The sequence below is a fragment of the Aythya ferina genome (assembly GCF_964211825.1).
Source record: "Aythya ferina genome assembly, chromosome: 4".
NCBI lineage: Eukaryota > Metazoa > Chordata > Aves > Anseriformes > Anatidae > Aythya > Aythya ferina.
Genome location: NC_140300.1, coordinates 50,130,029 through 50,373,821, shown reverse-complemented (window position 1 = coordinate 50,373,821; position 243,793 = coordinate 50,130,029). Strand labels below are relative to the sequence as shown.

General features: G+C 34.9%; 1 protein-coding gene across 2 annotated transcripts; it reads left to right on the top strand.

The window, feature by feature from the left end:
* The first annotated feature begins 428 nt into the window (after positions 1-428).
* On the top strand, positions 429-196,221 carry SPOCK3 (SPARC (osteonectin), cwcv and kazal like domains proteoglycan 3). 2 transcript variants are annotated; one of them, XM_084517911.1, is made up of 11 exons: positions 429-537; positions 714-893; positions 65,821-65,866; positions 85,495-85,609; positions 119,254-119,380; positions 136,171-136,285; positions 173,337-173,456; positions 184,693-184,914; positions 191,624-191,686; positions 192,919-193,056; positions 194,024-196,221. In XM_084517911.1, exons 2-11 carry the CDS (start codon positions 714-716, stop codon positions 194,194-194,196), a joined length of 1,299 nt encoding a protein of 432 aa, XP_084374037.1. In that variant the 5' UTR covers positions 429-537; the 3' UTR covers positions 194,197-196,221. The 2 variants fall into 2 exon arrangements, with proteins under 2 accessions (XP_084374037.1, XP_084374038.1); XM_084517912.1 differs by lacking the exons at positions 429-537; positions 714-893; positions 65,821-65,866 and adding an exon at positions 85,238-85,412.
* Positions 196,222-243,793: the final 47,572 nt, after the last annotated feature.

Here is a 243,793-nt window from a genome sequence, read left to right as displayed (position 1 = left end):
TGCCTCCCCCAGCCACTGTGCCATGGGCACCCACCCGACGCACGCCCGAAAAGAGGTGAGCAGCGCGAGTCTGGGGAATAAGGCGCGCATCGCAGCGCTCGGTGAACTGGGTCAGCAGGCTGGCTGACAGAGCTCCAAATCAAATATGGAGCAAGCCGCACCACCAGGGAGGAAACCGAACCAGCTCCGCACCTCGCCCGTTTCCAAATCACATTTATCCAGCGCAGGAAGGAGGGCGGCTGCCACCCAGGGCTGGGCTGCCGCACGGCAGCCGCGGCTCCCAGCCCGACCACCGGCGTGACGAGCGCCGGGCTCGGGCCCCTCAGGGCCGGCAGCCATCCCCCCCCCACCTCAGACCGTTAGCCCCGGCGCGGGGCGGGGCGGGGCGGGGCCGGGGGGCGGGCGGGCGGGGAGCGGGGCGGGGGGCTGCGGGCGGCGGCGCGGGCGGGCAGCGGGCAGCAGGCAGCGGGCAGGCAGCAGGCAGCGGGCAGCCTTTCCGGCCGCGGCGAGGAGCGCGGTTGCGGGGCTCGCGGCAAGGTGACGGGCTGGGCAGCCTCCTCTTCCTCTCCTTCCTCTCGCCTCGCCTCCCTTCCCCCTCAATGCGGCGCGCCGGGCTCCCTTTCCCCCTGCCCCTTCCGCACCCCTGCCCGTTGCGGGCGGGCGCGGCGTGGGTAACCCGCCCTCCCCACCCTGCCGTGTCTCCTCTCGCCCAGATGCTGAAGGTAGCAGCAGCCTTGGTGTGCGTGTGCGCGGCAGCCTGGTGCAGCCCGGTGCTGGCGGCGGCGGCGGCCGGGGGCAGACCGGACAGCGGCAATTTTCTGGACGATAAGCAGTGGCTCACCACCATCTCGCAGTACGACAAGGAGGTCGGGCAGTGGAACAAATTCCGAGACGTAAGTTCAGCCCTTCCCCGGGAGCGCCCCTCACGGGGGCAACCGCAACTTTATTTTCGCCCCCGATTTCATTCCGGTTCGTTAAATCCCCGGCGGTGCCCGGGCGCTGCGAGAGCAGGAGGAGGAGGAGGAGGAGGAGGAGGAGGAGGAGGAGGAGGGAGGTGTCGCCGGGCAGTTCCCGGCGCGATGCCGCCGCTGAGCGGCCAGCCCGGGCCCGCTGTGCCCCGGGGTGCGCCCCGCGCCCTGCTCGCACCTCCGGGGCCCTGCGGCAGCGGTGGCGGCAGCGGCGGGGCGGGCTGCGGAGGGGGCGCCCCGCTGTGGGATGGCGGCGGGCAGGGCAGGGCAGGGCAGGGCAGGGCAAGGAGGCTCCTCACCTTGTCGCCCTCACCTCGGCGGGGCTTGGAGCGCCTGGCAGGCAGTGCCTGAGCCCCCGAGCCGCCCCGGCCCCAATCCCTCCCGTTACGAAACCCGCCGGTGGCTGTCCCCCCCGTGGGAGCGCCTCGCGTTCCTGAGGAGTTTGTTGTAAGTTTGGCAAAGCCCAGCGCGTCTTCACGAGGCCGTCCTGCGTTCTTTGATGTCGCTTCTAATAACCTCAATTCCACACGGGCAAAATCAATCTCTCCTTAGTCTCTCTGCATTGCTTGCTGGGTTTCTTTGCTTTGGTTCGCAACTTCGGTGTCAACAGGTTCCTCGTGCTGCAGCTTGCCGGTGACTGGTTTGCCATCGCAAGCTGAGGTCGAGGGCTCCAAAAAGTCTCTTATTTTTATAAGAAGTCTCGTTTATTTATAAGGAGTCTCGTATTTTTATGAGAGTTATAGTGTACTTGCCATGTATGTGGTTTTCAGCTTTATATATATGCCGCATGTGGGATGCGAACTTGGCTATTTATGTTAAGTAACTAGGGAGGAAGAATTACTGTTAGAGTTGTGGGAGAACTTAATTCCACAATAGCTTCTATTAAACAGAATTAATTTAGCGTGTGACAACACTCATGTTAGTGTTCAGACATTTTTGTTTACTTGGAACAGCTTAAAATGTAATAGTCACATGAAAAATGTTCAGTGTGCTGTACCTCGGGACTTGCGTTTTTAGAAAAAAATGTGCAGTGCCATATAAATGTTTTAGGATGAAAGGCTGCTGCTGGAAAGCACCAAAATAAGTACATCAGTTATGTTCTATAATGGGGCAAAGTCATCTATGTAAGGACTACCCTGCGAGGCTGAAGAAGCTAAGTGCTGCCTAATGCCTGTCTCCTGGGTGCCCACTGACATATACTGTAATATTGGATATTAGCCAGATAATTTATTCTGTGACAAGTAGATGTCCCCAAGGGTTTTAGAAGTGACTGCTCTGAGAAAGTACTGCATACTGATTCACCTGAAGCAGCTTACAAATACTCTAGCTTATTTATTTTTACACTGTTTAAGTTTTATAAGACTGGATCTTCAGAGAGGAGTCTGCTTTTACTTCTTGTGCAGAATGCTTATATCCTATTGATTGTTACTTGATCTGGAATGTTTATGGATGAGCCTTATACTTCATAAGGCTCTCCTTTTAAAGTGTGGATGGCTTTCAGTAATTCATAGCTGGAAAAAAATAAATTAGGAGTTAATCTACCTGAACAATCATGAGTTATAGAAAAACATCTTGTAAAATGCACTGATCAGCTGATCAATTATCATCCTTAAATATAACATGGTGGAGAAGTTTTATTAACATCCTCCAGTTTTATATGATTAGCAAATTTACTTGAATGAATTTGTAGGTCTTGAATTTGTGATTAGCAATTTGATCAGTGATTCAAATGTTTCCCCCCTGTTACAGAATGATGCAAATACACCTTAAAAATATGGAGGGGTAACTGTCTTGAAGAGTTAAAATAAACATGGGCCTTGCCTTGTATACATCTGTAATTTAATTCTGTGTTTTCTGAACAAAGCAACACATTTGTTGTAGGCTTTAAATACCCTACAGATATATGGGTGAGATTGAATTCTGGTGTGAAAAGAAGTATTTAAAGGCTTAACTTTAGACTTAACTGACAAGACTGATTAATGTGGAAGATAATGACCCTGACTCTGGTCATTGACTCAGTTTCTTAAGAGTTTTAGGTCACAGTGAGAAAGAACATAAGCTTTGTAAGTGTTCCCTTCCTCAATGACTAAGCCAGAATATAACTTTGAGATTTTGTTCTGTTTTAAATAAATAAATAAATAAATAAAAACCAATCTTATCAACCTCTAAAATGTCAGGCTTGTCAGTAAAGTTTGTTGTTAACATGATACTAATATTAGCTGACATCGTTTCAGTACTTTGTACAGTCGGAACTGTAATGACTCTTCAGTTCTTCTGAAAGATCTTGACCATTCCAACAAATCTGTTGAAATTGATGAAATAAATCTAGGAAAGAACTTTGCTTTACTTTGCTTAAATGTGGAACAGTGGGAAGATGAGTGCACATCAGATGCTCTTTTCACATCTTTTCTTGTGCAAAAATTGAGAATAGGCTCTTAGAGGTGAGACTCGGTGGGATGGGGATAGGGGAAACGTATTCTTCATTAGGCAGAGATCAGCTCCCCCACCTTATACGTATGATTATGTACAAGGCTCTGTTTGTTTGCTGGAGAGGAAGAGATTTTAACTCACTCTGCTTCCTCCTGTGGTCCAGTTGCTGAGTAGCAGCAGATCTTTTGTCACTAACTAAGTCTTGGAGTTAATGTTTCTTATATTTCTTCAAGCTGCCTGGTTAGGCTGCTTCAGCAGCCATGATGCTGGGGTGTCCTAGCCCATGTGTTCATATCCCTTGTTTATCTCATGGCTGGGAATTGAGGTTCTTTAGTAGGCACTAAGTTGGAGTCATCTTTTTATTTCATATTTTGCTATATTTATGGTGTTCTGTGCTAACGGTCTCATACATGATAGTTGGACTTATTTTTATAAAATATATTAAAAATATAAGTACTTCGTCTAGAATGAAGATTATTCCTTTTTAAAAATGTAATTGAATAATGGCGTTACACTTAAACTTATTAACTTTTCACATCCTAAATCTTACACATTAAACATTCACTACCTATAATGCTCTGAATCTGTGGAGGAAAACAAAATATAGGAAGAGTTTATTTTCTCTATGATGCGATTCTAAATAATAATATTAATTTTAAAGTTAAAACCAAATGTAGTGTCTTTGCCATTTATAATCACTTTGTTGTTGTTTTTTTTTTTTTTTTTGTGATCTTTACAACCAGTCTGACAAAATTTCACACAACTGTCTATTATATTGCTATCTGAAAGACTTTCAGAAACTTTTTTATTTTTTTTTTTTCAAAATTCCATGAAACAGCATTCTTTAGCATACCTGATTTTAAGTATTGGTATTTGCAACATGTCCATGGGTGTTAATGAAAAAGGTCATATATTAAATGTTTTATGTGCTAAATTTGATTTGGTGCTTAAGTAGAGCATTACTGATGATCTGGTTTGCTTATTAGTGATTTTTACTTTTTCACTTCAACAAGGTGATAATTTAAACAATTCTTGTACTTGTAAATCTAAGATGTGTTAGGAACTTTGTAAGGAAACATGCTTGTTGTATATAAATGAACTCCAATCAACTCAACTATGGCATAGCATTGTTTTGAAATGGTATGATCTGTTGATCAATATGATCAATTGCATCATCCTACAGTGTTACTGTCATCCTGCTGCATTGATACAATTATCAAAGGTAAAAAATGTAGGACAAAATTCAAGTAACAGACCTTAAAACCTTCTATCGGATATGAATGGGAAGTTTGCACTGCTAATGCTAGCTTCTATTCCGCTTCATTGTGCCTTCACCTCCAAATGTAAAAACACTTGGCAAGTTTGGGCAACTCATGTTGGCTTCCCAGATGCTTCCTTTGGAGATAAGTGGAAGAATGTTTTTCTTCCTTGGTGAAATCTAAGCCTTGGTGTTTGGAAAAGAAGTGAAACAAATACTAAGTCTCAATACAGATTGTGTAATTGTTTGTGTTCATTACTCTTCTGTCTGTTTTTAGGCTTAAGGTTTCTTAAAAACAAATGCCCCCTCTCTTTACCCTACTCCCCCCCCCCCAACCAAAGCACCTCACCACCTCTACACCTGATGTTTCTTTAGTGTTGTGAGCAGAACATCTCTGCATGACTATTTGGCCATGTGACTGCACTTCTCTGCAACCAAAAAGGCTGAGGGCTGTTTTAAAAAGGATTAATCACAAGTTTTTTTTTTTTCACTTTGCTGTGTGATCACTGTGCAAGTATTTGGAAGGTTTTTGTGTTTCTGGAGTAGAGTTCTGATAACCTGATTTAATGAGAAGAAGGGCTTCTGCTAAACAAGTTTTTTTTTTTTTTTTTAATTTGGCTTGAATCCCTCTTATTTTATATATTTCTCAGATTATTTTTTTTTAACAGGATTTTGCAGATAGCTATGTTTAGTCTAAATGAATGATTTTTTTTGTATTAAGGCTAAGAAGGTTGACAGTCTAAATTCAGAAGAGCAGTTATGTTTTTGCAGTTACATTTTTGTTGAATTAATGATAATGGGATTGGCATCAAATACCCGATTTAAAACTGTGAAGTGATAATCATCTGGAGGGTCTTCATTCTAGTTATAGCAGTATAGTATTTATTTTAGACTATGTGGATCAAAACTTTATATTGCTATTACAATATCACTTAAATATTGTTACAATAGGACTTAAATATTTTCACTTCTCAGACATATGGTCTGATTTTTGGGTGGTCCAGTGTGGAGCCAGGAGTTGGACTCAGTGATCCATGTGGCTCCCTTCCAACTCAGGATATTCCATGATTCTAAATAAATGCTGTTACACAGGGTGACTGGTACATGCTGTGCTATTTAGTTGACCAGTGAAAACTGAGAGTTGACTTAGGTTTACCCCCTAAAGAAGTTTCTTTTCTGTTAATAATAATAGTAAAAAACTTCCTAAGAAACTTTTACTGGAATCCTGTGGCAATAGTAAAATGTATTCCTCCCATGTGGTCCAAAAGACTACAGTTTGGCTGAATGCTGGCACTCACTTTTCTTTCAGTGTGGATTAATGTTATTTATATATTACTTAGTGGCTATGTATATATTACTTGTGAGTGTAGGCTTTTTTGTGGCTTGTTCTTTGGTCCAGGTCTGTTTTCTTTCTTTTCTTTACTTGTTTTCTTGATATTTTCCAATCTGTCCCTGAACTGACAGATCATTCTCTTTTCATAATGTCCGTATACAATTAATGTAAAATGTGGTTATGTCATTATACAAAAAATGTAGTTTCTTTAAAGGTACATACTGCTGAACTTTGTTGTGAAACTAGCTGCTCTGCAGTCTGTTTAATGACAGACTAGGATGTAGGCTTTTTTTCTTTTTCAATTTATTGTAGATCTTGAAAAGTAGTTTTGCTGCTTCAAAATCATCTTGGACTAAAATACAGCCAGCAGCCAGTTGTGATCTTAAAGTGAGCTTTTGCTTAAAAAGAAAAGGATTGTATATAGTAAGTAGGTCAATAATATGCACATGATAGAAGGAAAGGGAATGGAAAAAGGATCATGAAAATACTTTCTCTGAAGTCTTTAGGATTGGAAAGCACAGCACTCACCAGTCTTTCATTGATGAGGTTAAGTCATTAGCTGTCAAAATTGGTTCATTAGGCTTATTTGTCTCATACTTCTTACCATTCAGGGTAAATAAATATACTTCTTTCCCTATTAGTGGGTGGGGCAGCTCTTCTACTACATACATGATAGAAAATTATAATTATGGAAAAAATGGAATTGCAGAAGAGGAATGATAAAATTCTTCATTAAGTTGTCCTAGGCTTAAGTTAGAGCAAGAAGAAAAGGATGAGCAAGAAAAAAACTTCAAGTTTCTTTCTGGATAGAGGCACTGAATCTCAGTTTTACACATGCCAACTGGTTATTTGACAACTGGTTATCAGCTATTCTGAAGTGTTGTCAGTGTTTCTCTCTCTTTTTTTTTTTTTTTTTCCATTGTGACTTTTACTTTGTATCATCTTAGTTTTATTAATATAGTGAAGGAGGAAGAACTTTGCAACCCGGAATATCTGACAAGAAGAACGAGTATTTTATACTTACAGTTATAATAACTACATTAAGGCTTGACCACTGTGTTTTAAACCTTGAAATATAGGAAAATATTAGGAATTTGTATTAAAATTAATGAAATTAAAAAACCTGTTTAGTTGTCCATCACTTTTTAACTGAACCCGGTAAATTGTATTGGAAATCTTAACTTTTCATTTCTCTTGCATTTTGGGTAAAGGCTTCTGATTTGTATATATACTTCTAATTTCTTCTCAAATATGGATTCCTTTTTCTTTCACCTGGTTAGTTTTCCTCCAGTCTGTTTTTGCTTGATGTTTCTTGTAACAAATACTTTTTTTGTCTGCAGAGACAGTCTGCTAACCTCAAACAATTGTTAATACTGAACTCTTAACTGTCTCTTGGAAGGCATTAGCTTGGAAGCTCTTTATATAGCTAACGCTGAGGAGTTAAGTAAACGGTAATGTGCTTTCCCTTAGATTGGCCTCATAATCTAAAGGAAAGCTGATAACATCGTTTCATCTTATCTTTATCTCCTTTCTGTGAAGAATAATCTTTATTTTATTTGCTGTGGGTTGTTTAGTGGATATGGATACCCAGTATTCTCTTGTCTTACCGTTAAATCTTATTGGGATTGACTCTAGACATCTGTGCTTATTATAGTGTAGTGTAAATAGATTTGTAATACACTAATAGGTGGTAACAGAAACTGCATAGTCTGTCTTGGATTTATAATCAGAATGGAAAGATGTCTGGAGCAAGAGGTGTATTATCAGGAGAAGTTGAATGTAGAAAAAAGCAGAATACGAGTGCAATTAGAATAGGTTATTTTTAGACAACATCAGTTCTTTTTTCCCCCCCATGTCTTCCATCTCTGTTACTTGATAATCTTTGAAGCATTTGTAATAACTAGCTATGGAAAGAAGAAGTAATAGTTTGGTTTAATTTCTTTGCAGTTCTTGGCCAGTTGTCAGGCTTAACTCTTTCCTTTAAATAGGCGCTTAGGTTTAAATAGTTTCCCTCCCACTAATGCCCACCGAGAGGTGCTGGGTGCCTACAGTTCGATTCAGGAAATAAGGAAGGAAATTCCCTTCTACGAACAGCTATTTATTTGTTTATTTATTTTCATACATAGCTTTAGAGCAACTCCTATATTTTCAAGTATAAGGAAGGTTGTTCTAACCAATGTATTTCTTTCTCTTTCCTACCAGTACATGAAAGATACTTTTTAGTAATATAGCTTCAATTTCTCTTTATGGGTATCTTTCTAATGTAGACCTTTTTAAAAAAATATGTGTACAGTCATGTTTTTACTATTGTATATATGTTTTAATTGCACATAATCACCTTCCTTGGAGATCTTCAGAAGCCACCTGGATATGGTCCTGCACAGTCTGCTCTAGGTGGCCCTGCTTGAGCAGGTGTTGGACCAGATGGACCCAGAGGTCCCTGCCAGCCTCAGCCATGCTGGGGTTCTCTGATATCTGAATGCATTAGTAACCACAGATGAACAGCTTCTTTTTCTGAATGTGGATTTACCAGTCTCACTTTGACTGTGCTTAATGCTAAAATCTGCCTTGTTTGCTGTAGACACAAGTATGAAGGCAACAATGGTAAATTCTAACATACTATATGGTATTAAATGTTATTTTCATATGTCTTAAATTTCTAAAAGAGTCTTGTGGTTAGTAATAGTGTTCAAAGCTCCATTGGGCATCATCCTTACTTAACGTGAATGATCTTTAGTTACGTGATAGATATTTCTTCTGATGATTTTTCACTGTTGCTTTCCCAATTCACCCCATTTCACACTGATACATTACAGTAGCAAAAATTATCAGTTGAATTATTGATTTATCTAAGGTTGTGCAGAGTGAGGTAGGAGTCTTGGATAGGACACAAAGATGGCTGGCATGAAATTCTAACCCAGGACAAAGTTTTCACATTTCAGTGAGGATATTTTCATTACTCTGTTGATATCTTCACAAGGTAAGATAATACATTAAAGAGATGCCAAAAAGTTTGGATGATTTGCCTTTTCTTTTATGGAAGCTATTATCTTAATATGTTGCTACTATTGGTTATCCAGTGCTTGCTGTTTTTCTGCAGAAAATCCTCATGAACTAGTTTATTTTCTCGTGTGATGTGCAATCATTGGGTCAAAGTAGACTGTCAGTTCTCAGCTTGTTCAGCATCTCTCTAAAAAAGTCTGCAAGTTATTAAGTAACTTTATGTATTGCATTTGTAATCGGGCCTGGCTCCAGCTGAAAATACACTCCTTTGACATTTGTTGCGTTTGCATTAATGATGAAGTTCATTCTATCGCTAGATCTGTCTAGCAGCGATAATAGCAGAGCCTACACCTCAGTGTATGCTTCCGAGGACAGACAATGCCCTGTGTTTTAACAGCTATTTAGTAAAACTGGGGAAAGTTATTAGCGTGAAGAATGTGGGATATATATTTATTGATGCATGTATCTGTAAGGATTTGGTGGTTGTGTTCATGACTAAGTGATTACTCTTGCAGAAAACCTAAACAATGATGCTTGTAAACAGAATCAATCCGTTGGTATGCAGAGCATCAAAGCCAGTAATCCATTGTATAAGGCCCTTCCAGACTTAAGCAGAGGAATACGTTAACCAGTTTGGTCAGATTTAGGAAGCACATGTGAAACTCAAGGAACTCTTTGTTTACGGCCCAAAGGGACCATTGGATTTGATGATACGCTTGCCTGATACAGGTTGTTTTAAACCGGAAAATTCTAGTTGGGCAAAAGCACTGCAGGCTTCAGGAGGTTGTGCTGTGTGACAGTGGCATAGATCAAGAAATACTTGATTTCTAAGGCCTTTGGTGTCAGGAAAGTAATTATCTGCAATATTTCCAGATGATGTAGGCAGAAAATCTATGCTGTTTTGCAGCAGAATAAGGAAGAATGATGTTTAAGCTCATGTGAACATGATTTGGAGGTAAATACTTCTTTGGCCCCGATATGACAATGAGTAGGACTTGATCAATCTTTGTTACACTTCATTTTTAAAAAGAAATCTCTTCAACCATTTTCAAGGCGTTGTCTTGTGTATATTGCCAGTAATTGTGGCCCATTACTTTAATGAAAAAATAACAGTGTTGGAATAGAAGCCAATTTAAATCCTAAGAAAGATGGAGAAACGGCTTCCAAATTTCCATTTGGATATTCACTGTGGTATAAAAATCAGATTGTATTTGTTGTCTTAATCCAGAGTGTAAGTATGTAAACGTAGTAAGAACTAGGTAGCTGGTCTTCAGGGACCTCCATGTTGCGTTTAGTCAAAAGCTACTATATCTTTCTTTCCTTTCTTTTTCTCATACACTAAATGTTTACAGTTCCTATTCTTTCTGTTCCTACATAAAGATGATAGTTTATTAGTGTAACTCTTGCTTCTTTTCCTCCAGGTTTTCTAGATGTGTATAGCAGTATAGCTTCTTGAACTTTAAGACATGAGTAATGTTTTTCCCCAGGAGACTTGAAAATACTAATGTTATGGAACATGTGAAATTCAGCACATTTAATAGTTCAGCTCTTCTGTTTTTTAGAATAAATATGAATACATGCTATGTGCATGTGTGTGCGCACATGTATTCCACGTAGGCATACGGAACTGGTTACCAACATATTGGTTAGAACTGAAAGAATTTTTATTCAGTTTCCTGTTGGGGAGTAAAGGACTCAGAACATTCTAAGTATTTCATAGGTCCAACTTCATCATGTCTGCTGGTCCTGTCTTACTTTCAGATTTTGATGTCCCATCCACTGTAGAGCATGTTTTTGGTATATACTGAGAGTGACATGGATTTAACTATGTTTGTGGAGTGCAGAATAAAATTATAACTATGAATTCATATTTCAGATATGCGAGGCAGTTGTCTACAGTAGTTTCAGTTAACTGGCTGGAAGAGGTACCAATTATTGTTACGTGCCATTATGTATCACATCAGAACGTGACAAGTATGACTACAGATATCTAGAGATTTGCAAGAAAATGTTTGTGTCAAACTCCATTTTTTCCTAGGAAAGGTGGAAGGTATCAAAAATATTTTAATTAAATTCATTATTCCATGAAGCAAAACTGTAGTTAGATTTTAGCAGTGCTTATCTCTTCTTAAAATGTGATAGTATTTTCCATAGTTGATGTTTTAAAACAATCTTGCTTGTCAAACAGATTTTAGTTTGAAAGTGAGTGAATCTTTAGAGTTAGAAAGAGTTGGACTGTGACATTAGAGCCTGATTCGGGTGTAGCTGGACTATTTGACAGCATGAATGTTAGGAAACCTTTATTTTAACACATTGCAAGTTACTCTCAAGCAATAATAAAGTTTCTCTTCTGCTTTTAAAATTCTAGTTTAATGCAGATGAAGGATAGTAATTTGTATACATTTACAGATCCTACTGTTGATTATCTGAAAGAACATTTCACTAAATAAATATACTAGTGGCAGCTAAAATTCCTGTAGCTGTAAAATTATGCACATTGTTTATACAACAGGTTTAAAATGTATCAGTGTTCAGCTTTTACTTGTACTGGTTTCAAAACATACATCTACTTGATTTTCAAGCTTAGTTATTTTCAGTTTGGACAACTGAATTTTTCAGTTGCTTTACTTAGGTAGCTTTAGCCAAACAGCTTGCTCATTAGACCAAAAAACCTGCCAAGAGTAATCAAGCATAGGGATGAAACAAAAGACATTGTGATTTACTGTTTTATGCTTGGCATTTATCAAGAGAAGTGCTTGATTGAAGGGAAGAAAAAAGGAAAAATGGAAAAAAAAAATCTTCATAATGCTGAAATAATTACTATCATAAAATTTGAAAACCTCACTGATGTGCAGGCAGCTAACCCTGTACTTCCTGAATTGTTGTATAAATTTTTACAAACAGTGTATTTTTAAGGATTTTTGCAGAAAGTGAATGAAGTAATTTTTTCCCACCTTTTTTGAGCCTTCATTCTACTAGGATTTTAAAAGGATAATGTCTTATTAAACTGGACTACAGTTTGTGTGGAGCCCTCTCTTGTTCAATTGAGGTCAATGAGAACATGTTCACTGACGTTTGTGAGAGGTGGTCTCTATCTTTAATTATGCCTGTTTACTTACTGTTCAAATAATGATATTAAATAAGTCTATAAAAATAGACTTTGGAATGTATTTTGCAGCTTGGAAAAATGGAAGATGAACATGAGCTAGAGAACAAACTAAGTCATCCATTTCATTAAGAAATCCTACCTGGTGGTCTAAATTAGAATACATATCAATGGGATTAAAAAAAAAAAATAATCAATTTTTTGCTTTATTGTGTATAAGGGAATTCTTAATTTGTTGCTGTGTCTTGGAGCACAGTGAAAACAGTGCCATTATTTTCTTAAGCCAATGGGTTTGATTGAGATTTTAGTTCTGTTTTTAAACAAATTGTATTCTTGAGTAAGTTGTTCACTTGGTTTTTATTCTTCTCCCTCCATTTCTGAGGGGAGGGTAAAAAAAAAACTTTCACTTTCACTGACCTGAATCAAAATACTTTGTTTTGGCTAATTCATCTGAGATTATCTCTGCATGTGTATTTATAGCCTCTGTCTGTTTCGTTTGCTGCATTGCTTCCTGGAGTTCTAGGTAGGCACCTCTGTGCTGCCCTACATGCCGGGCTTCTACGGTGAATTACATACTGTGTGATGCCCTCTGCTTTCCCTTCCAGATGAATCCCATGTTGCAGTGTGCAAAACAGTGCAGAGATTCAATTAAATGGGAGGGTGGCAATTATTAAGTAGAAAAAAGAAAATCAGACAAGCATAAAAAAGCTCTGGAATGCATAGCAAGATAAAATTACTGAGGCTAGATTTTCAGGCTGTATTAGAAAGGCCATTTATATAGATAATATTATTAAAACTAAAGCTGAATAACCTATTTGTGAGAGGTATTAAAGCATCTGGTACACAGCTTAATTCTCTGGGAAGTTATTAGAGTTTATGGTAAAGCTAAGCAGTGGGATGGATTTACTTACTATTTGTTTCTTTTATCTGAAATTGGATTTTTTGTTTATTTTTTTGAGATCTGATGATGGACTAGATTGATTATTTAAAGTAGTAATTCTTAGATGTCAGAAGTATGGTACAAATTTGTAGGCATTGTTTTAACTTGTTTTGACAAACATATGGTGTTTCTTTTTGTGTCAGAAATCTTTCTTGAGCAAACTGGAAAGTACAGAGAAATCAGTGATCTAGAGTAAAATTGGAACCTGAATTAAGTATGAAATACCACACTATAATTCAAGAAATTAATTTTTTGGAAATCAGTATTATGGTGCATAGTACTTACTAGTGTTATGAGTTCTGAAGCTCTGTTACACCTGTCTCAGCTTTATTTTCTTACAAGGTAGCTGTGTCACCAGATGTTTCCAGTGTTTATATTTTTCCTCATCTTTACTCAGAAAGCTATTACGCCAGTCCCTGCAAACCTCCTCTACGTAGGCAAACAAACACAGAGAGAATGTTGTTTTATCTTTAAATATTTCCTCTAAAGCCAGAACATTTTATACTACTTTCCTTTTATGAGATTCATCAGAAAATGAGAAATGGGGATAAAATAAAATGAAAGTCAAAATTGTATTGCCATTTTGTTAACTATAGGGATTTACAGCATGTACGTTCTTCATATTGAAGCGTCTTTGAAACAGGTTACTCTCATAGATGTCCTTTTACACCAGGTTCATGTCCCTCATCATTTTCATAAACTTTTTTAATATAGTTTGTTTCTTATGATCTTCTGCAAACATAACGAGCCCAAAAAGGCACGTGAGGTTTTACAGCTCGGAGTTCTGGTAACTGTGGTACCATTTGGTCTTTGGTCTGTGATCAGTATGCTCTTCATCTAATGGGGTGTGCAGCAGTCAGAAATAGCTCAGTTCAGCCCTGAGGGGACTTTGTTAAGATACATAGATATTTTCCTGACTAGGAGAGCACAGGTGAGGTGATGTTTTTTCATGAAGTTAAATCTGAAATTGTTTTATTAATTTCAGTGACAGTATTTTTGCTCAGAGGCTCCAGGCAATGGCCAATGACTGTTAGTGCAGCTTTAAACCAGGTGAAATTATTTTTATGTGGTATAAAGGAATTGAAAAAACATGGGTGAAGAAGTAACTCGTTTCTCTTTCACCCTGGATCTAGATGTTCGTGATCTCTTAAGTGTTAAGAGTTACAATAGAAATGCATGAGACTATAAACTTTGCAGTTGAAGGTCAGCAGCACCAACCATATAAAACTTTATGACAGAGTTACTAAACATGTAACTTCTTTTCCTCTGTAAACATACATTAGTAGAAAGCTGCTCAGTGTAGTTACATCATCGGAAGTAGAACATTTATCTAGCGTGACAAAATTGCATCAATTCAGACCAGAATTACAGATCTTATCATCACTTACCATGAGTTTGGAAGAGTTTTCTATCATTCTGTTCAAGATTTAACTTCATTGGAACTGGAGTTCAGAACTGGAATATTTTGTCCTTTTTGACAGTAGAAAGTATAAATCCAGAGGACTTTTTCCTTGCCTTCTGCAAATTTAAGTTTAATCTTAAATAAGGATTTGAATGAATGTTGAAATGTTGAGCTTGTTTAAGTGAAATGTCTGTAATAGAAAATTATTCTTTTTGTGTGTGTGTTTTTTGTAGAATTTATGACTTTAACAGAAAATTTAACACTTACTGCTTTTCAAAATATAGTTTCAGTTCCTTTTTTTTTATTATTATTATTTTTTATTTTTTATTTTATGTTTAGGAGTTCTGGTGTGTCTTTTACAAGCCATCACAATATGACAGGGAAGACATCCTGAAGACACTGTAGGTTGATCACTGGAAAAAGGATTTAAGAAATGTTTCAGTTATATGTGATTAAGGGGAGGTTAAGGGCTTCACTCCAGTGGCATAAAATTAGTTTAGGAACAGATAGTTTGATTTAGCTGTGTAGTGTTGCTCTGAGTGATTTTGGCTTGGGCTGTTAGGAATAGTTGTAATGACTGGCTGGTAGTTCTGCTGCCAATAGATTTCTAGGGCCAAGGAGAATCCTGAGACGATCTGCAAACTCTGTTTTAGTTTTCTAAGAATATTACGAGCAAATACACAGAGTCTTATGGATCAACAAAGTAAATGTTTTATTTGTTGGATATAAAATAGTATAATAATAACTTAATAACCACCCCAATAACCTTGGCTTTAAAGTTAAAAATAGATAATACAAATATGAAGTAATTGTCCTTTGATTTACTGTTTCTCTCCTACTTTGATGTACATATTCAGTTTGCTTGCTTAGTTTTCTTTTTTTTTTTTTTTTTTTCTTACAGCAGTTAAATCAGAACCCTAGGGAGAAAGGTTGAGAATTGGGGTCTCTTAAAGGAAAAAAACAAACAAACATGATTTACGTTTGTATGAAAAGAACAGAATATGGTGTTTGATGATTTGTCGTGAATGTGCAACAGCCCAGCTTGTCAGAACATAGAACATTTATAGAACATTTACCCAAAGGCACCAGGTTATCCAGAGTTCTTATCTCAGTGATGTCTGGCTTTCCTAGCTAGAAAACCTACTTACTTATGTGTGCTTATTTGGGGATATGAAGTTTATCTGTCTTGTATCTGTCAGATTCCAGGTTTATTTCTAGGAGTCCATCTTCTAATACACTAGAAAAAGAGACTCATTTATTTCCTTAAAAGCTTTGAGTAATATAATGAAAATCAGACTGAGCTATTTATATACTCCAAGTCTTAGTTGTCACAATGATCATTAATGTTTGAACACATGAGTTTGTTTCATCCTTCGCTATGAAGGAGCAGGTGGTCTGGCAGGCTGCTCTGTTAATACAGCATTTAAACATAGATTAATTTGTAGTCCAGTGCAATTGTTTTGTGTGGTAGACATCAGTCCTAGAGGGGTTCTGGCACAATGTTTCTGAGGTGAACCTGAGTAAGACAGCGCAGTCATACTTAGTTACTTTCTACTGAGCTTATAGATGTTTCCACATGACAAATTTGAATTTCTCATGTCCGAAGTGCACATATGCCCTATCTAGCAAAAAGATCAGGCTGATGGTTAACATAAGTAGGCTTAATTTGAAATCAGTTGCTATGATTCAGGTGAGGCTCTTCTTTTTGTTAAGACTGTTACTATCTGGCCACTTTTTTTTCCCTACTGTTCATTTAAATAGTTATTTACAGAGGTAGTTGTTGAGTTTGTTTGCTTTTAGTATAGATAAGTCGGCTGTTGGTGGGCTTGAAAGGTATTTGTAATTATTTATTGTATTTTTTTAAGTCAATTTTGTTTAAAATAGATAACATTTAATGAAAAATATGTATTTTCTTCAAATGCCAAAATTATTAAGAATATTTCTGTGAATTCTTGCACACATTATTGAAGAAAGATGTGCTACAGTGTTATTGTCCCTTTATTAGTGCTTTGTTCCTTTATTAAACACTCTTCCTAACACCTTGGTTGTGAATGCCCATCATAGAAGCTGGAGTGAAGATAATACTGCATTGGCCACAGTGGATGAAACTTTTAATTTTCCTGTTGGTATTTTTTTTCTTGAGTTCAGAAGATATTTTCTTTCCCCTTGCAGCCAAAAGTTCATTTATTATGTAATTCAGTAACTCCAAAATATGTGTTTAGTTGGTACTAATATTTAGAGTAAGATACGCAAAACCTTTAAACTGGTTTTCTATGTTGACTAAAATATTTTCTTTTTCCATTTAGGTTAAAAGTGTACTCCTTAGTTTGGTTAATGGTTAGTACAGCTTTGTGGAATGTGTAATAAGTAAATTACAATTAAAAGGAAATAATGTGGAGAGTAAAACATTCTATGCCTTAGTTTCCTTGAAATATATATAAAAAAAAAAAATAGTAATTTAATTGGTTTATTCATGTTTTGTTCCATAAACTACTTAAGTGGCAAATGAGAAATGACAGTCTCTGTTAATTGTAGAGAAGAAAGAAAACAAAAGTTGGAGGCATTAATTCTGAGGTAGTCAAACAAGCTAAGTCATTATATTTTGGTGGGAGAAAAGACTGATGTATTGCAGTATGTATCCAATTATGGTACTACTGTGATGTAATCCACATGCTTCTGAAACCACTTTTCAGAGATCAGCTTTTAATTGGCGTTTAAAATAAATGTTTGCATTTCTTCTTTTGACTTCTAAAGGATTTTTGCTCTACTGAAGAACAAACATTTTTAGCCATAGATTTTCGTTGCATGGGAAATCAGGTGTTAAATTTAATGTAACCAACAGAAATACTCAAAATTAAGTTTTTCTTCTGATTCTGACTTAAGATTTTTCTGCATTGTTTGGTGTGTGTAGTATTGTTTGCTGTGTAGAACACTCGATACAAGAAGATTACTCTGACACTTCAGAAAGTAAAACTCTTCTACTTCGGAAAGATTAATTGTAGTGCCAGTGTTTTTGACAGTCAAGTTCACATTTCAGTCTGATACAAAAATGACACACTATAAACTGTAAAACAACTTAAAATACACTGACTGAATTCCATCTTCTGGTTCTTTTACTGAAAAATGTTAATATCACTGCTCTTGGGGACTAATGAAACTTGCTAATTTCTTTGAAATTCACTTATATGCGTGGTATAACTACCCAAAATGTAGAATCTGTGGAGGGATCTGCTGTTCAGTTAATATACACAAAGTAAATGTCTTTTCAGTAGTTTACATGGGTCATTTTACTTGGGACAGCTTTGAGATTATGTTTAAAAATAAGCCTGAAAGGGAGATTACATTCAAAGTTTTTACCCTTCCTTCCCCCTCCCCCCCCTTACATATTTAAAACTAAATGTCAGTTTGTGGATTTACAGAAACATTTAACTTGATTTTGCATGTTGGCTTCCAAGACATAGGTTTTATTAACTTTCTGTATTTATGAACCTCTTTAAGAAGTTTTCTTCTGTAAATGTTTTTATGTTATGGATCTCTTACAATAACTTACTGAGCTGAAGAGTAAGCAGTAGCTAATCAAGCGCAGCAGAAATCAAGGGCATGACCTCAATTTTCCTGTCCCTGGGGAGCACTTACTGTATAGATTGTAATATGAATATCATGAAAAAGTCTGTGGGTCAGTTTTACTTTAGCAGACAATTCCCATATTTTGTATGCTTTCATTTTGTTTTCTGGATATTTGACTTCTCTGAGAAATCTTTCTTCCTCATTCTCTTACCCAAAAAAAAAAACGTCATTGATGATTTCTGGAGCTGATAGCTGTGCAGCAAAACTAATTTAAGTACATACCAATGAGCACTGGTCATGTGCTATCACAAAAGTATCAGCGCGGTGAGTACTGGAAGGTGGATTCTGCACTCCTGGCTTGTTGAGGAATTTCTTTAGACATGCATCAGCTGTCAGTTGGCATACGCAGAGGACAGGCTCCCCTTGACTGTTGCAGAGCATGCTGTGGGTACAAAAATAACGTGTAAGATCAGCCATTTTGAGGACATATAGTGGTATGGGTCGTATTTGCAAGAGGAGTGTTTAGAAGAAAGTTCTCTGGTGAGAAGGTTGTGAAAGGACAGAATTAGAGGTGCACAGAAAAATATTTGAGATCATAAATTGTTTTCATAAAATTATACTCCTCTGCATAGCTTTCAGCATTATAGAGAGAAAGATGAAGCAAAATGACAGATGTCCCTCCTTGAACATGCTCCACAAGGACAGTGACAGCCTCTCCTCCTCCCTTGGTAGGCCATATAAAGGCAGTGCTGGCCTTTTGTAACACGGCCAGTGGCACAGGGTACATTCAGATCCCTTCCTACTCTCCTCCATCCCATTTTTTCTCTGAAAGAGTGGTCAGGCATTGGGACAAGTTGCCCAGGGAAGTGGTGGCATCACCGTCCCTGGGGGTGTTCAGGGAAAGGTTGGACCTGGTGCTTGGGGACATGGTTTAGTGGGTGACATTGGTGGAAGGTGGATGGTTGGACAAGATGGTCTTGGAGGTCTTTTCCAATGTTAATGATTCTATGATTCTATTCTATTCTATGACATCAAGGAACCATTCTTGGAGACATGGTTCCTGACTCCTATTTGCAAGATGTGAAGGGAGGGCTGAGCAGCACAGTAATTGTAGAATTGTAGTCTCTAAACTAACTCTGCCCAGAAATGTATAACGAACAAGACACAGAAGAGTGAAGTAGTCAAATTAATTAGAGGAGACTGCTTCAGAAGAATAATATTCACCTGCATAGAATGCAGACTGCACCTGGGACAATCACCATCCAAAAACTGCACTTTCATTGAAGGTACGATGTTTTTGTATAACTACCCAACGGCAAGGAAGCTGTGTTCTGAATGCAGTCCTGCTAGACACTGTGACTGTGATTACTTGAATGTTTTCAGTCCCCCTCTTCGTTTTCCCCCAAAGTAGATGGAGAGAGATGAAAAATATAATGCAAATACAAATCTGACACTTCAAAACTGTTATTTCCAAAACAGAAAAAAATGCAAATATAATGCCTCGTAATGCTAGTCATTAATTTAATAAAGGCAGCTCAGCCTTTTTTTTTTTTTTTTTTTTTTTTTTTGTGCGTGCAGGTACATCTAACACAAAGGTCAAGAATTGAAATTTGAATTTTCTTTTTTAACCAGAAAACTAGCTACATGCATTTTTGCAACAATACATTCACCATTGGTTAAATAGCATGATTGTTTTGATTTTGTGTTACTAAATAATTGACTCATTTACATGTTCCATGTTCCACAGGATTATTGATGAATTCATTGAAAATAGCTAAGCTGAGTGCATGTAGAAGACAGTTTTTTTTTTTTTTTTTTTTTTTTTGTTTAGAAAATAAACTCATCCAGTGGGATGAGTTTGTCTTGCTTTTTTAAGTTAAAATATTTTTTTTTTGTATGTAAAATTGATTATTTTCATCAAATCATGTGATCTGGACTGAAATATTTAAAATTGTAAACAATCAATCTTCATTAAGAAATTTTCTGTAGGAAACTATGTTAGTTAATATACTTGCTGTAGGAAGCAAAGTAAGATCAGTTGATAAACTTGGTAGGAAAAGTTGCATGCTCAAAGGCCTCAGTGTTACATAGCAGCATCTGGAAGCGTGTCACCAGACACATTGTTTGTACATGAAAAGTACTCACAGGTTATGTAGTTATCAAACTATCAAAAAATACTGAAACATACATGATGAGAACTTGAATGAAAACCAGGTGTATGATATATGGCTTTTTATGCTGCACTGGTGTTATACGCTCCCAATTCTTACAGTTTTGTGGCCATTCTAGAATTTATTTGTAGTTGATGCATTTCTTAATTGTTTCCGTCAGTGTGCTTTCTATATTTTTCCCTTCAAGTATTACTGATTTAGTATGAAAGTATAGAACATCATGTTAGAGTATGGTTTCAGGATAGGGATTATATTTCTTGTTACATTTTGGTATTCTTTATGTGTGTGTATATAGCATAGTTCTTACATTTGTATTAAAAATACAACAAAGCAACTTAATATGTACATTTTTTTTTCCTGGTTAGTATTAATGGATTTGATTCATGAATAATTATTTATCTTTAGCATATGTAGTCCAATTAGAAGAACAAAGCGTGCTTAATATTTTCTGCCCATTCTTAAGGAGTAACTTATGTGCTTGGCATTTCTGTATACTTTTCCTGTTTTGCTTTTGTTGCTCTATCAGGTGTTTCATATATACTTGTCTTGTGACTGCTTTCCTGTTGCTTTATTAGGTAATGAATGGAACAAAGGAATCTAACAGGTTTTCTAGGGGAAACAGTAAAACAAAATGTTGATAAATATACAACATAAGCTGTCAAAGGGTATTTCTTGCTGATCTTGAGAACTGTAGCAGCAGTATGGTAGTTTCTTCACAACTGGATTTTTACAGACAGTGCTGTGTCTTAGATTCATTCAGGAGTAAAACAAGAGGTTAAGTATGTGGCTGTTTGCAGCAGGAGCATGTTTTGTGTGTACACATCTTAATACTATGCACATTTGTAGTGTATATCACATATATATACTATATATGTGTGTATATATATGTATATATGTGTATGTATAGCGTACATCACATATGTGTATGAAAATGGTAGATTTTTTCCAGCATAGAAATCCTGTGACTGGTAACTGTAGGATTTTGTAGTCTACAGGAAAATAGAAGGAAAGAAGATGAGACCAGATGTTCATTTTACTTTTCCTTTAATTCTGATTATGGAGCTAAGCTTGAGGAAGGGATATTCTGGATTCTCTTTATTGGATTCCTTGCCATATATGGCATAGCATAGATTAAGCCTGTAGGAAAATTAAAAGCTTTTTTTTTTTTTTCCCAATTTTGAAGATAAAATTTCCATTATGTTGTTACAGTTCTGAGAGGACTCTTGCAAAAATACGTATTTGTTAGATTTGCTGTGTATACAATTAAACCCTGGTTTCCATATATAAGTTATTCATTTAAAGTTGGGAAGGTTAGTAAGACTTAAATCAGTTTGTGATAAATGGACAATATGCCATCCTTGCTAGCTCATATTTAGTAGAGAGAAGCTCGGAATTACTTTTATCCCTGAATTAAATGGAAGATCTTACTGCAAGTCTTTGTCATTTGCTCAGAACGCAAGCAGAGCATGAGTTATGCCTGTGGGTATTAATTTCTACTGAGCACTTTTTCTATCAGTGGTGGAAGTGTCTTGTAGTTTTACCTTTAAAAGTAAAATAAGCTACAGATTCAGATAATGTTTTGCTGGAGTCATGAACTGTCTGCTGAATCAGTCATGATTACAAAATTGCTATCAACAACTGATACATGTGTATGAACTTCGGTGTAGAATAAGTAGGGATGGGGAACATCCCATTCCTTTGCTTTAAAGCAAATGTATTAGCTATTCCTTCTCTGTCTTCCTGTGGAGGGACTTAAGGTGTGTCTGCACTGCAAAGTGTTCTCAAGAAATGTGTAATGGATGAAAAGATAAAGTAATAATGAAAATATGGAAATAGTATAGCTCTAGTAATGCAGAGCTGTAAGCAAGCCATTTAATCCTGTTTTTGTTGAGTAAAGTCTACAAAAAGCACTGTATGCTCACACTTTTATTGAGTGTGGTATTGGAACTCCATATGCAGAAATGATGTGGGCATCTCTACATTGCTTGATTTACATGGTTACACAATAGAGTACCTTTATATGGGGTAATATAATGTAAAAGTAATTTTCATTAACTGCAGTTGAGATTTTTTTTTGCAGAACAGTATGCTTTCCCATATGCATCAGTTAGTTCATTAAACTTATTTTTGAATGATGGGAATTAAAAAAAATAATAAAAAAGGTACCTGTTGTGGCTAGCAGGATATTTATTAACATTCCTTTCTTAAACAAAAGTTCAATGACAATTTTATATAAAAGCAGATTACTGCTGTTGAGTGACCTGAGTCAACTGCAAATCACTGTTCTTATCATTAAGATATTAAGATATTTGCTCATGACTTTTTAAACCTGAAACTTGAAATATTATTTCAGTTGTTTGTGTACCTGTTTTTCTTGAGTTGGTAACTACATTTTAAATCAAGAGAAGAAGACAAAGTAATAGTTTTTTCAAGCATAATTGGCATGTTTCATGAATTTTGCTTTCTCTTTCAAGAATACTTGAGAGCTGTCCAGACACTTACCAGAGTACCAGAGAAAGATCCCATGGAGATCAGTGGCTCTGTTTACAGTTACTGATCATAAATCAGCTGTACTGCTATAGCATTTCTGATGTTTCAGCTGAGACTCAGTTCAGGACCCCCTTGAAGATTTTATTTTATTATTATTTTTTTAAGAGTCCATGCTTTCTTGAATTTCTTTTGTTGTAGCGACTGAATTGGGTATGAGAAGGTGAGAGTCCTGATGTATAGGGTTCCTCCAGTTATGGTTAACCTGATCTGTTAACCAAAGGAGAAAGAGCAATAAAAAGAATTAGACTGAGGAAAATAAGAGAATATGCACATTTACAATGTTAGAATAGAAGGGAAAGATGTTTTTTTCCTGTATATCCATTTCAGACAGTGACCGGAGAAAAGAGAAAAATTCAAACAAACAGAGTGAAAGCAATGTTTGAGTTGTTGTTTATGTCCTCTGCTATGTATGCACATAATATTTAGGTAATTTGCCTGTTTAGCAGCCAAATGAGAGAAACCTCTTTCTATCAACGTGCTGTTTCAAGGTTCTTAACGATAAAACAGCCTCTGGGAAATAAAGACATGAGTTCAAATTCCTTTTAAAAGTATAATTTAATTTATTTTAGACTACTGCATCTTCTGTTTTCCTGTAAGGATGGATTAGGAGCTTGACCCTTAAATACTGGAATAAGATGATACTAATGCAGGAAAGCATGTGATTGATACTGGATACTGCTATCACTGTTGCATGTCAGCTTTATGATTATGAAAATGTTTAAGACAAGTTTTAGACTCTTCAAGTGTGTTTAGAATACGCGTTGTAGAATTGATATTATAATAGGAGTTACCAATTAATATTACAGTAACCTTTCTACTGCTAGATGTGTTCCTGTACCTTAGACTCTATTTCCTGTCTCTATTTTTTTTTTTCCCATTATAAGACTAACTATAAATGGAGGAATTAAGTAAGACATTTTATCTTTTAAGCCTTTCATCTTTGATTAACGTGACAGTTGAAAAGGGAGAAATCTTTGCAGAAGTTTCCATCTACTGAAAGGTCATACCTTTTCCTCATAATTTGATTTGTAATTAGAAGCAAGAGTTGTTTAAAAGGGGAGTGAGCTTAATGGATACAATGCTTGATTAAAAGGGCAAATACGCTATCAGTACAAATTCTACTTCCCAAGTGCCTGGGCTTCCTTTTCAGGAGACCTTTTTCCCTGCATGTGAGCCTTTTAGAATATCACGTAGGATGCTTTTTCCCTCTGTCCTAAAGATTGAGAATACAGTCCAGGCAGAGGTAAGTTGGTAATGTGATCATCAGAGGAACGAAAAGCCTTCAGGCTGCGTAGATGAGCGTTATGGTTTTGCTGACCATCTGTTAACCTGTCTTAATCCAGAAGCTGCGGTGTGTACCAGGTCTGTCCCCTGGTTCACTGCTAACCTCAGTAGCTTGATCTGATAATTGTGTGCATTGTTTGAGCTGCAAACAGTAAATGCTTGTCTTGCTTCTGCTTTAATAGGATAGGAAATGTGCTGGGGAATGGTGTTGAGTTCATTTATTTATTTATTTTATTTGCTTTATTACATATGGTAACAGTCATTTAGCAGAAATACAATGTGTGTGAAATTTTCCAGCACTGAATAATTCTAGGTAGGGTTTATCAGGATCACTTCCAGTGCATATTGTTATTGTAGTACTAGTGTTGCTTTTCTTCGTTGCTGCAATCCTAGTTTTTATGGATGAATTTTGCTTTGATCCAAAAGTTAAGTACCTGAAAACTTCATCGCATTTCTCTGTGTTAGGAAGTGTCCTATGATAGGGCAAGAGGAGATTTTTATTTTTATTTCTGAATAGTTTTGTTGGAGGAAATAATAAGTGAAGAAAAAAGCTGATATTTCAGTTTCTGCATTCCATCATCCCTCACTCTAAAAAAAAAATAAAAAATACTTTTGTCATAATTTTTCTTTGCCATTGGGATACAAATTCTGAGAACATGAAAAAAACAATCAGGTCATGAAAAGTAAATACTGTTTCTCAACAATGTCAGGAAAGATGCCATGTGGTTCCTCATGGCCTTTTAAATCTGTCACCCTGAAAATCAGGTATTAGTGGACAACCTATGAGGAAAGACCTGCCTTGTACAGTTCATATATCTTTATGTATTCATTTTTATGTTAAAACTATATCTGGGTGAGAAAAAAAAAAACAAAAAAAAAAAACAACTAGGATATGACTTCCATGGCTTATGCTAGTCTGGGAAGGCCTTTCAGTGCTAGAGCACTTATCCTGGTTCCTTTGACCATCAGAAATTTCTTTCCTGTTATTTCTCTCACCTAATATCCTTCCTTACATTTCTGATATTTCTCTTCTCCAAGTCTTCCAAGTTATGAATGCTATTTTCACCAGACTAAATAGCCAAAAATAAAACTCTAATGTAAGACTTGAGGCTAGACATGTAAATTGTCTCTCTATTGGAATAGTGAATAATGTAAACTAGATATTTCTATATTACAAGTGAAAATATTGATTCCTTTTGCCTAGAAAAATATCAGCATCAAAAATACTTCAGTAATTTTGTTTTAGGGGAAAAGAAACAAATGTAAATTAGTCTTGTTTAGAACAACAAGCTATTTCTACTAGCTTGCAAAAATCTAATTTGGATGGAGGTTGAATTAACTGTGCTAGCAGTGTATTGCTTCATTTGTGTTTGGAGTTCCTTAATGTTGCAGTCTAGATTAGAAATACCATAAGCCATATCTAGGGGAAAAAAAAAGTGTCAAGGACCCACCCTCCTCATCCTCTCCCCTGAAATAGGTCATTTGGAGAAGTTCAATTCTGTCTGCTTAAATTTTGTAAAACATAAGTAAAAGAAAACCTGTTCATTACCCTAGATCAAGAACTACTGGGTTTGTGTGTCTTGGGAGTGATCAGGGCTTCCTTGCTTCACTGAAAAATGGAAAGTGAAACATATTCAGAAGTTAAAGCTAAGACTCATCTATCTTAACCAGTAATAGTTTAAGTTATATGCTTAGCATAAGCTGATGTTTCTGTAGAATTCCTTCATAGTACGTTGAGACAGATATCTCCTTTAAACAGTTTGTTGTAATGTTGTGTATGATCGAGTCACCCTTTCAAGATGGCAACACCTCTTTCTCTCAAGAAAGCTACTTGCCCTAGATTCTGTGTAGATGAAACAGTTTATTTTTGAATGACTGAAATTAGATGTAGTTATTCTGCATTAGATTAATCTATGGAATAGACTGAGACCCAAATTATAGGTGTTCTGTACATGTAGGAGCTATTTTTTTTTCTCTGAATTAAATCTGTAATAGAATAAAGTACAAACCCTGCATGTTAAAGAGTTATGTGTAGACTATTTTTTTTAATGAATCATTTTTTAAATGATTATTTTACTTTGGAAAAAAAGAACACTTGATACGTATGATGGTTATTGTGTAGTTAGTTGACCTTTCTCTAAAACCTATTATTCTAAACATCTACTGAAAGGTGAAAATAAATATTCTGTTCTAACATTCTTCCACTTCAAACAGATGTAAGGTTATTCCCCAAGAATAAGGCAGACTTCCAGAGTTATTCCCTGCAGGGAAACTTCAGGATTTGTTCTTTTCTATCTTTTAATTTTGATAAGATTGTTGGTGAATAGGTACCCCTTTATGACCACATTTGTGTTAGAGAAGGTATATTGCATACTTCTAAGTAATTATTTCTCAGATTTTTCACAGAAGTGACTGCTTTACAGATAAGCTTGTTTGAATGCAAATTGTTGCAGCCTTTTTTTCTGTATGGTGCAAAACTGGTAAAGGGTATGGCCTGAAATTCTTGGAAATCTGTGGAGTACTTCAGTGGACCTCGAAGGCAAAGAACTATTCACTTCAGGGAGATATACAAAGAACATTCTCAGAAGTGATACAGTTTGTTAAGAAAGTGTAGTAGTAGAACCGTGAATTGCTTTTGTATCACTCAGCTAACACATATCCAATCATTTTCTGTGGTTTCAGGGAGAACCTTCAAAAGCTGCTGATCAGAGTAACAGATAGAGGGATCAGTAGTAAATTCTGTAGAAAATATAGTAATGAAAGCAGATGAGGTTGATGTTAAAAACAAAAGCTTTATAAAACGATACAAACATGAGTGGTAAGATGCATGTGTATCCATGTGTAGGTAAACCTGCTCAGCAACAAGGAAAAATCTGAGAACAAGAAATGAAGCAAACAAAGCAGGTTTTCACGTACAAGATGTCATACTTTATCTAAGAATACATTGCATGTTTTTATAATGTTGCTATTCTGCATACAAAGAAAAATTTTCAAAACCTGTGATCTTTGTATTGCAACTGGTTTATTTTTTAGTCCAAAGAAAAACAGCATGGCACAGTACATGCAGTTATTTGTGCAGAGACAAAGGTTGGGACTTACCCCCAAATGCCTCAAAACATTGAGAAGACAGGTATGGTCACTATTTTTATCGTGTTTTCTGAAATGAAACACCTTCATGCTAAGCTTTTTTTTTTTTTTTTTTTTTTTTTTTTTTTTTTTTTTCCTACATATCCTATTTTGTTCAAAGACAAAATACTCAGACTGTAAGATCCTACCTAAGGGACTTTGTTGTGGAATGGGGCATAAGGCTTGAAAGGATTCTGGTGGCTCATAAACACCTGAAACTTCCTGACTAAAGGCATTCTTTATCTTAGAGCCAAAAAATGAAGACGCAGCTCTCTGTCAATAGATGATTGCAAGCATTTCTACTAGAAATATATAATGATCAAATCGGTTTTATTTATTTATTTTTTCTAGCTAGTTAAAAATGATTTTATTACAATGTGTAAAAACTTTTGTCTTCACTTTCAGGCTACAGGATAGGCTGAAGAAAACTTTATAAAAGTCTAGTTTTGACTCTTATTTCTATATAAATGAGATACATAAAATACCTTTTTAAAGTCACTTGAATGCTTTTAATGGAAGCTCTATTTAATGAAGTAAAGCAAAAAAAAAAAAAAAAAGAAGAAATTTTGAACAGTTGGGAATAACTAAGTGCTGGTTTGGAACACAGAATAATGCCTATAAAAATTCCTGAGAATTTGAAATGTTTGTCTGTTTTATGCAGAGGAATTAAGATGATGATGATGCAATCATCACTGCATTTGAATTTCAAAGCAAAGAATAGCTGTTACTGTACACTGGAAGAAAGCCTTAAAGTTTGAATTTTTATTTTTTATTGTTATTTTTTCTTTAGTGTTCAATTGGATAAGCCAGATAGTTTTCATTTTTTTTGGATGTTCCAGCAACCTTTTAAGAAAATCCTACTGGAATAGGAAGTGTTAATTCCAGAACCTGATCCCTCAATGTATATGAGGTTTAGTTACAGTTGATACTTAGAAGTTGGTGTCATTTGCTTTTTGATTTGGTTGGAACATCAGTTGTTGAGAACAAGTTTAGAGGAGGTTCTCAATAGGGTTAGTTCCATTTCCTATTCTCTTCAGTGAGGCTAAAAAAAAAAAAAAAAAAGGGGGGGGGGGCAATATTTCATGATAAAAACAATTGAAAATGCAGTCACTGTCTTTACATAGAATAGTTAATGTACTCTAATAAGAAAACAGTTCTGCGCATTTGCTATGTTCTAGTGTCCTGCTGCAAAGTAGTTTTACTCTCAAGTCTGACTTCTTTTTAATCAAGTTGAATGAATTCAGGCCTTAGAGTTGTGAATTCATTTATATTAGTGTAGTCTAATGACACTGTATTTTTTGACAAGCTCTGGGCTCTTTTTTGCAGAGTTCATTTTGTCACCAGAGTTCAGGCATCTGTGGTATTTTTTTCTTTTTTTCTCTTCCTTCTGGAAGTATATTTTGTCCACTAAGTCTAAATACTTTCTAATCCTTTTGGAAGTAATTAACTTTGTTCTGAAGACTTCTAGAAGTGCCTTTTATCTAGAACGTTCCTTTCCTCTAACAGTAATCTGCAAATGTTTATTTTCTTAAGACAGTGTGGTGGTTTTACCATGCTGGGCAGCTAAACACCACAACTACTCTCTCACTCCCCCTCCTTAGATGAGGAGGGGAAGAAGTGAAGCAAAGATCAACTCACAGGTTGAGATAAGGATAATTTAATTAAAGGGAAACAATAATAATTAAAGAAAGATTATTATGAACTAAACAATTTAACTAAAGGGGAAAAAAAAAGGGAAGGGGGAAAAGGGGAGGGGGGGAAGGGAAAAAAAGGGAGGAAAACAAACAAATAAAACAAATGAAGGCTATGTGGAAGTTCAGAGGAAAGAAATTACTCTCTACTTCCCACAAATGAGCGATGCTTGACCACATCCTTGAAGCAGGGCCTCAACACACATAGCAGGTGTTCGGGAGGAGGACTGATGTTTTCACAGCGAGAGCCCACGCCTCCCCTCTTCTTCCTGTTTCCACCTTTTATTGCTGAGTGAGACATCATATGGTAAGGAATATCCCTTTGGTTGGTTTAGGTCAGCTGCCCTGGTGATGTTTCTCTTCTCACTTTTTGCCCACCCCCTAGGAGGGTTAGAGAGAGTCCCGATGCTGTGAGACACGACACTGGTGTGATACCACTGCGGTTCCATCTACAAGTGCAGAGCACAGCACTGTATGGGCTGCTGCAGGGAAAGTTAACATCCCAGCCAGACCCAATACAGACAGGAAGTCTTCATTTTTCTCTGTATACTGACCAGTAAGTAACTGCCTTTGTGCATTTTGTCTTCACTAGTTTGGAGGAAAAAATTTTATCTTGCAGCCTCATTAGAACTCAGTGTGTTCGTAAAGCCAGCAGTCTAGTATGGTTACTTTTCTGCACATGATAGTTTTGTTCAAATTAAGCCACTTAGTAACAGTCTGCTTTTTTTTTTTTTTTTTCCTTTCTAGGAAGCCTCCTCTTAAGACAATATAATTATACCGAAAGTACGCTAATAACTGGTCTGGTATAAAACTATTATAGGACAATCTAAAATTTCTAAGAGATCATAAACAGGACCAATTCCTAATTATTTTAGACATAATTACTCCCTTGTAATACAGAGCTAAATTATTTCTCTTTTCAGTAAATGTTCCAGTTGTTTCTTGTAAAGGACAACAGCATTCTGAAATCTAGAAACAAGGAATATCTTCAGTTTTACTGACAAAAATGAGAAATTTAATAGTTCAGGAGACACAACACATCTTTCTTGTTTACAATTGTGTTTCATTATATTGAAATTTTTCATAAGAAATTAATCCTGGTGCATGTGAAGTGGCTTAACAGCTGAAGTAAGAGCTTGCTAGTATTACTTATTATTTACTTGTAAATTGGACTATTTATTTTTAGATAACAGAATTGAGAATGCTCTGGCCATGACTGTATGATTTCATTATATGCTCCCACAACACCACAGATAAATTTTCTGGGGGAAAAAAATGTTTTGAAAGTTATGAAATGAACACACAGCATGTGTATCATCTTCTGTCTGTTTTGACCAAATTTACAGGTAATTTTGACTTTGCACTGTTTTAAAAATATATCCAGATAATCATCGTTGCTAAGATAAATTTCAGTACTACGTTTGTGTCTCATGTCACTGGCCTATTTATTATTCTAGAGTATTGTAGATGAATATGAATTTAAAGCAGTATGAGGAGGTATGCTTTTCTTTAAAGGTATGAATCTATTCAAGAAGAAGATGTGATTTCTGAAAGAACATCGCAAACTTGTATACAAAGGAAGGAAAATGATGCTGAATTTCTCCTGAAATGAGAGAAATTCATAATTTCAGCATGTAGTTTAAAAAAAACAAAACTATTTTGATGCCAGAATTCATGACAGTTACAAAGAAACCTTGAATTCAGGACTGTTTAGGTCTTCATAGTATGGATTTGTCTATTTGTCTGAAGAGAAACTTGATGTATTTTTGGTTGTGCTTTTTTTTTTTTTTTTAATTTTCCTCCCAGTAACTTTATATGTATATATATATACACACACACACACACACGCACACAGACAAAGATAAACAGACACAGTAATGTATATATATAATCTTGTTTGCATGTAGTAAAAATATACATGGAAAAGGGGACTGTGAAACTTGAGTATCCAAAATATTTTTTATTTTTTTTTAATGACAGAATGCTGTCCATTTATTCCACCATATATTCAGGTATCAAAACTGCTTAAGATAGAAATGCAAAAGTCACAAAGGCCATTATGCCTTCAGATCATTTTAAAAATATTACAAAGGCACTGAAGTACAGCAGATAATGTTGCAGACTTTCTTAGCATTTCATCAATTCTTTCCTTCTTAAACTTCTCTACTATACAAATCAAAATAACTGGATATTTGACAAAATGATATAGGGTAAAGATGCTATTTATCTATGATATGGTTAGAATGACTGCAACTAAAGAAGATAATTAGTTCATTGCTCTATCGATAATTCTCCAAATAATCTATTCAGAATAGACTTATTATTCAGTAAGACTTAATTTTGGCAGCACGCACATTGCAGGCTGTATTGCACTAAGTAGTTGGCTCAGGTGCAATAATGTCTTGTTATGCAAAAGTCACTGCAAGTCTTATTTTTTCACTTAGTTGCAGTCCCTTTTCTTGGCTGTATTATACAGAATACAACAAGCAAATATTTAAAACTGTTGCTTTAGTTGGTAGGTAGGTGATCATTAGAGCATAACAGACATTCTCATCTTTCCTAAAGTTCAAGCAGCTTCCTCAATGCATGTGTTTATTGTGTTAGGCAGAACTGGCAGCTTATTGAGTGTTTGCTATCAGAATACTTTTTGTTGAACATGGCAGTAATGGGACTGTGGGACTGCTAGAATCTTCGTTGTGACATACTGTTAGTGTCAACGTCATTTGCTGAAAATACAAGCTTTATTTGCTAACCCTTGAAGTCTTAAGCCCTTTTTAATTTTGCTACACTTGGAACTGTGCTAAAGAAAGCTCATTTGAGACTCTGCCAAGCTAATTAGTTTCAAAAAAAAAAAAAAAGGGTGGCAGTACTCCTGGGTTTGATGAAGAAAGCATCCAGTTGTTGTAAATACTTGTTTCAGCCTTTTGGGGAGAGAGAAAATGGAAATTATTTATTTATTTATTTATTTATTATAACTTGGTGTCCTGATGCTTTCTGGTCAGCTTGATGTTTTGCTCATCAGAATCTGAGAATCACATTCTCAAATAATGCTTGGCTGACCAGTATCTACCTAGAACTGAAAATGATGAAATTTTGAAAATACGGTATTTCCATGCAGCACAGTAAGGCCTGATTCAAGGTGCAAAAGGCTTTTTTCCTCATATGATATTTCAGTAGCTGTTTTTTACCTCATTTTTATTCTGTCCTGTTGTGACTTTATTCATTGAAGTCTACTGAAAAATCTTCCCAAACAGCATACTAAATCAAATTTCATATGCTTAGAGGTGTAGTAACAACAATCTGCTTTGGAGTTATCACTTATTGGTGATGACACACAATCTGACAAGTGCTTTTGTGAAATTCCAGTAATTTTCTTTGAGCTCCATTTTGTTCTCCTCTGATTTGCTGAAGTCTAATGGCAAAAGCCAGCCTGTTATTTCTGTCTTCCAAAGTTGTCCATCCTCATTCTGTACATTTTTTTCTCTTTCCAGAAGATTAAACACGTTACAATCTTGATTTTTTTTTTTTTTTTTAAATGCCTTTTATCTGGCCAATGTCTGCATCTCTACCAGTGGTCTGGAAGATATTCTAAGGTATGTAACCAGAAACTGTATAAGGAATACCGAGAGAACAGCTACAGCTGTGTACATAAGCGTTCTGTAAAACGTAAATGAGGGGTGAAATGAAGAACTGAAGAAATTATTGTGACATATACCTACTGTGTTTTAATTGCACTGAAACCAAGGTGTGTTGTTGTTGTCCTCTAAAAGTAGCCAAGGCTGGAGTTGGCCACCAGGGGGCAAACCAAACACACACGCTCTTCTCTACATGTTCTTGAAAATCGGCTGCAATTGCTCATGTCAATGACATTTGCTTCTCCCATATAGTAATTGCAGATAATTGCTCGAGATTTTATTTTATTTATCTATTTATTTATTTATTTTTCAGGAGGCTTTGTTGTTTTGATTCATTATATGACCACAGTAATCTGAAAGAACCATTCCGAAATAGCAAGTATAACTGTTCTCTAGGAATAATATAAAACATGTATAACTTCACTGCTGACTGGGTTTTGGTGACATATGCAACCAAATCTAGCCTGAAAGAATGTTTTAACTATTTAACCAAGAAGGCAATTCTGTATAGTCACTATATATAGCAGCTTAAATTGTCTTCTGTTACTGTCTACTAATAGATGTATTTTAATTTTCATTTCATTCTCTTTTAAAGAATATCTTTCCTATTTGACATAATCTAAAGCTATTATATCAAATGATATATGTAATGCCTTTCTTGTTGGAATGGAATTTTATTATTTACATATTATTTACAGTAGGAATTAGGTGTCGATTTATGCCCCAGTTTTAGAATAGGCAAGTGTACATTCTTCCCAGTGTTTATCAATATCAAGGAACGACTTGGCATGTTTCTGTTTTGAATTCAGGATTCTTGAACATGGTCAGTTTTATTTCATGAAAACCAGTATGGCCTGGATCGAACCACTGTAAATAGATGAGATATTGCAGGATAGAATAAAAATGCTGTGGCAGGTTTTGTATTGAGTAACTTTAACTTGCAGAAATTTTGGATTTTCTAAACCTGTCTTGAATTTCATTTCTCTCTGCAAAACAATGATTAATGTAGGTAATACACTTATTATACAATTTACATGTCATTCTTTGTCAACACTTCTGAAATTATTATATCTCTTGTTGTTTGGTATTCAAATGATCTTCTAGAAAATTTGGACTTGGTTCACTTAGAATTGCTCATTTTATAGTGAGACCACTTAACAGTTGGAAAGTGATCCTGACAGAGTGAACTAAGTATTTGACAGCTTTGAGTAAGTGTGTTTTATAGATAGTAAGTTGTAACATAGTTAGGTATTTGGTTTGTTCTGGTAGAGGGACACTTTGAACTTTTACATTAGAGGCTAAGAATTTTATTTGGAACAGTATATATATGTACATATTAACAGGTGTTACAGTATAGAACCATTTTTTGACCAATTATTTTGTATATTAGGATTGGCATGATACTTAGGCATGGAATGTTTGATAATTTAAAGCAGAATGAATGCAAGTTTGGAAAATTATATATAACACATTTATTATAGTTTGTTTCTTCCATGGGATCTTGATACTTTTTCATAACATCTTGACCATTTCCATTACACTTCACGATGCTTTTCTTTTGAAAGGGTGAGTGGGCTAGATGAACATGTTACTGTGTTGGAGGTGTGTCCCCAAGTCATTTAAAAATGCAACAAAACAAAAGACTAGAATCTTTTACAACAGAAAAAAATGCAAGCTTCAAGCACTTGTTTCACAAAGAAAAGATGTACATTCACTTTCTTATGTGTTCAGAATTGACTCTAAGGCTATTTCAGAAACAGTATTTTGCATTTCTTTTATTGTGTGACTCAAGAGGTTGGTTGATGTTCTGGAGCAGCACAATTTAATGTTGAGGGAAGGAGTAATCTCTCATAAGTCTGTAGAGGAGAAGGAGGCACCTGAAGTCAGTAGGCAGAGAAAAAGTGATCTGAATTGTGTAACTTTTTTAGATGATGCATAGCAGCTTGTAAGGCAAAACTGTTATTAGTCAAGATTTAGTTAACTGTTAAAAAAAAAAAAACACAACTGATTATTCACCTACTTTCCACTTAACTCTTAAAGTCAGTCTGTTCAACTGCATGCAAGTGAGAAGGTGTAATCTTACGGAGGATTAAGTTATCTCAGCGTGGTTGTTTCACTTGGGTGGGCAGCTAAATTCCACCACACCACTCTCTGACTCAAACAAGCAAACAAAAAGAAAAAAAAAACAAGAGGAGAAAATACTATTAAAAAGGACTCAAAGGCTGAGATAAGGACAGGGAGATCACTTAACAATCATTATCACAGGCAAAACACGCTCAGTACAGGGAGGTTAATGTAATTTATTGCCTATTGCTAACAGACTAGAGCACTGAGAAACTAAAAGCAAACTAAAAACACTCCCCCCCCCACCCCCATCCAATCTCTGCAGAGCCGGTTCTCAATCCTTGCTCTCCCAGCTGCTGTTGTGCAGTAGGTTTTTTTTTCCCTTCAAATCCAATAGCATTTTGATACAAAAATGTTGCCATTTAAAGCCAATACACTCATAACAAATTTCTATAGGATTTGAAGAAGATTCAGCTGAAGATAATCTATACCTTCCCTTTAACCTTTTGAATTAAAACAGAGTAAGCATGAGTCAAACAACTGTGCATTACTTTTGAAATTGCTATAAAGATAAGTTATGATATATTTACAACTCAGTACATTGTTTCTTTTCCTTTTTTTCAAAGTAGGTGAACACATGAAAATATTCTGTGTATTAAAGATATATGCTTATTTAAAAACAAAACAAAACACCTTATTTAATATGAATTTTTGAGATCTTGAAGAATTTTTAATGAATTGCCATGAAGTCCACCACAGCATGTAGTCAATTCCTTCCTGTAATGCAATCCTACATTACAAAGTGGAACAATAATCTGCATAAGTTTTTAATAAGTTTATAATGTTCATGGGGGTGATAATTGTATAATGCCTACTAAAAATTCGGCAGTATTAGGAAAGAAAAAGTTGCTTATATTACTATTTCAGTTGCTTAAAACTGAAAGGGTGGTTTTGGTAAGTACCAATTAAAGTGTTATATCTATGGTATCACTCAAGATTCTTTTCTAAAAGAATATTGAAATCTAATTTAGAATTAACTTAGAAATTGTTATTTTCATGGCATTAATGCCATCTCTGGTTTGAACTGCAGTCTGCATTAATGATACTCATTTCTTTTCCGCATGCCATCTTTTCCCTGAAATTGTCTTGGTCTACTTGTTCATTTTATTCTTGAACAGATGTAGGAATGTCTCCTACGTCTCCAAAAGAAATTGCTCCTAGAGAAGAAAAGTATCTTGGAAGGTAACCACAAAAATGAGAACTTGCTGTATTTGATAGTATATTTCTTGTGCTTCAGAAACAGAATATAGTGAATGACTTCTAGTTTCAAGGGAGATGATTAATAACTTGACTATCAACTAAAGTACTGAGACAAATTAAATCCCCCCAAATGTTCTGTTCACATACCAACGGCAGGATTTCCAGATGCATCAGAAGAACTGACATAGGTGTCTTTCTCTGCCTTTTCTGTTCCAAGTAGAAGGAATGCTCACTGCCACTGGATGAGATGAGTGACAGTTCAAGGATGGAATTGGGGGGGGGAGGGAAAGGGTAGGGACAGGGAGGAGGAGAAAGTCTTTTCAATAATCTTATTCCATAAACTACTGTAGTTTATAATCAAATCTGCCTTGAGTATGATGTTGACAACTTGAACCTTAATGTTTTAGGGTGCATGTTTTCTCTCTGTGGTAGAAATCTTTTAAAAACCTGACATTTTCAGATAATCCTGGGCTATTTATTCTTCTGTCATTGTGAACATAAGTTTATGTGACACAGCATTTCTTCTGAAGGTAATTTTGTTTGTTTAACAAGCTGTCTTACGTGCAAGGTTTTTGTTTTGGTAATGTACAGTTAGTGAATTATAGACTGCACCTTAATGAGTAATTATTATGGGAAGAAGAATGCATCCACTTCATAATTGCCTTTTGCTTCTTAATGTAGTCAAATCTGTAGTTATAACCATTCAGCTATTGTCTCTCTTTTTTACAGTCTTCAAATAGGATCATTTTATATATAAACTATTTGGACTATTTGATCTTGTAAATATGATGGAGATTTAAAGATTAAGGTCTTCTAGAAGAAAAAAGAAAATCCCTTCATAGATAGACAAACCCTCACATGCCAGCATCATAAAAGTAACAGGCAACTTTGCTATTAGCAGGTTGTTTTGTAATTCTTCCACATTTGAATTGAATCTGGAGATGTTCAAGGGTCACTTAGCAGCCATCTGATCTTCTAATAAAACATAATTGCACCTAGTCCTTCTGCAGAATACTATCTAAAGTAACTAAAGTGATGTCTTTGGAATATTTTATACAAATGTAGCAGAGTTGAGAGGAGAAATAAGATTAATTATTCTTTATCAGGAAAGAGTTTGGAACCAAGATATTCAATCAATTTATCAAACATTATATATATATACATATATATATATATATATATATATATATATATGTATATAATGTTTTCATATGATGTTATATATAAACATTTAGATCCTTATCAGATTGCATGCAAATTTTTGTACTTCAGTTCTTTCTTTCAGTATTTTCTTTCTATAAACAAGTTATTTGAATTATAAGAGGAATCAGATAACAGACTTTAAAGTGTATGACTTAAATATGTGGTATTGAAGGGCTCTGAAACAACAGCAGCACAACATATCAATGTTGGAAAATGGCTATGACATTCATGTTGTAAAGATGTTTACGTATGTATATTTAAAGGGAAAAGCATATTAGGCAAATGATGGATGACTGCAGTTAAGATATTTAGAGTACAACTCAGTTACCTAAGCACAGGTATCTAGTTTCAGTTCAGTTGCTGTAAATTATTCTGTCTGCTTTCCACCTGCCAATTCCAGAGTAGAGATTTCCCTTAGATGCTCTGTCATGTACGACAGCCCTGTGCAAATGTGTAGAATCTCCTAGGTAACACAGTGTTTAGGCAGCTACATCCCACCTCAAGTCCTAATGTGAACTTCTTAAGATAAGCAACACATAAGAAGTTTGAAAAGCAAATTTGAATTTGTAAATGGGAAATCTGAATATCATTTGTGCTTCTGAAACTACTGCCAAATGGAGAGATTGAATTAACACTTCAGTGTCTTTAGTACCTTTTCCTTAAAACATTCTGACTGCTTTGAGGCTTTTTGTAATTTAGGATACTATTCATTTATTAATAGTATTTGTTCATATTTGGCCTAGCCTGTAACCTTCATTGGTCAGTCACTAAGTTTACATAAGCACTTAATAGCCAGCAGTCTAGCTTTCCCTCATACCGCAGTCACCAAAATAAGCTTCCAATATGCGTGGTATAAAGCAAATTATAAATCTTGTGTTACTGCTTTGCTTTGTCTGTGGAAATTTTCCTGTGTTATCAATCAACTCTTGCTTGTCAAGACAGCTGTTAGAATATTTTGCATTGTTCTGTTGTCTGCATTACAGATGAGCAAGTTGAGATCCCTATCCTACAACTTAATTTCCCTTTTTTTTTTTTTTTTTTTTTTTTTGTTATATTCATAGATAGCTATCCTATGTGAATAGAACTGTACTTCGTAGATTCATGGCTTTGTATGTAATTTGATTGAAGTGTATGCTGTCTCCTTGCACGCAGCTTCTATCTCTGTAGTTGCGTGTCATGGGCTTGCCTTCTCTGTTATTTCTCTCTTGCTCTTGTTTCAGTTGTTTTTAACTTTTTTTTTGTTTATAAATATTGAGAAAATAAAAAAATGTTTATGACCAGGACCATAATGTCCATAACATCCTACAAGAAATAAACCTGATGGCTTCCTGTATGTAGTTGCATTTCTGTTTTGGTAATTTGCTGTTGGTATACTACTATTGTTTGCTGTGTTGTTTTTGTACTACTGCAATACCTCAGTTAAGTCTGTCTCATATCACATACATGGTAATAACTTATCCATATTAAACATATGTGGGAAAAATACACAAATTGAGCTAAATGTTCTTCTAGCCCAGTAACTAACTTGGTTGGCAATATTGACATGTAGAACAGTAAATAACTGCAGAGGAGTAGGTAAAGATCCTTAAATAGCTTTTCCGTGCTCCAGTTCATTAAAAAAAAAATTCCTTAAAAATACTAATTTATGAAAATCTGTACTGTTCTGGTATCTTTCTATGTTTATGTAATGTGATATTGCTGCATTTCTGAAAGCTTTGTTTTTAAAGTGTATTCTAGTAGTCAGGACTGAATTAACAATTTGCTCCCATATTTATAAGGTAGATTCTTCTGTACTTTCTTTTGGAATCAAACTTTTTAATTGGTATATTACTGTTACAACAATCAGTAGAGACATACGCAGCAATTCAGGTAAGGTAGCCTATGGTGGGAGGGGTTAGAACTAGATCTTTAAGGTCTCTTCCAACCCAAGCCGTTCTAGGAAATAAATAAAGCAAAAAGAAATATGTATTTTTTCAGTAATTCTGGAGTTATCCAGAGGGTAAGTAAATGAAGCATATTCTTTGAAGGCCACATTCCAAAAAAATTTGAGTTTATACCACATTTAGGTTTGCTACAGAGGTAGTTGAAACAGATGTTACAGAGCTGTCTCATTGATACTGAGTAAAAAATAAAGTAGGAAATATCATTTGGGAAATGGTGATGACAAAATAGAATGTGTAGGCACATGGCAGGGTTCTGGGACTAACATGCTCAGCGAGCAGTGTTCAGCAATAGCTAAAACATTGGTGTGTTATCAGTGCTGTTTCAATCATGAATCTATAGCACAACACCATGTGGGCTACTTTAAAGAAAATTAATTCCATCCCATCCAAACTCAATATACCATGTTACTGGTTCATAACTTAAATGGCTTCCCTCAAAACTAAATAGAATTTTTGAAGCTTTGAGTCTATCTTGTAGGAATGGACTGACAAGAGTTCTATCTCCTCCATATTTGCTTCCACTGCCATTCTGATATAAAACCTGCTATGAGAGACAAGACTTATCACATAATTTTCCTTCATTCTGTCTATAAGAGCACTTCCCAAATTTTGATTTGCTGCTGTAATCATATGTTGCTCATAAATGGCTGAAGCCAAAGATTGCTGCTTCTTCCAGATGCCAATTGAGCTTCTAATTTAGAAGCATTAGGTGATGAATTACTTCAGAATTGCTCCCCCACATCTATTCCTGTCTTGAAAGGACAATTACTCACTTCATCAGTGTTTTCTGAGGTGAGTGCTTCCAGTCCTCTGACCTATTCAGTTTGGATTACTGTTTTTTTTTTTTTGTTCTTTCACTGAATATTCTCAGTCTTTCTTGACCAAGAGAGCTGGAGTCAAGGCTTATTCATTTTGTATGTGCTTAAATAAATCCATAAAATTTGTTTTTGATAAGTTTCATCTTTTAAAAATTATTATTGTCTTTTCCCTAATGCAAAATAAGCACTTTGATTTGGCAAACTGATGAAATTAAAGTGTCTGTGTCATGTTTTGAGTCCTGATGAGCCAAAATAAAGAAACACTATGAAATACATTATTTGTGTATGGAAACTTCCTGAATTCTTGCAGGTGTTGAATTGAGAATGGTTGTCTAAACTCTTCAAGAGGTTTTGGAATTATGCTGTTGGTTAAGGTGAGCATGAAGATTTTTCATGAGTTTTTGTTTTCCTTCATGACTTTCTGGAAAGTTAAGGTACCACATGTACTGTCGGTTTTTAACACTCTTTACTGCACAGGGTATAGGAGGGGACCTTTATTTTATTTTAAACACATGGGAAATCTAATTGAATAGGAGTCAGAATCATTTGAACTGTAAAATAGAAGACAGAATATTTTTGACAAAATATGAAAGGTGTATGTGGCATAAGTCATGGGATGCTTCTGCACACACTAGTGGGTTTTCACTCTTAACAGGGACCATACATTTTGAGAACAGAGGACTTTTAATTGAATCTGAACTCTGCTTCATTGGAAAAACCCATAGGGTCACAAGGGCACTGAAAAATTTATTTTTCGTGACTTAGGCCAGGCCTGGCAAATATACAATCATGATTTTTTTTTTTGTTTAATCTAACACCAAAGACAATACTACTACTAGTGATCAAAAAGAATACTGAAAAATATGTGGTGATATTTTTGATGTATTTATGAAGTCGATTACTATACTTATTACTTCATAATAATAATCATCCTCTGTAGAAACACAATCAGTTTCTGGTGCATTCAAAAGAAAACTAACAAGTAGTTCATAATGTAATTTTTCTTGATACTTGCTGAAAGTCAAGATGGCAATTTAAAAGATAACAAACAACCAAACAAAAATCCCAGCAAACCAAGCTAACAGAAAACAACTGTCACTTTTCCTTCAGTTTTTATAGTAATCTGTTCTCTTTTTATTTATTTTTTTTTTTGTTCAAGTTTAAAACAACAAACAAAACAAAAAGTGCTGTCAGCACAGCTCTCTCACCTAGGGAAATTCATGTCTCTTGTCTTTATCACTGTACTTTCTATGAATAGAACTGTTGTAGGTTTCAGTTATTGAGAAAAAAGATCGGAATAATCTTTACTATAGAATATCACTGCTGTAACATTGAACTCTCTTTTATTTGTGGAATGACTGCGCGTGTGTCGATCTGCTTGAGGTTAGGAAAGCTCTGCAGGAGGATCTGGATAGGCTGCACCGATGGGCTGAGGTCAACTGCATGAAGTTTAACAAGGCCAAGTGCCGGGTCCTGCACCTGGGGCGCAATAACCCCAAGCAGAGCTATAGGCTGGGAGAGGAATGGTTGGAGAGCTGCCAGGCAGAGAAGGACCTGGGAGTGATGGTGGATAGTCGGCTGAATATGAGCCAGCAGTGTGCTCAGGTGGCCAAGAAGGCCAACGGCATCCTGGCTTGTATCAGGAACAGTGTGACCAGCAGGGCCAGGGAGGTGATCATCCCCCTGTACTCAGCTCTGGTGAGGCCGCACCTCGAGTACTGTGTTCAGTTTTGGGCCCCTCGCTACAAGAAGGACATCGAGGTGCTTGAGCGGGTGCAGAGAAGGGTGACGAAGCTGGTGAGGGGCCTGGAGAACAAGTCCTACGAGGAGCGGCTGAGGGAGCTGGGCTTGTTCAGCCTGGAGAAGAGGAGGCTCAGGGGCGACCTTATCGCTCTCTATAGGTACCTCAAGGGAGGCTGTAGTGAGGTGGGGGTTGGTTTGTTCTCCCACGTGCCTGGTGACAGGACGAGGGGGAATGGGCTTAAGTTGAGCCAGGGGAGTTTTAGGTTAGATGTCAGGAAGAACTTCTTTACTGAAGGAGTTGTTAGGCATTGGAACAGGCTGCCCAGGGAAGTGGTGGAGTCACCATCCCTGGAAGTCTTCAAAAGACACTTAGATGTAGAGCTTAGGGATATGGTTTAGTGGGGACTGCTAGCGTTAGGTCAGAGGTTGGACTCGATGATCTTGAGGTCTCTTCCAACCTAGAAATTCTGTGATTCTGTGACTGATTAAAAAAACCCTACCAGCTTCTTGTGACTCATACTGCTAAGGAAGACTTGAGATTTCACATCGGTTTGTCCTTATTGAGGTATCAGTATTTTTCAGGACTTTGATATGATATGGGTAGGATTTGATGTGACTCTTTGTTTTCACTTGATATTTTTTTATTATTGTAATTACTTTGTTTCTTGTCTTACTTGTCTTAGTTCATGATGATTATTTTGGGAAGGTATTGCTAGAGGAGGGGGTGTTGCATTTTGGAAAGGCATTTAGAAAGGCAATGTGTTTTGAAATACAATCCTTTTAATCTTGTTGCTGTCAAAGATTTTTAGAAGGTACCCGAGAAAGGGAAATACAGAAATATCCTGGAGAAAGTCTTCCAGGAATCATCATACCTGGCAGGTATTTCATTATGGCAGAGCTATGTTTGAGTGCACTTTCAAAAACTGGGTCTAAACAATGAGCACTGAAGCTCATTGCTGTGGAATAGAAGGACTGGTACTTCACACAAATTATAGAAGTTGCCCAAATTATTTATTTCTTGCAAGTACACTTGCCTGAAATAGAGACAAGAATTGAATGAATAATTTTGTCAGTCAGAGAATTCACATTTTGCCCTTACAGGAATTACACAGCCAGAATCAGAGGATGTTTGACCCAAGCCCCACAAATGCCTGAAACTTTCAGATATGACAGTAAGTTGAATTCACAAAATAGAAGTTGGCTGGCATAGAAGAACTGAGCATGTGAAATGTATGACTGTTTCATTTAGCAGTCATTTCAGTGGTACCATATACAACTTAATCTTTGTTGTGGCTATAACAATTCTGCAATAAGTGAGTGGTGTCTTATTTTTTTATTTTAAATAAATAAATGATTGCTTACAGAAATTCAGCTGCATATCATAGAGCCATGCAAACAATTAAGTTGGAAAAAAAACCATGAGATTAAGTCCAACCATTACGTAATGCTACCAAATAGACTTCTAAACCATATTTCTAGCCGTCATATCTGTGTGTCTCTTAAATACCTTCAGGGATGGTGACTCCACCTCTTCCCTGGGCAGCTTGATCCAATGCCTAACTACTCTTTCTGTGAAGAAATTCATCCTGACATTTAATGTAAACTTCCCCTAGTGCAACTTGAGGCAGTTTCCTTGTGTCCTGTCACCTGAGAAAAGAGACCAATGCCCTTTTTGCTGCAGTCTCCTTTCCGGTGGTTGTGGAGAGCTATGAGGTCTTCCCTCAGCCTTCTTTTCTCAAGATTAAACAAACCAGTTCTCTCAGCTGCTCCTCATATATATTGCTTTCTGGAACATATATGGGTATTACATACATACTTATGTAGATATTTTAAAAGTAGTTTTGTTCCTTTTGCTTTAAATGAGGTTGGGCCATATGTTACCATAATTTCTCCTTTCCTTCTTAAATGCCCTTAGAGGATTTTTCAGAAATAATAGGCTGAAAATCTGCAATGTTTCTGGCATCTTGATTCATATCTGCTTGATGGCATACGTAGGAGAGCTGATGTTGCCTCTTAATGGAGATGGAGTGGGAGTATTGAAGCCTGTGTTGGGTGATTTATTTTTCCCCTTTTTTCTTAGTTTCCTTTATGAAGTATTACACTTGCATTATTCTGATCCTTCTCTGGTACAGCTTCAATAAAGCAGTTCTGAATCAGGCCAGTGGGATTTCAAACATGCATTTTAATGATACGCACAAAGATGATGTCCCTTAAACACAGCATGAATGAATAGCATCATTTTTATGGTGTTATTTTCTTGTGAACTTGCATTGTGCCATCATGTGGTTTATAAAGTGCCATGGTTAGAAAAAAGCTGATGAATTGACAGGGGAAGGTTCTGAAAATCAAAAGTTCTTAGGTAGCACAACAGCATGTTGTTCCATATAGTGGGTACGTTGACATAAAAGAAATAGAAAAAGTAGAAAAAAAATCTACTCTATTTAACAGAGATTTGTTTGACTAATGTTGCAGGAGCTGTGTGTAACCTGTTGAAGAACAGAGATGCTAAAAACCCCATTGGACATGGCCTGAGTGACCTGCTTTACTTGACCCTGCTTTGAACGGGGTTTGAACTAGACAATATTCAGAGGTCCTTCTGAAGTGAACTTCTCTTTCTCTGGTTTGTTAGTTCCCTGAATGAGCAGTCAAAACTATCTATTATTATTTTCAAGTGTATATCTTAAAGTAGGCTGTTGATAAATACTTAAATGTCTTCTGTTCTCAATTGTGTGTGTTGTTTTTTGAACAAAGACATGTTAACATGTTTTGGCTACAGGGATAAAATGCATTTCTTGTTTTGGTTTAGAAATGTTCTATAAATGTTTTACTGCTAGTCCAATGACAGCAGTGTAAGTGTTACATACTTATGAAAAAAAAAAAAAACAAAAACACAAAAGAACTTGTAAGCTATTTGCTTTAAATTCCAAAACTGACAAAAGCCTTGCACTGCTTTCCACGTAGTGAAATGATAGTAATCTTACAATTGACTGCCTTGTAGCATCCTGCAAGTGCTTTTACTTGCAAAGAATAGGAAAATATACTTATGGGTTCTGTCCAGTGTTTCTTTTTTGCAGACATACATTATTCAAGATGAAGTAAAATCATCCTCAGTTTATAATCAGTATTATATTCAGATGTTTTGGTTCCCGTGATAGTTTGTTCCTTTGTCTCAGCAGGATTGGAGTAAGACTTGAACGTTGTGTTCCTTGTTGTTTCATCTTCATATTCCTCCTGCTCTATTTGTGCGTTTAATAGAATTTTTTCTATAGTTGGAAAGTATGCGATGTATATGTTACATTAAAATACAAATCAAATTGTGGCAGGCACAACGTTTATTTCTGATATGATTTCTGTTGTCTGAGTAGCATCAGTTTATACTTCCAGAAGTCTACAAAGGTAGCTTTCTGTTCGTGCCATTTGTCAACAGTAAGTATTTTTGTTAATTTTTCTGTGGCAAAACTATAACATCATTAAATTACAGTTTCCTTTTGTTTTTTAATGATTATCAGCAAACATGCATTGAAAAAAAAATCACATATTAATTGCTTTTTTATTTTTATTTTTATTTTTATTTTTTTTTTTTATTCTCAGCATTTTGGCACTGACCTTGTACTTCAAAACAAGTTCTCTGAAGTATTTCGTGGAGGAGGTCACCATATGCAGTAGTCTCAATGCAGTAGTTGGTAGCTGTTGACCAGGAAAGATAAAAAATATATATTTTTAATCATTTATCACTGTAGTGTTTTACAACCAATTCTGACAAAATTATAAGTAGCAAAAATGGAGACTCAGTCCCTCTTTAAGGTATCACCAACAAGAAATTAACCTAAATGTTAGTTCACACAAGTGCCATTTAAGGTTGTTGGTTTTGATTTCAGCAGAGGGAAGGTGGCACAAAGAAATCTTTACTGTATTAGAGATAATGACTGACGATCTTCAGCTGTGATCGCCATTTATATATGAAGTACAATATTACTGAACATTTCCAGTAGACTAAACAAGGGAGTTGCAGTCTTGCCTTTAGTTCTTGTTAGCATTGAATTGACTGTAAAGATTTGGTATATTGCTTTGTTTTCATTTTCTAGCTATCATATTGACAGCTATGACATTCTGTTCCTGCTTGTTTGTCACCATAACTAAGATGACCTCACAATGCAGTGCTTCGAGGTAGACCCATGGTAAAGGGACTAAGAGTTTAAATATCTAGTCCTCATGTGTAACTGGTTTATTGCATAATTTAAGTGACAGAGAAAGGAAGTAACGTGCAGTTTTAGAGGTTTAGAGTATTTTAGAGGTTAGCTTCATGGTAGGTCAAGATTTACTAAAAAAAAAAATAAAAATAAAATCAACATTGCATCTACTGCAATGAGCTTTCATTCTTTACAATATTTTTACTACTTTTTTCCTTTTGTTTTTATGTTATTTCAGTTTAATTGATAGCTGTGAAAACTGCTATTTGTAAGATAAATCGAACAAATATTAACGTCGACATTTCCAGGTAAAGGTCATACAAAGAGGGCACAGACCGAGAAAGCCTGAGTCTCCTTCTACATATATTATATAGCTTTTAGAATCAAAGCAGAATTAAACATAGATAATGAGTTATCTGAAATATTTTTTTTCTCTGTAATCTTTGGTTTCTGTATTTGGAACAGGTAGGCTGTAGCTGGTTTCTACTAGAGCAGTCTCCTCAGTGCTGAAGTTTGCTTGGGCAGGGATTCAAGGTTTCTACTGGCGGTCAATGTTGAATTTGATGTGCCATCTTTAATAAAAGCTGGTTAGAAAAATGCTTAATTTCAATAGTGATAGCACTGTACAATGGGAAGCAGGGAATGCATTTTATTAATGATATAAGTATAACCTAAGACCAGTCTTCTTTTAAAAAGACAGATTTTGCTAATGAATCAAACTCTAGATACAGTCAGTCTGTGTTGAATCAAAAGTAGTGGTAAATAGTATCCACCCTATTTCTGGTAGTAAAAGATAAGTCATTTTTTGTGTTACAACTTGGAATGGTATGGAAAATATAACTAAATATGAGCTGGATGTGTGAAAACTACCGTTTCAGCAAATTGATATAATTAGTTGTACTTTCAAAATCTCTTTTCTTGCATACATTAAGTACAACTTTTTTTTTTTTTTTTTTTTTTCTAATAGCCAGTAATGAAACTAATGAAGTCTAGTCCCAAGGTGAAGAAACTCTTCAGAAAAACTTTTATTGGCTTATGTGGATTTTGGGTCAAGTCTATAGGGAAGTGTTCCTGAAAGTAAGGGTGTGAAAGTAGGTGTAGTAAAATGAAAAATGCGGAATTCAACAGAATTTTTCAGCATAATGCTCTACAGGTACTTAAAGTAATAGAGAAGAGATAAGTATATAGACTGGTTTATAGATACTTAAAAAGTACATTTTATTTGGTCTTATTTCTTTTTAGCTCAATTTAGGCATTAAAGATAAAGTTCAGTAAAATACTACTGATGACTTCTGAACAGAGAATAGACAGCACTGTTTGGAGAGCAAGAGTGGATGATGGCTTCTTTCTTTCTTTCTTTCTTTCTTTCTTTCTTTCTTTCTTTCTTTCTTTCTTTCTTTCTTTCTTTCTTTCTTTCTTTAATTCTTAGTGTAGAGAAATTTAACAGGGCTTAATTCTGAAACTAATACAGTGAAGAAAGTGCAGGAAAAGGCTGAAGTTCACAAATTGTTTTCTATTTGGAAAGATCCCAAAATACATTGCACTTTATGCTGTACAAATGGTTAACATTTGGTAACACTGAAATCGGTTCCATTCTGGGACAGGATATGGCAGATTGTAGTGCTCAGCAGTATAATTCTATTTTAAGGCAAATTGAAGGCACTCACTGTACTTGAAGCATAGGGAAATCTCAAGAATACAGAATGTAATTTCCTAATTGGGCATAAAAAAAAAATCAAAAAAAGCTAATCTTCCATTTTTTGTATGGAAAGAGTCATGTCAGTTGTAATTATAGCTGCCAAGAATTTAGCCAGAGTGAAATAGTCAGGTCTTCAACATAAAATCCCATAGAAGAAATAAGTCTTCTAGCTGCACAGTCCTTTCTAATACAGTGCTCCTATATGAATTCAACACTCACTTTGTGTGTCATGTACTGAAGCATCAGCAGAGCTTTCTGCAGCAACTGGGATTATCCTATGTCAGTCATCCCGGCAAGGTGCGAACCTACTCGGTTTGAGATTAAAGGCAATAATAACCTGCCATAGGACCTGAGGGACTGAGATAACAGAGTGGTCTTGTGGATGGGAAAGGAGATGATAGGGTGCAATAAGGTTGTGAAAGTAGGACAACATAATTTCTTTAACTGTTAAATAACCATTTATGTTAAGTCTGGCATTTTTTAGTAATAGATGTAAGGTGTTACCAGTAATTTGATACTGGTTACGGGAATACTGGTTTACAGGAAAGAAACAAGCTTATTAATAAATGAAATGCTAGGTTTTCATTTGAATAATTTCATGTGAATAATCATTCAGTAGAATCAATGAAGGGGGGGTTATGCATTTGAAAATTTACCATGTGTCTCTGTCAGTGAAAATATAACTGCCGATGTCCTTGATGTTTAAAGAAACCCTGAAGGCTCAGGGATTAGACCAATAAGTTTTACAGTTTTACTTCATAATGATTTTGACACAGTAATGAGCAGGAGATTTTTTTTTATTGATGAGGCCAGACTGGGTCCCCCTCATGACCTACACAGACAGTGACGAACACTTAAACATTAAGGAAATAGGATTTTTGGAAAAGAATCTGCACTAAGTGAGACTGAAGATAATTTAGGCAACACTTTTTACTTGTCTGTTAAAAACAGAAAGTAGAAATCATTCCATTCCATGGGAATAAAATTTGCTAGGTGATCGTGCTGTGCTAAACTGACTAAAAATAATGCAAAAAAAAAAAAAGTAGTGTTTCAGAAAATTTCCCGATTCCAGTAAACTGGGGGATTTTTGCATCTGTGATGGTCCTGATTGGTGAACTGTTTGGGCAGACAGCATAGTTACCAGGAAACAAGGAAAATTATCAAAGCTGGAGAATGGGCTAGTATGTCAAAAGACTGAACTAAGGAAAATGTACTTTTAAAATAAAGCTGAAAAATATCCAGGAAAAATCATTAGATTAAGAATAAGCTATGAAAGAGAGAGTAGATGATTAGTAAAGGAAATTCTGAGAATGTGATGGTGTCCATTAGTGGCAAGGTGCTGCTGATGCGGTGTTACTAGATCATAGACTTTTTTTTCTTTCAGAAGATTGGATTCCAGTCTCAAATTTATGGTAGATTTTCCACTACCAGGTTTATCTCAACAAAAGGAAGGAGACTTTCTTCACTCATGCTCAGTCTTTGCTGAAATTTCTCACTGCAGAATTTTGTTCTTTTATATATTCAGAATGTTTGTAATATGAGAGAATTTATTGCGACTTTCAAGGAACCATTTAGGAATGGGCTGTTTCTTGCTCTTTGTCTTGCTGTTCAACAGTGGATGCGTTGTCAATCATCTTACAGTGACAACAGTCAAAGTTGTTTGGAGTTTCCCATATGAAGCAGGAACTTCGTACTATACTGTATATGAAGATGTCTTATATTTTGTATCTGAATAATGCAGTTACTAATGATCTAAAAGAAATGGGTCGAATACTTAAATTGCATGTAAGAGTAATTCATTTAAGAAATTTAGCACTTGGTAACATACTGATTCATTATCCTTGATGAATCTAATGAAAGGATTGTTTAGATACTTCAAACTTAATTTTGTGCTTAAAATTCAGATTCCTTTGCTGAGCTGCCTTTCTTTAGGCCTCATCAGTGAAAGTTACTTCTTTAGAGGCTGACAAATAATGTTCTCTTATGAAGAGCTGTACGTTGAATTGCTCTTTTTCTGAATAGCTTCTGTACCTCTCAGTGAGGCTGAGGCCACAGTTTTTGCTCTTAACAAAAATGACTGATAGCTCTATTTTCTTTAGAAACAATGGAAGACAGCCATTTTGGAGCCATTAATTTCCCTGAAGAAGGCTATTCTTATGTAGCAGCTTTGACAGTTAACATTTAATGATGAAAGACAGTGGTAAAAAGTATACAGCACCAAAGTATGGTTTTATATATACTATCACTGCTGCTCAATAAAGAGGTTAAGGACAAAGTTAAGGGTAGGATCTGTATTACATGCAGGAGAAAGAGACAGCTGAACAAGCAGGGAAAGGAAAATGAAAAGATGTGTATAAAGCAGAAAAATGTAGGTGCCAGAAAAGATATCTGGCACATTTACATGCCTAAAAGAACACTGTAGCGCCTGACTTATAGAAACTTCTTTAGGGCTATTCCAAAGCATTTGAGCTAGAATTTGGGCTAGATCAGCTGCTATGTAAATTAATGAGCAAGAGGGAAAACTACATGTGTCACGTAAAAAAAAGTTTGTATGCTATACCTGGAATTACTAACAGAGAAAAAAGTGAGCGAGACCCTTCTGAGCCCTGTTCTCTGATGCCTCCTCTGCTGTTAGTAAATCTATGCCTGCCATTCAAAAGACAGAGGAGGACCACGGAAGTTATTCTGTAGCTTCTGCTGACATGTTAGGTGATACATGTAGGGTGCTTTGACTCTATCACAGAATCACAGAATCATCTAGATCTTGGAAGAGACCTCCAAGATCATCTAGTCCAACCTCTGACCTAGCACTAACAAGTCCTCCACCAAACCATATCACTAAGCTCTACATCTAAGCGTCTTTTAAAGACCTCCAGGGATGGTGACTCAACCAATTCCCTGGGCAGCCCATTCCAATGCCTAACAACCCTTTCAGTAAAGTTCTTCCTAATATCCAACCTAAATCTCCCCTGGTGCAACTTTATCCCATTCCCCCTTGTCCTGTCACCAGGCACGTGGGAGAATAAACCAACCCCCACCTTGCCTCCTTGTTTCAGATTTTCTTAGTAAGTAACTTCATGGAAGTTATTTTTTAATAAAATAATCTGGGAAGTCTTAGAAGTTTAGAATACAAGATATCATAGGCAATGTTTACTTCTTGTGATAATTTTTTTTTTTTAGTATTCTTTGTCATATATAAATAAGAAATTTCTACACATGGTTAGGATATCCAGGCACCTTAATTCTGGAAAAAAAAAAAAAAAAAAAAAAAGTCATGGTGTGTTAGAGAAGAAAACACCTGCAATTTCTTTGAAACTTTTTTTTTTTTTTGGGGTGGGCGGGGGTGGATCTCATTTGTCTTTCTCATGTTTGTAGATGTGGTATCACTGTAATGCATTTTATCTGGAAATTTTGAAACTCTTTTGTTTAGTCCATTTTAAAAAAGTTTTTGTTAAGGTAAAAAATAACATTGACAACACTGTACATTCTAGTTATTTATTTAACATCTGCAAAGTAGGATAAAGGAAAATGTCACAAGACAGGCCTTTCTTAAGGGATGAGTAAAAGCATTTAAATGTAGTTCATACTAGAACTAGCCTTTGAGAAATTGGAAAGTCAGAAAGCTTTTTGAGATGGAGAAATGTGCTTATTGTCTCAGAAGCACCATAATGCTACAGTAATTTTGTTAGCTAATACAGAACTTTTATTGCAAATAAAATTACTTCTCGTTAGGCAAAGTTCAGAGTAGGTGAAGTAATTACTGGTAGTATGAATTTTGGGCTTCATTTTCACTTAGGCTTCATTATCTCTTCCCCAGGGCTCCATTTTAGGGCCAATTCTCTGTTTTCATGAGTGTTTTGGAGGCAGGACCTGAAGGTATACCTAGCAAGTTTGCAGGTGACACTAAATTGGGAGGAGCTGTTGAGCTCTTCAAGAGTAGAGAGGTCTTGCAGAGAGATCTTGACAAATCAGAGAGCTGGGAAATCAACTATATGAAGTTTAACAAGAGCAAGTGCTGGATCTGTATTTGGGAAGGGACAGCCCTGGCTATAAGTACAGACTGAGGGATGAGGGGCTGAAGAGCAGCCCTGCAGAAAGGGATCTAGGGGTTCTTCTTGATGGCAAGTTGAACATGAGCCAGCAGTGTGCCCTGACAGCCAGGAGGGCCAATTGTACCCTGGAGTGCATCAGGCATGGCGCTGCTAGTCATCAAGGGAAGGGATTGTCCCGCTGTGCTCTGTTGCTGCCTCACCTGGAGTACTGTGTGCAGTTCTGGGTGCCACAGTCTAAGAAGGACGTAAAACAATAACAGAGCATCTAAAGGAGGGCTACAAAGATGGTGAAGGGTCTAGAGGGCAAGATGTATGAGGAGTGGATGAAGTCCCTTGGTTTCTTTAGCCCAGAGCAGGCTGAGGGGAAGCCTCATGGCGGCCTGCATGTTCCTCACGAGGGGAGCGGAGGGGCAGGTGCTGAGCTCTGCTCTCCGGGGACAGTGACAGGACCCGAGGGAACAGCATGGAGCTGGGACAGGGGAGGGTCAGGCTGGGGGTTAGGAAAAGGTTCTGCACCCAGAGGGTGGTCGGGCACTGGGACTGGCTCCCCAGTGAAGTGATCACAGCACAGAGCCTGCCGTAGTTCAAGAAGTGTTTGGACAAAGCTCTCAGACACAGGGTCTGATTTTTGGGTGATCTTGTATGGAGCCAGGAGCTGGACTCATTGATCCTTGTGGGTCTTTCCAACTCAGGATATTCTGTGACTTTAAATACGAGTTGAAAGAAGGAGTCCAAAACTTACTGATATTTGTTTGAAAAAAAAAAAAAGGCACATTCTTAAAGTAAGGCTGAAGCTGTGAAGTATATTTCCTGTGGAGATAAAAAAAAAAAAAAAAAAAAAAAAAGTGTAAATTTCTTGTTTAGACAGAGGACATAGTTAAGCTTGCAAATATTTTTCTAAGAAATGAAGTCTGACTGAGTTTTCTTTAAACAAACAAACAAATATGTAGTTGTGAAACTCCTCTTTCATTTGCAGAGTAACTATTTCTTTTCCACGAGGCAGCTTATCTTTTCCAAGTTTATCCATCTAAATAATGGAACTCAATTCCAATAGTGTCAAGCTAGGTTAGACTACTGCTATAGAATGTGTATTACTTGATGAAATACTCTTAATTTTCTTAACCCACAGGGTACGTTGCATTTATTGTACTGAATAAGATGCAACTCATACAGATTTTACAGGGATGTACATTATGTTGTGTTATGTTTTCCAAATGGCTAAATTTGTTCTTCTCTAATGTTGGCAAGATGTATGAGAAAGCTGTTTTTGCAGCCCACAAATCAAAAGGGATAACTGACTTATTTATAACATAGCTTTTTACCAGCATTCTTCTTCTTACCAACATTAATTTCACTCTCTGTGTCTGAAATCTACTGATGAGACTGTTACTGTTTTTAGAAATGAAGACAACTCTAATACCTCAACCAGCAAAATATTTATAGTGCAAGTACAGAAATAATTTAACAAGTAATTAATATAATGCGAAATATATATTAAAAACCAAGCAAAATGCAAACAACAGACCATAAGCAATATATTTGGAACTAGTTATATCATCCCTTGCAAATAGGTTTGATTATGTTAGGATCCTGTCAATAACACACTGAAATGAATAGTGATGCTTAACTACTCTTAGACTTCACAATGCATATGTTCTAATTCAGAAAAAATCAATGTTTTGAATCACATATCACAGCAGTAAATTTTGGGAATATGAGCAAATTATAGCCTTGGAAAGCAGGGGAATAAAAAAAGTCACATAGGTTATCAACGCATTCAAGGAATAGGGTGGTAACTGCATCAGAATCAGATAGCCCACTAGGCAATGACATCGATATCGAAGTGGTAGTGAATGACAACTAACTGTACTCACAACTCTACACCCTTTAGCTAATCATCAACAAGTGCTACTTACTAATGATCTAAAAGTGGTAAAGCCTATGAAGAAAAATCACAAGTCTGTTCCACCCCCCACCCTTACTTGTAACCAACCAACCCCACTTTCTGAGTATCAGTTTAGAAACAAACTGTGCAAGGAGATACTGGCCTGATAACTGTTTTTAGACACAGAAAGCATGTTCCTTTTTCTCCTGACATATTTTTTTTTCCTGGTAAAAATGTTTTATTCCCCTGCCACACTTAGTATTTTTTACTAAGCCTGAGCTGCAGAGGAGGTTCTCCTATCATCAAGACTCAATGTTTTCCCAGGCTTCTATAGTAAGAGATATGAATAGTGAACTGTGACAATAACCTGCTCTCCACAGTTGGTTTTGTATAAAGAGCAGGTAGTAATAATTCAGGAATGTGTATGTGTGCGCACTTAGTGTAGAGTTTTTGGAATCATGTATGTACTATCTCATTTTTTTCCCATTTTGCAGTTGTTATATTTCTTAGACATATTTGACACTTACTTTATATAAGCTTGATGAGACCTTTTCTTTGCTTTTTTTACAGGTACTGGGATACCTACACAGTTTTGTATCACAGTATCAGGCCTGGTTAGGAGTTGGATGTTTTTTCTTTTGATATGGCCATAACTGCTGCTGTTTCAGTGGTATAGAGTTCATTCGTGTTAAATAGGGTTTTACATCGAGATAGCATTTGATTTCTGCAGGCTATTGTTTTTGATAAAGTGGTGTACTTTTGTGTGTTATGGGTGTACATTGTTTTGAAAGCTTTATTCAAGTTCTTAGTTTAATATGCATAATTAGAGAGAAATTATAAGAACACATGATGTCTGAGTAGTTAGGATGCACAATGCTGAGATCATGTAAAGGCTGCAATTCAAAATGTAGGAGAAATAGGGTAACATTTTAATTTATTGCATCCAAATTACAAATGCCTCATTGATGGGATGCTGCTAGAAGCAGTTGGGGTACATATTTCACTTTAATGATAATATACTACAGTATACCGCTACATGCCTGTGTTCAATGTGGGGTTCCTCATTCTGAAGTCCGATGTCTGGGCAACTAGTTGTTACTTGCTGTCAAAAGGCATCTCAGCCTGAGTCAATCATGGGGAATTCTATGAACGTGCAACTCAGCTTCTAAAACTGGTTCTTCTCAGTTCTTGCTCTGTTTGTTTGTTTTTGTTTTTTGTTTTTATTGATCAATAACTGATCATTTATCATTATTTTATACTATTTGATAATCATTCTGTGCTTTTAAATGCTTTTTTATGTTACCTTTCTGCATGTCCATCTGGGGGTCCTGTTGCAATCTCTTGTTTTTATTCAACAGTCATCAAGTTGTGGTTTTCTGATAGTGGACCTAATGCTTTTTAATTCAATTAAGGCACATGTGTGGCCTTGTTTTAGTCACTAGATAGTTCACTCTAAGACGTAGTGATCTATTAGAAGATGTGTTTATAATGGTGTATAGATACTTAGAGATGTTACAAATTTAATGCTTTGGTAACTACTTTGTTGTTGTTGTTATGGTAATACTACTGGTAGGTTATCAAAATTGCATAACAAAAAAGGGAAATTATTTTTTTCAGCTTTTATGGACTTAAAAATGATTGTCAACTTTTTCACTATTAAGTTGTTTATGCAATGCTTTTTCACTTTGTCATAAGCATATAAGTTTGCTTAGTTTTTCAGATGCATTTAAATAGCAATAAACAATATCCTTGAGTCTGAAATCCTTTCCTATGATACAGTCTTAGTGGTGATATGTCTAATCCAGAATGTTGAAGATGTAATGCTGGCTCAAGCTTCTACTCCCAACACTGAGTGCTCTGAGCATTGGAAAAGCAGTCTGTTGAATTGGTTTTCAGAGGTGTGTTGGAGAGTTTGCTGGCAGAAGGAAGCAAAATAGTAGGTTTTTGTTGTTGCTGTTTTATCTATTTATTTATTTTTGCTGTCTGCTTGTGTTTACTGCTTTGCAGTAAAGACAAACAAATGTTAACCCAGGAGGTTTATGCTCAAGTTCCAGGTGTCAAGGTCAGTTCCTAAGTACAGCGCAGAGTTGTGCGCCTTGGCGGCATGGAGAGTTCGAAAGAACAAGTTTGAGCCAGTGGACTTAACAGTATAAATGCTTGAAGGGAATAGGCTTTGGGGAGATCTTAACGCTGACTGATTATTGGCATAGATACAGACTATAGTCCATTTTTCATCCTTTTTAGGGCATTCTTCCCCTTGATGTATTTCATCTTCTGGAACACCTGGGAACAGTAACTGTTACTTAATGCGTATGGTGGTTGGAAATGGTCTTTTCAATTCTGTTCTATGGTTATTTACTGTATCACTATGTTCAGTCTGTATAAATAACTTTTTTGAAAAAAAAAAAAATGTTTCTATTGCAGAACTTTGCTTTTTTTTTTTTTTTTTATTATTATTAAAAAGTGAGACCAAAGAGCACAGGTTCTTGTCATTGGAAATGCTTTATTTCAGATAATTCCACCAATAAATGCAACTAACAGGAAACAGATTAGGTTTCATCAAAGAATACATGTTCTTACTCATGAACAGATACTGACAGAACAGTTTAGAAGGAGCTTTTAAATTTTCATTAATATTTTTAAAGAGATAGGAATGCATGCTTGATTTTGTAGCTAAAGCACTTCAATTTTAAAAAAGTTCCAGTTCAGTATTCTTATTTTATCTAACCAGGAAATACAAACTAAAGTTTTAGTTAAAGCTTTAGAACAGAGATTGTCTTATAATCATTCTTGCACTGTTGTAAAAATAGCAGTCTGTTGTCATAGTGGTAGCTTTACTTGAAATTGAGATAGCACTTCTAAAATAAGCATATTTTTATGTATTATAGCCTAGTGTACATGCAGATACAGTTATGGACTGTTTATAGAAACAGCAAAAAAAAAAAAAGAGGTAAAAATATTAATAATACTGATCTGTGAATAGACATGGGATGAGAAAATAGCCTGTTTCAAAAAAGTAAGTACCCATACAGCTATTAGATCTAACTTGAGCAAAGTACGTATGCATGACTGTTGTATAGTTAAATGCTTATGTTTAATATAGTAAAACAAACAAACAAACATAAAAAAAACCTCTCTCAATGTATCTCCTATGTAAACATGTATACATAATTACAATTCTGAGTCAAGGAAAGTAATGTACATTTCCTGTCCTGTTATCTGATACTGTCTTACGGTGCTACACCAATCTGGCACAAACTCAGCTTTTAGTAAGATATGAAATTGGCTGTAGAAGGGAGTCACAGAAAATAGAGCCAATTGGTTTAAGTCTTTCCCACCATGTCCTGAGGAAGTCGACAGGATGTTTTTTGCAGTTACAGATTTTGTAGCTAAATAACTGTGTATGTTGAGAAATGCCATGTATGCTGACAGTGTAAAAGGTCATTCGTAATATCTTTGTTCAGTCTTACGGTGAAATTTTGAACAATTCCATGTATTATTAGTATTCTGCATTTAAAGTATCTCGTGATTTCACATGAACTAATACTTTGTTATGTCTGTGCTGTGGCCAGTGGTAAGGAAAACTTGGACATCTACTCCTATTTCTATGAAAGGCTGACCAAAGGCAAAAATATAGTAACATTTTTGTAGTAACACAGGTCATTCATCCAGGTATGTGAAGTATTTTGTACACTTTGCTGTTAGATTTGTAAAGTCCTCAGAACTTAGTAACAGACAAAGTGTGTTAAGTGTTCATACTTTTTTTTCATAGCCACTTGTAATGACTGCTTTTTCTGCAATTTTTGTTTTTTATGTAACTCAGCATTATATATTCATGAGGCTTGCTGGTTCATATGATATTTTTAAGTATTTCTTTCTGTATTATTGACCACATCTGTAAATAACATAATTGCAAGAGGACCACTAGGAACAAGAGGGCATAAAAAGGCATTGAACTTTTTGGTTATGTTTTGTTGATAAATTAAGGTGATAACTCTTGAGAAAGAGTCCCCATCTTGAATCAGATAATAGTCCCACATTATGAATAGCTTTAAGCTCTAACAAAAATAACACCTACCAGGGTGCAGTTGCAGAATAATTGAATTTTGGAACAAATTTATATATGTGCATATCAATTTGTAATATATTTTAACAATATCCTTCTTTTTCCCCTGAATTTACTGTCTGTGGATCTACCCAGTTCACAGTAGAAATGGTTTTCTTCTAATACAAGTTATATAAGTTTGACTATAATAAATATCTATAAAAATAACTATCCAGTATTGATATTCACAAAAAAAGTTGAATCTTCTATCACTGGTTTAATTACAGATTCTGAAGTGCAGATTGTCTTCACAGATACTAGGTTCAAGTTAAGGTGTGCTACATTGACCATTTACCTCATTTGGACATAACTATTATTTCACTCTAGAATGCAGTCTGGTTGGTCAGTGCTGTAAATCTTGTTAGGTCTACACTGAATATTTATTCTTGTCTTTAATGTGCCTGGAAATGAACTTAAAGAGGACACTTCATTGATCTGTACAGGGACTGTGGTGAGGCTGTTTGGCTTGTAGTTCCCTGGATCTTCCTCCTTGCTTTTTTTGTATGGGTCACCATTTTTCATAGGTAGAGACAATAGCCTCACAATCATACTGGCCATCGCTTTCAGCACAGTTGGTCTTTCCAGCCTCATAGATGGGATGTGATCTCTCCATAATTTATTGTTATGTCACTGTTGGCTGCACTTCTCTTTTCCAGATTGTGCAATTGTATGCAGAGGTCAGAAAATAAGTTCTGCCTTTGTTACCAAAGGTTTGTGCATTAGTGAGCAGGCACCTGAGGAAGACTTCCTGAATCGGCACATTAAAGTCCCATGGGTGGCCTGCTACCATGCATATCATCTGTTTTCAACTTTTTGTTCAACTCTTGGCTTCTACTCTTGCAGTACAGCTAATCAAATGTAAGGCCCTCCTTACAAATTGAATCTTCACAACATAACAGGCGAAGCATGGCCAAAATCTTTTGTATTTATTTGTGGTAGAAAGATGGTTCTTCTTATTTTATTCGTAGTGATCTATAGAAGGTGCTCTTTTAAAGAAACATGCATTGAAATTTTTATGGGGATCTAGAGGGTTCATGCTTTAATATTAATCCATTCAAATTCAAAATAAATAGCATTCTTTCAGTATTTGTGAATATAAGCTTTAACGAGCATTTGGTGTTTCCTGGCAAATGATTTCAATGCTGTTCTGTTGAAATCTGCTGTTAGTTATGCCGCTAGTATCAAATAGACATCCTCCACAGAAATCTTACTGAATGAGATCTGTGAAACAGAGAGGGCTGAAGAGTCGTGGCTCTTAGCCCAGCCTCATCAACAGTGCTAGAAGTGTGAAGCAAAGAAAAGGGAGCGAGGTGCACATTGAGCATGGGGAATTTGGTGCCAGAGTTGCTAGAAGCAGCTTTGGATTCTGATTGTGCTGTGCCAGCCCCATGAATACAGGCCTTTGGGGTGGCATGGCCCTCAAGTTTGGAGCAGCAAAGGAAGCTGACAGCATCCTCCCCGGAGGCTGGCACTGAACAACAAACTAACATCCTTTCACTTGTCACTCTAGTGCTCCACTAGAGGTTAAATGCCAAACAAATAGGAAAGGAGTTTTGTAGCAAGACCCAGTCTCACCTACTGGCATTCAACTCCTTCAGTACCAGAGGAGTAATGTTGGTATTACCTCTATGGTGGTTCATTATTTTGGAGGTTGTTTTTTCATGCTGACTGTTTGCCTTACTGTACTGATCTTTAATATTACCAGATTCCAAGGAATATTGGATGTGAATTGCCGCTACTTTTATATGCGTTTGAGGTATTTTCTGCACTGAACTGTCTGTAGTGGTTTTATCTAAACTACCTGTATTTCTAATAGGAGACTTAAGCTGCGGAAAAAGAGTCAAATCTGGAAATAGTCAGCTTTCTCTACTAACCTGTAAAAATCTTAAAGACTGTGGTTTTATTTCTTAAGTCTAGGTAATAGATCTGTTTTTTTTTTTTTTTTTTTTTTTTCCCTATTCTTTTTTTTTCTCTCTCTCCCTCTCCTCCTTTATTCACTGAAGAAGGGTTCCCGCTCTTTCTCCTTTGGAGAGTTGGAAAAGAAACCTCAAAGGTGGCTTCATGGGACACATAACAGGTGTTTCAACTGGTGAGGAGAGATGGATCCTGTTGAGAAGAAAGTATGGTGCCAAATACTTATTAAACAGTCCCTGGAGCTAGTTCTCCTTGTTCTGCTGCAGGTCCTTAGCTGTGTGACATCATGTAACGTACGCATGTATTGTCCCAAAGGTTGTGCAACCCACTGAATACATCCAGGACAATTTAAAACAAAACAACAACAACAAATAAGCGGTGCTTAGAAGCACATGGTCTGCTGTGTGTGCTCAGGCTTCTTGCCCTCTCAGATGTGCTGATGGAGGTAAGATGTGGAATAATAAATACAGTGTGGTAGGTGTTGGTCATGTTCCCTTGAGTGCTCTTGAGCTGGCTAAACATCAGCTCCACAGCCATACAACAGAGTGCTCACATTGGCTATGATAGATTGGATGGCTATGCAGGGCAGCAGAGATGAAAAGCAGCATCTGATAGACAGGTATCCACATGCTGATAAAGAGTTTGTCTGCCTCTTGGATGAGGATTCCAGACTGACTCAAATTTCAGGTTACAGAATTTCATAGCACAGAAACATCACTCATACTCACCCTACTGCAGAGTTTTCAGTGATGTGAACAAATAAAAATCCCTTCACTAGATCTTGAAACAAAGGAGAAAGATGCTTCTTTGGGACATTTTGTATGTTGCTAGGAGGCTGAAAAGAGCCGTGCTTGCTTAGCCTGCTCAAGAATAACACTCAAGAACACTCAATAATATAAACACTCAAGAATATAAATGCATGTTCATAAAATCTGCTGTTGGAGAGGTGAGAAGACATGAAGGAGGAAGTACTTAGTGAAATCAAGTCTGCTGCAGAGCTGAGTTTGAGGCAAGCAAAGACCTGTAGTGGTGGACTTGGCTCTATTCATCTGGTTTGCTGAACTGGAATCTTGAATTATAGTAACAATTACCTAGCCTAGGACTTAAAAAAAAAAAAAAAAAAAAAAAAAAACCAAACCAAAACAACAACAACAAAAAACCCTTTGAGATTGGCTGAGAAAGGGATGTATGTACTTGAGATGCAGATATAAGAAATGGAATAGAGAACCCATTAGCAACTCCATGAAATTAAAAACAGCAAAATGGTCTCATAGCTAGTGGCAGCAAGGAAAAAATGATCTGTCCAACTGAATCTAATATTGTAGGTTTTAAGTTACATTATCATTTGCAGCCTGAGACACTTCAGTTTCTGACATCATCAAAATATGATTTCAAAAACAAACTCCTAAGGAATAAGGAGGGTGGCAGTAACATGTATTTTATTTTCCATTACAATAACTTGTATAAAGTTTGAGTGAAATTTTGTATGGGTGGAATTTAGTTTGACCTTGAATAAAGTCCCAGTAACTGTTAAAAGTTTCCTTTGTTGAAAAGGCATTGTATATGAAGCAACACGATCACACTGAGACTGCTAGACTTCTCCTTGAAATGCTAGTTTTAAAATCACATAGTAATATCCCAAGTGTAGAAACTGCACTGTAGAAGCAAATTTACACTTGGAAAAAATACAGTTACAAATTCAGAAAATTGGCTTTAATTTAAGTGGATTCTCTGAGATAAATGAGCTTTGATTTTAACATATAGACTTCCATGCATAGACAATGCTAGAAATAGGAATGTGAACATGAAGCAAGGCTGGGTTTTCTTTATCCATTTTTGCATGTCTATCTCAGTCTGAAAATATTTGCTAAGAAAATGCCTTACTTGTTTTAGGATACCCGCTGTTTTCTGAATCAGGTTTATCATAGATAACATGTAGCATAATATTCTTTAGCAGTATGGATTTCTGTTAGATAATAATTTGAGTGGTCAGCAATATGTGGCAGCACCTGAAGAAACTGTTGCAGAAGAGACAACAATAAAGTGATGTAACAAATATTCTATGCAAGAAAGAAAATTAATAGGAACTTGTTTTTATCTCAATTGAAAGCCGAAAACTTTTACCACTTAACTATATTGTTAGATATAATTTTTTTTCCAGTGAGTTTTTTATTTTCCTATAGTGAAATATGTATTTCCTAAAAATAATATATAAACTGCTTTTTAAGAAAAAGAAAGAAGAACAGAAAAGCCCAAAAAGAACCAACAAAAGTATTTTAGGCAAGATATCAGTGTGTTTTTTAATTTTTTTTTCTTGTTTGTTCGTTTGTGTGTTTTTTTTTTTTTTTTTTTTTTTTTTTTTTCTTCCTTCTGATTAAAATGTTCTGGTATGATGCTTTTGGTCATTCTGAATTCTTAAGTCTGTCAGATTTTTCTGTCGGATTTTTTCATATATATAAATTATATATATATACTTATATATTTTTTTCTTAAAGTGGGCCATTTTCATGAAAAAATAGACATGTATATTAGCCTCAAAGAACATAGGCAATTGTAGTATGAACTTTAATTCTTAGAAATGCTGTATCATTATGAACCTGAGTGAGCATAATACTTAAATGTGCATAATTTTTAGACATGGATATTAGCTCAATTGCAATTTATCATATATTGCTCTTAGAAGTGCTACGTACATTCTGTAGACAGATTTTGAAAAGTTACTTCAACTTCATATAGTTTCCAAAAAGATCAGTAAGGATGAATTTTCTATTTAAAATCCCTGGTTACCTTTACGTAGGTAATGTTGAAAAAGCAGTATGGTTACTGTGACAAATTAATGACTTTATTCCGTATACCTTCATGACTTGCCTTTTTACATGCCCAGGACAAAGGCAAGAAAGCTCCTGAAGAAAATCATAAGTTACAGTCTCTTTCCTGAGACATTGCCTTTTGCATTGGTAGATCCAAGGATACTTTGGCTAGAGATGCTGTAACACAACTTAGTCTTCACTGTCAACTGTGTATTTGTTCGTTCTTTTTTTAAATCTTACTTTAAAATAATGAAAAATGAGGCTTTATAAATTTGTTATCCTCATGATGATACCCTGAACAGGATATTGAATGTTTCAATAATCAACATCATATTTACTGAAGTTTAGGAAAGGTCTGAATATAACATGGAGCCATTTTTTTTATATATTTTTTTTTTGTGCAGCTGATACGTTAAATAGTCTTAGAAGTATTTCCAAAGGTGTCAAACTTTTTTGATTTATTGAACCAATTTTATTGTTTTTTTTAGTTCAATTTTATTGAACCAAATACTTCAGGAGACTTATATTAACTATTCTATCTAGTTTACAGAGGCACGTAAAGTTTTTGTTTTAAATATCCAGTAATTGATTTTCTTTAAATAGCAGGTGATTTGAAAATTTACCTGCTTGGGAAGATTGGTGTAGGTATATGATATTTTTGTAGTGTATTGAAATAGGTTTGGAATGATGTTTAATTCACTATATAAAAAATAAATAAATAAATTCAAATAATGTAATTTTTAATGGCTTGATTTCTCTCTATTGATTACAGAGTAAAGTGCTTAAATGACATGCTTCATTCACTTGTAAACTAAAAAGTGGCTGGATATTCATTATGAATTGGATTTGTCAAATTTTCTTTATTGCTGTTCATACTCTGTATTATGTTGTTGATGAAGATTCTGTAGCAGGGAACAAGTCAATAAAATAAACAAAAAGACTAGGAAAAGATTCAGAGAAGTGTAACAAGAAACACAGAGTACCTTTATAAATGGAAATCAGTCAGCTAGGACTTTAAGTTCTAGAAATCTCCATGAGATATATTTGGGATGTATGAAGTTGCATGCAGTTATAGAGAAGGTGAACAAGAATTGATTTTTTGTCTTTTCCAATATAAAATGAGGGTTGATAAAATGAGCTGAGTGTATTCCAGGTTTGAAGCAGAACAATGAAGAGAGTTTTCATGCAATGTGCGTTTAAGTTTTTGAACACCTTCCCTTGGGCTGCTCTAAATTCTGAAAGTTTGTTTAGTCTCAAGGTGAAATTGGACAAGCTCATGGACTAGCAGAGAGAACTATTAAATACAAAGGAACCACATCTTGTTTAGGAAGTAATTTAGCTGCAAATGGTTTGAGGCCAACTTGGGAAAGTATAATAATGTGTACAAGTCCAAGCTCTGCATTTTTCCCTAGGCATAATGCTTTGCCTAGAAGAGCTCTTATACCAGTTGTCCCATGTGAAACCTCTTTTCTCATAGACTTATTATTTAGTTAGTTATTCTAATTTTTCAGCATTTTAATGACAAACAATATCTCTGAATAAGTTCATTCTGGGTGAACATTACTGCTTTACTAAAAATTTGAAGACAATCTAGCGCTTTTTGAATAAATCTAACAGTGGTCTTCAGTCTAGAGAAAATGAAAAGAAAAATGATGTAAATTGTGTATTTTACTGTTCTAATATCACTTCCATCAGAACTTTATTATTTATTATTTATTATTTAATCTCTATTTCTTTATTCTTACTATAATATTAACTACGATAAAATTATTTTAATATTCTTCATTTCTTTACTCTCTATTATCCCCAAATTCAGCTGAATTGCATGTAACATAAAAATTAAGAAAACCTTCTATTCATAGAAGATCTTGATATATTTTAGCAATAAGCAGTTGGTAGAACTTAAAGGAGATACTATATATGGTCATTCTGAGAACAGTAAAAGTTACAGAAACTAAAGATAAAGTAAAACTTATGACCAGCTGCTTTGGTCATAAATTTTTCAACACAAAAGAAACTAACAGAAAATAGAGGATTTTCTGTTTACACTCTGTTACCCTACATAACGTGGATAAAGTATGTGATGCTTATTTGTAAAACATAACATCACATAATACATATTTTAAAATTAAATGAATGAATAAACGTTATCCTGTTAAGGTATTTATATATCATGCTTTTTCAGCAACTGAAAGTTTTAGAAACATGGCATGTGATTCATGGAGTAGCATGGCATTAAATCGATCTCAAACCTATTCAGACCACTACTGTAGGAGTAACATCTCCACATTTTCTATTAGGAGGAATATAATTGGAAAACACTTCCATAATTGTCATTTCTATTCATGTCTTGCATCGTTTTAAACTCATTTGATGTGCCATATGGATTTATTTACTTTCAGAAATAGTAATTAAAAAGGCAAATATTGTTAATCTGTGCAGCATCAGAATAAATGAAAGCGTAAGTATGGTACATAACTGTGATTTTATCCTGTACTTCCAGATTCTTATTTCTGTCTTTCTCTTTCAAAGAAGAAATTCCCATAAAAGCACCTTTTACTGATAAAACACCATCAGTGAAAGACAGATTATGATGCAACCACTTTTTTTTTTCCCCCCCTTTTGAGGTAAAACTATTGAACTGTTAAAACTACTTTGTTCCTGTATATATCTGCTTGATGTCTGATTATTCTTTTAGTTGTGATTATGTGGCTTTGGCAATTGTATGAGTCTCAAATTTTTCCAATAGTTCAATTATTTTATAAATTGAGGTTTTCCTATGCTCTTCTTGGTGATATTTTAGCGAGTGAGTTAGAACTGCTGGATATGATAAAACACCCAGTTAGTGAACCAAATTTATTCATAAATTAAAATGATGAGTACAATTTCTTCAATGTTTTGTTCTAAATAATTATTACTTAATTTAAGAGATACTTTTATTCTCTTTAATCATCTTTCTGTTCCACCTATTATCTGAGGTTAATTATTAATTTGAAATTAATTTATTTACATCTTAGCTATGAATTTGTCATTTATTACCATTTTTTAAAAAAATATTGAGAGAAGTTTATTTAATTCAAGTCTTCTCTTCTTGTAGCCTAACGCAGCTGATGACATAATTAGGAGGATATTTTATTTTTAGGAAGATGATTTTGTAGAAAATTGAGCTAAATAATTTTTTAATGGCAAATTTTACTGATACAATTGGAAACTGCATAAGAATTTTCTAAAATTCATTTGCTGTTCTTTAAAATTTTGTTATTTTATTGATTGTGACTTTGTAGCTTTGGGCTTGAAAAATTATTAAGGGAAAATTTAATAATTTTTTTCAATATCTTAGAATTTAAAGTACAAGAAAACTGCTGTACTGTTTTAAAATCAGCATTAGAAACATTGTCTCCATAAGTACTTTGAGAAATACCATTTTTATATTTAAATGCTAGTAATATTGAGTAACGTGCAAATAGTCTCTGAATTACAGTTTTATTCTCTATGTGTAATTTGTCCCATTATGGTGACTGTAATCTTTTTCTCATTTGTTTTTTACTGCTTGCCTTTTCTAGGAAGTAGAGGTTGGTATACATTTCTGTCTTTCATGATTCTGTCAATTTTGCATGAATACATTGATTTCTCACATTTTACTAAATGTAGGTTGTTTCTCCCTCTCCAGGATGATTATTTTCGTACATGGAGTCCGGGTAAACCATTTGATCAAGGTAAGATTCTGCTACTAGTTATTTGTGTGGTTTAAGATTTCAGTATTTGTAAATGTACTCCTGTTTTGGAGTAATCACAGATCTCCCTGAATTTGTGTTGTCTTCTCACTCTTCAGATGATTGATGAAAAGAGGACGTTTACAGCCTATCATTATCTTATATCTGTAATTTTTGCAAACTTTTAGTGATTAGAGACAGACGGGGCAGTAGAAACATTCAAAGTAACTTAGTTTCCCTTGTCTAAGCAAGTTCATGGTGTTTTTAAGGTTTTGTTTTGTTTGACATATATACTTAAAGTTCAATGCCATTTTCAATAAGACAAATGGCATTTCATTTTTTAACGAAAAGCAGACGTACAATCTGATATGTCTTTGCCAGTTGGAAAAAAAAAAAATAAAAAATAAACACAAAAAAAAGGCAAAAAAAAAGACAACAACCACAAACAACAGCAAAAAAAAAAAAAAAAAAATTAAAATGGTGAAAATCTGTCTCATAAAAGAAGTTATAGGATAGCTTTGGAAATCTCTATCATGTTCCTGTGCCCTTTCTTGAGGCAAAATACAGAATGTAGACAGTGCTACAGCACAACTTCAACCTTAGAGATACGAGCAAATGCAGGCAATTTTGACATTAAATATCACCTTCTCAGGCATTAGAAGTTAATATTTACTGTCACAGAAATCTAATTCCTGCATGTTGTTTCAAAGTATGTGACTAATGGTGTGAAACTAGTAAGAATCATGCTAATAAAAATTGCTGCAAGGAGCCACGTCAGAGACTTGGTCTTCTTTTCTGGTAGTGTCGATGGCAAAAATGTGAAGAAACAGTGTAGGGGCACACAAGAGACTGAGATAAAAGTATGTTGCAAAAATAATGTTTAAATAATTTAAACAATTTTTGCCATGATGGATACTTTTAGGGGAGATTTATGAAGAATTATATTTTATAACAAGAGTTAGAACTAAGAGACCAAGAAGAAAATGTAAACAACTGAAAAAATTGGAAGGCTTTGTAATATGAGAAGACAACACAGAGTATGGAGAGTAATTGTGATATATAATAGCAGATACTGCAAAGAAACTGAACAGTAGTATTCTGGGTCCGTCTAGTACAAATGATTGTTACATTGCCCAGCAGCTGACTATCGTAGTAAGGAGTTGAGGCTCAAAGTTCAGTTTGCACAGAATAACCTATGAAAAGAAAATGAACTTGTGTGTGAATAATGGGAAAATGTCATTACTAGACTGAGACTTTGCTTGTTAGGTTTTAATTGGAATGACAGTATTCTTCTGTAGAGATTGTCTTAGCTAATGCCAGTATGATGTAGGAAAATAAAACCCAGAAAATATACTGTTTGACTGTGTACTTCTTTATTGTGGTTGGATATTGTTCTGAATATCTTACTGAAGATTCCACCATGGAGCTGCTAGAGAAGCTTGAAGGTTGGCATACCATCATGGAAAGTTTTATTTTTAATAAATACTGATAAAGTGAAAATAAATTATTTGCTAGTAGATTTCAAATTGGTTCTTTCACCTGTCTGGTAAATTGCAACCACACCTCTTAGAGACAGACTTTCCACCATGTTCTATGCCTTTGTTGCTTTAATTCAGGATTACTGTATGAATGCACCAGGCTCGTTTTGCTAGTGTGTTGAGGGAGAGGAAAGAGAGCAAGGGAAGAAAGACACGTTTACATTATCACTGCTCTGCGAACTGTGGTGATTTTCTTCCTTTTTGGTGGCAATTTGTAAATGTTAGTTTATATCCATGGCAGGCCAAATGTTTTTGAACCTGCCAGTTTCACAGACCATACCTGTCTTCTTATTCTATACTAATACATTAGGAAAGAGTACTTGACTTTGGTCCTCTGACTTCTCAATGAAAAAGGTTTCCTTCTTTTAGTGAAGGACCTCTTTTCATTGAAGGACCCTCATCTCAGAAGCAGTCTTATCACTTCAGTACAAGATACCTTTAGTTTATGCCTTTTCTTCTTTGACTTTTGATAGAAGGGCATGGTGTGCAAGTATGTGTTTGGTATGAGAATAGGAATAGGTTCTAATTTGATTAATGACTTACTGGTGGCAAAATCTTTCATCAGAAGACATTGTGTTGAATGTGCTGGGGGTTTTGCTTATGATTCATGTTATCACATAATTGAAGCGTTATGTGTGTTTGTTTTTTTTTTTTTTTTTTTAACTTTTTGTTTGTTTGTTTGTTTGTTTTGCAGAAGATATTTTATAATAGGATTTTTCTACCAGATCTAAATTTTTAAATACTCAAGATCATTATGTTACTCTGAGCTCTTTGGGGATCCTGATGCTAATGCTTGTAGAATACTTCTCTGAATTTACAAACAAGCCATCGAAGAAAATATGTTGGGTTATTTTTCATATCTTGTTACCAGAAATGCATTGTGTATTGGGTAGTGAATATTTTAAAAGAATGCCTACAGAGCTCACATTTCTATTTTTGTATGTTTGTTAACTGAAAATTAACATTGAAGAGTGACTACTCTGCTGAGTAGATCTTTTATCCACATTTTACTGTGTTAATTGCAACTGAAGAAAAAGTAATGCTAACTGGGGTTGTTTTTTTTTTTTTTAAATGAAAGGGACACCAAAACTTTTTTTTTGATATGTAAGCAATTTTGTCTTAATTTGTCAAAATGTTATATACATGTAAAGATCATCAGGTGTTTACCTGCCACTATACTGCTGTTCAGTTTTAACAATGTAAGTTCCACTACAGTCTTTGTCAGTGGATTAACCTCAGCTGGAAACACCTAGTCTGAATTTAGTAATGATACTGAATTGAGCTGCATGTCAAAAGATTTACAGTTTCCCAAGAATTAAATGTATTCTAAACTCTGATTGTCATGCAGATACTCTTTGTTAAGAAGAGGTATGCACGCTGTTATTTTATTGTTGTTTTGAAAGTAAGTAAATAACATTACTTAGTACAGTTGGAAGAAGTACTTTTGGTTATAATGGGAAATGACTTCTTGAGACATAGCAAAATATTAAAATAAAATACAACTGTGCAAGTACTATGTACTTGTTTTTACTTCAAGACCAGTGTCTTCAGATGGAAAAAGTGATTGTGTGGTGTTTTGTGGGAGGAACCATTCATACTTGCAACGTAAGGCAGCCTTAGGAGTTAGTTCCTTAGGATTAAATGCAAAGAGGAATGAATGTACTGTTCATGGCTCTCTAAAGAAATCAGGTCTCTTAGGATTCCCTGTGTTTACCAATAAAAGAGAGAGAACAGTGACAATCTCGGCACAATTTTATCCTAGTATTTAATGAGATAAGAGGAAGTGAGTGTTAGTAGACTACAAATGTAAGCTTAAGTCTTAGATTTACATTCTGACTGCAAGGCAAGCTCTGTGTGTAGAGAATCTTCACGAGGGCTTCCCTCTTGATCTTCTGTTACTGTGCAGCAGTTCAGTTTTGTGCAGCAGCTACTCGCTCAAGTTGGAGCATTCCATAAAAATCTGTTTTACCAAGTGAATGGATTATAAAGTTCCAAAGTGAAAGACAAGTTTTTAAAATGTAGAGGTAAACTTGTGGTAAGAAGCTAAAATTGTTCACTAAAAGACAATGTTTGAACTCTAAACAGGAGCAGTAACAACTTCCCAAGTCTATTGTGTTACTGTTTGTAATAGTACTGATGGAGGTGCAGGTAGTCTGTCAACATGAACTGGGCAGCCAAGTTGTTTGAGGAGAGAAATGCATAATTTTCTAAACTTTTTTTTTTCTCCCATCTTTCCATTATACTTGTTGTATCAGTATTTGGCTTTACAGAAAGTTACCTATAAACCTGTGAAAGTATGGAATAAGCAAGAAATCTTTTTGAAATTAAAGTTTTGAATGCCAGTTCTGCTCAGTTGTGTTTTTTGTTTGTTTTGTTTTTCTATGAAAAAAGTAGATTATAGGAATTATTTGCGCTTTTGCAGAAATACTTCTTTGTTGGTTTGTTATAGCAACTTTACACAATTAAAATATAAATGTTTGGAAATTTTGAAGTCTATATATGGCCAAATATGAAGACCACTAAACTTCATAAACCCCAGGCTGCCTATATATAATATGGGTGGTGGTGTAATATTTAGCTTTGTATCTGGGTTTTCAAATTGTTAGCTGTCTTTTAAGCAGACACTTGATCTATATTCCCTGCCGTTGTCTTTTAGTCTGTGGTGTGGGTAGTTGGTACTCATGTACTTCCTTGTCAATATCATCAAGAGTCATATCTATGGGTTCTCATTATACATATTCATGTATTATGTTGTATATCCATTTTCATATTAAAATCAACAATATACTTGGACTCTTTACAAATTATATTTAGCCAATGCCCATGTTAATTTACAGGTAGTATTTTTAAGAAACCAGTGCTTTCCATATATGTGTATATTTGTGATCTGTACCTAGTTATTATTTTTCCAAGATTTCTGTGGCTGTTTCTAAGATTGTCATAGATTTCCTATGTATGGATAATATGTCTTTACTTCCACCCCCCCACCCCCCCACCCCCCCCCCAACAAAAAAAACAAATCCTTAATTTGAATCCAAATCTCAATAGTACGTTATAATATTTTTAAGGATGTGGTTCAAGGAATTAATACAGTTCTGTAATAAATGAGGGTCTTAATAATGTCTGAATTCACTCTTCTGTAGTGTGGTATGTTTTGAAATGTATTCTTATGTTAATATAACTAAGATGTCAAAATTGCTCAGGAAGACAGATCTGTGTAGTTCTGTGGGTATTAATAGTAGTTATTATATGGAAGTAGACAAGCATTCCAGGAAGTTAGCCCTTGCTTTGAAAATGTATAGTGCTGATTATTCAGTTGTGCTGCAAAATTTAAGTTACTGTAGAAGAAGGAAAAATACATTATTACCTCCATTTCAATCCAACAGTGATATTTCTTAAAACATAATTTGTCCAAAGAGTACTTGATTCCATTGAACTTGCTTTTGATTATAGACATATACAGGTAGACAGATGTATTTAAATGATACACAGTAAAAACATTCATATATATTTATATACACTTTTACTTATATCAATATAGAAATGGATATAGAAAATAATATGGAACAGGTATTATTTGTGGAATAAATCTGAAATTCTTTTATATTTAATTGCTGCTAAAAGGTGGCTTTTGTCATTTCAGTGGTTTTAGAAACAATTATGAAGTTTTCAGGGTTTTTTTGGACTATTCAAAGTTCAATTTTGTAGCTTTAATGTTTTATCAAAATAATAAAAAAGCAAAAAAATATTAGTACATTTTCTTCATATACTGCCTTTATATCAGATAAAAATATACAAGGTATTTTTAGTACATTTTATTTTTAGATGGCAGATAGAAGTAGAGCTTAGGGGGTGTAGCTATTGAATAAAGTTGCATACACAAAGACATTGGTGTAATTTTTTTTAGTGTGGAGGATGTTTTCCTTTGCTCAACAGAAATACCTTGGAGGAACAGTGGAGAATTTTCATGTAATGGAAAAAATATGAAATGACGTTTCCATGGAGGATGAACACCCTGAAGGTGTAGTTGGTTTGTAGATATATTTATAAAATTTCTTGTAGACCGTTCCACTGAGTTATTTTTGGCTTATATCAGGTTATATTAAATATCTGTTTACAGTAGAAATATTGTAGATACCATTTTAAAGCAGTAAAATTTTTAAACAGTTTCAAACAAATTTTAATTCTCTTTGTCTTTTAGCTATTTATGTTTCATCTACCTAGTTCTGTAACAATTTGGATAACCAAGGATATTCAAATACATGCATTCGCATCTCTTTAATTTGTGAGTACATTTCTGTATTATGAACTGAAAACATTTAGAATCATGTTCAATAAAACCATTTGATTTCACTCATTTGTAAGCCGTGGTAAATTGTAAAGGAGTTTAATGAAGATCCATTAGTTGAACACTGAAAACAATCAGATTTAGATGTAAACTTTGCTACATTTGCTACAAAAACTAGAACTTAGCCTTGCTGCATGCACTCATTGATGTTTTAAAACTAGAGGTATATATTAATCTCTTTCAAGAGAAATTGCAGTTCTTTACAATTAAAATTTCTTAGCTTCTCGGTTTTGTTTTTTTTGAAATTCATAATGTCCTCTTAAAAAGACACTATTCCTTTATTTGAGCTAATATTTTAATCTGGTAAGCAGTATTCAGTTTCAGGTATTACGTATGTTTGGGAATTCTGATCATCTGGAAAATGCACAGAATTGTTATAAATTCTTGCTGCTTTTTATTACTTTCAGCCAGCCTTTGGCTGAAAAGATCTTACGCAGATATGTGGAGAACACTTTTAATGGTGGTTTTCTTTGTTATGTAATGCTGTGCTTCAGTAGTTCTTTAGTTCTCTTTTATAAATTTCTCTACTGTGATAACACTGCCAAAGCAGCTTCTCCTATATGGTTCGCAGTCTGAGCTCTTAACTCAGGTTCACTGGATAATATTTTTCTAGTTGTGGATCTCAAATTATTTCAGTATTTATTTCCAAAGAATCACTGAATGGATTCTAAATTCTTACATCTGTTTTAACAAAGGCTATATGAAGGATTTTTAGTAAGGTTGAACCCTACTCGTGAGATGATCTTGCCTTCAGTAGCAATGCCAGTTGAACTCTTCATTACTGCTCCCTTGACAGCCCATCTTCTTGATGCAAGGTCCGTAGTGCCATCAAATCTTGAAAATCATAAAATAAGTTAAAAAGTGATTTATTTATTTATTTATTTTAATAATAATCCAGCTAGATCATAGATTCAGGTAACCATTCAGATCCACAAAATAGTTAAGGCAGCAAAGTGGAAATGTGACACAGGGCTGCAGTGACTGAGTAGAAGCAGAGATCTTAAACTGGCAGTATGCTGAGCAAAGGGTATCTGGAATTGTTTCCTCACATTTCACAAACTTGATAAACTTTTAGTCCTTCAAAATTCTTCTGAGAAGGACTCATCCTTAAAATCCTTCTACTCCTGTCACTGGGCTGTGATGTCCAGCTAAGAGTATTGAAGTCACAGGTGCCATCATTTCCCGAGGACTGTGTGCCTGAAAATGTTTTGGTATGTATTAGGACTGCTCATTTTTTACAGTTTTACTTAGTGGTCTAGTGGATTTATGTTTGCAACAGGGATTTAATAAGAAAGCATGTAAAATGTCTAACAGTTATCAAGAATATGAAATCTGAAATTATTGCTCAGTGGTGAGGGAAAAAGAAAGTCTAGTAAATGATGTTTGACAAAAGAAAATGGCTATATGTGTTTTTCTTGAAAGTAAATAGAAGCATTATACTTCTTAAAGCACATTTCAATGTTAAAATTTGCCCTTTTTACCCATTTGTATTTAGCCACCTCATTAAAGAAATGTTTTCTGTTTAAGTTCTATTCTTGCTTCTTGTGTGTTTCTGCAGTGTTGTTTGTCTTTGGTTGAAATATCCATAACTTTTTACTGATTTTCAATTTACAATGTGGTAAATAACATATACCCAAAGACAAAGTAAGTTACGTACTCTAAGACATTGGCATGAAAAAGTCCTTTTAGTAACCCCTGCATTTTTCTTGCATTTTGCTGGACAAGATTGCGAGAGAAGTGTAAGATTTCAGGATTGCTCCTGAAGATCTTGGGAACTAATTGGAATCATGCTATTATTTATCATCCATGCAACTGTGAGAACCCAACTTGACTTCTCTTCTAAAAATCTGCACGTGAAGCAGTAAATAAAAACAATTTTATTAAGTGGACTTCGAGTGGATTTGATTTGAGAATCAGTGGAATGGACTAATGGACAGATCCAAAAATTATCAAATAGCTGAGTTGGGCAACTACCTGACGACCTCAGGGCTATCCAAAAGTTAAAAGCATGTTTTTGAGGGCATTTTCCAAATGCCTCTTCAACACTGACAGGCATGGGGCATCAACCACTGCTCTAGGAAGCATGTTCCAGTGTTCGACCACTCTCACAGTGAAGAATTTCAGTAAAGGTTTTTTTTTTTTTTTTTTTTTTTTTTCCTCTGGTCTAAACTTCCCCTGGTGCAGTTTTGTGCCCTTCCCATATGTCCTCATTTCAGTTACTAGGGAAAAGAGACTGACACCTCCATCTCCCCTTTTTTTGCTCCTCAGGAAATTTTAGAGAGCAGTGAGGTTGCCTCTGAACCTTCTTTTCACCAAACCAGAAAACCCAAGTGTCCTCAGCCTGTCTTCACAGGACATATCCTTCAGCCCTTTCCCCAGCTTTACTGCCCTCCTCTGGATGCTTTCAAGTACCTTAACATTCTTTTTATATTGTAGAGACCAGAACAACACCAGCACTAAATGTAGTGGGAGAATCTCCTCTTTTGACTGGCTGGCTGTGCTGTTTTTAATGAATCCCCAAATGTGTTTTGCCCTCTTGGCAGCCAGGGCAAACTGCTGGCTCACATGATGAGCCTGCTGTTGACTAGCACCCTGGGATGCCTTTCTGCAGAGCTGCTCTCTTGTCTCCCAGTCTTTACCATTGTATGGCATTACTCCATCCCAGGTGCAGGACCTGACATTTTCCTTTGTTGAACTTCATGTTGTTGCTAGTCATCTAATTCTCTAAGGTATCTAGATCCCTCTGCAAGGCCTCTCATCCCTCCAGGGAATCACCAGTATCACCAGCAAACTTGCTGAGGGTGCATTCCATTCCTGCATCCAGATCATTGATAAAAATGTTGAACAGAATTGGCGCTAGAATTGAGCCCTGAGGAACACCACCAGTAACTGTCTGCCAGCCAGATGTTATCCCATTCAGTACAACCCTTTGAGCTCTACTGTTGAGCCATATCATCACCCAGTATAGCCCAAACCTGTTCCTTTCCCAGTTGGACAATTTGGCCAGAACAATGCCATGAAGGACAGTATCAAATCTCTTACTGAAATCCAGAAAGATTATCTCCACTGTCTTCATCCACCAAGTTGGTGACCTTGTCAAAGAAGAAGATTGAATTCCTAAGGCAGGACTTTCGACTTTCCCTTGATGAGCCCACATTAACTATGTCTGATAAGAGCTTTGGTATTTAAATGCCTTTTGGTATCCCCCAGGACAGTCTTATCTAGAACCTTTCCCAGGGACTGAGGTAAAACTAGTAGGTCTGTAGCTTCATGGGTCTTCTCATATGCCCTTTTGTAGGTAGGTATGACATTGGCTAGCTTCCAGTTGTCAGAAACCTCTCCAGTTTTTATGATCTCCCTCTTTTTTTTTTTTTTTTTACTTTTTTTTTTTTTTATAAGAATATATTAAGCATTTTAAACAACAATGGAAAAGGAAAGGAGCATGTACGTCCATACTTTTATTTAACTGTGCATCTGTGAACAAATAATTTATTCAGCTAGGTCTTGTAAATTACTGAGACTTTTTCCAAGACAGTCAACTCCAAGTCATGAGTTTTAAACTGACATTAAAAACAAAAATTGTGTTCATGGATGGAAACAAGCAGACTGCTTTGTGTATTGAACATATGTTGTGAGATAGATAAACACAACTGTAAAAATTTCAAAATAGGACTTAGCTGAAACTGCAAAATTTATCAGTATTTCAAATAAAAGATGAGTAATATTACTACCAAAAGTATTTTTTGTGGTAATAAACCCAGGTCATTAGTAAAGTTATCACTGGTATTCATTAGACACTTTTCTGTACTTGTCTGTTAATACAGAAATGGGACTTAACTTTCAAATTGCTATATTGAGTCAAGATTAATTTTGGAGAGAAATACCAGCTTTCCCTGTGGGATGTTTTGCCTGAAGCACTGCACGCTGTGCCTCCCTGAGGCTACCCAGCTTGAATTGTTCTTGCCAGCTACTGTCCACTCCATCCTATCCATGTACAGGGAATACACAGCTTCTTCATCTTCCGTGCTATGTCATGTATTGATAGTTATGAGTTAGGACACGGATGCATACTCATAACTGACTAAGTTACAGATTTCTTTACTGCAAGCTAGTAACTGCAGAGCACCTGTACTGGTGTCTGTATTTCCAAACTACAAGGATCACTTACTCTGGAGTCCAGAAATGTTTCATGCAAACATGAGTCCAGGAATCCAAGAGAAACCTTGCAAAGAAACATCGCAAAGTGAATTTCTAGTGGAGTAGGTCCTTTTTTTTTTTTTTACATTCATAATCCCCACCCTCTTTCCAAATGGCAGCTTAATTCTATCTGGAACTCTTGCAGGTTTGGTATGTTTGTGGTTATTAGCTTGTTAGTAGTGAAATATTTTTAAATACTAAAAGCAGTATTTACTGCTTACTGTAATATTTACTACAGTATTTAAATACTGATTTTCAGTACTTAAATACTAAATTTCAGTAGTTAAATACTGAAAGCTGAACCTGTTGGAATTTTCCTTTAACTTCAGTAATTTAAAGCTCAAAGGACTTTCCATAAATGGTCTAGCTAAGCCAGGATTTATGCAAAAGCTTCACTGACTCAAAAAGAAAAAAAAAAAATGTATTCTGTATATTGTGCTGCAGGATGTGATTTCAATTTTTGTGTCTTGTTAGAGAACATATTTTATGTCTAGATCATCATTGAATTTTATAACAAGTACACTTCCTGATTATTTTTGTTATGCTAAACTTCTCTATAATACACATATATGTGTATTACTGATGTATTGGATACTGTATGTGAATAATATACTAGATTCTGTTTTAGCTGTTTTTCTTTTTTAAAAAAATAAAAATTAAACTAAACTAAAAATTAAGTGGATCACAGTCAAAACATTCTGATTTAAGTTTTAATATTATTTTAGCATAAAAATGATGGAAATAAATACAGAAATTGACCAGTTGTACAAGAGAGTGAAATAATCAAGATACATTTTATTTCACATTGCTTTGCAAGAATAAGCATTTTACCATTTAAAGATAATAGTTGGGAGAATTTTCAAGATGTTTCTTTTCCACTCTTAGAGGAATACAGACATTTCTTTCTACCGATTGAACACACAAGTCAGTTATTATGCAAACAGAATGTCTCTAAATCATGATTTAATATTCTTAGGAAAACTAGTACAATGCTTGGTAGTGCTACATTACTATTGTGAACTTTCATGTAGTCTTTAAACAGTTACTTTCTGCCAAATCAAGGAAATGGATATTGCAATTTAAAAATAAGAGTGCCTCACTAAAACTGCTGAAACCTTAAATGATGCCAGCCAAGTATGCACACGCATTTCTATTAGTCATACCTGTTTTGGATAATTTAGCAGAATATTTATTTAGCCTGCTGTCAAATACATCAGTCTGAGTCCAAAATAACTCTGTTCTTTGGCAATTTAAATTAATAGGATCTTTTCTGAATTTGTGTAGGTGTAACTAAGGGCAACATTTGACTTTTGCTTTGTGGACTTTCTCATTTATATCAACTTTTGAGCTGTGGGTAGAATATTCTGTTGTAAGTGTTTAAGGAATACCTACTACTGAGAACACATATTATGATAATGTTATTGAAACACAAATATTTGTAAGGAGGAGAATTTCTTATAATTTAGAAGGTACATAAATGCTACCGCAATGTCAAAAGCCATTGGAGGACACCAGTGGTTGTTGCTAAGCGCACAGTTTGAATTTGGGATGAAGCATGCAGGACAGAAATGTGGAACTTGGGCAAAGATTTTCCCAAGGGATTGCGTTTTTAATGATGGTACCTTTGAAAATAACGTGGCAGTGCAAAATTTTGACATGAGACTTAGTGTATCAACATTTTTGTTGATACATTGTTATCAACAACGTATGTAATTTGTTCTAGTGAAAAGCAATTTTCAGAACCAGAACTCCAGTGTTTTCTTCTTATTGGTTCATTGCTTTGCAATTAGTTTTGGTATTTTGAGTTGAGTATGTATGATGAGATGATGAGGAGTTGCTTTGGGTCTGTAATGGTTTACAAGCCATTTGGCAATCAGTACAATATTCTTCAAGTCTGATTATTGAAACAGTTTTATAAAGAAAAGAGGAGGAAGAATACGATTACTATTAGCTATTTTGTGCACATTCATTAACAGACACATTTTTATGCTATAAATTATATGTCATAGCAGTTTATCTTGGGATATACCCTCTTTAAAAACTTGCCTGCCCCTTATTTCATGTTGAGGTTTCTATGAGCAAAGTTTCTGAAGTTTCTGAAGTTTGTGCAAGGCTTCTGCAATAGAAAAACACACTTTCCTTCCTCACTCATACCCATGCCCCTGTAAGTTACCATGGGATTGTGGACTAGGATCTACAAATAAGTTTTAAGCTTCTTCTTGAATGACCGAAAAAAAAAAAAAAAAGTGTGGCCCAATGAAGACAACTGTTTTGAAGAGAGTGGGAAAGAATGAGGAAAGTATTTTGAAATTGTGAAAAAAAAAAAAAAAAAAAAAAAAAAAAAAGATTAAAATTTAGTGAGCTTGTTCCAGAGGAAGACAACAGACTGCCAGGTACAATATTATGAGTTGGAATAAATGCATTTTTTGGTACTTGTTCTTTGAAACTTTACTGCAGCAAAAGAGGTGAGCAAAAAGGAAATATGCCAGTACTTATTTTATGTCAGATGGTTCTAACTCATCATTCAATGTTTTCTTTGCTTATCAGAATTTCATCTAGCTTAACTCTAGGTATTGCAAGACACACGCAGTACTAATGTATCAGAACTTATTAGAATAAAATGCTAGGAACAGCAAAGCATCTGAGAATAAGCCTGATAAAAGGTTTTACACAATTGTCCCTGGTTCATCAGGATGGAGATTTCCTGAGCATTCTTAAAACCAGGCACTTCGTGGCTGGATACAACCTCCATGCACACAGACACGTACTTGTTGAAACATTTGCTCACAAGTTGAAAACCAATCTTCTAGACTGCCTGTAACCTTCAGGGGTTTGAATCTAAACTCCTAATTACTTGCTTGGCCACCAACAGAAACATTTTCTACTCTTCTTACTGGAGTTGTAGATTCATGGGAAGATTCCTTTTGTGAAGGTTCAGCTGTAGCGACCCATTCTCCTTTTCATGTTATCTAGTGAATCTTAAATGGCAAATGCAGTCCCTTGGAGAAGAAGTAAAAATTCAAGATTCTTCTTCTCAGAACATCCCCATCAGGTTACGGAGGTAGGCTGTTTCTTGTTTATTCTCTCATTATTCACGTATCTGAGATTGTTAGCTGTACAATGGTTCGTTTTCATGTAAAGATTAAAAAAAAAAAAAAAAAAAAGTTTCAGGTGTGTTGCATAGCAAGACTGGAAACTCTTGAAATGAAAAGCAGTATGGATTCAAACCATCTGTGTCTGAGGAGAGCCTGTATGCATGTATGTCTGCAAATTCTGGATGCAGATCACCATACAATTAGGGCAAAAAAAGGACCACTGTTACTGCAATTAAATATCTCTATTCTGTTTTAGCTGACAATATCAGCTGAGTGTTTATATGATCTATCCTGCTTTCCCCCCTGCTGTTTATGGAAATTGTGGTGCCAGGATCTTTCTCACCTCTCTAGACCCAACACAATTCTGAGTGAGAAATTCTGCTTAGGAGTTGAGGAATCATCATATTTCAAAGTGGAAAACCATACGTCTTTAGGTTTCTTCAGGAAATAAGTAGCTTATGAAAGCAGGTAATATGAATCAATCTGTTCTAGATGTCTGTCTGCCATGGGTTGTAGCTTAGGCATATGACTAATTATTAATATTTTATTTAACTAATTTATATTTCTGTCCCTTGCCTCTTAAAGTAAAGGAATCGAACCATTCATTGGTTGCTCAAAACATAACATAGGTTTTGGTGATTTTACTAAACCAAAAAGTCCATCTAGTTCTTTTTCTGCATGCCTGAAACAAATCTTGAACTTCAGAGGAGGGGAATAGACATTAGGTCTGAAAACTTCGCCCTTTAACCTTTTTTTTTTTTTTTTTTTTTTTTTTTTTTTTTTTTTTTTTTTCCCCTCCCATTTCTTTTTGCTGGTTATGGAAAATTGGCAATATGTCTGATTGTAAGATACTAGTACTTTACCGTGGCTTTTAACATGGAGCTCTTATCAAGAGGATTCCTGTCTTATGTATTGCTAATCTTGATTTCCTATTATATTCCCAATAAACATGATCTGGATAATGTCAGTTTCCAGGAGCACTAGCTGGAAATTAACTTAGAGAAGAGATGGAGAGAAGCTTTCCTGCACTGCTCTTCCAAATCTGAATGATAAATAAATAGATCCATTAGTAATAATTGAATCATTTTTTTCAGAATATTAATTACTTCCTTAGGATGTGAGGATAACAAATCCATATCCATCTATGAAAGTCACCAAGCAAACCTAATTCTGTTCCACAGCTTTTCAGCAAAGCACAAATTATTTTTAATTAACAATATAATTTCTTGGAGAAAAATTATACATTACAAGCATTTTATACTTTTGTAATTGTTTTTGTGGCAATGAAATTTTTCTACTTACTGAAATTTAATTACCACTGCGTTTGGTATTAATTTAGGAAAATATAAGGACAAATGTTAAATATGCATATAGGCAAATAACCTATTTTTTTCCTGAATATTAGGAGCTAAATAAAGCTGAATATTACTAAGTTAAGAAACTAAGATCAGACCTATATTTTTAGAAGCTGTTCATATCTGATCTTCTAGGATGTCAGCTGATACACTATAGCCACAAATAAAGAAATGATTTCTGGCAAGCCATAAACAAACATATTGCTAAGTTCTAGAGGCTCTTCATCATACAGCAGCCATCACCTATTTTTAGTGACAGTATAAATATGCTGTACGATCTAAGTTTTCATTTCAGTTATGAAAAAAGGGTGTCTAGTCTTCATGATTATGATGATAATTTAGTGAAAGTGACTCAGATTGATGTCTGTTTCATGCTGAAGAAAATAACTGAGGGATGCAAAAATTGTTCCACAGTGGGATTTTGACACTTATGATGTTTCTAGTGTGCGCATTAGGCAGCTTTATAGCTGCCTATTTTAGCAGAAGTTGAAAGCAGCGTGTTTTGTTGCTAGTGCAAGACTGCATACTTGGAGTGAGGTGGGGTAATGCAGGCACATTTTGTCAGCAAATACTAAAAGATTCAGTGAAGAATTAAAGACTTAATGCCATATATTTTCTAAGTTAACTTGACTGATTTATAAGCTTACATTACATCAGTGATACTTTCCCTAGAATCCCTGGAATAAATTTATGTATTTTCATAGTAGTTTAAGATATTTAGGATGACTCCATGTGGAGACAGGTCTTAGGTATGTCCCTGCAGTGTAATGGTAGTCCAGTTCTTACTCAGCATGAAAAACTTAAGACCATGTTTTTAGTAACTGTTTTTCTTGTGGTTTATCATTTTGCATGAAAAATGTCCATGTGTGTGCTTTGTCTACTTCAAATATGGCATAAAACATTTTTTTTGTAATTATTTTGTTTCATGTGTGTTTTTACAGAAAGAAATGTCTGTTTTTATAAACATCTAATTTATTTTAGTCCTTTCACAGTTGTGCAAATTACTAATGTAATTTGTGTTTATTTTACTTTTTCATTTTTATAAAGCACGTTATAAACTAAAAATGTGTGATTGTGCAAAATGTGCACTTGGAATTGCTCAAGATTTTCATCCAGGGCATCATAAACACAGAGTCAGTAAATACTCAAAGGTCAAATTGTTACTGTAAGGCTTGGATGGGCCTTGGAACAGGTTATATCCCCTGCCTTCCATTCCTTTTGGTATATGATAGCCTTTGGTAGGAGAGTGCCCAGTCTAGCCCAGGGAGTGGTTCGCTTTGGAGATGCCCAATATAGTTCTCTCCATCAGACTCTTCAGTCAACTCTTAGTGACAAAGACCTGCCTTTGAGAAGTTAATGGTGTATTCCTCAATGCCTAATTGGTAGATATGGTGTCTGAAGTTCCTTATCATTCTTCATTTCTCTGAAGCCATACAAAGATGTCAGGCCAGTCTTTTGCCTCTGCAGAACTGATTTCTAATACTAGGTTCTCAGCAATTTATACCCGTTGCTATCTTTAATTTACAAGGTGCAGTTTGTGATTGAGTGATCCTCAGAAATGTTTTTCTTTTAAACACAGAATTCTGAACAATCTGGTTTATCTTTGGTGGAAACTGTTAAATACATAAGGAAACTAACGGAGTATCAGTACTCAGCAGTACTGCTTCCAAGCAGGTTTTTTTTTTTTCTTTTTCAAAATCTATCATATTCATCTTATTCATCTGTTGTCACTTACCTGGTCAAGGCCATTTTCTAGGCCGTTTTCATTTGATCTCCTGGTTAGATCTTTAGGACTTCCACTGGATATTAAAACCTTAAAATGGTGGTTTGTTTGTTTGTTTGTTTGTTTTTCCCCCCTAGGAATAAAAACATTTTGATTTCAGCAATAAATTAGAGGTCTTCTCCCCTAGTTTGATATCCATCTTTATGTTGTCATAAAGGCCAAGTGATAGTACCATCTCTTGGTTATAAAGTTGGGTCCTGCCTGTAGAAAGACATGTTACAGCTTGATAAATTTTGATAGAATTATCAAAATACATCTTCAGAGTCCCAAGAACTCAGGAAAATAAATAACCATTTAAATCATGTTTGATTTAAAGTACACTTGCGTGATCTCCCCCATTCATCCCTTTTCCTGAAACACGTTTTCTACTTGATACTGGGACTCAGCATCCTTGTATGATTCCAGATATTTCTTCTTGCTAATGTGTTTTTATTTCAAAAACCTATGCAGTTTTACAAAACATTTACCTGAAACTATGTCAGAGTCATATTCAGGTATTGCTACTGTAGTGTCTCCATCAGAGAACTTTCTAGGAAGAGGTGCTTGAGCAGTACATTAAATGATAATCTGTTCATGTTCATTAGGGAGTGACATTACATTCTGCTTGACTTAAAGGAGAGAAAGTATTTTCCATGGATGTTAAAACCCAAAGTACATTGAAGGATACTGAGTATGCTTTTGTTAATTTGAACTCCAATTCTAGTATTCTAATTCAGTCATTCTAGTCATTTGTCGCTGCATTTCCTTACCACTGGTTTAAGAGTTGTTGTAATCAGAGTTATTAACTACAGCTGGATGGCTCATTGTGAATTTCTGTCTGTTTTGCAGCAGAAATAAAATACCTGGAATAGGAATGCATCTGCCTGTATGTATTAAGCTGTAATTAAAGAAATCTTTCTTTTCAATCTGCACTGAATTACTGTTATATTAATGATTCCATCACTTTTCTCCTTTGTTAATAATATAATGTATATATTTTGTACAGCTGAATATACTGTTAAGAAGGAAATAAAACTGAAAAAGTCACCATTTAAACTGTATTTAATCCTGCTTAGCCCCCCAAAAATTACATATTAAAACTGTAACTGTCAGCCTGGTCTTGTTTTCTGGGTGCATGCTTTGTCAGCCATATATTAATATCACTTAGCAGTTTAAATGAAGTTGTGGTTAAAAGTTTACTTTTGATCACAAAGAACACAGGAATATAACCTTCCTTTCAGAAAATATGTATGCAAATACACATTTTATAAACAAATGTGAAAAACAAGGGGAAAGCATTTCTGAAATATAACTGAACGCTGGACAGTAATCTGCTTAAGTGAAGGTGAACACAGGATAACTGAATATTAATTGTTTATAGATTTTTTTACTTGATTTTGAAATTTGCCCTTTAGGATTTTCAGTACTCTTTCTTTAAGCTAGGGTTTGGTGTATAGTTTCTTAGGTTTTTGTTTGTTTGTTTTGGTTTTGTGTTTAATGCAAATTAAAAAAAAAAGTAAAAAAATTGGGTAAGATGGGGAAGGCCTTCCATGTAAGAGAAGAATGTCCATAGGAATAAAAAAAAATAAAAAAATAGTTTGGGAATATTTAGATCTACCTGAAAAACACTGTGGAGATCAGAGAAGGGAAAAGTTTATTTTTTCTAGTGAGAGTGAATATTGGCTGAAATTTTAGAATCTACTGTATTGTCATGTAGACATGATTAGTCAGGAAATAAGCTACACAAATTTAATCCGAAGTAATGAAAAGGAGTGTCTGGCTTTTTTAGTTTTATACCCAGAAATTAGTATTTGTAGTTTAAAGTGTAGTTCAAAGCTGAGGGTGTATTAAAGAGGAAAGACTGAGCTACAAAAGAAACAGAAATAAGGAAGCTAGAATATTGCAGGCAGAATTTATTTTTACAGAAGGCTACATCTTGAGAACTCTGATGTTGTTGCCATATTTGTATTCCTACCCTATCTTTATTTTCTTTCTAATTTTATTTTCTTATTGCCTTGGCTTTACTATTTCTTCTCTATTACATGTGTCTCATTCTCTGTTGCTTTCAGGCTTTTGGTTTTCCATCCTTCTTGGTTAACTTTCCTCCCTTCTTCTAACAGTGCTTTTTAGATTGAGTGTAAGACCTCTTCAGAAGTTAGAAAATGCTGATTCAGACTTTGAGTTGATCAGTGTCAGGAGCATGACTTGGTGTACTCATACAAATCACTCATCTGCATATTTTAATATACTTTTTCTTTTATTTGAATCTCATCTGAGTTATAATTTCCGAGTAAATTCAGACATTGTCATTATTTACCTATTAAGAATGCTCAGTTGTAAAAACTCAGCTGTATCTTAGCAGGAAAGAGAAACTACTTTTACGGTAGAAATACCAGTATTTGGGGATTACAGTGAGAAAGTGGCAATTGTTACAAAGAACATGGTGGTGAGTAATTTTATTAGCTACACAGCAGCTAAATTTAGCCAATGGATGCTTTTCCTCTTCTCTGTGTTAATTTGCAATGGACCAGCATATTACTATTTGTGTCTCACTGAATTATTATTATACAATGTTGCTTTGTACATGTTACTTCATGGTAGAAATGACATGAAAAGGATTAAGAAGTACGTTTTTTTTAACTAGCATTCTGGTTTACAGCTTTTACAAAGATTTTGTATGTGGGAGATGTGGCAGCCAACATCTGAATGAACAAATGTTCCAAACTGCTGATAAATGCCATTTGCCGGTCCTTTTGTCATATTGTTTTATTGTCATTTCAGATGCGTTACAGCTTTAGAACTATATCAACTACAAACCTAATTCTGTTTAGAAGTGATGTCACTGAAATGGAGAACTGAAGGCAACAGAATCCAATTCAAAGCATTTTTGTTTAGAAATTAGTGCTTTGAATGACAAAACGGATGTGCAGGATTCCTAAAAGTCTTCAGCAAATTTTAATATCAAGAGTGTTTTTAACTACAGTGAAAACCACCAGCCTTTAGCTTTGTTACAAACCCTGATAAGGAGAGAGTTGCGTAGGATACTTAGTATTTTTATAAATAAATAGCAGTGGTATTGTATGAGAGCATACAGGAATATGCATGATTCCTGAAGATCTGTTTTCCTTGTTAAGGAATTTTGTACAGTTTCATTTTGCATTATTGAATATGCTGCATTTTATCCTGATGAAGATCAGAGCCTTTCCTTTCGGCATCCTGTACAAACATCAGGCCAGCCCTCCTCCATGTACTTGGTGGGTTTTGTGTGTGCTGTATTTCTTTTTTTAATTGCATGCTTCTAGATAATTGTTAACAATTTTCTAAAATTATTTTTAGCTTTAGATCCGGCTAAAGATCCATGTTTAAAGATGAAATGTAGTCGCCATAAGGTCTGTGTTGCACAGGATCAACAAACTGCTGTTTGCATTAGTCACCGAAGGCTTACACACAGGTAAATACTTTTAAAAGTTAATCCTATAGACATTTTTAACAGTGTTCATGACTGACTGTAAACCATAAGTATACTATAATTAGTTTAGTTATTTAACAACATGAAAGCAGTGGATTTTTATAAGTAATTATGTATGCATAATTTGATTAGATTGTTTAATATTTGATTTTTTTTTAATAGGCTGGTAAGCTAGAGGGCGTACATATGTAAATATCACAAACTGCTGATGCAAATATACTTAAGGAAATACTGTGCAGTACCAAATAAATGTTGTGATTGTGGTAATGTCCTGCTACTATGCATTGCTTTGACTTTTTCACTTCTTATATGAGGCTAGAGAATTCAAAACTGTTAAACTTTTATATAGTGTGCCTTTTTTTCTTCTATGCCTTCTTGTTTTGCATTGGACTAAATATAAGGAACATATGATAGTTATTCCAGAATCAGAATGCAGATTTTCATTCTTACCATTTTCTTACTTTTTTTTTTTTTTTTTTGGTGGAGGGTGGGTGGACGTGGAGGTGGTGGTGGTGGTGGTGGTGAAGGGAAAGAACAGTTCCAGATCCTCTATTTATATAAATCTCAGTGTGGCAAATTTTTTGCACTCCTCTGGTTTTATCTGGGGCAGATAATGCATAGGTAGGAGGCCTGAACGCTACCCTTAGTTGAATCATGAGATTATTGTTTGCTCGGGGGTAAAGTCAAGTTGCATTTTTGACTTCAAATTGTACATTTTTTCATGCCTCATTGTGGGAAACAGAGCACAGTAGAAAGGATAGAGCCTCAGTATCACTAAACTTCAGTATTATGATTGAACTAAATATTTGATAGTTTCTTGCTCAGTAGGGGCTGAAAAGAGCTAAGGAAAACAGCGTCTTTCTTGTGTAATGTAAAAAGATAATTTTGAACTTTTTAGAGAGCCAGTACTGCAATGATATAAGGAATGTTCTTCCTTGTGGCTAGTTATGTTTAAATACACCTGTCTTTTTCAAATGAGCAAGATAGTACATAGTGAAATTAAAAGCTTAAATTATCCTAGATCTGTAGCTGCAGATAATTAACAAAAACTTATTTGTAGAGTTATGCTGTTTCTATCAAATAATCTCAGGGTAGAGCTAGTCATTTTGGTTTGATAAGGTATTATGTATAATAAGTCGAAACAATTATTATCAGACAAAGCCAGGTAGTCTAATTTCAGCTGCATGTGAACTGCTGGGAATATGTCAGTGTAGACTGTGAAAAGACAACACAATTGTTCAAAATTTCTGAGGAGATATTAGACAGATCATTGAAAACAGTGGAAAAAATGACACCTCTACTTTAAGTATATGTGCAGCAGGTAAAGACTGAAAACTTTTTAGTCTAGATGAAACTGCATATAGTGGTTGAATTAATAAATGTATTGACATCTGCCTTCATACCTGTATTATTCCTCCCACAGTCCCTGGCACTCTTTTTGAAAGGTAATATTTTACGGGGCAAAGCCTCTCTGAATATAGCACAATCTCATAATGGAAAACTTTGAAATGACAACTTGATGATTAACCCTTGTAATAAGCACTCCAAGTCTAGTCTTGTAAGCTAGGTTAAGCAATTCTCTGCCTACTTATCAAGTAGGCAAACCAGGCCAAGGATTTCCAAATGTAGATATCCATGTTCCCCCAGGGTATTAGCCTCAAGGAGAAATCAATTGCTTTGTGCCTTCTTTCTAATGCAGTCTTTGACTTTTTTTGTAATGTGGTGGCACAAGAATATGGGTAGCATATTCACAAGCAGTGTTGTCTACTAATCTTTTTTCCTCTGTTAACTTCTTTGTCCTTAACTTTTGTTTTATCCCTTAACTAATACCTACAATTTGCATATTGATTGTCAACATAGCCAACTGTGTTTGTTTGTTTTTTTTTTTTAATTTCCCAAAGGATTGTTAGATTATCAGCCACCAGGTTGTATTACCTACCTTTGTCCATTTCTAATATATCCACTGTGTGTATATGATATAATGGGATTAAATCTTCACAAAATTTCATGCAAATAATTTTCTTTCACCACTTCACTTCCTCTGTATGTGTGCATGTGGTGTTCTTCAAAGATCTGATAATTTAAATAATATCTGATTTAATTATTTTTCTAAGCAATTGGGGGGTGTCTCCTGGAAAATAGTTGAGGCTTTTTTAATGGATTACTGAGAACTCTTTATAGGCAGTATGCCAATAGTTTTCCATTTGGTCATATTTGCTATGTAGATGTTCCTGAAATTATTCTAAAGAAACCTACACTGGAAAATTAGTTTTAAACATGTGAACTGATAAAGTGGCAAAGGTTATGCTCAAGAGAAAGTCAGGGAAGAGGAGACTGCATACCTCCAAGACAAGTGAAAGGTTGATGAGCACCTTTGGGCTACCTCTGGGATAGAAACCTGAGATACACTGATATAACTGAATAGATTATTCTGAAGAGTCATTGAGTTGAAACTCTCTGACTTAGTTAAAAGTTAAATTTTCCATTATTAAAAGCACTGTTTCAAAGCAGCAGTATTTCTTCGTTCAGAAATTTCTGTAAAATAATTTTGTCACTCTTTAAGGTAATATCATAGGCAGAGAGGTTGATAATCAGGGGAGGTTGATAATTGTATCCAATAGCAAATTCACTGTAATAATTTTTCTTGTTGTTTTATTAAAAAAATGACTTGCAGTAAATATGCTTATGCTTGGATATTCTACTATTGAATACATTTATCTGACTGTGCTGTCCCATTTTTTTTGTTTGGTTGTTTTTTTAAGTCTCTACAGCACAATTTCCAAGTGATTGTAACCATGTATAGCTTGCTTAAAGTATTGCAGTGAAGCATGTGATGAGTAGTAGATATCCCAGCGTTTTGGAAGGGTGTTAGCGATATGATGTGGCATGGTCCAACTGGTTTAATTAATGTGGCGATACTTAGTACTGACTCAGCCTGTGGTTTCAGAAGTATTTCAGTTGGTATTAGACTGTGCTCTGTTGCATGATTCAGGTATGCTTGTTCTGCAGTGTGATGGGAAGAGGAGGAAGGATGTCAGTGCATGTAAGTGGCAGCTTGAGAAACTGGTGTCTGCTGGTGATTAGCTTTGATCTGTAAGTTGCACCCCAGTTCTAGGAAGCATGTTTTGGAGAGCTGTGGAGACCTGAAGCTGTGTGAGGAAGAGAATGAGAAGACCTCTTGCTGGTTGCTCAGGAAGTAAGTTTTCTTGAAACAGTTTGTACAGTTAGTAGTTCTGGACATTGGATGTGCGCATCAGTTGGTGCGCTAAATTTGGCACTATAGCTTGGAAATGCTTGTAGAATTTGGGGATGACAGTGAGTGTTTTTCTATAGATCTCAATGGGACTTCCAGGTTATCTTTCAGGATACCTCTTCCCTCACCCCATCAAGACAGGTCTGAACATGTAGAAACTTACTGCTCCCCTCTCTTTTATAGGGTAGCGGTAAGTTATTTTTCTGTGAATAGATAGCTGTTGTCACTGACTGAAGTGGTGTTGATGCAGAAAACTGCAACCATTCAGAAAATCCCTTTTGAGGTGACCAGTTTTGGTGAGCTCAGGAGGTTATCATGGCATTCTGCATTGTGCTGCTTTGCTTCAGTTTCAAAGTTTGTCAAAGAGTATTTCTCTAGCTGTAGTTCAACACTTTTATCAGATTTGCTGTATTAAATAGAATAGTCACAACATTTACAAAATAATTTCTAAAGAGTACTTTTAATAAAGAAAAGTCTATTTACTTGAAAATGTCTAAGGTGAGACATTTTTCCTTCCAGTATATCAGAATATTCAACTTCTGCCATGATCTTCCTTAAACAGTTTAAACTGCCTGAGCAGTTTTGGGTTGAAATGATGTCTGTATGGGATGCTTAAAGGCTGGTTCCTGATAAAGGCAGAGACTGTTGAACATCACCTGGTGTGACCTAGTAACAGTGCTTTTGTTGCTACAGTATCTCTGAAGGAAAGAGGCAGACATAAAAATACTGAGAAGCTTATGCACTTAGGTAAGGCTTACTTCTTTTACTTTTTTTTTTTTTTTTTTTTTATATATATATAAAGGGTGCATTTAGATTCCTTGGTTCCTGATTATGTTAGTAGAATAGATACATATACTTTCCTTCTTGTTGTTAAGAGTATTTAATCACACAAACAGTTTCATGATAATATGCAGAGGGGGAACTATTTTAAAATCAAATGCCTATATTTTACTTTAAAAATTGCTTGTAATTGCTTTATATAATCTTCATTTATATTTTATTCAAATGGGGGAGATTACTTAAAGTAAGTTCTTAAATATTTCATGATTATTTTAATGAAATGTCACAAATCAAGTGCAAGAATTACAATTTCATGTTTTAACTTTTTTGTAATTGAGCTTTAATCATTCTTAACAACAAATCAAGATGTAAAATATGATATTTTTAGTAAGGCTGACAACAGAAGCAATTTTGCTTGTAAACTTAGCAGAAAGGCAAATATTTGAATGGAAAATATTAAAAATAGTGAAACCTTAATACACAAACTGGAAATTATTAGTCTTCTCAATATTTGCTAGTTCTCAAATTGCAGTTCTGACTTTGCAGCTCACCGCAATGTTTTTCTACAGGCATTCTCCCTCTCTTGATTATGCATTTGAACGTGTGACAGAAAGCTTCAGTATGGCCCTGCAGAATCACTTTCCTTAACTTACATGAGTGGGAGATGATGTTTGCTGCAGTATGCTTGCCTTTGCAGGGTTTCAAAACCAGCCACTCTATCTCACTGTTCTTTTCATGGCGTGGGGGTCAGGCAAGACTATGGTTTGCTATTTCTTCAATTTCTATGGCAGCAGAGATAATGTTTCCCCTCAGTCCTGAGGTGTTGCACACAGGGCTTGTTTCCTTTTCTGCTAAGATGGCAAGTCCTCTTCTAGCGAGCTTCTACAAAGCCACATAATCCTGATGCAAGATCTTCCTGTATTGTAAACACTGAACAACTTTGACAAAAGGGTCAAAATAAGTGTTGTATGTCATTGGTCGTGAGTGTAGTTTGCAGTATCACAGCTTTAGAAATCATTGAGGCATGATTATAGATGCCAAATGTTTGTTGGCAGCAGGTAATTGCATTTGCATATCTGCTAGACATAACTTTGTTGGAAGCTGTGCTCTGTATGTGTTGTGTTCTTAGCTGTATCCTGTGGAGAAAAAAAAAAAAAAAGTGTTTTAAAGGGGAAAACACGCAGGATACATGTTAATATTATTCATCCAAATGCTTCCATGTGGATTGCTGTGGGAAAAGAGTAGCTGCCTGTGTTAGAAAGTGTAAGAAGCAAATCAAGTCTGATGTGAAATAGAATTTTTCATTGATTCTTTGAAATGCTGGAGATTGGTGTTAACTTTTCTTCTTTGCCTAAATGATGCCTTTACCATCCCTTTATGCTTTCACATTCATCTTTATTGTTTAAATGGTTGGCTTTATGGGGAAAGAATCTATAAAGTCTCTGTACATGCAATAATGAAATGCTTTGGTTCAGTTACAAACACAGCTTATAGAATATCAGAATGCAATATTACCAATATGGTGAATACAGTGGTGTGAATGTTATGGTTACAAGTGGGATATTCATCATAGTAATAGAAATTTGCCTACTTGTTTTAGCTTTCAATTGCTTCACTTTCAAGAGAGATAATTATTTGATTCTGCTATACTGAGAACAGCTGGGAACAATGAGTTCACAAATGTGATCTTGGGGAAGGGGAAACAAGTTACTTTAATATTAAACCAGAAGAGAGTTGGACAGGAAATAAAAAGGCGTGAGTGAAAATAGAGGGCAGTAGATGGTAATGGATATTATTGAATACCTACAATGGAGTATGTGCTCTCTATATACTCAGAGCAGTGAGTAGTAAAGGTAAACCCTTAAATCTTCATGTACGTGTGGTTGCTCATTTGAACAAAGAAAGTGATACTGCAACACTTAGGAACTCTTAAGACCATGAAAAGCTGATAGCTAACTGGGCTTGGGAAAGTGGAAGAGTTAGTCTAGCAGCAAACTATTGTAACTTTGCAGATCCTGATAAATAGTCTGTTAAATAGATTTTAAATGGACAATTGAAATATGACAGGACATCATTTCTCTTAAGAATAATATCCCGTGAATCACAGGCCATTGTGTTAAACTATGCAGTGTCTTGGTGAAGTTCTAAGCAAGCAAGTTAGCTACAGGTAAAAAGCAGGACTCTAGAAAACTTGAAAAATGGGACAGTTGCCTCTCAGCAGCAAATTTAAATATAACAATATATATGGGATAGTGCCTGCGGTTTTAGCTTGTATTCAACTAAATTTCTTTCACTGAAATTCTTTTTTTGGTACTGCATATTTATGAAAACAAAAATATTTACGTCTAATGCTTATACATGGAAAAAAACATCTATTTGCTTCAGATGTTCCTTCTTGCTTTTATCTTAAATCAGCTGCAGGAGACAATTTCCAAGAGAGGTTAATTCAGTTGAGAATGAGTCATTACACAGTCCATTCCAAGAATTGACTGTTTGCTAGAAGAAACTGGTGAAATGATGACTTGTTCAATAACATTTAGAAATACATTTTGTGTATAGCTCTGGAAATAGAGAAAATTGGAAGACAGTTTTCAACCAGAAGTATTTTCCTAGTAAATACCAGTGTCTTGATGTGTTATACCTAACCTATTGACTATTCTTGCACTGATTGATCCTAGTAGAATCTGATCAAACAGAATCTCTTTCTCTTCCTCTGTAAGTTAAAGAAATATGCTGCATAAATTTGACTGGATAATTTAACTTCATCAATGCTTGGATGCATTAAATTTATCAGTGCATTAAATGAATGTGCCATTTTGCTAGGGAAATGTAGATCTTTGTTTTGTGAATTCCCAACCATACATTATGCATTCCCTTCCACCCTCAATTATGAAGGTTCTGCAGTGCTTCAGTACTTTTTATGGATTTGTTTGTAAAATGCAGATCAGCATGACAGTTCCACGCAATAGGATAAATTGATTGCAGTTCTCTACCATGTTACATCCATGACTTGTTAAGATGGAACTAAAATGCAGAAAGACCCACAGTTATTACTTGTGTACATTTTGTCTTTCTATTCAATTTCTTACCAAACACTTCTTAATTTCAAGAGCAGGAAACAACTGTAACACAATTCAGGTATTCTAGTTCCAGTACTTTTTTTTAACATCTTTATGTATAGGGAATCTCTATGGAAATACTTGCCTCATTCCTTGAGTAGCACTTTTTTTATTATTTATTTCCTTTCTCTTTGCATATTATGCATTGCACTCATTTACAGTTCCTTCTTTATCTTGTTTTTATATGTTTGGTTTTTTTTTTTTTTTTCTTTTTCTTTCTTTATGATAGCAGCCTATGCAAACATCGTTTTAATAACTTAGGGAAGATGTGTATAAGATGACTAGGATTGTCCTGCCATAGAGGTGTGCAGCTTTTTGGATCTTTGGAACAAAATTGACAAGAAATGGAAACCTTGAAGAGTGTGTAAAGGGATAAGAATTATGTATTAGCTTATAAGAGAAGAGTAGATGGCTATTGAATATAAAACTTAAGGATCTTCCTAAAGGTTGAAAGGACAACCACAGTACACAGCTGTTTTAGTAGGTTTTCTATGCAATATTTTCTTCCCAAAGTGACCTCTGTCCTACCTGCAAAGTACCAAAATGGAAATTTTGCATTTGATCCAAGTTGTTCTTGAAGCTTAGTCAGTTTAAAGTCAAGAGTCCTGACAATTCACTAGTCATAGACAGAGTCATAAAAAGCAAGCATTCAGTTAAAGTTAAGTTAAACCAAAAAACTATAACTGCTCTTCTTTAAATAGAGCTTTACAAGGCATGTTTCAGAGAAGTGTGTGGACTGAACCTCTATAAAATGTGGAGCTTGGTAGGTAATGAGCAGTATAGAGGGCCCAGTGATATAAAATTTATTATTTTAAAAATTAAGGAGAGCGTGATGAGTGCCATTTGGGTAAAATGCTACCTCTGTTGTTACTTGTTACTTTGTTCTAAAGAGTGAAGTTAGTTTTAGGAATAACTACTCCCTAGCCCCCAGGTTTGTGTGGAGTAGGACCTGCATTCAGTGATTAGCAGAAGTTTCTGATATTCCTGCCTGTTGGTGTAGTCTTTAAGTTACCACATGACTTTACTACCAACACATGAAAGAACATCACTTTATTATAACACAGAAGCTAATAATGGTAAAAATAAAAAATGTTTTAGCACTTAATCTAATTTACTAAGGCAAGCTAGTTGCGTAGTCTCATAGTTTTTGTGCCAACACTTAATCTTATTACAACTTCCTTTAGGCTTTTGAGTTAAATGACATTTCCAAGTTCTGATTTGGTTCAAAGCATTGGTCATCTAGTCCATTATCTTGCCTTGGATTCCTGCCCTCTTACAGTATTTTAGAAGAATATGGGAAATGGGGAAGATGAAAATTTGATCTAAACGCTTCTTTATATGAAGTTCATCTTCCCTAGCTGTGTTCATCTTAATGTTGTAACATGAAGAAAATGTTCTGTCTCAGTTTTGAAGTGATGAGTGTTGGGCCCTGAAGCATGAGATTGGTTAACCTTTCCCTGTGATGGATGATGTGGCAGAAGCCCAGAGTAAATTTCAAATGTTACAGAACTGTAACACTGATTCTACTGCGAAAATGAAAGCAGAACCTCTTCTGATTCCATGCTGTGCTACTGCGTGGCTGAGGCGATTGTGTCCCCAGGCATAAAAAGTGAGTAATTCCAAATATGAGAGATGCCTATTCGGTAAGAATGCACATGCATAGAGGCATGCATATGCATATGTTATGCACACACACACACATGCACATGTAAATAGAAATATATCTGTACTCACATATCTGCTTCTGTTTTTCTGTTCATATCATATGTATGTTCTGTTCATATCATATGTATTGTGTATGTTCTGATTTCCAGAACATCAGACTTTGGGATTTCAGATGTTTTACTATGACTTTTTTTTTTTTTTCAGATATGGAGATAACAATTAGTGAGTGCCAGATTTTCAGGATAGGAACATGTTATTAAGTTTCAGTGAGGCTTTTATCACTTTTGAAAATCGGAGTTAATCCACAGTAATATCTAGATCTTTTTAAGTCATTCTCAAAAATACTTAGGCTCTAGGATCTCAAAGGATCTAGGTCTTATTCTCAGGAATAATCTTCTTGGTTAGAAATAAAATTTATATTTTGAGGTTGCTCACAAATGTTTCCCATATGTCTGAGTATATGGTAAGTGAAAAAGTACAAAAAGCTGAAAATGCCATTTAGGCTTGAGAGGTAGTTGCAACACACAGAATGGCATTGTTCCATTTGCAAAAAAAAAAAAAAAAAAAAGTTTAAGAATTGTTTAAAGGTTCAGTTTGTTAGATGAGAATCAATCTTCTGAAAATACTAAGAGGTCTTGTAGATTAGTACACCATGATTTAAATAAAATCTACTGTGTTTGAGCAGTGTATAGTGACAATAGTACTTTTTCAGTAAATACTCTCGCTGGAGGCTTTTTCTGTGCCCCTTGTGGAACCATATATGCATTGAGTGATGAAGAGAATGTTTGTTAGAGACTTTCAGACTTTTCTATGAAGAAGTAATATTTTTCCTATTTCATTCATATGTACTGATTTGTTTGTTAGCACCTTACTCTTCCATTAATATATAAAATTAAAAATAGGGGGGTTTGAGTTTAGGCCTATTAAGTTTCTGATTTAAAAATAAAAAAATGAAAAAGCTGAAATTGCAAGTCTGTAGTTGCCTGAACTGAACCGAACAGTTTTGAAAGAGTCTCAGAACTGGTGGGGAAGAAACTCTGGTGTTTTTTTGTTTGTTTCTTTTTGCTTTGTTTTGATTTTTAAATTACAACCTGGAACAGTCTTACTGTCTTTTAAATAGGGAAAAGAAAAAAAAAAAAAAAAAAAAAAGAGAATAAGAAACAGTACAGCTTTGTGGCTTTCTATATCTTTAGGTGCTGCAGCATATTTTTATGATGATTACAAAAAAGGTCTCCCAAAAGAACTGAAGTAAAACAAAGGATTTGCTTTGGGCACATTGTGTGAAAGTTGCAAACGCTTTTTAGGATGTCATCATTTTACATTATAACGCTGCTGAAAAAGGCCAGCTGGTGCAGTTAAGTCTCTTAATGGAAATCTTGGTCTGATTCATTACTGTGATTTGTAGTTGTATACAGAAACACTTAATCATTCTTATGCTCCAAGCTCTATTGAATCTACTGAAGGTTTTCTGTTTCTTTGCATAATTTGTGCTGCCAGTCTGCTTGGCAGTGTTTCAAGCTTGTTGCATTATCTGTGTTTGTTTGCACAGGAAGTGATGCTGCACGTAGGCTGAATTTACAGTAATTCTTTTGTAATAGGTTAATGAGCAACACTACTTCATTCACAATGCTAACATTATATACCTTTGATTAGTCCAATTATTGTACAGCTATGCCATTGTGATCCCACTTACACTCTACAAGGTACTAAAAAAGGAAATTGCTTAGTCATAGCTTAATTGAACTTGTTGAGAAAATAATTTGGACTTTCATGTGCTTAAAAAACGAGGTGAAAATATGAATGTTTCTGAGATTTTCATATACTCCACAATTTAATACGTTAAAGGAAAAAAGTGAAGCTTCTTTGTTGCTAGCTGTTTCATTACATTGGGAAGGAAAAACACTATGCATCATGTTTTACATGTGTTGTGAAGGACATCTCTTTCCTTGGTTTTAATGTGTTTCTTCCATAAATTTTGGTGGAAGTTATGGATACACAGCTAGAGGAAAACAGTATCCTCTAATTGTATTCTTTCTCAGTTTATAAGTAGCTTCTGGTAATGTGAAGGGAAGATATGGATGCAGATGGCAAGAATGTATGCTGCAGTACCAACATTTGCCATGTTAGCATTATCGCTTATTAAGGTTTTTAGATACCTGTAAAGGTATCTAAATTTTTTTAAATTTATCTAAATTTTATAAATTATTAAAATTTATCTAAATTTTAATTTTAAATTTTGTGAACCCAAACTTCTAGACTTGAAATTTGCTGTGCTTAAGGAAAAATAAAACAGAATAAAACAGTCTATAAAAGTCTGAAAGATTTTTTTTTCCATTTTTTTCTTGGTACATAATATATGTTTTGTAGGAGATCAAAACAAACTTGAAATAAAGGAAGCCTAAACAGAACTTTTTAATTTATTAGTAGAACATATCTCAAAACATTTATTCCCATTCAAAATCTGTGATATGTCTTTTTTAATGTAAATATGGAGTCAAACTCTAGAATGATGCAGATGGACTTCAGTTAATTTAGTAAGTCCTAAGCCTACGCGTGTTGTACCTGCTCCCTTAATCTTGTTCAGATTCTCAGTGGCCTGTGGGGGCAAGAGGATGCACTGGATAATCAGGCAGCATGATGAGTTTTTCAGTGATCTGGAATGTCCTACTTTCCACTTCTGCAATGAGATTATCAGTTAGGATATATATGTATATAGGCAAGAAAACGGGCTCTAGCTTTCTGTATTTTTTTCCATCTTGCTAGTCATTGAAGGCACACTCAGCTGTACCACCTCCTAAATGGCAGTAAGTTTTTGTTCAAAAAGTAGGGCATAGAAAGAAATTATGAATGTGAAGTCTGATCTAGAAAAGCATTGCTGTTAGAGTGTACAACTTGTGACTGAAACAATGTGGTGTCGCATTAATGAGAAATGGTTTATGAGCATTTATTTTATTTTTCTTTGGCCTTTTCCTTCACAATATTCCTGCAAATCCGATACTTAAAAAGATTGCCTTTTGACAAAATTAGGAGGGTTGCTTATAGATGGTGCTTATAGATGATTTTTCTGTCCTTAGCTATCAAGTTGTAATTGTAGTCCATAGCAGTAAGATTCACTGTGGACTTTTATGTCAACACCTGAAATATTACAAAGTAATAAAGGTAATGGAATGCTCCTTTATCAGAAAATGCATGCAAAATGAATTCAGTAACTGTTCAGTATCCCTTCTTACAATTACGTACCTAAAAGAAAGCTTGCACTGTTTTTGTGTTTTTGTAGTGCTTTATAAAGTAGTTGTCACTATCAATTTTCAGTGTTCTTTAGTAATCAATTGTAAAATGTCTGATACTAATATTTTATAATCAATTAGTGCCTAATTTGAGATTTTTGTTTGTTTGTTTGTTTTTCTGTGCTTCAGTGTTACTGAAATACCCAGCTGTAATGGGAAAGAATAAAACTCCCGGATGATTTTTTGTGAGGGTTTCTTCTATAAGTTTAAAAATCTTCATGTGGATTTAGCTCTGATTATAATTAGGTTCTTATTACCAACTTACATCAATACTAATGCATTTCATTTCATGTGAAGGTCTTGCTTCACGACATGTATTTAGAAACTCAGAATACATCTGTTGTTTTGCTTATATACCAGTGGTGTTCAAACTGGTGTTTGAAATTGAGTAGGGAAAACTGTTCAGAGAACAGAAATCATTCCACTAATTTTCATTTGTGAGAAACAATACCTTCAAGGTTTCCAATGGCAAAAAATACATTTCAGCTGGAAATGTTTGTCATCATAGCATGTATGTGCATGTATGGATGCTTTACATTAAAGCATACTACTGCTTTTGGAAACCAAATAATTCAGTGTGCTTCGTGATAATAAAGACATATCAGGAGTTGCTAAATATCTGGCTTTGTTTTGCATGGTCAGTTTTTGTATTTCTCTTTCATTTAAAACAAGCATCAAGAACCATTTAATGTGTCCAAATTTTCAAAAGTATGTTCTCTTTATAATATGTTGTAATCTCCTAGTAGAAAAGAGTAGCATTAAACTGAGATGTAAGTTTCCTTCTACTGGCTACTATGCATACTATATCAGATCCTTATTGCCTAAAAAATATTTGTCATTTTGAGGTTTAACCCATACAAATAGGAACTTTTATGTATTTATCCTTATACATACAAGTACTGTTATGCAAAGTGTATAGTAGTAGTGATAATAAATTCTTACAGTCACAGTACATTTAAGACTTGATCTAAAGCTTCCTTAGTCTTTGGGATCTACTCTCTTAATTGAGATGGTGTGGTTACATGTGTAATTCATCTGTATGGTTATTTCATTGAAGCTTTGGGTTTATTGCACATGTGCAGACCATCTGCATAGTGCATGCACCATAGAATCTATGTCCAGGAACCTCAGAATAATGCTCAAATTCTGTCTAGACAAAGTTTCTGGATGAGGGGAAATAAGTTGTATCTGGGGAAACCAGCAGTCATGGTAGCCATGACCCCAGTGTTCTCTGGTTTAGTTCCTCTGAGGAAAACTTTCAAAGACAGGCCTTTAGTGATATGTTTGAACATCCAAGGCAGGTAAACCCCAAACAACGTTTCCCCTCTAAGCCAAAACTTGTTGATGCAAAGACGAAGCAAATAAGATGAAAGCTGATCTTAGATGAGAGTTAATTAAGCTGCAGAGTAGAGCAATAAGCATACCACTACAGGAAATAGATAACCTGAGGATAGGAACAATTGATTTTTAATCTTTTGGGCATGCTATTGGAGTCTATAAAAGTTACAAATGTACAAGCAAGATGGTCTAGATCACAATCTCTTGGTCATGGTGGTCATAAACTTCTGAGCTACAAAATAGGACATAGGGGCTTTCTGTCCTCCTTATTTGTTCTTACAACTTTTGCCGGTATCAGCACTTGTGAGGTGACTTGAGCCTATCTCACACATTAGAGTCATCTCCTGAAAACTGACTTCCCTTTCATATTCTAGAAGTAGGCCAATACCATATAACCATTTCCTTCAAAGTACAAATGCTAGAGGTTTTTAAACTATGCTGCAGTGCATCCTTCATGCTCCCTAGTTCACCTCTCCTATCTTCAAATTGTAAAATGAGGTAATGCAAGTTACAGTGACTAGTGTCTCTATGTTCTACTGAGAACCAAGCCCAAAGTGTCATTATGACTAACTCAGGGAAAAGGTATGTAGATGCAGTAGTTATAAAAGCAAACAAAATGTTAAGAACAGTAAAGAGAATCATCTGTTACAAAATCATTTTCTGATTGCAGTCTCACAGTTTATTTGTGTTAAGTCCTGGTTATCTCTGGTCACCTTGATGCACATAGCAGAAACAGGCAAAGCTGTTAAAAATATGGTCAAAGAGCTAGAGAGGCTTCTAGATGAAAAGGCACTGAAAAATGGGCACTAAGAAAAAAGGTAAATTAATGAGAACGACTGATAGGATTTTATTTCTGGAATTATTGCTCAGTTGTTTTCATTTACCCTCTCATAATGAAAGAACCATGCATGAGGTGGTAGATTCAAAACAAATTTCAGGGACCTATTTAATTCTGACATGATGTTACTCCTGCAGAGTTCTTGGTCAGCACTGAGGTTAAAAGAAATGTTTAGATATTAGTGTAGATAGCTGGCACAGGCCTTTTAGCTAGCATACAGATGCAACGACTCATTTTTCTGACATGCAGCAACCTCTTCTTGGCAATAAAGAGGTGTAGGATTTTCCTGTTTCTTATGGTCAATTTTTTGTTGTTGTTTTGTAAGGCTGCTATCTGAAAAGAGGTGCTACATTTGATCAGCAGACTGCACTTGACAGTAGTCCAATTAGATACTGCAATATATTTTTTTTTCCAAAGCTACTCAGATACCAAAAGATACAGTTATTTATATATACTTGAAGCAATAAAAACAGCAATAAAAAGAAATTGAAATAGAGAAGGAAAAAGTACCACTGTCTGATCTCAAGAGTTTTAAAAGCAGAGAATCATGTGATTTTTTTTGTTTGTTTTTACTCAACAGTTGTTTTCCTAAGCAAATTATGAAATGCTTTCTGTGTCCCACTGCACTCTCAACTTCTGTCATCTCTCAGTAGATCACTGGTTTACTTTCTCATTTAACCATGGCCTCTTTCTCAGTCTTGCTACATTGCAGTTTTCACACTTAAAATCTGGATTTATTGTCTTATTTTTAAAACACAGTATTTGCAAATGCATTCAGCTCTGAGGCTGGGAGTGGTGAATTTATTATTTTCTACAGTCATGTCTTTGAAGATGAAATTAGGCAGCTAACTTAGGATACATGTTGTGTTTTGGCAAGCATAATACCAGAGTTGCCCAGTTGGGGCACCAGCAAGGACCCCAGTTGCATGGAGAGGGAGTCCCTATAGAAGTAACAAAATAGAGAAATAGTTGAGGCCTGAGGTACCTTATTCTTCAGTTTTTCTGAAGACCTTAAATAATTTTTAAAATATTTAGGGCAATTTTTCAAATTCTGCATGATGCAGAATGAAGTATTGAACTAAAGTCAAAGTTTAAACAAAATCCTTATGTCTAGAGTACAATCCTCTTCCTGTTATTATAATATAAATATTTATTATTGCTATTTCATCTTTGAGATCATGTTTTTGTTTCTTTAGGGTTTGATCCCTTGACATTTTCCTTGTAGTTTTCCTTAATATTCTCATCTCTTGGAAAATAACTGCTTCATTTTTATGTATTACTTTGCCCTTTCACAGTACTTTGTTTCCACTTTCAGCATGGATTAATGTTCATGCAGTCACACTTACAAACCTGAAATAAGACCTGGTTGGAAATGCTTTATGCAGGCTTGAATGGAGAATAGGTAGATTATGTATTATCCTGTAGATACCATTTTTTTGAAGCAACGTTAAAATTTTAGGGAAGGAAAAGGGAAGAAAGAAGGTAGACTGAGAATGTGTTTGCACACTAATGAAAAAAAAAATCAAGAAAAATAGGAACCTTAACTTTCTCAACAATAGAAGAATTGGCTACCAACTTACTTTGTATAATAAAGATTTTTTAAAAAGATATAATAGGAGATACAGTGTCAACATACATAAGTGAACTTCCTTCATGTTAGACTAAATAATGTGAGACAAAATTCCAGTAGTTTGTAAAAACTTATTTTGGCAGTCTTACTAGTTTCTCTTTCATATCCTGGCACAGAAATTTCATTATGGATCTCTCTATTTTTTTTTTGTATTAAATTTCATCTTTAAAATCTATGTGCGAGTTAGCAGACAAGAAAACACATCTAAGGTCTTTGATTTTCTTGCTTCAAGCAACAGCATTAATAATATTTTATTTTAAAAAGAGCTTCATTTATAGAAGCCCGTGAAAATAATAGGGTTTTGTTTTAAACTTTTTTTTTTCTTCCCCTAAACACAGCAGTATACTATACTATATTTCTGGGTATCTACCTGATACCCAGAGATAGAAAGGGTATCTATGACAATACCATGCTAGTAAGTAAAACCAGCTATTGGAACTCTTTCAAACTTCATATAAGGATTATATTTTAAAGAAAAGGGGAATTGCAAGCAATGTGTCAAAAATTGACTCAATGAGTCAAAATGGAGTCTATGCGTTACCGTCTCTTTTATTTATTTTTGTATGTTTAGCTGGCACAGTGCTTTGTTGAATTAGATTTTACACATATCTAAGTTGACTTTTTGTGCTCATAGATGTTGTCAAGACAATTTTAGTACTTGCTCAGGAAATTTCTACGTATTTGGCATTATGGGTGACCACAGACAAGTTGCACAGTGAATGTGTGATAGAGATGGTGCTCTTTGGTGCTTTGGGCTTGCCATGAATATGCATGAATTTCACTGTGTAGTCAACTCAGAGATGAATTAGTGTATCTGACATCTGGGGAGAAGCACTCTTGACCTACAAGAAATCTAGCCTGTCTTCAGTAATAGGCCAGAAAATATTCTTAGAGGTATTTTATTTTATTTTATTTTATTTTATTTTATTTTATTTTATTTTATTTTATTTTATTTTATTTTATTTTATTTTATTTTATTTTATTTTATTTTATTTTATTTTATTTTATTTTATTTTATTTTATTTTATTTTATTTTATTTTATTTTATTTTATTTTTTTAGAACATCATTATGGTAACTCAGTATAACCCATCAGATGATTCTCTGTGTTTGAGTTTGACCATAAATTTTGCTGTGCTATCATCTTACTTGTTACTGTATACTTGTTCTGAGCAGACCTCTGGGCCATCTTTATCTTCTGATTTTTTTGATGTTATTACACACTATTCATGAATCCCCAAAATACCATACTAACATAAAGATAATTCCAAGATGAAATAATTTCTTTCTCTCTCCCTTCCCTCTCCTTCCCTTCCCTTCCTCCTTCTCTCTCTCTCCCACCAGGGGTGTGAGAAAAGAGGTATACATATGTGACTGATATATGACTCTCCCATCTATCTAGACAGTACTTGGAATATTGCACTGTAGCAAACTGACAGCTAGCTAGATCATCTAAGGGAATTCTCTTTGTCATAGAAATGCCATAGCTGTTAACCAGTGCCAGAAAATAGAAGTTTAGTTTCATAAAGCACTGATATGCAGACATAGATTTTACTCATAAAAATTTATGAGCTGTAAAACAGTTTTTGTTTGCAGCTTGCAAGGGATCTTCTAACACTGTATTAACAGCATCATCTGAAAACATCATTTTGCAAAAAGTGAGTTAATGTAATCACACTAGGAAAACCAGTTCAAGGTGGTACTATTTCATTTTTTATTTAAATTCCATACAGAGATTACGTGTAATCCTGATGACCAACACATAAGTCAGTTTTCTGTCTGTGTGCTGTCCTAGAATCTATAACTACAGGCACAATATTTTGATGCTTTTGAAATGATTAGAGGAAGATGCATTTTGGCAGTAGAATAAAGGACAAGTAATGCTAGCACTGGAATTACTGAGACAGCTGGCTCATTTCAAGCCTTATTGCTCCTCAGCACCAGGCAGTACATAGTATATAGAGAGGCTTGGTTCTGTTTGTTACATATTTTTCTTGTTCAGCAGAAGTACTCCTGATTTAGACTAGTAAGAGAGTTGAGTACTGTACAACGGTGTTTAATTAACACAAGTGTCCAGGGTAGGTACATTTATTTTACACGGTATGTGTAATATAGCATATTAATGTAAGAAAAAAAAAAAACAAAAACAAAAACAAAAAACAAAAACACAAATTATTATTATTGTTGAAGTGAAACAGGTGTGATATTTCTGGAGGTGGGGAGAACAATTAACTAAAACTGGCAGATGTAACAAGTTGAACTGTCAGGTGGTGGGAGCAACATCAGCCAGGCAAAGGAACACAATGATGAATGGAGTTAAGTACCAGAGAAAGAAAAACAAAGTGGGTTTAAAAATAAAAATAAAGTGTAAGGCTCGCTTTAAAGCTGTGTTACAGAGCAAGGAACATTCATTAAAATGAATGGCTGCAATGGTTTGTGCCGTAAAGAAACTCTAAAGGAACGCTGATCCACTCAGGTAATTAAGGGGTACTCAGATCCCTGAACGTGAGTATTTTGAATGTATTATTTGGAAAAGTGGCTTTTTACTCTTCAAAGGTGTCACAAGGAATTGGGAATTGCTAAATATAATCTAGAGAAAGACAGAGATCGTAAAGCCTCTCCTTTCATTCTGGAATTGGCTCAAAATACTTCTGTTACATACACATCATAAGAAAATAAGCTACTGAGCATGAAATACACTGCCATATTCCAGGAAAAAAAAAAAAAAAAAAAAAAGATGTTTTCACTGATGTTTCCAGAAAAATATTTCAGGTAAATTCTACTCTCTAAAAATGGATTATCTGAGACTGTGTCTCAGTTGGTGTGAGAAAAGACATGACAACTTTGTAAATGCCATCAGTATGAATTAACAAGGGGGAAAGATACACAAACAGCAACTGTAGTGAATGCAGTATATATTTGTTTTAAATTCAGGGCTAAGAGACTCAAATAGAACATGCTGACTTCAGGATACTTCCACAAGTTATTTTTGTGCAGTACCCTTTTTCAGTTGAAGTGCTAAAACTAAAGCTGATATAGTTAACAATCAAGGCATATCAAAATATGTCAATGCAGGAAAACATCCAAAGATTAGAAGTGCAGTGAATCAGTTTGCCAGTCAATTATTAAAATACGTGTTTGATTGTCTCTTCACAGGGGGGGAAAAAGGCAACTAAGGATTTTTTGTGGTGGTTTCGGGCAGCAGAATAGAAAGGGAAAGCACAAACAGCATCCATTGGTATCAGCCATTCAGTGTTAGTTTTCCCTTTAGTCTCATGATTTTGTCGGTTAAAGATGGGATGTGATGGAAAATAGCCAACTTCTACTTGGCTCACCATAAATCAGTGACTTGTACGACTAATAGAGATAGTGTTCTGCTGTTAATCTCAGAAATTGTCACAAGCTGGGAACTAATGAATCAAGGCCACAGAACTTGGGCAGGTTTTGAATGTATTTGTGTCCGTGTGTGTATATCTCAATGCATATTAATATAAATGTTGTATATGTGTCAAATTGTAAAGATAAGAAAGAAGCATGCTGTAACAAACCACCACATTTGAAAGTGCTGAAAAACTATTTAAATAGGCCTGTAGTACGACATTTGGATCTGAAATGCTAATGCCAGCTATGTAATTTGAACAAATTAGGAATTTATGAGTACTGGTAAAAATAGTGAAAAGTTCAGAGTTATTACACTAATGTAGGCATGTTGTAGTGATGCAGTGCCTGGGTGTTTTAGAGCTCCCACTTGAAAGAAAGCTGTTAAATGTGTTATCCTCCTAATCCTTCTCCTTCACCCTCTTCCCCCCCCCTCCCCACAGTGAAGATTGTAGAATCATAGGACTGGTATTACATATACTACTGTCAGTCTTGAGTTGTCTCTAAATTTAAAGATTGCTAGTTAGTGGGGGAATGCACTGATCTGAATGAAGTGTAGAGGTCTCTAAATTTAAAGATTGCTAGTTAGTGGGGGAATGCACTGATCTGAATGAAGTGTAGAGCTAGTTGTACTATCTGTAGTTGTTCTAGTGGAACTACTACCACAACACTGTGCCATTTGAATGCCTGCAATTCAGGAAAAATATTGGGAATTAGAGGGGATTCAGAAACAAGCTACAAGAATAGCCAAAGGTCAGAAAATGTACCTTATCATGAAAGATAGCATGCATATTTGTTTGACATGGAAAAAAGGAATAAGTCTTTGCACTTACTGTTTGAAAATTTGTTTGGAGGCAAACTTTTCAACAGGCTTGCCAAAGTAGCATTAAGATTTAGCAGAGGAATCCAGATTGGATGGTCTAAGGGTACCTTCTTCCAGCTTTGCAGTATGCAAGTTGCCTAATGTGTTATGCAAAACCTTTCCTTGTTATAAAGCAGGTGATGACAATCGAACGGGTATCAGTTTAGTCAGACATGAAAGTAATCTTCTGTAAATAATGTCATACTGTTTTTTCTATACTTGCTTTGAACAAGGCATGTTGCCAGTTTTATCAACTAGTTTTTACACATGACGTGACCTGTACGTGCATTAATCATGAATTCTGAAATAAGTATTACCATATGATTGTTTTTCCAGCTGCCAATTCAGTATGTATTCACTTCAGGTTTTCTTTCAGACAGATATATGTGCATGTAGTTCAAATACCATATGGACAGCACATCTTGATAAAAGCAAATTTAGAAGAAATGTTTAATATGCAAGTTGTGCTAAAACCTATAGGGTTGGTTTTAAAATTTAAATTTAAAATTTTTAATAGAACTGAACTGCAAATTATTGCCTAGCCCTTCTGAAAAGCCTTGTAATTAGAAACTACTTAAAAAGTAATTTCTGTAACCAGAATTATTGTTTGTTTTTGTTTGTTTGTTTGTTTGGTGAAAGAACCCTGTAAAATGAAAATCAAAATCATAAAAAAAATATTTGTGGGCCTAATTCCATATCACCAGGTGTACTGATAATGTATTACATTCAGCCATTTACTGATGGCTTACATTATTGGTGGTGATCTCTCAAGTCCAAATATGTTTGAAAAGTGTCCAAATGTTCTCTGAAGTTTACAACAAATTCATGATTGTGAAGTCTGCAGTAGAGGAAAAGAGTCAGTGGAACTTCTTGATTGTGGTCAAGCTCTTAATGATAATGCATTGTTATGATTTATTTGTATATATAATTAACTGTAGCGTTTCTCATTCTAAGAAATGGGTTTTTGCCCCTGATGTGGTGCTGTTTCTCATGGTTTTGTTACTGTTGAAATTCTTTTCACAACAATGTTGTGAAAATAGCATATACATAAGTTTATCAGAAATGATGATAAGTCCATAAGCCTCCATTGTTGTTTTTAATCTTCCTTAAAACAGACAGGATAAAAAGTGAAGAAAGATAATTTCAATTCCTCTAGCAGTCTAGAAGTAATCAAATTAAACAAACAAAAAAAAGTTGTTTATTAAATCTTGTTTACAAGAATTGCATTTACCGATATTTTTATGAATCTGAAGGTGGGAAAAAGTGTCCTTTGTTGTTTTGTAGCTATTGTATGTCAGCTCTTGCAAAGGCTGTATAGGCTTTTTTTTTTTTTTAAAGTATACAGTTTGCAAACAAGTGGAATAATAAATTAATTGCTGAATTATGTGGTGTTGTGAAGACAGGCTCATATAAGTTCTTTGTAAATGGAAAGTGTATGTTCATGTTCCCTTCCAGCAGCCTTGCAATTTATTTGTGTGTGGGAAGAGACATCAGAGGACTGAGACAATATTAGAATGTACATTATACATTCCTGACAACCAGTGAGGATACCAAGATTATCAATGTTAATCAAAAGAACACAAGGTGATCTTGTTATAGTTACATATTCCTTGCTATCAATAACAACAGCGTAGGAAAGTATGGCTAACCAGTCTGACACATAATGACACTATTCCTGAACTGTATTTGCTCTTTTTAAAATAAAAATCAAACACCAGCAACAACAACAAAACACCTTGCTTATTATGTATTTTCCTGCACTAGGTCCACTTCAGGCTGAAAAACGTCAGTTTGCTTTTCTAGGGAGTTGTACTGCTTTACATATCTTCAGTGACAAGTGTCCTGGGCCGTATCAGAATGCATTTGACTTCATCCTGTGTTGCAAATGAATCTGGATTTAATGAAATAGGACTTTTATAAACTGGTAGGGCTGATGTTATAAAACTAGGAATGGCAAATACACTTGTCTAAGAGATGAAATAGAAATTCTCAGAGAAGGCTAAATATTCTTTCCTTAGGAGTTTACCTCTGTTCTGTGTTTACCTTTTTATTTACCAGCTACCCTATCAGAATAATGTATAGCACCCAACACTTAGTATTCTGCCTTATCTTTCTAAAAATCTGAATTTTACTATGGTCTTTTTAATTAAGAAGCTTATAGATTTTTCCTTAGTCCGAGACTTGAAAATAAAGCAGATCTGAGAACTTCCTGCTGTCAGTTGGCAGTTTCAAATATTACCTGCTCTGGTTATGAAATCTTATTTTAAAGTTTAAGTTAGCAATGCGATTAGTGTTTTAAGATGTAATATATGATAAAAGCACATCAATATTTGTAACTATTTTAAAGCTAGTGGAGAGCTTTTCAATCTACTAATCTTTGTTGTATATGAGAAAAAAATTGAAACTTTGTTTTAATATCAATTCTATAAAAATTGGTGAAGATTGATAGGAATATATTCTTAAATTCTAATATAGTTACTGATTTTGAATATATAGTTTGTGTTAAGTGTACATAAACTGCTGAAAAAAAAGGAATCTTAAATTATGTGGAAGAACTTGTACAAATTTTACCTCTATTTGTCACTACTTAAATGTAAAGCTGGCTCTTGCAGTTGTATTGCGTATTCTGAGTTGTCATATAGAAGAGGACAAAGATTCTGAAACATCTGCCTTAAGATAACAATATTGAGTGAACAAAATCCAAAGAAGTTATCTTGGAACAACAACAACAAGAACTTTCTGGGAGAAGGAAAAAAATCACTGTATTTGACCTATAATAAAACCAAGAATATATTACAGCTGCAAAGTGGTGTTAAAGTCTTTGGAGGAAAATGTATTAAAAAAAAATAATAATCCATAAAATCCAAAAATCGTATATCCTGGATTTTTAGAGAGTGTCACTTGTCCTCAGATTTGAACAGATTGTGCAGGACTAGTTATTGGGACTTTGGTATGGTATCGTGCTGAAATCAATCACCTAGAAGTCAAATGAAATGCAGGTGGCATACCTGTATGGCAACACTTGACAAGCTGAGTAATCCATTTAGATTTAACACGCACGAGTTCATATCTGTTTTGTTTTGTTTTACTATCAGCTTTACAAATGGTCTAGTTTACCAACACCTTTATTCTTAATAGAGCATTAACTATAACTTTCAGTACTTTGTTTCTGCTTCCATTTTAAATAAAGTGTAATTGCTGAAGTATCATTAAGAACCTTTATAAAATCTATAGCTGTAAAATGGCCTCTGTAGCAGTTGTCTGGATTTCTTTTCAGTATATCTAGCATTAGTCAGCTTTCACTCCCTTTGATGTTGAGAATGTAATCTCAGTAGACAAAAACTGCAAAATGTTCTGTCTTACTAATGTTTAAAGTGGCACTGGTCTCCTGAATAAAATTTATTTTTCCAAAAGTTCAGAAGCTAAGGAGATCTTCAGCTTGTTTCCATGTTCTTAACTTTTAAAAAAATGATCAGATCATTTGATCAAATATTATCATATTATCAACAATTTATCATATATAAGTATATAATAGTTTGTTGTTTTTCATTTTTTGAGTTGCATTGGAATTGCATCTTCTGGAATTGCATTGCCTTAGGATTTATGCTATGTCACTGCTGGGAAGTATTGTGTGTTCCAGAAGGTTGCAAATGCTTTTCCTGAAAATGTAGCATCATCTTGAAATTATTTTAGCATTCATATATGAATATGAGAATGCCTTCCATTAAATAACAGATTAGTTTACTAGGAGGAATGAATCTTTATTTAAAAAACAAGATGAATGGATACGTTTTTTAAAGAAAATGAACAGGTACATAAAAAAGTAAGAATTTAAATTTTAAAGCTGCACATTATTTAAACTCGGGTCACATCAGTCACTTTGTAGAAGTGATGTTTCTTTAGTTATCTTTATTTACTATTCAGGAATAAAAAAGGCATGTTCTTCTGAAACTGATTATTAGCTCAGTATTTTCTACCAACAAGCCTACCAGAAGAGTTGAATATATAGTTTTTAAGTATGCAGACAAACTTTTTAAGTACTTAAAGAAACAAAAGTTTTCAGCTGCCTGTTGGCACTAGAATTCAAGTGATTGACACAGGAGGCATATATGATGATGATAACAGAGAAAATGGAACTCCTTTCAAATATTAATGTGATTATTATAAATAGACTTTTCTTCCTTCTTTCCTATATTCATTTTCAAGCAGACACTGTGAGTGATCCATGTGAGGGAGGAAAGAGTTGGGAACACAGGGAGCTGGAGTGAAACTTGCACTTAGAAGGCAATGAGGAAGACAGATTGCATGAGAATCACTGTCTGTAGGGTTCTGGATGTTAGGAGTGGAATATGAATTTACTACTGTAGTGGTAAAAGAACAGTTTATGGTAGTCAGTGTTCTGGGCCTGTACAGAAATTAGCTATTTCTAGTTAAAAAATTATGTTTTTCTGTTCAACATAAAATAAGTAGATTTGGAAGGAGTGGCCATTCAAATGGTAGTATTAATTTAAAAATATATATTTTTTATTTGGGCTCTAGAAGTGTTTATTAGTTATTTGATCCTGTTATGTTTATAATTTTTCTTCACTCATTTATGAATTAGGCATTAAGATGCTCATGAGAACTGTATCTGTAATTGGATTATCAAATGCATTTTGCTTTGCATAGTGGATATGCAGAAAACCATGATCATAATAAACTTACTTAATGTACTAGGGTCTGTTTAGGTTTTGTACAGTTTCTGAAAACATAACTCCTTGAACACTTCTAGTAGTGGTTGTTCCTACTATCATGTGAATCATTAAAAAGTCCTCCTTTTGGGCTTAGCTTTGCTCTATCATATTGTGATGTATTTTGTGAAAAATTATTATTTGCTGTGGTAATTCTTGTCTACCAAACCTAGAAGACTTGTCATGATTACTAAACCAGGTATCAACCTAGATCATTGTATAGATTTTGGTTTTGCTCTGCAATAAGCTAACAATTTATCATAGAATCATAGAATGGACTGGGTTGAAAAGGACCTTAAAGATCATCTAGTTTCAACCCCCCCACCCGCTCTGGGAAGGATTGCCAACCTCTAGAGCAGGCTGCCCAGAGCCACATCCAGCCTGAATAAGGAAATGTTGTAAGAAAAATGGAGAAGGCCATCTCCCTAAGATATCAGAAATAAAGAAAAAAAAAATGCCTCTAACTGTGTGGGTATTGCAGGATCATCCTGGCAGCCATTATCTGGAGCAGCTTGCTCATATCCATGTCCTTGTTGTGCTGGGGGCCCCAGAACTGAATCAGTGCTACACATGGGGTCTCATGACAACAGAGAAGATGGGAAGAATCACCTCCCTCGACCTGCTGGCCACACTGCTTTTAATGATGTCATCTTGGAAATCAGCTGATCTGCTGACATGATTTTTTGGTCTCCTTATGTTGTATTTTTCTGCTAAGTAATGATCTGTGATAAGATTTCTCTGTCTGGCCTCTAGATGGCAGAGTGATTTGAGTATGCTGGAAATTCATGGGCTGCCAAACGGGTATTTGTGTAGAAAATAGCTTCTAGAGAAATTAGAACCCTTACTGTAAAAAAATAAAAGAAAAACCAGATGTTTCCTACAGTTTCATAGAAAAAAAAGTTAATAGTCTTCCATCAATGACTAGTTGTTTTGTTCCCGAAAGTTTAGTTTATTTTTTTTGGTTTTGTTTCCATTTTCCAAAGTGTAAGGAGTAGCCTTAAGCAATTTAGAATGGACATTTACAGAGCTATGTAATCATGTTTAAATTGTGTAGTGCAGTATGTTTAAATTGTATGCTCTTTCCAAGCAGGCTTCTCAGGATTACAAGCTGCTGTAATGTAGTTGTTCTTTGTGCTTTGCTCAGCTATACAGAATCTGCAGCAGTGGGAGTATTAGTGCGACTACTATTTATGACTAGTGTGTGTATAAATATATGTAGTGTATAGTGTGTATATATACATATATATATACATATACCTTCTCGCCGTACATTCAGCGGTGTTCTGTATATACAAGTTACTACATTTAGTAAACAAGGAGAGAACCTTTAAAACCTAAGGAACTGGCTTTCAGGAAGACATTCTCTTTGTAGTTTAAATATGCATCCTGCATATTTTACCACCTGAAATGAGAAATAAGGTTATTGCTTTACATTCTCTTAACTGTGTGTGAAGTCTCTGTTTGGCATCAATACTGTTATTACAGTATTTACAATACTTAAGAGGGAAGTTGAAAGAAATTATGGGTGTAACAAAAAAAAAAAAAAAATCAAAAGAACTGAAAAATACATAAATATACTAGTGATCAACCGTTTCATGGTTTAACTGTCCTCTGAGGTGTTGTTGTTTTGTATAGTGTAGAAGACCTTGTCACACAGTCATCTTAATCCTTTAACAAGTGTATATTCTGTTACTGTCTCTAGGTAATATTTGAACATCCTTTTTCTGTCTTTGATCTTCAACTAAAAAGAATTTTAATCAGAACTTTTTAAAGACAAGCTACAGCTGGGAGGGAGGACTGACATGTTAGGTTCAGAAGAGCTACCATCTCTTATAGTTTGGAAAGAGTATTTAGAGCCTTCTCTACAGAGGTCATTTTTTCCTTCAGTTTGCAATAAAGTTCTCACAAAGTAGTAGCTATTCTTTAATGCAACATGTACGTATAGCCTACCATCTGGAAATTAGGGGCTTTGGTGAAAAGCTTTGCATGCTTCAGCTTCTGAAATATTCCCCTCTTTCCCCTCAAAAAAAAAAAAAAAAATCCAAAACAAAACAAAAAGCTTGTAAGCTTCTGGTAATTTGCATAGTCACATATAACACATTACTCCTAGAAATGTGTTTACTCCTGTAAACTTTGCCAACACAAAGGAGGTTGGTGTGAGTTCTGCATTCAGTGGTTTATATATTAAAATCCCTTTCACCTCTCAGGTAACTACAGGTAAGTTAAATAATGAGAACTCATTTCTGGGTTGCTGTGCATTCTTTGCTTTTCTGTCCCATTAAAATGCTGTATGACCTAACTTCAGTCAAAGCAAGGTAAACACTCAGAAAATTTCAGTAGTATTACTGCTGAAAAGTTCCAGAAAATTTCAGCAGTATTACTTACAACTGTTTTTTAAAAATATATAGGGCTATTTTTTTTAGGTTTTAGTTTTTTACATGTACGTCTAGAAAAAATACTGGTTTCTTTGCTTTACAAAAGTAGGCAGAATACTACAGAAAATAATGGGGCTATATGACAAAAGGGCAAGAAACAATCTAAAAGTATAAAGTATTTTGTTAATATTATGTGTAGATGAAAGGAGTAAGAATTTGTGTCTTCAAAATATCTGCTTGTTTGCCTTTTCATGTGCAAATTGGTAAATAGCATTTTGATTTTATATGCACAGAAAAAAAAAACCACCTCTGAATTCTAAAATAATACTGAGTATGTATGTTTAGTGATCCTGACAAAAATGATAGATCACATGCAATTTTCTGGTCTGACCTCTTGGGTGTACGTGCTGGGGAAAAATAATAGCTGAATTTATATAATCTCACATGCACCTGCTAAATGTTATCCTGGTCCATCAATAAATACAAATATCTTGACAACACTGTTAATTTAAATTGCTAAAAATGTATTTTTCTTTTCTTTTTTTTTTTTTTTTTTTTTTTGAGAAACTTTCTTAACCTGTGCTTCATTCGTCTCAGACTTATTCAACTATTATTAGTTTCTCAAGACATTTTTTTCTTATATTCTATGGAAATAATGTAAAATAATGAAACAAGTGAAAACAACATAGAAACACATACAAGAGCTGGCCATGTGGCCTAGTTTTGGCTGGGATAGAGTTAATTTCTTTCTAGTAGCTGGTATGGTCCTGTGTTTTGGATTTAGTATGAGAATAATGCTGGTAACGTGTTATAGTTGTTGCAGAGCAGTACTTACAGAGAGCCAACAACTTCTGTGTTTCTCATGTTGCCCTGCCAGCGAGGAGGATAGGGGGGTGCACAAGGAGCTGGGAGGGGACATGGGACAACTGACCTAGACTGACCAAAGGGATGTCCCATACCACATGGCATCATGCTGAACAATAAATATGGGGGGAGTTGGTCAGGTTGGTGGGGCTGCTGCTCAGGGATTGGTTGGCAGGTGGTACATAATTGCGTTGTGCATCACTTGATTCGTGTTCTGTTGTTGTTATTCTTAATAATATTGTTGTTATTATTTTCCCTTCCTTTTCTGTCCTATTAAACTGTCTTTATCTCAACCCATTAATTTTGCCTTTTTTTTTTTTTTTTTTTCTGAATCTCTCCTCTATCCCCCTGATGGGGAGTGAGTGAATGGCTGTGTTGTGCTGAGCTGCCTGCCGGGTTTCTTTTGGTATTTGAAAGGAACATCTCAAAAACGTACTGACAACTGTAGTTTTGTTCCAGGATGCTTTCACGTGAAAAAGAAAATTTGAAAGAAATGTAGTCAACTCTAACAAAACCAAATTAGATTTTGCAATACAAGTGCTTTTTCTAATTATGTTAATCTGACACAGCCTGATTGTGTCCCCCAAAGACCACAGCAAAATATAATCAGACAGTCTCTAAATCAGAATAATTCTAAACTATCTAAGAAATGCAAATATAGTTATCAGAGAAAAAATGCAGGAGTTTTTTGAAACATTAGTTCTTTAGTAAGTCAATTTTGTTTCTGTCAGTCTGCATTTGAAGACCTGTATTTGAGGATTCTCAGATCTAGCTATTAACCATCATGTTCCTTCAAGTGAGTTGGACACTCATGCATTTTATATATCATCAAATAAGTCACGTTTCCAAAGAGTCAGTAGATTGTAGTTGAATTTTCAAGGCATTATATTAAGCATTCTTAAAGTATTTGCAGGCACAATCATAGTGTATACAGAAAGGTAAGTTTATGTATGCAAACAGGTACCTAGGCTACACTAATTGTGCAGATTGTCTATTTATGTTTCCAGACCTGCATTTGCATGTGCAGTCTAAAAGCATATGCACAATTGGGTGAACGCAAATTAATGCAATCACAGGTGTTGCTGGTAAATTAAATCCATAGATTTAATTCTACTATTTGGGTGTCAGCAATGTCAGATAATGTGGAGCTTGTATATTCAGTACTTCATTTACTTTATTACTAGAGAGATCCCAAAACCCTTTTTAGGAAATCAAGAAGTACAAGATTTGTCAGTGAAAGAGGCTAACTTTTATGTGGCTTGATACATTTGCTGTGGCAAAACAGTAATGGACATGAACATTTATACTGGCTGTAATGGAATTAGAAAATTAAACGCCACAGTTTTAGTAACTGCACTGAAAGTTGCAGTGATCTGGGTGGTTTTTTTTTTTTTTGTTTTTTTTTGTTTTGTTTTTGTTTTCTTATCAAATGGAAAAAAATGAATAGAGGGAAGAAAAAAAGTGAAATTTTACAGTGGAGTAACTTTTTTTTTGTTGTCTGTTTACTAATTATTTTCCTCTTATATGTAGAATGTAAAATGTATTGCTTTATGTGCATATCTTAAGTAAATTGTAACTTAAATTACTTACATTTTCATTAAACTGTCCTTCTGGGTCTTGTTTAATGACATCATGGGCATACAACAATGATTTTAATTCAAGATGATTTATACCGTAATAATAATGGCTTCTTAGTTATTTTCATGCTAATCATTTGTAAGTTCATTGCCTAGTTGGAAAAACAAACAAACAAAAACACAAAACAAAATGCCAATATAATGGCAACATAGAAATAGTCAAGAGAAGCAAATTTGATATAATTAAATAATGGTGAAAGGAAATGTTAGAGTATATAAGTTTAAGGTACTATTAATAGATTTTCTGAAGTGCATGTGTGTGAATACCATAACTGGTATTCAAAATGTTTTTTATTGATTTTACTTTTTTCCTGTCATCTCATTGACTGATCCATCAGAAAATAGCTGTTGGTCAGCTATAATTATACAAAATCTTTTTTTCTGCTTTATTGTACTAAACCTTCTGATCATACGTCCATCCAAAGCATTTGTATGACCCAGTACCTCTGGACTGATACCATTATTTATAATTTATTTTTCATTTACCTTCTGAGTTAGGAAAACACAGATACTTTTGTTTTATAGAAAAATCTTATTAGTTATATGGAAACTAAGATCTTAAAAGTGATTTGCTGAAGGTTTCAACAAAGTTCTGTGTAGAATGGAAAATTTGACTCTCTTCACCCTAAATGAGTGGCCTGGGATAGCCTGCATTTAAAAGCCTAATGAAGCTGAGGCTGGTTGAGTGAAGGTGATCAGGCTACATTGTTCTTCATACGTCTCCAGTGGTCATCACAGACCTGTGATTTCTTTGTCCTCAGCTTGTTCTAGTGTCCAGTCTTGTGATTCTTCTTTAGACATCATTCTCTTCCCTTCCTTCAGATGATTTTAATAATCCTTTTTTCCTCTGTCTGGATGTGTGCATTCCCTCTCTCATCTTTTCTGAGGTGTATACTTAATTTATGGCATATACAAGGATTAGAATAGTGGGGGCAGATAAGCTAAAAATCTCAATTTCTTCTAGTACCATATATTGATATGTTTTGAGAAACTATAAAAAGTGGCCTCTGTGTATCCCGCAAATCCTGTTTGTAATTTCTAGTTTTTACTGATATCAGTGGAATTCTTCCTATTGATGTCTGGAACTTTTGCAATTGTTTTATGTGATATTCTAGAGTTACCGTGACTCAGATGAACAGAAGTTCCATCAGGTAGCTTGATAGCTGGGACTGTCTGGTCCTGTTAATAATTTCAGGCTACTGGGACACTTCTGGGAATCATGAGCTATAGCAGAAACAAGAAGTAAGAGAAAGATGCAGCCATCCAAACACAGTCTCATTAGGCTGTAGATGCTTGGAAAGTTCTCCGTCAAGTGAGAAGAAAAGCAGTAATCAGAGATTTACTTTTTTCAAGTTCATATCTTTTTTTATTACTCCAGACAAGTTCTTCTCAAGCAGTGATTCATGATTAAGTAGCAGAACAGTTCTTGATTTTTAGCTGAACCAAGCCGAAACAGTTGTGCTCCATTAAAGATTTGATTTGAGCTTTTTGAGTGTGAACATTTACTTCTTTGTTGTGTCATGTCATCGCTGTATTCTAAACATAATCATTGATAGATTCTTGGCTAAGATTCGAAGCAGAAAAAAACTTATAAAACTTAACTGGCAGAGGAGCTGGCCAAGCCGCTTTCCATCATTTATCAGCAGTCCTGGCGATCAGGGGAGGTCCCAGTTGACTGGCGGCTAGCAAATGTGATGCCCATCTACAAGAAGGGCCGGGGGGCAGACCCGGGAAACTACAGGCCTGTCAGTTTGACCTCAGTGCCAGGGAAGCTCATGGAGCAGATCCTCCTGAGAGTCATCACGCAGCACTTGCAGGGCAAGCAGGCGATTAGGCCTAGTCAGCATGGGTTTATGAAAGGCAGATCCTGCTTGACGAACCTGATCTCCTTCTATGACAAAGTGACGCGCTGGGTGGATGAGGGCAAGGCTGTGGATGTGGTCTACCTTGACTTCAGCAAGGCTTTTGACACTGTCTCCCACAGCATTCTCCTCAAGAAACTGTCTGCTCTTGGCTTGGACTGGCGCACGCTTCGTTGGGTTAGAAACTGGCTGGATAGCCGGGCCCAAAGAGTCGTGGTGAATGGAGCCAAGTCCAGTTGGAGGCCAGTCACTAGTGGAGTCCCCCAGGGCTCGGTGCTGGGGCTGGTCCTCTTTAATATCTTCATTGATGATCTGGACGAGGGCATCGAGTGCACCCTCAGTAAGTTTGCAGATGACACCAAGTTAGGTGCGTGTGTCGATCTGCTTGAGGGTAGGAAAGCTCTGCAGGAGGATCTGGATAGGCTGGAATGATGGGCTGAGGTCAACTGCATGAAGTTCAACAAGGCCAAGTGCCGGGTCCTCCACCTGGGGCGCAATAACCTCAAGCAGAGCTACAGGCTGGGAGAGGAATGGTTGGAGAGCTGCCAGGCAGAGAAGGACCTGGGAGTGATGGTGGATAGTTGGCTGAATATGAGCCAGCAGTGTGCTCAGGTGGCCAAGAAGGCCAACGGCATCCTGGCTTGTATCAGAAACAGTGTGGCCAGCAGGGCTAGGGAAGTGATCGTCCCCCTGTACTCAGCTCTGGTGAGGCCGCACCTTGAATACTGTGTTCAGTTTTGGGCCCCTCGCTACAAGAAGGACATCGAGGTGCTTGAGTAGGTGCAGAGAAGGGCGACGAAGCTGGTGAGGGGCCTGGAGAACAAGTCCTACGAGGAGCGGCTGAGGGAGCTGGGCTTGTTCAGCCTGGAGAAGAGGAGGCTCAGGGGCGACCTTATCGCTCTCTATAGGGAGGCTGTAGCGAGGTGGGGGTTGTTCTGTTCTCCCACGTGCCTGGTGACAGGACGAGGGGGAATGGGCTTAAGTTGAGCCAGGGGAGTTTTAGGTTAGATGTTAGGAAGAACTTCTTTACTGAAAGGGTTGTGAGGCATTGGAACAGGCTGCCCAGGGAAGTGGTGGAGTCACCATCCCTGGAAGTCTTCAAAAGACGTTTAGATGTAGAGCTTAGGGATATGGTTTAGTGGGGACTGCTAGCGTTAGGTCAGAGGTTGGACTCGATGATCTTGAGGTCTCTTCCAACCTAGATATTCTGTGATTCTGTGATTATCCATTATTGTTCCATTTCTTATTTATATGGAAGCCATTAATATATAAACCATGTTGTAGGCTAGCCTATTAATTAGGCAACTCATAAAACAGATCTTTAAGGATGCAGTGATTGTTAAATGCTTTCATAGGTGCAAAAAACAATTGGAAAGATAAATAAAAGTTAATTCAGAGCTAGATGATTCAGAGATAGATAATTAAGGTAGATGCATGCGGGCATACACGTTCAGATCAACCCTGTGTTCCATTGGACTGCCTTTATTTACCTTTGAACTTTACCTTTGGTTGTGGAGTCTGAATTTTAAGAAATATAATCTATTATTCTTTGACAGTGATCAAAGTATAACAGCACTCTGAAGGACCAGCTGTTTCTATTCAAGTATTTATGATATAATTTATATTATATATTTTATGATGCTTAAATGTTGTCTCTTTAAACATGAATATTAATAATAACTCCGTTCATACTACTTCATAAGAACATGAATGAGCAAATACCACACAAGTCAGACATCTTTCACTGATCAATAAATGTAACAGTCACCAAAGCAACATCTTAATCATCTTTTCAACAAACATGTCTTAAAAATTGAAGTAACTTGCAGGTGTATCAAACATATGATATGATAGTGAGTGAGCATAGACTGACAGTGCTTTACTTAATATAAAATTTAATGGCTGAAATTATGTATGGCTTACTGTTTGTAAAGGCACATTAAATACCCTGAATATGTTCTATTTTTACTACTGCTTATCAGAATTACATACTTTTTGTTTACTTACAGTATGAAAGAGGCTGGTTTAGGCCATAAACAGTGGAGGGGTGGTCCCATTTCATCAAACTGCAAGCAGTGTCCAGTAGTTTATACCAATCCTGTTTGTGGATCAGATGGTCACACATATTCTTCTCAGGTAAGAATTAAATAAAGAACTGAATTATTCTTTTGTTTTTCACTTGAATTTCAGCTCTTGGGAAATAAAATCCTCTGTTTTTACACAAATCAACTTTTATTTCTTTTGACTAAAATACGTTCCAGACTGCAACCTACAGCCACAGTAGTGTATCTTAAGACTAAAAGGTGAAGTGGTAGCAAATGCCAAGCAACATGAAACAATAGTACCTGAAAAACCATGGTGCTACTGTGCAGCAGAGCTCCAGATATCAGTGCAGGTTTTTGAATAGGAAGCAGAGTGTTGGTGTCCCCAGTCTGTGGTCAGGAAAACATGAAATTCCTGTTGACCACTGAGGGGATGCTTCACATTCCAAGAACTTAGGCATAGATGTAAAATGTCCAGATAAAAAATGTAATAACATAAATAATTGTTGTGTATCTTTACTTGCAACAGCATTTTGCGTATTTTAAGACCATAATCAAATCTTCCTTCTATATTCCTCAACCCTCCTTTCTTTTCTGTCATACTTATTTAGAGATAGAATAATAATTCAAAAACAGTACTGTCAGTTTACCCAGTCTTTTGTAGGGAAAAAATTTGGGTTACACTGAAGTCCAAAACCCATGAGCCTGCATTAGTACAGTACTCAGCTCAGACTTGGGACATCTCACTAAGAGGTGGAGAGACAGACTGTAATGCTGAAAACACTTGTTTTGTTTAGCATCCTCTCTTAAAACTTTGAGTAGAACAAATAAATAAATAAATAAATAAATAAAAATAGAATGAAACTACTGTTTCCTCAACTTTGACAATTCTTACGCTTTTATCCTTTTCATGTTAGAAAATATTTTTCTTAAAAAAAAAAAAAATGCAACAGTTAAGGAAGTGTGCAAGGAAGTGTCTGAAGGAAGGAACAAGTAAATTATTTGTAACCTCTCTCTGACCAACATGTTGGGGTAGAAGCAGTTCCCTCTCATAAAAAAAGAATCATAGGGAGAAGTGAAATGGGTGGAAAGGTAAAGAAGGAGTGTTTTCTCTCAAATTAAGCTCAAACTATAACACTGCAAAATGGGGAAGAAAAAAAAAAAGAAACCCACGAATACATGCCAAGACAAGCCTGGGTTCTTCTACTTCTTTTAATTGAAGACTGATTGAAGATTGGACTTCTAATTGCACTGGGGAGGGAAGGGGGGAAGAGAGAAAGCTGGTAGCTCTGTATTTGCACAGAGATTGTTTCTATAGCTGTGAAGCAATTTTTCATTCATTTTTAGAATCAATCTGTTGTCCATAATGAATTATTCTGATTTATGCAATATTGGTAAACCATATGTGGTTGGACTCTGATATACTAGCAGAAACTCTCAGAATTGATTCACATTTTGTGGAAATGTGGGAATAATTGATCAGAAATAGATGATCCATTTAGAATCAAATGACTTCAGTCACCATAGTCCTATAGTGGCTTATGGCTGCTCTGGGTCTGGTCTGAAGCAAATGTTCAGAAGTCTGTAAATAATGATGAGATGCAGGTATTTTTACATCAGTTCACGTGTGCTGCTCAAACAGGATGATGAGAAATGAGTGCAATGAATAGATACACTCTGCTTCCTTTCCAGTGCATTATTAGAGCTACAATCGGTACAGTAGTACATATTATTCAACCTCTATACCTGTTGCATGAACATAATGCAGAGGTAATGCAGCACAGCAGAGCGCATTTGCAGAGCTTTTCCATTTTTGTCTTTCACTACCTTGTAATGGTAAATGTAAGTTTAAATGTAAGTTTATGGTAGCAAAATGCTTAAAAAGAAAAAAAAAAGTTAATGACAACAGAAGATCTGCACTACTATAAATATATATATATATTTTTTTTTCAGTGGTGTTATGATTTAAAATTCCATGCTGCATTTGCATCAAAATAAAGGTCCTTGCAAGGTTATTTCAAGAGCAGTCATTTTTAAAATTGACATAAATATGAATGTTTGTGTTCCTTTACTCCAGGCAAAGTTTAGTTTCATTGTGGCATGAAGCTCCAGTAGCAGTTTATATAGCAATTTTCTTTTATTTAGAATGCATTTGTCAATGACTATGGCAAAGTATACAGTACATTTTCTGAAAAGAAGTCAGTAAATTGTAATAGTGCCTTGGAACACAGCTAGGTGGCTGGCAGTTTTCTGATGCTGATGGACACTTCTTTAGGAGTACAGACCTCCCTTTTCAGGCCAAGTGCATGCAGGTGTTTATTTAATTATATAACTATAGATACATGTATTTCATACTTTTTTTTTTGTTTTGTTTTGGAAAAAACAAACACACACACACACACAGAAATTTATAATGGTACATAGTAGAAAGAATTTTACATTGTAGAAAGTCTAACTTCTAAGCTGAGCTTATCCAAGATCAGGTAAGGTTGTTTTCCATTGATTTTTAGCAGTCCAGGTTAAAATTTACTGTGCTTTCAGCCCACTGTTATTCACATACAGTCAGCGTAAAGGCAAGTAGCAAGTATTATTAGCAGTACAAGAATATTGAAATAAAAAAAATTACTTGCTGAAATGTTGAGTACTCAAAGTGAACGTTAATTGTTATGTAAGAAGAAATTCACTGTAAAGGGAGATCCTGCAGTTTCCTTAACAGGGTGGCATCATACACCTTTCAGTTAGTAGCCCTTAAATAATACTGCACGTGTTTTACGTTTCATAGTCCAGTTTTACCTTCTGTATTTCTCTAAACTTTGGCATTTGAAAGTGCATTATTCATTTTAACTCCAGGAATTTTCAAACAGTGCTGTAGCTACCCCTGTGTATTTGGGGCTTTGTTACCTGCATAAATTTGGCATGGGGATCCATACTCCATGGGAAATAGGGTCACCACTGCCAGAATAACTCACGCAGCCTGTTTCTGGCTTCATCCTTCCAGGAATAAAAAGGATTTGGAGTGCAGATGGGGTGCAAAACACCTCAGATGGAGTGTTTTGTGGTAGCAGCCTACCTTCTGTCATACTGTTTTAGCGAGCAGTGTTGGACAGCATTCAGTGCTGTCCAACATGCATTCAGTGAAGCTAGTGTATCTGTGGATGAAGTGATGGGTGGGATGCTTGGAACAATTCACATTGTGCTATATTGCAACCAGAACTTCAGAAAATGGTGCAAGAATAAAAAAAAAAATGGTCATACATCAGATGAGATTGTTTTTAGTGAGATAAAAATGTGTTTTCATTGATCCATGGAGTATACTTTATCAGGTTAAATGAATCTTTACAGAAGTAATGGAAACTCTTTTTGGTAATTGTTTAAATGTTTAAAATCTAATACTAAAAAATCAGGTGTGAGGCTGTCTGGTTTTCCAGCTTCTGCTAGCAATGTGTTTTACCAGTAATGCTTGAAATTTTATCTGGAATCTTTAAATTTATGGGGTAGAATAGGATATTCAAAAAAATACTAAAATCAGACAGAAGTGTCAGAAGGGTGACTCACTTTATTTAATCCATTTTTCTACTGCTAAAATTATATATTTTATATATAATTATATATAATATATAATACATGTATAATATATAATATATATAATCATATAATATATAATATATACATATAATATATATAATTATAATATATATAATTATATATAATTAATATAGAAAATTATATATTAACTGATCTCTCCTTATCAAGTGCATTCAATAAATAGCTGTGAAAGCTTTAGGGAATGGAAATCAGCTTAGATGACAAATTACTTTATAGAATGTTCAATATTTTGAAATTCTGAGCAGGTCAGTATTTCTCAGAATAGGATGACATGTTTATACTACCAAGAATGGAATTTGGCTCCCTTTCTTCACTTCCAGAATACTATGTTTGTTTAGTGTAAAACTATATATTGGATTTACATTAAAATATACATAAACTTTAATACTTCAATAAAAATATATTTTTTAAAAAAGCTACTTTATGGACTGTAAAATGTTTTCTTAAGCCTTGATTTATGTAATGTTTTTACATTGTTTTTAACACATTACGTTTTCTCTACAACAGAACTAGGCTGGAAGGACAAACTAATAAAATAATAGGACAAATTGACAGGGGAGAGTGAAACTACTGTCAGCGTTTAATATTTTTCATATCACAGTAGCAGTATACTATTAAAAATAATGTAGAAAGAACTCAGATTCAGAATCTATTAATGAAAATCTAAGTTTGCATATTAACTGTCAAGAGTCAGCCAGTAAAACAAGAAAAATAAAATAGCTTAAAGTAAAGTTCAGATGACAGTTCAGATTTTGGATTTCTTAAAGTGTTAAGTTTCATTGAAGATATCAATAGTTATCTGGAGATGAAATAACAGTTTTCCTCTGAGTGGCTTTTAACCAGCAGCAGTTAATCTTTTGAAAATAGTATTCAAAATGTTCTTATTGGACTTACAGCTGAAATAATCAGAATCATTTTGCCACAAGGCTTAATTTCAGCCGCATATACACATCATACATCATCTGCAGACAGAAATGGATAGAGGCTGAACACAGGAGTTGCCACTGGTGTAGATATTCTGGTGGAGTGGTGGTGGTGAGCAGATAATAGTTCTGAAAAGAAACCGACAGAAAGATGGGTCTGGAGCATTAAGAGACAATAAATAATGTTCTTAAGTTTGCATAGCCATTTGAAAGATTAAGGTACCTGAGAAGGCAGTGGAGAAGATGATGATGAATTGCATCAGTTGCAAGGAGGGAATCAAAAGGTTATCTTAAGATTTACCATGCAGAAGTTCATTAGTAAGCCTGGTTTCAGTGGAAAGAAAGATAAAGAAGGTAGTAATTGGAGAAGTAATTAGGTGGGATTAGAGGATTTTTTTTCTGTGATCATGGGAACTTTTGGTCATTTTTTTGTCAAAAAAAAAAAAAAAAAAGGGAAAAGAGGGAGCAGCTAAAGGCACTGACCATGAAACAAGATGGTGTCAAGCTAGGGAATGAATTTTGAGTGTTAATAGCAGACAGTAAGAATGGTATTAAAGAAAATGAGATTGAAAGTGTCAAATGACAAAAAATAAAACTGTGTCAGGTCTTGGCCCAGTAAAAGCATTTAAATATTATAGTAATAATTCTCTGAAAGAAAACCCCAAGGAGTGTGCTAGTGTAGTAGTAGATGGTATGGAAAATAAATCTAAGCACTTTCTAGAAAGAAGTCCAATGGTACATGGAGTAGCCATGGAGGAGAGACATGACTACCTAAATTGTCTGCTACACAAGGCAGGTGCTCCAAATATAGGACAAAATGGAAGAGAATGTATCAACAAATACATTTTTAATTTTCCTGTAGATTGTATCACAGAAATAAGTAAGTTTAAGATTAAAATGGGTCGTTTTCCTAAAATTATCTTGTAGGATAAAATATGTAGCTACACAACAGTATCATTAAAAAAAAAAAGTCTTACGAAGAGCTCTAATAAGTGTTGGTTGGCTGTAATTTATTTCCCTTTTCTGAAAAATCTTTAATTTTCTTAAAAATTAATTCTATTTTTCCTTCTAAGAAGGGTTTTTAAGCAACATATATGCAGCAAGCATGAAAGAAAATGTACTTAACATTACTTAGCCATTTTGTTTTTCACTGACAATTATCAGAACAGTAAGCATTTGAAAAGCTACAGAACTGCAAATGAAGTGAAGATGACTAGAGAAAGTGTAATTATTCAAATTAAAATTTATTAGAACTTGCGATTAAATTTAGTAATCAAACAGAACAAAGTGTTCAGCTTCTAACAAAAATATTTTTACACACTGTTCATGTAGGTCACATTAGCACTTAGCACAAAACTGAAATGACTTAAACTTCAAGTAGTAACATCATTAGACCAGCATTGCAAAGAACTAGTCACAGTGTCCCAGAGAAAGCAAAAAGCCTCAGTCCTGGCATACCTCTCAATGAGGTATAATGTCTGTAACATTTAAGAGTCATTGTACAAGGCTCACTATTTGGCATTTGCGATTTTGAAAAGCTCACATTGAGATATTGTGGACATGAACCAATAATCATATAGCTACAACTCTAGTGAAACTACATTCAGTCCTATTAGCATGATTCAAATATTCCTTCACATTTTCAATATTGCTGATGCTTTAGTATGAGAATGATGTTTTTATATACAGAAGATTATCTGATCAAAATTACTCTGTAATTCAGAATTTTAAAATTATTTTTGAAAGCAGGAGGATGTGTGTGTAGTATTCCATTTTCGTGTGTACCGACCTTATTTGTTTTTAATATGACACATTTAACATTCAGCATTGTGAAACTAACATTTTATTCCAGCTCAGGCACATTAAATGTATAGCATTAAAGTAATCAAACCACAATCAAACCACATAAAACTGTATTAGATTCAGGTTTTCTAATGTATGGATGTTGCAATCCCCAGTAACCACATTCACATTCCTCACAAATAAATTTCAGATTAAGTTATCCAAAGCCACATATGGAAACATGAATCCAGAAGATTTTTTTTGCTCGTGTGAATTTTACAATACTGAGTGTGACTGTGAAGTTCCTCTTTACTTCAGGATTCTTTGGATGAAGCACTAGTTAACACCCTCTACCCTCCCTCATAAAAAAGCTAAAAAATAAAAATAAAATAAAAATAAAATAAGTAAGGAACAGACAATGTTCAGAAACTTTCTGAACATTTTAGCCAGCTCTCAGACAAAATCCGTAGGTTTTCATGGTAATATGGAGTCCCTCAGGAAACCTGCCTTCTTTCTACCTTCAAGAAGTGGTTGTGTTCTAACCTAATTTCAGTTCATTTATAGCAAGACAAGAACTGACCAGCCTGTTTACTTACATATCCAATGCCTTCTAAGCTGTTTTATGCTACATTTACAAGCAGCAAATAATAGATCACTTTTCTTCCACAAATGCCAGGTTAAAACATTCCTTGCCTGCTTGACTTGCTTGCTTGTTTTTCAAATGAGTACAAACAGATGTACTTTTGGATGAGATATTGAGTAAACTGGAAGAAGAATATGAAAGTAAAATAATATAAAGAACAGATCTGGACATTGATGTAAAACAGATGAGAGCTGAGAGAAAAGGATCTGAAAAATATGATTGAGCATCAAAGGTGTATCTTCGTATTATAGCAAAGTTCCGGGAAAAAACAGAACATCATAGGCCACCATGGACTTACTGGAACAGAAAAATAAGTTTGCTTAGCAAAATCTGCCCCTCTGTCCCTTGGAATGTGAAGTATGAAGAATTGGCTTTGTGTTGACCTAATTTTAATCCGCATGTTTGACAAAGTTAGAATATGGAACACTTCACACATCTTATAAAGGTATTAGTAGAAAGATTTGGGCACAATTCTGTGTGTCTCTACATAAGAAATATCTCTTTGAGTTCAAAAAGAGATGTATGTAGAGAAAAGCTGCCATATTTTTGGACTATTAACACCCACCTGTACAATAAATAGGGTGTTCCTTACCTGGCAGGATGAAAACCATTATGAACATGGAATTTCATGAATGTCCTACAGTAATAGCACCGTGTAGCCTACTATTTCAGGCTTTTTAATAATTAAATTCTAGTATTTCGAATTTAAATGAATCCTAGCATACTTTTTTAGGTAGGCAAAAAAAAGTAGAGATCTGTAGAGGCAATGTGATGGAAAGAAATCTGAGAATGCTGAGGTGTCTCTAACTACTGATAAAAAGGAGCAATGCAGCGCATTGATCTGGGTTTCACCTGAATATAATTATACAGATTTATTTGTTTTTTTCCTGGTTGACATGGTATAGTTTAAATATCGTAGACTTGGACAGTATAACCTATCATGGACCAACCAAGTCTGTGCACATTAATTTAATTATTTTTCCCATAATTAAAGACTAATGAGCACACCCTTTGGATGATATTTCAGCTCACATATAATTTTATAAATATTTCAACTTAGATATAATTAGATAAATTGAACTTGGTTAATTAGTGCTACAATCAGCCAGCATGGTTTAGGAAACTATATCATATTAAAAATGTGGTGATAATGCATGCTAATAACCTGTAAGCAGATCTTTTTTTTTGTAATAAAAAATTCCATGCTTTTACAAGCCATTTATGTCTTGCTATAAGGTTTTATAGCTTTCTCTCTACTCTTATTTTACCATTGCCATTACTCAGAAATTTTCATGTCAGCTGAAAAGCATTGAAGTTCTTGACAGATTTTCAACCAAAATAGTCTGCTGTTTCTAAGATGATTTAGGAGAATTAAATGTTTTCACGTTTTTAACTTCTTTTTGAATATTCATTTTCAACTTTGAGGTGGGAACTTGGAAATGTAAACTGAGTTTTGTCTGAGCATTATTCCTTCCTCTGCCTCTCAAGAAATTTTCTCCAAATTACAAAACTGAGTGCCAGAAACAAGGTAGATCAAGGGTCTCATGTACAGATTTGAGTGATGTTCTGTGCATCTGTATCTTGTCTCTGATAAAAATGATGCAGAATTTTGTGATAAGAAGCTTGAAGTGCTGGAATTTGGGCTGTATGAGTGAGGGCTCTTAATAAGAGATGATATTAAGAGTATAGCCTTAAATATACCTGTGCATATATGTCAGAAAGAGCAATTGTTAATATTGAACATGTTTATAGTAAGCTATTAGTCTATTTTTAAACTGCATCAGTGTTTATAATTTGAGAATAAGCCAATAACACAAAGTACAATATAGATGGAAGTAATATGGCTTTATATTTTTACCCCTTTTGCTATTTTTTTTTTTAAGAAAAACTCACAACTCTCTAAATATTATTATTATTTTATATATTTAAAATATCTTGTCTTCTACAGAGTTATTGTCTTCAAGGGATATTGAAATACTAATTTGGAAATGAGGTAACATATTACATTGTTCTAGACAGATTTTAGACAGAATACAGATTTTTATTTTTTCATTTAAATTGTTTTCTCTAGTTCATAGCTTTAGAAACAGTCTATCATCAGTTCTTTCAACCATAAAAGATTTCCTTTGCTCAGGATCTTGGTTCATTGGCATGTGTACTTTTGTTCTCTGGTGAAAATGCTAGTTGCATGTCTTTATGGTTAATATTTCTTAATGTTATTTTCATTTTAAACAGTAATTTATTTGCTGAAAGGGGTTTTACCCAAACTCCTATTGTTTGGGTAAGTAACGTGATTTAACAGGTTAAAACAGGTTATTAACTGTTTTCACTTTATGGATGTATATAGCTAAGAGTTTGTAGCATATGAACTAATGATTATGAGCTGTCTGAATTTAATTATTCATCAATGTATTTTTTCTTAGGCATGACCTGTTTAATTTTAAATGTACAGAGAAGTCATGGACCTCTAAAGAGCTCTCATTATTCAGATTAGGTACAATTAAATGTGACAGTTCTCTTTCAAAGCTGAAATATTTTTTACAGTTGCGTAAGTGTGAGTTATTGATTGTCTAACAGGTAGTTTACTAAATGCTCAGCATTAAATGGGACAAGTGTTCTGGAAAGCCTTTTTGTAAGTGACATACTTCATCCCATTAAAAATTCTAGAAGACTTTAATTTACAGTCCATTTTGCACTGCAGATTTATGTTTATATCATAGAAAAGGGTACATTGACGTATCTGACCTAACTTCAAGCTTTCAATGCCAAGGACTAAAAGCAATATTGAAGCACATAATGTATGCAATATGTATACGAGACTGAGGTGAATGCTCTGGCAGGTATCTTCAGTGTCTTGTGTACTGTCAGGGTGTACCAGATTTGCCTTTAGCTGCTCACTATGTGAAGGAAAGGAGAAGTTGTAGGGAGTATCTGAAGAGTGCTCTAGTGCATGAGCTGCTGTTCCTTACTTGCCAGGAAAATTGCATGTATCCTTAATACTTGTCTTTAATTCGTTTATTTAAAAGCTGATAGATAGATAGATATTCCTGACAAAACAGAAGAATACTTTGTGGAAGAATACTTTGTCACTGAAGTAGCACTCTTAAAAAGGGATAGAATTAAGTGTATGAGAAAAATCCAATTGGTTACAGACTGTGAAATGCCAAAGCTAATGTTACACAAGCACTGTTTGTTATTCTTCTTAGGTGGACAAATAATGTAATCTTATCTTAATTTGTTACTCACTGTTTCTTTCCCATTTCTCTTTCCTCACTTAAAACACAGAATGGCCATACATCTCTCTAATCAGTCATTTGTTTTCTCTGCACTGTTCAGTGCAGTCTTAAGTCTTTGATCTGTGTGGCTACTGTATAATAAACTAAATTCCTCATCTGTTTTAAAATCTTTATTTCCTGTAGTTTCTGAGAGGTCTGCAAATAGTAACTAATTTACACTGTCTCATCACAATCATTCTGTGTGATATGGGAGTGTTGCTTTACAGATAGAAGACTGTTGCAGATAAATGAAAGACGAAATTATTTGTGAGAATTTGATGTCCAATTAAAGGATCATCTTTTCATGTTTCACATAGAAAAGCATTTATGTATTCAATTCCTATTAATTTTAGTTGGATCTAAAATATTTAGCATGTTCTCAAGTCACATCTCAGGTTTTCAAGAGCTCAGGGAAGCAAAAATACAGACTTAGTGCCAAACAGAAGAATTTTGCTGAAGTAAGTTATCTAACATTCTTGGGCCAGCATAAGCATTAATTTCCTTCTCTTTCATGTGGTCTCCCTACTTAATTCATTACACATCGTGCAAGCAGTAGTCTCTTGATACTGAGCAAGTTTATGCTGTACTTTCTCATTCAATAATTTTCATCTCATCTGGTTGACCCGTTTTCTCAAAGCAAGACAAACTACACAGGTGTCATTCCTGACACTCTTATCTGATCCTGTTTGTAAAGATCCCAATGATTAAGATTCAATAAACATTTCCAGCAATTTATTTTAATACCTCACTACCCTTATTATTAGAAAGTCTTCCTAATATCTAATCTGAAACTCTTCTGCAGCAATTTAAGCTAATTATTTCTTGTAACTTTCATCATGGTACTCTCTTCAAAAATATTTCAGATGCCTTTTCTTTGACAGCTGTTGTGAGAATCCTCTTTTCTCAAGCCTGAACATTCCCACTCCTCAAGCATGTTTTTCACCGATGCCATTTTCTAGGCCTCTAATCTGTTACCCTCCCTCCCCCTCCCCCCTTTTCTGGACTTTTTCCAGTTACTTCCTGTCTTATTGGAAAACTTGTCCTGAAGCTGGACAAGGTGCACTATTTTAGTGCTTGCCAGAGCTGTGTGCATTTTACATGTTTTGCAGGGTGCAGTCCTGTTTATGTATCCTGATATGGCATTTTTCTTAAAGATCATAAAGTTTATAGAATTGTAGAATGGCTGGGGTTGGAAAGGACCTTAAAGGTAATCTAACTCCAACCCATTGCCATAGGCAGGGACACCACCCACTAGATCAGGTTGCTCAGGGCCTCATCCAGCCTGGCCGTGAACACTTCCAGGGATGGGGCATCCACGACTTCTCTGGACAACCTGTTCCAGTGCCTCACCATCCTCTGAGTAAAGAATTTCTTCCTAATATCTAATCTAAATCTTCCTTCTTTTAGTTTAAAACTCTTCCCCCCTTGTCCTATCACTATCACAGTGTCATCATTATTGACAATTCTCTCTCTCTCTCTATATATATATTTTTCATTTGCAACAGAATTCTAGCCAGTTGTTCCACAGCTTGTATTTTAAAGGTTATTATTACGTGTACCTGAGAGTGGAACAGCAGTTCTCTGTATTTAATTATATATATTTCTTTAACCTGCGATAATAAGAGTATTTTATTCTATTTGTGTATTCTAAAGTTATTCTAGACTCTTACGTGTCTGGATATGTCAAGGATAGCTTTCATTTCATCTTCTAAGACATTAATGAAAGGACAAAATAGTTCTGGATTGTGATACACCCTTGCTAAAATCTACTTCCAGTGCAACCTTCTATTCTAACTGTAAGCCATTATAATCAACTTACAGTATGATTATACAAATAGCAGACTTACCACTATGGCTTACAAAGTTGCAGTGTAAGAGAGCATGAAAAGCCTTGGTAAAATAGAGGTACTTGCAATCTGTTATATCTTTGTTTTCTAAAAACTGCCCCAATAGAATAGATAAAGCTAGATCTGTTACAATTTGCCTGATAAAACCTTGTGGCATGGTTCATCTTCTTTCTTCTAGATGCCCACAAATTGATTATTTTTTTTCTGTGTGATTTCCCATAAATCAAATTTAAAAGTTGTTTTTCCTACAATTCCTGAGGTCTTCTTTTTTATTAATTTTCTTCCTTTCTCATTCATTTCCAGTCTAACCATACATTTTCTGTCCATTAATATTTTTCAGTGGCTACAGGTTTGCTCAGACAGTTCTTCATGTGTACAAGGGTGTAAATATAAAATCTGAAATTTGAAAATTTCTAAGTTGAAAACTTCTAGACTATATAAATATTCTCTGAATATTCTTTTTTTTTTGCTCCACATAGAGGCTTTACCTCTGTATATGTGATACTCATGCTGACATACTACTCCTTTTTTGTAGCGGTTTCTTGTGTATTTTCAGTCAAAAAGTTTTCCCAAGTCACAGGTTTTCTCAGTGTCCCTCCTGTATATACACACACATACTGTCATTCACACTTAAAATTAGATAAATTGGTCACAAGAACATGTCTGGGGATTTCTTAAAGATGAATATATATGTATAGAAGTGCATGATATTTACTTGGACCTCAGTTTACAAATACAATGAAAGTTGAGATTGTTTTGGAACTTACTGTAAAAAATAAAATGTATTCTGCCCTTTTATTCATGCTAATCAAATGCACACAAATTTAATTTAATTTAATTTAATTTAATTTAATTTTATTTTATTTTATTTTTCCCTTGAGTTTTGTTTTTTTTCATTATTTTGCCATGGGAAAGAAAATACTATATATTTTTTTCCATTTTGGGGTGAAACAAGGTTCTTGGTACATGCAGTACAGAGAGATCAGTTTGGCAGCTGTTGAAGGGTAGCTACGTTGGAATGGAAGGTAGCAGAGCTTAATGAAATATATTACTGTCATTTAATCTTTTCAACTCTGTAAGAGTAGTTAGAAGAACAGGGTTTATGTATGTGTATATATGTATATATAATTGTTCCAGAAATATAACTATTCTCATCTTTACTGTAATAACAGTAAAGCTGCATGAGTCATGTCTAAAGATGACATACATTCTTTGATGTTCTTCCCGCATATTTTAATTGCTTGTCTCTAGTTCACTAAATATCTACTTTGGGCAAATGTTGGAGAATGTTGGATCTATTTAAAACTGAGCAGGTTTTCAAACAGGCAGAATATAAGTAAACAAATTGCATCTTTCTATGGGAACCTTGACAGTGCTGAAGTGAGGAGCTTTTCATCCTGAAATACATTGCCAAGAGACCCTGACGTGGTACATATTCTTTGTCTGTATTGAAACATTTTTTTAATCACTGTGTAGCATATTTCTTTAAAGTCAGAAATACCTATTCTTTTGTCTTGAAACAAAATGTGAAAATTCACAGTTGAAATGTCCGTAGAATTAAACATAAAAATGAGACATGCTATAACTCCAATGTAGAAAACTGATATGCTAAGAGGAAAAAGGAAATCAGGAAAGAGAAAAATTATATATATTCATAAGTAAAATGGATTTTTTTCATACATATAAGGCATTGTGGTGAAAATAGCGCAAGTAGTTAACGGTTTATAAAATCAAAGTTAAATAAGGAATATTATAAAATCCAACAGATGAGTTCATTGAAAATTGTGATGACGTATTCTCCCCATGTAAATAATAAAGCCAAATAAATTGCAATTATTTTATTGCTATATATAACATTATACTTACTAGTTTTATATTCATGTATTTTTCTGCTGTTTCAAGCAGTCAGATATTTTTTCCCACAAAATTAATGATTTCGTCATGTTCCCAACACTTCCTCTACTAGTAGTGTAATAGTGTAATACTACTTTTCCTTGTGCCCTCATATACTATATGCCACAGTTTTTTATTTTTTTTTTTTTAATGAATTTTTTTTTATGTTACTTTGCTGCCAGTTCATTGAGACTAATGATGAGGGATATCTTAACTTGCCTTGGTTTAATTGAGCTGCCTTTGCAATATCCCAGTGTATTGTCGATTCATGGAACAAAGGCAAGAGGTTTAAACCATAATTATATTCCTTATATAATTAGCTGTCATTAGCTGCTGATACTAAATTGTCAGAAAAACCTGTTGATTTTTTTCTGACTTTTGCAAGCACTGTAATTTTGCTTTGTTACTGGAGATGGGGAATGTAACTCTGCTGCCTGCTTGTCAACAGAACGTGTTCAGTGAATATATAATTGTAGCAGAGCTGTGAATGGGAATGCTGAGTTAGAAATGTTATGTACTGACCTTGCACTCCCTAGCTGGGACATCAGGTCCTGTGACAGGTGCCAGGCATTGTTTTTGTTAACATTTAAGAGGGCTATGTTACTTTCAAATAGAACCAAGGATATACTTTAAAGAAAAATAAATCAGAATGACTGAATGCACATATCATACTTACCTTGTTAGCTGGAGCAACTTCGAAGTGTTTACTAGTTTCAACATTTGAGTGAAACAGAAAAGAAGCACCAGAGTCTTAAAAGAAATAATAAAAATCTTGCATCTCAAAAATGTACACCTTTGTTTTGAGTTCCTCATGTTCTGATTCTCAGTATATTATTATTATTAATAACAATAATAATGATAATTTTATAATTCCAGTTTCAAATGGTGGTCTCATTAAGTTCAGTCACCAATGGGAGTATTATTCAGTGCCTAAAGCTCTTTTTGTAAGTAGCCTAAATGCAAAGTATTTGTAGGTTTGACTCTTTAAGATTGAACAATAAAATCTTCATATTTTAAAAAAGGGAAGATATCTCTTTTCCACAAAAATATTTATTAAGTTCAGGGTATGATCTATTCTACCAATGCTGAAGATTGTCTCAGGTATTAAAATATGAATTAGGTCATGTGCTGTCTGGAAAGAGGTCTGGTGGACATCATGGCTAGTCAAGCACTTTCCTGTACAGTTAGGCATACTGTACGTAGCCATTTTTTTCATAGTCAACTACTGTAGAGAAGGCAAAGCTGGTTTCTTTGCTTTAATTTTCTTGTCCTTTATGAGACATAAGTCATATTTGTACAGATTTCAATTGGAACAGATCTATTCTGCTTTTTTTATTATTATTATTAGAATTAAAGATTGTTTTAGCCTCGCTCCCTTTTATCTATGCCTTTTGGGGGAAAAGGTTACATGTTCAGAACTGAGCTGAGATGATTATTTTATGCAAATGCACAAAATTTCAGGTATTCTTTTCTCTCTCATAATATCTCTTCTTTTTTGTATTGTAAGTGGTTCAAAAAGGTATTCTTTCAACATGGTGGTGAAGTTCAGCTGGTGCTGGGTGGAGAACTGCATGACAGTGTGACAATGTTGTGACAAGGTTAGGAGTTAGGTGTGACAAGGTTAGGAGTATTAAAGGTTGATAAAGTTCTGTAGAATCCCAGGGAGGAGCTGAGTTTAGGCAATTACATCTGTATGCTAGTGAAAACGTGCGATATTTCAGCAGGCTCTTTTATGTAACTGTAATGTGTGCCCCAACCTGTTACTCATTTTTAAGTGAGAGAGAAACTTAAACTTTAGGGTTTACCAGAAATCCTCATAATTGTATAATAGAATTGTGTTAATTAAACTGACACTGGATACCAAAACAGCAGATGAGTCAGGGAATGTAAGGCAAAAATTCTTTTGAAACTGTTTTTCTGAAGTTGTGTGATGCATAGAAAACACTGTCATGTTTTTATTCATCACTTGAAATGGTTTTGACTCCTATACTTTTTTTGTTTTATGTCCTTTATCTGACTAATGAGGCATCTTCAATCCTTTGTTCAAAGATGAAATGTTCTCTATAACCATCCTCCTTTACCATCTCCTCTTTCCCCTTTTTCACTTTCTCCTTCCCTTCTACAGATTCTTAATTCTCCTTTTTTCCTTTATTTTTGTTTGTGTTTTTCCTGATTGCATGTTGGTAAACGATCCTACGGATATATCTGTATATCAAGAACTTCTTTTGGAATAACAGTGCAGTTTTTCAATATGAATGTCCATATTTATAATAATGTTATTTTTAATAATGTTTATATGAACAATAACTATAGTGGCTTTATGTGCTTGAAACAACAATACCATTTCCTGGTTAGATATAGTTAATTTGTGTATTGTTTTTGAATCAGAGCTATAAATATACAGATCAGAACCACACAAAATGAATCTGTTTCCATATTGGAGAAGACTGACACTGTCTAGAATAGCATCAGCCACAGATTTCTATTTTATTTGTTATTGCTTTTCATTAAAATACTGTCATTTTGAAGGTAGATATTAATTCAAAAATCCAGTAGCGACTCCTTTAATTGCTTCCTATCAATAATGAATATTGATGCCTTATATATTTGCTCATATAACGAAAATGAAACCAGTACAGTCTAATTCTGTTTGGTATATGTAACCAAATCAGTCTAATGACAAAAGTGCATTCATACTTGAATTGAGCCTGAAATTCCAACCAAATTAGGGAGTAGAACTTTATACCTTTAATCAGATTCTTAGTACAAAGGTAGCACATACAGCAGAATTTTTCCTAGCATCTATGTCTAGTGACATTTAAGCACCTTATTAAAGATTCCTTCAAAATACTTAAGGATTAATTTATATTATAAAAGATGTTTATATTAATGATAGTGATTTTCTTTCCTTACAGTGCAAATTAGACTATCAAGCTTGTGTCTCAGGAAAACAAATCTCAGTGAAATGTGAAGGACGTTGCCCTTGCCCTTCTGACAAATCCACAAGTACAGGGAGAAATGATAGGAGAGGTGAGTGATGATAATTTGTATGATATTTTTAACATCTCATTTCTAGAAGGAAATAAGATTTGGTTCATAGAACAGCACAGTGATCACAAACGATTATTAAAAAAAAAAAAAAAAGTTTTATTAAAGGGTCTTTGCAGTGGCTTTTGAAATTGTACCTACAATAATACACAACTGTGATTTTCAGTGAAGCTATTTTAGTACAACTTATTGTTCTTTTATTACTCTTTAGTACTCCTCAAGATACCTGTAGCTGCACTTAAGACAGAAAAAATCATTCCTTGCTCCTTACTGCTTTCAACTGAATTTTCAATAAAATGAAGTAATAGAGGGAAAAAAAGGCCACTTAAAGTCCTTATTAAAGCTTATAGGAGCAAGCAGTTGCACTTAAACTACAGAAATATTGGTAAAGGCTGTCATATAATAGTGAGTTCTTTGAAAAGTAGACAGGAATAAATCAGCTTCCTTTTGGACCATGCATGAGATTAGGCTGCAGAAAAACACAGTTGCTTAGCACTACTGCTTCTTAGCCACTGGTGCAGCTGGAGAAAAAAAAAAAAAAAAAAGTGGCTAAGCACATTTATATTTCAGTGATTTTCAGGTGACTTTGAAAGGTTGTTAAACAAAACAAGATACAATCTTTGGTGCTCATAAATAAATCCATCATAGCATGAGGTTTTAGGCCACCATGGACCTGAATGCATGATTGGAGGTCAGCATTTTGTATTTCTTTAAATTTCTTTTCTAGGTGTATTTTTTTCTCCTTCCTGGCTAGTCACACCTGTGATGCACAAATTTGTATCCCCATACATTTCCAATGTATCTTCATTGGAGATATACTAAATGTAGTTTTTGAACATTTTCTTTCCCTATAGCAACCTTTTAAGAACAAAAGAAACCAGGACTGCATTCCCGGCTTATGTTAACATTAGTATTTTATTATGCTAATCTATTAAGCTTGATGTACTATTCTTAATTTTTCGTGCCAGAGAATCATTATCGCTTCTATTATAGCTGCTGCCAAAATGATTTTTTCTCCTAGTTTAAAAAATGAATGAATATTCTTTGAACAAGGAATAAAGGTGAGCACTGCGAACATTGAGCTGCGTGCACACAAGCCAGTTAATAAACTTCTCCGAAACATCCCTTTAGGTCAGTCTTGGTATTCTGTAACATTATTGATTGTGTATAAAAAATAATTAAATTTGTGTAAGTATGCTGAAAACTCTCTGCAAAGCTATATAGCCTTGATAGTTTTTAAAACATTAATTTACAATTTCGTGTAAATAAATAAAGATTAACCTGTTGTTTACTCTTATTGCCTTCCTGAATTTAAAACATTGTGGAAGAGACAGTCATATGCAGTTAATGTGGCCCCTTTGATAAGACATAGAGTATATAGTATTAATGAGGTTGTGGTTTGCACTAGCAACAATTTCTTCCTTTCCAGCAGTGATCGAGGGATATTTGCTTAAAAATGGGCATGAACTGAAATTAAGATTATCAGATGAAAAGTATCTCTCTGTGAATAGTAGACCTGTCATTCTTTTAGCTTTTGCACATGATATAATTATCCTCATTTTTTACTAATATCAAATTATCATTTTCTCTATGTTAAGCTGTTTCACCTGTTACAGGTGATATTTTTTATCCTGGTGTGTGTGTTCTTAAGCAGACTATTTTTGGTATTCCTGTTAACATTGAAAACAACCTATAAATAAACTTTATTGGCTTCAGCAAAATGGAATTGTTTTTAATTAGTACTGGTAGGAATGAACTCTTGAAGATTTATTTTGCCAAAGGATCAAGATTGCTTATGCTTAGTTATGCAAAAGAGAAAGAAGAAAAAGCCTATATTAGTATAGGAATTAACACTAATCCTGTGCTAACAGATTGTTGGGGCAAGCAAAAATCAGGGCTTTTCCAGCTGCTACGTTTTACTGGAATATTGAAATTTGAATATCATTACTTTACAAAGCTGAAGGACAGGTGACATGAGAAAAATGAAAGTGAGCTGACTGTCATTACTGAAATTTCAGCCATTATTGTAACTGAATACAAATTTTCTGCTTAAGAATCCAATTATTTTCTTTAAATTGAAGTCTGTTAAGTGTTCTTGGCTGTGTATGCACCTGTGAATTGCTTAGAAATTTGACAAAATCAAAGAGGCAAAGTAAGATTAGTGCTTCAGTTTCAAGGATAACTTAAGTGAGGGTTTCCTAAAATATATCCCTGATCCAAAACATTTTTTTCATTTGTTAAGGTTGATGAATTCTGCCCTTTTTTTTTTTTTGGTGTATCTAGGAAGCAAGCATATCTATGAACATCCACAAAATACTCTCGGTATGAAAGTCTATACTCCTGTGGGATTTGGTGCATCCAGGTCAAACTGGCTTGTACATTTGTGCATGAAGGGATTTCACAGAGTTAGTTTTCATTTTCCTAAGCTCTTCTATTTGTTGGTTTTGTTTGTTTTCTATTGGTTAAGTGGGACTAGAAACAAGGAAGGCTTCTGTGACACTGTCTGCATTTTTTAAGACTGGGGAGACTTCTATCCCCTTGGCAGTACCTGGGCACCATTTTTTGCTCTAGACATTACGTATGATCCTTTTGTGCTGAGGCAGTCTAAGCCCTGTCTTTCACCTGTCATAAAGGATGTTTTTTGCTAGTCCTGATCTTCAGTCTGATGATCATACTAGCAAATATGCACGATGCACAGTGTAGGCTTACCAACTATCACTAGGATGAGGAGATTAAAACATTCAATGGGGTAAATGTAGATGTTGCACTTGTTTTTTAAGATGTACAAAATCACATTAGTCTTTGATACTGTTAATTCTGCACAGCTTGTCTGCATTACCTTCTAGCAAGTCCATTGTCCATCCTCCCACCCATCCTCAACTATCTAGAAAACAAACACCAAGTCAATCCTTTTTCTGCTTTTCTCTTGGGTATAAAGCATGATTATCCTCCATACTCCACTATCTAAAACGAGGAGGAGATTGTACACTAGCATCTGTGCTACATAGCATCTGCAATTATGTTCAACCTGTTCTGTAACTGCCATGAATGAGATAGAGTAAATGAAAACCTGCAGTGCATCTGGATAGCAGGATTGTTCACGAACCATCAAGATTAGAGCTTTTACCATATTTGATTTCATCTCACTCACTCATGTGCACACACAGTGCTACTTTCACTAGATCTCAATGTGCCTTCCAAGCTGAGAGATCACTGCTGACTTAGGACAGCCATGTAGAAAGTCCTGCTGTGCAGCTGCTTGCAATTACCTGTCTCAAGTGGTTTGGCCATGGTGTTTGGGAATCCCCCAGCGTTCTTCTCAACACACCTCTTTGACCTCCAGGATCTTTACTCATTTCCAGGATCTTTCCACCACCCAGGATCTTTCATGGACCACTTCTTTCTGGAAACTTATTATTCTTATCAGGATCCATCAGTCCCTACCACACTGTTTTCCCAGCCTAAATAGTGCAAAGGCACATGTGATCATCCTCCTAATTGTTATTTCTGTCCCATGTCTCTTTATTTAATGGAGAATAAGTGACATGCCACTTTTGTTTAGTACAGGTTTTATCAGTATTTATGCCAGTCCATACTGATTGCATCTAGCTTTATGCTTGAGGGTTCAAAAGTTTGATTTTTAGGCATTCACAGACACACACACAGATTTACCTTCTTCCATGTTAGTGTTCACAGTTTAAACTCTTTTTGCAGCTACCATAACAGCACATTTATTTGAGGTTTTGGTTTCATGTAGTACTTTACAATTCACCAGCCTTCATCTACTCTTCACTAAATTACAGTGTATTATGAACCTCTTGACAGTTGGCTATTTTGACTTCACTTAAGTCTTCATTTTCTTTCAGCCAAGTTAAAGTTAAAATAATAACAGAAAAATTTCCTCAGGAAAAATGTAGTTAGTTAATAATAAGGAAGTAGAGGCATAGGAAAAAGGGCTTTTGTATTAGAATGTTTTCTTGTCTCATTAACAGATTTTCCTTTTACTTAGAGTGTTTCCTTAAAAAAAAGTTTTGATTTTTTTAGAACAAAAATAGTTTTACTGATTGCTCTTTTGTCATTAAGTACTTTTTACTAATTTTTATTTATTTTTTATTTTTTTTTAGCCATGTATTTTCCCAGCCAGTATTAAGTAGCAGTAAATTCTTAATTGGATTCTTCCTGATTGTCTAGTCCAGCACTGATTCATGTTTGATTTGTATCAATTTGATTTGAAGCCTATGACTAGATGCTCAAGCAGAAAATACAGTATAACAAAAGTACATATTGCCAACATCGCATTCTTAAGGAAAAAAAAAAGTTTTAACATATGATTACAAGAGGTGGGATGAGAGAGTGTTCTCAGAAGTTCTGAATTCATTTCATGGCTTTGGTACAGGAATTCTACTATCTTCTTAAAAAATAAATATTCCATTTTGTAATAATAAGTTGTTAATAAAGGCATGGAAAACTGCAAGAACAAGAAGTTGAACAAACTGTATTTAGTCACAAATGAACTTCATGCTTAGCAATAATATTCTATAATGCACGTTAATATATTCAAAATGCTTTTCTCAGATGTGTGAATTTCCTTTGATGTTAATGAACACCATTAATGATCATTGCAGTTGCATAACTAAATCAGAGATACCTTGGCATGATCCCAGAAGCATTAAGGCTTTCTTTCTAGTTCATTTAATGTTGCTTTTGTTATTTTGAATTTTTGGTGAAATGTAAAATGTATCTCTTCAGAGCAATATACTCATATTCTCACATAAGTATGTACAATCTATTCAGTGAACACAACCACAAATTGAAGCCTGTTACATTTTATATTTTTAATTTTTGAATATTTATTGAAATGGCCCTCATTCAGGAGACAGCTGGTGTTACTTCATACTTTTCATTATATGTGATGTAATTCAAAAACTGAGACATTGTAATGAATAAAGATACTCTTATCAATATGTTCCTTAACAAAAACTTCTAGATGCATAATGGAAAGTTTCATTTTTTACTCTCTTATACAGCATAAGTAAAACACAAAGGCAAAAAAGCTATTGTAAAATTTGCACAAACTTCTCTACTTTGATGTTAGTCCAGCTTTATTCAGTGACTTTGTCAGTTCTAATTTTAATGGCATTACTCTGAAAATGTATCTTGGCCCACTGTACTGTCTTGTGCTGCATTAACTTTTTTCACTCTGAGGGTGGTGAGGCTCTGAAACAGGTTTCTCAGAGAGGTTGAAGATGCCCCACCCCTGAGGTGGACTGAGTTTTAAATCACACCCCAACCTCCAGAAAATAAAAAAGGAGTATCCAGACAATAGCCCTCTGGAGTCAGCTGTAGCAGTTAAAATTTCTCAAAAGCTGCAGAAAGATGCAGAGAAATGAATATGTCAGTCCTTGAAAGAAATTGTCCCTCATCCATTCAGAAATTGAGATAGATTATTCACTGCACTCCTTGCATCAGTAAGATTTCCTTACTTAGCCAAGACATTTCCTTCTGTTTCTCCTTTACGTGTTAAGTAGATTATATGGAGGCCTACTTACTAAATAAATTTTATATATATATATGTATATATAATGCAAATAATATGAAAAACAAACAGGAGGTAAGATTTTCTTGCTGGTCTGTCTTTTTTTCTTGTCTGGACCAAATTCCTAGTGCACGTCTTTCTATCTCACAGCACCATAATATGATATTAAATTTGCTAATGCAAATGACAAAATTCCAGTACGTCTAAAGACGTAGTCCCCATAAAGATACACTTGGCATTTCTACATTTACAGGAATGTTCTCAATAAACATGTTTTGAATGCCAGGGTGGCAGATGAGTGTATGGCTGACAACTTTAACTCCGGACAAATTGCTTTTAGGGGTATCTGAGAAAAACAATCAGTAGTCAGCTGGATAGAATTTACTGTGCAGGAATTTGCTATACTGATGTTGGAAAAAAATTTTTCCTTAAATCCAAAAAGCTTGGAAACCAGTGATCTATGTCTATCTTCTAGGGCTACAGTAACACTGATAAATGTGTCACGACATCCCCAGATTCCTGGTTTCCCAGAACCTTACTATAGTCTATATTATGGATTTGACTGATGTGTGCTATAGCTCCCTCCTGGTTCATGTCTTTGGATGTTTTCTTCATGGAAGCAAGGTTGGGATTCTGTCCCAATATACAGTCAAGGTCCAGCTGAAACATACACTCAGAACTGGTTGAAGGTCGTGCAATTTAGACTGAAAAAGGTGTAATACTGTGGGTAATATATTAAATATTAATTTTCATTAGCCACCAAAATAGAAAAATTTGCTCACAAAAAAAATGTTGAGTGAATTTCTAATTAATTCTATAGTAAGAGATCACTTGGTATTTTCAATAAAGTATCAGAGGTAGGCATATTTGTGAAAGAATGGGCTTCTCTATATCTGATCATTTAGGGAGCACAATATAGATAACATAGGAAGCTGCTATAAAGTTTATGCTCTTTAAGTCTGAACTTTTGGTAGAAGGAAGTCAAAAGGCAACACTGCATGCTGAAAATATTTTCAGTTAGCGTATTTGAAAGACTAATCATAGAACATAAGTGCTCTCTCAGCTGCATCCTATTTTACACTGAATACTGACGAATTGTTAATTGCTGTGAGGAGATGATGATAAGTAACGGTAGGATTAAAGACATTGTGGAATCTGTTACATTCTATGTGCATTGATGCTTGAAAAACAAATATAGGAACTTTTTTTTATTTTTATTTTTTGACAAAGAGCAAAGCAGCATTCCCCCAAATCCTCTTACTTTATTTACATACCAGCATCCTCTCAATGCATGACTGCATCCATGCTTCATATAGTACAGGTGTAGATGCCAAAGAAGAGCTTTTGCTCCCTTTGCATGAAAAGAGAATGTTGAATGTTTTCCAGAGTTCACAAATGCAGAGATTTAGGGCCAAAACCAGCATTTGTGATATAGAGAAGGAAATAGGAAGAGCCATTATAAGAGACAATAAGCCAAAATTCCCATCTCAAAGATGAAGAAATTCATGCTGTGTGGTCAAGGTTAAAATTTAATTATCAAACCTCAAATAAAGTGACCCTTCAAATGAAATATATGCTAGGATGTAGTGCTTTGTAGTGCTTTTTACTAATGCACTGTGATGTTTGAGGTATTTAGAAATATACTAGTATGTTTTAAAATATTTCACAAAATATCTAATCATAGCATCTAATTTTACAAAGCCATACTTTTTTTCAGAAAATATGCGATTCCCCTATAAAAAGAAGTACTAAGAGAAGTGTGCTGTTTTTCATCATGGAGAAATTAGTCTCTTGTTAACTGTCTCAGATGAATATGCACAATAAATGGAAAAAGAGTCTTACTTAGTAGTTTGGAGGCATAGACAGAGGAACATTTAATACATGTTAGTTAAATTTGCCTTAGGTAATAGTGAGCTTTCCAGTCGACTGTTTTTCACAACCATGTATTTGTAATTCAATAAAATACTTTGTTATATAATTGCTAGTGCAATTCTATGGAATGCAATATTAAATGAATGAAATTCTCTATACTTCTTTAGTTGCTTAAATTTCATTAGAAATTTTTGATAATTTCCCTCAAAATAGTTTTTAATGAAGCCAGAAATGCATGTGTACAACTATCAGTGGAAGCTTCAAAACCAGAAATTTGTTTCATTCATTTGGGTATGTATTGTCTGAGAGTGATGTTACTTTCTGGTCTAACCACAAAAATCAGATCTGGGCTATTATTTTCTTTCTTGCCTTTACTACTGCGGTCAGTGTGAATGTTGCCATTTATTTAAATATAGATAGACTCTCACGCTGTGACTCAGTTAGTTTTAGAGGAAAAGACATTATATGTAGGAGAGCATTCTTACTCTGCTGTTGTTTTTGAAAACTTTTGTGATTTTAAAGAAACTACAGAAGTAACATGTACATGTATTATTGTATATCTATTTTAGTTCTTTATAGGATATTGACTTAGCAGTAAATGTCCACTTTGCTTTTATTGCTTTTTATACTATAATGCATAGTATTCACTTTTAAATCTCAAAACAGTTCATCTTAGACCTATATTTGTCCAGGCATGCAAGCTGAAACGCTATTTTTCACTTTGCTTAATTCATCATGTACTTTTACAGTAATTGTGAGCTGTAAGTATACATTGTATGTACAACAAAGCCATTTGAAAGTAAAGAGAAAATTGATGCATTGTAGATTTTTATGCTTTGATATTGGGTCAGGCCATTAAGAAAGTCTTTTCTTTTCTCTGTAAGATGTATATAAGCTGCCTTGTAGACCATTTTTACTTGATCTGTAATAGGAAGCGCTATTGTTTAATCAGATTCTATTGCTTTAGTATTATTATATTTTAGGAATTTTTTTTTTCCCTAAGATAGGAGAGTAATAATCTTAGCGAGGATTCATTTGTATCGAGAAATTATTTTCATATCTGATATAATATAAAGGGAATTTGTTAGCACAATAATATTATATTAGTCTATCTGTAAAAGACTGTTATTTCATATTCATTAATGTTTGTGTAATATCAGAAGCTTAATGGAACAAATTGTATTCCTTCAATGTTAAGATAGATTTTCTTTATGAACCTTTTGTTGATTCATAAATAGAATTTGCTTTCACTTGAGTGACACTGAGAAAAGTACTGTTGTATTAAAACTTAAAAAAAAAAAAAAAAAAAAAGGGCTTCTTCACCCAAATTGGTAGTAGTCTAATGCAGTGTGGTGTGAAATAAGAGAGAATTTATTTGGAATGAAAAGGTGTTTATGGCCTGTATGCTCACAATCCCCTGACTCCCCTATCTAGCTTGTGCCTGAGCAAACCATGTGTGCAGTGTTCCTTCCCCTGTAACCCAGGGAAGGGCTGGTAATGAGAGGGGTACAGGATGCTTGCCAGGTCTTGTCTGTGTGTGATGTAGCAAAGCACACCTGGACTTGGCAGATGGGAAGCTCGAGGATCTAATAGTTTAGTCAGATTAATGAGACCAGGAGGTAAAATGTAAGAAATACTGAGGGCCTGTGGCTGTGTTTGAAGAGCTGGGGAAATGGAGATGTAGCTGTGTGACCTGTTGTTAGGTTGAAGAGATTACTCCATATATTATTTTTGCTTCAAGTGTTTGAGTTTCTCCTGTAATTTCAAACTCCATTTTTGGTATGAGTAGGATTTCAGACCTTTTACGTGGAATAGGACAAGAACAAGGGTATATTCATTTTGTTTTGAATGCCTTTATGATTAAAAAAAGAAAGGTCAGATTGGTTAGGTCATTAACAAACGACCTTTAAGCTAAAAAGGAAATATAAAAAAAAATCTTCCTTTCCATTCTTACAGGCATTAGAGTATTTGGGAATAAGGAATATAAATAAAAGGATCCACAGTAACTAAATCAACAGAGGAGTGGCCAGCAGTTCAAGGGAGGGAATTGTACCCCTATGCTCAGCCTTTGTGAGGCCCCACCCAGAGTGCTGCATCCATGTTTAGGGCCCTGAAAGATGTGGACCTGTTAGGGTAGTACAGAGGAGGGATACAAAGATGATGAGAGGGCTGGAGCACTTCTCCTGTGAAAACAGGCTGAGAGAGCTGGGGCTGTTCAGCCTGTAGAAGAGCTCCAGGGTGATCTTATTGCAGTTTTTCAATATTTAAAGGAGTCTTATAAAAATGCTGGAGAGCAACTTTTTGCTTGGGCAGATAATGATGGAACAAGGGGTAATGGTTTTAAACTAAAAGAGGGGAGATTTAGATTAGACGTTAGGAGGAAGATCTTCACTGAGCGTGTGGTGAGGCACTGGAACAGGTTGCCCAGAGAGGCTGTGGTTGCCCCATCCCTGGAGGTGTTCAGTGCCCTGGGAAACGTGATCTAGTGGGTGGCATTCCAGCCCATGGCAGGGAGGTTGGAACTGGATGACCTTTAAAGTTCCTTCCAACCCAAGCCTGGTTCTGTGAAAAAGAACTTTTTATTGTTTTCAGGATTAAGTGAAATCCTTAGAAGAGATTTTTTGCTGAGTGTTGTCTACATTTCAACAAGCTAACACTAAATGGAAACCTGGGATATTACATACCTATTGCTGGAAATAATTCTTTGCTTACAGCTCCATCTTTGCAACATCAGCCTTCTCCAGAACAGCTTCCTCTTTGCCTTTTTGTAGGGCTGCTTTGTTATTTCCAAGTCCTTCCATTTGTAATGACTGCTTTTGGAATTTTGGATACTCAAATCTACAGATTGTCAAACCCAGGTATATCAGGTCCCCAAATTTACATTTATATGGAAAACTCTTCAGATGTCAAGGCTGTGAAAAGCAGTCCTAGCCTCCCATGTTCTGTGCTTTGAGATATTTCTTCTGTTACCAGCAAATAGACATGTAATTGTAGATCTGTCCCTCTGTTAAAAGCATTGGAATAATATGTTGTTCTCATTTCTAAGTACCTAAGATAGTGTGAGTGCTACATTTTTGCACACTGTGTGGGTATTTTCATCCTCAGACACCACTGTATGTCCTGCACCAGCTGAGCCTTTGAAAATGAAAGTGTTATGTTTGAGGGCAGAAGCACAGGTGGGATTTCTTTGGCCTTGTCCATACTGTCCATAGGGAACACTTTTGGAGTGAACTTTCCAAACTTTGTCTCAGGTAAAACTATTTGGTTCAGTTTAAATAAGTATATGAGAGTGAACTATCATACATGTAGTGGACGATGCACTTGAGGCTTAGGATTTATTGGCTTTTCTTTTTTTTTTTTTTAATCCTTAATTTTTATGGACTGTTCAGGCAGAACCATTTAGACATTCTGGCGGTTTTAATGTAAAACTTTACAATGACAAGACTGAGTTTCATTCAGAGTTGCTTTCTTCCTTTTTGAAATAAACTATGCTCTATTCATATAGTTTTCACAAGCGAAAACAAACTCTTTAGGATATTGCTTTTAATTGATTTACTATGGAAGTTTTCATTAGCCTGGTTGATTTTTTAAATTTCCTTACCCCTTGTTTTCTATTGTAAAATAAAAAAGGAAAGTTCATGATTGTTATGTGTTTGAAGAAGGCAAGTTTTATCTTCACAGTAGATGATATCGCAGCATTGTCCTGTGGTTTTCTAGCCAAGAATATTCTCTGTGTGTGCTGCTGCAATTTTAAGAGAGGAGAATTAGACAAGTCATCATGATGAAAGAAGATAATTAAAGCTGTTTAATTTTGTGTTTGATAATCATTAAGTTTAATGTAGGTCATTAAACAATCCATGAACAGTTTCAGTATTAGAGTCTCCAAAACATGCAAATTGTTAAAGTTTAGCCTGTGCAGCACAATAAACTCTATTAAACTATTTTAGATAGTCATAAGAGAATGTTTTTTTGTTTGTTTGTTTTGTTTTGGATATATTCTTTGACTTCTTTGCTCTATGCCAACCAGTACTTATGGATTATAAAGTTGGAAGCTTAAATACGGTTCAGACCATTAATATTATGTTGCATTTCATTATAATGGCCATAATTGCCTTAATTATGTAAATGAAGGGGCCTTGCCAGTTTTATGATACATTAAAGGCTTTAGAAGTGTGTCACAGTAGTTCTATTCAGAGTAAATAACCAAAGAGACATAGATCATATGCTAAGTATCTGGATTTACATTATCTTTCTGTTTGTGCAGTGTCTGAATAAGCCAACAACATGCTGCTGTGTTTGAGTCTCTATTACTGGCATGATTGTAATGTTTTTTTTTCACTGATACTATTTTTATACCATCAATATGCAGTTCCATTTAAAAGTGATTCATTGCTCATCAATGGGAAATAAGTGCTAGAAAAATACTTTACTTATCAGATGATAATTTTAAACTAGGTTATTTACCCCTCCTGCTTATTTTTGGAAGATGAAACTTATGGTGGCAATCATAACCTGCTGCCAATCTATTTTGTGCTGTAATCATGTCAGCTTATTGGATGCTGAAGCTATAAGAGATCATTAGGAAACTCAGGAATGGAGTGATGGTTCAGTAGCATTCTGAAGGAGTGTTGGGTCAGTGAGTTTCACTGAGTTGTCTTCAAGTCAAAAGTAAACCAACTGGTATTTAAAGAATGTGCCATTTGCAACCAGTTCTCAGTAACAGTAATTGGATTTTTAGTAGTTTCATTTCCTATTTATTTTACAACTTCAATTGGACTGTGTATGCTTTTTGTTAAATAGTTGTAGTATCTCAAATATGAAATGATAATTTTTGAAATTTGGGAAAACTTTGACATTTTCTTTTTGAAATCCTTTAAAACCCAGGGATTAAAAATTATGTCTTTGGCTGTTTTTGTCAATGCTTCTGTAGTTACTATACTGAAATGACAGAAATAAAATGGAATATGATAACACTTCCTGAAGTATTATTTTTATTACATTTTTATGATTCATATTAGATCTCAGGAAAAAATGTAAACATTTATTTTTTAAGCAGACCTCTGTTATGAAAAATAATTTCTACTTAAGGTAAGTCTAAGCAAATATGCCAATAACTTATTATGCAAGAAAGGAATTTCACCTGGTGTCAACTTGTTCTTATTTACCTAATTTAGTCTCCCTTACTTAATTTCATCTTTCTTCCAATAATTAAAATATAATCAGATCTTCTGAAAAAAAAAAAAAAAAAAGACAAGAAAAGAAAAAAATGTTTTCACTAAAAAAGAACATTTCCTGAGCATGTGAACAGGAAAGAAGTAGACTTACTATTTCTTTTTTTATTTTTTTTAATTATTTTTCATTTTAAAGTTATTGTAGCTGAAATGGTTAAAAATGAATATTTTGTTATTAAAAGGAGAACAGAATGCCAAAAAAAGACTTTGAGTATGCATCAGAGAAAATGCTACATGTATCCTCTCTTCCTCAAGTGTTTTGTGAACTTTTAGTGTGTAAATAGATTAGTGGAAAACACCACAGATTTTCTGGTAGATTTTGTTCTGATAAATTTCAAGTGAATGTGGTAATTAAGCATTTACGTCCCCAGCTTTTGATAGTGATATTTGCTTCGGGTAAAATGTCCACAAAACTATGTCACATATCTTAATGGAAAGCTTGTATATTTGTTTCCAAAGAAGTTGATCTTTCAATGCTAGTGATTTGAACATACAACATCCTGTATTTTGTTTTGCTATTGTGAAAATGCAGCTAACTTCAGACCTAAAAACCAAAAAAAGTAACTTGAGAGTTGTCCTAGTCACAAATGGCATTTAAGATAGGGAAGAGTTTAAATATCTGAGAAATATAATACTGCTTAAATATCTGCTGAAATTATGTTGATCCTAGCTTGTTCTCTCATCGAAACATAATTAATGGCTCTACCAAGGCATATGTAGCTCATATGGTTATTTTTATATCCTATGTATTTTAACTCATTTTCAGAACTGCCACATGTTCTTTTGGTTGGCCTCATATTTTGAGGCACTAATGGAAAAGTTTATATGGCTAGTGTTTTTTTAGTGATGCACTGAAAACGTTTAGTTGAGCAGGGAAAGTTCAACGACACTTAGGCCACATTTATGTCATCTGATTATCCTACTAACTGTCAAGCTGTGGTAATTTCTTAAAGTGTGAAAAGGTGATGCAACATTAAAAGAAGATTTAACAACATACCTCCTCGCCAGGGCAAATCTTACATGCAACAGAGTGTTTGTTTTTGAGGATGCGTCTTCCTCTTCCCTCTTGCTTCCAAAAATAATAATAAAAAACAGCCTTGTTGTTCATGCCCAGTTGCCATTTTACAGTATTCCACAAATCTTGCCAACTTTGACTCTTTTTGTAGGTTACTGCAGATTTACTCAAAATTTTAGTAAGAAAATGTACACAAATATGCACTATTATCAGCATCATCTAAATATATTTCAATCTAAATATACTGTAAGGGATGTATTTTTGTATCTCCAGGACTTTCACTACCATGAAAGCAGATTTTATTTTTGGAAAGAAAAAAAAAAGTGTACTTTGATGAATCAGCATTATGAAAGTATACAATAATAAAATGATTAGATAGATATTTTGTGGCTCAATTATCGCAATTACCCAATTGTGTTTCTTTTTTTCTGCTTCATGAAGTAGGCTACTTCAAAAGTCAGAAATCCACTAAATAAAACATTAAAGCTTTCACAGAAAATGGAAAACGCAACTTCTTCCCTGAAGGCACCAAGATCCATGAAATTAAGTATGGTATCTGTTTTAACCATTGTTCCTGCTGATACTGCAAGATCAAGTGTGAAAGCCACCTTGTATGCAAGCATCAGCAGTTGCTCAGTTGTATCAAACTGTAAGCTCTGTCTCATTAGCATGTGACACCTTTATGATAGTCTGAATAGTAAATGAGAAGCACTCAGCTTTAAAAAATAGCTACCCACTAAAATCTTTGAAAATCAGATTTATATTGGAATTTATTAGTACTGACTTTTTTTTTAAGAAAAAACAATGTTGTATTTACCATTTAGAGGATTGCAATGCAAGTCAGAAGAAATCCTGTATTGCTACATATAGAATAATAATCCTTATCAAAATGGTTAGCATTACATATCATATATATGTAATTTATATAGAGACTTAATGAATTGACTTAGTGAACTAGTGAATTAGTGAAATGACTTAGTGAACTTAGTTCACTGCAGTTCTGTGTGCAGATGTATATGTTCTTCCTTTAGCCAAAACACAGAAAAATACATTCTGACCTCACATTTGTAAGGTACAAATTGAGAAATCTGTGGCTTAGCATAAGCCACATAACATAAAATATAATCATGAAAATGTGATTTAAAGCTCAAAATATATTTATCACAAAAAATAAAAATAAAAAATTGCTCGTCATCTTTAAAATGGTGAAGTAAATTCATGCATTTCCCAGAAAGCTTGGTATTTATGGAGTTTCAGTCCTTCTAGCCTTATATATTAGCTAGGTCAGAGTTCCAAGAAAGTCTTGGAAAAAAAAAGTTTGCATACAAGCACACAATGCAAAGGTCTATAATGCTTATATATATGTTAAAAATACAAAACTCAGCTTTACCTTACAAACACAAGTATTCATTTTCCTGTAGAAACTGGAACATTGAAACTATTCTGTGGAACTAAGAATTGTGTTTTATTCTGGGAGGTAACTTAGCCACATACAAGATATACTGAAAAGTATAATCATTAGTAGTGGACAAGAAACCCAAGATATATAAGATATTTTCCAGAACATTAGCTCATAAAAAGCATTTGCAAATAATGAAGATGGAAAGAAAAGGCTGTTCTGCAAGCTGTTTTAGCCTCTGTGATGTAAAATTCAATTAATCTGGTGTAAGCTTGTTAATAATGATTTATTCTTGACGTTTGGACCAAGAACACAAGGAGCCTTGGAAGTAATTATTAAATTGCTAACCATATGATTTTATACGTAGAAGAATGGTGACTACAAACAGCATATGAATAAGATTAGACTGAATTTCATTACTACAGACGTCATAGAATAATACTCGCTGAATCTGCCATTCCTTTTTAATTTACCTTTACACAAGACTTCTTCATACTGAAAAGAATGCCCCCTTTGCCATTTAGGACATAACTGAGGGAAATATTAATTATTATATGTCTATTAAGAAGACATTTCCAAAGACACTGATGGAGTTGGATTGCATTTTCTAAGCATGAAATGGCCTGGTCAGAACTACTACTCTTGCTCTGATATGCTTGAATCTTCAGAAATCCTATAAAAATACCTCTTTTCTTCCAGTCCTATGAAATTCCTCTTTTATTCCCAGAGTTTTAGGGTAGATAAAAAAACACACGCCTGAGAAATTGAAATGGGGTAACCCATGTCCTATATAGTTGAGTGGTTTATTCTATTATATCATATGGAGATAGGAGTCATTCCATTACATAAACAAAAAATTAATGAAAAACTGTTATCAAACATTATGAATACTAATCAGCATTATTCTAAATGACGTAAAGTTTCTTTAGAATTGGAAAACAAAGAGTAATGATGAAAACAAAGTACAAATGCCTAATGTGTTCTCAGTAGCATAGCAAACAAAATACAGTTTAAGGTTTTGGAGGGACCGTCTAACATAGAAATGAATACTCTAATTAAGACAAATGAGAATCCATAATAAAGTTTAATTTCAAGATTAGTGATATCACTGATATCTTATTTTCTACTATCAGTTTCTCAGTGTTAAACTGCAGCTTTTATTTATTTTGTAATATGTTTAATTAATGAAATAGCAGGTCATCCAAAATGAATGTTTTTGTAAAGACTGTTTAATTGCTTCTTCCAGTGCTCTAAGGAAAAACAGTTAGACATGAACTAAAAATTATGCATATCTACATGTTTTATTTGTACTGATTGCATAAATGGTTTGGTTATTAATAAAAATTTTTAGAGGAAGAATTATCTATATTACGACTTTACAACTTACTGTATACATGATAGAATTTTGAATATAGGTATTTTCCTTAGACATTTCCTGCAACTATTTAATTAGTCTTTTAATTAATTTGACAAAGGAGTGGTGGAGCAAAACCAATTAATATATTTTTGAAAATATAATTGCCAAAGAACATTTTAATGTTCGATTGTGATAGTAAGCTTTTTTTGTCTTTTGGTGTTACAAGTATCCTCATATTTCAGGGAAAGCTTGTTCTCTGCTACAGTTTCCTTCACTTTATTTTTCTTGTACAATTGCCAATGGGAAAAAAAAATTATTTTAATATTTTTTCCATAATAGAATACATGTTATTTTGCTCCAGAACACAACTCACTCAGTAAGAGTATATTATGATAAATGTAAGAGGTACTTTGGTATAGAATTACAAGCAAACTGAAAAATATTTTATTTCACAGAAAACTTTTTAAGGCCAAAATGCTTAAAGAGGACAGCTGTGTTGTAGAAGAAAAGGTGCAGACAAAAATGCCTGGCTCATTAGCTCTCAACACTTTAAAATGAGAGGGATTAAAGAAGCAAACACTTTGGAAGAGGGAGAAAAAAAAATATTATCAGGAAGAAAATGTTTCTTTAATTGTACTTTTGAATCATGTGTCCAGTTCTTTGTCCGCCAAGCAGGTGCTTGGCTGCCTAGTGCAGAAAGGGGAAGAGACCAGGACTCTTTTTTATTTTTTATTTTTTTATGGCTAGATTCAGTCATATGTTTATGTTCTAAAGTTCTGCTGAAGAGCTTACCTATGTGTTTTTTGTGGATGGTAGATTAGAAACAAATATAATCTCAATACCTAAGATACCTAGTTGACCAACTCTCAGAGAGGTTTTGGAGAGTTTGTGTGAATTGCAGGTTGTTACCACTGCTTGTATCCACAGAAAAACTTCTTCTGATTATCATCACTGCTGAGTCAAGTCCAGTTGGAGGCCAGTCACTAGTGGCATTCCCCAGGGCTCGGTGCTGGTGCTGGTCCTCTTTAATATCTTCATTGATGATCTGGACGAGGGCATTGAGTGCACCCTCAGTAAGTTTGCAGATGACACCAAGCTAGGTACGTGTGTCGATCTGCTCGAGGGTAGGAAGGCTCTGCAGGAGGATCTGGATAGGCTGCACCGATGGGCTGAGGTCAACTGCATGAAGTTCAACAAGGCCAAGTGCCGGGTCCTCCACCTGGGGTGCAATAACCCCAAGCAGAGCTACAGGCTGGGAGATGAGTGGTTGGAGAGCTGCCAGGCAGAGAAGGACCTGGGAGTGATGGTGGATAGTCGGCTGAATATGAGCCAGCAGTGTGCTCAGGTGGCCAAGAAGGCCAACAGCATCCTGGCTTGCATAAGAAACAGTTTGGCCAGCAGGGCTAGGGAGGTGATCGTCCCCCTGTACTCGGCTCTGGTGAGGCCGCACCTCGAGTACTGTGTTCAGCTTTGGGCCCCTTGCTACAAGAAGGACATCGAGGTGCTTGAGCGGGTCCAGAGAAGGGCGACGAAGCTGGTGAGGTGCCTGGAGAACAAGTCCTAAGAGGAGAGGCTGAGGGAGCTGGGCTTGTTCAGCCTGGAGAAGAGGAGGCTCAGGGGCGACCTTATCGCTCTCTATAGGTACCTCAAGGGAGGCTGTAGAGAGTTGGGGGTTGTTCTGTTCTCCCACGTGCCTGGTGACAGGACGAGGGGGAATGGGCTTAAGTTGCACCAGGGGAGTTTTAGGTTAGATCTTAGGAAGAACTTCTTTACTGAAAGGGTTGTTAGACATTGGAACAGGCTGCCCAGGGAAGTGGTGGAGTCACCATCCCTGGAAGTCTTCAAAAGATGTTTAGATGTAGAGCTTAGGGATATGGTTTAGTGGGGACTGTTAGCATTAGGTCAGAGGTTGGACTCGATGATCTTGAGGTCTCTTCCAACCTAGAAATTCTGTGATCTGTAACTGAATAATCAGAGGAGCTGTTGCTCAGATCCTCTTCACCAATGATCACTTTTTGAAAATGTCATGTTTTATGTTTCCTTGTTTAATAATTCCTAAGATACCTGACTACTTCTCTGACATATCTGAGCTGAAAGTAGTGACTAAACATTCAGTAATCTGTATGTAATTCTGGTGGGCTGTTGACTTGTGTTAGATATTTAATGCAACAATGTCTTGGTGGGAAGGGGAGCATTTTGAAGTTTAATGTACCAGGTGTTGTATTTGGATGCAGATCCCTGATGCTAACGCATGTTGAAAGAAACATACTACTAAGTCAATAGGCATTATTTTAATCTGATTGCTACATTGTGATTCTGTTTTATGGATCTGTCAACTTGCTTTCCTGTTTAATAGATCTGCTCAAATATGGCATAACATGTCTTGAGGCATCCACAGCAAAATTTACAAATTTACTCTGAAGCTTCCCCCCCTTCAAATATCTTTTCTGTAGTTGGAACAGAGGAGACATTAACGTATTAGTCTTTTTTTTCTCTTATTTTGATTTTTACTCACTATTTTGTTGAAAACAAACAAACAAAAAAAACAACAGCTTGTTTTTCTCTAGACCTTGTCAAAACAAAACAAAAAGCAAAAGAACACTCTAGTTTAGACAACAGCATCATTTTTCTATATAGAAAACAAACAAACAAACAACAACAACAAAAATACACATTATTTTCATGATGGGTATTCACTATTAGTGAAGAACTGAGGATGTAAAAATCCTTTCTGTATGGTATATATGTTATAATTGAACCCTTCAGTGCAACAGTCCATCATGTGGTGAAGCAGCTGCTGCTCTTCATGGTCTTCTGTCATATGGCTATGTATGTTAATCATTAGATCCTTCTGAAAACAAGCAAAAAACGTAACATGTCTAAAGTCCACAGTGGTTCATTAGTGTTGTAAAGATTTTAGTATACATTTCCCATAAAACATTGCAAGTGACTTTGACTCTGTATATCTAGATTGTTCACTTTTTCTAAGAATAGTTGATCAAATTTTAATGTTCCTGACTGTGTAATTTTGATCAAATAGTTTAAATATTAACTGTTTTGATCAAGGTTTAAATTGTGTGAAATAACTCATTTGCATCTATGCAACTGCAAAAGGAGAGACACTAGATCAGAACTTCAAAGTCAGTTAACTTTAGAGATTTTAACAACATGTACCTTATTAGTTGTTTGTTTGTTTGTTTGTGGATTATAACTATAGACAATGCATGACATGTTCCATTTAGAAAACAATCAATCTACTTCAACCAAAGCAAGTTTCATCCTCCTTCCTTCAGTAGTGTAGATTTGTGAATGATTGCTCTAAGCCTCTGACATGTGATATGTACTATCTTGCATCAAAAGAGATGTTTACATTAAAAGTGAAACTACCAGTGTATCTCAATAGATACACTTAGTACTAAAATACTAAAAATAGATACACTTAGACTAAAAGATATCTCTCTCAGGTGTCTTCTCTTGAAGTTTTAATGTCTTCTTAGAATAATGAGAATATTAATGCAGATAGCTGCTATATGCGATTCATGGCCTTGGCACCTGGTGATGTACAGTCTGACTATTTTGCTTATTGCTTTTTTTATTTTTAATTTACCAGGACAAATTTTCAGAAGACACTTAGGCTTATAAAAATTAATGGGAATATTTTGACGATATTTCTTATGATTCAAACAATCTATTATACATATTTTATTATGATTATTATTTTAAATGTTTAGAAAACTTCAGTTTAAGTAATCAGTATGAATCTTGATATTTGTTGTTGTTTCTTATTTTCCCAAGCAGATACAGGCTTTTAGTTACGATCAGCCACTGGTAGTCAACTTTAGCATTATTTCAGTACTGATTTTTGCTAACCAGAATAAATGATCTAGCTCTGATTGCTTGTATATATCGCAATGTTGACATTCCCTATTAATAACAATAAAAATAGTAAATTGCTTTTCATAGTTAATAATAACTGAAAATTTATCTTGAGCTGTTCAGTGAAAATACACTGAATTTAACAAATATTCTCCTACGCAGCTTTCTTAATTTGTAAGTAGGTTTTTGTTGTTGGTGGTGGTGTTTTTTTTAATGAACAGAATCTTCCAGTTTTCTCAGCAACTTACCTGCTCTAGATACCAAAGAAAAAAAATCTTCAAAAATACATGTTCTTAAAACACATCAATTTGTTAAACAAGGGAGTCGTTATTCATAGTTGGTTAATTTGCTGATTATTTTGATCACCAAGTTGTTAAAAGTTTTAATTTTGGTAGACTTTATCTTTCTACATCCATCTCTATTTAAAGATTTGAACTTTTTTCCCATTTTTTCCAATTCCCATTTTCTTTCAAAATTGAGAGTTCACAACTCATAAAGTTGTTGGATGAACTGAATAAAAGGCCACCCTGTAATTGTATTATCTGGAAGGTTATAAAAATAAGTTAATTTCTATGATTTTTAAATACTTTTTTTCCTTATTAACCTGTAAAATGAAACCAATTTATTGTAACCTTTAATGCTTTAATGTATTTTTTTATATTTTATCTTTATGTTACAATACCATTTGAAATTGCAAGTGAAATGTCTCTGGGTTTGGTGGTTTGCCTTTGTTCTTATTATAATTTCTCATTTCAACTTGGAGCTATTAGGGTTCAATATATATGTATATATCTTAAAGAAATCAAGCATAACTCGTTGCTGTCTGGTTTCAGAAATTACGAGTTGAACTTTTATTTTCCCGCACAGAATGTTAAACTAGATCATGCTAATGGCAAATGTTGGCCATGCTACCTAATGTCCTGCAGAAAATTTATTTTTATTTTTATTTATTCATTTATTTATTTTTTGCTTGCTTTGCATACACTGCAGTCCTAAACTCACCACAGAAATAGTGGTGATACTCTGAATATGTCTGCCTTCCATTACTGCTGTCAGAGGTGAGCCAAGAGAATGAATGCTATACTCTTTAACTGGTTCTGTACAAGGTCAGATAGATTTAAACTAAAGCGTCAATAAATGTAAACCAAGTTTTCTGTCAAAAAGGAGCAGTAACACCCATAGCCTTGTTCTGCTGCACGTGCTGTAGTGTTGTCTGTGGCAAAGGGGCACTGAAAGAACCTGTTTCTATCCCAATCAGTAATTAAAATCAAATAATTCATCCATTTTGGATTTTTATTCTAGGGGATACAGTAAAAAAAAAAAAAAAAAAAAAAAAAAAAAAAAAAGTTATATCAATAAATAAAGCCTGCATGTGTCTTAACATTACAGGAAACAACCAAGCTCATAAGTCAAGTTTGAGCACATTAAATCAAGTTAAATCAAAAAAGCTCCGGAATAGTCACATTTTGGTTGTCAGATACAGCTTAAAGCAATTGCCTGCTGATCTAGTATTGTAATTCTGTAATTGCTGTACAGTTATATTTTAAATAAAATTATTCTTTATACTTAATGATCTTTTCAAAGTGCTTACTATATGCAGGCCTGCTTAAAACAATACAAATATAAATCAGTCTTTCATGATTGACTTTAAATTGCAACAAAGGTATCCTGTGCTGTGTACAATATCTTATATTTATTCTTTGTCTTAGTTACCAACTCTTACTATTCCATGGGCAGCCATGGAAATTTTTTTATTGTTTCTAACGGAGATATTCAATATCAATCGAGACTAACCCAGCAATTTATAAGTAGCTTACATCTTGAGAAATAATAGCAATCTTGGCTCTTAATTCTCAACATATGTGATGATGTCCATTTGTAATAGATCTAGGCAGCAGCAACTGAATAAATGCCAAGTCAACTCAAGTATTCAACTGATAGGCAAATGATACTCTTCAAATTACAGGCCTCAAACTGGGAGGAAGAGTGGGCTTCGCACAGTGGAGTAGTGAGATTTTTCATATTCATTGAAGGAAAAACTGGCCATAGTGAAGTCAGTGATTTCCCCCAGAATTGGAACCTGAAATGCTGTTCATTTAATGAAAGATGAACAGTGGTAAAAAGTCCATTCATCTCCAAGCAAATTTTCTGTGTGGTGGTACCTGTTACTGAATCTAGTAATCTCTTTCTGGACATATTTGCTGTGCCTTAGTTTTACCTTGCTGAACAGGACTCTGCTGTAGTCTGCAGGTCATTGAGGTATCTGCATCTTGAAACCAAGGCAATGAGCTGTGCAGGCAGGAAAGCAATGTCAGCTCAGCACTATGATAACAAAGCCACATTTTTTTGACCATGGTTGGGTTACATATGGCTGTCAGTTACCAGTATGTTTAAAAACTACCTGAACAGCCTAGTGGTCCAGCTATTCCAAACAGAATACAAAAGTTTCTAACAATTCCACCATACCATGCTAATCTTGGTGGTAATCACTGTTGAAGAATTGAGAGTTCTAGTTTCTTTTACTATTTTCTTTTTCTTTTTGTGACCACCAAAATTTATATATCACTGTGATATATTTATGCACATTTATCTGTAGTTAATGATGTTATTTCAGGAATAAAAAATACTTTTAAGAGTACTGCCAACAAAGGGCAGAAGGGAAACATGCAGTTCATTATTGAATTGCAGTTCGTTAACATAAAATAAAGAACTACATGTATGTGAATGATAACTAGAAAATTATTAAAATAATTTTGACAAAAGAATATATAAAACATTGACATAATTTCACACTATAAATATTTATCACTGCTTTTACTAGAATATCCTTAAAACCATTATTAGTGAACATTTGAATATTTTTTTTATTATTATTTATGTTAAGACAACTGATGCATTATTTTCAGACTCTTTCTAACCAAGTACTGATGCTACTGACAGTGTAAACTGTTCCATAAATTTTGCAAACAGTATAGAACAGTGATGCCATTATTAGGGTAACAGTTATTTCAAAGTCTCAGATGCAGTGGAGAAAAGGTTCACAGCTGGTGATATTTGACAGTTCTTTTCAGCTGTAGGCAAAGGTGCTGACAGCGCATCTATTTACTTCAAAGATCTTTCCTGTTTTATGATTAACAAGCAAAATTATAACTGAATAGATTATTGCTTAGCGTCTCTCATTGTCCATGAGCTTCTTTTCTTGAAACGTCCTCAACCGCAATACAGAAAACAATGCACATTCTTGTTTTATAGATTTTGTATGCAATGCAACACATTTTATTGTTCATTTGTTTGTTTGTTTTTCTAAAAAATATTATATTTCTTTAAGCAGGAAGATTATATTTTTTATTTCTATGGGTTGTAGTTTATGAAGTGTCCTGATTGAATGGACTCAGGTAGTACTGCATTCATTCACTTTTGAAACCAAAAAGAAAAAATGAATTTTGATTGTGAATAATGCCAACAAAATTGTATAAACAATGCCACCACAATGTCTGTTGATCACATTAGCAATTCCTTCCTCTTCAGAGGACCAAGTAGTTAGAGCAGACAACAGATAAGTAGTGACGAAATTCTGTACTGAAATGAGCAAGAATTTTACTGATGATTTCAGTATGATAGGAATTTTTTCTGAACATCAGAAAATATATCTGGATCCCGTGTCTTAGGAACTTAACAGCTGGTTAACATTAAACTAGCATTTCAGTGTAATCTGAATCTTTTGCTTTATAGCTAAAAGCATTACCTCAGATTTTATTTAAAAAAATAAGGATTTTTTAAATTACATTTGCCTTGGGCTGAGGCCACCAAAAGAGAAACCAGATTACTTTTTCTTACTTATTCTCTCTACAGAAGTTCATATCTGGCTTTAAAAAGCCTCATGCACATGTGTTTAAAGATCAAGCAAATGTTCATGTGTGCTTCACCACACATCCACTTTGCCCATTCTTGGAGGCTGAGTACTGAGCTACATAAGTCTGACGTACTGTTGTCACTGTTAGTTTTTTTTCATAACCCACACAGACCATATCTTGTCAGAGGTTGTAAAGAAGTTGGTTCCAGTATTTATAGGCCATATCCGTTACACAAAAAGAAAACAACAGTTTACCTGGCTCAATTAAACAGTGGAGTCTCATAAATAGTAATATTACTATGCTATTATGTAGGTGACAAAGCAACTTCTTAATAGGATTCACAACTTGTGCATTGTAAGTTTACCCTTATGGGATGTGAATAGATGATTAATAGATTTCAGGAAGATCTTTATCGTGCATATTTTATTTCCCTGTCCTTTCATAAAAATAAAGTATTTCCTTAAACATGGAATGTGCAGTTAGAAGTGGTCAGATTTCTCAATACCCACTTAAATTCAGTGAACCCAAAGCATCTCATGGATCAAACGGGGAGAAAGTATACCACAAAAATATCGCTGTCTTATTTCCACAGCATCTGTGATAATTTTCTTGTGGAAATGAGACGTTAGGCTTGATAGAGTTTGCTCTGACCCAAAGCTGCCATTCTTATGCATGACTCTGCAGCCATAGAATTGGCATTGTTAATGATGGGAAGTTACTGTTTTGCTGCATTTGTTGTAGTCAAATTTTTCTTCTGCCTGTTTCTGTCTCTACTAAGCTTGTTCTCTCTGCAAGAGGAAGTTAATTCAGTCCTTTCTTTATTTTTTCTTCATTTTTCAGGTTTTCATCAGATTGAAGCCTGTTTTTCATTTCTGATGGGCTCAAATTGTAATGTATACTATAGTTCTGACAGCTACTAAAGCATTCCAAAGGAATGCTGTACACTTCCTAGATGCCACAGAATGTGTACAGGTAGCAGAAGAAAGCACAGAGCTGTTTGGAGACCAGGTATTCATCTTAACAGAAGAAATGCCATACATTCTGCTGGAGAAAGTTCATAGACTTATGAAATCTTCAGTGTCAACATTATAAATATAGAATCCCTTGAAATTATATTTGGTCTTACAGCAAATGGTGAAAGCTACAAGTTCTCTACTGGCCTTGCACATTAACTTCATTGTTCTCTTTGATTTATTTATTTTTATTTTTTTTTTAACTTATACAGGATCTTCTGTTGCCAAGCCAAGTAAGTTAGTTTCGCTTTTTCAGTGACTTAGCTGTCAAATTTTTATTACCTCTGTGAATGCTTAAGGAAGAGCACTTTAAAAGAGTTCAGGAGAGTTATTCAATGCAGTGGGTCAAATAACAAGTATCTTATGTTTCTCCCCTTTTAGACTTTGTTCAGTTTAACTGGAAGGGCCGTATAGATGAGGAACTTTGTATTTTGGTGCTTACTGACAGGGTATTTTACATCAGAGAAACATAGTTTGAACTTTCCAAAAGGGAAATTCAGTTGCTAGGTTCAACTGGATTGTATCTACATGCATGGACTCTGATCTGAAATGGGAAAAAGGCAACACTGAGGTTAGAATCCAGTCTGCTCAGAGAAAACCTGTATTATCTTAGCACATCAGTCAGAATAGGTTAAAAGAAATGATGAAAAAGGGAAACCTTTTTTTGGTGGATTTTTTTCCATTTTTTCATTAATTATATCTTGAAACTTTTGTCTTGAAAGAAGGATGCCAACCTCTGGAAGTCTCATTTTCTTTTCTGTAGAAAGTTGGAAGTTTTACTAATGGTAAACTTCTGCATGTTTACTTAATAACTGCTTTATAAAGCAGCATTTTATTATGATAGCCAGTTCATCTTCAGCATTGCAGTTCTATATCTCCCCTGAAGAAGGATATTAAATCTATCCCTTAAACTAAGAGAACAACCAAAGTGTATTTCTTTTCTGAATGCTGTCATGCTTTGCAGAATAATTCACTGGCCATTATTAGCTTGCTCTGGAGCTATTTCTTCTTATGCTGAACAAGCTGTAGTCTCTATTTCTGGACTTACAGGCTTGGAGTGAATGAATGTTGGACATCACATAAAGGGTATGTTTGAATTGTCAAATATTGTAGCTCATTGGTTTGCTTCTTGGTTCTTGTCCTTGGTTTGCCTTGGGTTCTGGCATTTAACTGATTGTGTTTAAAGAATCAACAGACTCTCTGTTGGCATGAAGTATCTGTTCCCCTTTCAGGTATGCCTCTGAGAATAGTTTTCTCCATTAAGTGCTTGCTGTAGACTGAATGAAAAAGCAGTATAGTTTTTTATCTTGCAAAGTTTCCCAGTGCACTGGTATAAGGCACCCTCTAACATTTTAACACATCTATGTGCCACACCAGTATGTGCTTCTCATATCCTTCTTACGTAGTTATAAAACAGCACTTTCAAAAAATTTTCCTTTCCTTTCCAAAAATATTTTTTGTAGTGCAGGAGTTTTGGTTTTAAAAAGATGTATAGGCGCGAACACACCAAAGCTAAACAAATTTCTATCTTTCTGAATATTCATAGATAGCTTATAAAAATTCTCTGAACTGCATCAGACATTCACGAACAATCCATTTAGTGTTCAGTACATAGACTAGCAAAATATAATTGCACTTACCTAACATATTTTCATGTATGCATGTGTAAACATTTCGGTTATTTGTACCCTAATCATATATTTTTAAAACCATTACTTTCTTCATTGATCCTTCAACTTCTGATTACTAAATTCATGTGAATACACAGCAGCAGATTACATTTAGTTAAGTAGAGTTCTGTTTTCAGTGAATCGTTGGCACACTGTAGTAGTGTTTGCATCTCACAGTGCATGTGATTCCTGTGCCAGGGAAGTAGGTCCTGCCATTATATTATCAATGTAATGGATAGACTGCCATAGTTTTCTTCAGTAGTACAGAAAGAGCTTGTCTTGTCTACCTCTGATGGCTTTTAAAGGCACAAATAATTCAGTAAATCGGAGAGATTCTATTCTCAGACCTCACTGACAGGTCCACAGAAAACTGTAATGCACAATCTTAAGTAATTATGGATAATGTTAGTGGTTAAGCATTCAAGAAGAGCATACAAGAAAACAACACATACAAAGTGATTTAAAGCATTAAATCACAATCTAAACACAAAAAGAAAATTGCTTCAATGCCAACCTTAAATTTGTCAGACATTACCAGGATCCAAGGTGATGCAAAATTCCAGTATGCCAGACTCTCACAGAACACATTTTACTTAACTTCTATTACTCTGTGTTTTAATCTAGTGTTCACTTCTGCTATCCTTTCTTGCAGACAAAAGGGTGTAAACCAGTGGGCAGTCCTATCAAGGCACAGTGGTAATTTTCTCTTACAATAGGAAGGCCATCAGTTCCTTCCACCCAGTGTGGTAGACCTTTGAAGCCTCTAATCAACATAGAATGTTTCTGATTTCTGATTTGAAGTACAGGAATAATATGAATAATTCATATTTAGTTTTGTTTTCTTTACATAGAGCATTGTCTTGTTGTTATTGTTGTTGTCTACAAGGTTGGAAAAAACTTGTCCCATAAAACTTGTCCCTGTCAATCTTGATCTTGAAAGGAAGAAAATGTCCTGACTTTATATCAATGCCGTATAATACTTTCAGGAAGCCTTGAAAATGAATTTGGAAAACTACCTCATCTTTGGGAATGGCTGGAAAGCTTTCACCACTAAAATTATTGCTTTTCTATCCCTATTTGATACTTTTGGTATCTTATATTATGTGAAATACTAGATTCAAAGGAATACAAAAAAAGTTATGGGCATGAAAAAATCTTGGAAGATAACATATTATAGTAGACTGCCCCCTTGCTATTCTGTTTTTGCTATCTAGCTTCCTAAGTGTGCAATTTACAAATTAAGAATATAATCCTTAGAAATTAATTGCTCAAAAAAGCAGAGCATGATGAGAAATTATAACCAACACTTAAGGTTAGTAGTAGTTAGCAAAGGAAGCCATATATGTTGACTGCCCTCTAGAAAATAAATTAACTACACAGTAGAGTTGGGATACTTCTGACAGATTAAGGAATTACTATCTTCTTATATAATTACAATGCTTTAGGAAGTTTACGTATTTCAAGTTGAAAATAGTATTTCAGTGCATAAATTCTGTATTTTGTAGTTACTACTATTTTTCCTGCAATCAGAAGTGGTCATTATACTTAAATCTGGATTCTTTAAAATTGTGAGGACGCAAGAAAATCAGTTTTATTTTTTGAAAATATAATTTAATTGAAATCATTTTAAATTTTATGAAACATTAATCATGCGCGGAATGTCTGTATGGAACATTAATTTGAGGCAGTAGGAATAAGCAGCTGCAGTTCCCTGATATGGTATCTACAGCATTTATATTAATTATCTCATAACACAGACTAACTGAAGTAGAAAATTCATTATGTTTAGTTAAATAGTAAGGAAATCAGAATGCTTTTATTCGTTAATTTCAAGGTATCTTCCTAAAATCATAGGCCCTAGAGGTAACAGATGGCTAATAAACTCCATCATTTTATAGAAATGGAAATATATATATATATAAAGCTTTTCAATTTACATTTTTTTTTTTTTTAATTTTATTTATTTATTTATTTGTTTTAAGTTCAGATTATACACATGAGACTGTGGAAAGATAACTTAAATGATTGTCCCATCCTTTAGTTATGAGCTTGAAGGGCTTTTTTTCCTTCAGACAAATATTACATTTTTTTGGCAAATGCATTTATCTTTACCATACATTATGCTTTGCATTTGTGACAGATGATACTGAGCTAGAAAGCTGCTATTTATTGCAGGAATTGTTAGACCATTGGCCTACAATTTTAGTCCTGGTATTCTTAGATGTTCAGAGTCCCCAGATGGGGACTAACCTTAGTCTGGAGCCTGGCATTTTCAGTTTGAAGAATCAGTTACTTAGGGTTAAATTCACAAACGTGTGCAGAATGGAAGCCTTACAGAGCACTAATTCTGGGTAGGTATCTTTTATATAATGTTCCAGTTTACTTTAATAGATGATGTGTTTAAAGGCAGCACTGAATTCTAATGCCAGTATTAGGGTTACCATATTTTCACACTGGGCTCTCTGGAAAAGAAATACATTTATATGCACTACTGGATGTGCAGTTTATCAGTGCATCTCAGGGGCATTAGATTTACTGTTCAGCTATATAGTAGTACATGAATGGTAGGTAATGCATTGAAAGAGCATCAGGCTCTCTAAGCATCAGCTGTGAAGTGCTCTAAATAAGCATTCTTACCACTGTATTGGAATTGCTGCTGTAACCAGTATCTGGATGTCTAGTAATTCTGGACAGCTGGATGCAATCTCCAAGTTACAGCATGGAAAAAATGCTCTTTTACTTTTGGGAGAAAACAGTTTGGAGTTATGAGATTGTAGTATATTGTTGATTTTAAAGAGGGATAGTCTTTTGTGTAGTGAGGAACCTTCATGTAAATGGCATGATAATCACAGGACACTCATGACTGGACACTGCCCTCAGCAACCTGGTGTAATTAGACCTGCTTTTAGCATGGCTAAATGACTTCTGGAGTTCAATTCCAGCCTAAATTATTCTGTGATCATCTGTAATGATCCCAAGAAACAGAGAAAGCTGAGACGATCAGAAGTCTTGCTTTAGTACACACTGATTGTTAAATTACCCATCTCAGGTAGGAGTAATTCCTAGTTTGCTGTAGGAGGGAGTTGATGTTATCCTGTTTTTCAGATTGTCCATGTGTTCTCTCTAAGTTTACTTTTTGTTATTTTATTATGCACATGAATCTCTAAATATAGTTCTGCCTGAATGCATGAGATTGTATGTGCTGGGAATGCTTTTTTTGCAATTATAGGAGGGTGTACCTTGAAACACCTGATGAAGTCCTGGTAAGTACAAACACATCATGCCAAGTATGTCTTGGAAGTCTGCCTTCTTTCAAGGTTCTTCATATGTCACTCTGAAACAAAGGTTAATCTTGCTCCCACAGCTTAATCCCATTGGCCGCTAAGACTTTACAGACAGTAAATCATAGCTTTCAGGCTAACTGGCCATTAGCAGATTTGGGAGCAGAAGAGAGTTATAGTATGATCCGTTATGTAAAGACTTAAGAAAAATTCTGGTTGTGGGACACAGAAGATAGATGAGTGGATCAGTTTTACACTCAAAATAGCATTAAATTGTATTTTAATAATATCTTCAGGTTTTTATAGCTTCCTTCATAATTTTCAGGCCTTCTGTACTTAGATTTTAATTTTGAACTGAAGTCTGCTGCTGAAAATGTAGGTGAAAGTATCTCTTCTAAAAGTAGACACAGGTTCTGTCTCCAATCTTATGGTGCCCTGCATTACTGTGAATGATGCTACATAGTGTGGGTGTGTTATCACATTTTTTCTTTCCAAATCACATTTTGAACCTTCACTTAATAAAAAATTACTCCGTAATGCAACAGTATTTTAATGTGCTTTTCTCAACATGGTAATGATTTACACTTGTTGAATTACAGATAATTTTATTATGTGTGTATGTACCTATATAAAAAGTCTACTGTTAAATTACTTTATTTTCTGTTATGTCAGAAAGCTTAAAATTGGTTTAAATATGTAAGAGTATTCAATTCACTACATTAGTCCCAAAATATGTTCTGCATGTGTTTATAGCTTTCAGTAGCACTATTTTTACTTCTTCATCAATTAGCTTGAGTTGAAGGCACTGAAAGAACATATACTGATTAGCATTTTCACATATTCTGTTTCCAATCAGTAAATTATATTCAAATGCCAACACAAATTGTAACATTTACTGTATGAGAAAACAAATTGAACAGTTGGTTCCACCTAACATTTAAATAATATTTATTATAAAGAAAGACATTTCTGGCTTGGGTACCTACAAGTTTTCAGATCTGTTCATGTTTTTGCATAGCCATGTAAGTTGTTTTTAAAAGACAGTCAGTTTTTATTACTTCACATGATAGGAGACTCCAGTAACCTTTGAGCTGGTGACTTCATTTTACCCCATACTAATTCTCTTAATGGCTGCTAGAATTGATTGTAATAGCAGGAATCCCTTACATTGGCATTAGACAAAAACAGAAGTACTTCTTTGCAGGTTCCTGAGTGGATTCATGTGATTTAATATGCATTTTTTGATTACTGTCTAACCTTTTATGACCTTTACTGTCTGTCTTTCACCATTAAAGATTCATCTCCTAGTCTATCAGGTGAAATAATAGTCTGAATAGATCTGAATTACTTCATCATGACCTATTTTAAATCAGCACAGATCAATGCATACAATGTTTTCAGCAGCATGTATCTTTTCAAGTTGGTCACTGGGAAGAAAAGTCCCTAAACATATTCTAGAGTGCATTAATTAATACAGTTTTTCATAATATAGCATAACCTTGAGCAAGCACATTTCATTGGCGAATAGTGTTCTAGTGAACAGAGCATTAGGCTGATCTCCTTGGTTAGAGATGCTTGGTTTATTCACAAGCATCCTTGTGGCTGGTGCTACTGAGACAAGCTAAATCAAAACCAATTTAGATATTTTCAGTAATTATACCTGATTTTTATTTTTTTTTTGTGACCTAAAGATTTTACCTAAGCATAGCTTAGAATTAGTTTGTTCAGCCCAGGGTTACTTTGTGCAGCCCAGCTTCTGTGAAAAAAAATAATTTGTTTGTATCTCTGATAACGTCTCAGTGTTATTTACCACTTCTCATGACTTTCAGAAAGCTACTTCTTAGACTGAAGGTTTTTTTTTTTGTTTTTGTTTTTTTTTAAGTCCATTCATCTGAATGTTTGTAGAAAGCTGAAAAAACCTTACTGATCTGTTTCTCAGTGGTAATTCTTTATTTTATTATTTTAAAGATTATTTTGCTGCTACTTTCATTTTACATGCCTGTATCATAGAAAGGTTCTTACATGTCATAGAATCATAGAATTAAAGAATGTCAAAACAGGAACAAAAACTTGAAATGTGATTAAGTCATTTTAGAAATTATTAAGAATCTTCATTTTGTGTGTGTATGTATGGCTGATATCCTGTCTCCCAAACAGATATGATAACCTCGAACTATAGAAATTTCTGTACTACTTTAAGGATATTCCCCCCCCCACTAATACCCTGTGCTGAACCCAATGATCTTTTGATATCCCCTCCAACCTCATCTGTTCTGATTGCATCAATTCTATGTGTTCCTTACGTACTCATGTAAATTTGTTTTCTGTTCCATCATTTTCCAGTATAAAATATCATGTTCTGATAAGGTCTCTCTCTTTTTTTTTTTTTTTTTTTTTTAATCTTTTAATTCTCATTATAGGATAGTATTGGCCTTTTTTCCCTGTAAGCACTACATATATACATCTTATGAAAATAATATATATATATATATAAATATTGAAGCATAATAAATATAACATAATAGAATATTTAGAGAGGATCATATGCAGGAGTAACCATGAAAGTGAATGAATACTGGCAAATATAGTGAATTAACCTTAAGTAATTCCACCAAAACCACCTAACAGGCATCATAAAATGAGAAATACATTCTTAATTTTCTTCTGCTGCTATTTTAGTGTTAGCATAGCTAGATCTTGAAAAGTGTTCTGAAAAACAGGAAGTATACTGAAACCTGAAATTTAATTTCTCAATGGAAAATTCCAAAATAGAGAAAGGGGGAGAGGGAAAGGAGGGAAAATGAGAAAAAAAAATAAATCCAATGGATTACTTTGACTCTTGAGTCAAAGTAAAATGTCATGATTGATTAGTGGTTATTTAACTTACTTAAAATTTTAACATATTTTAAGCATCCCTTGGAAATGATAGAAATTTTCATGGCAAAAATTCTAATTTGCTAGCTGGTTCTACTATTTAAATCTTCTTCTGGGATGTTAGCAAATGAAATGAAAGTTCTTTGATTAAAAAAAAATGTGATACTCAAATATTGAAATATCAGCTGTTGTTCTAAAACCATGCTTTAAATCCTTGATGAGAACACTGTTTGTCCATGTAAATTATTAAGTGTGCAGATCAGTGTAATTCTGCTGCATTTCTCATGTATATTTCACATACAGAAGACATCTGCTTTTACTTGACATATTAGAAGTGTCATGAGCTGAAAATTCACTGTGCATTTAAATTGGTAATACAGTAAATGTAATTACCTGCCGTGTTTGAGAGCTGACTCCAGCACTTGAGTAGCTATGGGGTGTAAAATAGGCAAATGACAGTTATAATCAACATGTTTTGCATTGCCTTGATTTTTGAAGATGATCTATTCCCATAGTAAAGTTAGCAAAATAATTAAAATTAACCAAAAAATGCGATAGTTTTCTCGATCTTTGTTTTGATCTAGAAACCATAATTTAAAGCATCAACCAAAGTTTGGGAAAAAGGTTATTAGAAGTTGAAGTTGGAAGAATGCCCCTAATCTGAGATCTGATATGGGATGTTTGTGATGCCCAAAATGTGCTGTATGCACATTCCAGTTTGAAAGGAATATAATTCACAAAAACACAGAAAATTACATTTTAGGTCATATTGTACATGGCAGTGGCTAGTAACAGATGATGGATACATCATATTCTTATGCATAGTCATTAAAGAAACACTATTTGCTTTTATTAGTGCTTAATGAGTTTAGGAGATGGTTATCTTCAGCGTGTCATTTATCTGCTTCTACAAAATGGAGGATTCATACATTCTCTCCATCATGCAATTGTCATGTGCTATTTTCTTTTAATATTGTTCAATCTGGGCTTTTACTTATACCTGGCACTCTCTCATGTGTATATATGCATATATGTGTGTGCGTGTGTGAGAGAGAGTTGTGAAAAACATGCTCATATGCTGCCTCTGAGTAGGACAACTCAGAATCAGAGGTTAATCAACACAGCACTGCACATGGACAAGTTAGACGAAGATGAAAAAAGCCAGGTCGGTGCACCACACTAATGTAGCTGTCCTGTTTCTGGGATTTGTGGTATTGTTACACAGCATTGTGCAGAGTAGATAAATGGAAGTTGTTAAATAGCAGGCTAGATACTCCTAATGATTATGCTTTATTCCAAACCCTTTGATTCAATTGTAAAAGTCTTTCTGTTAAATCCAGGGAGGGTAGTTAGAGAAGAAAACAACATTATGTCACTTCTCCTGTCATGAGAGGGGAAATTAAAAAGGGGCAGGGTGTTCCAAGTTAATGTCAGATTCTTTATGTTAGCCTATCAGCTGGTGCAAGAGTGGTAAGGGAAGGTGTCGTTGTTGTAGCAAGTGTAGAAGTCCCACGAGTTTGAATTATGATGTGGAGTCTTGGCTCAGGAGACCACTTTCATCTGGTTGTCACAGTTCAAATGACAATTTTGAATATGTATGCCTGTGGGTCGTTAACAATTTTTTTCTCAGTTCTCGATTGAATTATCTGAAGAAAAAAAAATGGTTCCAGCACACAAGAAAAAAGCACAATACGGGTTTAAATAAAATGTCAGTTTGTTCATATATTTGCAATATATGCAAATGTATGTATATATTCCACCTAAGTCTTTCATGGAGAGAATTGAAGTCCTAAGAGAGATGTTTTAAGCAAAGGATGAATAAACAAGTGCAGGGATGCCTGCTGTTTTAAAGGCATTGACAGTTGTTGACATAATGACATGTTTCAATCTTACTCAAATAAAAATAGGTGTTTCACAGTGTTCAGTTTAATAAAGTGTGCTGAAGGCAATATCACCAAACATTATAGATTGCTATATAATAAAGGTAAAGCAAGTTGAACTAGAGATTTATTTCCAAGAGCACTGCTGTGAACTTGTGCTGCCTTAGTGATGGTGGATAGTCGGCTGAATATGAGCCAGCAGTGTGCTCAGGTGGCCAAGAAGGCCAACGGCATCCTGGCTTGTATCAGGAACAGTGTGACCAGCAGGGCGAGGGAGGTGATCGTCCCCCTGTACTCAGCTCTGGTGAGGCCGCACCTCGAGTACTGTGTTCAGTTTTGGGCCCCTTGTTACAAGAAGGACATCGAGGTGCTTGAGCGGGTGCAGAGAAGGGCGACAAAGCTGGTGAGGGGCTTGGAGAACAAGTCCTACGAGGAGCGGCTGAGGGAGCTGGGCTTGTTCAGCCTGGAGAAGAGGAGGCTCAGGGGCGACCTTATCGCTCTCTATAGGTACCTCAAGGGAGGCTGTAGCGAGGTGGGGGTTGGTCTATTCTCCCACGTGCCTGGTGACAGGACGAGGGGGAATGGGCTTAAGTTGAGCCAGGGGAGTTTTAGGTTAGATGTTAGGAAGAACTTCTTTACTGAAAGGGTTGTGAGGCATTGGAACAGGCTGCCCAGGGAAGTGGTGGAGTCACCATCCCTGGAAGTCTTCAAAAGACGTTTAGATGTAGAGCTTAGGGATATGGTTTAGTGGGGACTGCTAGCGTTAGGTCAGAGGTTGGACTCGATGATCTTGAGGTCTCTTCCAACCTAGAAATTCTGTGATTCTGTGAGGTTACAAGCTACTCAGGTTGTAGCTTAGTCAGTTACTAGCAGACTCGGAAAATGATCCTGTTTTAGAATATAGACTATAGAATAGAACAGTTAAGTTAGAAGGGACCTTCAAAGATTGTCTAGTCCAACTGCCTGACTACTTAAGGGCTAAGCAAAGATTAAGACATGTTACTAAGGGCATTATCCAAATGCCTCTGAACACTGACAGGCATGGGGCATCAACCACCTCACTGGGAAGCCTGTTCCACTGTTTTAGCACACTTACAGTAAAAATATTTTTCCCAGTGTCCTAGTCTGAACCTCCCCTGGGGCACTTTTATGCTGATATCATTTGGAAATTGCACCTGTTGCCAAGAGCCGGTGGAGGTATTTTGTTACCTAGGGAAGCAATTCATCCAGTGCCTTTTTGCTAGTTGCCTTCCTGCTGCTTTTGCAGTCTTCCAGGTCCTATTACTTCTCTCATCTTCTCCCAGCTTCTCTCAAACACCTGATATGGGAAAACAGATTTCTGGAATGGATATTTCCAAACATACCTTCTCTTTCCCATCTTCTCCAGCAGCTTAGTACGCTTTGTCTCTGCACAGCTCTACTACATGTCTCTTCTGCTGGCCTCAGTACTAACTAACAGTACTGTACAACACTTCAGCCAGTCTGTTACCTATCTGTAGCTCTTGATGCTACAGATAGTCTCTTCAATTTTGTGTGCTTTTTCTACTTTTGCTGTTTCTGGTCAAAGCCATCCTTTTGATCACCAATGAGTCACACTGTTGCCTTTTACAGTTATGTGCTCGTGATCCTTGGCTTGCAAAACTGCATTCAATCAAATAACCTTTCAGTATGTTTTTGAAGGACTTTATCTGGACTTTATCTGTCTACCCTGTTTACTCTTTTCACATTCCAGTGTAGGGAATCAAGTAGGGTGTTCCTGCATTATCTGTCTAAATCTCCAGTGTGTTTTGGTAGGGCTGACTGTACTGTTGCCTCAATAAACATAACAATGAACCTCTAAAAGACTGTCCTGGGACTCTCTGTCATGCAACCTCTTCTACAGCAGGATGTGAAAATATCTGTACTAGAACTTGTTGTTTGCAGTAGTTTAAAAGGGATTTTGTTAATTTATATATACCTTAATTGCATTATACATCATAATTTTATTTCTGAGGATCCCCGATGGGCTTTGAAGGCCTACCTAAGTAATGAAAGTAAATTTTATGAAGAAAAGCAAACTGTGGATCAAGCATGTTTATATTATTTTACATGTGCTACATTTTTGAAGCATAATTTGTAAAGTTGTATTTGGCACTCAGGGGAAAAACATTTAACATTTTGCATTTTGTTTTCCAGTATGCAGTGACATCGAATTCAGGGAGGTTGCAAACAGGTTGAGAGACTGGTTTAAGGCGCTTCATGAAAGTGGAATTCAGAATAAGAAGGTTAGGATTATTCAGAGGCCTGAAAGAACAAGTAAGTGATTTCTACTTATGTTATTTGGTGATCCCTTTGAAACTTTTCCATACTTCTGTATTTCTGTTGCTAATACTTGCCTTACCTATGTATGTTTTAAAGAGGCCATACCTTTGTGCTTTCCTAAGGTTAATTTTGTATTTATGAAGCCAACCCATGTGGCTTAGTAAGGATATATGATGTTAACTTTAAACTTTCAAAGCTGTTTGGCAAGACTCATAGAAAATATGTGGCAGCTACCAGTCACAAAGCTATCATTTAAACCTTTATGTATGTGAGAAAACAAGGGGGAATGGGCTAAAGTTGTGCCAGGGGAGTTTTAGGTTGGATATTAAGAGGAACTTCTTTACTGAAAAGGTTGTTAGGCATTGGAATAGGCTGCCCAAGGAAGTGGTTCAGTCACCATCCCTGGAAGTGTTTAAAAGACGTTTAGATGTAGAGCTTAGTGATATGGTTTAGTGGAGGACTTGTTAGTGTTAGATCAGAGGTTGGACTCGGTGATCTTGGAGGTTTCTTCCAACCTAGATGATTCTGTGAAAAGTGACAGTGGACATGTACTTGGTAATTAGCTGCTGTATGAGGAGAAAAAGGAAAAGAAACAAGTAGGGGTTTTGAGCAACTTTTTCATAGAGAAAAGTGAGTTGCAGAATAGCTAGCAATAAGAAATAATGTACAGGAGCTCTAATTATGTGTGACCCATGATTGCTAGTTGATGTCACTGTAAGTACTCGTACTGAAAAACACACAAAAAAGAAGCTTGTATGTAAAAAGCAATTTTCAAAGATGTACTTCGAATTGGAAAAGACTAAGGAGTACTAATGAATTTGAAACAGTAGGGGCAATAATTTATTTTTAAACATCACAAATATGTAAATAGACATTTTATTGTAGAAATCAGTAAAGTTTGTAAAAACGTTTTCTAAAGTTTTAAAATACAATTATCAAATTTATTTATGTGTTGGGTCTGTCTGAGCTGGAGTCACCTTTTCCCTGCAGCAGCCCACACAGTGCTGTGCTCTGCACTTGTAGCTAGAACAGCACTGATATCACTTCAGTGTTGCGTCTATTGCTGCATAGTGCTGGCACAGCATCAGGACTCCTTCCAAGCCCCCAAGAGCCAGCAGGCTGGGGGTGGGCAAGTGTTGGGGAGGGGACATTGCCAGGGCAGCTGACCTAAACCAACCAAAGGGATATTCCATAACACCTGATGTCACACTCAGCAATAAAAGGGGGGGCTCTCGTGGGGGAGGGGCCTGTTCCTTCTGAACAACCACTACGTGTTTTGAGGCCCTGCTTCCCGGGACGTGGCCGAACATCGCTCGTTGATGGGAAGTGGAGAATATTTTTTTTTTTTCCCTCTCTCTGTACTTCTGCATGGATTTATTGTTTTTGTTTCTTTTTTTTTTCTCCCCATTCCATTTCCCTTTAATTAAACCTTTCTCATCTCAAACCTCGAGTTCTCTGTGTTGTATTTTCTCCCCCTTCCTCTTTGAGGAGAGGGGGAGTGAGAGAGCGGTTGTGGTGGAGCTCGGCTGCCCACCTGAGTAAAACCACCACAATTTAAAATAGCAAATTTATTTAAAATGTGCAATATTAGTTTAAAGAGTGACAACCTACTGGAGGAGAGTCAAGTTAGATTTTGTAAGTCTTAAAACTCTACCTTACATTCACATGAAGAGCAAACTATGAATTCCTGCAGAGAACAAATTTCACAGAATATGGCCAACACTGGCTGATTACTTTAATACCTTCATTATTAACCTTTTCAGTGTTTGAGACATTTTAGCTTTTGCCTGATTGATATTCGTAGCTAGCACCCTCCTTCCCCCCCCTCACACCCCACCATGTTCATTTAGTTGTTTTAATTGGAATCATCATTTCTTTTTGTGATTTTTTTCATGATAAAATTATAATTCTTTAAAACACAATGAATTAAAGATGATTCTGTCTTATCTGGGAATTACTTCTCTTACCACTGAGAAAAAACTCTTTCTGAAGTATGGTGCTAATGCAAGAATGTTAGGTAGTAATATAGGTATGATACTTTTTCTTGATCTTGAGAAAAACATTAAGAAAATATATTTCCAGTTTATGTTCTGGTTGGTGCACATAACTTGTGTGCCATGTGTTGTTCTTCTCATGCAGTAATGAAATCAACAGAAATACAAACTGTAAAGCTCATTAAATAAGCTTTTACAGTGTAGTAATAAAAAAAAAAGTATCTAATAATATAGCTAATGTTATCTCATCACTCAATTAAAACTCAGCTTTAGCATCAAGTACTTTTATGTACCTGTACATTTTGTACTTACATTTGTTTTATGATTTGTCTGCTAATTTTTATTTTATAATAGAAATTATGGACTGTATTTAGACTGAAGATCTAAGACTTTTAATAGGTGTGACTCTAAAAGTATGAGCCCTTTACATTTTTGGACCTTGTGAAGTTTTTGACCTAGGAATCTGTTGCATGTTCAGACTGGTTGGTTTGTTTTCGAAGTTAAGTGGTAAGATTGAATGTTTTTTACCTAATGTAGATTTTGTCTATTACATCCTAAATGTTCATGTTTATGAACAAAGAACATTATCTTCAATGCAGAAAATAATAACCATGTGCTTAGATTATGTAGATCAAAGCAGTTGTAAGATACCTGGATGTGTTTAAAACAGGTTGATCAATTGCATAAAACTTTGGTCTGGGAAGTCTTTGACTATTCACTTCTGTAGCAAACATCATGATCCAATTCAAAATGTTAGTGTCTGTGGGGATCTTTTGTACCTGACTTGATCTTATAATGGAATCTTTCTAAGGCAATTAGAGAGATTTATTTGCCTTTAAAACCCTTTAGAAGAGGATCTTATCTTCAAATACAATTATTGCAATTGAGGGAAAAAAAAGTTTCTGGCCCAGTTTTTCGAATTTCCTTTTGGGAAGCCTTCATAGTTGTGATTTTTTCTCCCTTGACATTGTAAAGAATTCACACATGGTTTAGGAGGTAACTGAAATTTAGCAACAATTTAAACTGGATCCCACCCTTCCGATTTTTTGAGAGGCAAAAATGATTGATTTGGATGGCTAAGAATAGTCTTTTCAGGGCTCTTTTTATTTGACAGGTAAGGAAATAAAAGGTGTGGAAAAGTCTGTTTGTGTTGCACTACAGTATTTAAACTCCCTGTGAACATGGTACTGTCAGAAATATTTGACTAACACTTGTAACATCATACCAGAACTCAATCACAAGTATCTAGAATGTAGTACAAAATATTAATTCAAGACAAAGCTGGTTTTAAATTTGGCTTTCTGTTTCAAGGAATTATACCTCATCAACCTTAAAACAGAGATAGCATTGTTATAAGAATGTTGAAAAGTTTGGTAATTGTTATAGGAATGCTAGGTTGGAAATGTGGAGTTGTGATGATAGTCTTCGGCATGTTTATTTTCTTTTTACTAAAATGAGCCAAATCAAATTTAAGAAAATGTTTTCATGTTAGGTGTTCAGATTGCCTTATATTTTCTTCTTTTGGACAAAATTGCAGAGTTTCACAAAGATATCTGAACAATGACAATTCAGAGTGTAGTTTTTCAGTACTACGATCAGTTACTCAAATTGCTAATATCTAATTCTGAAACAAATATTTTCAAATATAAAGGATCCTATTTGCTTGATATTTACTCAATTTTATAGTTGGCCCATACTTACTTGATCTAATTAATTTGACAGTCTACTGCAAACTGACAGTCCTTCAGTAGGCAGAAAGGGTTTGAATTTCGTGGTAAAATATTGGTACTTCAATTGGTATTACATTTTTTGATTTAGTGATATAAAAATGTTTAAAAACTGGTTTGGTAATGCAACTTTGTATTTTTTCTGTTTTCTGTACATTTCTGAACTTGAAAGGTCCTCATTTTGAAGCAGCAAAAGATACTATAATTAACTACATTTCTGTGGTTTAGAAGAAAATACTGGATCTCTATGTCCCTGTAAAATCACAAAGAAAGATGAAAAAAGAATGATAATCATTCAGCATGGTAATATCATTTCTAATACCATTAATAAATTCTTACAGTTGTTTGTCAAGAGCTAACTCTGAAGGAGTATCCCTAATAAAGTCCCTCAAAAGTCGGTCTCCAAAGTCTTAGTGGGTCCATAACAGCAGGCATCTTAATTTTTAAGTGTATCAAGATTAAACGGAGTCCACCCCCTCTTTTAGGGTTGTGTGACAGCTTGGACTAGAAACAACTGCAAAGAACTTCTTAATTATGTATTAGCATATGAATCTTAAAGATCTATACAGCAGAATAACTACAACGAAAAGATACATGAATGCAACTTCCTAATGATTTCAGAGTCCTAATCATTCCAGCAGAACCCTGGACTTATTCATTCCCGATGGGGATTTAAAAATCTGTCATAGCACCCTTTCTCCCAGGCTACCTTTTATTCTTGTCGTAGTTTCTTCCTTGCTGACAAACCATTCTGCATTTTAAAAAGCAATTTGTGACATCCTTTCTGGTTGTCTGTTTGCATTTATTTTTCTTCCTGTTTCAGTCTCTCTGGTGGCACTTGGAACGGTATTTATTAAAAGACTCAGTCCTTCTGCCCTAGGTAGATACAGTGGAAGTTGGTTGTGCCTTGCTAGTACAGTTCAGAGTTGTTTCACCTATTAAATGCTCCTCATTTATGGTTACAATCATGACTGGTATTTCTAAACAGCCCAAACAATAGTATTTAAGTTGATGTTCTGTTAGAGGCATCAATATTCTGATATCAAGTTAAAAATATAAGGTGCCTATATTGTGTTTTTACCAAGTTACACAGGTTTTTTAACTGACACATTTTTTTTTGTCTGAATCTTACTAGTTATGGAAACTATTATATTTCTAATAATTAATAACACTTTATTTCCAAGATCCCTTTTGTGCTCAGGTGAATTCAGAGTATATGTCTCTAGAAAGATCATTATTACAAATGCTATATAAAACCTTAAATCTTGTCTTCAACCCATTTATGGCCTATCTAGATGACACAAAAGGGAAAAGAATACTTCACCCCCATTCTACAATAGTACCCCCATTATTATTCCCTTGTGGATGAGAAAATAAAGAGTTGAAAAAATAGGTGAGATTTTACTCATCTATTTAAAGATTTAAAATAATTACTCTATTTCTCTACTAATTTTGTGTGATAAAACTCTAGGGAATTAATTCATCAAATGCAAAGCACAAAAATACCATAAGTCCCATAAGTATTTCTGTTAACAGGCAGTCTATTTCTGAAGAATACTTGTGTTCCTTGTGTTAAGAGATGAAGGACCAGAGGCTACTGATAATAAAAAATCTTCTTATGGCTTGGTAATAGTATGATTATTTGGATTCAAATACACGAATAATTTTGTAAATAATAGAAAAAATATAAGTGTGAAAGAACATTACTTGCAAATGGCTTGTCTAAAATTAGTATGGAGAGATACTATTACACTGGAATTGTCAAATATCCATATAAGATCAAAGCAAGAAAAGACTAATTCTGTATAGAAAAGTGTAAATAAAATCAATAATTTCAGATATTACTTGGAGGTTTTTACTTCGTTCTGATGATCTGAAGTTCCTGATTTAAGAAGAGACATGATATAGCTGACATTATACAGAGATAAATTACATTTCCCTGGTTGTCTTTACTGAAGCATATATAGAAACCCCAATGTACAGACTGAACTGGTAAACAGAACAGTAAAACATTGCTTACTGCTCTCTGTAGTCTCCCATACAGTCACTGAATTAAGAGATAAAAAGGTGTAGTTTTAAACATCATTTTTAATGTCTTGAAAATCCTGACTTACTGAGAATTTGGCTTCTTTCAGAGAACATCTCAGACAGTGTCCAATATCCTCTACTGGAAAGTTTTAGAGGCTGGCAGACTGAATCATACTATCTGAGCTGCAGTCACTTTTTCTGGAAGGAATAGGTTCTTCTAATGACTATCTGAATTTTCAGGTTAGCATACTCAGAAGTACATATGAGCAGGATTTTTAAATTCATCCACCTTCACCTAAATTAAGAATTTGAATGAACTAAACTTGTATTGTTGGCTGACATTTATTTCAACTCTGTCTTTTGTACACAATGAAACATCCATAGATGCTTATTTGTAGCATTTTATTTTAATTCTCCCTTCTCAAATGTCTTTTCCTTAACAATCACTTCATTAATAAAATGGCCCGCCTGATATGAGGTTCCACAGAATACATTTAATCCATGATGTCAACCTGTTACCAAACTAGTAACGTCGTTTTTTTTTTTGTTTGTTTGTTTTCCCCCCTGGAGAAGGAGAGACTTCAGGATGCAACCTTTCACAAATGTTTAACGGACTTTGCAGCTGTGCTCTATTTCTTTCCCATCCACAATTTGATGCAAAATGAGAGTCAGTTTTCCTATGTATATCATAAGACTTTTGGTACTTTCCCCATGTTTTGCATTACTTGCTCTACTCCTATCTGTGTAATCACAGTGAGGTGACAGAGTACTATGCCTCATGCTATCTCTTGGGCTAATATGGAGCCGGATGACTCTCAGCTAGATCAGCATTTCAATGAGCAGCAAATATGACAGAAAGCATTCACATCTGTTTAATCATCCCCAAAGCTTAGTCCTTCTAGCTCTAGTCTGTCCTGATAAAACTACATTGGGAAAGAAAATTTTTTCCCAGCTTTTGCATTGTAGGCCTCAGCTGTGAGATTTTGTTAGCTGAAAGTTTTCCAATAACCAAGATGGTAGACAAATCCATCACAAGTGCAACACCTTTTTTCTATGCAACTTGCAAGCTGAACAAGTAAAGGCCATGATCTAGATGGCAGTTTGCACTCTAGCATAGAGTGCACGTGTGTTTATTCACATGTGATTTGTCAGTGCCTTTCATTATGCTCTACAGTGAGCTGATAGCAGAAAGGCTCACACTATTTACTTCTCTTGTATATTGTATAAATAATTTTTACATAATACAGTGTGTGACCCATATGTATATATGCTATTTCAATTTCCACGTAAACAATGACAAAATCTATCTTCCTCAATGTACACAAAGATGTATTAATTATGAGTGTAATAACCAGGCAAACAATATTTTTACATTGAAAAGCATATTATGTTTACTAAGAGTTGAAATTCTCCCCTGAAAAATAATCAGAAGCATAGGAACACTTCTCTCGATTGCTTTTGATGTAATGTTTTGAATGCTAATATGGAAGCCATGGATGAGGAGTGGGTTTCTCAATAATATTTCCCTTGGACTGTTTTGGCTGATGAAGGAAGCTTATGCTGATACTTCACATTTTCTAAATCAAGTTCTCTTGCAGTATATGCATTAGGTGAAATTCAGCTAAACCCTTAATACTTCTGTTCACTTTCACCGAGTTTCGACAACGTTCAAAAATAGCTGCATAAAAGCCCACTTCATTAGCATATATGGAAATAGATTTCACATAAGCAGATAAAATGAGAGAGAAAAAAATATTTCCCCTAATTCAGATATCTGAGCAGCAATTTTGCTCTCCTCAGTGTGATGTCGTGGTACTTAACATCAACAGGAATTAACTGTTATCCTTTTATTGTATTAACTCTTCCCCTTCACTTTCATTTTGCTTTGTGTCACAACTGTGAAAAATGCATAAGAACAGTATTCTAGTTGGCTCTCAAGTGATAATATACGTTGTCTATGATTTGGGGCAATTAATTTCTGAGTTCTGGGTCACCCGGTGATAATGTCTCTCATGTCATAGAATCATAGAATGGTTTGGGTTGGAAGGGACCTTAAAGATCATCTAATTCCACCCCCACTGCCAAGGGCAGGGACATCTCCCACCAGACCAGATTGCTCAAAGCCCTATCCAACCTGGCCTTGAGCATCTCCAAGGGTGGGGCATCCACAGCTTCTCTGGGCAACCTGTTCTAGTGCCTTACCACCCTCAGAGTAAATAATGTCTTCCTAGTATCTAATCTAAATCTATTCTCTTTCAGTTTAAAACCATCACTCCTTGTCCTGATAGTACAGTCCCTGACAAAGAGTCCCTCTTCTGCTTTCTTGTAGGCCCTGTTTAGGTACTGGAAGGAAATGGTGTCAAAACATGTCAGCAGATGTTTAGCTCTAGATATGTATTTAAGGGCTCTGCTAACTCTTTTTCTCAAGTATATCACCTTCAAGAGTGAGAGGTGTGTTAATTTCTCAATATTATAGTTGAGGAAGAAAGTCATTATGATTATCCTAAGTTTGGCCAATTACTTAAAGGTTCTCAAAGGCTGAACCAAAAACTTGACTTCAACACAGTAATCTCTTAACAGTGGGTACTATGAACATGGAACTCAGGATAATGACCTTCGTGTGTTTTCACCATTCTGGAGTAGGTGGACAATGCCGTTTTAAGTCAAACAAGGGTCATTTTTGTCTCTGTGAACATGTGACAGGCCTACCTCTGTAGTACTTTACCAATTTTTACTTATTTCACCTAATATAATATTCGACCTAGATTTCTGACTTCCTTCACTACGCTGCAGTGATTGACGGTCAAGAAAGTTTGTCTTGTTTCACTTCGCAAAATAAAAGCAGAGATGCTATTTTCTCTATTTAAAACACTAAATGTTTGTAAATACCACAGAAGATAAACAATTTAAAAACAACAACTTTCAATTAAACAAAACAAAACACTACTTTCAAGGTAAAGCATGATCAGTTTTTTAAGTGATTACATGATACAGTTATTTGGTAGAAAGCTAGACCCTGTAAACCACAATGCTTCCAGTACATGATACTATTTAATGGATAGGTTATCACAGCTTTAATATGAGTAAACTTTATTTTTCAGAGTTGTAACTAACACAAGAAGGTTATTATATGAAATTTTGTTGTAAATCCAGTGAGACATCTCTACAAGACACTTTGTTAAAGTCTAAAACCTATGTAGAAAAGATAAAATCTTGTGGAATGAGAATAGAAAATGAATTTCAATCAATAGATAATGCTAATTTATAAAATCAAGAAAAAAGTCATGAATAAACTATTATGCAGACATACAGTATCATTCCAACTATAATTTAGTGTTGCATGAAACCTTTGAAATGTTCAGTGGTCCTTCACTGTGCTTCTGATCAATGTATTCTTCTTAGGGCAAAATTTGAACCAGACAAATATAGATAAAATAAGCAGAGTGTTCACTTGTTGTTGTTTTCCTTGGAAGAATTTATTAAACATATAACACCAGCTTCTAGTATCATAGAAGACAACATACTTAAGGATTTGAGCACTTCCAACAAGGACCACAAATACTGCGTCTCAAGCTAGAAAGTGCTACCTCTTTCAGTAAACCCACACTTAAAATTCCACATGCTGATATGCTCTTCTGCACAATTATCTACTTTCATCCACAAGATCCATCCCTGAATGCATGTTTGAAGTGGCTTTTGTCTTACCTTCCATTCTAGCTTCCATTTATTCAAAAAAATCTGTCTTCTCCTCATGGTTGCTCTTTTTCTGCAACTTGTCTTAAAGTTTGGTGAGCTGGCTAGAATTCCAAAATCTGAAAAATTTTGTGAGCACAACAATAATTCCTCCCTTCATACAGGTACACAAAAGCCAGGATAGAAAAGAGTATGTTTGATATCAAACCCTTTCTGAATGGTGGATGATCTGTAGCTGAAAGCATGACTAGCAGAGGAAAGCAAAGTACCTGAGAAGTGTTAAGAGGCCTTCAGGAACAGAGCCTTAGAGGTAATTGATGTTATACTGAACATTCATCCTTAGAAAAAATGTTTTAAGGTGGAGGAACCTTCCAGGATTTTTCAAATCAGAAACACTTGTTAAATAATTTCAATGTCTTTTACAGATAAAGGTGAAAAACACATGCGCTATTATGACCATATCCATTCATCCTGGTCCCATCTGTCTCTGCTCTTCATAATCCACACGAAAATAATTTGTTTTGTTTAGTGAGCTTTGGTTGAATGCTTGACAGTGTTTTTACATTGTGGTAAACACATCAAAAAGATCAATACTGAAGGGATTCTTTAAGGGATTTTTTTTTTTCCTCCTGTCAAGCATAAATAATATATGCAACAGGGAGCAAGATTAACTTAAGCAAAAGGCATCGTTAATTTAGGATTCCTGGGGACAGGGAGTTTATGTGGTTGTCTTAGAACTAAGACTAAGAAAAGCAGGCTTGATTTTAACAGTAGTAGAAGCTGGGAATTCATATGTACTAATTGGAACTCTCATGTCAACTTTTCTACAGCCATAATCATGTGTCTCATTTTTTAACTGCTCATTTTAGCTGGAAACCTATTCTAGTAGAGTAATATTCAGTATTTTAGTTGTATTAGTAGTATTCAGTAAGCGCTAAATCTTGTTCTGTATTAGGATATATATTCAACTGCTTGTCCACATGCACCATAAGCCCATCATAGGATCTGTGGCACATGAACAGGAAAAAAATGTGTGTTTTACATACGGTTTTATCTGCATGTGTGAGAGACCTGGCAGTTTATGAATTTCCCTTCCATGTCCATATACAAGTCTGCTTGTACTTTACAGTTGGTGCAGGACATGAGATCTGAGATCTGCCTACAGGGATAATTAATTCAGCCTGTTCCTCTTGGTCCATTTACCAAGGAACAATTTAAGGAAAATGCAAGCTGTTTCAGTAGATCTGATACTGGCAGGAGGCAGCTCTTATTGGTCACCTTGTCCATGGTCTCCTGAGATGTGCAGTACATCAGGTAAAGATAAAAGGAAGAAAAAGGTGGAGTCCAGTGAGTTACTTGGGATTCATTCTTTTCTTAGTTCTGTATACATTGCAAGCCACTTAAGTGTCGCTCCACTCTCCTGATTTATAATATCACTAAATTTCCTCAACATAATTATTTTCCAGAAAATCATAGTGGATCATTTAGTACTGTACATAATATGTGTGCTATAGGCATAATGTTTGACAAGAAGACTCGTATTTCTAAATGCTTGGAGACTGATAGTAAAATTAATTTTAAGCAGGTTAATTTAATGATTTTTTTTAATAAAGCTGACATATAATTTATACACAGTATTTCAATAGCGTGCACTGCCTATGTACTCTAACTATGTACCACTGAAGCAATTTCCATGATACAGCATTCTTCTATGGTGGCTGAGCTCAGCACATGCTTTGTCTTTCCTGTTATCTGCTTTTTAATTTTTTTTATTTTTTTGCCTCCTAGGATTTGATACCAGCATTTTGCCAATTTGCAAAGACTCCCTTGGCTGGATGTTTAATAGGCTTGATACAAACTATGACCTGTTGTTGGACCAGTCAGAACTTGGAAGTATTTACCTTGACAAGAATGAACCATGCACAAGGGCATTCTTCAATTCTTGTGACACATACAAGGACACTTTGATATCTAACAATGAGTGGTGCTACTGCTTCCAAAGACAGCAAGGTAAAAGATGGGAACAACCTGCATATGTATGTGACTGATCTTTTAATAGTGCTCTATCTTTTTCTTAACACAGTAAGATTATTACAGTGAACTACAAGCTTTTAAATGATGTATAATGAATCTTTGTAAAGGTTTATGATCTACTTTGAATACCTAACAAGAAGTAAAAAACAAACAAACAAAAAACACAAGTTAAATGAAAAGCTACCTCGAAAATCAGAGATTCTAAATAAAGTGTAAAACAGTGGCTAAAGCTTTTACAGCAATATTGTTTTTCATGCCAACTTTCAGTAAGTATGCAGAGGAAGGAGATCAAAATAAAGAACAACATTACTTTTATGTTATTTTTTTGCCTATCTACTTTGCTTATGTTGTAAAATAAGCCTTTTTATCCCTAAAATAGGGCATCTTAATGTTCTATTTTGTAAACCTATTAAAATAACTGAATTAACATTATGATAAAAAAAATTGGTCATTTAGACCTAAAACTACTTGAGGTTTTCTGCCTGGATGAATCTCCAGCAAATGTCCTGACATGATTCAGTTAAACAAATTAACAAAACATATAAGCGTTATTTTTCTGAGGATCATATACCAATTTTAGATCTAGGTGAGTCATACCATTAATTATATATTCAAACTAGTAGTAATGAATTAAAGAATTTCCTCATCAAATGTTGGCTGAAACTAGACAGAATTGCCAATTTTTCTTACTAACATGAGAGAGATTTTCAAAGGAATAAATCAGGACCAAAGTTCTTCTGATACTCAGTAGAGGTGATAAGACTGATTTGGTAGTAAGTTTCAAAATCAGCTCAGTCTATTTGAAAATTTTAATCTAATTTTTTGAATCTCACTTGTGACATTAAAACTTTCACAATAAATCCCCGTTATCACTCAATATTTATGGTTTGTCTCTGATTTCTGTGGAAATAAAGATTTTTATCATGCTACACCATCTGTAAATCTGAACAAAAATAAATCTGTACTTCCCTAGGTATATACTAACTGCCTTCTTTTATGTGGTAATTTTGCTTTTAAAAAGTTAACATTTAATCTTTCAACGCACCTCCATTGTTTTATAGTAGCACAATATTTTGGCTTTCATTTTTATAAGCAGTGTACAGCTACCAGAATTAGTCAATAAAACATTATCCAAGCAAATTTGTTTTTAAAGTAAAGAACATAATGTGTTTTGTTTGGTTGTCTTTTTAAAACAAACAAACAAAAACAGCCCACAATCATTTCAGCCTTATAAACACCCTTTTTCTTTGGAGGACAACATAGCTCTTGTCAATAGTCAAAGAAAGTACAGCACATAAAATGTTTAATACAGACCAGGGTTCTAATACCAGTTGGCTGTTCTACCTGATCCCTGCAATGTGTGTAGTATATCCAGGATTTTAAGAAAACACTTCCATAAATTAGCTTCAACTAATTTTACATTCTTTTCTTGTCTAAAATACCTTCTCAAGTGTACTGCTGCAATCTGATGATGGTATAAAGCCTGATCTAAACACTACTGGATTATGTTAATGGTACTCCAGCAGCTAAAAAAAAAAGGAACAATGCTACGAGTGACACCAACTCTCCACATTGCAGAATCCAAAATTGTCAAGCTTTTCCTTGCTTCTCTCTTGTTTCCTCCATCTTGCCCATCATATTGTAATATGGTGCTGATATAAAACAGATTAGATAACTTTTGAAACCACAGCGTGGCTGGGTGTGTAGTGAAAAAGTATCATCAATGTTGTAAATAAAGTGAAATCTTATTCATTGCCAAGTCCTGGTAGTCTTTGCACATTAAACATGAGCCTCCATCCCTCTGAATGAACACTGTCAACAAAATCTTTTTATTTTATTTTATTTTATTTTATTTTATTTTATTTTATTTTATTTTATTTTATTTTATTTTATTTTATTTTATTTTATTTTATTTTATTTTATTTTATTTTATTTTTATTTTTGAAGGTGTAAAGAGAGAAAATGCTTATAGTCTTCTTTTGTTATTTCTTGTTTTCTTGCATAACTGTCAAACTTCTTGCACAACTGTCAAACTTCCTAGTATGTGTGACCCACTGAATTCTCTAATCATAATTGTAGCATTCTGCTAAATCTTTTAATATCTTCATATTTGGCTTTTACTTAATTGAATAATCTAAATAAGGTCTTTAACAAGACCTTTGCTGTAAATCACAAAGTGGCTAGGTATAGAAATTATAGAAATTCTTTCTGATGTACACTAAAATAAGTTGATATTAAAAAAAAGCTTCTGGTCATGTAGACAGCTATCTGTATTCATCAAACTTTGTAGGTGTTTTCTCAGCAGATACACAGTTTTACTAGAAATGCTGTTAATTAACCAGGTTCAAAGTGAATACAAAGTTTTAATCAACAATATATATAATAGGGGGATATAAATTCTATTATGCTATTTTTAAAATACGTTTTTTATTTGCTGAAGTCGTCATCTGAAAAGACCTCTTACTCTTTAATTTTAGCTTACCAGATCAATACTGTCAGTACCAGACAATTATTTGATCTCTTCATTCTTTCTTTTTGCTTTAGGTTTCTTGTAATGAGTTAAGAGTATACTAGACCCTTACTGCACATTACTACCAACTTCTCGTCAATACAAGCAATTTCTTAAAATAGTAAAATCACATCTGTCTTGCTCAAAAAATCTCCCAGTAGCAACAGTTGCACCTTGACTGATGCTTAAATTCTTACTTAGGTCTCAGTGGTGCTCATTGCATTTTTTCTTGGCCTTCTTCTCTAAGTGTAGTTTAGCATTTCTGAGGTATATCCAAGACACTATAATGCATTTCTGCAATACTTCAGAATTTGCACTTTGCCAGTGCTCTGCTGTCTTCCTGTATGATTTGGTCCGTGTTGCCCTCTAGTTCCACCTACAAATTGTGCAAGTGCTTCAGAACTTATTTTCTTAGGTCTTCGATGCTAGCTTAACACTTCAGTGCTTATCTAAATGCTGAGGCACTTTCTCTGTTGGCCTTTTTGTAGGTTGAATTTCTTTCTGTCAGTACTTAATCATTATTACAGCCTTGTTTTTCTTGCCTCACTGCTTGAAAATATAGTAGGAGAGTACCCAATTTTACCAGGAATATTAATGCTTAGAACATAAGCATCTCTTTACTGCAGGCCTCTGCATGTATCTGTTAATCTAGCATTTCTCTGGATACCTTTTTCCTATAGGTTTTTCTGTCTATCAGGGATGAAAGACAACTTAATGACTTTGAAACTAGTTTTTCTAGTTTTTTATTCTTGCAGAATAATGATAATTATTGTGATTTGTATTTGTTACATCAGTCTCTTGAGACCACAGGGCATTAAATATGATTATAGATGGTTCTAAAGGTGTAATGTGTCTTGCTACATAACTGAAGTTCCCAGGAAGATTTATTGAAGTGCAGTATTGACTGCTTCAAATCCCTATAACTAGAACCTCCATTGTCCTAGAACAATTATAAATACTTGACACTGAGCAGAGGCAAGACATAACATGGCAGCCTTATCTGCAGTAGAACATACGTCAAAAACTAGGGGATCTGCCAAATATTATCTACTTGATAGATGGAAAATCACTGTTTTGTAATTTAATAAGATGGTGCATCTGTGAAAGCTGCAGACCCACATTGTGAGTACCAATTCCTTGAGGCATTTCTCTTAAAAATTCCAGATACTCTTTGTCAAATCTACCAGTTTTACTCCCGTTGCTCTCTTAATGTGCCTCTTTTTGGTAAACCAAAGCTTAATCATACAAGCCTTGCATCACCTCTTGACACAACTGAATATTGATTTCTTAAGGGCCAGTATTAATAACGTGGGATGCTCTGGTGTGCATCAGTGCTTCAAGCACTGAAGAACTGCGGATGGCTGTTAAATGGTTCATGAATCACTCATAACAATGCAGTGATAATGTCAGAAATGTAACTCCTGCCAGATTTGTTTAAGTAGAATTAAAGATGGAGATGATTGGGTCTCTTATTCAGATTATCAGAAAGATTTTTCTGATGTCAGGATCGTTTCAGTCTCAAGGGAGACAATAACAATCATTTTTGTACAGAATAAGTCTCCTTACCTCCTTTAAAGGTTATCCAGTGATGCTGCCTTTGTATTGAAGTTCAAAAAAAAAAAATCCCAATCAGTTCCTGATTTTGGAAAATCACATCTTTATTTTTATTTTTTTTTTTTTTGGAAAATCAGGAACTGACTGGAAAATACAAATTATCATTTGGGGAGAGATGAAAAATTATATGCTATGGATCAAAAGGAATTGGTTGAGCTTTCATCATGCCACTTTCTCATTAAGCATTGTTAAGAATTTTTTGCCGCTTTTATTGTGAGAAGCAAAACTTAAATGTGAATCTCAAAGACTCTGTGAAGAATTTTAGTTAAGTAACTTTCTCATGTTGCATAGATACCATTTGATTAGTGGTGTTCCTGTTTCTAATTATAGCAACAAAGATTTATAGCTGAAAATACAGGATTTTGTTTAGGCATAGACCATCATTTTTCCATGTAAATAATAGTGCTCATAAATGCAACTCTGTTTCTAAATCAAGATTATTTTTTTTTCGTAGAACAAAATACATGTATTTTTCTTGCTAGACTAGTTCTTCTCCTTCAGCATATTTTCTTCGATAGATCCTTCGATCCTTCTAGCCTGTGGTACTTCTGTGCATGAATGACTGCCATTATTTGATTTTAGAGTAATTGGAAATACTTTTTGTTTGAGAAATAATTGGTCATTAGAATATTGTAAATACAGCTGTGTGGAAAACTAATACATTACTAAACACAATCAAAATCTTAACTCTTTAAATATCAGGAAAGACAGAACCCTTTGTTTTGAAAGGTGCTGAACATTTCTGGCATAATAGTGAGTGTGGTCATCATCAAAGTACTTCTTACACTAAGAAACGTATAACTTTATATAACTCCAGCAGATACTCAAAGAGTGAAAACACAATACCCACCTAACAATGCCAGGTACTAGTTGTTTTGAAGGGGATGCACAGAAAATTTCCTTATTATCTGGAAAGACATTCCTTTAATTTTATTCTGGCACTAAGGCTCCTGTGAACAATATTTTGCCTTAGCTCTAAAAACAATAATTATAGATTTAATGTGAAAAGCAAGTCTACTAGTGTTGAGGGCACTCTAAACTTTTATGTCTTTAAATGTATGAGCTGTAGCATTTAAAACATAAAGCCAAAAGAAATTAACAGCCTGTTTTCAGTGAGGTGTTATTACTGTGTTCCAATTTCTGTTTATCTAGTTAGATAAGAGCTCATGAATAAAACCAAAGGCCTATTGGTATATCTAGGCTATGCCAACCAAGAGGCTCTGTGTTCACTAGAAATATATTTTGATCCACAGTTACTCTACTTATTTGTAGTGTTTGAGCATTCCCACAAGAAAAATATCCTCAGGTTTTATAATGTATTCTTGCCATTCCTGAACTTCTTTGTGCATCCTGTGCTTGTCCCAGCTACATCCTAAATTCTTTCTCATTTGACTAAATGATGTTTTCCTTTAGAAGAATTCAGGAAAGGCTGATTTGAACTTTTACCTCTCAAGTGAGTTTTTTGCATTACACTACATAGTGACTGATTTCTGGTCTAAGTGTGTGCTTAGTCAATAAGCTACGCCAATCTTATTGATCCCTAGTAACGTAAAGTAACGTAGTTTTTTCCTGTGTACATGGACAAAAGTAGTTTCAGAAGGCAACCTTGAGTTACTTGCATAGCAAAGATGTATTCTAAAGAACTGGTCTGCTAAAATGGAAAAATGAATTCAATATTCATAGCATGTGAGTTTTTAGTGAGTTGTTATCAGAATGTTGTCTGGGAACAGTGTAAGTTAAAGACACATGTGAATAGTATTACTTTTGATTCAGACTGTTACCACAAAAGCATCTCTCATTCTAATGTAGTACACTGTATTAGTGTTCAAAGATGTATATATTTCCTTCCCATTCATGAGATATAGTCAGACTTGCTTTTATGCAGAGTAGAAAATTAAATTATTCAGAATTTAAATAAGCTGTAGCTCTGAACAATGGAAAACTGAATTTTAATAACTTCTACATCTTACAGACATCTGAAGTCTGGTCAGTTTTAAACTTTGCAGAACGTAGGGCTTTGGACCTCAGGGGTTCTGTCTTTAATTACTGCAATAAAACCACAGTCTTGTAAATTTAAGTGGAGAAATTCTTATTTTATTAGTATAATATGTGAAGTACAAAACTTGAACATAACTTCTAACAAAGACAAAAGGGAAAGAATTGAAAGAGCCATCCCACTTCAAACCAATACTTGAGGCAAGCTTCAAAGTCATGCTTAGATCTCTGTAGACTGATCAAGCAGGGGATGATAGAGTTACTATTTCAGTCTAGCAGACTAGTCCTCCAGACTAGTAACCAGATTACAATTACAGATGAGTTAACTGGGAGTGGCCTTCTGCACAAATCCACGATGGTGATCTGTTTCATAATTTTGGAGTTGTAACAAGCTGGAATAATTCTTTTCTTTCAGAGTTTAGGTTGTGACTACTAGTGCAGGATCTGTACCTCTCTTAAGATCAGCAGTTAACAGACCTTAGAACATAGCAAACCATGAAAACCTCGTCATGTGTTTTCCTTCCTAGATACAGTGTAATCTGATCAACATTTTTCATGTCATTTTAGACCCACCTTGCCAGACAGAACTCAGCAACATTCAGAAGCAGCAAGGAGGAAAGAAGATCCTAGGTGAGCCATAGATCATTCTTTTGAAGGTTTTATTGCTTACATAAATAACCCTAGTGAAACAGCAACATAAAATCAATATTAATCCAACAAAGATAGACCGCAGTAAATTCTAGCAACAAAATTTATGAAGTTTTTGAAAGCTATTAAACTTGGTTTTATTACCTTACCTACCAAAAGATATTACGTCTGTTCTATTATCCTAATAGAAGGTACGTTTTTACAGTTACAGAGGGGACAGTCTAAGGCACTCCTAAATTAGTATGTCTACTGATCTTTACCTGTAATATTCTTTAAGTAATTTAAATCTTTGTTGTGAATCAGTTTATGCTGTATTAATATTACTAAAATGTAGGGTAAATCTTCATTTTAGCCTTTTCAACTGTATGAAAGCTGCAATAAAATGCTTGTCCCAAAGTAATCAAAACTGTATTTCTGCTAAGGATGGTTTCAAACAATAACTGTGCACTTCAAAATATTTTCAGATTTATGTTTTGTACATTGTCGTTTGTCTAAATTTTGTTTCTTTCAAAAAGTTTCTGTTCCTTTCAAATGAGGAACCATGGACTCAGCCTTAGGAAAGTCACTGCCTCACTAAATAAGTTCATGATTGTGTCTCTAGTACTGTTGGTGCCATTTTAGCTTGGAGTCTAATTTGCGTAGGTATTGTGTCTATAAAATGCAAATTTACTTTTTTTTTTTTTCACATTTATTGTTGAGAAAATTGCTGTGTTACACTACATTTATCTTCTGTGGTGGAATAAATATTAGTGGGTAACTTAACTGGTTATTACATATATATATATATATATATATATATATATATATATATATATAAAATTAAAAAAAAAAAAAAGCTACTAAGCCTAGTAGCAGTTAGTTTGTTAGTCTGGGAAGCCTAATCCTTGTTATTCAGAGTTCTTTGCACTCCACTGATTATAGAATATCCCATTCAGAGTTGTGAGCTACGTCCCTTTCCCCAGCATGCGGCAAAGATCTCAACTAAGACATTCAAGGAGTAAGGAAGGTGTATCAGAGGATCAATGAAAAATTTTAAGGAAGATTGTCCACTCTTTTTCTTGAAGGTAGTCCAAGGCTTCTATCTGTCACTTGTAAACCAGTCAGGGCAGAATCTGGAATGAGGAAATAGCAAAAGGTAGTTATTTTCTGTTATGATTGTTACATTGGTCAAGGGGCAGTTATTAATATTCTTATTCAATATTTATATATCGCAGGGCAATATATCCCTGTATGTGATGAAGATGGGTATTACAAACCAAGTCAGTGCCATGGAAGTGTAGGGCAGTGTTGGTGTGTTGACAGATATGGCAATGAGGTAACAGGATCCAGAACGAATGGTGCAGCAGAATGTGGTAAGTTATGAACTTCGCATGGACTTCGGTTTAAAGGTATTACTTTGATTTCCAACCAAGCTACATTTCTTCAGTAAGAACAAGCATGGGATGCAACTACATTAATTTTATGTAAATATAATCTGTGATTTTTATTACTTCATTATTTTTTGCAACTCATATTAGTGTGTCAGCTATTAATAGACCTCATATATGGGCTTGGCATAGTGTATATAAACCTAGGGAAAACTAATTATCTAGAGTAGCATTATACAAGTCCAAGAATGCTTGATGAAATCCCTTTGGGTAATCAGTATGCTAGTTAATTCAATTTGACATTTTTTTCAGTTTGTTTGAAGGAATTGCCAAAAGTTCCTAGCACACCAAGTCTTCCCTTGCTTTTCCCTTCCAATGCCCTATGACTTCCAGGAACTCCCATGTCACCATTATTTTATGTCCCAGACATCAAAAATGGCAATAAAATATTTTTCTTTGCATTACTCGTTTTCCTTTCTTTTGCAACAGAAGAACATAGCCTGAAACATAGGGTAGATTTAACGCAGTATTTGGCGTACCTTTCAGGCCAATTTTCCATCTAATCCAGGATACTTTCTGAATAAATGTACAGTTCTAGATACTTAAAGATAATATGTAGAAACTGAATGGTGTACTAGTCCTTATTGTGAACTGTAAGTTGGTCTTAAATCTCTTTCAGTGTTTCCTGGCACTAATTATAGTTCCACAAACCCATAAAATTCATCTCCTTTTCTTAACATTGAAAAATTCATCCCTACTGAAGTGGGTTTCTTTTAAGACAAAAGATTATTGATGTTGTTTAAGTTCAATGTTTAGTTTAAAATAAGTAATTTTCTTGAAATTAAATTTTCTTCTGTATCTTTTACATATTACACTATAAATATGATATATATTGTATTAGCAATAATTTAGTGTATTTTGTGTCTTTTGTATAACTATCATACCTTTTTAGCCATTGATTTAGAGACTTCAGGTGATTTTGCCTCTGGTGATTTCCATGACTGGACAGATGATGAAGATGATGAAGACGAAATAATGAATGATGAAGATGAAATTGAAGATGATGATGAAGACGAAGGAGATGATGATGTAGATGATGACGATGATCATGATGGATATATTTGATTATATTAGGAGGGTCAATGAATTGTTCCTTTCTAAAATTCACAAGATGACATTTCATAAAAGCCCTTTGCTCTTCAAGATCAAAAGGATTCTAACAAATGTGTATATTTTGTATGATTATTTCAAACATTGCAGCTGGAGTCATAGATTTTTTTTTTGTTTAAATAAGAAATATTATGTGCTTTTGAGTTTTTAAATGCCTTTGCGCTGAAGAAAATGCAATGGAAATGTAGTCAGAAGAAGGAAATGTTCTGTGCTACTGAACATATAAATGTGCAAAACATGCTATAAAAACAACCAGTCTTTTTAAAACTTACGTGAAAAGTTATTTGCCCGTACTTGGAATTGTGTGTCCTCTTCAGGACAAATAATGTAACTTAACTTTACTTTCGTCAGGTCCTGCAGGCTTTGCAAATTGCCTGTTTAATACATCAAAATGTATTATTGTAGAAAAACTCCGGTGCACAAGTAGCGTCTTACCAGCCTTTAATCAACCAAAGGTATGGAGAAAAATTAACAGAAGGGAAAAATGAAGCAAAGTCCTTGTTTGTGTTTGCATTTGTAGGTTTGTTTTTTTGTTTGTTTGTTTTTTATATGAAGTGGCTAGGTTATTGAAAGGGTTTTTCTAAAGCAGTAGCATGGACAAGCACCAACTCTGTAAATCTAACATTTTCTTATCCTTCCTTCATTTTTTTTTTTCTTTCTTTCATGTCAAAGTCATGTAGACTTTATTGTTATTTACTCAAACATCACTTCGCCCACTGTTGTTTCTCTGTATTTCTCTCTAATCAGATTACTATAAAGTATTTTACATGGGGAAAAAATGCTTAAAATTGTATCACCTTTACACATGACTGTAAGTCAGAGTACTGACACTTGCCCCCAGCATAGTTTTTAAGAAGTGTATAACTATACTTTTTATTTTCTTAATTCAGGAAATAGTTTTGCATCTTTATCTAAATTCATGTTGTTTTCTGTTACTAGTGCAGAAACTTAGAGAACGTATTGTAAAGGTGCCTTGCAAAATAGAGATAGAGAGGTTTTAGCATGCATACCAGTATAGGATGTTAGGCAAATAGCTAAGCACACCCAGTTACCAAATTAATACCAGTATAGGTACTGCTGCTGGAATGAAGAAAATGGATTTTTTTTTTTCTATTGTTATGTTATATTGTTATACCACGTGGACTAGATTATAATTATTGTGTAGAGTAGCACTTAAGATTTGACTGTAGAGAAAATTTCTTTAATCACTGTATTTATGTTAGCATGTTAATTAACTGTGTAGACATTCTGGGATTCCACCATCTTCATTCATATCATATCTATTGCTTTTCTGTTCTAACTGAAACCAGGACATTTCCACAATAAAGTTGACATGACCTGTATAATGTAATACTACAGGTTGTATAATTTCAAAACTGGATCATTGGTTTCCCATCATTAATTAGAGGGAAAATCAGTTTATTTGAATTAATTTCTACACATTAAATACTAAATTTAATGTTTATTCTATGTAATATTGAAAAGTATAATGCATTTTCTTTTTTACTGTTTCTGTATAGTTTGCAAAATAAAGACTCTTGTAACCAACTTTCTGCCAGCATAGCCCATCATTTTGACTTTTTACAAGGTCTGAAATTTTGAAACAGGAAGAATTCATGCTTCAGTTACATTTCACCTACAAAAATGTGTATTTGTTTGTATTAAAGCCATTTATCAATATTTTATTTCCAGTAAGTAATTTTGGATTAAGGCAAAACCCATAAGGAAAATTTATTTTTCTGTATTTTCCTGTACATTTGTTATGTACTTCTGTGACATTGTCTTCATTACATAGTGAAGGGAGACATACTTCCTTTCAAACTAATTCATAATTTGTGGGGCATAGTTGTATTATTTTCTTAAATAAAAGTAGTTAAGAGTTTACCATTCTGATACAATGGGACAGTTTCTTATGGCTGAAATTAACTGATATATAAATTGATTTTAAATAAAGAACCTAAAGATAAAATGTTGTCATTATTGGCTGATGTAACAAATACTTTTTTTTTTCCTTTCCTGTTGTGACAAATGGTCAGTAGCTGACAAAGTTAAAATGCATTTCATTAAAACCTGTGACTTAGGGAATTAAGGTATGAAAAGAGAACTCATAATTTATTTAGCCTATTGGGATTACAATACAAAGACCTTTTGAAGTGAACTGTCACGCAGAAGAGCCTGAAAGAGGTTTGTATTCTTTCTTTCCTGAAAATTCCTCATTGAACTGGAAGAGGAGGACGGGCTTGGATTTTAGTCCTTGAGTATGACAGCTACCTATCACAGAAGTCAGAAATAAGTCTAGATAGCTAAACTTATTAGAGAACAGTGACAGTGAAGATTCAGGGTCATTTGAAATTGTTTCTCATTTGTGAGGAAAAGCTAGAGAAGAGGTTAGTAATGTGAGACTTCCTTTGAAAATGTAGGTAAGTGTGGATCGATATTTTGGAGATGGATTTGCTTTCATGGTACCAAATGAATTGGGAGCTACTGCACTGCAGCATTAAAGAAATGCATGAAATCAGGAGCAAATAGAACAAATGAAGGCAATGCCTTCATTTAAAAATATAAAATAAAAATATAAAATAATGACATTAATATGCCATTCAAAAGCTTCTTTCCATCATATCCAAGAATTTGCACTGTGTATCCCCACGGGTACAATCAGGCAGAAGGCAATACAGAATCCTTGATTTTAAAACTTCCTCATTTTTATGGTGTCACTGTCATTTTCTTGATCTTACAGCTGTGCACAAATATATTATAAATATGCAAAGATATGGATATAAATTTGGAGATTTTACAGACTGATTAATCTTTGTACTTAACTGAGAATATATGAAAATGTAATTCCCATATTCAATGAAAAATAAGGAATACTGCATTCCGTTAAATTAGTTATTATATAATCTCTGAAGGAAATATTATTTTTTTCAGGTCAAGCCATATAGATGTACTTAGTTTAGAACCAAAGGAATTAGTGTCATTAGCTTACATCTGTAAAAACTAGGTTATTGTACAACACTGAGGAAGTTGGAATAAAATGACAGTAGAAAAAAATTTACTTGCTTTTTACACATGGACAAGAACTGTATTTTTATAAGTATGAAAGAGTCAAGTACCCAGGTGGAATAATGAAATTATAACAGAAAGTGGATTATTTTTATGTTTTATAGGAAAGTTTAAAAATGTTTGTTTTTACAGGGTTTCTTCATTAGAAGTATATATATATAAAATTACTATTTTTTTTTTTAAATTGGATTTAGATCTGTTGCAGCACAAGCTTACTTGAAATAAAGTAATAATTTTTAGTGTTTTTCTACCAATCTAAATATAGAAGTTGCAAATTGTCCACAAGTGTCCACAATTTATTTCATCTGGTTCACTAAGCACTTTGTCACCAAATTTTCATTTGAAGAAACAGATCCAAATAAACATCAAGAACAATTGGAATTGGTAATGAAGAATCTCCAGCTTAAGTAGTTAACTATTTTATAATTTATGATAAATCAGAAATTAAAAAATAAAAAATCCCATTCCTGAAGGTAATTACCATACTGTACATGCTGAAGTAATAGTGTATCCCTTTGTTAATAGTAGAACTCCACTGACACGATGTGGTTGTGCTTGTTGCACAGGATGAGTGCATTTTGTTAACTTTTTAATTCAACTGATGTGATGGCAGTAGAAATGACTTTGTACTTAAGGAACTGGGGTGAGAACGGGAAAGAGTTTTGCCTACACTAAAAGGTAACACCTCGCCTTGAATTTTTTGTTGTGTTCCAGATGCTAATTGAACTATATCCTGGAAAGGAGACTACCATACAACATCTGTCTGTCATCCTGAAGGTGAGTTTTACAAAATGTGTGTGCCTATTTTGATAAAGATTTATATTGGATAAAGCAGTGTGGTTTATATCTCTTCACCAGCTTTCCATATCAACCCACAGAAAATTTTGATTAAAATTTCAGAGAATGGTATCTACAAATCTGTCATGCCCGTAAATAGGGTAGTTTATTTTTTCTCAAGTTAGTTGAAATCAATCAGTTAAAATACAGATGGACAGAGAGATGACACCATGTCCCTGTCTACTGATAGCATTTAGTACCATTCACAGCTGCTTTGTGAACTACCGACATTCTTGCCAGCAAACTGCAGTCTCCTGAATTAAAACAAACAATCAAACAAACAAAAGCACATTGCTAATTTGCTATTGTTATTGTTATGAACAGAATACTGTTCATGAGGCAAATGCAGTTTAAAAGATCTGTCTAAACATTTTTAAAAAGATTTGTCATTGAAGGTGTTCCATAGGTCTTTTTAGCATCAGATTAGCATCAGATCAGTACCCTCAAATTCCTTTCCCATTTCATAGTTTGTTTACATAACATACTTATCTGATGACAGTTTTTGGTGAGGTTGCATTGCCTGTTGGACTTAGTCCTGATGAAGCAGAGGAAACTGGATCTCTTCTACTGTACAGTAACACTTCTGTTACTGTGTGTCCATGTGCCTGAGGGGGCTGGAGGGCCATGCTAAAATTTATGTGGTTTGAGGTGGTGAAGTACTGATTAAAAGAATAATTGACATATTTTTTTTCAAAGCTAGCAAAGATTACTGATGCTTTCTTTCAAAAAAAATAAAAAAATAAAAAAATAGCTCTTTAGTAAGAGTCTATTTTTGCAGCCATGATGCTACATTTTTTTTTGTTATTGGTAGAGAATAATGCAGTTATCTAACAGCATGTGATAATTAATAATTGATTGTTTTGGAATAGCATACAAAACATCTTTGGGGTTCAGTTAGTTTTACTTCACTTCTCTATGTTCCTTAGTGCTGCCCTGGTGATAAGCAACTGAAACAAGCTTTAAGAAAAAAATCTGTATTTTGTTGAAGTTCTTTATCTGTTTGCTAGTGTAAATATTAATTCTTGATGAGAACAAAACCCACAGATGATGTTGAAGTTGTCACAAATATAAATTCAAGCCAAATCTCCCAAAGCAAAACATGATTATAAAAACACTGTTGGATCATATGAGGTATGCTTTTTTTTTTCCAGTCACCAAGGATGAAATAGTTAAAAACTAATACTTATTGTTCTGTGGCAACTACTTGGCAAGTAGAGTTGTACATATATGTAAGTGTATGTATTTGTTTTGGGTTGGGCAGTTTTCATGTTTGTTCAGCATGATGAAAAAATTTGTACAAAGTTAATGGCACTGGGCTTTGCCTTCATTGCAATTAATTGACCAAATGGATGCTACAAGTTTATATGTTAGTGTAAATTCAAATGAGACGATGGACTATGCAAAGTGACACTGATAATACTAGTTTCCTGATGTGCAGGTGAACTCAAGTGAAAAAGCACTAAAAAGCCAAGTGAGTAGGTATGGGGGTTCAAATGGTATTATTCTGTACTGAAAAAATAAGTTCATGACTGTTAAGCATACAGCTTGAAAACATTACACATGGCCTATCTCACATAACCAGATAAGGACTTGTGTGGATGCATGGCCTCCGAAATGTGGAAAGACGACAGCTTAAGAGTTGCTGGAGGTTGATCTGTCTAGCTTAGCCTCACTTTGCACTGTGTGTACTAATCAGGAATAGAAAACTTGGGGATCCAACTGGGGTTTGTGGCAAGGTTTGTTTTCTTTCTCTCTGAAGAGCCTGTGTCTCTGAAGGCTCTCATCAAATGTGGATTTGCGTGTTTTGGTGTTTTGCTAAGGCTATGTCCCAAAAAACATTCATGGATTGGTCTTTTCATCCTTTCTATTCAAACGTGAAGCCATAGCTTATGATCAGCATTTTATTTAGTACCAATTTCTACCTATGCTACCTATGCTACCATCATGAATACAGGCCAAAACACCTGAGTCATTCAATCTAGTTAGCCGTGTTTCCCACAATTTCCCAAAACACTCAGAAGTGTAGACTAGTTTCCAATGAAAAGAGGGAATTAAGTGTTGAGTAAGGCTGCTTCCTTCATTAGTAAGAGCTCTAGGGTCTGCTCATAGAAATCTTGCTAGCATAAAGAAAGGAGACTCCTTTAAAGCACAGCAGCTTTAAATGCACTGTTTAAATAAGACTGATCATCTTGGAATATTTTGCAAATAAAAGCTACCTACAGTTTTAATTTATTTGTTTAAAATGTACCTGAATATAAACTTTGCTCATGGGAAATTTATTTTATTAGTTAAAAGTAAGCAAGCAAACACATGAACAAACAAACAAAAAAACGAAGGGAGGGAGTTGGTGAGAAGTAATGCTGTAAGTAAGGCAAATTCAAAGGAATGAGGCAGAAAGAAGCTCAAGAGAAAACTAGAATAAGATGGTGTTGGCAACATCTATGTATGCCAACTGACTGATTCTATCACTGAGAACAAAATAAGGCACTGAGAATTCTAAGTTCATTGCTTGTGCTGCTCTTTCCACTAAGTGCCCTTGCACATTTTTGTTAGGCTCTGTAGCATATCATTCACAGCGGAAATTACTTCTGTGTGCTGAGAGCTGTGCAGCTCCTATTGTAGCATCATAGCAGAAAGCATCTGTGGACAATAACACCATTGAGCAGCCTAGAAGCTGAGAATGTTACACTTTAAAGGGTTCCTTAGAAGAAAAAAATTATAGCAGATATTTGCCCAGATGTATTCTGGTACATTCATTACAAATACTTGCTTGAGTGCAGGAAATGGTCCAGAGCTGTTGTTCATGTAAATGGTAGTTTACTTAAATTCTGAAGTAAAACTGGAATAATGTCATTGAAAATTGTATATCTTGTCCATTAAGATAGCTTGATTATTATGTAGTTGAAATTACATTAGGACTTTATCTCTTTGCATAGTAATTTTCATTTCAATCACCAATAGCAGAAAAAGCATTGCCATCTAAGTAAGTTTCCTGTATCAGTTTTGAAAAGATAAAAGAAGTGTCAGTGGTGGTACAAGGTATGTCTTAAGACCAAGCAGCTAATAAGTAGACTGCAATTTACAGTTCACTCCCGTGATTCACAAATCTGACTTACACCACAAGCACTAGCTGCCTGGTTAACTGTTCTCTGCCCATATTTAGATTTCAGTTATTATGAGAAAGTGAGTGAAAGAAGCTCTTTCCCCTTCTCTCCCCCCAACCCTGTTCATGTCTGTAATACATGCCTTTTCCTGTTAATTAGAGGTCTTTATCTTAAGTTCTCTCCCACTCCACTGCTCTTTGAATACCACTACATAACAATGGGGAAAAAAAGGCCTATTAATCTTCAGCAGCAGGAACAAAATTGCATAAAATTCCTATTATTTGCTGCTCTACAGGGATAGGCCTTTTCTCTTTTTATGTGCAGACAGAAGCCTTGCCATGCATCCCACATCTCCTCTGGCATGCAGGACACAGCAATGCAAATGCCAGTATCGCGAGCAGTGCAGACTTTCAGAAGCCTCTGCTGAGCAGCACGTCCCATCTCTGTGCCATCCTCCACAGCATGTCCCTGCAACTGACTTAGCTGTGTTGACACCTGACTATGAAGGGATCAGTTCTGTCACAGAGTAAAGATTTGCTTAAGGGGAATTGCACAAGCCTAAGGGCTTTATGGTAATGCTGCTGCTGCTTCCCTGGATCTTATGAGAAAAAGGAAGAGATTTTTTCTCATTTTGCATAGTCAAACTGGATAGTCCCACAACTGTGGCCTCTGTGGGTTCTCTACTTTATCTTCATAAAAAGCATTTGCTATGTCAGGCATGCCAACTTAAAATTTCTGCTGGCTGGACTGTAAACACAGAATAGACATATTTTCACTTTGTCTGTCTCAAAAAGAAATAAATGTTTTGCTTGTCAGGTTTACTTCTAATTTTGCTTCTTCACTTTTCAAATATTCTTGGCCCAGCTGTTAGAAAAAATATAGAAATGACAGCAAAAGGAAGAAAAAATAAGGCAGAAGCCTTGTCATCTACTGAGGGTAAGAAACCTCCACAAGATTTCTAAAGGCTCTGTTAGTCTTCTGATCTGTTTCTGCATCAGTCAACAGCCATCACTTTATCCCGTATTTCTGGGACTACATTTTGCTCAGGGAGCAAACCACCTATGATCTGTGTCAATTGCCAAAGCTGCATTTTTCACATAGGAAGAGGTTCCAGTCACCATCTCTTGGGATGGAAGAAACAATACCGCAGCGTGTTTACACAAAAATGTCAAAAAATGTTGCTTTGCTTCTTCAGAACACCTTCTTGTGATAAAAGCACTAAAATAAATAAATAAATAAATAAAACATCACATGTCTAATCACCATCTTAAACTTAGTATTTTTTTTTTCTCATTAAGAATGCTGATATTAGAGCTTGTCAGGTACTTCCCTTAGAAAGCTACGACTTCCAGTAACATCTTTTACTTGGTTCCAGCAGCTAAAATATTGATCTTGAAATGATTGCTGCAGTGAACCTTCCAGAGCGCTCCGAATTTCTTCATAGCTATGTTGCTAAGAAATGAGCTAAGATGTAGTTTCAAGGCAAATTTAAATTTGAAATCATCCCAACTGAAATTTAAGTGGTGTTTAGTAAAAAAAACCATCAGCTACAGTTACACAGAGATATGTGAATCTGTGTGATTCCAGGTGGGCCCTAGTTATTCTTAAGGGCCCAAGTCCTCTCCAGGTTTTAATAATCCACCTCATAGACTGCTTGTAACTTTAAAAATTTTCACTAAAAAATGCATGCTTGGAAAGTGTGACCTGAATTTTTTTCCATCTCTAAAATATACAATTATTTTTTTTTTAAGACTCTAATTTCACATACATGGCAAGGTCTACATTAAATATTAGTGGTTCAGAAATGGATAATCAGAATAGAGTTGTACAAAATGTACACAATAAAAAAAAACAAAACAAAAAAACACCACCACCACACACAAAAACCAAACCAAAATAAATTAAAAAAAAGTCCATTAATGACATTAACATTTCTGCTTTTATGCAGAAATGCTTCTAGCCATCAGTCATGTGTCCTGCACCAGTAAATGGCTCCCAATCTATACCGAGCTATGCAAGCATATAGCAGATCCTGACTGTCCCCCTAGAAGCTGTCTGAAAGAACCAAAAGAGAGCCCCTATACATCATTTCTAAGAGTCACCCTTCAAGTGGCATCTTCTCAGCAGACTTAGGAAGTGATGAACACGTCCTCTGAACAAATAGTCTTGATTACAGAGGGAGCAAGCATGATTTTCAGTTATGCCTCTTCTTACTACATGAAACTGTAACAAGTTGTTCCCTCTTCTGAATGTGACTTTACTGGGGAGACTTCTTTTTCATTGGGAAGACATAGTGCTTCTGCTCTCTTTGGTATTATCTATTGAAAACCCTCATATCTAATAACTGTCTACTGCACAAGTGAATTTTCCATATATTTGGATCTATTCATCACCCATATTACATCTATTTTTCCACTAAATACTTTCTGTTTTTGAAGGATTACTGTCAAGAAGTCAGAAAGCTCCTTATTTCCAGTATCATAAGCTCAACAGATCTTTTTCTGCAGTTTCCATAAGATCCTTTCCATATGATCCTTCACAGAAGCAGATGGCCATCTTCATACTCCCTAGAAACTTGCAGTTAACTCAGAAAGTAAATGTTCTTACAAGTACTTCACACGATATTTTTTTCCCTCTTACATCACATTTTCTTTGCTCTCATACTTAGTCCTCTGGCTTATTTCTTGAAAGAAGTCTTGTTGAGTGGAACTTTGTCAGATTCTTTATAAAGTCCAAATTAATCAGGTCTTGCCATTGTTGACCTTCATTACAAATTCTTGGAAGTTAAACCTAGAGTTAGGCAAGATCTCTTGGAAGACTTAGTGCCCTTTTATTGGCTGAATATTAGAACTGACAAAGACAACTGAATCAAGAAAAAAAAAAAAAAAAAAAAAAGACCTATTGGCTGGAATTTGTATTCTGTATAACATCTTACACAGATGTTACATGCTACATGTTACATATTACATCTTACTGGATTGCATACAGTGGTATTAAAAAACAGATGTAAAAAAAAGTAAGTTTTCCTCTCACCAAGCTATATGACATTAATAGCATTTGACAGGCATAAAGGGGTCACTGATAATTTACTCTACCATGCTTGTGAAGAAAAAGACCTTTATAGTTGTTCTAATGTAATATTATTTTTTTCATGAGAAATCATTTAATATCCCACTCCTTTTAAAGCATGGATTTTTATTACAGTCTCAGTTAAATTTTACAAGTTTCTTTGAAACTCATTATTTGACTTTTTTATTTCTGGGGGAAAAAAAAAAAAAAAAAAAAGTCTTTTTAACTAATTTAAAAAAAATTTATGACTTTTTCTTTTTGCCATTTTTTTTTTTTTTTCCACAGGGTAAAATACATACATCCAAAAATGTATCTTTAATACTTTATTATTTTTGAAATGTCTGTGAGTAACCATACTTACCATCATCTGCCAGATGCATTATACTTTCCCATAATGGAAGTAGTATAATGCTACAGTGACTCTGCTGGCAATGTTAGAAATATCTTCAGTTTATTGTTTACCTTGCCAACAGTAGGAAGTACTGCAAATTTCATCTGGGAATCCTTCTCGTATAATTTCCAGATCTAAAAGTTTTCAGTAGCAGCCAAACTTCTTTACTTCTTCGAGGCAAACCTCAAAGTCTTCACATCTGTCTGCACTTCAAATTAAGTTCCCGTTTCTGATCTGCTTGCTTTCTTTGAGAGGAATGACCATAGACATTTTACATAGTGACAGTGATGTTTTGCATTGTTTTATTCTTTCTCAGCTAATTAAAATTATCTGTGAAGACAGTGAGTAATGAACATTTTCAATAGAGCAATAAAATGCCATGACTTCAGAAGGTAAATAATTCTATGAAGAGGTGATTCTAGAATGGCTGTGGTAGTGACTACTCTCAACAAAACACTAGATGACAAAACAAATAGAATGTTGCATGTGTTTGCTGGTCAGAAGATGAGTTTTAGATTCTTTTCCTTAAGAAAGAGATGATTTCTCCTTTTTAGTGCATGAATAAAGAGGCCCTGTTTATACACAAAGAAATAATAAGTGATATTTTGGTAAAAAAAAGCTTTTATTTTATAGCATAAGTTCTAGATTTTGGTGAAATTAAGTAGTTGCATAACTGCTCATTTTGCTTTTAACAAAATACTGTATAAGTGTAAGCTTATTAATGTATAATATGCACTGTCTGATAGCTTGGAAAAACCTGTCAGTAGTCTCTTTTATGTGGGTTCTACTCCTGATTGTATTGACCAATGATCTTGTTAAAATCTTGAGCCTGAGAAACAAGTTAGTGAATGCATTGAAAACAAACAAACAAAAAAAATGACAACAATAAACATAGCAAAATAAGTTATCAGATAGTTTGGTAAATAGTTATATTTACCAATAATAGTAATAGTTAAATAGTAATAGTTAAATTATTTGGGAAACATTTTAGAATTTGTTAATATTTTACTTTTTTTTTTTTTTTTTTTTTTTTTTTTAACGAGGTTTGTAATGTGTCTGGACAGCAGAGCTCTGATATGATTCCCAGAGGTGGCAGCATCTCCTTCCTTGGAGACATTCAAAGCCATCTGGACATGGTCCAGGGAAAGCTGCTTTAGGTGGCCTTCCATGAGCAAGAGGGTTGGACCAAGAGGCCTCCAGAGGTCCCCTTCTACCTCCACCATTCTGTGAGTCTGTGACACCGTAATGAGAATGCTATTTTCTATTCACTGCTTTGGCATTGATCTGTTAGATAGATTTTATCACATGCCAACCCTTCTTCCCCATCTATATCATGAGAGTATTAGAAAATGATATGCATTATTCAGACATAGATTTTTGAAAGCTGAGCTGTAAATTATAATTTAATGGTTTTGCATTTTTGAAAAGAACAGTGGTGTCCCAGCAAAAAATAAAAGTTGTCTAATTAGCTTAAAAACTATTTAATTTGGATGGGATCATAAGCTCAGTACTGTGTTGTCACTTTTACATAAGTGGTATTAAGAGAAGACACATTTTATATGCTATGAGAATACAGTTACTGTGCTCCTGAGAAATGCATAAGACCCGTTCCTGCATCCATCTATGTTTATGAGGAATATTGGTTGTATTAATTCCAGACAAACTATTTGAATGGCATTTAGTGCAGCTGAGGGTGTATGTAAGATCATACATCTATTTTAGTGGTTGTACTTTGAGTCACCCTCAAAACTGAGGGTACCTAGTAATGATGGCCAAGTGGTAGGTAGTGAGCCTCCAGCCAGAGTGGGTGCTGGAGGTCAGGGAGGTGGGAACAAGACATGGCAAGACATGGTGTAAGATGCCTCGGAGGTGAGGAAAGGGTCATGTCAGTGAGGATGGACCATGTAGATAGATGGGATCAGAGAAAGTACAGAGCGATGGGGGAGATAATATCGGCTTGAGGAGTCATCATCAGCGGACACTCAGGTTATGGACCTATGGACTTCCCTCCCCACAAAACAGAATTTCTATCCCTTTCTTGGGTTTTAACTACTGGTCTATATAGCATATGCCATTTATGAATTTTAACTCAAAAAATATAAGCAAACTGCTACATTTGTAGAGTGCTACTACAGTTCATGTATCACTATTGTCCAACAGAACTTTACTTAAAATCGTGATTGTTCCTATATTGATAATTCCTGCTGAGGTGGCTGTTTCTCTTTTAGAAGACATATATCTCCATCTTTGTGACACACGAGTTTACTGCTAAGTCTTCTGTGCCACTGTGTTTTTTGCCTTTGCATCCCACCTGCTAGTGGTTTTAGTAATTACCTTCTTTTTCCTTATACTTGAATTATTTCAATACAGATTTGACCTTAAAATAATTCTGAGATGAAAAGCTTCATTTTATTTCATTTACCCAGGAGCAGACAATTGTAGGGTTGTGCTACTTACAAAAGAAATTTCGATTTCACCCAGAAATATTGAAGCAAATGTCACTGGGAAATGCAGTGACAAGAGAGAACAAACCTCTCTACAGTTCAGTTCTTAGACTTGGACCCTTTACAGCAGCTTCTTAACTAGTATTGAGGAAAGCATTAGCGAAACTCTTGAATGATTCTTGTTTGCAGTACCCCAAATACTTATTGTATGCTAAATGTCAACAAAAAAAAGTAATTGTGGCTAAGCAATAAAGGGAATCAGGATTTGAGTAGCTTCACTTGTCTGACAGAAACGTTTGATAGTGATGTCAGAGACTGAAATGTATTGGCAGCATCCGGGATCTCTGATTATTTCTATAGTTAAAATGAGATGTTGTAGCTCAAGGATGAAAGAAGAAACTCTTTCAGTGTTATTTCCAATATGAAGAATGATTTACAGGCTACCGTACAGATTTATTATTATTATTAATAATAATAATAATAATGTTGTTGTTGTTGTTGTTGTTATTATTATTATTATTATTAATTACCTATTTTCCACAATTGGTTGTGATTCAGAAGTGAAATGCAGAAGCCTTTACACAATTTGTGAATAATTCTTAGTCATCTGGTAAATGGCATTCTTTTGTGAGAGAGCTGAAGAATCCGTCCTGTGTGAAAGGTAGCCTTCACTTATTGCCTCAGTATTACAGGAACTTTAATTCCAATAACTTTACTTGTAAGGTAAGTGCTCAAGTTCATGTTTGCTCCAAGTTCAGAATCCTTCACCTTGAGATTTTTTAATGATAGTCAAAACCTAAATCTCCTTCATAGGAGCTTGATGAGTAGCCATTGGACAGATAGTAGAGCAAATTTCTTAATTCTTTTACCACCCTGAAAAAAAATCCCCTACTGGGTCTAAGGCACTTTCATATGATTTGCAGTCAAAACCAAACCAACCAACCAAACAAACAAAAAACAAATTAATGAAAACACAAGCATTTTATCACTAAACACTTCACAGGCTTGAGGAGCTCATTTGCAAGTTCACTGTAAGAAAGAGAATTGTAGCTAAGCCTAAATACACAAGAATTAGGAAGTTCTCACATTTTTACATCTTTTTTTTTTTTTTCTTTCTGTTATTTTGAAAATGCTATCTAATAAGTTACTGACAAAGGGGTCTGAAATATAAACAGAGAAGCAATGTGTGTCCATTACAGGAAGGTTTATATTCATTCCCACTGTGACAAGGTGTCTGTGCAGTAAAATCAAATAAAAAATGGACATTAATATATGTGATCCACATCTGCTATCAGATGCCACTTCTGGAGTCCACGGGCACCCCATGACCCTTCAGCTATAAATCAACACCACGGTTGTCCTCAGCTGTCCATAGTGAACAGGAATCAGTGGTCTTTTTATCCCCCATGCTGCTCTGCTGCAGGATGATGGAGTAGCACTGTATGGGAAGCTTGATCCTATTCCTCTTTGCAGCCAAAAGGAGGTTTAGAAAATACTTTTCAGATTTATAAATTCTTACTGGGAAACTATACTTTCAACTGTAAGGGAATGGCAGAGCTGGGACTGAACACTGATGTACAAGGACAAAAATGCAGATGAAGAGGGTAATGGCATGTTTGTTGATCTAGTAAAAAGTTTCAGATATATTGGTCTAATTATAGTTAAATACCAAATGTGAGCGGGTAGTCATTTAAATTCCCTAAGCCAGATGGTCTAATTCATCTCTCATTTAGAGCACTTTGATTTGAAATTTTTGAAAGGGTCTAATGCACCATTTTACCACATTCAGGTCTATAGAAAGGTGGGAGGGCAGTATATTTCAAACTCAGAATTCTTCAATCTGGATGTATGAAGTTGGGACTTAACCACAAAGAAAACACCAGCATCTTGCTGTTATAGCAATAATCAGGGTATGCTTTCTACTTATGCTTTTCTAGTGCTACAGAAGCAGTAGACAAAAATCAGTAGGCAAGCCAAATCTCCTTAGCTGCTCTTTCTAAAGCATGTAGCTTTGTACTTTTTTTTTTTTTTTTTTTTTTCCTGCCCATAACCTAAAATTGCTGTGGGCGCTACAATGGTCCTGACCACTTTGGTTTTCCCTTTTAAGATAGATGAAGGAGAAAGCCTCAGCAGGTCAATCTTGATGCATAGCTGAACTCTGAAGACTGGTTAACTGACTTTCTCTAATGAGGAAATCTGACTATGTAATCTAATGAGAAAGTCTGACTATGGGAGCTCTGGAATGGGTTATGTCTGAACATCTACCAGACCTTTCCCCATTGGGGAAGTCTAAGGAGATGAAGAGATTAATCTAAGGCTAAGGCTTACTTTCCCAAATTTGCTGTTATTTATAAATGTGTTTATCTGGAAAAACACTATCAGAGTAAAAGAGTTTTCTATTTTTTATTTTTATGATGATTTTTGCAGGTTTACTGAGGTCGTAAGCAAAGGCATTGCTTGAAATTGTTGAAAGATTTTCCATGGTCATCTATTTACATTAACTTGGTGTGAAGTCATCAACCCATTTTATACAAGTGTTAAGCCCACAATAAAAAATTATTAGTTAATCAGACTTCCATTTCCAACCAGAGGTGATGTATTATCTGAAAAGAGATTGTGTATTCAGATATACATGTTCTGAAGATAGAAAAATCATGTAAGTTTTATGCATTGTTTTTTCAGTTACTCAGACCTGAACTTTGGTACTAAATACTTGTATGTACCTGAATCCCTTGTTTCTCAGTTAGTTTTCAAAATGGAGTCACTGTGCAGCTTTAAATTTTGTGCTATTACAGAAAATTTATAAATGTGTGGGGACTACTTTACTGGAACTTTTTAAAAAGAATTATCTGACCTTGGTATTTTTGGGCTTACCATGTAATAATTTCTTTGATGGTCTCAGTAAAAAGTTTCTAAACTTTTTTTCTAGTGGACAGTCGATACTCCCCACTCAGATTTACTGTGGCATTCAAGAAGAGTGCTGCTTTCTGCTTAGCTTCTTCCTGTGACTGATTTGCTAGGTAGCTGCATTCATAATACTCTGCTGTCTCAGTTTGACAGGCTTAGCACCTTTTTCTCTTCCTCTGAACTTCCTTAACTGCTGTTCTGGCATATTTCAGGCTTAGATACTTATAACTCATTTTAAAGGCAAACTTATAATGACGTACTGGGAAAAATAGCTCTCAGCAGAATTGTCAGAGCTGGTGGTCAGAAGAATATATGGATCCTTTTAGTAACAGGAAAGATGGCATCAATCTGAATGGGTCTGACGGAGATAAAAATGAGTTTCACCAAGAGAATTCTGTACTAGTATTCAGAAGTTGTTTTCCCTGGATCCATATTTTAAGTAATTGATTTATTACTTATCAGAATTATTTACTATTGATTGTCCCAATTCTCAGGGGCTTTGGCTTAGCTCAAACTATACTTTTTCCTGATGTATACGTGAGAAGTACTTACCTGGACAGCATAAAGAAAAACACACTTACCATGCTACCTAACATTGCAGATTACTGTACTGATGATGTAAATTCTTTAAAACTGTTATAGAGAAACATAACATATGACTAATTGCAAGGCTGACGTTAACTTTGTGAGAAGCTTCAGATGCCAACTCAAGGGGGAATGATGAACCTTTAACAAATCTTTTTTCAACAGCTTTAGTGTCTCACTTAAGAAGAAAAAAAAACAACAACACATTTAGACAATGTCCACCTGTGATGCCACTAGCAGATTATTTTACTAATCTTCTAGTCTAAACATATTAAAGGAAAGAAGAATAAACATAGATATGATTAAGATATCTGTCCATAACATTAAACGTGCATGAAGCCTTCAAGACTGGTTTGTAGTCCTGTGTGTAGCCACTGATAATGTTAACCTGTGCTCGTCTCAATGAGCTCTTGCTAAGGGATCTTGATAAGCCTCCCTGTAAACACACCAAGCTAGCAAGAAGGCAGGCAGACCTGCTCCTTCTCCAACACTAACAGTAAAACCAAAAAAATAAAAACTGTCATACTTGTGCCAGATTATAGCAGCCCTACTTGTGCTTAGTCTCCAACAGAGGATAATAAGTAAAAGGTTTATGGGTTTATCTATGAAGAAAAAAAAGTAGATTCTTACCAAAGTCCAGGGACGTGTTTCCTTTTTGTTTGTTTGTTTTAGTTTGTTTGTTTGTTTCTGGGACCACTGAGTATAGTGCATGGCTGATTTTGCACATATAATTCCAGGTGTAGTGAGAAAATATAACCTGTAGTAGTCTGAATTATGGCTTTTCTCAGTTAAGACCATCACTTAAATAAGACCAGTCTGAAAAATCCTCCACTGCAGAAAATGATTTATCTGTGTGCAGCCTGAAGTGAAAAAGGTTAGAGTTTACATAGAACCCAGAATAAATAAATTAAAAAAAAATAAATAAAAAGATATATTTGTGCTCATACCTGTAGGTAGACTCTCAGAGATATACTCAAAAGTAAGAGTTATTTCTAGTTATTTCTAATTTATTGAAAGCACTCCTTTTTTTTTTTTTTTGGGTATCAAAAAAGGTGAATTGTCTGATACTTGTTTCTACGTACTGGTGTACCATAAAGCTTTTCCTGCTTTCATCTAAAGAATGTAAGATAATGCTTTAGGACCAAATATTAACTTAAGCCACTGTAGTCAATGAGCAAAATTCTCCTCTGTCAGATTAGTTGCTGCCCTGAAAATGTGTTTCAATGATGGATCTTATCAAACTACAAAAAGGGTTTGTTTTTTTTTTGTTGTTTTGTTTTTTTGTTTTGTGTGTGTGTGTGTTTTTGTTTGTTTGTTTGTTTTTCTCAGCAGCATAAATACAGCTTTAGGAAAATCAGTGAAGGTGGTCCCTGTGGTCATACAGGGTGTAAAGTCAGCTGAGGGTTTTGTTTCTGAAGTTGCCATATCATATAAGCAATCATATAAGTAATGTAAGTAATCTTCCCTCTTTCCCAGACAGTGTTCTCTGTATGGATCTGGTCATTCAGTTCTCTGTGGCTCACTTATTTATTTGTACAAAAGATATTAAATATTCTGTTTTCTTGAACCCTGAGAGACAAGAAGTACATTTTTAAAGGATTCAAGAGTCAAAGGGAAATGTAGCTACACAAGGCCTAATATATAGTATATAATGAACTATACAAGGCCTCAGTATCATTAAAAAAATCAGTATCATATTAAAATAAAAATACACTGCCTTATAGGAGAATTGAAAGGAATTGTTGTATCAAACACTTTTTATATGTAAACGTATATATATAAAAAAAAAAAAAAATGGAATGGAATGGAAAATGTAATAAGGTTACATAAAATACTTTTGGTGAAACCTAAACCCTTACAATAGTGCAGATTTTGTCATAAAGAGTAGAGCTGTCCACAGTTACTGCAAAAAGTCAGACACCTTCCTTCAACACTTTTATTTTGTTATGCATTTTTAGGGAAAAGTCAGGGTTTTTATTCTTAAGGAGCAATGATGCAAATGGTGATAATACAGTAATAGCTAAGGAGAATATTTATCTGCACTCCCCCACACATGACACACATGAGTCACTTTATGCAGAAGTTTAAAAGAATGGACTTGTAAACTGTAGGCAGTCTTCTTACCAAATCTTTGTGCGATAAAGATTTTGTGTGTGTGTGTGTGTGTGTGTGTGTGTGTAATTGGTTATTCTTTTGCCAAGAGTGCAGAAAGTCTGCAAATTATTCATGAGTCAGAGTGACATTTTGGCCAAACACCCCACAAATGCAAATATGGATGTACAAATAATTAAGTATTGAGTAAGATGGCTATTATAACATGTCTGTGGTGCATTCAGCCACAAGCTTCAGAACACTGTTAAGGCCTTGGTGTTCTGTCAGCCTGAGTATACTGTGATCTGTAGGATGAAGGAATCTGGATATGTGCCATCAGCACTTGCAGCAAATGACAGATTAAGAAGGATTACTGTTCACGAGTTTACCCAGGGGAACACTAGTATTGAGTTCTGTAACTACTTAGTTATAAGAACTGATGACGAGAGACTAAAACAATACAAACTCCAACCTGTTTAATGTTGTAGAATTTTAATAGTGAAAAGATGTAGCTGTTGGAACCAGTAGCCAGGGGCCATGTAAGTGTCCTTCTACATAGCTGCTGCACTTCAGGAGAAGCTCAGTTCAACTAGATGATTTAGACTAGAGGTAAAAGTTTGAGGAAGTTTTGTTTTATTCATGCTGTTAGTTTATAATAATAACAACAATAACAACAATAATAATAATAGGTGGGGTGGAACAATGCATTTAAGCAATAATAAACTGAGAAAACCAGACTGTATGAATGCATGTGGATTGTCTTAATCTACATTCTTTCCTACACAATATAAGCACAAATATTTTTGTATAGTCATCACTTTTCAGTTTAAGTGATAGCCTCTAAAATGTAGTGTGGCCTACAAAATATGTAGTGATGAGACCAATTGAGCATAATCTTGATGAAGTAGGTAAAATTCATATGGTTACTACTGGAATATACCTGTAAAATTCATTTGGGGGGTTTCTGTGCCATGACTCCTACCCAGTAGATAAGGAGTGCCAGATAGGAGCAAGCATAAGGACCCAGGCTGCAATAGCAAGTGCAGTTTTCACTATGGGGACGCTGTAAATTCAAAGATAAATGCAACGCCCTTTCCACTTTACTGTTGTTCCCAATAGAAGATTGGTCCAATATGTAGTTTTATAAAACATTTATTATTTACCTTATGATTTTCAAAACAATACTCCCCTACATTGATTATGTGAAGGGCTGACTGTTGAAAATGTTACTTTCTATATGCTAGTAATGAATGAAGAAACTAAGTAAACACAACCTAAATCTAGAGAAACAGAGTAAACTAAAACCTGTGACACACAGTATAGTGAACATATGGAAAAGAGGCAATTAACACTGAAAAGCTGAAATGGATTCAGAAGACAACTAGATTATTTCCTTTAGAAGCAGATCACTAAAACAGTTTGGTAACAAATAAATGAGTGGATTTAAATGGAAACAGAAAAGAAGCAATAATTTTTAGCCAGATGTTGTGTGCCCCTCCTCCCCTCCAGTAATTTGCAATCTGCAATCTGCTACATGCTTTGGATAGGAGATGGTGAGTAGGTGGGAGAAAATCATTTGTAAACATCTTAAATTTGTGTTGCAGTTTATGATGTGCCTCCTGTCATACTTTAAATGTAGAATCAGTTGTCCCTGCAGGCTGAAGTCAACTACTGCACTTCTCCAGAAAATTCAGTCTACCTTTCTTCAACTAGATGAGGCAAGTAATTGGTGATGGGTTTTAGCACAAACCATGGAACTTGTTCATTTGAGAATACACCCCAAATTTTATTTATATTGCTGAATCAAGGCAGGATAGTGTCTGAATGTCAAATCAAGGAATTTTCTACAGTAGCTGGCACCTTTTTTTTTTTTAACTCTCTGTAAGCAAACATAGAAAGAACAGGGATGCTTAGGAAGCTTTAGATCTTTTGGAATATTTGCTGCGCAAATGAAAAACACCTCTGACTCAAAAGGAGGCAGAAGGAAGCTGTCTTCTGTGTCTGGATTGTGAGCAATCTGGTTATGGATCTACTCATTCAAAGTAAATCCAGCTGCATAGGAAACTCAACTCCCTTTACAGGCTTTTCTTCATCCCACTAGGTCTGCTACACTGCTGTAGTATTTGTACCTTCCAAATATTTACAGTATCACAACTGGAACTCTTGAGAGCATTATCAAGTTCTAACTTGGCAACTTAAGTGTCAGCTTTTTCCACTTTTGTCCTTCTCCTTCTTTCTTAATAATCATGCAGGTTACTCCTCTCTCTTCTCTAAATACCTTCCAATGACTGTGTTGTTTATAGTTAGTTAGTTAGTTAGTTTTTTTGTTTGTTTTTTAATGCATTTTTATGCCTGGAAATGAAACATGGTATTTTGTTACCATTAAAATTTCTTTCTTTTGGCCAATCTGAACAGGACTTTTCCAACTTCAGACTAAAATTCTTTCAGCTGTCAGATATTTTTAATTGTTTGCATTCAGTTACTTCTAAGCTATTTCCTTGGAATATGTATTCCTGATTTATCTAAAGATTAAGTAGCCTGCATTTTTCACAATTTGATTTACTGCTGTGTGTGCATGTGTTGTGGATTGTTTTTGTTTTGTTTTGTTTTGTTTTTAATATGTGATTGGCCACAGATCAGTTTTTTTGTTTCATTTTTATTTGTTTGTTTGTTTTGTATCTTTCTACTTCAACTTAATCTTTCTATATCACTGTGTGCTGTTTATTACATTATTGCAATGATTAATGAAGATGGAGAGGAACACAAAACCATATTGATTTCTGTGAACTATCCTCTTTTCCTATCTATATTAACCAACTGATGATGCAGCCTTTCTGCTAGGGTATCTATCTGAAAGACTTTTGTTAAAGTCAAAGCCTTTTATTAACACCTCAGTCTGTTATTTTCAGTCTGCTTAATATGGAAATAGAGTATTTGGAGATGGTGGAAGAGAAAAAGAAGAAGGAAGCATAATCTGTAGCTAGGTAACACTCTTCCTGCAGTTGGATAGGTTTTCTCTAATTCAGTTAATTTCTGTTATTACAGTTCATTCGTGTAATATTTTGTTTTAATAAATCCACTATGATGACCAGGATAATGATGTGTCCATCATTTGTTTCCAGGAAAAGAAATCAGCTTTTGGCAGCAGCTAATGTTTTGGTAAATCAAACTTGATGAACAACTGACTAGAGTGGTTTCTACTGGAGTAGAAAATTCTGTTTTTGCTGATTCGTATACTAATTATTATGATCTGTTGCTAATAGTATTTCCTTACCCCTAGACAGCTTGAAGTTTTTTTTCAGACAGCCTTTGAAATCTGTCTTTCTTATGGATTTCCACCAACCTTGAATACCACACTGTCCAAGCACTTCATAAAGTGCTGGAAAGTACCCATACTGCTGAAGGAGAATCCAGTCAGAGAAAATAGTTTATATAAAGTCAAAAGATTTCAAAGCAAAATAAAAGCAAACATTTTCTGTTCAGCCTCAGCTGAAGGTCTTCCTAGTTTCACTAGTAATGTGTATCATGTCATAATTTCTGTGAAACTTAAGAAAAGTTCCCTGTGATTTTTTCTAACACCACTTTTCCAACAAAGCAGTGTAAGCTACAGCAAGTATTCTGACACACAATATCTGCTTTCAGATATTTCACTATCCCCTTGTCTTTCCTTCAGTTTGTTTAATTAGGCCAATAAGAACATAGTTTCCTTTTCTACAGGGAACACAGTGACAGTGATAGCAATATCCACATCTTACTATGCTTTCCACCTGAATACTTCTTTACTGCAAGCAATGTGCCTTCATTCTAAAACCAGGAAGCTCATTTCTTTGTTAAACATTGTTCTTTCTTGGTTAAGGAATGAAGTTGTGGTAGAAGAAATGCAGTTCTAGTTAAGAAACATTTACTAGAACGACCTATCTGAAGAATGCACTATTTTTAATATTGAAACATCCCATTGTGAAAGTGAAATTGGTTTTATCTTGAGGTGATTCTTTTATGTTCTGTACATGGTTACCATTTGTCTCAAAAGAAGCTCAGGAAAAATGTATGTCTGTGCTCAAATATGTTTTTGTATACATACATAGGAGGAAATTCTGGTCTTACAGACGACAGAAGTTTTATCTTGACACCTGGAGAAAAGACTCAGGACCTGAAAAACCTGATATGGCCTTAGGGTCCCTATATTGTATTACAGCAATCCATCAAGACTGAATCCATGCTAGGAGACTGATCTGAATAAGCAAGTTGACACATTGATCATATACTTCTGATTTCTTGGTTCATTTGTGAATTCTGTAGTGCCTGAGAAGATGGAAATAATCTATCTCTGCTGTTTTCTCTTCCACTAATGGATGATCTATTTATCTGTTTGATTTAATGTTTCAAATATTTGTAGAAATCCTTGTATTAGCTACGTATCACAACTTTTTTCCCTATTTGTTAAATCTGTATGACATTTTTCCTCCCTATTCTACACTTGCTGCTTTTGGGTGTTTAAAGGTGGTAAGCAAGAGAGGTGACTTTTTGCCTGTCAGGTAGCTGACCTTTCTGGCAATGCAAAGGGAGGGTTTGTAACAGACTTTATGTCTGTTTTTTGAACTATGGTACCATAGCTCAAAATAATGTGTGATAGATGCAGTGTACTGCAAAGGGTAAGGTTATGTTTCAATCTATACTAGCAACATTGATAATTACATTATCCTCTATAAATTTGAAATTCTGTTGACGTTTTGCCATTTGTAACTTTATTCATTTCCCTATAGTGTGTTACATTTGTTTTATAAACAGCATATGCACAAAGCTATGCCATAGCTTCCCAAGAAGGGGGAAAAAAGTCTAATATTAAGCCCTAAAGGCATCTGCTCAGTAACCTGTATCTGAGAGTAAGGCAACCATGCTGCCATCTGTTATATTTTCAGTGTGATGGCTATTGCCCTCGTTGTAGGTTATTGCAGGTCTCAAAGGGCTATGCTCACTTTAAGCTGTTTTCTAGAACATAAAAAATATCTTGCATTTTCTCCTGTCACTGCACAAGCTGTATTGTAAAGATTGCTTCAATTACTAGATCACTTATGTTATTCCTAAGCAGAATTGATTTTGTTTTCATGTTGTATAGATGAAAGTGAACTCTCTAAAAGGTTTTTAAAGTGCTATGTTGTTTTACTTTCAAGTACCTGAACGCATTGCATGACTTTGCATAATGGTAATGACATTATTTACTATTTAATTCAGATATTTAGTGAGAAAAAAATCTTCTGAGAACCCATCTGCCAGCTGTGTACCACAAAAGGAATACATTCCTTAGAGTTGAATGTTACAAAACAAAAACATAAAGCAAAATGTATAGCTGTTATTTTTTTCAATCCTGTTCCAGCTGCTAATCTTTCATTATCTTTGTCAAAGTAAGTCAGGTGTATTGCAAAGAAAGAAGTGGCTTCAGTCAGTAAACTCATGGCTCTGTTAAGTGTGAAAGGTTCAATACACTGCTGTGATCCTTCTTAGATAGCCACTTCATTTCTTTGCCAAGACTAACAGGCAAGAAAAAGCCCCTGCCTTTTCACCTGCCAATATGTGGTTATAAAGCTTTGGCTTTTCTCTGCAGTGGAGTTTTCCATGCTTTTCTGGATGCAAGAAAAAAAATAAAAAATCATAGATCTCTGAGAAGGAGACTTTTGCCTGGTCTTTTCAGAGCCCTTCCATGACCCCTAACTCATGAATGACAAAATGTGATTTCCCTGCTCTCTCTCTCTTTTTTTTTTTTTTTTTTTTTTTTTTTAAGAGAACAAAACCACATTTTCTCCAACATGAAATATGTATTAAAACTAACAGATCTTTGAAAAAAAAAAATGTTCCTAAATCAAATAATAGCACTGAAAGAGATGGGGGTGGAAGAGTGGAGAGTGGGAGGTGTATTTCTAGTAATTTATGCAAATTTATTTCAGAAAAACTTAAACAGTTAACACCTGAATGTTTTGGAAGGTGCATTTGTAAATTGAGTACTTACAGTTCAGTGTTGTATCAGGTAGGAGGGATGAGGAACAACAGACATTCATCCAGACAGACTAAAATGTCATTCTCCTGAGAGATCCTTTGTTATTTACCACCAAATGAATTTCTGCAACAATGACAGCAATTTGAAGGATAATATTATGAAAACCCTCTACATTATTTAGCATCTTTTAATGTGACTTAACAGTGGAAAGCAAAGAGGACAATCAGCGTCCTTTTAGGTAGGTAGGTAGTGTTACACAGACTAGTTTTAGGAATCAAAGTAGAAAATACTTTCTGAACTGCAGCTTTTAACAAATAATACAGGCTATCTCCTTGCATATTTTACTATGTGATCCCCTGCATGAAGAAGTGAGCTGTAAATATGCTATGATACTTCCTGTTCCTTGAGTATGATTGAATGAAAGCAATTGCAGCAGAGCCTGCTATGTCTTTGGCCAAGATATGCAGTTCCTGTGAGGTGAGCAATAGATTATATTAACCAGTGTCTCATTTCAGGCTCAACCCTTATCTCTTCCCATTTCATCTGTTGTAAATGCTTCCCTGTAATTTAAAATCATATTTCAGGATTCATCTCAGTGATTTTTGTATCCTGAAGAGCAAAGGAAGACTGTTTGGAGGGGGAAAAGGAAGTGAAGAATCCTACAGCAAGGCTTGGAAAAGAGGGAGGGAGCTGACAGAACTTGATTGAGGTGGATCAGCCACTAATGTACCAGGTTTACTTAGTCTCTGTAAACCTACTAAAAGTGTTGCACCTCTGATTTGTTGTTGCTTTGAGTCAGAGTAGCTACAGAGGCTGGTTTACAGAGTGTCTCAATTACTTGAACAAGTAAGATATGGACTATGTTTATGAGATATTTCCCTGTAGTTTTCCGTGAACAATGGTAGATTTAGATTCCAGTTTAATCTTAGCAAATGGCTTCAGTGTATCGTAGTGTATCAAATTTTCATTTATAGCATTTGCAGATTTTTCACTTTTAATGGAAAGATGAAGTACAATAAGCAGAGATAACTATTTCTCCCTGTGATGGTGCAATGCACATTTTGAACTTTGACCACTTTCAACTACAGGAAGGATTATCAGGTAACCACTCCTCCTTCAGACAGATAGTATAATGACAGGTACAGTTCAGAAAACAGCAGGCAGTTCCATATCCGAACACCTATTTTTTATTTATTTATTTTTTCATCTTCCATGGCAATAGTTTCTCATTGTGGATTTGGGAAATATAATGAGAACATGAAATGTGAATGAGTGCAAGTATTCTTTTCATGAGTTTCTTAGTGTTGGTATATAATTTATTTAATGTTTGTAATGTAAGAGATAATAGTGGTAGAAGAGTAACAGCTTCTTTTAAAGCTTTAGATAATGGCTGAGGTTGGAAGGGGCCCCTAGAAGTCATCTGGTCCATCCCCTGGCAGTAGATAGCATTGGTTGTTTTTTGTTTGGTTGTTTTTTTTCCTTATACAAGTTTCTGATTATGTTGTAGTATAATGTGTGGAGTCATGACTCAGTGGGCAGGCATTGGAATCCTGAAGAGAAATGGTGACAATTTTATTTATATAAGGGCTACTTCAGGGTTTTTATTTATCAGTCGGTGAGGCTATGGCTTAAAAAGCAAAATTAAAGACATGATGAAAAGAGGCAAGGCAAGGAGAGGATTAATCCATTCAGTTTTAGAAGTGATTTGTTGTTTCTGAGAGACTGGTATTTAAATATTTAAAGCCTCCTTGAGTTTCTGGTATTTTTCTTTACTGGTGTGGAACCCAGCTCCTAATCTACCAAATTCTTTTCCTGCTCACTTTCTCTTTGAACTTGACAGAATTGGGAGCATATTTGGCAAAGTATTCTTTACAATGCATCCTTTAGATTAATTGTCTGCATTTGTTCAAGGATATAGTGTCTAGGTTGTTGCCACATGCTATCAGACCATGTGTACATTTTGTCCCATTTTACTTGTAGAAAAGTAGAGTCCACTGTTATTGCTTTAAAATGACAGAGGAAGAAACAGAGCTTTTCTAAAGCTGGCTTTAGAAATGTAAACTAAAAAACCTTGTCTTCTGCATTACAGACACATTTTCCCTTCTATTAAGAAAAATGTATTTAATTTTTTTTGGAAATGGCTAAGGGCAACTCTGATCTGTTATCTGAAGTCTTCCAACTCCATGTTTGGTAATTAATTCATTATAATTGCCCATCTGCTTATCCCCAAACTCAGACTTTGACACATTCTTTTTTCTTTAGCCTTTTTTCTTTCTTCTTTTAGCCATTTGCTTCCTGAAGTTTTCTCCTGGCTCTTTCTGTTAAGCCTAGTCTACTTGTGAATCATTTGTTTCTATTTTCTGCTCTTTATCCAATTGTTGTGCTTTCCTCATTTTGTAGAAATATCTCAGGAAGAGGCTGTTGCTCTGAGGAAATGTCTTAACATTAAGGCTGAGGAAGACGTTTGCAAAGAACAAGTGAAGAGACCATGGAGGATCACTGTAATTATACTAGGGGAGAGAGAGAGAAAGAAATGCTTCTATCCTTTACTCTTCCTCCAAGCTTATAATAGAACTCCTTTAAATAAGTTACTAATTATTTTGTTCTGTGGTGTCACTGAAGAGAAGGAAATTTCTTCAGACCAAGGGGTTTCAGAAAACAGACCTATTGTGAAATGGAGCATGGCAATTGGTTCCTATGACAACTCAGAAAGAATGAAGAAAAGATGGTTACAGGTAGATGTATAATTCTGTGCTGATTGACTCAATGTTGTTACATACAGTGTGCCCTGAAGTACCAGCTGTCAGGACTGTGACAACATTAGAGTTGTTGCCACATTTATTAACCAAACCATCTGTCACTGTAAGACAAACTTGAGGATTTTTTTTCCCAAGACAACAGAGAGCATCCAAAAATCAGCAAGACCTGATTATTCAGTGTGATAAACACCCATGGGACATCATCTTATTTGATATGACATAATGGGGTTCAAAACACAAAGTGAAAAAAAAAATACTCTTAATTGTCTCTGACCATAGAAACATTTGTAAAGTTAAAAGCATTTCAGTCTGTTGCGGGTGGGAAAATAGAACCTTTATCAAAAGATGTTATTGTCTGCTCCATCATTGTTAGAATTTTGGATCAGTAGAATCAAATCTCAGAAGCTGAAAATACTGAACTACAGTATCTGATACATCAATTGATTGTACTAATGCTGGACAACTCATGTCTTTATTGAAGAAAAAAATACTTTTCTGTAAAGCTGTGTCAGGACTCTTAGAAGACTAATGCCTACTTCAGATGATTTTGAAGGTAGTCAAAGATAGCCATTGACAGTGACTGCAGCATTCAGTAATCTCCCTGAATGGTGACAAGACAGTGACAGGAAAAAGTAATAGTGTAGTTCTTCAAACGCTACCTGATACCTTATGGTTCCACTACCTTACACATCTGAAACCCCTTGATATATCTAAAAATCAGCACCAGGTCCTCTTTGAGTTCTGTAATAGAATTTATTCCAAAAATATTTAATTGAAAGCTGTTGAATGATGTGTTGAATTGAGTGTTTAAAATTATTTTGTGATTGCAAGAGTTCTTGAGGTGTTCTTGACTGAACTGCAAAAAGATACTTGTGCTAATCAGAAGAGCTAGACCAAGAGCAGAAGTGGGAGATTTTCTGACAATCCAGTAGTCTCGCCCTGCTGCCATCTTCAATAATGCACAATTGTAAAACATTTAAATGGCTTTGCTGACATTTTCAGCAGCTAAATGAACCCCACCATTTTCTTAATGACTAAAATATGCATGAGTGGAAAACGGCCTTCTTCAGAGCAAAGAAGACCTGGCATTAGTTCTCATTTCTAACTATACTGGAGGAAAAGTTAAAACCTTCAAGAAGTTACAAGTAGCACATGGAAGACCAGTCTTCTGATATGTGGGATTATTTCCCTTGTAAACCATGTAAACCAACACAAGACAGAAAACAAAAGGTCAGTAATAACTTCATCTGAGCATTAAGCATCAATGCTTAATGACAAAATTTGTCTTTCTGTTCTTCATCATTAATTTCTGGTAGGGCTGTGTCAGCATTTTATTTTATTTTTAATCTTTATTTTTTAAAGTTTAGGAAAGAAAAGTGAAAGAAAAAAGGTCTCTTACATAGGAAAAGTAGTTACTACTTTGGACAATTGGCAAAACTAGGCCTTGGACTCAATCTTCTCTTTGTACAAGATGTCAGAATTCTCTCTTCTCTGTGGTTCAAATCCCAAAGAGGAATTTTAATTATTATTTTATTTTTTTTTATCAATAATTGCTTACCAGACTACTGAATGAAAAAGCTTCTAAACCTTTCAGGCCCAAGAAAGGTCTTAAGTTTCATATGTACACCTACAGTCATTCATTTTTACGCATTTTCTTGCTGTTAGCTCTGTCAACACTCTTGGTCATTATATTCTTCAGATATTGCCTTTCTGTCTTGAAATCTGCAGTTTCTTCTGTACTTGGAGCATGACCAAGAAATTGATGGTGCCATTTTATTACACTCTGTGTGAGTAAGTGTGTATGTGCATGTGTGCACACATATACGTGTGAATGTAAAAAACATGAAAAAAGATGGGGCGGGCTTCTGGCTTTAAACATCTTGTTATTATAATATGGGACACAGAGATATTGCCTGAACCAGAGTCATAACTGAGGCTAAAGATAAAGGAAAAAATTCCACTTATATATGTATAACATTCACATTGTTGTATATCTTCTTTTCAAAGTTAAGGAATAGGTTTTTGCCATACTGATTTAAGAATTAGGATATTTCAGATGAATTCTTTATAAGCTCTCTATGAAACGTCATGTTGTTTGGACCATCCTTTTTCTCACTTTCTGCAAACAATACAGATCTTCCATTCAGAACTTCTCTCTGCAGATTTTTCTTTAAGAGTCTCAAAGCATATTTAAGAAAAGGCAATTCTAAATAACACAAGTGACTTTTACTGTATATACCAGCAAGTCACCTTATGTATCTGTACACATTTTCTCTCTTCTTTATGTCCTCAGAGCTTCTGCCCTATGCATATAAATAGTTAGACTTTTCATCCAATAGATTTATTAGTTTTCAGGTGCAGACCTCATTCATTTTTGTATGTGAACATCTGTCACCTTCAAATTATTCTCTACAGCATGTCTTTGTCATTACTTGGAAGCTTGGCTCTGAAATAATGGATTTATCAGCTGAAATGACATTGGCCTCTACTGAAGTTTCTGTGCTTTCTCTTGCACAATAAAGAACTATACAGATAAATGTCAGGAAAACCTTGATACTGAAAGGAGAGATTTAAAATGAGGTTGTAGCCAGGTGAGGGCAAAAGATTCCTTGTGTAGTAAAAAATACTACTAACAAAAATTAGTAAGTGCTACGCAGAGGAAGACTTTAAATTTTGCAAAGGCCATAGAAAAAGCATCCAGGCAGGAGAAGAGAACTATCATATATAACTTTGTATGTTGTTTGAGGATGTTTTTAGCTTTGGCTAAATAAAGAGGAAGATTTGCCCCAGAATGAATAAAACACAGGATGCTCTCTATTGTCTTAGTAAAACACAATAGCCTAAGCCAAGGAAATAGCCAAACTTTGTGTGACTTGTGTTAAGTGAGATGTAAACAGTGATCCCAGATGCTCTGCAGAGCTCTAAAAAATTAGCTTTAAAAGCAACAACAATAACAAGTAAACTGCAGGTTTGCATATTGAGCATGATTTTACATGTGTAAAATGGCAGATGGCAAAAATAGAGAAATATTACATGTATATGCATATTGTTGAAGAAATGCCTAATTAAAATAAGAATGACAAGGATTACTGTTAAGCTTGTGCAATCATTTTCTTGATCTCACCACAGAGATTTTTCTAGGCACTTCCTCTGTGCTCCCTCCAGTATATCTTCCTTCTATAGTATTTAAGTAACACGTCTTCAAAATAGTGATGGAGAAAATATCTCTCAAAGGAGAACTGATTCTCAGATACAAATACTTTGAAGGTATTGGAGGCTTTGAAATGTTTGGAGGCTAGGAATGTGCTTGATACATCTCTGTACAGATTTTCTGTGCAACACCTACACAAAGCATATAATAAAAAAAGTAAAAAAGGTATTGATTCATGAGCAAGGGTTTAATACTGATAGGCAAAGTGCTGTGGTTATAACTAGTGATATTCCCATGTCTTTCTAACTAATGTAACCCTGTATACACTTTACATAAATAACACAATATAAATATTGTTATGACATATCTTTCAGTTATTAGAATGGAAAAATAACCTGTATGCTTTCCTTCTCCTTTTTTTTTTTTTTTTTTTTTTTTTTTTTTTTTTTCCAAATCCTTTAATTTTTGTTTGATGCTCAGTGACTATATTCCAAGGCAGTACATTTAGCAAGCATGTGTTTCTTCAGTGATAACTTTCAAACTTAAGAAACATTAAGTGCCTCTAAAGATCATACAGAAAATTCTGTCTAGAAGGAATGATGAAATTATAGTTTGGGCAACCATGTCTTGCTGTAAGTTATTGAAAGCTACTCCAGATCCCACAGGAAACCAGTGGAGAGGTTTTCACTGACTTCAGTGAGTTTAAGATCAAGCAAATTAAAAGCTGACAGCCTCAAATTCTCTCTCCCTAGTAGCAGTAATACTTAATACCTGTTTGCTACTAACTACCTCTGTTTCTCCATGCTCTGTACTTTCCAGATGTTCTGATGAACACATGCTGTGTTTCTTCCCTCTGGCCCTGAAATATTAACAGATTTCTACATGATATGTGCTTTGACTCCAGGAGACTATGATTCCGTTGATGCAGGAAAGCAGGAGAACTTTGCATTTTTTAATACATTAAAGTTAATTCTCAATAATTGATTTTTTTTTCCTCCGTCCTATTTTTGTGGCTGCAAAAACTCTCTCTCTCTCTTTTTTTTTTTTTTTTTTTTTTACTAGATTTTTTTACCTGATAATTTTATTGCCTGTTACATGAGGAAGAGATTGGTCCCTGATGGGACTTCATTGTTGGAAAGCAGAGATAAGCTTTCACTGTTAATAACATAAGCAGGGAAACACTGGGGAATTTTTGTCATAATGATAATGTATTCCATTGTGTGTGTTCATAGCCACTTTGCTTATAATATGCTTAGACACAAATAATTTGGCTGAACTGGTTTTTAAAGTAATTAATATATTAAAGTATTTTGATCCTCAGTTTTTTTCTGCTGAGACATCATTATCCTTTCTAAATGGCAGAAATGAGATGAGGTGCAGATACAAAATTCTGATATGTTTCCCAGTTTCTACAGTAAGTCTTGACTCAAAAAAAAAAAAAAAAAAAAAAAATTACAATATTTGGATCCCTTGTTTTCCATGCAATATTGAGGACTGGGCATTTTTCTGTTGGAAATCTTTCAAAAGAGAGTCTGTCTGTCTATAATAGCTAAATTCCACTTAGAAAAATAAACATATATATTTACGTTTACCATGTTATTTTGTTTTGCCTTGATAGGGAATGAGATTTTGCTTAACTGGCAGATCTTTCTTCTCTACTGATCATTCTACAAAATTAAGCAAGCATATTTATATCTTTTTAATGCTTGACATTAAAAAAAAAAAAAAAAAAAAAAAAGTTGGAGGAAATTAAATAACTTTATTTCAACTATTTCCAAGTAACATAAATGTCAAAATCAAAAAGAGCTTTATATGGGAAGTAGAAGTTCTGATTTATTATTCCAGTAATAGTTATTTTACTAAGTCAACCAGGTAAGCCAAAATAATGCATATTCAGAAAACTATTCACTGTTACTTAGAGGACATTTGTCATGATAAAGTTTTGATATTATTCTTCACAGTTAAACTGAAGCAACAAATGTTGCTGTTTTCACCCAGTTTCTGAATGAACCACAACTTTGTACAACCACTATTTTTGTAGATTACCCAAGTGCAGCTGCACGCGTGATGTCATATCACAAAGCAGTTGTAGAGGGTTCTCTTCATTGAGTGGTCCAAACCCCAGACTGACCTGGTCTCTTATGCCACCAGGCTGCACAAGTGGTAGCCTGCAAGTGTAGGAGTAGCAGCTGGTGTCAACCTTGGCAGGCAGGACTCACCACCACCTGGGCTTGGCTGGATAATGGAGAAAATGCAGAAAGTGTTAAACAATAATTCTGAAAAGACATTAATCTGAAACTTTGTATAGTTCTATCTATGGTTCAATCATCAGTGCAACAAGAAATGAAGTGAAGTGTTAGCGTTTGCACTTATTGTTTTAGCTTTATACAGGATCATTAATCTTCATTCAAACATTTACTGACTAAATGATTAACACTGTAAAACACTGAGATTTTCTTACCAGACAGTTGAGTAAAGATAAATTTCTTATAGCAGCATGCTTCAGCTCTTGGAAATGGAGGTGAGGTCACAAGGAGGAGAAGGTGAGGACACAAAAATATTAACTTCTCATGACATTTGTCCCAGGGAAGCCATGAAGGAAAGTGAGCAATTGCATAAGATGGCACAGGTCTTTATAACAACCTGAAGGACATAAAATTTTGGGGAGAATTTTGGGGATATCAAAAATCAGTTCAGCAACTGATAATACTCGTGGAGAATTTTTAATGCATTACTAATGTAACAGTAATTGCTGGAAATACATATGTACAGGAATCAACTGAAATTTGATTTTTTGCTTTCTATTTTTCTTTGCAACAAAATTTTCAGGTGTGATAGTAACAAAGGCCAGACATCAATATATTCTCCAAGACATTAAAAAACATACTTCGCAAACATAATTTAACCTGCTGCTGCAAGATTTACTGGATAATGGAAAAATCTTGACTTAGCATTATCATGTTTTTTCTTCTTTCCTAGCTTGGATGAATTCTGATACTTCAAGAAGTGATCTCCAACTTTTCCATGCTAATAGGATGCTCTGAGCAGCATTTCATGTTGCTTTTCCAGTCAGCCTAAGGGATCACATACATCTGAAAAGAAGAAGATGCAAGCAACATCAGAGGGTCCTGTGAGCAAACAACTGGCTGTGAGTCATAGCTTGAGAATCACAGATCTAAATCCAGCAACCATATTAATGTGTTGTTGAACTGCTACTCTGAATTAACCTGGGACTTTGGTATGAGGGTCTGTTTCTCTCTTTATTGCAGAGGTGAGGATGTTGAAAAAGGCTGTGACACTTCCTTTTCATTTGTAAAGCTAGCTAAAATACCTGCACATTCTTAATTAAAAGTGACTTTACTGAAAATTGTAGGAAAAAAATGTTAGCAAATCTAAAAAATGGCTTGGTTTGGTTTTTACTATTTGACAATTTCAGTCAAGAGTTAATTATTGACAAAGTGCTCAATGCATTACAAAAATATTATTCTATTGCCAGGTACAAGGGAGAAGCAGTATAACTGTCAGGGAGTATCAATTAAGTTTAGTAAAAATATCTGTAACTGTGTGAGAGGAAGTTCCTTACTCACTATATGCCAGATGACAGGTTTTTTGTTGTTTTGTTTTGTTTTGTTTGTTTGTTTGTTTTATGTTTCTGTTTTGGTAAGCAGTACAGCAACGTAACAGCTTTTGCTTCTCAACATATATCAGAAGCAATAGATATTTCATGCAAATAGACGTTTTATTCTGTATCAGAGCTGAATGCGTTTGTAAAGGCAGCTCCACTATGCTTATTCTCTTCTTATTCCCAGTCCTTACATTTTACCATCATTAATATGCAGCAGAATTAAAGCTGCCATCCTTTTCTTAGAACTGATGCATATGCAAGTATAATGACTTCATGTATAACAGTGTTGACCATCAAATTAGACTGAGATTAGTTTAGATTTAATATCTTTGTTCAGTTGACCTATGGTTGACTTAAGCAAAGACCAGGACTGAAGTGTCATAGTTTCCCATTAAGACCAAAGAAGCAAAAGTCAGATAATTATCTGTACTCTCTTGAATACTCACAACTTTCTTGATACAGAAAAAAAAAAAAAAAAAAAAAAAAAGCTGCATAAAACTCTTTCTTAAATTTGCCTTTTGTAACCCAAAGCAGCTAATGAATATTTCCCAAGACATTATGCTTTATACTCCTGATTAAATATCAATTACAGTTGCACTTGCAATGTTATTATGATCCCAGTTATCTTACAAGTATTTTACAAAATTAATCAGTGTGACAAACCACTTCTTAAATTATCATTCTTGTACAATATCAAAATACTCTCATGAACCTTAAAGCATTTCTAGTCCAAGAAATGAGTATGTTATACCTCATTAGGAAACCAAATGTATTCCTTTATTTTTTTTTTAACTACCCACAGAATTGCCAGGCTGCTAGGTGTTTATGGGTATATCTTTAGACACTCTATTGTTTCATAGTATTTAGAACTGAGAAGTAATGATTATGTCAAGACTGCATGATGCAGTCAGCTGTGATAACGGGACTGAATTAAGTAGCTCCCTCAGTTAGCTTGTATTTTGATGTTCTGTTGCCTGCTACAGTTTAACAGATTCTTTGAGTACAAATACAGCACGTAAAGCATTAGCTAGAGCACTTCTTCCGTCACAGCTATGTGAACTGGACTTTCTTTATAGTATTGAGTGTGGAAACTGCTGAAATATGCACAGTGGATATGTAATTGAGATGCATTATTTGCAGCAGGGATCAGACAAAGGCTAGATATAGCTTTCTATGCTTCTCAATTTGTCATAAAATGGAAACATGGAACAAAAAGCTATTTGGACAGCTTTGAAGGCAAAAATGTCGCAAACAAACAGAAAAACTTCATGCATATTAAATTAGAAAGAATTCGGATCTAGGCAACTCAGAACATGTGAAGGGTGAGATTCTTAAGAAAACGATCCCAGTAAATTTACTGAGAAAGTGTCAAATGTCTTAATCAAATAGAAAAAGTTTATCTAATAGCATATCTAATTTATGTAATCTATGTGTATAACTTACTTTAAAATAATTATATTAAAAATTTGCTGTAAATAATCATGAATAATCATAATCATTTTTTACATATTTTTAAATAATCATGAATAATCAAAATCTTTTTTTTTTTTTTTCAGTGAGTAGAGGTTTGGAGACATATTGAAGGCTCAGAAATAGTAGGTACTTGAATGACACTAAAAATCAGAATTTTCTTAAAGCCCTTTAACTATGCAGACTATTGGTAATGCTATGAAGTTGTTCCCACCTGATGTCTGACCAACATCTTTTTTAGAGGAATGGTTCTTTGCTGGCAGTGGAAGAATTGCCTTCAATCTACAAACATTTGTGAATGGTTTCTTTAAACATGAAAATGGTATTATAGCTTTTTCTGTCATTTTTAGTGTTAAAACTTGGAGATGGAGCTACCTCATCAGAGAGAGCTGTTCTACAGCTGAAATTCATTTTTATTGAAGGCAGTGTGAGGCAGACATGAAAGAGGGCGGAATGAAAAAGTTTGTGCTCTGTATGATGTATCCATGTATCCATGATGTAGATAAATGTTAGATGGTGGTGCATTTCTCAATTGCCAAAATCACAGGGGAATAAAAAAAACAAAAAACATTCACTATTGGTAAAACACTGTATAATATACAAACTATAACTTTTCCATTGTGCAAAGAGTTTTAGTCTTTCTCAGTCAGCTTTGCACAGGGAATGCTTTCTTGAATGAGAAATCACCAGCAATGCAGCATTGTTTATGCGATTGCACACTACAGATGCTACAGAAAGAGAAAAAGAAAAATAGTATTGTTCCTGTTGCTGTGTACAGTCTCATTTTTAACAATGTGATAAGTTTAAACTCCCAGTGTAAAGTCCAAAAATGCTATTCTCCATCTGTTTTCTAATCTGAAGTACTATAGACTTCATATTTACTCATTAAATGTAAAGTTCCCCTTAGTTTTAAAAAGAGTGAAGTGTACTTACTGTTCAACTTATTGTTCTTACAAAAGTACATGACATTTATTCTGGCAGTTTGTATGCCTGCCTTGTCTGAGTAGTTCTTCATATAGAAGAATGTACAGCAAGCTTGTAAGCAGAATAATCATTCAAGAATAAATATTTTCTTCAGTCCATTAGGAAATTTGGCAATGGAAACACAAAACTAAGTTTTATTTTTAAAAGCTTGGACTGTAGAACCCCTGAAATGCTATAATGGAAATGGTAAAATACCTTTTCACAGGACAACATTTTACTTAAAAGGGAGACAAACATTTACATTATTAAAGACAATCATAAGAAACATTAATGAGTGCAGCTTATCACTAGAAACACTTCTTCAGAAGGACACATTTTAGGAGATGGAATTTTAAAGTTCCTGTATACCACATATAGCTTGAAGCTTGAAATTCCCCTGTGTTGCAGAACCTGGAAAGGATGAATTTTATGGTAAGATAACAAACTAAGAAACGTGCCTGTTTTAAGCATGCTCCATGTAAATTGTGATTTTTCATTAGTAAATATCAGTATTAATCATCAGGTTTAAGTCTTCTGTATTTACATGCAATAAAAATATATGCTTGTCTACAAAGGGCTAAAATTATCATTGCTTGTTTTCTCAGAAGATAGTCCCATCTGAAAAAGTTTATCCCACTGTATATAATATTTTTTGCATGTACTTTTTAATTGATAACTACATATATGTGAACATTGTTTATTTTTAAAGAATGCAGAGTGACATCCCTGTGAGCACTGTGCTTTCAGTCAGTATGTCAGGGCAGTTTCTTTAGTGGTCTAATGTTCACTGGTTCATAACCTAGCAATGATATGTTGCAGGTGATTTCAATCCTCATCTATGCTCTTGCCATATGTCTACATTTCCCTCCAAGGGTATATTCATCAAAGATGCTGACAAGCAGCACTAATCAATGTGTATCAAAAAGGACTTCGTTACAGCTCTGGTATGAAGCTTGGAGTAGTTGTGTCATGGGAGGCACAGGAGATGCCTCTAGTTAGCATATATAGCTGAATAGATACGTCTGGGGAGGAAGACCTGCCTGTCTGTTCCAGTAAATGAAAGTCAGTTCCAGGTGTCTTCATTACTGCAGTTGCTAGTCTGCAGAAAAATACTTCAAGGTATTTGAATAGCAAATGATGTAGTGGTTGGAAGAACCTGATCATTATTTCTCAAAAGAACAAAAAGATAACAAGGTGAAATTCAGACTTAATGTCTCTCAGGCAGACTCCACAGACTTGTGGAGTGCTAGCGACTTCAAGTTTTCCAGACAAAATCTGAATAGACAAAGAGAAATATAAATATTATTTGAAATAGATTCTGTACATCTTCTTGTGACAAATCTCCAGTATTCTTTAAAGAAAATATTAATGCATCTTCCTCCCCAGACATCTACTTGTGTTTCTGTTGACTTACAAGTTTACAGTAGACTGCCCTTAAGTGAACTAAAAGCAAGCTTCCATGTTAGGAATTTATTATAGACCTGTCAGTTCAATCTTTCTAAAAATAAAAATCTAAACTTTGGACACTAGTATAAGACTATTTTTTGTACTAGGTTTGCAAAGTATAACATGGCCGTGGCTGGTTATTTCATTATATCAATGTTGTATATACTGTTGTGTGTCTCTGACTTTTCGTTTTTAATTTTTGCATTTTAGATATTACTTTATAAAAGGGTTATTTATATAAGTATTTAAATGGAAACAAAAAATACACCTTTTCTGCTTCATTCGCATGAACGTTGTGATATATTAATATAATTGCTTTTGACTTGTCATGTTTGGGACCTATATTTCTTTGATGTCCTGCTTTAAGATAATGAAGCAATTATGGGCTTGAAAGATATAGATGTGCATTTCCTCGCATTATATTTATTTGCTTTAGTTCTGTGCGCACGCATGTAAATACTCATATTCTTTTGCCATTTTCCAGTAATTCTGTTTTTGAAATCTCAGAATCATATCACAGCCTGTATGGATACAAATTTGATGAAAATGTATGACCTGAGATTACTATCTACGAAGTTATTTCAGAAGTTGAAGTTGCTCACAATGCTACTAAAACACAACCGTATTTTCCTACAAGATCAACCAAAGTCCAGAGCTTTGCATATGAAGAAATAGGACCAGAATTGTGAAAGTTCATAAGCTTCAACTACTTTTTATTCTGCACTGCTATGTGTACGAGACCCTGGCTGTGGTGTCATAACTCTCAGCATTTCTGTTCCTATGTAGTGCCACAACAATGGTAACACAGCCTGGTTCATTGTTCCTTTTACTTCACACTTTCTTTATTATTTTTTTTATTATTCTTATTGTAGTTTTTAAGGTATGTCCATGGAGTTCAGGACCAAGATCAAAAAGATGACAAGCATTTCCTTCAACAAGTTCTTGTCACACATAATTTATGTATTTTTATTCAAGTACACTCCATGGCTAGTAATGAACTGGGGACATAGTCTTTAGCCTCCTTAACAAATGAAGTATTTACATATTTTATACAACATAAGCACATAATGAAAATGCTTTTCTGTCACAATAATTTACTGGACGTGCTGTTTGGCAATTAAGATATTTGCATCTATTTTGGAAGGGTGTTAAAGTTTTCCTAGCTAATATCTCATTAAAAAAAAAAAAAAAAAGCAGAAAGGGAAAAGAACTTGAGTTGTTGTGTCTTTTTAAAGTATGGTTAATTACTGATGTCAGTCTTGATGTGGCTGAAATTGATAATAGATTCTAATTTAAGTGCAGAGTCTGTTCTATACATTGAAAATTTTGAAGACTTTATTGTCTCTGTGGTACAACTAGTGAATGAAGATTCCTAAAATTTTATGGTTGAACCAACAGATGTGCTATTAGATATTAGATAAAGCTAATTAAATCAGAATTTTCTAATGAAAAAAATCTCATTGAAATTTTAAAGTCTTATTAAAAATACTTAAAAATTCTGGATCTGTTGTTTTTGAGTAAATCACCAAGATGACAAAGTCTTTGTACTAAGCTTCCTTATTTTAATGGAACCATGATGATTATTCCTTTAAAATAATCCCCTAGAAAAACACCCAGTACAGTAGTCATGGAAGCAATGTAAATTTGCTGATACTGAGTTCACTATAGCTGTAGTTACAGTGCTACCAGTTCTCCAGCTGGCTATTTTATCTATGCACATTGACTTTACACATGTACATACTGTTCTCAGGTTTGGTATGAAGCTTGACATGGATATACTATTTCCAAGTACCTATTGCAAGAGTTCTTAAAACTTGGATTCCTACCAGATTTGATGATGAGACTTGCCTACAGACTTAGAAGTGAAGACTTTTACCATGGTTTACACGAAATGCAAAAACACTCTTTAAGACTTGTGGAAGTGGCACAAACTTGTGATTTAGTTCTGCTTTGGGCAATTATATCATCTTTGTTCTACACAGGTGCTGTTTTTGCAAAACTTATGATAACGTCTGACAGGGTAATAGGTAAACAGAAGTCGTGTCTGGTTGCACATATCTATCTTGTAAAAGAAATTGGGATAACAAGCAGACTTGGGTCCTGAAACTGCCTCCTCCAGGAGTTTCATTATGAAGCTGATGGTATGTTTCAATCTACAGTTTACCTGCTAACTTGAATTTAAAGTTTGAGCTATGTCATATTTGACAGAACAATACATATGTAACAGGTGTTAAACATCATGCTTGAAAATAATGAGTATTGGCATATACTGAGGGATTTTTGTTTTGTTTTGTTTTGTTTCTTTTTAAACTCAGAAATGTATATATAGGGAGAAGTACAATTCCTCTCATTGAATTTCCTGCCTACTGCGAACTTAAGTGGTAAACCTTGGAGTGATGCAAACAGATTTAGTAATGTGGCTTCCACTTAACACTAATACAACTTTTACAGCTAATTTACTGTGCATCAACTGGAAAATAAGCCACTTAATATAATCTAAACATGTATTTATAGCTTAATTATTCTCTACCATTAGACAAAATGCAACATGATATAGTTCCATAACTTATTTTATATTATATTCTGTAATAATATATATGTTCTCCTTGGGAAAAATATTTCCAAAATGTTTTGATTTGGGAAAAAACAAAACAACAAAAAAACCTGTCTAGCTGGAAAATTTATTTTGGAAATTAAGAAACAATTCTGAAGCATATACTAAATTTGAACCTACTGGAAACATATAGAACATGTTTTCTTGCTGTAAGTAATGGAAGAGAACAGACTTTGTATCCAAAATGGCATCTCTGCTGTTTTGAAAACAAAACAAAACACTATCCAGCTGATATACTCTGGAATTTTAAGCTTTGTTTTGTTTTGTTTTGTTTTTCTGAGTGATCATTGCATGGAGTGTTTGAATTCTGAAAAGTATGGTTTCATAGTTGCAATGAAAACTGGGACAGTTATTTTTTTTTTGGTTTGCTTTTTTGTTTGTTTTTTGTTGTTGTTCTCTGTCTTTCCCAGTGTGTGTGCTTGATCAACCAAAGTCAATTTCTTAGGAAATTGTAAACTCTCATGAAATGGCCTAAGTAAATAAATAAATAAATAAAATTAACATGTTAAAGATAACATGTTAAACTACTGAGGTTGTATGTAAGACTATAAAGGCTTAGATAGATACCAAGTTAATTTGGTATGCATCTTAGTACAAACATTAGAAGAACATGTACATTAAAACAACCAAAGAAATGACAATGAAAAACATACATGATAAGACTGGTGGATCCAGTCTGACTCAGTGAATATACTTCATGCAGTTGGTTAAATTACTTTTTCTGCACTTAAACATATTGGACTCCTTATTATGTTAGAAAGAAAAGTGACTAATTGAATGATTGATTGTTCTTGGTATTCTTAATAAATGTAATACTGTGGCAATATTTTCAATGACAAACACTGCTTAAGTAATTCCAGTGCTGGTGCCAAAATTTAGCAGTAAGAGTCTGATTGTGTATGCTTTCATACCCTTATTTGTATTTGCTAAGATTATGGTCCTTAGGATTTCATTTCCTTTCAGATTTAATCAAATACCTTTTATATTTTGTATTATTTTATTTATTTATTTTTTAATCAAAATTTGAACACTGACTTTTGCTTGGCTATAATTTTGCTCTGTGAGCAGATTACTACAGAGTTTTAAACCCACCACCAAACCTTCTTACCTCTTGTTAAGGCTGTCTCTGTGGTGAAGTTCCATAAATTGATGCATCAGGTGGGTTAATCTTCTTAATCACAAATATCAAGTGCATTTGCTAGACATTATTTTTAATGTCAAAAAAATTGGCTAGAAACTTGGAAACCAAAACTTTTTTGACAATATCCTGTACCTGAAGAATAGGTGGAATAGGTGAAGAATTGCCTGGATCTAAATAAGTTCTACCTGGAGTAATGGAGACTCTATCTCATTGACCTAAATCTAAATGTTGTTTCAGTATACCTTATATAACATCTTCATCACAGAGGACTATAGGGTTTTAATACTTCTAACGCAAAACTATTTTTGCTCACTTTTAGAGCTAACAGAAACTGTTACTGGAATTGGACACTATTGTCCTTGGTTCAGCTGCCCTGATACAATTCAAATATATGTTGATGTCCACAAGAGACCAACATATAGAGTATTACAGGGTCCATATGGATACCTTTCCCTCAAAAGTCAACGACACTTCCCTTTCTTCAGAGTATTTATAGATGTAAATTATCCTCAAATGCAGCATGATGCTGGATCTAAAACATTTTCTGGTACTATTCTCTGTAAGCATTTAGGATGCTAAAGAAATACATTTTAAACAAGTTTAGACTCTGAAGGCTGGATATTTTCTAAGACACTTATCCCAATCTGGAAAGACATTTTGAATTACATTATCTTCCTTCTTTTTCTTCTGCTCTAAATCTAATTGTATTTGAGGGAGACTGTGATTTGTGCAGCTGAATGTATCTGTCTCAGACTTAATGAAAACACAGCTGATGATATAATGAGGAAATACTATACAATGAAAATGGACCTAAAGAGCTTCTTTCAGTTTCCAGATTTTATGGGACTAGTGGGGGCTAAGAAACCCTCCACAGTTAGTTCATCAGCCAAAGGCAATTTTAAAATATTGCTTTGATGCTTAAAATTTATCTCACATCATTAGCTTTCTCTTAAGGGTGGGGGTGGGGGTAGAAAAAGTCTATTACAAATATGAGTAATCAGAGTGCCATCTGCTTGAGGGACATAAACTTACTATATAACACAGTTCGTTTATATGGCTTAAAACAGGCAAAGCTGTATGCCAGCAAAAGACTTTGAGACTGTTTTTCTGGCAGAACACTGACTCATAGTAATTTATCTTAATATCCTATTTATATAAGAGCTGTAACCTTAAAGCATACAAAATTAATGAAGGCTGATTTGACTGCCCTCTTTACTTCCTGTGCTTTCCACAGCATTGTAAAGGTGACAGATTTCTAATCAAGAATCCTTGACACTTTGTCCAAACTTAGAGGTGAGAAACCTCTGTTTCTCGGAAATGATAATTACATGTAATTCCAGCCATGATCTCTTTAACTATGAGTCACAGTTAAGTCATTCATCTTTTCCACGAATCTTCCTTACAAAATGAGACCACACTGTAATAAATAGTATTTCATTACTCACAGAACTGCTTCCTCTTTTATGATCTTAGCTATGACACTGCATCAGTAGATTTAATGAAGCTACAGATGGCAACAGTTCACAGTGACACTGTCTTTATGTACTAAGTAGGATACTAGATTATTTTTATTTTTTTTTTTTTTTGAGCAAGCTTACTTGTAATTACCACTGTACTGAAGTGGTGCATTGCACTTGGAGCTCAAGCTTCTAGATGCAAATCATATCCACTGAACATATTTTCTTCTGAGCCTTTAAGAGGGCTCTTCTGAGCCCCTGTAAGAGGGGTCTTATATTATTAGAAGATCATGTCTCTTAAGCAGATTCTAGCTATTTTGAACCAGCGTAATGCTGGTGTTTTGTAAACTCTGGTACAGAAGCAACCCAATAACTGGAGAAGCCTTTAAAACATCTGCTGACTGAATCACTGCAAAAGCTGAAACATAAATTACTCACATCTCATTGATTCTGGTCATTGCATGGATGAAGGAGCTGGTTGTTTTCAGGCACAGGAAAACTGGAATCTGGACTGCAGCTCATGTACTGGGTCTGGCTGGGATGGAGTTAATTTTATCATAGCAGCCCATATAGAGTTGTGCTTTGGGGTTGTGCCTAAAATAGTGTTGATAACTAACTCATCAGTGTTTTGGCTGGCGCTGAGCAGTGCTTGCACAACTTCGAGGTTTTTGAGATTCATTTGTTTGTTCTTTTTCTCTCTCCCTCTCTCTCTCCCTCTCTCCCTTTCTCTCTCTCTTTTTGCTCCAGTGAGTACACTGGAGTGCACAAAAACATGGGAAAGGACCCGACCAGGACAGCAGACACAAACTGACCAAATGGATATGCTTTACTATATGACCTTTTGCTCAGCCAGAAAATCTCTGGGAAAGGAGTAGGAAAGAGGAGACATTTGTGATTATGGCATTTGACCTCCCAGGTAACAGTTACATGCACTGAAGTCCTGCTCTCCAGGACACCTACCTGCTAATGAGAAATAGTGAGTGAATTCATTAATTTGCTTTGCTTGCACATGCAGTTTGCTTCACCCATTAAACTGTATGTATCCTAACCAATGGGTTTTGAACTTGGCTCTTCTGGTCAGCCAGTCAATGAATTATCACCCAGTCTATGAATTAAGCAAGAGAATATGTGAAGGCTTAGCTGATAAATGAGATCAACCACAAAAAATAGGTATTAATATTTCTTGATACCTTTTTCTTAAATGTATTAGCCTAATAAATATCCTAAATCTTTTGTAGGCTGGGATGTTTTGGAACAGGGACCTGAAAATCTGTATTTGGCTTTAGGGATATATTTTTTGCTTCTGAAAAGTTGGATGAATTAGATGGATTTGTAGCCCCAGAACGCATTATGAGTCAATTGTTCTCTCGCTTCTTTATTTGTTCCTTATCATGGTCTAAACAGATGTGGATAAATATACTTAGGCTGAAATGTTTTACACCATTATTTTGAAGATTTTATGCAGAAAGAATTTGTTCATCAGTGCAGGACAACAGAGAAATACTAAGAAATTCCAGTGCATGAAAGTAGTGCATGAAGAATACTTCTGTCCAAAATTGTTCAACAGGATTGTAGCTTTAAGCAGTTTCATCTCTAATCTTCTATTTTTCCATCTGTTCTTAGTACTAAAAACTGTGGTTCTTAATACTTCAAGGTCTACAATGACTACATTGTATTAATCTTACTTCTGTGTCAAGGTTTTGTTCTTGTTTCACTCTAAAATAGAGCTATGCATGAAGAGAAGAAAAAAAAAAAAAAAGTGACTCTCAGTTGCCTTTCCAGAAATATAACCTTCAAAATATAAGTCGATCTAGAAACTGATAGAAACTGCTACATTACTGTTACTAAGCAGTAACTGTTCTATACAATTTCATTTCTTTTGATTGTGTGCAACTAGTTGTGTGGAATTATCACAGTTACTTGATTTCAGTTGGCCTGTTTCACATTGACTATAAATTAAGATAGTGTTATTGTAAAAATTTATGTTTTTGTATGTTTTATTGTAAAATGAAACCCTCGTCTTCACAGCTGTGTAGTAGATTCTTCCAAAACTCATATTAGGCCATGGCTTCATGTATTTAATAAAAAACTTGATGCATTTAGTGAAAAAGGAAATGATAAATTATTTTCAGATGTCATCCAATTATTAAAAATTAACTCAAATTGAACAGGATTTTTAGGGAATTTGAAAAGATTTGAAAAAATTTGAAAAGCAAACCCAGTCAACTTGACAGAGGACGGTAAATTTCATGCAGATTAGATACACACTGGACGTAAAAACTTTTAGCTGTAACTAACCAGGCAAGTACATGCTCATCAGTATGAATAGTTCCATGAAAACATTTTCTTTAAGCACAGCAAATATATTTTCCCTCTACTTCTTTATTTTCAGTCTTGACTTCATGAATTGTTGCCATTAAAACAGGAAAGTTTTCATCTTTCACACCTTTCCCACAAAGGTAGAGTGAAAAGCAGGAAAGTATTTTGTTTGAATAGCCATTTTTGTTCATTTGTCATCATCTATGTTGTCCTAGATGTTTGCCAAAAATTCGGTAAAAGATCTAGCCTATGAAAAGACATTCCAAATCTAAGGATCAATTGACAAGGTTTCAGGAAACAGATAGTGGTAAAAACGGATCAATATGTAGTGAGAAAAATTGTCTATATGAAGTATAGATGTTCAAGTCTTTAAAGATGAGGTTAGCGTACACAAACAACAACATTACAGGGTTTTTGGTTTTTTTTGTTTGTTTGTTTTGCTTAAAAGAAGGTCAGTATCTCTATAGTGGCTCCAATTGTTCTTGCTTACAAATGACATTTTGCTCTTGCCAGAATACCTCTATTTAATCCTTGTTACCTTATTCTTTCCTTACCAGCTTGCCAGGCACCTAACACACTGATTGCATACACACTATGAAAACAGTTACTGTTTCTATGTAGACTGTTGAAACAATGTTAATAGAAGGAATAATAATAATAATTATTATTATAATAATTACAATAATAATTATTATTATTATCAATATTGCTGGATAAATAGTAATTGCATAATCCTCCTTATTTCAAAAAGCTCATAAAAAACAGGATGAAATAATTTGGCACTGTTTCTGGCTGGTTTCCTTTCCTAATGTGTAATGACTGTGGGTTGGTACTTTAATGCCACTCATTTCCATTTCTTCCTGGTGACCTCTGCTTGTGTAGATTATCGTGACCTACTAAACACTGCTGATTCTTGCTTGCTGCTTTTATAAAATAAACAATAACAATAATAAATGGGTCAGACAATTGTTCCAAAGGATTGATTGAGAAATAATGATCATGCAGGTCAGATTTTGTGTGTTTCTAAGGACATCAAATTAGCCAAGACACTGAAAACCCTTTCCACTCCAGGTTTCCTTATCCCTCACAGTTTTCCAGCTCTTTCCAAGTCTTTTGCTCTTGTGACAGCAGGCTTTGGATTTCTGCCTTTCAGTCTGTACTCTGGGGCCAGAAGATGCGCATCATTTTGGAGGTAGCAGCTTGACTTCCTTGTCCTGGAGCAGCACAGGTAGCAACAGCTTTTTTGTCTAACAACCTGCTTCAGAGGATAACAGGAAAATTGTGCAGTTAAACCTCAGAATTAGATTACATATGCCTGAATAAACTTATGTAACTTATTTTTTTTTAAAGCAAATATATTTCCATGCACCCTTTTATATGCACTCACTAAAAGTTCTAGTATACATATCTATATGCAAACACATGCACTTTTGTATTTAATAGGAATGCGAATTAGGATTAATTTAAAAACAAGTAAACACAACTGTTCAGCCTATATAATCAATCTCCTCAATCAATATAAGGGAAGAAATATTTCAAGTATTTTAATTAATTCATTGTTATACCTTTTTTCTTTTCTTTTTTCTTTTTTTATTTTTCTTCTCCTTGGAGGACACAGCTTTTCTGGAGAGACTGGGAGATGGGTTATATCAGTTTTTTGTTTGTTTGCTTGCTTATTTGGTTTTAGTTTGATTTGTTTGTTATAAATCTCTTTCATGCACTGTGAATTTCCCTTTAAGATGTTGTTCTTCATAAATCTTTCAGAATGTCTCATTCTCCAGGGAGTAATTAACTTTCACACCTATTTGTTGAATGTGTGTGCAACAAGTCTGTGAAACAGGCAGCAGAATAATGGCTGTGAGCAGTGTGCAGTGGGGAGAACTCCTTCCCCCAGAACATTAAATACATTTGGTGGCACACTGTATATCCTGACAACAACAAAGTAACACCTCGCCATGGTAAGAAGACATGCAGGTGACCCATGTCCCACTGTTAATATCTAGACTTTGTACCCAGTAATATTCTTTTTCTTCTAAGTGCTTGTATAATTGTTTTGGAATTTGTTTATTATTACAGCTTTTGTGGCTGTCTTTGGCGGTCCATTTCACATACTAATCACCATCTGTGCCAATTTATTTCCTCAATGCCTTTCATGCCTAGTTGTTTCTCAGCTCAGTTTATGTTTCCCTACTTTACATTCTTCATTACCTCACTGAATAACCCATTGGCACCAGCTTTTCTCAGTACTGCTCTTTAAGTACTTTTTGGAACCACAGGAACTGAAGACTTTTTCTGTTAATCTCAAATTTATCAGATGGTAATGAATGTAATTTTCTTAATCTGTGTCCTTGATATTAAAATATTATTTTTTCTCTCATTCTTGAAGTTTCTTCCATATTACAAAACACACCTCATGAAAGTCTGAGGTTGGAGAAGAAAAAAAAAAAAAAAAAAAGGCACAAAAACAATGACAACAACAACAACAACAACAGTTGCCTTAATATATTTTGCTTAATTTCTCTTATCTACTGATTAAGGTTTTTGACTGAACTTGATGGATGCCAGAATATAAAAACCTGAATGCTGAAGTTCTGCAAGAGCATAGATAATGTCTTTGGACTGCCTCAGAACATCATTTTAAAATCAATTTGATTTAAATATTTTTTTCTTGAGTTTGCAGAATTTTTACATGAAAAATAAAGACTCTGGTACTAAATTTAACTGAGGATACAGTCAAATCTCTTCTTAACATGAAGCAAGAATTACCATTTTGCTTGTAGGCAAGTAACATCTTCAAATTTGAGCACTTGATCTGTCTCCAATTTACCTTCCCATTTTTGCTTTTTATTTCTCTGTTCAGTTCATTTCATAACATATGTCTTCCTATTACTTATTGCTTCTTCCTCTTCATGCCTTTTACACTTTACCTTCTAACTCTGTTCTTCACTATTTTTCCTGCTCATGTATTTCTTTCAGTCTTCTTTCGCATTCTTCATTTCCTCTCATATATTTCTTCTCCTCCTTTATTTCTCTATTTTCTCTGCATTTAGTACCTCTTATATTCTCTCCACCTCATTTCCACATTATTCAGTTAAAACATCTCACACTAATTTTCTGTTATCCACGCATGATGTACCAGGAATATGTTTCCCCTTTCTCCAGGCTGAGGATGTGTGGTGGTTTTACTGTGCTGGGCAGCTAAACCCCACAACTGCTCTCTCACTCCCCCTCCTTTAGATAAGGAGGGGGAGAAGTAAAGCAAAGAACAACTCACGGGTTGAGATAAGGATAATTTAATTAAAGGGAAATAATTATAATAATTAAATAAAGACTACCATGAACTAAACAATTTAACTAAGGGGAAATAAAAGGGAAAGGGGAAAAAGGGAGGAAAACAAACAAACAAAATAAATGAAAGCTATATGGAAGTGCAGAGGAAAGAAATTACTCTCTACTTCCCACAAATGAGCGATGATTGACCACGTCCTTGAAGCAAGGCCTCAACGCACGCAGCCGGTGTTCGAGAGGAGGACCGACGTCTTCTCAACGAGAGCCCACCGGTATCCTTTTGGATCCTTGAAGTACCCTCTCTTGAGATAGTCTATGCCAAGGATGCACGGAGCCTCTGGGCCAGTCACAATGGGATGCTTTTGCCACTCATTCCCAGTTAGACTCACTTCAGCTTCCAGTACAGATAGTTGTTGGGATCCCCCTGTCACTCCAGAGATACAGGTGAGTTCTGTCCCTTGGTAGCCTGATGGCATTATGGTACATTGTGCGCCAGTGTCCACTAAAGCTTTGTATTCCTGTGGTTCTGATGTTCCAGGCCATCGGATCCACACAGTCCAATAAATCCGGTTATCCCTCTCCTCTACCTGGCCAGCTCTTCTACTGCCTCTGGGGTACTGCCCAATAGAAACTGGAGCAGCATTTCTCTTAGGAGCCCCTCTTCTTGCTGCTGTATTTCCTTTCAGTTCACGTACCCGAGCAGCTAGGGTTGAAGTAGGTACACCATCCCATTTCCTCATATCTTCCCCATGGTCACGCACATAAAACCACAAGGTGCCACGTGGTGTACATCTTGGGTACTCTCTCTCTTGAGCAGGCGAATGCTGATTCTT

Coding starts and splice junctions, on each gene's coding strand:
- SPOCK3 (XM_084517911.1), top strand. CDS start 714: ATGCTGAAGGTAGCAGCAGCCTTGGTGTGCGTGTGCGCGGCAGCCTGG. Junction 136,286..173,336: donor AGGGAGAAATGATAGGAGAG/GTGAGTGATGAT, acceptor TTTGTTTTCCAG/TATGCAGTGACATCGAATTC. Junction 173,457..184,692: donor TCAGAGGCCTGAAAGAACAA/GTAAGTGATTTC, acceptor TTTGCCTCCTAG/GATTTGATACCAGCATTTTG.